Raw genomic sequence first — 288,358 nt, 5'->3', positions numbered from 1 at the left:
AAAAAATGTGACAAAATCTATAAAAATTATATAAAAAATATATATACCAATGCTAATACAACTTGCATCAAAAAATGATAGTGAACAAAATATATAAATAGATAGTACCTATATATAAGGTGCTATGTGCAAAAACATATAAGCAGCTACCCAAAGTACCCACAGGTGCTTATTAGTGCAACTGTTGCTGAAAAAATGCTGAGTGCTAAACAATAGCACAATCAATCCTACGCAAATAAGAGTGCTAAGTGCAACAAATACTTAGGGGAATACTAGTATGTGCCAACACATGAATCCAGGAACAAAGTAAGTAAGTGCTAAGTGCTCAATACTGCACTGGCGTATTGAGCACTTAGCACTTACTTACTTTGTTCCTGGATTCATGTGTTGGCACATACTAGTAACAACAGTTGCACTAATAAGCACCTGTGGGTACATTGGGTAGCTGCTTATATGTTTTTGCACATAGCACCTTATATATAGGTACTATCTATTTATATATTTTGTTCACTATCATTTTTTGATGCAAGTTGTATTAGCATTGGTATATATATTTTTTATATAATTTTTATAGATTTTGTCACATTTTTTTAAGGGGATTATGAAGTATAGATTTTTCTATGTATTTATTTTCGTGGGGACCTTGTGAAATTATATTGGGTATGCTATTATTTTAACATTCTTATATTGCCCTGTGGTATGGACTAAATAGTGTTTTCTGTGTTTTTATGAAATATTGATTGTTAATTTTAAATTGTGTAATAAAGGTAGATATAATTGCAATATAACTCCTTGTGTGGTGTCGGTCTCTGGTGAGTCTGTAATCTAGGTGTTTGGGATTGTTCATTCCACGTGGTGATGGTAATCACAAAACTGCACAGAATACCTGGGACTGGTATATAAGCTGTATGGGATAAAATTATATATATATAATATATATACAGTCACCATTTGGCATTTCTGTGTATTAATTCTATACAATTTACTGTGTTTTGCACAGGCCTTTTTTCTCCTTCATTGCGATTATGGACTTTAAAACCAGGGAGGCATCATGGCAGGGCCAGATTAATGAGGTTTTTTCAAATAATGACATGACAACTACACTAACTGGTGGTGTACAGTTTGAGGAGATGTTCAAAGTAATAAAAAACCTAGCATATAAGAGAACCCGTTCCTGGTGGAACAGAGCCTTTTTAGAGAATTACATTCAGCACCACCTGATCCCGAGAGGATTACATATCCATGTCACTCTAGCATTTCCAGTAAATGATGACGAATTCATTAAAAACTGGGAGGAGGTATGCAATATTGCATCAAAGCAACTTATGGAACTCCTGGTTAAGCATCATTCCAAGAACTTATTAGAAGTGGATAAATTGCTGGATGAGATGTTTATCAAAGCTAAGGCCTGTTTACCCAATGACCAATTTGCCTCTATGGATGGTCAGCTTGAAAAATTGATGGACCAATGGATTAAAGAGATCCGAATGAACCAAACGAATAAATTAACACGCGATCAGAGAGACTTCTCAAGTGGGAAAATTTATAGATGGCGAAAAGATAACCCGAATGTGGAAATCAGAAGTCGGAATGTCTCTGTATCATCCAGTATTGCTGTCACGGATATGTCTGGTGCCTCCTCTTCCGCCTCTGGGTTTACAACTACAGTCTCAACACCAAAAAGGAAACGGGAGCCACGTTATATACCAACTAAACGAAACTTTGGACAATCTCCCGAGAGATTTGGAAACTCATTAAAGGTGATTAATTTGAGTTCTCATGTGTTGATCAAATTGATGAAATTGATGTCCTTCAGAGAGGTCTGATGTTCTGTCCTACGGCTAATTTTAATAAGTTTGAAGCTGTTAAGGACTTGCATTTATTTGCAAGGAAACTGTTGTTCAAGAGACATTTTCATAATGAGGACACATTACGATTATTCCCTACAGAGGCGGAACAGGAGGCACTAGCTACCCTGGAGGAGTTGGCTCATGAACACAATGAACCAATAGGAGGTAAGATTCCATTGTCCATTCGCCCTAAATCAAACAAGTTCCCACCTTTGTCAGCCTGCTCTACAATTGATGTTTTCGTGAAGACTGTAAGTAAAGCCTTTGATAAAATTCCTAAATTTCCTCAGATTGAGAATTTGAGTATGGGTGAGAAAGTCACCCTAAAGAATTTACAAAATTTGAGAGATGTAGTGATAAAGCCGGCTGACAAGGGTGGGAATGTGGTAATATGGCCCAAATGCCTCTATGAGAAGGAGGCCCTCCGCCAACTAAGAGATGAAATATGCTATAAAAAAATGACATTCAATCCGTTGATGAAATTTCAGGGTGAACTTTTGTGTATACTCCGCGAGGCCTATGAGGGAAAGGTGATCTCTAAGGATCTATTTTTGGCTCTTCAAGTGATTGAACCTACTATACCAACGATGTATTTGCTGCCCAAAGTCCACAAAGATCAAAATAACCCACCTGGAAGACCGATAATATCAGGGTGTGGGAACTACATAGAAAAAAAAAATAAATTTGTGGATGATAAATTAAAACCATTAGTTGAAGAGCTACCATCGTTTATTAAGGATACCAATGAGTTTTTAAAAAAAGTAGATGGTTTATATGTTGGTGCAGATTCTCTCTTGGTATCATGTGACGTGGAGAGCTTATATACAAATATCCGACACAGTGACGGGGTTCAGTCTGCTAGGTATTTTTTGGAGTCGTCTTTTTTGCCCATACCCATTCAACTGTTGGAATTCGCACTGACCAAAAATTTTTTTCTGTTCAAGGGGTCCCTCTACCTGCAGCTCCAGGGCACTGCAATGGGCGCGGCTTTCGCGCCCAGTTATGCAAATTTGTTCCTGGGGCTGTGGGAGAGGGACCTGTTAATGTTAGGGCCTGAGTCATCAATGGATCGCATCCCATTATGGGTGCGATTCATTGATGACATATTTTTTATTTGGCAGGGCTCAGCAGAATCTTTGGATAGTTTTATGTCAGCATTGAATCAAAATTCTCGCAACTTAAGGCTGACATATAAATATGATATGAAGATGATGGAGTTTTTAGATGTGAGTATACACAGGGATGGTGAAAATTGTTTACAAACGAGGATGTTTCGAAAGGGGACGGCTGTGAATTCCCTGTTACATGCGACATCCGCACATCCCCCCACAATGATTAACTCCATCCCCATTGGCCAATTTTTACGGTTGAGAAGAATTTTCTCTGAGGATGGAGAGTTTGAAAGGCAGGCTTCTGAACTAAGAGATAGGTTCCTTGAGCGGGGCTACAGCCGACGTTCAGTGAAAAAGGGTTATAACCGGGCAAAGAATATTTCAAGGCACCAAGCACTTTATGGAACGAAACCAGTCAAAACTAACCAAATGGTAAGATATATTACACAATATCATGGGCAAAGTGAAATGGTAAGGTCCCAATTAAGCAAATCATGGGGAATTTTAAAGGCTGACCCTATTTTATCTCAATACATTGGGGAGAAACCAATGATTACGTATAGGAGAGCTAGGAATTTGAAAGATTGTCTAGTGAAAAGTCATTATCCGCACAATCCAACTCTTCCATCATTTCTGGATAACTCTAAACTGACACTAGAATGTAGGCCATGCGGGAAATGTGTGGCGTGCCCAAATATAGCGAGGGAGCAGACATTCTGTGATTCAGATGGTAAAAATGTTTTTCAGATTAGACATAGTATAACATGCACGTCTAAGGCAGTTATTTACTACGCTACATGGCCTTGCTCCCTGATTTATGTGGGTATGACTACGAGGCAGCTTAAAACACGGGTCCGTGAACATGTTTTGGGGATTGCTGCTGCAAAAAAAGTAGAAGATGTCTCGCTCTTGAAAACTATCCCAAAACATTTTAGAACGTATCACAACTGTGACCCCTCTTTGTTCAAGGTGATTGGCATTGATACCATAGTAAATGGGGAACGGGGTGGACCAATGACTACACCATTGTCCAAAAAAGAAGCAAGATGGATTTGGGTTTTAAATACTGTGTCACCAATGGGTCTTAATGAGAATTTAAGCTTTGCCCCCTTTTTATGATATAGGATTTTAAACCAACCAGTTTTTGTTGTTGTTTTTCTTTATTACATATGAAATGTTATTTCTGTATTTTATGGTCCGGATTTTATTACTATTAAATCTTATACTTTAATAATTTTATATTTTTTAATTTTTTAACAATTTTAGATTGCTACTTACCTAGGATCTGTGAATCGTGATGGGTTTCTGTGGCTCTTGATGATGGCGTGCTGTACTGTGTGGACCCTGATGGAAAGTCCTCTGCCCGTGTGGGTGAAGATTGAGACATAGTCTTGATTGATTATTAATCTATTTAAGTTGAGATAAAAGAGGATATGTTTATTTGTGATATATAGTGTCTAGTATGCACTGTTACTTTATGTGTGAGTGTATATCTATACAAGTATATATATATATATATATATATATATATATATATATATATATATATATATATATATATTCAAAATACATGTATGTAACTTTAATATGTATAATTCTTGATGGGGATCAGTACGGTACTACATAGTAACATAGTAACATAGTTAGTAAGGCCGAAAAAAGACATTTGTCCATCCAGTTCAGCCTATATTCCATCATAATAAATACCCAGATCTACGTCCTTCTACAGAACCTAATAATTGTATGATACAATATTGTTCTGCTCCAGGAAGACATCCAGGCCTCTCTTGAACCCCTCGACTGAGTTCGCCATCACCACCTCCTCAGGCAAGCAATTCCAGATTCTCACTGCCCTAACAGTAAAGAATCCTCTTCTATGTTGGTGGAAAAACCTTCTCTCCTCCAGACGCAAAGAATGCCCCCTTGTGCCCGTCACCTTCCTTGGTATAAACAGATCCTCAGCGAGATATTTGTATTGTCCCCTTATATACTTATACATGGTTATTAGATCGCCCCTCAGTCGTCTTTTTTCTAGACTAAATAATCCTAATTTCGCTAATCTATCTGGGTATTGTAGTTCTCCCATCCCCTTTATTAATTTTGTTGCCCTCCTTTGTACTCTCTCTAGTTCCATTATATCCTTCCTGAGCACCGGTGCCCAAAACTGGACACAGTACTCCATGTGCGGTCTAACTAGGGATTTGTACAGAGGCAGTATAATGCTCTCATCATGTGTATCCAGACCTCTTTTAATGCACCCCATGATCCTGTTTGCCTTGGCAGCTGCTGCCTGGCACTGGCTGCTCCAGGTAAGTTTATCATTAACTAGGATCCCCAAGTCCTTCTCCCTGTCAGATTTACCCAGTGGTTTCCCGTTCAGTGTGTAATGGTGATATTGATTCCCTCTTCCCATGTGTATAACCTTACATTTATCATTGTTAAACCTCATCTGCCACCTTTCAGCCCAAGTTTCCAACTTATCCAGATCCATCTGTAGCAGAATACTATCTTCTCTTGTATTAACTGCTTTACATAGTTTTGTATCATCTGCAAATATCGATATTTTACTGTGTAAACCTTCTACCAGATCATTAATGAATATGTTGAAGAGAACAGGTCCCAATACTGACCCCTGCGGTACCCCACTGGTCACAGCGACCCAGTTAGAGACTATACCATTTATAACCACCCTCTGCTTTCTATCACTAAGCCAGTTACTAACCCATTTACACACATTTTCCCCCAGACCAAGCATTCTCATTTTGTGTACCAACCTCTTGTGCGGCACGGTATCAAACGCTTTGGAAAAATCGAGATATACCACGTCCAATGACTCACCGTGGTCCAGTCTATAGCTTACCTCTTCATAAAAACTGATTAGATTGGTTTGACAGGAGCGATTTCTCATAAACCCATGCTGATATGGAGTTAAACAGTTATTCTCATTGAGATAATCCAGAATAACATCCCTCAGAAACCCTTCAAATATTTTACCAACAATAGAGGTTAGACTTACTGGCCTATAATTTCCAGGTTCACTTTTAGAGCCCTTTTTGAATATTGGCACCACATTTGCTATGCGCCAGTCCTGCGGAACAGACCCTGTCGCTATAGAGTCACTAAAAATAAGAAATAATGGTTTATCTATTACATTACTTAGTTCTCTTAGTACTCGTGGGTGTATGCCATCCGGACCCGGAGATTTATCTATTTTAATCTTATTTAGCCGGTTTCGCACCTCTTCTTGGGTTAGATTGGTGACCCTTAATATAGGGTTTTCATTGTTTCTTGGGATTTCACCTAGCATTTCATTTTCCACCGTGAATACCGTGGAGAAGAAGGTGTTTAATATGTTAGCTTTTTCCTCGTCATCTACAACCATTCTTTCCTCACTATTTTTTAAGGGGCCTACATTTTCAGTTTTTATTCTTTTACTATTGATATAGTTGAAGAACAGTTTGGGATTAGTTTTACTCTCCTTAGCAATGTGCTTCTCTGTTTCCTTTTTGGCAGCTTTAATTAGTTTTTTAGATAAAGTATTTTTCTCCCTATAGTTTTTTAGAGCTTCAATGGTGCCATCCTGCTTTAGTAGTGCAAATGCTTTCTTTTTACTGTTAATTGCCTGTCTTACTTCTTTGTTTAGCCACATTGGGTTTTTCCTATTTCTAGTCCTTTTATTCCCACAAGGTATAAACCGCTTACACTGCCTATTTAGGATGTTCTTAAACATTTCCCATTTATTATCTGTATTCTCATTTCTGAGGATATTGTCCCAGTCTACCAGATTAAGGGCATCTCTAAGCTGTTCAAACTTTGCCTTCCTAAAGTTCAATGTTTTTGTGACTCCCTGACAAGTCCCCCTAGTGAAAGACAGGTGAAACTGCACAATATTGTGGTCGCTATTTCCTAAATGCCCAACCACCTGCAGATTTGTTATTCTGTCAGGTCTATTAGATAGTATTAGGTCTAAAAGTGCTGCTCCTCTGGTTGGATTCTGCACCAATTGTGAAAGATAATTTTTCTTGGTTATTAGCAGAAACCTGTTGCCTTTATGGGTTTCACAGGTTTCTGTTTCCCAGTTAATATCCGGGTAGTTAAAGTCCCCCATAACCAGGACCTCATTATGGGTTGCAGCTTCATCTATCTGCTTTAGAAGTAGACTTTCCATGCTTTCTGTTATATTTGGGGGTTTGTAACAGACCCCAATGAGAATTTTGTTACCATTTTTCCCTCCATGAATTTCAACCCATATGGACTCGACATCCTCATTCCCTTCGCTAATATCCTCCCTTAAAGTGGACTTTAGACAAGACTTTACATAGAGACAAACCCCTCCTCCTCTCCGATTTTTACGATCCTTTCTAAACAGACTGTAACCCTGTAAGTTAACTGCCCAGTCATAGCTTTCATCTAACCATGTCTCGGTTATTCCCACTATGTCAAAGTTACCTGTAGATATTTCTGCTTCTAGTTCTTCCATCTTGTTTGTCAGGCTTCTGGCGTTTGCGAGCATGCAGTTTAGAGGATTTTGTTTTGTTCCAATCTCCTCACTGTGGATTGTTTTAGAAATGTTCTTACCTCCCTTCTGAGTATGTTTTCCTGGGTCGTCTTTGTTCGAGTCTAATGTTTTTCTTCCCGTCCCCTATAATATAATACTACACATTATATGGAATTTTTTATATAGAAATCTATTAGATATGTAGAACTACGTATGGAGTATTAGGTTACCTGGGTCACAATAGGTAAATTGTAATTGCAACATATATATCTGATATTGAATACACATATCGTTTTATTCATGTTGTAGTTGGTAGGGTCTACATTAGATATGGTACATTGGTTGGCGGTCTGTGCATTTGTAATGTGTCGACAGCACAGATATCAACATGGTGTCATTGTGGCTATATTGTAGATGTGAGACACACTAGTATTTAGCGAGGATATGTGCCTATACTCACCTATACTATCGTTTTATCCATGTTGTAGTTGGTGTGTCTGCCCCACATTAGATATGGTACATTGGTTGGCGGTATGCGCACTGGTAATATGTCAACAGCACAGATATCAACATGGTGTCACTGTGGCTACATTGTAGATTTGAGATACACTAATATTCAGCATGGATATGTGCCTATATATATATTTTTTTATGAATGTAGATACTATTGGTGTGAAGTATGGTATACATCCTCCTTTACAGACCTTTGGCTTCTTTATAAGTACCCATTTAATTCAACCATTGAAGATCAAGTAGCAGCTACGTTACCCAGTGTTTTCTCCTATACTGCGCTCCAGGTGGAGCGCATGCGCGGTCTGTGATCCTGGGATTGTGGTTGTCGCGTCCCCGTGCCCTTGGTAACGTCGGGTACTCGGCCCCGTACGTTCCGGTCACGTGGGGCGTGACCTCACTCCGTTGGATCCTCCTGACTGCGCATGCGCCGCACTCACAGGGGGCGCGAGGGATAGGAGATTACCGCTATTTAAACCTCTTTCGGACTCATAATCTACACCCCCTGACGAAGGAAGTGTCCGAAACGCACGTCGGGGTGTGTTACCACAGGGCACAAGCGACCCAAGGTATTTACCGCTAATAAGGCTATGATTCAGGTCCCCTTAGAGCACTCCATGCACACTTGGTATCTTGGTGCATATCGGCAATCGTAGGTACACTTGTGCCTCCTTATATTTGATACTGCACTGGCGTATTGAGCACTTAGCACTTACTTACTTTGTTCCTGGATTCATGTGTTGGCACATACTAGTATTTCCCTAAGTATTTGTTGCACTTAGCACTCTTATTTGCGTAGGATTGATTGTCCTATTGTTTAGCACTCAGCATTTTTTCAGCAACAGTTGCACTAATAAGCACCTGTGGGTACATTGGGTAGCTGCTTATATGTTTTTGCACATAGCACCTTATATATAGGTACTATCTATTTATATATTTTGTTCACTATCATTTTTTGATGCAAGTTGTATTAGCATTGGTATATATATTTTTTATATAATTTTTATAGATTTTGTCACATTTTTTTAAGGGGATTATGAAGTATAGATTTTTCTATGTATTTATTTTAGTGGGGACCTTGTAACATAGTAACATAGTAACATAGTTAGTAAGGCTGAAAAAAGACATTTGTCCATCCAGTTCAGCCTATATTCCATCATAATAAATCCCCAGATCTACGTCCTTCTACAGAACCTAATTGTATGATACAATATTGTTCTGCTCCAGGAAGACATCCAGGCCTCTCTTGAACCCCTCGACTGAGTTCGCCATCACCACCTCCTCAGGCAAGCAATTCCAGATTCTCACTGCCCTAACAGTAAAGAATCCTCTTCTATGTTGGTGGAAAAACCTTCTCTCCTCCAGACGCAAAGAATGCCCCCTTGTGCCCGTCACCTTCTTTGGTATAAACAGATCCTCAGCGAGATATTTGTATTGTCCCCTTATATACTTATAAATGGTTATTAGATCGCCCCTCAGTCGTCTTTTTTCTAGACTAAATAATCCTAATTTCGCTAATCTATCTGGGTATTGTAGTTCTCCCATCCCCTTTATTAATTTTGTTGCCCTCCTTTGTACTCTCTCTAGTTCCATTATATCCTTCCTGAGCACCGGTGCCCAAAACTGGACACAGTACTCCATGTGCGGTCTAACTAGGGATTTGTACAGAGGCAGTATAATGCTCTCATCATGTGTATCCAGACCTCTTTTAATGCACCCCATGATCCTGTTTGCCTTGGCAGCTGCTGCCTGGCACTGGCTGCTCCAGGTAAGTTTATCATTAACTAGGATCCCCAAGTCCTTCTCCCTGTCAGATTTACCCAGTGGTTTCCCATTCAGTGTGTAATGGTGATATTGATTCCTTCTTCCCATGTGTATAACCTTACATTTATCATTGTTAAACCTCATCTGCCACCTTTCAGCCCAAGTTTCCAACTTATCCAGATCCATCTGTAGCAGAATACGATCTTCTCTTGTATTAACTGCTTTACATAGTTTTGTATCATCTGCAAATATCGATATTTTACTGTGTAAACCTTCTACCAGATCATTAATGAATATGTTGAAGAGAACAGGTCCCAATACTGACCCCTGCGGTACCCCACTGGTCACAGCGACCCAGTTAGAGACTATACCATTTATAACCACCCTCTGCTTTCTATCACTAAGCCAGTTACTAACCCATTTACACACATTTTCCCCCAGACCAAGCATTCTCATTTTGTGTACCAACCTCTTGTGCGGCACGGTATCAAACGCTTTGGAAAAATCGAGATATACCACGTCCAATGACTCACCGTAGTCCAGCCTATAGCTTACCTCTTCATAAAAACTGATTAGATTGGTTTGACAGGAGCGATTTCTCATAAACCCATGCTGATATGGAGTTAAACAGTTATTCTCATTGAGATAATCCAGAATAACATCCTTCAGAAACCCTTCAAATATTTTACCAACAATAGAGGTTAGACTTACTGGCCTATAATTTCCAGGTTCACTTTTAGAGCCCTTTTTGAATATTGGCACCACATTTGCTATGCGCCAATCCTGCGGAACAGACCCTGTCGCTATAGAGTCCCTAAAAATAAGAAATAATGGTTTATCTATTACATTACTTAGTTCTCTTAGTACTCGTGGGTGTATGCCATCCGGACCCGGAGATTTATCTATTTTAATCTTATTTAGCCGGTTTCGCACCTCTTCTTGGGTTAGATTGGTGACCCTTATTATAGGGTTTTCATTGTTTCTTGGGATTTCACCTAGCATTTCATTTTCCACCGTGAATACCGTGGAGAAGAAGGTGTTTAATATGTTAGCTTTTTCCTCGTCATCTACAACCATTCTTTCCTCACTATTTTTTAAGGGGCCTACATTTTCAGTTTTTATTCTTTTACTATTGATATAGTTGAAGAACAGTTTGGGATTAGTTTTACTCTCCTTAGCAATGTGCTTCTCTGTTTTCTTTTTGGCAGCTTTAATTAGTTTTTTAGATAAAGTATTTTTCTCCCTATAGTTTTTTAGAGCTTCAATGGTGCCATCCTGCTTTAGTAGTGCAAATGCTTTCTTTTTACTGTTAATTGCCTGTCTTACTTCTTTGTTTAGCCACATTGGGTTTTCCTATTTCTAGTCCTTTTATTCCCACAAGGTATAAACCGCTTACACTGCCTATTTAGGATGTTCTTAAACATTTCCCATTTATTATCTGTATTCTTATTTCTGAGGATATTGTCCCAGTCTACCAGATTAGGGGCATCTCTAAGCTGGTCAAACTTTGCCTTCCTAAAGTTCAGTGTTTTTGTGACTCCCTGACAAGTCCCCCTAGTGAAAGACAGGTGAAACTGTACAATATTGTGGTCACTATTTCCTAGATGCCCGACCACCTGCAGATTTGTTATTCTGTCAGGTCTATTAGATAGTATTAGGTCTAAAAGTGCTGCTCCTCTGGTTGGATTCTGCACCAATTGTGAAAGATAATTTTTCTTGGTTATTAGCAGAAACCTGTTGCCTTTATAGGTTTCACAGGTTTCTGTTTTTGTGAAATTATATTGGGTATGCTATTATTTTAACATTCTTATATTGCCCTGTGGTATGGACTAAATAGTGTTTTCTGTGTTTTTATGAAATATTGATTGTTAATTTTAAATTGTGTAATAAAGGTAGATATAATTGCAATATAACTCCTTGTGTGGTGTCGGTCTCTGGTGAGTCTGTAATCTAGGTGTTTGGGATTGTTCATACTTCTGGCAGGGGTACCTCAGGGGCATCATGCAATTCTACCAATGGATCAGGGTCCCTTGAGCTGGTGGGCGGCGAACTTTCCACTTCAGGGGGTGAGATTAGTGGCTTTTCCTTCTCATAAACGAGAACTGTAGGAGCGGGTGTCTCAGGAACACGTGTTACCTTCTCCCCTCTGTCAGGAGCTTCTGGTGGGCAAGGTAGTGTTTTACTCCGGTCGACCACTCGGGCAGATGTCCCTTTTTCTCCTTTGGGTCGAATCTCACAGACGGGACCTTCAGATCGAGGTTGGAGTTCCACCAGACTTGCCTCCACGCGCCTGGACAGCGCAGACATCTCACCATGGACAGTCGACACCTTCTCCATCTCTTCTCGGCATCCATGGTTATGGCTCTGTCTGGATCTAGGTGCGGTTCCTCTCCTCTTGCCATACCATTTCTCCCAGGGGCGTCGTTCTCTCCAATTATCAGTACTGTTGAAGGGGTAAGCAGTTCTCTGCCGTTGTCAGCCTCAGGAAGGGCAATTTCTGGACAGATGTCCCACTCTTCCACATGTCCAGCACTCACTTCTGCCCCTGTCTGGTGGGCACTTCCTTCTGGATCATCGGACTCTGCAGGAAGCATATCCCATCTGCGAACGCTCTTCACTCCATGACCTGGAAGCAAATTTCGGGGTGACTGCTAGGGTACTTCTGAAGCTCCTCCCCTCTAACTCCTTCTATTCTTCGCCGTGAATAATAATAATTTTATTTATATAGCGCCAACATATTCCGCAGCGCTTTGCAAATTATAGAGGGGATTTGTTCAGACAATAGACATTACAGCATAACAAAAATAACAGTTCAAAACAGATACCAAGAGGAGTGAGGGCCCTGCTCGGAAGCTTATAAACTATGAGGAAAAAGGGGAGACACGAGAGGTGGATGGTAACAATTGCTTTCGTTGTTCGGACCAGCCATAGCGTAAGGATCGAGTGTTCATGTAAAACTGCATGAACCAGTTAAACAGCCTAAGTATGTAGCAGTACAGACACAGAGGGCTATTAACTGCATAAATTGATGCGAGGAACCTGATTTTGTATAACTTTTATGAATAGGCCACACAGGGATAATTAGGTTAATGCGTTGAGGCGGTAGGCCAGTCTGAACAAATGCATTTTTAGGGCATGCTTAACCGCTTTACCCCCAAGGGTGGTTTGCACGTTAATGACCGGGCCAATTTTTACAATTCTGACCACTGTCCTTTTATGAGGTTATAACTCTGGAACGCTTTAACGGATCCCGGTGATTCTGACGCTGTTTTCTCGTGACATTTTGTACTTCATGATAGTGGTAAAATTTATTTGATATTACCTGCGTTTATTTGTGAAAAAAATGGAAATTTGGTGAAAATTTTGAAAATTTCGCAATTTTCCAACTTTGAATTTTTATGCAATTAAATTACAGAGATATGTCACACAAAATACTTAATAAGTAACATTTCCACATGTCTACTTTACATCAGCACAATTTTGGAACCACATTTTTTTTGTTAGGGAGTTATAAGGGTTAAAAGTTGACCAGCAATTTCTCATTTTTACAACACCATTTTTTTTAGAGACCACATCTCATTTGAAGTCATTTTTAGGGGTCTATATGATAGAAAATAACTAAGTGTGACACCATTCTAAAAACTGCACCCCTCAAGGTGCTCAAAACCACATTCAAGAAGTTTATTATCCCTTCAGGTGTTTTACAGGTATTTTTGGAATGTTTAAATGGGTATCGTTTCTACTTATGGAGAGTGACATACCATCTCTGGCTTGTCAAGGTAAGGAGGCTTATTCGCCGTGCAATGATCCTCTGGGAAATATAATATGCAAATTGCCTCTTCTGAGAAAAAGAGGACTTAAACTCTATAGCGCCACCTGTTGGAAGTAGCGATCCTACAAGTCACAATCAACCCTTTAAACGAGTCGTGCAATATTGCTTAGGATAAAAGCCAAATCATTATCTCCATTCACAGACACGGTGTTTCGGGCTGTTGGCCCTCATCAGTGCGAAGCATGAGAACTAATTTGGCTAGGTGAGAGGCTCTGGACTGGGGTCTAAGGGGTATCGTTTCTCCTTATGGAGGGTGACATACCATCTCTGGCTTGTCAAGGTAAGGAGGCTTATTCGCCGTGCAATGCTCCTCTGGGAAATATAATATGCAAATTGCCTCTTCTGAGAAAAAGAGGACTTAAACTCTATAGCGCCACCTGTTGGAAGTAGCGATCCTACAAGTAACAATCTACCCTTTAAAATTCCAACAGGTGGCGCTATAGAGTTTAAGTCCTCTTTTTCGCAGAAGAGGCAATTTGCATATAAATAAAAATGAACATTTAACTTTTTTTCACAAAAAATTTACTTCAGCTCCAATTTGTTTTATTTTACCAAGGGTAACAGAAGAAAATGGACCTCAGAAGATGTTGTACAATTTGTCCTGAGTACGCTGATACCCCATATGTGGGGGTAAACCACTGTTTGGGTGCAAGGGAGAGCTCGGAAGGGAAGGAGCACCGTTTGACTTTTCAATGCAAAATTGACAGGAATTGAGATGGGATGCCATGTTGCGTTTGGAGAGCCACTGATGTGCCTAAACATTGAAACCCCCCACAAGTGACACCATTTTGGAAAGTAGACCCCCTAAGGAACTTATCTAGATGTGTGGTGAGCACTTTGACCCACCAGGTGCTTCACAGAAGTTTATAATGCAGAGCCGTAAAAATAAAAAATCATATTTTTTCACAAATATGATCTTTTCGCCCCAAATTTTTTATTTTCCCAAGGGTAAGAGAAGAAATTGGACCTCAAAAGTTGTTGTACAATTTGACCTGAGTACGTTGATACCCGATATGTGGGGGTAAACCACTGTTTGGGCGCATGGCAGAGCTCAGAAGGGAAGGAGCACCATTTGACTTTTCAATGCAAAATTGACTGGAATTGAGATGGGACGCCATGTTGCATTTGGAGAGCCACTGATGTGCCTAATCAATTGAAACCCCCGACAAGTGACACCATTTTGGAAAGTAGACCCCCAAAGGAACTCATCTAGATGTGTTGTGAGAGCTTTGAACCCCCAAGTGTTTCACTACAGTTTATAACGCAGAGCCATCAAAATAAAAATAAAAAATTTTCCCACAAAAATTATTTTTTAGCCCCCAGTTTTGTATTTTCCCAACGGTAACAGGAGAAATTGGACCCCAAAAGTTGTTGGGAATGTATGGGAAGGAGCGCCATTTGGAATGCAGACTTAGATGGATTGGTCTGCAGACTTCAGGTTGCATTTGCAGAGCCCCTCATGTAACTAAACAGTAGAAACCCCCACAAGTGACCCCATATTGGAAACTAGACTCCCCAAGGAACTTATCTAGATGTGTTGTGAGAACTTTGAACCCCCAAGTGTTTCACTACAGTTTATAACGCAGAGCCGTGAAAATAAATAATCCTTTTATTTCCATAAAAATTATTTTTTAGCCCCCAGTTTTGTATTTTTCCAAGGGTAACAGTTGAAATTGAACCACAAAAGTTGTTGTCCAATTTGTCCTGAGTACGCTGATACCCCATATGTTGGGGTAAACCCCTGTTTGGGCGCACGGGAGAGCTCGGAGGGGAAGGAGCACCATTTGGAATGCAGACTTAGATGGAATGGTCTGCAGGCCCCCACAAGTGACCCCATATTGGAAACTAGACCCCACAAGGAACTTATCTAGATGTGTTGTGAGAACTTTGAACCCCCAAGTGTTTCACTACAGTTTATAACGCAGAGCCGTGAAAATAAAAAATCTTTTTTTCCACAAAAACTATATTTAGCCCCCAGTTTTGTATTTTCCCAAGGGTAAGAGAAGAAATTGGACCCCTAAAGTTGTTGTCCAATGTGTCCTGAGTACGCTGATACCCAATATGTGGGGGGGGAACCACCGTTCGGGCGCATGGCAGAGCTCGGAAGGGAAGGAGCGCCATTTGGAATGCAGACTTAGATGGATTGGTCTGCAGGCGTCACGTTGCATTTGCAGAGCCCCTCATGTAACTAAACAGTAGAAACCCCCCACAAGCGACCCCATATTGGAAACTAGGCCCCCCCAAGGAACTTATCTAGATGTGTTGTGAGAACTTTGAACCCCCAAGTGTTTCACTACAGCTTATAACGCAGAGCCGTGAAAATAAAAAAAAAAATTTTTCCACAAAAATTATTTTTAGCCCCCAGTTTTGTATTTTCCCAAGGGTAAGAGAATAAATTGGACCCCAAAAATTGTTGTCCAATGTGTCCTGAGTACGCTGATACCCAATATGTTGGGGTAAACCCCTGTTTGGGCAGACGGGAGAGCTCGGAAGGGAAGGAGCACTGTTTTACTTTTTCAACGCAGAATTCGCTGAAATTGAGATCGGACGCCATGTCGCGTTTGGAGAGCCCCTGATGTGCCTAAACAGTGGAAACCCCCCAATTATAACTGAAACCCTAATCCAAACACACCCCTAACTCTAATCTCAACGTTGACCCTAACCCTAATCCCAACCGTAAATGTAATCCAAACCCTTACCCTAACTTTAGCCCCAACCCTAACCCTAACTTTAGCCCCAACCCTAACTGTAGCCCTAACACTAACCCTAGCCCTAATGGGAAAATGGAAATAATTTACATTTTTTTAAATTTTTTAATTTTTCCCTAACTAAGGGGGTGATGAAGGGGGGTTTGATTTACTATTTATATTGGGTTTTTTATCGGATTTTTATGACTGGCAGACACTAAAAGACGCTTTTTATTGCAAAAAATATTTTTTCTTTACGACATTTTGAGAGCTATAATTTTTCCATATTTTGGTCCACAGAGTCATGTGAGGTCTTGTTTATTGCGGTACGAGTTGACGTTTTTATTGGTAACATTTTCGGGCACGTGGCATTTTTTGATCGCTTTTATTCCGATTTTTGTGAGGCAGAATAACCAAAAACGAGCTAGAAAAATATTTAGAATTGAGAGTCTTCAGTGGTTGATACCTTTTAATGGCTAACTGAAAAGATGGTAACAAATTGCAAGCTTTCGAGACTACACAGGTCTCTTCATCATTTGTTACCATCTTTTCAGTTAGCCATTAAAAGGTATCAAAAACCAGCTATTCATGAATTTCTTTTGGGGGGGCGTTTATACCGTTCCACGTTTGGTAAAATGGATAAAGCAGTTTTATTCTTCGGGTCAGTACGATTACAGCGATACCTCATTTATATTTTTTATGTTTTGGCGCTTTTATATGATAAAAACTATTTTAAAGAAAAAAGAATTATTTTTGCATCGCTTTATTCTGAGGACTATAACTTTTTTATTTTTTCGCTGATGATGCTGTGTAGCGGCTTTTTTTGCGGGACAAGATGACGTTTTCAGCGGTTCCAAGGTTATTTATATCCGTCTTTTTGATTGCGTGTTATTCCACTTTTTGTTCGGCGGTATGATAAAAAAGCGTTGTTTTTTGCCTTGTTTTTTTTTTTACGGTGTTCACTGAAGGGGTTAACCAGTAGGACAGTTTTATAAGACGGGTCGTTACGGACGCAGCAAAACTAAAAATATGTACTTTTATTGCTTTTTTTTATTTAGATAAAGGAATGTATTTATTGAAACAATATTTTTTATTATTATTATTATTTATTTAGGATTTTTATTTTTTCACACATGTAAAAAAAATTTTTTTTACTTTTTTACTTTGCCCCAGGGGGGACATCACAGTAAAGCGACAGATCGCTGATCTGACACTTTGCTGTGCACTATGTCAGATCAGCAATCTGCTCCGAGCAGGCGATGGTAAGCCACCTCCCTGCAGGACCCGGATGCAGCCCCACGGCCATTTTGGATCCGGGCCTACAGGGAGGAGGAGGTAAGAGACCCTCGCAGCAACGCGATCACAACGTGTTGCTCCGAGGGTCTCAGGGAAGCAAGCAGGGAGCCCCCTCCCTGCGCGATGCTTCCCTATACCGCCGGAACACTGCGATCATGTTTGATCACAGTGTGCCGGGGGTTAATGTGTCGGGGGCGGTCCGTGACTGCTCCTGGCACATAGTGCCGGATGTCAGCTGCGATAGTCAGCTGACACCTGGCCACGATCGGCCGGGCCAATCGCATATGACGTACTATCCCGTCGGTGGGCATACGGGCCCACCCAACCTCGACGGGATAGTAGGTCATATGTCAGAAAGGGGTTAAACCTGTGGGGATTGGGGATTAATCATATTAATTATTATTAGTGCATTCCAAAGAATTAGCGAAGCACGTGAAAAGTCTTGGAGACGGGAGTGGGAGGTTCTGATTGAGGATGCTAACCTCAGGTCATAAGCAGAACTGAGAACACGGATAGGGTGGTAGGCTGAGACCAGGGAGGAGGTGTAGGGTGGTGCTAAGCCATGGAGCACTTTGTGAATGAGGGTAATAGTTTTGTACTGGATTCTGGAGCAGATGGGTAGCCAGTGTAATGACTGGCACATGGTAGAGGCATCGGTGTAACGGTTGGTGAGGAATATGATCCTGGCTGCAGCATTCAGAACAGATTGGAGAGGGGAGAGTTTGGTAAGAGGGAGGCCATTTAAGAGACAGTTACAATAGTCCACATGAGAATGAATGAGTGAAACAGAAGGAGTTTTTGCAGAATCAAAAGTAAGAAAAGGGCGAATTCTAGAAATGTTTTTGAGATGCAGGTAAGAAGAGCGAGCCAATGATCGGATGTGTGGGGTGAAGGAAAGCTCGGAATCAAGTATGACCCCAAGGCAGCGGGCATGTTGCTTAGGAGTAATGGTGGAACCACACACGGAGATGGCAATGTCAGGCAAAGATAGGTTAGTAGAGGGAGAGAACACGAGGAGTTCAGTTTTTGGCAGGTTCAGTTTCAGATAGAGAGAGGACATGATGTTAGTGACAGCGGTAAGACAATCACTAGTGTTTTCTAAAAAGGCAGGAGTGAGATCAGGAGAAGAAGTGTATAATTGGGTGTCATCAGCATAGAGATGGTACTGGAACCCAAATCTACTGATTGTTTGTCTAATAGGGGCAGTATACAAAGAGAAGAGGAGGGGGACTAGGACTCATCCTTGAGGAACCCCAACAGTAAGGGGAAGGTGAGAGGAGGAGGAACCAGCAAAAGATACAGAGAAGGAGCGATCAGAGAGATAGGAGGAGAACCAGGAGAGAATGGTGTCCTTGAGGCCGATGGAGCAAAGCATAGTGAGGAGGAGCTGATGATCCACAGTATCGAATGCTGCGGAGAGATCCAAGAGAATTAGCATGGAGTAGTGACCAATAGATTTAGCTGTTAGTAGATCATTAGAGACTTTAGTGAGGGCAGTTTCAGTAACATAGTAACATAGTTAGTAAGGCCGAAAAAAGACATTTGTCCATCCAGTTCAGCCTATATTCCATCACAATAAATACCCAGATCTACGTCCTTCTACAGAACCTAATAATTGTATGATACAATATTGTTCTGCTCCAGGAAGACATCCAGGCCTCTCTTGAACCCCTCGACTGAGTTCGCCATCACCACCTCCTCAGGCAAGCAATTCCAGATTCTCACTGCCCTAACAGTAAAGAATCCTCTTCTATGTTGGTGGAAAAACCTTCTCTCCTCCAGACGTTGTTAAACCTCATCTGCCACCTTTCAGCCCAAGTTTCCAACTTATCCAGATCCATCTGTAGCAGAATACGATCTTCTCTTGTATTAACTGCTTTACATAGTTTTGTATCATCTGCAAATATCGATATTTTACTGTGTAAACCTTCTACCAGATCATTAATGAATATGTTGAAGAGAACAGGTCCCAATACTGACCCCTGCGGTACCCCACTGGTCACAGCGACCCAGTTAGAGACTATACCATTTATAACCACCCTCTGCTTTCTATCACTAAGCCAGTTACTAACCCATTTACACACATTTTCCCCCAGACCAAGCATTCTCATTTTGTGTACCAACCTCTTGTGCGGCACGGTATCAAACGCTTTGGAAAAATCGAGATATACCACGTCCAATGACTCACCGTGGTCCAGTCTATAGCTTACCTCTTCATAAAAACTGATTAGATTGGTTTGACAGGAGCGATTTCTCATAAACCCATGCTGATATGGAGTTAAACAGTTATTCTCATTGAGATAATCCAGAATAACATCCCTCAGAAACCCTTCAAATATTTTACCAACAATAGAGGTTAGACTTACTGGCCTATAATTTCCAGGTTCACTTTTAGAGCCCTTTTTGAATATTGGCACCACATTTGCTATGCGCCAGTCCTGCGGAACAGACCCTGTCGCTATAGAGTCACTAAAAATAAGAAATAATGGTTTATCTATTACATTACTTAGTTCTCTTAGTACTCGTGGGTGTATGCCATCCGGACCCGGAGATTTATCGATTTTAATCTTATTTAGCCGGTTTCGCACCTCTTCTTGGGTTAGATTGGTGACCCTTAATATAGGGTTTTCATGGTTTCTTGGGATTTCACCTAGCATTTCATTTTCCACCGTGAATACCGTGGAGAAGAAGGTGTTTACTATGTTAGCTTTTTCCTCGTCATCTACAACCATTCTTTCCTCACTATTTTTTAAGGGGCCTACATTTTCAGTTTTTATTCTTTTACTATTGATATAGTTGAAGAACAGTTTGGGATTAGTTTTACTCTCCTTAGCAATGTGCTTCTCTGTTTCCTTTTTGGCAGCTTTAATTAGTTTTTTAGATAAAGTATTTTTCTCCCTATAGTTTTTTAGAGCTTCAATGGTGCCATCCTGCTTTAGTAGTGCAAATGCTTTCTTTTTACTGTTAATTGCCTGTCTTACTTCTTTGTTTAGCCACATTGGGTTTTTCCTATTTCTAGTCCTTTTATTCCCACAAGGTATAAACCGCTTACACTGCCTATTTAGGATGTTCTTAAACATTTCCCATTTATTATCTGTATTCTCATTTCTGAGGATATTGTCCCAGTCTACCAGATTAAGGGCATCTCTAAGCTGTTCAAACTTTGCCTTCCTAAAGTTCAATGTTTTTGTGACTCCCTGACAAGTCCCCCTAGTGAAAGACAGGTGAAACTGCACAATATTGTGGTCGCTATTTCCTAAATGCCCAACCACCTGCAGATTTGTTATTCTGTCAGGTCTATTAGATAGTATTAGGTCTAAAAGTGCTGCTCCTCTGGTTGGATTCTGCACCAATTGTGAAAGATAATTTTTCTTGGTTATTAGCAGAAACCTGTTGCCTTTATGGGTTTCACAGGTTTCTGTTTCCCAGTTAATATCCGGGTAGTTAAAGTCCCCCATAACCAGGACCTCATTATGGGTTGCAGCTTCATCTATCTGCTTTAGAAGTAGACTTTCCATGCTTTCTGTTATATTTGGGGGTTTGTAACAGACCCCAATGAGAATTTTGTTACCATTTTTCCCTCCATGAATTTCAACCCATATGGACTCGACATCCTCATTCCCTTCGCTAATATCCTCCCTTAAAGTGGACTTTAGACAAGACTTTACATAGAGACAAACCCCTCCTCCTCTCCGATTTTTACGATCCTTTCTAAACAGACTGTAACCCTGTAAGTTAACTGCCCAGTCATAGCTTTCATCTAACCATGTCTCGGTTATTCCCACTATGTCAAAGTTACCTGTAGATATTTCTGCTTCTAGTTCTTCCATCTTGTTTGTCAGGCTTCTGGCGTTTGCGAGCATGCAGTTTAGAGGATTTTGTTTTGTTCCAATCTCCTCACTGTGGATTGTTTTAGAAATGTTCTTACCTCCCTTCTGAGTATGTTTTCCTGGGTCGTCTTTGTTCGAGTCTAATGTTTTTCTTCCCGTCCCCTCTTCTTCTAGTTTAACGCCCTCCTGATGAGTGTAGCGAGTCTTCTGGCGAATGTGTGTTTCCCAGGTTTGTTGAGGTGTAGTCCGTCTCTGGCGAGGAGTCCATCGTACCAGTAATTCACACCGTGGTCCAGGAATCCAAATCCTTGTTGTCTGCACCATCGTCTTAGCCAGTTGTTTGCATCAAGGATCCTGTTCCATCTCCTGGTGCCATGCCCGTCTACTGGAAGGATAGAAGAAAAAACTACCTGTGCATCCAGTTCCTTTACTTTCTTCCCCAACTCTTCAAAGTCCTTGCAGATTGTCGGTAGGTCCTTCCTTGCCATGTCATTGGTGCCAACATGTATCAGAAGAAATGGGTGGACGTCCTTGGAGCTGAAGAGCTTTGGTATCCTATCGGTCACATCCTTGATCATCGCACCTGGAAGGCAGCATACTTCTCTTGCAGTTATGTCCGGTCTGCAGATGGCTGCTTCGGTGCCTCTCAGTAGTGAGTCTCCCACCACCACCACTCTTCGTTGCTTCTTGGCTGTACTTTTTGCTGTCACTTGTTGCTGTGTGCCCTTTTCTTTTTTGCTTGCTGGTATTGCTTCATTCTTAGGTGTGCCATCTTCATCCTCTACAAAGATTTGATATCGGTTCTTCAGTTGTGTGGTTGGTGATTTCTCCATGGTCTTCTTGCTTCTTTTGGTCACATGCTTCCACTCATCTGCTTTTGGAGGTTCTCTGACACTTTTTGCACCTTCTGTGACCAGTAGAGATGCTTCTGTTCTGTCTAGAAAATCTTCATTCTCTTTGATGAGTTTCAAAGTTGCTATTGTTTCTTCCAGACCCCGCACCTTTTCTTCTAAAAGGGCCACTAGTCTACACTTCTGACAGGTGAAATTGGATTCTTCTTCTGGTCGATCTGTGAACATGTAGCACATGCTGCAGCTCACCATGTAGGTTGTCACATCTGCCATGTTGCTCCTAGATCCTGCTGACTTGCTGTGTGTTTTCCTTCTTGTGTAATCTACTCAGCCAAGCTTTCTTGCAATAATATCCTACAGGCAAAAATTCTCCCAGAAGGCACCTGGAATATGCAAATTAGCCTCCTGAAGCTTGAATCCCTGGTTTGGTGATGCTTTCGAAGCAGCTGGTCCCGGCTGTACCCAACGATCTTCTAGCTTAGGGAGACTTCGCTTCTCCCAGAAGGCACCTGGAATATGCAAATTAGCCTCCTGAAGCTTGAATCCCTGGTTTGGTGATGCTTTCGAAGCAGCTGGTCCCGGCTGTACCCAACGATCTTCTAGCTTAGGGAGACTTCGCTTCTCCCAGAAGGCACCTGGAATATGCAAATTAGCCTCCTGAAGCTTGAATCCCTGGTTTGGTGATGCTTTCGAAGCAGCTGGTCCCGGCTGTACCCAACGATCTTCTAGCTTAGGGAGACTTCGCTTCTCCCAGAAGGCACCTGGAATATGCAAATTAGCCTCCTGAAGCTTGAATCCCTGGTTTGGTGATGCTTTCGAAGCAGCTGGTCCCGGCTGTACCCAACGATCTTCTAGCTTAGGGAGACTTCGCTTCTCCCAGAAGGCACCTGGAATATGCAAATTAGCCTCCTGAAGCTTGAATCCCTGGTTTGGTGATGCTTTCGAAGCAGCTGGTCCCGGCTGTACCCAACGATCTTCTAGCTTAGGGAGACTTCGCTTCTCCCAGAAGGCACCTGGAATATGCAAATTAGCCTCCTGAAGCTTGAATCCCTGGTTTGGTGATGCTTTCGAAGCAGCTGGTCCCGGCTGTACCCAACGATCTTCTAGCTTAGGGAGACTTCGCTTCTCCCAGAAGGCACCTGGAATATGCAAATTAGCCTCCTGAAGCTTGAATCCCTGGTTTGGTGATGCTTTCGAAGCAGCTGGTCCCGGCTGTACCCAACGATCTTCTAGCTTAGGGAGACTTCGCTTCTCCCAGAAGGCACCTGGAATATGCAAATTATATAGACACCTGGGTGAATTACCTCGGGGTAAGATGCTGGGCTCCAAGACAGCAGCAAGGGCTTTATATAGAGTAGAGTGTAAAGAGCAGAAACCAGATTGAAGAGGGTCGAGAAGAGAGTTATCTGAGACATAGCGGGTAAGATGGGAGTGGACCAGGCGTTCGAGGAGTTTTGAGATGAAGTGAATATTAGAAACGGGTCTATAATTATCGGCACAGTTTTGATTGAGGGATGGTTTTTTAAGTAGTGGATGTATGATGGCATGCTTAAATGAGGAGGGAAAGATACCAGAAGAGAGAGAGAGGTTGAATATTTTTGTTAGTTGAGAGGTAACAGCCGGGGAAAGGAACTGGAGGAGATGTGACGGAATGGGGTCACTGGTACAAGTGGTTGGGCGAGAAGATGCAAGGAGCCTGATTACTTCTTCTTCTGTAACTGGTTCAAAGTCAGAGAGTGAGCTAGATGCTGTGGGAGAGGGAGGACATTGCATGGTCTGAGGCGATTGGGAGATAATTTCCTGTCAAATGTGGTAAATTTTTTCTTTGAAGTAATTGGCCAGATCATCAGCACGGAGATCCGTGGTTGGGGCCTGCACTCTTGGGTTGAGTAGGGACTGGAAAGTGTCAGAGACGTTTAGGGTTATTGGACAGGGAGGTGATGAGGGTGTTGAAATAGGTTTGCTTGGAGAGATGAAGGGCAGAGTTGTATGTTTTAAGCATGAACTTATAATGGATGAAATCTTCGGGTAGATTAGATTTTCTCCACAGACGTTCGGCGCACCTGGAGCACCGCTGCAGGAAACGTGTTTGCAGCATGTGCCACGGTTGTCGCCGTCTGTGCCGAATTGTTCTATATATAGGAGGTGCAGTTTCATCCAGGTCACTTTGCAGGGTTTCATTGTAATGCTTCAGTGCAGAATAAGGACATGAGATGGAGGAGATAAGAGCCAATGAGGACTGCAAGTTCTTCATAAGTTTCTGGGTTTTAATGGCCTGTATGTTTCTGTAAGTGTGGAAAGTGGGGGAGACCTGGGTGAATTACCTCGGGGTAAGATGCTGGGCTCCAAGACAGCAGCAAGGGCTTTCTTAAGGTCTTCGATTTCTTCTCACATTTTTTGCATGCCTTGCGATAATTCGTGGGACCACTTCGGCTCTTCCTCATTGGGGTGGTTACTCCGCAACACCGGACCATCCCTGCCAAGTGTAACGCTCGCACCGAGACTGGTTGGCGCGGGCGCCTGGGGGTGTGGCCCCACTGGACCGCAGACCGAACTTCCCTGGAAGGGGCGTAACTAAGTAGCTTCCTAGGTGTTCGGTGGAGCCTCTGATGGTGAGGTCAGACTTGTGCAATAGGAAGCTACCAGGTACCACTCCAGGGTGGAGTCGGACTGTGGATGCTGATCCCACCGGGGACAAGACACGGGCAGGCAGGCACGGCTGTGACACTGGCTGACAGACGGGTATGGCAGAGGCGCTGACGGGCGGATTGGCTTGACGGAGATACAGGCAGGCAGACGGGCGCGGCTGGCACTCAGGCAGACAGGCGGGCACGGCTGGCACTGGCAGACAGGACTGATACTCTGGTAGGAACTGGGATTCAGATGGATGTGTGGAAACAGGTAAGAACCTGTTCAGACTGGAGAATATAAAGCAACAGGTAGAGACCTGTATGGAAAGTTGCAGAATAAAGATAGAGCAAGAGTGAAAGCAAAGCTGAATCGCAGGAGGCTGAGTACGAGTAGAAGGCGGAGCTAAGAGAAGAGAAGGAGAAGGCAGAGCTATGAGCAGAGAAGGAGAAGGCAGAGTAGAGAAGGAGAAGGCAGAGCAGAGAGTAGAGAAGGAGAAGGCAGAGCCAAGGACGGAGCCGCAGGAGGCGGAGCCAAGAGCAGAGACGCTGGAGGCGGAGCCAAGAGCGGAGACGCTGGAGGCGGAGCCAAGAGCGGAGACGCTGGAGGCGGAGCCAAGAGCGGAGACGCTGGAGGCGGAGCCAAGAGCGGAGACGCTGGAGGCGGAGCCAAGAGCAGAGACGCTGGAGGCAGAGCCAAGAGCGGAGACGCTGGAGGCGGAGCCAAGAGCGGAGATGCTGGAGGCGGAGCCAAGAGCAGAGACGCTGGAGGCGGAGCCAAGAGCGGAGACGCTGGAGGCGGAGCCAAGAGCGGAGATGGAGCCAAGAGCGGAGATGCTGGAGGCGGAGCCAAGAGCGGAGATGCAGGAGGCGGAGCCAAGAGCGGAGACGCTGGAGGCAGAGCCAAGAGCGGAGATGCTGGAGGTAACGCCAAGAGCTAAAGACGTAGAACCGCAAGCAGCGGTGCCAGGTGGAACCGCAAGGAGCGGAGCCGCAGAGCAAAGCCACAGAGTGCAGAGCAAGGTCAGAGAGCAGAGCTGAGAGAAAAGCTGAGAGACACAGAACCACAGGTTGTGGTAGAACTGAGCAGAGAGAAGAAGAGCCGCAGACCGTGGCGAACAGAGCAGAAAGATAAGGTAGAGGTACACACAGCAGAGTGGGAAATGACTAATGACAAAGAAGGAGCAGGGACAGACATAGACCAGAGTACAGACAGGAACGGACACGGATACACAAACAGAACACAGATGAAGGCCTGCAATAGTGCAGCCCTCTGAGACAGGAAACACACGACCTGGCAGCTCAGTAGCAAATGCTAACTGAGGGGAATAGTTTGCTCAGGCATCCTTCAATGGGTGAGGATGCCTTAAGTATCAGAGGCCTCAAGGCTATTGGCCAGAAGCACCTTAGGGAGGTGCACACAGTCTCAATAAGAATCCGGAGTGGCTGGCGCCGCCCCCCTATGCACACAGCCAGGAAGTGTACACAGAGCAGGCCGCCATGAAGCACATGGCATGGAACCAGCAGCAGACAGATCTCACAGCATGGCACTGGGTGAGTGAGTAGATGTAACAGGCAGGTGGGGAATGGAAGGCCATGCAGTGATGCCGGCAGGGTTGTTACACCAAGGCTGCAAACTCAATAGTACCAGCAACGGTGGGTGCAGGGCCTTTTCCAGGATGGTACTGTAGTCGTTGATCCGCCTTCTGGTGGCAGTGGTTGGTCTCCGGTACCTTCCACTACCCCTTGTTCATATATAAAACATGTGCCACAGTCCTGAGTGAGCCCAACGTGGCTCCTTAAATATCTTAACTGGGGAAGTCAGGTAACAAGGGTCAGGACAACTATTTTCTGCCCACGTCAGGGCACAAGTGTCAGTCACGTGTGGGGGCTCTCTTGGGGCAGCACATGGTTCTCTCTGGCGGTTACTGGACACACACCACACGTCCCGCTCCCCCTGGTCCCCGCTGTTGGCTGCGGGCGAAGCTGATCTGCTTGCTCTCAGCTGGAGCATGACTCTCTGGGGCTGTTACAACACTTGGCTCGGCTCTGCTCTGTATATACGACTCTACCCTTTTCTGCTCTGCACAGCTCTGCTCTGCATGGCTCTGCTCTACACGGCTCTGCTCTGCACAGCTTTCTCTGCATGGCTTGGCCCTGCATGGCTCTTGCTCTCTAGGTTACTGCTGAGCACACTATTCCCCTCAATGCAGCAGTCCCCGTCCTTCAGGCCTGCTGCAGCACTCTCTGGAGAGGGAAGCAGAGCACACTCTGGCCTCATACTGCCTTGCTTCAAGCATTTTTTCCTTCTTTTTTTCCGCCCCCTCTGACAGCAGGAAGCCCCTCCTCTCTAGAGCTTCCCCCAGGCAACAGGGGGAGGTCCACCTCACTCCGGCTTCCCCCTGGGAACAGTGGATGCAGTCTCTCTAGTTCCGGACCCAGCAAGCAGGTACCCTCTGCCTGGTCGACCCCCCCACCAGATGTGAAAGATAATTGTCTTTTAGAAGTGTACAGTATGAGCACATGGCATCTTTAAGACACCAACTGACCTGCCAAGGGTTTACTAGGTGAAGTCGCTTTATAAGACAGATAGTGGTCTTTTTCCTGAAGTGACTTTCCTAGAGGTTTTGCAGTGGATTTTGCAGTGGCTCTACGCCGACTTCTGTCATTTAAACTATAAATAGAGAGTGGCTTTATAATACAAGCTGCCTGAAGAATAAGTATGTTAATGTTTTCAAATGCTTCATGGTTTCTGAACCTTGAGCAGTTAAAAGAAGTAGCAAAAGACTGAACATGTGCACAGAAATGTAGTTTTTACATAGCTGTGCATTTTGCTAATTTTTTTGCTGCAGAATTGCTTTGCCTTTTCAGGTTCATTCCAAGCAAGATCCACCTGAAAGAGTTGTGTGCACATGCCATTATTTTAAAAAAAAACTTTTTACTTTGCTGCAACTACAGGTTTCAGTTCCCAGATGTACAGTATATCAGGGTACTTACAGTTCCTCATAATAATTGCCTCTCCCTGATTTGCTGCTTCATCTATTTGCTTTATGAGGATATTTTCTGTTGCTTCCACTTTAACGCCTTTACTCCCCAAGGTCATTTGCATGTTAATGACCAGGTCAATTTTTACAATTCTGACCACTGTCAATTTATGAGGTAATAACTCTGGAATGCTTCAACATACCCCACTGATTTTGGGATTGTTTTTTTTTGTGACATATTGTACTTCATGACAGTGGTAAAATTTCTTCAGAATAATGTGCATGTATTTGTGAAAAAGACAGAAATTTGGCAAAAACTTGACAAAATTTGCTATTTTCAAACTTTGAATTCTTATGCCCTTAAAACAGAGATATGTCGCACAAAACAGTTCATAAATAACATTTTCCACATGTCTGCTTCACATCAGCACAATTTTTTAAACAATTTTTTTTTCTTAGTAAGTTATAAGGGTTAAACGTTGACCAGCAATTTCTGACTTTTACAACAAAATTTACAAAACCATTTTTTAGGGACCGCGCCACATTTGAAATGACTTTGAGGGGTTTATATGATAGAAACTACTCAAAAGTGACACCATTCTAAAAACTGCTACCCTCAAAGTGCTAAAAACCACATTCAAGAAGTTTGTTAACCCTTTAGGTGCTTCACAGGAATTTTTGGAATGTGGAAAAAAATGAACATTTAACTTTTTCAAAAATATTTTACTTTAGACCCATTTTTTTATTTTCATAAGGATAAAAGGAAAAATGGACCACAAAACTTGTTGTGCAATTTCTCCTGAGCATGCCGATACCCCATAAGTCGGGGAAAATCACTATATGGGCGCACAGCAGAGCTCGGAACAGAAGGAGCATCATTTGACTTTTTGAATTCAAAATTTGCTGGAATCATTAGTGGACATCATGTCTCGTTTGGAGAGCCCCTGATGTGCCTATACAATGGAACCCCAGCACAAGTGACCCCATTTTGGAAGCTAGACACCCATCAATCATTTAGATGTGTGGTTAGCACCGTGAAACCCCAGGTGCAAAGCTCAGAAGGAAAGAGGCACCATATTGCAGTTCAGATTATTCTGTAATGGTTTGAGGGTGCCATGTCACATTGGCAGAGCCCCTGAATTGCCAGAACAGCAGAAACCACCCATATGTGAACTCATTTTACAAACTACACTCCCCAATGAATTCATCTAGGGGTGCAGTGATCATATTGATACCACATGTGCCTCACAGAATTTTATACCATTGAGGAGTGAAGAAAGAATAAATTTCATTTTTACCACTAAAATGTTGTTTTAGCCCCAAGTTTTTAATTTTTCTAAGGGCTAATAGGAAATTTTTTTTACAACAAACTGAGTTCCATTTTTACTGAGTGCGCCAATACCCTACATGTAATCGGGAAATATTTTTTCAGGCACAGTGCAAAACTCAGAAGGAAAGGAGCGCCATACTATAGTACAGATTTTACAATTATGGTTTGCGGGTGCCATGACCCACTGGGAGAACCCTTGAGTTGCATAACAGCAGAACAACCCAGAATTGTCAGAACAACATAAGTGAGCCCGTTTTATAAACTACACCTCTCAACGAATTAATCTAGGGGTGCAGTGATCATATTAACACCACAGGTGTGTCAAAGTGAAGAAAAAATTATTACATTTTTACCATCAAAATTTTGTTTTAGATTTTAGCCCCAGATTTTACATTTTCACACAAGTAGGTAAAAATGGCACCATAATTTGTCCTACAATTTCTACTGAACGTGGCAATAGCCCATATGTGGCTCTACAGTACTGCAGTGCTTAGCCATACAGAAAGACTCGGGAAGATGAAGCGCTATTTGCCTCCGCGAACGTAGATTTTCCTGGATTAGTTTATGGACTCCATATACAGAGCCACTAATTGCTAGAAGAGCACGATTTCTCAAGTGAGGCAATTTTGGAAATTATACCATTTGTAGTGATGATTTTGACTCAATGGATGTTTTACAGAAACAAGCAGCAATAAATGTTTCCGAGTGAAAATTGCAAACTGCCATTGCAGTGACCAGTACGCTATAGTGACCAGTATGTTGTAGTGACCAGTACGTTATCCCTAGCTCATGCTTCTGGAGACATGCACCCCTAAGTTAGGCGGGCTCTGATCGCTTCAGAAATGCTAAACATGCACTATATGTGGTTTAGGTACACTGTGGGGCTCAGAAGAGAGGGGGATTTGGATTTGGGAGCGCAGAATTTTCCCAATTTCTTTTGAGGGGCGAGGAGTCATTTCGCTTTTCCAGAGCCTTTGTACCACCAGTAACATAGAAGCCCCCTATATTTCCATTAACAGATGTCAGATGTGAGTGGGGGCTTGCTTTTTTGTGGATTGAGTTGAAGCTGTTATTGGGAATATTATACATAATGTTTGGGATCACAGTTATTCGGTGCTCTACGCTGAGCATTTACATCGGGGTTCCATCTAAATCTTTGAGTGACTTTATTCAGATGAAACCCCAGAGGTATCCTTTCACTGTAATGAGGAAGCAGAGTTACTCTGGACTCCATCTGGCCTCTGTTCGGCATTGTCCTTCTTTTCAGATGTGCACGAAACTGTGTGGCCGACGGCGCTTTTATGCAGTCCTAAAAAGACGGACACCGCTGGTTCACAAGTCCTTTGGCGCCCACAGTGCCTCCATCTGCCTCATTATAGGGAATCGTCCACTGGGTGCTCCATCTGAATTACGTATTTCAGAGATTTACACAGAAACCCCCAGGTAAGCCCACAGTGCAGAGCGCACGATAAATGTGCACTGAGCCATACTATGATCATTGGGAGGCAGAATGAACAAAACAGCAGATGAAGAATTGGTTTTATTTATTTTCTACTCCGTTCCTCATGCGGTATAAGTGATTGGACGACATTATTCTTCGGGTCGGTGTGATTACATCGATACCACATTTATATCTGGTTCTTATGTTTGGCTGCTGTTACATACTAAAAGACGCTTTTTATTGCAAAAAAATAGTTTTTGCATCACCATCTTTTGAGAGCTATAATTTTTCCATATTATGGCTCACAGAGTCATGTGAGGGCTTGTTTTTTGTGGGACGAGTTGATGTTTTTATTGGTACCATGTTCAAACACATCACAATTTTTGATCGCTTTGGGGAGGCAGAATGAGCAAAAGCCAGCCATTCAGGAAGTTAGGGATTTTTTTTATGTTGTTCCGCGTGTGGTAAAATAGATAAGGCACTTTTATTCTTCAGGTCAGTATGATTCCAGTGATACCCCATTTGTATCTTTTTTATGCTTTGGCGCTTTTACACAATGAAAACTATTTTATAGAAAAAAATATTATTTTTGCATCACTATATTCTGAGAGCTTTAACTTTTTTGTTTTCCGCTGATGGAGCTGTTGGGGGCTTGACAAGATGATGTTTTTAGTGGTACCATGTTTATTTATACTTGGATTGTTATTCGCATTTTATTCCACTTTTTGTTCAACGGTATGAAGATAAAGTATTTGTTTTTTTGCCTTGTTTTTCACTTATTTTCTTTATGGTGTTTGTGAAGAAACCAGATTGTATCTTAATTACCCAGACAGCTACTTTTTTGCATAAACAAAAGAACTGTCTTTTTTTATCTGTATATTGGCTTGTGAATTTAAGTGTTTATGTCTGGTGGGTCAAAAAGACAGACTGCCCACTGATATACTATCTAACATACTGTGTAAGTCTGTAATAGTGACTGTACATTGAGTGGGTTAAGCTTTGTTTATTGATGTGTGCTTATATGCTAATAGTGCTACTTAATCCCATCACCATTGTTTGCCATATCTTGATGTTGGACTGAAAGACCCTGGGTAATTCTAAAAATAGCTTCCATGCCTCGGGTATAAATTGACTCAGAGATCACATCCTGGGAATCTGAAGTAATACAGAGCTACCAGCCGGACATTCTGCAAACCTCACTACAGACAGAAGAAAGGACTGCAGCCAATTCATCATGGCACCATCACGAGGGACACTGGTCTAGGATTCTACAGGATACAACCTAGGGGTTTTCGGCTCTGGTTGGAAGGACACAGATCTGATCCAGTGACCATCTCTGCACCATGGATATGTTTGGAGAAAGCCAGGGTTGGGACCCGCTGGTCGCCTGGTTCCATGGAGATGGTCCGATAAGACAGGTGGTAACTCTCATGTCAACTGGTTTTGGACCTTGTATAGACTCTATGGACAGTTCTTGGTCATCTCCCTATGCTTGTGATTACCCCTTCTCTGTGCGTTCATCCACAGATGGAGTAGCGACCCTGGGAGCTCTGACATCATGTCAACTGGCTTTGGACCTTGTATGGACTCTATGGACAGTTCTTGGTCATCTCCCTATGCTTGTCACAGCCCCTTCTCTGTGTGTTCATCCACAGATGGAGTAGCGACCCTGGGAGCTCTGACATCATGTCAACTGGCTTTGGACCTTGTATGGACTCTATGGACAGTTCTTGGTCATCTCCCTATGCTTTTCGCTGCCCCTTCTCTGTGCGTTCATCCACAGATGGAGTAGCGACCCTGGGAGCTCTGACATCATGTCATGCTGGAAACACGTGGAGACGCAGTGATATTTTATATGCGCCTATGTACCCATACAATTCCAGGCATGTTGGGAATGCTCTGTTTGCTATTGTGTGCTGTGGTTCAATACAGTATTGCCACACTGTTTTACCTTAACCCTGTGTTGTCTGTGTAGTGTATTGCCCACTGGGAGATAGAGCGGGCGCTCAGTGGTATGAGCCGTGGTCCATGCAGTCTTGCTAAAGACAGCCGGGCCAGCGGACAAGAGCACTCACTGACCCCGCTTCTCCGTATGTTGTGAATTCTGTGGTCAAGCTCCCTCCTGTGGTCGTGAGTGGTACTTCGACTGGTTCCGTCTATGAGCTTCCTCTGGTGGATGTGAGTGGGGCTGCGGCTTCTGAGTTTCCTTCCTCAGGTGACGAGGTTAAGTCGTTAGGTGCTGCTCTATTTAACTCCACCTAGTTCTTTGTTCCTGGCCTCCAGTCAATGTTCCAGTATTGGTCTTGCTCTCTCCTGGATCGTTCTTGTGGCCTGTCTGCCCTGCATAAGCTAAGTTTTGCTTGTGTTACTTTTGTTTGCTATATTTTCTGTCCAGCTTGCTATATTGGTTTTTCTTGCTTGCTGGAAGCTCTGAGACGCAGAGGGAGCACCTCCGTACCGTTAGTCGGTGTGGAGGGTCTTTTTGCCCCCTCTGCGTGGTTGTTTGTAGGTTTTTGTGCTGACCGCAAAGCTATCTTTCCTATCCTCGGTCTATTCAGTAAGTCGGGCCTCACTTTGCTAAAATCTATTTCATCTCTGTGTTTGTATTTTCATCTTAACTCACAGTCATTATATGTGGGGGGCTGCCTTTTCCATTGGGAAATTTCTCTGAGGCAAGGTAGGCTTATTTTTCTATCTTCAGGGCTAGTTAGTTTCTCAGGCTGTGCCGAGTTGCATAGGGAGCGTTAGGCGCAATCCACGGCTACCTCTAGTGTGGTATGATAGGATTAGGGATTGCGGTCAGCAGAGTTCCCACGTCTCAGAGCTCGTTCTATGTTAGTAACTATCAGGTCACTTTGTGTGCTCTTAACCACTAGGTCCATTGTGGTTCTGAATCACCTGTTCATAACACCGTAACAATGTTAACTAAAGTGGTTAACTAGTGGGACAGTTTCATAGGTCGGGTCGTTTTGGACGTATAGATATGTCTCGGGTGGGAAAGGAGTTAAGACTTATAACAAACTGTTATAAGTATTTTATTATTCTTTCTCCCTCGATTTATCTCCACCCTCAGGGACTTTACATATTAATTTGACTCACATATATTATCATGCAGGATAATTTTTTAGGAACAATTTTACATATAAGCAAAGCTTTCCCCCTTATCTGTACGGTCATTCCTGACCAGACTATAGCCCTGTAAATTAACAGCCCAGTTATAGCCATGTCAATGTTATCCCTACACTATCCGATTTTTTTTCCAACATTATCAATTCTAAATTATCCATCTTGTTTGTGAGCCTTCTGGCATTAGTACACACACTTTACCTATTTTGCTATGTCTCTATTACTCCTGTCTTTATTAACAGCTCTAAGTCCTCCCCCTATGCCACCCCCTCTTTCATTACTTGGGCCCAAATCACTATCTACACTAACTACCCCTCATGTACAGCAATTGTCCTCCTCCCAGTCCCTAGTTTAAAAACTCCTCCAACCTTCTGTCCGTTCTTTCTCCTATCATAGTTACACCCTACCCCTAGGTGCTGCCTATACCTAGCACAAAGCCAGTTACCAAAAGAGAAGTTTTCCCAGTTCTCCAAAGCACAAAGTCATTCTTTTCAGTACCGACCAAAAACAGAAGAAGGCCCCTGTACAAGAACAGTACGTAGTCCCTTTGTAGTCCAAAATGCACAATTCCACGTGCTTTGGCGATGGAAGTGGATGCCATTACCTACTGAGCCCCTGTCTGCCCCAAGTCCTTCCTACACCCATTCCTGAGCAACTTATTCACCTTCCTAATCTGCTGGCACTCTGGTGTGGCTAAAAGTATTTCATAGAATACTGCCTATGATATGAGTGCCTTGTCTTAACCTTACGGCCATTGAAATTACATTAAATAATTTTTTAAGGACCTTCCACCTGCTTCTAAATTTGTGGACCATGACTGCTGGGTCTTAATCAGGCCCTCTAAATAATCTATGAATCCAATCCACTATTTGTGGAACTCGAGCAGCAGGAAGGCAACAAACTGCGAAAATCGCAATCTTTGTGTCTTTCAGACACTCTCCTGGTATCTTGCTGCCGCATTGCTACCCCTGTACTGACACCCTTCTCATCTACCAACTAAGCAATCTTGTTGGGGTGTACAAGATGAGGACTATCCTTCCTGACATTCTTCCCCCTACCCCGCCTTCTGCCTCATTGTTCTAAACTTCCATGCTACCATCTTCCAATCATGAGCTCCTTTTTTATGTTCTACTAGAAGGTGGCCCGATTCTAATGCATCGGGTATTCTAGAATATGCATGTACACGTATATATATTTCACAGCCCACGTAGTACATTGCCCAGCCACATAGTATATTGCCCAGCCACGTAGTATATTGCCCAGTGACATAGTATATTGCCCAGGCACGTAGCATATTTCCCAGTTACGTAGTATATTGCCCAGTCACGTAGTATATTGCCCAGTCACATAGTATATTGCCCAGTCACGTAGTATATTGCCCAGTGACGTAGTATACAGCACAGAGCCATGTAGTATATTGCACAGCGACGTAGTATACAGCACAGAGCCACGTAGTATATTGCACAGTGACGTAGTATACAGCACAGAGCCATGTAGTATATTGCACAGTGACGTAGTATACAGCACAGAGCCACGTAGTATATTGCACAGCGACGTAGTATACAGCACAGAGCCATGTAGTATATTGCCCAGCCACATAGTATATTGGCCAGTCACGTAGTTTATTGCCCGGCTACGTAGTATATTGCCCAGCCACGTATTTTTAGGGACTCTATAGCCACGGGGTCTGTTCCGCAGGACTGGTGCATAGCAAATGTGGTGCCAATATTCAAAAAGGGCTCTAAAAGTGAACCTGGAAATTATAGGCCAGTAAGTCTAATCTCTATTGTTGGCAAAATATTTGAAGGGTTTCTGAGGGATGTTATTCTGGATTATCTCAATGAGAATAACTGTTTAACTCCATATCAGCATGGGTTTATGAGAAATCACTCCTGTCAAACCAATCTAATCAGTTTTTATGAAGAGGTAAGCTATAGGCTGGACCACGGTGAGTCATTGGACGTGGTATATCTCGATTTTTCCAAAGCGTTTGATACCGTGCCGCACAAGAGGTTGGTACACAAAATGAGAATGCTTGGTCTGGGGGAAAATGTGTGTAAATGGTTTAGTAACTGGCTTACTGATAGAAAGCAGAGGGTGGTTATAAATGGTATATTCTCTAACTGGGTCGCTGTGACCAGTGGGGTACCGCAGGGGTCGGTATTGGGACCTGTTCTCTTCAACATATTCATTAATGATCTGGTAGGTTTACACAGTAAAATATCGATATTTGCAGATGATACAAAACTATGTAAAGCAGTTAATACAAGAGAAGATAGTATTCTGCTACAGATGGATCTGGATAAGTTGGAAACTTGGGCTGAAAGGTGGCAGATGAGGTTTAACAATGATAAATGTAAGGTTATACACATGGGAAGAAGGAATCAATATCACCATTACACACTGAACGGGAAACCACTGGGTAAATCTGACAGGGAGAAGGACTTGGGGATCCTAATTAATGATAAACTTACCTGGAGCAGCCAGTGCCAGGCAGCAGCTGCCAAGGCAAACAGGATCATGGGATGCATTAAAAGAGGTCTGGATACACATGATGAGAGCATTATACTGCCTCTGTACAAATCCCTAGTTAGACCGCACATGGAGTACTGTGTCCAGTTTTGGGCACCGGTGCTCAGGAAGGATATAATGGAACTAGAGAGAGTACAAAGGAGGGCAACAAAATTAATAAAGGGGATGGGAGAACTACAATACCCAGATAGATTAGCAAAATTAGGATTATTTAGTCTAGAAAAAAGACGACCGAGGGGCGATCTAATAACCATGTATAAGTATATAAGGGGACAATACAAATATCTCGCTGAGGATCTGTTTATACCAAGGAAGGTGACGGGCACAAGGGGGCATTCTTTGCGTCTGGAGGAGAGAAGGTTTTTCCACCAACATAGAAGAGGATTCTTTACCGTTAGGGCAGTGAGAATCTGGAATTGCTTGCCTGAGGAGGTGGTGATGGCGAACTCAGTCGAGGGGTTCAAGAGAGGCCTGGATGTCTTCCTGGAGCAGAACAATATTGTATCATACAATTATTAGGTTCTGTAGAAGGACATAGATCTGGGGATTTATTATGATGGAATATAGGCTGAACTGGATGGACAAATGTCTTTTTTCTGCCTTACTAACTATGTTACTATGTTACTATGTATGTCACAGGTTAAAAAATAAAAAATAAACATATACTCACCTTCCGAGGGCCCCTTGTAGTTCGGTCACATGACCGTGACGTCATGGCGGGGCCTTCTCAGGCAGGCACGCAGGACCTGTGATGATGTCGCGGTCACATGACCGTGACATCATGGCAGGTCCTTCTCCCATACCATCCTTGGCACCGGAACCTGCCGCTTGCATGGAGCGGTCACTGGAGCGTCGCGAAAGGTGAATATACAGTGGGGCAAAAAAGTATTTAGTCAGTCAGCAATAGTGCAAGTTCCACCACTTAAAAAGATGAGAGGCGTCTGTAATTTATATCATAGGTAGACCTCAACAATGGGAGACAAACTGAGAAAAAAAATTCCAGAAAATCACATTGTCTGTTTTTTTATAATTTTTTTTGCATATTATGGTGGAAAATAAGTATTTGGTCAGAAACAAACAATCAAGATTTCTGGCTCTCACAGACCTGTAACTTCTTCAAGAGTCTCCTCTTTCCTCCACTCATTACCTGTAGTAATGGCACCTGTTTAAACTTGTTATCAGTATAAAAAGACACCTGTGCACACCCTCAAACAGTCTGACTCCAAACTCCACTATGGTGAAGACCAAAGAGCTGTCAAAGGACACCAGAAACAAAATTGTAGCCCTGCACCAGGCTGGGAAGACTGAATCTGCAATAGCCAACCAGCTTGGAGTGAAGAAATCAACAGTGGGAGCAACAATTAGAAAATGGAAGACATACAAGACCACGGATAATCTCCCTCGATCTGGGGCTCCACGCAAAATCCCACCCCGTGGGGTCAGAATGATCACAAGAACGGTGAGCAAAAATCCCAGAACCACGCGGGGGGACCTAGTGAATGAACTGCAGAGAGCTGGGACCAATGTAACAAGGCCTACCATAAGTAACACACTACGCCACCATGGACTCAGATCCTGCAGTGCCAGACGTGTCCCACTGCTTAAGCCAGTACATGTCCGGGCCCGTCTGAAGTTTGCTAGAGAGCATTTGGATGATCCAGAGGAGTTTTGGGAGAATGTCGTATGGTCTGATTAAACCAAACTGGAACTGTTTGGTAGAAACACAACTTGTCGTGTTTGGAGGAAAAAGAATACTGAGTTGCATCCATCAAACACCATACCTACTGTAAAGCATAGTGGTGGAAACATCATGCTTTGGGGCTGTTTCTCTGCAAAGGGGCCAGGACGACTGATCCAGGTACATGAAAGAATGAATGGGGCCATGTATCGTGAGATTTTGAGTGCAAACCTCCTTCCATCAGCAAGGGCATTGAAGATGAAACGTGGCTGGGTCTTTCAACATGACAATGATCCAAAGCACACCGTCAGGGCAACGAAGGAGTGGCTTCGTAAGAAGCATTTCAAGGTCCTGGAGTGGCCTAGCCAGTCTCCAGATCTCAACCCTATAGAAAACCTTTGGAGGGAGTTGAAAGTCCGTGTTGCCAAGCGAAAAGCCAAAAACATCACTGCTCTAGAGGAGATCTGCATGGAGGAATGGGCCAACATACCAACAACAGTGTGTGGCAACCTTGTCAAGACTTACAGAAAACGTTTGACCTCTGTCATTGCCAATAAAGGATATATTACAAAGTATTGAGATGAAATTTTGTTTCTGACCAAATACTTATTTTCCACCATAATATGCAAATAAAATGTTAAAAAAACAGACAATGTGATTTTCTGGATTTTTTTTTCTCAGTTTGTCTCCCATAGTTGAGGTCTACCTATGATGTAAATTACAGACGCCTCTCATCTTTTTAAGTGGTGGAACTTGCACTATTGCTGACTGACTAAATACTTTTTTGCCCCACTGTATAATGATTTTTTTTTTTTTTTAATTATTTTTAACATTAGATATTTTTACTATTGACGCTGCATAGGCAGCATCAATAGTAAAAACTTGGTCACACAGGGTTAAAAGCGGCGGTAACGGAGTGAGTTACCCGTGGCATAACGCGGTCCGTTACCGCTGGCATTAACCCTGTGTGAGTGGTGACTGCGGGGAGTATGGAGCGAGCGCCGGGCACTGGCTGCAGGGGAGGGACTAATCGGCCTGTGGCCGTCGCTGATTGGTCGCGGCAGCCATGACAGGCAGCTGGCGAGACCAATCAGCTACTTGGATTCCATGACAGACAGAGGCCGCGACCAATGAATATCTGTGACACACAGAAGGACAGAAAGACGGAAGTGACCCTTAGACAATTATATAGTAGATATGGCTATATTGTACAAAGAAGGAGAAAGCTGGAGCAACTAGGTAAAAAATATATACTTTATTAACAATAATCTCAAGTGAGTACAAAAGTCATAACACCACAATAGTAGAATGTATACAGAACCAGGATAGACACAGATATGCCCAGAAGAGTCCACCATTGCACATGCCCATATGAGTAGATATATAGATCCATTAAAGTGACAGTGCATATAGTTATATTGCTATGGTAAGATTGCCATCAGTAGTCATATAAAGATCAGTAAAACCGCTGGACAAAAGATCGCCAGGAGGGCAGAGCTTACCGGGGGCAGAGCTGGGGGACCCAGGGTATAGATGCAGGAGACCCTCGACGCGCGTTTCGCATGCAAAGGTAAGGTTTGCAGAGAGGAACAGGACCTTTTATGGCCATGTGACCGGACTTGTGATGTCCGGGTGGCCAATGAGAGTGGTTTTAGCAGCGCATGCGCCCCGCCCAGCTCAGGCCCCGTACTATGCACCAGAGCGTCACACATCCCTACGCAAGCAGGGGAGAAGAAATGTAACCCCATGTGTGCGAGGGAGGCACAAGACGCGCCGGTGCATATCGGCAGCACAGAGCGTCGGGATGCATGCGCACTCCCACCTGGGCACAGATAAAAGAAGATACATGCACATAATGAAAGGAGCTGCCAGAATGTACTCAGACGCTGGAGGAACATCTATCATTGGCTGTAAACCGCAGAGCCATCGCTCTCATGCACAGTGCACACAGATCATATATTAAATAAATCAATATAGTTTTTTAGGCATATCAGCACAATACAATTGTATCAATATTTCAGCAATCACATTGCACATCTGCGTATGCGTGGCAGAAGATCAGCGTTGATGCAAGGAGATGTCCATAATCAATTTCAGTGTTGCAGCCATCCATCATATTGCATGTATTAAGATATAAGAAAGGCCAAAGAGACCTGCTGAGAGACCAGTATATAGATGAAAACAATTAACAACGGTTCAGTCTCGCAAGACCGCAACGTCATCATCTCGCGAGACCGCAATGCACTCTTCAGACCGGAGCGCGCGAGGAGCGTCGGTAACTGCTTCGATCCAGGAGCCACCGGAGGGTGAGTATATAACTATTTTTTATTTTAATTATTTTTTTTTTAACAGGGATATGGTGCCCACATTGCTATATACTGCGTGGGCTGTGCAATATATTACGTGGGCTGTATTATATACTACTACGTGGCTGGGCAATATACTACGTGGCTGGGCAATATACTACGCGGCTGGGCAATATACTACGTGACTGAGCAATATACTACGTAGCTGGGCAATATAGTACGTGACTGGGCAATATAGTACGTGGCTGGGCAATATACTATGTGGCTTGGCAATATACTATGTGGCTGGGCAATATGCTACATTGCTGGGCAATATACTATGTGACTGGGCAATATACTACGTGGCTGGGCAATATACTATGTGGCTGGGCAATATGCTATGTTGCTGGGCAATATACTACGTGACTGGGCAATATACTACGTAGCTGGGCAATATACTACGTGACTGGGCTATATACTACGTGGCTGGGCAATATACTGCGCGGGCTGTGCAATGTAGTGCGCGGGCTGTGCAATATACTGCGTGGGCTGTGCTATACACTACATGGCCTGTGTAATATACTGCGTGCGTGGTACTGTGTGGGCTGTGCAATATACTATGTGGCTGGGCAGTATACTACGTGACTGGCCAATATACTACGTGACTGGACAGTATACTACGTGTCTGTGCTGTATACTACGTGGCTCTGTGCTGTATACTACGTGGCTGGGCAATATACTACGTGGCTCTGTGCTGTATACTACGTGACTGGGCAATATACTACGTGGCTGGGCAATAAACTACGTGACTGGCTAATATACTACGTGACTGGCTAATATACTACGTGACTGGGCAGTATACTACATGTCTGTGCTGTATACTACGTGGCTCTGTGCTGTATACTACGTGACTGGGCAATATGCTACGTGGTTGGGCAATATACTACATGGTTGGGCAATATACTACGTGGCTGGGCAATATACTACATGACTGGGCAATATGCTACGTGGTTGGGCAATATACTACGTGACTGGGCAATATACTACGTGACTGGGCAATATACTACGTGGTTGGGCAATATACTACGTGGGCTGTGCAATATACTACGTGGACATGCATATTCTAGAATACCCGATGCATTAGAATCGGGCCACCATCTAGTTCTAATATAAAAGCTGCATTCACTGTGAACTGTAAAATTATCATAATTACAGTCGTTATAATAATAATCTGGACTGGTTTCTCCAGCTTCATAAAAAAATCATGGAAACATCAACATTTTTTTACAGGGGGGGAAAAGTGCCTTATTTTTATGGATTGTCCAGTAATTTTTAGGGCTCTGTAGATGCTAAAATGCCCTCTTTTATTTAGTATATAGTTACATACAATTAATGTTCGGTCAGTTATTAAGCTATAATCTATTTTTCCAAATTTTTAGTAAGCTTCTACTTTAAGTGACTGATATATCCATATCTCTGAAAATGTAAATTTGTAAGACCTTTCTGTTCCTGAATAATCATTTGAAGTCAACATAGGCAAACAAAAATAGAATTCCTCTAAGTGCCTTCTAGGATACTTCCTGTAGGTGGAGCAGTCACATCTCTAATAACATGAATTATGTGGGTCTTAATAATAGAGTTCTACCTTACGAAACCAGTTAAAAAGTTTCTCAATATTCCAAAATCATGTATCTCCCACTGAAAAAAACGAAGACACAAATACTTTATAACCTATATGATCATTCACTGAGCTGCATCAATTATATTTATAAAAATAATGACAATCTAAGCATAATGGCCATGTGATATACCCTAGATCCTTGGCTTTTGCTTCTACAGCTCTTTAATAATCCTCATGACTTTTCCATTGCTTTGTTGTTTCTGCACCTATTTTCATCCCTCTCTCTCTTCCACGATCCATAGCTTTTGTCATTTTTCCACTGGCATAGCTGAATGAAAGCTTGATTTTGGGGGGCAAGCTGTAGGAGTTGTGGCTTTTAATGACACCATCCATGTTACCATATTATGTACTCAAAGGCAGCAAAAAAAATCTTAAAGGGGTAAATTAGTGAAATAAATGCAATTAAGCTATTGTTGTTCTTTTTATTTATTATTTTTGCAATATTTAATGTGTGGTACTAATAACTTACCAACATGAATCTCTAGGTCAGTATAATGAAGGAGATATCATGATGACTGGGGTGATTCTATTAGGCTTTTTTATACATCAGTGGTTAAAAATCTTCAAAGATTTATAAACAAAAAAATGTGGTTGGTTGTATCGCCATTTTCAGAATCTAGTAACTTTTTTTTTTATCTTTCTGTGACTACACCTGTGTTGGGCCTTGTTCTTAGCACATCAATCCGACATTTTTATTTTGGGCTACATGTTTGTTTTTTTATAGATTTTTTAGCATTTTTTTTGGGGGGGGGAATGCAATGACTAAAAAAACAACAGTTCTTATGTTTTCATTCGTCTTTTTCTTTTCAGCCTTTACTGTATGTTTTAAATCATTTTTATACATTGACTTTTGTGAACATGACCAAACCAAATATGTTTATTTTATATTTGAATTGGGAAAAGGGTGATGATTTAAAGTTTTTTAGTTGCTTTAGGGGATTTATACTTATGATCATTCAGACTGTTACACTATTTACGGCAATACTGCAATATCGCTGTGTATACTTAAAATTAAAATTTAAAAGCTCAGTCATATGTGTTGGAGGAGGATTAAGATGGCAGCTATGTTGGCCTAAAGCAGGCCCTTAGCTGCCATGGTAACCCATTGGCTCCCGGTTACAGCCAGATGTCTGCTGTGTAACACAGCTAGCATCCGCCTGGCATGAAGCAGGCTCAGCTCCTGAGCCCTCTCAATAAACACTCTGACTGTGAGTGACATACAGCTACATCATTGTGCACAAAGGGGATAATGACAATACCTGAGTCCTAATGACCAATCATTTAATTGTGTTCTTTCATCCCACAATTCAACAGACAAAACATTTTTTTTACTGGCATAGTTATATGAGAACATGGACATAATTTCACACAATCCGCAAAAATGGGCCAGACACAATTGTTGGCACCCTCAACTTAATATTTGGTTGCCCGCCCTTTGGAATAAATATGGCCGGGATCACACATGCGAGAAATATGTCTGAGTCTCGCATGGTAATACCCGGCACTGCCGCCGTCACTCAGGAGCGGAGCGCTCCGCTCCAGAGAGACGGTGGCAATGCCGAGTATTACCATGCGAGACTCGGACGTATTTATCGCAGGTGTGATCCCAGCCTAACTGCAATCAATCACTTCCTATAACCATAAATAAGCTTCTTCCACCTCTCAACTGCCCTGCTGGAAGACATATGACCTAGAACGCAAGCCCAGCTTTTTAATACTGGTCACTACATTGTTACCCAAAATCCTTTGGAAATCTTCACGTTTGATGATGCCTTTGGATGTGCCTCACATCCACAAAGCAGTATGTATGACACTTTGCTTAAAGGAAATCTGTCCGCTGATTTATGCTGCCCAAACCATGAATGACCACAGCCACGTAACCTTGTGTCAGGAGGAAGTGAGAGCTTTGGCTAGCCGTTCACTACTTCTTGGTTATTTGGAGGAGGGGACAGTGACAGCCATGCTAATTGGGCGCAGGGCTGTTGTGACATAACAACAGCCCCATGAAGGTGAGTGCCGACACCGATGGAATTTCGCCAGCACGAGAGGTGACTAAAGATCTTTTCATTTTATCTGGGCCAAACGTTTAGATCAAGAAGCGGTTCTCCTAGTACTGGACGACCTCTTTATGGGCTGGATTTGATATACCTGTAGCAATGGGATTGGATTAAGTTAAAGCTTTCTGATCAGTTGAAGGGAATCTCTCATTTGTTATGTAATCTGAGAACAGCATGAGGTAGAGGTCGAGACACAAATTTCAGCTATCTAAATGAGGAACTTGGGGCTCAAAAGGTTGCTGTGAATGAAACAAGTTTTATTGGCAATCTTTATAGTTGTTAACCTTTCAGTCCTGAATATGGTGAATATGGATCTTTATCAGAACTGATTGCCTTATACTGTATGCTTATAGACCTCATTGTGCAGTGATATAGCGTTCCTATAGCTCTGCACAACACAGTCTATAAGCATACAGCATAAGGCAATCAGTTCTGATGAAGGTCCTTATTCAGAACCGAAACGTTAACAATAGTGATGAGCGAACATGCTTGCTCAGATAAGGCATTATCAAAGCATGATCATGTGCTAACCAAGTGTCTTCAGGGTGCTCAAAAAATATGTACAAGCGTCCGCGGCTGCATGTCTTGTGGCTCTTCAACACCCGCAACACATGCATGGATTGTATGTTTGTTAGGAAATCCCTGCGTGTCTTGCCGCTGTCGAATAGCCACAAGACATGCAGCTGCGGGAACTCGAGCATATTTTTCGAGCACTCCAAAGACACTCAGCATGCTCTGATAATGCCTCATCCTAACACATTCGCTCATCATTAGTTAACAACTATAAGGACTGCCAATAAAACTTGTTTCATTCACTGCAACCTTTTGAGTGCCAAGTTCCTCATTTACTTTAACTACGGGTTGGAACCCAACTTGGCCACCTCATCGCTCAACCAAGAGTGCCATATATCTCTCTAGTATATTGATTTCAGTGATGTGTCACTTTTTAGGCTATGTGCTGTTTAGGCTTCATTACAATGTTTTATCAGCAGTAGATTAACATGGCAGACTAGCTCCCTCGTGCTAAGTGGTCCAACCACGACCCCAGCACTGATTAGCAGCGCACTGTCAATATACAATGTACACAGAAAGCTGGTGTGGGCGATGTTAGCTTTCTGAGCTTTGCTTCATGCTACATCTAAAAACTCTGACTGCTGCAACCTGTAAACTAAGTGATACATAGCTGGAATCAGTTTCTTTTTCCGTACATTATGCTCGTATCAGATGAGGTAATAAAAGCCTTCTGGCAGATTTCCTTTAAAGCTTTCTGACCTCATTGTCGATTATCGTACCTAGTAAGGATCACAAGCCACACTCGCAGGACCCTCGGGGGAGGAGTGATACTGCTGTTTATCATCCTCCATATATATCCATGTCTTCTTTCAACCTTCATATTATTCCTTGGTGACTTTAGGTCCTTTCCCCTGATCTGCTGCTCCCCTCGAGTCCTGAGTGGTCAAAGAACTGATCTTGGTTTTAATCATGGCTCAAACACAAATTTAGTAAAATAGGCAGACCGTCCGCTGAGTTGCTTTCAAATAAGAAACCTTTCACATTACAAAACAAAAAAAGAACTGTATGCTTTACAAGGATCTCAGTGGAGGAAGGCTCAATGCAAACATTGAGTATCTGCATGCACCAGAATATAGGAGTAGGCTGACCTCTGACTTTTGCATTAAACCAAAACAGTCATTCCACCGTAGAAATTTCAAAATGGCTCAAAGAGAAGGGTACAAATGCCTAGCATGAAGGAAAAAGGGACCAAAATATAAAATAGGTGACGGCAAATCAGTCTGAAATAATATGAAAGGTTTACAGTTGTGCTCAAAAGTTTTCATACCCCGGCAGAATGTTTGCTTTCTTGGTCTTTTTTCCGAGAATATGAATGATAACACCAAAACATTTTCTCCATTCATGGCTAGTGGTTGGGTGAAGCCAGTTATTGTCAAACTACTGTATTTCTCTTTTTAAATCATGACAACCCAAAACATCCAAATGACCATGATCACATACCCTGTTGATTTTGGCCTGGTAACATGCACAGAAGTTGACACAAATGGGTTTGAATAATAAATAATAACCTCTATTTTTATATAGCGCTAACATATTCTGCAGGACTTTACAGTTTGCACACATTATCATCGCTGCCTCCGATGGGGCTCACAATCTAAATTCCCTATCTGTATGTCTTTGGAATGTGGGAGGAAACCGGAATACCCAGAGGAAACCCATGCAAACACGGGGAGAACATACAAACCCTTGCAGATGTTGTCCATGGTGGGATTTGAACCCAAGCAAGGCTGCAGTGCTATCAACTGAGCCACCGTGCTGCCCACAGTTTGAATGGCTACTAAAGGTAACATCCTCACCTGTGACCTGTTTGCTTGTAATCAGTGTGTGTGCATAAAAGTTGAGTGAGTTTCTGGGATACAGACAGACTCTTGCATCTTTCATCCAGCCACTGACATTTCTGGATTGTGAGTCATGGGGCAAGAAAAAGAATTGTCAACAGATCTATGGGAAAAGGTAGTTGAACTGTATAAAACAGGAAAGGGATACAAAAAGATATCCAAGGAATTGATAATGCTAGCCAGCAGCATTCAAACTGTGATTAACAAATGGAAAATCAGGGGCTCTCTAAAAAACAAAACCATGGTCAGGTAGACCAACAAAAATGTTGTCCACAACTGCCAGGAAAATTGTTCGGGATGCAAAGAAAAACCCACAAATAACATCAGCTGAAATACAGGGTCTCTGAAAACTAGCGGTGAGGCTGTTTCAAGATGCACTATAAGGAGGCACTGGAAGAAAAATGGGCTGCATGGTCGAGTCGCCAGAAGAAAGCCATTACTGTGCAAATGCCACAAAGTATTTAGCCTACTATACGCAAAACAGCATGGAGACAAGACTCAAAACTTCTGGAACAAGGTAATTTGGACTGATGAGACCAAAATTTAACTTTTTGGCCACAACCATAAACATTACATTTGGAGAGAGGTCAACAAGACCTATGATGAAAGGAACACCATTCCTACTGTAAAGTAGAGAGGTGGATCGCTGATGTTTTGGGGATATGTGAGCCACAAAGGCACTGGAAACTTGATCAAAGTTGAAGGAAAGATGAATGCAGCACATTCTCAGAAAATACTGGAGGAAAATTTGCACTTATCAGCCTGGAAGCTGCGCATGGGAAGTACTTGGACATTCTAAAATGACAATGATCCAAAATACAAGGCCAAGTCAACCTGTTATTGGCTACAGCAGAACAAAGTGAAGGTTCTGGAGTGCCCATCTCAGTCTCCTGACCTCAATTTCATTGAGCCACTCAGGAGATCTCAAGAGTGCAGTTTGTGCTAGATAGACCAAGAATTTACAGGAACTGGAGGCTTTTTGCCAAGAAGAGTGGGCAGCTTTACCATCTGAGAAAATAAAGAACCTAATCCACAACTGCCACAAAAGACTTCAAGCTGTCATTGATGTTAGAGGGGGCAATACACAGTATTAAGAAATGGGGTATGTGAACTTTTGATCAGGCTCATTTGGATGTCCTGGGTTGTTATTCTGATTTAAAAAGAAAAAGCACAGTAGTTTGACAATAAATGGCTTCTATTCTGTCCCCGGGGCCTGTGGCTGCAAATATGGCTCTGTGAGATGCTGGATCCCTTCACCTTACTTACAATTGGCGACGGTCGCAGATAGCTTAACTCAGCTGCAGGCACACATGTTATGAAGAATCCAGAAGAGACTTTGATTTCTTTAAGAATTCGTGTTGAATGCATACAAACAGCAGCAGGTAAAAAAGACTTTCTTCAGACAAGCTGGAGACTGAGACACAGGGAGAAGAAGAAAGAAGTGACGACACCCAGCAGAGGGAGACAGGGAGACAGAAGGGACAAACTTCATGGAAAGGGAGGATTTAAGCTATGCAAAACACAGGAACACATAGCAACAATAAATAATATGAGAGACAGTAATACAGTATGTAAAATGTACAGGGCAGTCTGTAAAATGTCTCATTCATGGGACATAACAGCTTTACCCAACCACTAACCATGAGTGGAAACAAGATTTTGGCATTATCATTCATATTCTCTGAAAAAAGTCCAAGAAAGCAAAAATGATGCCAGGGTGTGTAAACTTTTGAGCACAGCTGTATGCAAATTACAGTACATACTTATAAACCTTCTTGTGTCTACATATTCAGGAACAAGGTCAACTGTTGAACACTCTTTATTCTCAGTTGCCTTTCGTACAGGAACATTAGCCATCTCAGGAATGTCACTGGTCATTCTTATCTCACTATCTGTTATTCCTGTCCAGTTGTGGGTGTCTATCACTACATCATTAATCACCGAGTTAATAACAGTGCTTGATAACTATAAATGATACTCTTTGCTCCAACATCATTAAAATGTAACCAAACTATTCTAAGAATCTGTTTATCTTTCATTTTGTGCAGCATTAGCGCTCAAAGCTTTGTGCATTAACCCAATTCAGTTGTATATGAGCTGTGCAATCATGTTTCAGACCTATAAGCACCGTGCAACAAAGTATTGTGTCTCTATTCATTTCTGAAAGGAGTACTTCTACCTGGATAATTAGGCATTCAATAATGTCTTATTTTTTTCTTACATACTATGCACCAACATCTAAGTTTAACACGAACATGGCATTAAACATCTACAGGTGCTTCTTGCAAAATTAGAAAATCATCAATGTTCAATCAAGTTTAACGTATTTCAGTTCTTCAACACAAAAAGTGAAACTCATATATTATTTAGTCATTACAAACATAATAATCTATTTCAAGTGTTTATTGCTGTAAATGTTGATGATTATGGCTTACAGCCAATGAAAACCCAAAAGTCATTATCTCAGTAAATTAGAATAATTAATAAAAACACCTGCAAAGGCTTCCTAGGCGTTTAAAAAGGTCCACAATCATGGGGAAGACTGCTGACTTGACAGATGTTCAGAAGGCAGTCATTGACACACTCTACAAGGAGGGTAAGCCACAAATGGTCGTTGCTAAAGAAGCTGGTTGTTCAGAGTGCTGTATCCAAACAGTTGTTTTCCTCCACATATTGGGTATCTACGCACTCAGGAGAAATTGCACAACAAATTGTATGGAGCAATTTCACTTTACCCTTATGAAAATGCAAAATTTGAAGCTAAAAAAGATTAATCTGGGAATCATGTGATTTTTTTTATTTTCACGGCTTAATGTTATAAACTTCTGTGAGGCGCCTGGGGGTTCAAGGTGCTCCCTACACATCTAGATAAGTTCCCTAAGGGGTCTAGTTTCCAAAATGGTGTCACTTGTTGGGGTTTTCCACTGTTTAGGCACATCAGGGGCTCTCCAAACATGACATGATGTCCACTAATTATGCCAGCAAATATTACATTTAAAAAGTGAAATGGCGCTCCTTCCTTTCCGAGCCCTGCCGTGCCCAAACAGTAGATTTTCCCCTCATAAGGGGTATCGGCATGCTCAGGAGAAATTGCACCACAAAATGTATGGCCCATTTTCTCCTGTACTGTAAAAAAAATAGGTCTAAAGTAAAGTTTTGTGAAAGAAAAGTAAATGTTTATTTTTTTCTTCCACATTCCAAAAATTCCTGTGAAGCGCCTGAAGGGTTTATAAGCTTCTTGAATGTGGTTTTGAGTACCTTGAGGGGTGCACTTTTTAGAATGGTGTCATTTTGGAGTTTTTTCTGGCATATAGACCCCTCAAAGTCACTTCAAATGTGAGGTGGACCCAAAAAAATGGTTTTGCAAATTTTGTTGTCCTAAGTCATATTGCACGACTCGTTAACCCCTTCCCGACCCATGACGCCACGTAGGCGTCATGAAAGTCGGTGCCAATCCGACCCATGACGCCTATGTGGCGTCATGGAAAAATCGCGTCCCTGCAGATCGGGTGAAAGGGTTAACTCCCATTTCACCCGATCTGCAGGGACAGGGGGAGTGGTAGTTCAGCCCAGGGGGGGTGGCTTCACCCCCCCCGTGGCTACGATCGCTCTGATTGGCTGTTGAAAGTGAAACTGCCAATCAGAGCGATTTGTAATATTTCACCTATTATAACGGGTGAAATATTACAATCCAGCCATGGCCGATGCTGCAATATCATCGGCCATGGCTGGAAATACTAATGTGCCCCCACTAATGTGCTCCGCTCCCCCCGTGCTCTTGTCCGCTCACCCCCGTGCTCCAATCACCCCCCGTGCTCCAATCACCCCCCCTGCACTCCGATCCACCACCCCCGTGCTCCGTTCCACCCCCCCGTGCTCCGTTCCACCCCTCCCGCGTTCCGATCCACCCCCCCGTGCTCCGATCCCCCCGCGTGCTCCCCCCCACCCCATCATACTTACCGATCCTGCCGGGGTCCGTCCGTCTTCTCCCTGGGCGCCGCCATCTTCCAAAATGGCGGGCGCATGCGCAGTGCGCCCGCCGAATCTGCTGGCCGGCAGATTCGTTCAAAGTGCATTTTGATCACTGAGATATAATCTATCACAGTGATCATAATAAAAAAATAATAAATGACCCCCCCCCTTTGTCACCCCCATAGGTAGGGACAATAAAAAAATAAAGAATTTTTTTTTTCCACTAATGTTAGAATAGGGTTAGGGTTAGGGGTAGGGTTAGGGTTAGGGTTAGGGGTAGGGTTAGGGTTAGGGGTAGGGTTAGGGGTAGGGTTAGGGCTAGGGTTAGGGTTAGGGTTTCGGTATGTGCACACGTATTCTGGTCCTCTGCGGATTTTTCCGCTGCGGATTTGATAAATGCACAGTGCTAAACCGCTGCGGATTTATCGCGGATTTACCGCGTTTTTTCTGCGCCTTTCACTGCGGTTTTACAACTGCGATTTTCTATTGGAGCAGTTGTAAAACCGCTGCGGAATCCGCAGAAAGAAGCAACATGCTGCGGAATGTAAACCGCTGCGTTTCCGTGCAGTTTTTCCGCATGTGTACAGCGATTTTTGTTTCCCATAGGGACTGTAAACTCATGGGAAACTGCTGCGGATCCGCAGCATTTTCCGCAGCGCGTGCACATACCTTTAGAATTAGGCTATGTGCACACGGTGCGGATTGGCCGCTGCGGATTCGCAGCAGTGTTCCATTAGGTTTACAGTACCATGTAAACCTATGGAAAACCAAATCCGCTGTGCCCATGGTGCGGAAAATACCGCGCGGAAACGCTGCGTTGTATTTTCCGCAGCATGTCAATTCTTTGTGCGGATTCGGCAGCGTTTTACACCTGTTCCTCAATAGGGATCCGCAGGTGAAATCCGCACAAAAAACACTGGAAATCCGCGGAAAATCCGCAGGTAAAACGCAGTGCTTTTTACCCGCGGGTTTTTCAAAAATGATGCTGAAAAATCTCACACGAATTGGGCTCTTGTGACATAACAACAGCCCCATGAAGGTGAGTGCCGACACCGATGGAATTTCGCCGGCACGAGAGGTGACTAAAGATCTTTTCATTTTATCTGGGCCAAACGTTTAGATCAAGAAGCGTTTCTCCTAGTACTGGACGACCTCTTTATGGGCTGGATTTGATATACCTGTAGCAATGGGATTGAATTAAGTTAAAGCTTTCTGATCAGTAAAAAGGGAATCTCTCAGCAGATTTTTTTGTTATGTAATCTGAGAACAGCATGAGGTACAGGATTCCGCAGCGTTTTACACCTGTTCCTCAATAGGGATCCGCAGGTGAAATCCGCACAAAAAACACTGGAAATCCGCGGAAAATCCGCAGGTAAAACGCAGTGCCTTTTACCCGCGGGTTTTTCAAAAATGATGCTGAAAAATCTCACACAAATCCGCAACGTGGGCACATAGCCTTAGGGTTAGGGTTGGAATTAGGGTTGTGGTTAGGGTTGTGATTAGGGTTATGGCTACAGTTGGGATTAGGGTTAGGGGTGTGGGGGGGTTAGTGTTGGAGGTAGAATTGAGGGGTTTCCACTGTTTAGGCACATCAGGGGTCTCCAAACGCAACATGGCGCCACTATTGATTCCAGCCAATCTTGTATTCAAAAAGTCAAATGGTGCTCCCTCACTTCCGAGCTCTCCCGTGTGCCCAAACAGCGGTTTACCCCCACATATGGGGTACCAGCATACTCAGGATAAACTGCGCAACAATTACTGGGGTCCAATTTCTCCTGTTACCCTTGGGAAAATAAAAAAAATGCTTGCTAAAACATCATTTTTGAGGAAAGAAAAATGATTTTTTATTTTCACGGCTCTGCGTTGTAAACGTCTGTGAAGCACTTGGGGGTTCAAAGTGCTCACCACATATCTAGATAAGTTCCTTAGGGGGTCTAGTTTCTAAAATGGGGTCACTTGAGGGGGGTTTCTACTGTTTAGGCACACCAGGGGCTCTGCAAACGCAACGTGACGCCCGCAGACCATGCCATCAAAGTCTGCATTTCAAAAGTCACTACTTCACTTCTGAGCCCCAACGTGTGCCCAAACAGTGGTTTACCCCCACACATGGGGTATCAGCATACTCAGGAGAAACTGGACAATAACTTTTGGGGTCCAATTTCTCCTGTAACCCTTGGGAAAATAAAAAATTCTGGGCTAAATAATTATTTTTGAGGAAAGAAAACGTATTTATTATTTTCACGGCTCTGCATTATAAACTTCTGTGAAGCACTTGGGGGTTCAAAGTGCTCACCACACATCTAGATAAGTTCCTTTTGGGGTCTACTTTCCAAAATGGGGTCACTTGTGGGGGGTTTCTACTGTTTAGCCACATCAGGGGCTCTGCAAACGCAACATGACGCCCGCAGAGCATTCCATCAAAGTCTGCATTTCAAAACGTCACTACTTCACTTCCGAGCCCCGGCGTGTGCCCAAACAGTGGTTTACCCCCACATATGGGGTATCAGCATACTCAGGAGAAATTTCACCCCAAAAGTTGTTGTACAGTTTCTCCTGTTACCCTTGGGAAAATAAAAAATTGCAGGCTAAAAGATCATTTTTGAGAAAATAATTTTTATTTTTTATTTTCATGGCTCTGCGTTATAAACTTCTGTGAAGCACTTGGGGGTTCAAAGTCCTCACCACACATCTAGATTAGTTCCTTTCGGGGTCTTGTTTCCAAAATGGGGTCACTTGTGGGGGGTTTCTACTGTTTAGCCACATCAGGGGCTCTGCAAACGCAACATGACGCCCACAGAGCATTCCATCAAAGTCTGCATTTCAAAACATCACTACTTCACTTCCGAGCCCCGGCATGTGCCCAAACAGTGGTTTACCCCCACATATGGGGTATCAGCGTAGTCAGGAGAAACTGGACAACAACTTTTGGGGTGAAATTTCTCCTGTTACCCTTGGGAAAATAAAAAATTGCAGGCTAAAAGATCATTTTTGAGAAAATAATTTTTATTTTTTATTTTCATGGCTCTGCGTTATAAACTTCTGTGAAGCACTTGGGGGTTCAAAGTCCTCACCACACATCTAGATTAGTTCCTTTGGGGGTCTAGTTTCCAAAATGGGGTCATTTGTGGGGGATCTCCAATGTTTAGGCATACAGGGGCTCTCCAAACGTGACATGGTGTCCGCTAATGATTGGAGCTAATTTTCCATTTAAAAAGCCAAATGGCGTGCCTTCCCTTCCGAGCCCTGCCGTGCGCCCAAACAGTGGTTTACCCCCACATATGGGGTATGAGCGTACTCAGGACAAACTGGACAAGAACATTTGGGGTCCAATTTCTCCTATTACCCTTGGCAAAATAGGAAATTCCAGGCTAAAAAATCATTTTTGAGGAAAGAAAAAATATTTTTTATTTTCATGGCTCTGCGTTATAAACTTCTGTGAAGCACCTGGGGGTTTAAAGTGCTCAATATGCATCTAGATAAGTTCCTTGGGGGGTCTAGTTTCCAAAATGGGGTCACTTGTGGGGGAGCTCCAATGTTTAGGCACACAGGGGCTCTCCAAACGCGACATGGTGTCCGCTAACAATTGGAGCTAATTTTCCATTCAAAAAGTCAAATGGCGCGCCTTCCCTTCCGAGCCCTGCCTTGTGCCCAAACAGTGGTTTACCCCCACATATGAGGTATCGGCGTACTCGGGAGAAATTGCCCAATAAATTTTATGATCCATTTTTTCCTATTGCCCATGTGAAAATGAAAAAATTGAGGCGAAAAGAATTTTTTTGTGAAAAAAAAGTACTTTTTCATTTTTACAGATCAATTTGTGAAGCACCTGAGGGTTTAAAGTGCTCACTAGGCATCTAGATAAGTTCCTAGGGGGGTCTAGTTTCCAAAATGGGGTCACTTGTGGGGGAGCTCCAATTTTTAGGCACACGGGGGCTCTCCAAACGTGACATGGTGTCCGCTAAAGAGTGGAGCCAATTTTTCATTCAAAAAGTCAAATGGCGCTCCTTCCCTTCCAAGCCCTGCCGTGCACCCAAACAGTGGTTTACCCCAACATATGAGGTATCCGTGTACTCAGGACAAATTGGACAACAACTTTCGTGGTTCAGTTTCTCCTTTTACCATTGGGAAAATAAAAAAATTGTTGCTAAAAGATAATTTTTGTGACTAAAAAGTTAAATGTTCATTTTTTCCTTCCATGTTGCTTCTGCTGCTGTGAAGTACCTGAAGGGTTAATAAACTTCTTGAATGTGGTTTTGAGTACCTTGAGGGGTGCAATTTTTAGAATGGTGTCACTGTTGGGTATTTTCAGCCATATAGACCCCTCAAACTGACTTCAAATGTGAGGTGGTCCCTAAAAAAAATGGTTTTGTAAATTTCGTTGTAAAAATGAGACATCGCTGGTCAAATTTTAACCCTTATAACTTCCTAGCAAAAAAAAATTTTGTTTCCAAAATTGTGCTGATGTAAAATATACATGTGGGAAATGTTATTTATTAACTATTTTGTGTCACATAACTTTCTGGTTTAACAGAATAAAAATTCAAAATGTGAAAATTGCGAAATTTTCAAAATTTTCGCCAAATTTCCATTTTTATCACAAATAAACGCAGAATTTATTGACCTAAATTTACCACTAACATGAAGCCCAATATGTCTCGAAAAAACAATCTCAGAACCGCTAGGATCCATTGAAGCGTTCCTGAGTTATTACCTCATAAAGGGACACTGGTCAGAATTGCAAAAAACGGCAAGGTCTTTAAGGTCAAAATAGGCTGGGTCATGAAGGGGTTAAAGGGTTGATTGTGACTTGTAGTATCGCTACTTCCAACAGGTGGCGCTATAGAGTTTAAGTCCTCTTTTTCTCAGAAGAGGCAATTTGCATATTGTAAAAATGAGAAATCGCTTGTCAACTTTTAACCCTTATAACTTCCTTTTCCAATGTTTTTATTTTCATTTTAGCAACATAACAAGATTCAAGTTTGAAGGCATTGTTTGTCATTAGGTAACATACAACATATAATATTCCATATTATAATAGACATTTGACATATAATGGGTGTTTATAAGACTTTGTATTGTTTCATTAACAATTTTAAGTGTATCAAACGCTTCAGATCGTTTTACAGATATAGAAAAAGTACAGAAAAAGTACATTCCAATATTTTCGTTTTTGTAACAAAACATGACTCATTTTTATAGGCATTTTTGCCGATATGTAACATAACATACCATATAATATTTTTATATTTAATCATTCTCTATAAAGCTTTATTTTGCTTCAATATCAATTTTGGATATTATAAACGCTTTATATATATATATATATATATATATATATATATATATATATATATATATATATATATACAGTAAAAATAAACTGAAATGTACAAAAATAAAGTAAACTTTATACAACAATTTTTAAGGTACGTATATTAGATATATATCTATGAGATGTTATGGATATATATTGTCCCAGTGAGACCACTTATTTGTATATTTCACCAGTTGGTTATTCGCTAGGGCGAAGGATAATTCATATGTCCTATGGAGAGATAGTTGTTCTATTATGTCTGAAAATGAAGGAGGGAGATGATGTTTCCAGTTAAAAGCTATGCTGTTTTTTACTACCAGTAGTATTTGTATAATCTTATTCCTTTTATCTAGACTAAGGTCCTCGAGGCCCAGGGAAAGCAAAGCTATATGGGGAGTTAAATTTAGTGGTTTGCCATAAATTTTGTCAATAAGGGTAGATATTTGTGTCCAGAGAGGTTTTAGTTTTGGGCAATGCCAAAACATGTGAAGGAGGTCCCCTTTAATGCCACATTTTCTCCAACAGGAGGCAGATCCATCTTGGTTAATATGAGCTAATCTTGCTGGAGTATAGTACCAGCGGGTATTTACTTTGAAATGACATTCTTGAAGAGACATAGATAACGTGGAATCATATGTGGAAGACAGAGCGTCCTCCCAATCTTCCCTGGTAAAGGTAGACTGCAGTTCCACCCTTATAACTTCCTAACAAAAAATAATGTTTCCAAAATTGTGCTGATATAAAGTAAATGTAAAGTAAAAGTAGTGTAAATAAAATGTTATTTATTAACTATTTTGTGCAATATGACTCTCTGATTTAAGGGCATAAAAATTAAAAGTTTGAAAGTTGCAAAATTTTAGCCAAATTTCCGTTTCTTTCACAAATAAACGTAAGTCATATCAAAGAAATTTTACCACTATCATAAAGTACAATATGTCAGGAGAAAACAGTCTCAGAATCACTGTGGTCTGTTGAAGCATTCCAGAGTTATGACCTCATAAAGTGACAGTGGTCAGAATTGTAAAAATTGGCCTGGTCAGGAAGGTCAAAACAGGCTTCGGGGTCAAGGGGTTAAAACATCCAAGAAATAACCTAAAAATAGCAACCTAGAGCCAGGAAAAAAAAGAGGTGGACATGAGGTTGTAAGTGGAAGAGGCAAGGGATGAGTAATCCAACACTGTTTGTAAATTGACTTAAAAAAACATAGAATGAACCCAAAATCAATTAACAAGCTACTAACTGGGAGGAATTCCAACTGGAGGAGGAATAGGAGGTGGAGGTGACGTGGTAGTGAAGGTGGAAGAGGCAGAGGAGGAGGGAGCCAACATAGTTTTTTGTTTTTTTTTATTTGGGGAGGAGGCACCCAAATGAAATGAATGGCAAATAGAGTTGAATACTGGCTGTGTGTGGCTGGTATAGTTGTCTAGTCATCCAAAGGTATGGACTGGGTTCCATGTCTGGTTCATTTTAAGGAATGTTAGTTTCCCCAAATTGGATGTGTACAGTTGCCTACGTTCTGACAGAACACTTTCTACAGGGCAGGCTAGCACCTCCAAGGCATACAGGGCAAGCTCAGGCCATGTGTCCAATTTGGAGACCCTTCAGTTAGTACACGGAAATTTGTGGACAGGTACTTTTCCACCATGTTGTTGTAACTCTGGCTCCTGCTAATACAGACCCTATTAAATGGTGGTGCTGTATGTTATGATATGCTCATAAAGTTTTGCCACATTCTGGCCATGTTAACCCTGCGTTCTGAAGTGCTGGCGATGCCCCAGTTGGGTTGCCGACTTCCTCTCTGCCTCTGCCTTGTTTTTCCACTGAGCCTCTGCTGTCTGGTGGGAAAGTCAACAGTAGTTTCTCTGTTCACACATTTTGCGCTCCCGCTCCAGTGATGGAAGAGATGATGATACATTGTCCTTTTAGTAAGGATCCAGCAGGAAAGCCACCCAGAAATCTGCACTGGTGACAATACGGCAAGTCGGTGGTCATTGCACAGGCACAGCAGCATGCATTAGCTCATGTGTGCCAGGCAGCCCAGGTACAATGACAAGTTGTCCTGGGTGGAAGGTGTATCATCTGGTTTCTCTGTATCTCCCGAACCACGATCAATTGATGTCCGTGAGTTGATCTGAGTACCACTGTAATGCAGGTGTCTGGATGCAAAGAACAGAGATCAGAGACGGAAACAGTCAGGGGTTGATATAATGCTATGTATATACAATAGTAACTTTAAACAAATGTGTTGGTAACTATGCAACTCAACAGTCGAATGAATAACAATGAGTTTATAATAACCAAGAAAGTCTTTCACTATTTAAGGTTAATATCCTCTTCCCAAAGGTGGTGCACCCAGTCATGGGAGTCACCATATAAGTTCTTTCCCAAAGCTCTGACCCTAGCTTGGGTTTCTTCCTGACATAGTCTATGAAAGCCCGTTGAGCCTCCCACGCACCAACCGCCCCCCTCCGAAAAGGTATTCCTAGTCCCAGCCGACCCCAGTACCGTAAGTAATAGCTGGAAGTGACGGCACTGCTCACTCACACAGTTCAGGTATATGCACACGTTGCAGATTTGCCTGTGGAATTTTCTGCACAGATTCTGCATGTCTTGGCAGAAAACGCAGGTAAAAATCCGCACGGATTTGATGCGGATTTTCATGCGCTTTTGTAAGCTAAATAAAGATCTATTATTTAACAAAAAAAATAATTGTGATGTCATTTCTTGTCCAACCTCTTCATTTACATACTCCATTGAAGAATAATCTTTACACACACAGGAAGATAGATAGATAGATAGATAGATAGATAGATAGATAGATAGATAGATAGATTGATACCGTATATACTCGAGTATAAGCCGAGATTTTCAGCCCAAATTGTTGGGCTGAAAGTGCCCCTCTGGGCTTATACTCAAGTCATGGTCGGCGGCAGGGTCGGCGGGTGAGGGGGAGAGAGGACTCTCGCATACTCACCTGCTCCTGGCGCTGTCCCTGCCTGTCCCATGGTCTTCAGATGCCACAGCTCTTCTTCTGTTCAGCGGTCACGTGGTACCGCTCATTAAAGTAATGAATATGGACTCCACTCCCATAGGGGTGGAGCCACATATTCATTCCTGTAATGAGCGGTACCAGTGACCGCTGACAGAGGAAGAAGCTGCAGTGCCCGGAGACCATCTGTCCAGGAGAAGCTGCCAGGGACCGCGCCGGAGCAGGTGAGTATTTCATATTTACCTATCCGCGTTCCACCCGCCGGGCGCCGCTCCATCTTCCCGTCCTCTTGCTGTGACTGTTCAGGTCAGAGGGCGCGATGACGTATTAGTGTGCACGCTGCCCTCTGTCTGAGCAGTTACTGCAGAGAGACGGGACGCTGAGAAGCAGCGGGCAGCGACGAAAGGTGAGTATGGCATTTTTTTTATTGCAGTAGCAGCAGCATTATATGTGGCACAGATTTATATGGAGCATCTATGGGGCAATAATGAACTGTATGGAGCATTATATGTGGCACATTGTTATATGGAGCATCTATGGGGGAATAATGAACGGTATGGAGCATTATATGTGGCACAGCTTTATATGGAGCATCTATGGGGCAATAATGAATGGTATGGAACATTATATGTGGCACAGTTTTATATGGAGCATCTATGGGGCAATAATGAACGGTATGGAGCATTATATGTGGCACATTGTTATATGGAGCATCTATGGGGCAATAATGAACTGTATGGAACATTATATGTGGCACACTTTTATATGGAGCATCTATGGGGCAATAATGAACTGTATGGAGCATTATATGGGGCATCGATGGGGCCATAAAGAACTGCATGGAGCATTATATGGGGCCATAAAGAACTGCATGGAGCATTATATGGGGCATCTATGGGGCCATAAAGAACTGCATGGAGCATTATATGGGGCATCTATGGGGCCATAATGAACTGCATGGAGCATTATATGGGGCCATAAAGAACTACATGGAACATTATATGGGGCATCTATGGGGCCATAATGAACTGCATGGAGCATTATATGGGGCATCTATGGGGCCATAAAGAACTGCATGGAGCATTATATGGGGCCATAAAGAACTGCATGGAGCATTATATGGGACATCTATGGGGCCATAATGAACTGCATGGAGCATTATATGGGGTATCTATGGGGCCATAAAGAACTGTATGGAACATTATATTGGGCATCTATGGGGTCATAAAGAACTGCATGGAGCATTATATGGGGCATCTATGGGGCCATAAAGAAATGTATGGAGCATTATATGGGGCATCTATGGGGCCATAATGAACTGCATGGAGCATTATATGGGGCATCTATGGGGCCATAATGAACTGCATGGAGCATTATATGGGGCATCTATGGGGCCATAATGAACTGCATGGAGCATTATATGGGGCATCTATGGGGCCATAAAGAACTGCATGGAGCATTATATGGGGCATCTATGGGGCCATAATGAACTGCATGGAGCATTATATGGGGCCATAAAGAACTACATGGAACATTATATGGGGCATCTATGGGGCCATAATGAACTGCATGGAGCATTATATGGGGCATCTATGGGGCCATAAAGAACTGCATGGAGCATTATATGGGGCCATAAAGAACTGCATGGAGCATTATATGGGACATCTATGGGGCCATAATGAACTGCATGGAGCATTATATGGGGTATCTATGGGGCCATAAAGAACTGTATGGAACATTATATTGGGCATCTATGGGGTCATAAAGAACTGCATGGAGCATTATATGGGGCATCTATGGGGCCATAAAGAAATGTATGGAGCATTATATGGGGCATCTATGGGGCCATAATGAACTGCATGGAGCATTATATGGGGCATCTATGGGGCCATAATGAACTGCATGGAGCATTATATGGGGCATCTATGGGGCCATAAAGAAATGCATGGAGCATTATATGGGGCATCTATGGGGGCCATAAAGAAATGTATGGAGCATTATATGGGGCATCTATGGGGCCATAATGAACTGCATCGAGCATTATATGGGGCATCTATGGGGCCATAAAGAACTGCATGGAGCATTATATGGGGCATCTATGGGGCCATAAAAAACTGTATGGAGCATTATATGGGGCATCTATGGGGCCATAAAGAACTGCACGGAACATTATATGGGGCATGTATGGGGCCATAAAGAACTGCATGGAGCATTATATGGGGCATATTTGTATATGGAGCATCTTATGGGGCCATAATGAACTGTATGGAAAATTATATGGGGCTCCTGAAGCAATATGGATATTCAAAAACACTTAACCTACTGATGTCTCAATTAATTTTACTCTTATTGGTATCTTTTTTTATTTTTGACATTTACCGGTAGCTGCTGCATTTTCCACCCTAAGCTTATACTCGAGTCAATAAGTTTTCCCAGTTTTTTGTTGCAAAATGAAGGGGGTCGGCTTATTCTCGAGTATATACGGTAGATAGATAGATACATAGCTATATCTATAGATATATCTATCTATAGATCTATCTATCTATAGATCTATGTATTATCTATCTATCTATAAATGTATCTATTATATTATTTATTATTATTATTATAGCGCCATTTATTCCATGGCGCTTTACATGTGTAGATATATCTATCTATAGATAGATATATGTATAGATAGATAATACCAAGCCCGATGTTTAGTAATAAACAATAAAATGGTACATAAAGAGTTAAATAAAGACACACACACAAAATCTGCGTTAGGCTGGGGTCACACTTGCGAGAAACTCGCACGAGTCTCGCACTTCAATACCCGCCACTGCCGCCGGCACTCGTTCATAGAAATACATGTAGCCACACACTCCGGTCCCAAGTGCTGGTGGCAGTGCTGGGTATTTAGGTGCGAGAGACTCGTGTGAGTTTCTCGCAAGTGTGACCCCGGCCTTAAACGCAATATCTGTTTAATTTGAAAAAAAATTGAAAAAAAAATGGCATGGGCTCCTGTGGGGTTCCCCTATAATTAATAGCCAGAAAAAGCTATGCAGACAGCTAGGGGCTGATATTCATAGCCTAGGAAGGGACCATGGATATTGCTCCTTCCCGGCTACAAACACAGGCTCACAGCCACTCCAGAAATGGCGCACCTGTAAGATGCACGAATTCCGGCACTTAGCCTCTCTCTTCCCACTGCCCTGTAGCAGTGGCATATGGAGTAATAGTTGGGGGTTGATGCCACCTTTGAATTGCAAGGTGACATCAAGCCGACTTAGAAATGGAGAGGCATCAATAAGATACCTATCCATTACTAATCCTATAGTTGTGAAAGAGTTAAATAAAGACACAGCCAGAAAAAAGTATTTTAATGAAATAAAACACTACACAGTTTTGCCATATTTATTGTTCTGCCAATCCATGCAACGCCCTCGATCTCCTGCAAAAAAAATAAAATAATAAACCAACACAAATATTCCCTGGTCTGATGTAGTCCATATAATAATGACTGTCCCACGACGATCTCCCATATAGAGCAGTCACATCAGGAGATGCGACCACTCTATAGGGACTCCAGTGACACACTGACAAGAGACAATGGCTCCTGCAGTGTTATCACTGAGGGTTCAAAGGGTTCAGGCTCTCACTTTACGGCACTGCTGCGTGAAAATTTTCCCATGCAGCGGTGCTGCAAGTGACAGTATGAACTCTACTGAACTCACAGTGGTGGAGGGACACAGTGCGGAGGATTACCTGCCGTCACTGTATCACCGCAGCCCCTGGAGAGCTGTCACATTTCTTGATGTGACAGCTCTCCACAGGAGATCATCATGGGACACTCATTAATTGGTTCATGGCGGACCAGGGAGTATACTATTGGTTTATTATTATTATTATTTTTTTTACAGGTGATCGGGGGCTTCAGGGACTAGGTGATTGGTGAGTATGTACTGTATGTTGTATTTAACATATGTACTGTATGTGTTTTTTTATTTTTACACTTGAACACAGTAGCCGGATGATGGGACTACTACTGTTTCATCATCTGGCTAGCTGTCACTGTAGTGGGCATAGCTGGATGGGACTAGTAGTCCCATCGGACGATGCCTGCCTACACACAGACCTACACACACACACAGCCCCGCACACACACAGCCCCTCAGACACCCGCAGACCCACTCACACACACAGACACACACAAACACCTGCACACAAACACGCACATCTTCTCCGCACACATACAGTCTCTACCCACACACAGTCTCTACCCACACTCTGCCCACACACTCTTCCTCCTCCCGATCTGCAGCGTTTCTCGCAGGCACATCCGCAGCAAATCCGCAGATCTGCTGCGCAGGCGTGTACTATGGAGGACAGAGAATGAACTTCAATCCAATATTGCGGCCAGCATGAAGCCAGTGGCTAAGGAAAGGGTGAATCAAACACCCGAAAACTCCACCCATATGACCGAAAACCGGTCCCGCCAAATTCAGGTGACAGGTTCCCTTTAAAGGAACAGTACTCCCACATGTGTGGTTGCACTGTACACACAGCGGCTTAAAGGCACAGTATTCCCACAGGCAGGATTGCAGAGTACACACAGCAGACTAAAGGAACAGTATTCCCACAGACGCAGTTACAGAGTACACACAGTGGATTAAAGGAACAGTACTCCTACACGTGTGGTTGCACAGTACCCACAGCAGCTTAAAGGCACAGTAATTCCACAGGTAGGGTTGCATAGTACACCCAGTGGCATAACGGAACAGTACTCTCACAGGCTGGGAAGTGCAGAATACACACAGCGGCTTAAAGGAACAGTACTCCCACAGGCAGGGGTGTTGTGAATTCTGTTGTCAAGCTCCCTCCTGTGGTCATGAATGGTACTTCGGCTGGTTCTGTCCATGGGCTTCCTCTGGTGGTTGTGAGTGGGGCTGTGGCTTCTGAGTTTCCTTCCACAGGTGATGAGGTTAATTCGTTAGCTGGCTGCTCTATTTAACTCCACTTAGATCATTGCTCCATGCCACCTGTCAATGTTCCAGTATTGGTCTAGTTCACTCCTGGATCGTTCTTGTGACCTGTCTTCCCAGCAGAAGCTAAGTTCCTGCTTGTTTTTCTTTGTTTGCTATTTTTCTGTCCAGCTTGCTATTTTGATTGTTGTCTTGCTTGCTGGAAGCTCTGGGACGCAGAGGGAGCGCCTCTGCACCGTGAGTCGGTGCAGAGGGTCTTTTGCGCCCTCTGCGTGGTCTTTTTGTAGTTTTTTGTGCTGACCGCAAAATTACCTTTCCTATCCTCAGTCTGTTCAGTAAGTCGGGCCTCTCTTTGCTATATCTATTTCATCTCTGTGTTTGTAATTTTCATCTTAACTCAAAGTCATTATATGTGGGGGGCTGCCTTTTCCTTTGGGGAATTTCTCTGAGGCAAGGTAGGCTTCATTTTTCTATCTTTAGGGCTAGCTAGTTCCTTAGGCTGTGTCGAGTTGCATAGGGAGCGTTAGGAGCAATCCACGGCTATTTCTAGTGTGTGTGATAGGATTAGGGATTGCGGTCAGCAGAGTTCCCACGTCTCAGAGCTCGTCCTGTATTATTAGTAACTATCAGGTCATTCCGTGTGCTCTTAACCACCAGGTCCATTATTGTCCTAACTACCAGGTCATAACACAGGGGGTGCAGAGTACACACAATAGCTTTTGGCATAGTACTCCCACAGGTGAGGTTGCAGAGTACTTACAGCATCTTTTGGCACAGAAGTCCCACAGATATGGGTTTCAGAGTACACATAGCGTCTTTTGGCACACTACTCCAACAGAGTACACACAGCATCTTTTTTGCAGCGTGTGCAGTCAGATTTTGTCCCTCACATCAGCTGTTTCCTGTCAATAAATATACAAGAGCAAAATGGAGGCAGTGGTGCACCGGCCAATCACAGCCATGCCGATATTTGGTATGGCTGTGATGGCTGCAGAAATGCCCACAGTGTTAAAGCTTGTTGATTAGCTATGTATGCTGCAGCCTTTCAACAAGCTTTATTAGTCTGCCCTACCCTAAGAGGAAATAAGAAGTATACATTAAAAAGTCCGTGTTTGGGGTTCAGTACCGGACACTAGGTGTCTGGTACGGACCCCGATCTTTACAGTTCGGGTTCGCTCATACCTACACGTGACTAAAACAATGCAAATCATATACAGTGCAATCTAGTCACATGCAGTGACTGCAGAAATGTACGTTGAGTCAATTAAACAAATCTAACATATAAATATAACACACGCACATTGCATACATTAAGTCTGTTTCATACTCTTTTGACTAGTGGTTGTAATTAAGAATTGTAAGCTTGGGAGGCACCAGAAAAAAGTCATCCCATCAGAAAGAAATAATGGCCATATAGAGTAGTATTTCTGCTGCACTAAGGTTTGGCACAGAAGAGGAATGTGCCAAGTTTCAGCCAATGCGTTTATTTCCCTTTACAGCTGTCATACATTACTTCTACGACACCTGCTATGGGAACGCTGCCATTGCCCACCTCGAATAGAACAGCATCGTATGACTCTGGACATTGGCAGAGCACCGTGCCATCATAAATTTAGGTTTGTTATTTTAAATAAGGTCACAGCAGGATAAGATGTCAAAACAGTGAAGGTTTGGTTGTTGGCAAAAATCTCAATTACGGTATGATCTTAACAAAAGGATCACAGGTCATATTACAGCTTTTTAAATCCTCTTTTTGCAAGGGCATTTGACATTTTTCAAAAGTGCATGTTGCTAATCCTATTATCAATGGGGGCATGTGTAATGTTTTATAAATGGTGTGAAATGAAATGAAGGCTGCAGTTACAAAGACAATTATGACAATATGATCCATATTTGCCTCATACAATATACATATATTTTAAAGGTCACTAAACTTAAAGTTCATTGTTAGAAAAACAGAGATTTTGAGAAAAGCTGTAGATGTCATGTACATATATTTACTGTCAAGTTTCTGGTAGTTCTTGGAGTAGTGATGGTGCAAGTTTCTGGATTTTCTTTCAATAAAACCTTTAAATTGGAAGTGTACTTTCAATAAACTATGCATAAGTCAATAGTACAGGCAATTATAAGAAACTTTGTAATGTATCTTATTAGAGAAATCCTCTTCCTTCCCCACTTGTCAGACACTTCTTTCCCTTCCCACCCACTAACCTTGCCATCCACTGTGAAAGACCAGCTGAAGTTTATCTTGCTCAGCGGAGATGGACTGCCTGTGTCACAGCTCATTATCCTCTATGGAGAGGGGAAAAGGAGTGAGGAGCAGGGAAAGTAACAGACAAAGGCAGATGGAAAACATTGTGCAGAGCTCTATAACAAGTGTTTTACCGCACATCAGAGGTTGATTCACATGAAGACGGCTGAGCTCTGCTGTATAATGTCCTCAATGTTGCTTCATCTTGTGACTGTGAACTAAAAAGTATATGATGATCATGCATTCCCCTCTCTGTGCTGTGTGTGGTTTATAGGAGAAATCACTGCGGCTCATCTGCTCCCCCAGCAAACAGTGGATTGTAAGTTACAGATAGAGGGCAAAACTGGTGAGAAAGCAGACTATAGGGGTTCATACTCACTTGCGAGAAACTCGGGTGAGTCTCGCATGTTAATACCCGGCACTCAGATTGGAGTGTGCGGCCGCACAGCAATACATGCAGCCGCACGCTCCGCTCCTGAGTGCCGGGTATTGCCGTGCGAGACTCATCCTAGTTTCTCGCAAGTGAGTATGAGCCCTATGTCACATTATGGCCAGAAATGGTGTTATTCCTCATGTACTCACACTGGAAACCTTATTCTAAATAACTACTTGAAAGCAAAGTTCCCCTTTAATCTCTTAAAGACCAGATGTATTTTTGGTTTTGCATTTTCATTTTTTGCTCCCCTTCTTCCCAGAGCCATTACTTTTGTATTTTTCCATCAATATGGCCATGTGAGGGCTTTGTTTTTTGCAGGACGAGTTGTACTTTTGATTGGCATCATTGGTTTTAACATATTGTGTACTGGATAATGGGAAAAGAAATCAAAGTGCAGTGAAATTGCAAAAAAAGTGTAATCCCGCAGTTGACTTTTGTCTTGCTTTTTTACTGGGCTCACTAAATGCTAAAACTGACCTGCCATTATAATTCTCCAGGTCATTACAAGTTTATAGACACCAAACATGTCTAGGTTTTTTTTTATCTAAGTGGTGAAAAAAAATTCAAACTTTGTTAAAAAAAACCATTGCGCCATTTTCCGATACCCGTAGCCAGGGCCGCCATCAGGGCATTACTGCCCTGGCTGGCATATAGGTCCCGGTGGCAGAAGGGGCCCGCATTGGGCCCGGTCTCTTCTGCTCATCGGGCCCAGGCCCCAGCGGCAGGCTTCTATCGGTAATTGAACCTGCGTCTGAGACGCAGGTTCAGTTACTCTATTGCAGCCAATCGGAGACTGGTAGCTGACGTCAGCGAGCATCGCCGGCATATGACGTCATTGTCATTCGCCGGCAAGTGCGCGCTGAAACGCCGAGAGGGATCTTCGCTTCACCAGAGGAGCGCGGCCAGGTAAGAAGAAAGGTTTTTTATTTTTTTAACTGAAAGCGGCAAGCCGCAATGTGTACCATGTGTCTCCATCCAGCCCGGCACAGAAGGGAGACAGAGAGCAGAATGGAGACAAGGGAGCAGAATGAGACAAGGGGGCAGAATGGAGGCAAGGGGGCAGAATGGAGACAAGGGGGCAGAATGAGACAAGGGGCAGAATGGAGACAAGGGGGGCAGAATGGAGACAAGGGGGCAGAATGGGACAAGGGGGCAGAATGGAGACACTGGGGCAGAACGGAGACACTGGGGCAGAATGCAGACACTGGGGAAGAGTGCAGACACTGGGACAGAATGGAGACAGATCGGGCAGGAATATGGGGCAGGATGGAGGCAGATGGGGTAGGATCATGGCACAGATGGGGCAGGATGGAGACAGATGGTGTAGGATCATGGGACAGATGGGGAGATCATATGGGGTAGGATGGGACATCACATGGGGGCAGGATAGGAGAACATATGGCTGGAGCCAGGAATGAGACACACAGGGCCAGGATGGGGAATATTGTTACCACAGGGGCTAATTAAGGGATATTATTACTGCAGTAATGTATTTATTTTATTTTTTTGAGGACACTCTTTTAAATGGGGGTGGGGCGGTCCTGTTACTGTGCAGACCAACATTGTCGCTTTTTTTCTTCACCTGTTGTACTGTAGTTTAGAATTTTGGAAAAAAATAAAGTAATGTGTTCTGCAAGCGGTGCTCTAGATAACTGTTATTTCATGCAGAGACGAGCCCTAGCTGGATGAAGTGACAGCAGTCTGTGCTGGATGAAGATTAAAAGCAAAGATGAAGGACTTCACCTAGAGATGTCACTGGTGAGTCAGTGTGTTACACTGATGCTATACACTGTATACTATATACAGTGGTCCTGTGTACAATGTCACCAGTGATCACTGAATTACCTTTACATTATACACTATATACAGAGCACCAGTGCATAATGTCACCGGTGATCACTGTATTACCTGTACACAGACACTGCATACTAAGTACAGATCTCCTGTGAATACTGGCACTTATGGTGATATTAGTATTGTGGGTTTTTGTTTTATTACTGATCAGTATTGTAGTATTCAGTCACTATGTGGTGGTAATATGTTGTCCGGCCATGGTGTGGTGGTATTTGTTCCTTATATGTGCTATTATTTGGTCACTATGTGGTGGTAATATGTGGTCTGGTCATGGTGCGGTGGTATTTGTCCCCTGTATGTGGTATTATTGGTGATCATATGGTAGTAATATGTGATCTGGTCATGGTGCAGTGGTATTTGTCCCCTGTATGTGGTATTGGTCATTTTAAAAATTGAAGAATAAATAAAAATATACCTAAATTGTATTGGATACTTTAACAAATATTTAATGGGTTATAGTAGGGTAGGGCCCGACCTTGTCGTGGTGGCGGCTTTAAAAATATTTTGACTGTGGACAGTTCAAGGGGTGGAGCCGGGGCGGAATCTCAAGGGGGCCCTGAAAATTTTGCCAGTATGGGGCCCCGAAATTCCTAGTGGCAGGTCTGCCCGTAGCGTCTCCATTTTTCTTGATCTTGGGTTGGTTGGGAGCTTATCTTTTGTACACCCAGCTGATGTTTTTACTGATACCATTTGGGAGCAGATGCGATCTTTTGATCGCCAGTTATTGCATTTTAATGCAATGTCATGTTGACCAAAAAATGTAATTCTGGCGTTTTTACTTTTTTTCTCGCTATGCCGTTTAGTGATCAGGTTAATCCTGCAATACCAAATATGTGTAGGTTTGATTTTTTTTTTAATTGTTTTATTTTGTATGGGGTGAAAGGGGGGTGATTTGAACTTTTATATTTTTTTTATATTTTTAAAAACATTCTTTTTACTTTATGCATGCTTCAATAGTCTTCATGGGAGACTGGAAGCTGCCACAACACGATTGCCTCTGCTACAGACAGGCGATGATTATTTCGCCTATATGTAGCAGAATTACTCACTTGCTATGAGCGCCGACCACTAAGCCGCGCTCACAAGAAGCCAGCTGTGACAATCATAGAGGTCTCCAGGAGACCTCTGGTTGTCATGCTAACCCATCGGTGGCCCACGACCATGTGATGGGGATCACCGATGGGTGGATTTCCGGCGCAATTGCCGGAAGAGCATGTTAAATGCCGCTGTCAGAGTTTGACAGTGGCATTTATCAAGTTAATAGCAGCGGGTGGATCGCTAATCCACCCGCGGCTGTTAGGGGCACATGTCAGGTATTCAAAACAGCTGACATGTGCTGGGAAAGATCTTGACTCACCACGGGAGGGTATCCGAGTAAAACGGATGAGTGCAATCCGATAAAAAATCAGATTGCACTCTGACCAATGTTAGTCAATGAGTTACATCTCATCTCCGATTTTTTTTTCTCAGCTGAAATCGAACTGAGAAAAAATCGCAGCATGCTGCAATTTGCTGTGTATCTCGGATGAGACTCACCAATGCAAGTCAATGGATGCGAGAAAAAAAATTGCACAGTGCTCGGACCATGTGAGTGCTGTCTGATTTTTAAGCACCGGTGTCCTTTGAAAAGAAGGCAATTAATGTGTTGCAGATGGTAAAATCACACTGACAGGTTAGAAAAGAATAGATAGAATAGAAATATACACATAGAAGGGTCGGACTGGCCAGGATTCTCCGTTGGGTCCAGGCACTGACACTTGCTGGCATACAGGCCAGCAACTGCCTAGGGCCCCCACTGCTCCAGGGGTCCCCAGCCAGTGGTGAGTCACTAATAGTGGCACACTCAGCAGCTATGGGTACCCTATGTCAAGGGGGCCTGTGTTATGATTAGGCAACTCAGTACCACAGTGAACATAGAGGTCAGAGCACATACAGTGATCTGACAATAATCCAAAAACATAGAACGAGCTCTGAGACGTGGGAACTCTGTTGACCGCAATCCCTAATCCTATCCAACAACACTAGAGGCAGCCGTGGATTGCGCCTAACGCTACCTATGCAACTCGGCACAGCCTGAGAAACTAGCTAGCCTGAAGATAGAAAATAAGCCTACCTTGCCTCAGAGAAATACCCCAAAGGAAAAGGCAGCCCCCCACATATAATGACTGTGAGTAAGATGAAAAGACAAACGTAGAGATGAAATAGACTTAGCAAAGTAAGGCCCGACTTTCTGAACAGAGCGATGATAGGAAAGGTAACTTTGCGGTCAACACAAAACCCTAAAAACCACGCAAAGGGGGCAAAAAGACCCTCCGTACCGAACTAACGGTACACCCTCTGCGTCCCAGAGCTTCCAGCAAACAAATAGATAAGCTGGACAGAAGAAAAGCAAACAAAATAGCAAAGGAAAACTTAGCTATGCAGAGCAGCAGGCCACAGGAACGATCCAGGAGGAAAACAAGTCCAATACTGGAACATTGACAGGAAGCCAGGATCAAAGCACTAGGTGGAGTTAAGTAGAGCAGCACCTAACGACCTCACCACATCACCACATCACCTGAGGGAGGAAACTCAGAAGCCGCAGTACCACTTCCCTCCACCAACGGAAGCTTACAGAGAGAATCAGCCGAAGTACCACTTGTGACCACAGGAGGGAGCTCTGCCACAGAATTCACAACAGGCCTGCCTGATGCCAGCAGAGCAGCAGCTGAAGACAGAAGCCCATCCCCGCTGCTAAAGAGAAATGAATATTCACACTTTCCAATGCCCCTATGAGCATGGAGAGGAGTGAACTTTAATAGCGGGCAGTGTTAGCTGCAGGCTGAGGTTAAGACTGCGCTCATGTAAAGCCGATGTGGCTGCATTGCGCCCCTGCAGGGCGGCAAACCCTGAGGGGAATCGGTGGGCAATGGAGCAGAGCTGCAGGGATCCGAAGGCATCCTGCTTCCTGCCCTGTGCTTCCTGTCTGACACAGTGTGGCTGGATGACGCCATCATTCAGCACGCGGCTGTTTCAGACAGAAAGCTGCCGGCAAGGAAGATGCTTCTGGGATGTGCTGCGGCTGCGGGAAACGGGCAGAGAGGTGAGTGGTGCTGTGTGTCTGTCTGCATGCGTGTGTGTATGCGGTGCAATGCGGTGCTTTGTGTGTATGTGTGTGTGTGACAGAGTGGTGCAGTGCTATGTGTGCGGTGCTGTGTTTGTGTATTGGAGATGTGTGTATTGGAGATTGGCACTGATGTCGGTGATGGAGAGAGTAGTGATGGGGGTGGTGGGGGAGAAGGCAATGTTGGTGGTGGTGGAAAGGACGATGGGGTGGTGGGGGAGGCAATGATGGAAATGTTGAAATGGGCATTGCTGGAGGTGGTGAAATGGGTAATGATGGGATGGTGGAGGAGAAAGCAATGATGGTTGTGGTGGAAAGGACAATGATGGTAGTGGTGAAAAGGACAATGGTGGTGGTGGAGGAGGAGGCAATGATTGAGGTGGTGGAATGGGCAATGATGAGGGTTGTGGGGAAAAAGCAATGATGGAGGTGGTGGAAAGGGCAATGATAGTGGTGGTGGGTAAGAAGGCAATGATGGAGGTGGTGATGAGGACAATGATGGGGGTGGAGAGGGGGGAATAATGATGGAGGTGGAGGGGGGCTGCATTATACCCTAGGAGGGGGGTTGCATTATACTTTATGTACTGGTTGGGCCACCCATTCCATCTGATCATATGGAGATAGAGCTCTGTCTTCACCCTTAACCCCTTTACCCCCAAGGGTGGTTTGCACGTTAATGACCGGGCCAATTTTTACAATTCTGACCACTGTCCCTTTATGAGGTTATAACTCTGGAACGCTTCAATGGATCCTGGTGATTCTGACATTGTTTTCTCGTGACATATTGTACTTCATGACAATGGTAAAAATTATTTGATAGTACCTGCGTTTATTTGTGAAAAAAACGGAAATTTGGCGAAAATTATGAAAATTTCGCAATTTTCCAACTTTGAATTTTTATGCAATTAAATCACAGAGATATGTCACACAAAATACTTAATAAGTAACATTTTCCACATGTCTACTTTACATCAGCACAATTTTGGAACCAAAATTTTTTTTTGTTAGGGATTTATAAGGGTTAAAAGTTGACCAGCAATTTCTCATTTCTACAACACCATTTTATTTTAGGGACCACATCTCATTTGAAGTCATTTTGAGGGGTCTATATGATAGAAAATACCCAAGTGTGACACCATTCTAAAAACTACACCCCTCAAGGTGCTCAAAACCATATTCAAGAAGTTTATTAACCCTTCTGGTGCTTCACAGGAATTTTTTGAATGTTTAAATAAAAATGAACATTTAACTTTTTTTCACAAAAAATTTAATTCAGCTCCAATTTGTTTTATTTTACCAAGGGTAACAGGAGAAAATGGACCCCAAACATTGTTGTACAATTTGTCCTGAGTATGCCAATACCCCACATGTGGGGGTAAACCACTGTTTGGGCGCATGGCAGAGCTCGGAAGCGAAGGAGTGCCATTTGACTTTTCAATGCAAAATTGACTGGAATTGAGATGGGACGCCATGTTTCGTTTGGAGAGCCCCTGATGTGCCTAAACATTGAAACCCCCCACAAGTGACACCATTTTGGAAAGTAGACCCCCTAAGGAACTTATCTAGAGGTGTGGTGAGCACTTTGACCCAACAAGTGCTTCACAGAAGTTTATAATGTAGAACCGTAAAAATAAAAAATCATATTTTTTCACAAAAATTATCTTTTCGCCCCCAATTTTTTATTTTCCCAAGGGTAAGAGAAGAAATTGGACCCCAAAAGTTGTTGTACAATTTGTCCTGAGTACGCTGATAGCCCATATGTGGGGGTAAACCACTGTTTGGGCGGATGGGAGAGCTCGGAAGGGAAGGAGCGCCGTTTGACTTTTCAATGCAAAATTGACAGGAATTGAGATGGGACGCCATGTTGCGTTTGGAGAGCCACTGATGTGCCTAAACATTGAAACCCCCCACAAGTGACACCATTTTGGAAAGTAGACCCCCTAAGGAACTTATCTAGAGGTGTGGTGAGCACTTTGACCCAACAAGTGCTTCACAGAAGTTTATAATGTAGAACCGTAAAAATAAAAAATCATATTTTTTCACAAAAATTATCTTTTCGCCCCCAATTTTTTATTTTCCCAAGGGTAAGAGAAGAAATTGGACCCCAAAAGTTGTTGTACAATTTGTCCTGAGTACGCTGATACCCCATATGTGGGGGTAAACCACTGTTTGGGTGGATGGGAGAGCTCGGAAGGGAAGGAGCGCCGTTTGACTTTTCAAAGCAAAATTGACAGGAATTGAGATGGGACGCCATGTTGCGTTTGAAGAGCCACTGATGTGCCTAAACATTGAAACCCCCCACAAATGACACCATTTTGGAAAGTAGACCCCCTAAGGAACTTATCTAGAGGTGTGGTGAGCACTTTGACCCACCAAGTGCTTCACAGAAGTTTATAATGCAGAGCCGTAAAAATAAAACAAAATATTTTTCCCACAAAAATTATTTTTTTAGCCCCCAGTTTTGTATTTTCCTGAGGGTAACAGGAGAAATTGGACCCCAAAATTTGTTGCCCAATTTGTCCTGAGTGCGATGATACACCATATGTGGGGGGAACCACTGTTTGGGCACATGGGAGGGCTCAGAAGGGAAGGAGTGCCATTTGAATGCAGACTTAGATGGAATGGTCTGCAGGTGTCACATTGCGTTTGCAGAGCCCCTAATGTACCTAAACAGTAGAAACCCCCCACAAGTGACACCATTTTGGAAAGTAGACCCCCTTAGGAACTTATCTAGATGTGTGCTGAGCGCTTTGACCCACCAAGGGCTTCACAGAAGTTTATAATGGAGAGCCGTAAAAATAAAACAAAAATTTTTTCCCACAAAAATTATTTTTTAGCCTCCAGTTTTGTATTTTCCCGAGGGTAACAGGAGAAATTCGACCCCACAATTTGTTGTCCAATTTGTCCTGAGTGCGCTGATACCCCATATGTGGGGGGGAACCACTGTTTGGGCGCATGGGAGGGCTCGGAAGGGAAGGAGCTCCATTTGGAATGAGGACTTAGATGGAATGGTCTGCAGGTGTCACATTGCATTTGCAGAGCCCCTAATGTACCTAAACAGTAGAAACCTCCCACAAGTGACACCATTTTGAAAACTAGACCACCTAAGGAACTCATCTAGATGTGTTGTGATAGCTTTGAACCCCCAAGTGTTTCACTACAGTTTGTAACGCAGAGCCGTGAAAATTAAAAAAAAAAATCTTTCCCCCCAAAATTATTTTTTAGCCCCCAGTTTTGTATTTTCCCGAGGGTAAGAGGAGAAATTCGACCCCAAAAGTTGTTGTCCAATTTGTCCTGAGTACGCTGATACCCCGTATGTTGGGGGAAACCAACGTTTGAGCGCATGGCAGAGCTCGGAAGGGAAGGAGCGCCATTTGGAATGCAGACTTAGATGGAATGGTCTGCAGACGTCACATTGCGTTTGCAGAACCCCTAATGTACCTAAACAGTAGAAACCCCCCACAAGTGACCCCATATTGGAAACTAGACCCCCCAGGGAACTAATCTAGATGTGTTGTGAGAACTTTGAACCCCCAAGTGTTTCACTACAGTTTATAACGCAGAGCCGTGAAAATAAAAAATCTTTTTTTTTCCCACAAAAAATGTTTTAGCCCCGAGTTTTGTATTTTCCCAAGGGTAGCAGGAGAAATTGGACCCCAAAAGTTGTTGTCCTATTTGTCCTGAGTACGCTGATACCCCATATGTTGGGGTAAACCCCTGTTTGGGCACACGGGAGAGCTCGGAAGGGAAGAAGCACTGTTTTACTTTTTCAACGCAGAATTGGCTGGAATTGAGATCGGACGCCATGTCGCGTTTGGAGAGCCCCTGATGTGCCTAAACAGTGGAAACCCCCCAATTATAACTGAAACCCTAATCCAAACACATCCCTAACCCTAATCCTAACAGTAACCCTAACCACACCTCTAACCCTGACACACCCCTAACCCTAATCCCAACCCTATTCCCAACCGTAAATGTAATCTAAACCCTAACTGTAACTTTAGCCCCAACCCAAACTGTAGCCCTAGCCCTAACCCTAGCCCTAACCCTAATCCTAACCCTAGCCCTAACCCTAGCCCTAACCCTAACCCTAGCCCTAGCCCTAACCCTAGCCCTAACCCTAGCCCTAACCCTAACCCTAGCCCTAACCCTAGCCCTAACCCTAGCCCTAACCCTAGCCCTAACCCTAACCCTAGCCCTAACCCTAGCCCTAACCCTAGCCCTAACCCTAACCCTAGCCCTAACCCTAGCCCTAGCCCTAACCCTAGCCCTAACCCTAGCCCTAACCCTAACTCTAACCCTAGCCCTAATGGGAAAATGGAAATAAATACATTTTTTAAATTTTTCCCTAACTAAGGGGGTGATGAAGGGGGGTTTGATTTACTTTTATAGCGGGTTTTTTAGCGGATTTTTATGATTGGCAGCCGTCACACACTGAAAGACGCTTTTTATTGCAAAAAATATTTTTTGCGTTACCACATTTTGAGAGCTATAATTTTTCTATATTTTGGTCCACAGAGTCATGTGAGGTCTTGTTTTTTGCGGGACGAGTTGATGTTTTTATTGGTAACATTTTCGGGCACGTGACATTTTTTGATCGCTTTTTAGTCCGATTTTTGTGAGGCAGAATGACCAAAAACCAGCTATTCATGAATTTCTTTTGGGGGAGGCGTTTATACCGTTCCGCGTTTGGTAAAATTGATGAAGCAGTTTTATTCTTCGGGTCAGTACGATTACAGCGACACCTCATTTATATCATTTTTTTATGTTTTGGCGCTTTTATACGATAAAAACTATTTTATAGAAAAAATAATTATTTTTGCATCGCTTTATTCTCAGGACTATAACTTTTTTAATTTTTTGCTGATGATGCTGTATGGCAGCTCGTTTTTTGCGGGACAAGATGACGTTTTCAGCGGTACCATGGTTATTTATATCTGTCTTTTTGATCGCGTGTTATTCCACTTTTTGTTCGGCGGTATGATAATAAAGCGTTGTTTTTTGCCTCGTTTTTTTTTTTTTTTTTTTCTTACGGTGTTTACTGAAGGGGTTAACTAGTGGGCCAGTTTTATAGGTCGGGCCGTTACGGACGCGGCGATACTAAATATGTGTACTTTTATTGTTTTTTTTTATTTATTTAGATAAAGAAATGTATTTATGGGAATAATATTTTTTTTTTCATTATTTTGGAATATTTTTTTTTATTTTTTTTTACACATTTGAAATTTTTTTTTTTTACTTTTTTACTTTGTCCCAGGGGGGGACATCACAGATCAGTGATCTGACAGTTTGCACAGCACTCTGTCAGATCACTGATCTGATAGGAGTGCAGGCTGCTTCACAGTGCCTGCTCTGAGCAGGCTCTGTGAAGCCACCTCCCTCCCTGCAGGACCCGGATCCGCGGCCATCTTGGATCCGGGGCTGGAGGGTGCAGGGAGGGAGGTGAGACCCTCGCAGCAACGCGATCACATCGCGTTGCTGCGGGGGGCTCAGGGAAGCCCGCAGGGAGCCCCCTCCCTGCGCGGTGCTTCCCTGCACCGCCGGCACATCGCGATCATCTTTGATCGCGGTGTGCCGTGGGTTAATGTGCCGGGGGCGGTCCGTGACCGCTCCTGGCACATAGTGCCGGATGTCAGCTGCGATAAACAGCTGACACCCGGCCGCGATCGGCGGCGCTCCCCCCGTGAGCGCTGCCGATCGCATATGACGTACTATTGCGTCCTTGGGAAGTAAAGCCCACCCCACATGGACGCAATAGTACGTCTAATGGCAGAAAGGGGTTAAACACCTGGATGAGCTCAAAGATTTGTTCAAATTTTTGGACATATTACCATTCCCTGTACCAAACTGGCTACAACTTGAGCGCCCTCAGCCGCTACCTCAGAGAGAGAAGAAGAATAGGGGCAGACGTCCCTCCAATGTGCAGGTAAAGGAGAAGGCTGATTTCACGACGAGCTCCACTCCCTCCGAATCTCCCACTTTGTGACAAAGGTTGTATGGTTATTATGGGTTTTCCTCCCTCTTGTCTGGTGAGGTTGACTAGAAGGGTTCTACGGGGATCATGTCCTATGGGGCTGTGGCTTATAGCTTATATGCTTCTGTTATATCGATGTGCAAGTTTATCTTGGTCCCCCTCCCTCCTGTTCAGTCCGATAGAAATGAATACTCTGTAATCTGGAGGAAACCTGAGGTTATATCACCCGAGTTAAGATTGGGTTGGGTTCTTGTGGGTGAATTGTGTCATTTCATTTTGCTCAGTTAATGTATGTTCCTATGTCCTTTGTCCGCCGGGGCACTGCCTCACGGTTTTCTGTGTTCCCCAGAGTGCTTGTGCAGCGCCCCAGGGTCCTGGTCGTTGCAGTAATAACATTCTCCTCTAGGGGGGAGTGGTGTTACGTTTGGAGGCAATGAAGGAGAACTCTTTATCAGGTAACACAATGCATGCAACATGTTCACACTCCAGACCAGAAGGGGTAGCTCTAAGCCTGTTTTAAGTGAACTCCCCTGTAAGAACATCCTGATCTGGAGGGAAAGGGTTCAGTTCCTGTCAGGAGGCAGAGGAGCTCTGTGGCTGCAGCTCCTGGGAAGAGACATAAAAAGCAGAACATATTGCAGCAAGCGTGAAGGAAAGCAGGAGATCAGAGGGAGATCAGCCAGAAGCAGGCTGCTTCCTTCTGAGGCGCAGAAATCCGGTAGCCAGAATACCGAGGAAGTAAGGATCTCTACGCTTTACTTCAGAGACTGACAGGACAGCTAATTGCAAGTTACCTGTCCGCACCTACACCCAGGAGGCACGGTGGCACCTCTCAGAGGCCGGGGCATGCTAGAGTCCCTACAAACCGCCTCAAGCCACCAGTCATACGGGTTTGTCCTATCCTATCTGGGGGACAGAGAGAGAGACATAACATCTACAACAGTTGTGAGGACCTTATGAGAGGCTCAGCAGTAAGGGACTACAACACTGCAGCGCAGAGGAAGGCTACTGATTTCCACCTGGATAAGGGGACTCTGGATTTGCCTCCAAACTGGCCTGCCCTGTAATCTGGTGCTCTGGACTGTGGACGCTGAAGCCTTCAGTAAAAAGGTAAAGAGACTGCAACCTTGTGTCCTCGTTCTTCATTGCGCCTCTCACCATCCACCATCTACACAACCCTGGGGACATACTTCACCTGTGGGAAGGTATACCATCTAGCTGCCATAACATCACCCAGCGGACCCCTAAGCAGCGTCAGTCACCCTGACCGAATACCACAGGTGGCGTCACGAACATATCCCTTTAAAGACCTTTCCCTTTTCACAACGGACCACTCGAGGGCCACGGACCAGTTCAGCCACCGTGACATCCCCCTTGAGAACTGAAGGACCCGGTACCGAGTTCCCCTAGCCCTTAGAGGCGATCCATCTTGGGGTCACAAACAGGATCTACTTAAGCCTGAAAATCAGGTCATGTGCACCTAAGAACTGTGCCAGAATTGTGCTTGAACTGTGATTTATTGAAAAGACTGTGTATTGCAAAAGACCGCCAAAATTGCCACCAAAACTGCCGCCATTACCGCACCATGAGGAGCGCAGGAGAAGAAGGGCATGTCGTCGATCCACTTGCAAGTCCAGTTTGGATTTGCTAGGTGGCTCTTTGACCTCGACTTGTTCGTGGTGCGGAGCTCACCAGTACTACTGGTGGAGGAACTCTCCTCCTCCATTCTTCTTACTAGCGTCTTGCAATAACGACTTTCTACTTTTTTTTTCCCCCTTCTTACCTCCACCCCTCCTCCCACATGCCCATTCTCCGTCTACACACACGGGGATCCACAGCCTGCTCTCACTATGCCTCATGCCATCCCGATGAAGGTAAAGTGTGGCTCACTTAATGTAAAGGGATTGCATAGTTTAGGCAAAAGACACATTCTGATGAATTTTTTGAAAAAATCCCATATCCAAATTGCATTCTTGCTAGAAACACATGCCAGCCTAGCCAAGCCAGTCAAACTATCTTCTCATTGGTTCCCAGAGGAGTATCAGAGCTGTTCTCCTGACTCAAAATCTAGAGAGATGGGTATCTTGATTTCCCGGGCTCTCCCATGGGAGTTTATGGATTCTCGTACAGATAATATGGGCAGAATGACGTTGATAAAGGGGAAAATTGCTTCCCACATCTTTACTCTTGCCTCTGTGTACCTACCTAATGTCGGACAGCTTTCTGCACTGGCAGGTCTCCTGGATTCTATCGCTGAGTTCTCGGAGGGTACTCTGGTCCTGGGGGGCGACCTCAATATCGCACTTGACCCATCTATAGACACATCTTCTGGAGCTTCATCTCATTCCCTAGCAGCACTACGTTGCCTGAAAAGAATCTTACATGACCACCAACTTATCGACACTTGGAGACTACTACACCCCTCGGACAGGGACTTCTCTTTTTATTCACCAGTCCATGACTCTTACTCTAGATTAGACTATTTCTTTGTACACCACAAAGATATCTCTAAGATACAGGAGACTGACATAGACTCCATTACCTTCTCGGACCATGCGCTCTGCTCTATCGTGCTTACCCTGCCCTCTTCGGCCTCTCGTCAATGGCAGTGGAGACTAAACTCCTCTCTCCTGGACGATCCTTTGGTTGCTCAGGAGATTTCCCAGACCTTGAGACAATTTTTTGAATTAAACAAATCTGCTGATACTTCTCCAAACACTCATAAAGGCTCATAAATGCATGATCAGAGGAGTTTTGATAAAACATGGGGCGAGGCGGAAGAGGGAGAGGGAGGACGATCTTGATGCCCTTCTGACCCAACTAAAAACACTGGAGACAAGCCATGAATCTTCCCCTACAGAAACAGTAAAAATTTCACTCATTAAGGTATGAGATCATTTGTGTAACCTTCTTAATAAAAAGGCCAAGAGGATTTTAGCCCGCTGTAGGCGACACTACTACGAACATGGGAACAAATGTAGCAAATCCCTTTCAAAAGCATTAAGACAGCAAAGAGCTAGAAATTACATTCAAGAAATATTCTCCACCGCTCATGCTAAACGTGTCCAATCCTCCCATGACATTGCAAAAGCCTTTCAGACATTTTATGCATCCCTTTACAGCACAGATAAAAATAACCCAGCCACTGCCTCGCTCTGTTTTCGAACCCATGTAAAGGAATATATCACGAATGTAGGTTTACCAAAGCTGACCCCCAGTGATATCTTGATGATGGAGGAACCCTTAACAGAACAGGAAGTGTGCTCGTCTATTTCTGCCGCTAAAACGGGTAGGGCGCCAGGCCCCGACGGCTTCCCGACTTTTTACTACAAAAAATTCAGAGATTTACTAACCCCGGGGATGTGAGCCTCCTTTAATTCAATGTCTAATAATAACCCCCCACATTCAGATTCTCTGAGAGCCCATATTGCGGTGATACATAAAGAAGGGAAAGACCTGAACCAATGTGCCAGCTTCTGTCCCATTTCCCTGTTAAATGTTGATGTAAAACTCTTTGCCAAGATCCTTGCATCTAGACTTGCTCCCCTTCTCTCTGGAGTCGTTCACCTGGACCAAGCTGGATTTATGCCAGGCAGACATGAAATTCTTTATATCGATGGAACTTCCCTGGCCTTTTAACATCCATTCAAGCAGACTGTGATAGGTTGTCCAAAATATCCTTCACCTGGTTTGGCAGATGCCAAATTTTTAAGATGAACAAATTACCAAGGGTCCTGTATATTCTACAGACTCTCCCCATCAATATCCCTGCTAACTTTTTTAGAAAATTAGGGTCTATTCAGGTCTCGTTTATATGGGGAAGAAAGCCTGCTAGACTAATGAGGGAGGTTCTCTGCAGACCCAAGAGGTTGGGGGGAGTGGGGCTTCCAGACCTAAAAATGTATCATTTGGCAGGCCTAGCTAGAATGATAGACTGGTGCAAAAATGGATACAATAAGGCCTGGCTTCAAATAGAACAAAGTTTTTGCCCAACCCCATTGAAGACCCTTCCATGGGTTTTACTTTCGGCCCCAGAGCAAATCAAATCCCGTCCGACTATTGGACCCACATTAAAATACTGCAATACAGCACTGGTCCATTTACACTTACTCCCAGAGGCTTCTCCTCTTACTCCGGTGTTGAGTCATCCTAAATTTGTCCCTAGCCTCTTGGACCCCATTTTTCATCTGTGGATGGACTCGGGGATGGATAGAGTAGAAAACTGGGATGAGGGAGCCCCTTGGCCTTCTCTGAGTGACCTTACCTCTAAAAAAGATCCAATACCCCTAGGCAGTTGGAGGTGTTTGCAACTCTCCCATTTTTTCAACAGCCTTCCTCCTAAATGTTCATTTAGACGTCCCAAAACCCAATTTGAGCTTTTACGTAATAGCCCGGGCCCAATCAGACACACCTTAGCTAAAACCTACTGTAACGCTCGCACCGAGACTGGTTGGCGCGGGCGCCTGGGGGTGTGGCCCCACTGGACCACAGACCGAACTTCCCTGGAAGGGGCGTAACTAAGTAGCTTCCTAGGTGTTCGCTGGAGCCTCTGATGGTGAGGCCAGACTTGTGCAATAGGAAGCTACCAGGTACCACTCCAGGGTGGAGTCGGACTGTGGATGCTGATCCCACCGGGGACCAGACACGGGCAGGCAGGCACGGCTGTGACACTGGCTGACAGACGGGTATGGCAGAAGCCCTGACGGGCGGACTGGTTTGACGGAGATACAGGCAGGCCGACGGGCGCGGCTGGCACTCAGGCAGACAGGCGGGCACGGCTGGCACTGGCAGACAGGACTGATACTCTGGTAGGAACTGGGATTTAGATGGATGTGTGGAATCAGGTAAGAACCTGTTCAGACTGGAAAATATAAAGGAACAGGTAGAGACCTGTATGGAAAGTTGCAGAATAAAGATAGAGCAAGAGTGGAAGCAAAGCTGAATCGCAGGAGGCTGAGTACGAGTAGAAGGCGGAGCTAAGAGAAGAGAAGGAGAAGGCAGAGCTATGAGCAGAGAAGGAGAAGGCAGAGTAGAGAAGGAGAAGGCAGAGCAGAGAGTAGAGAAGGAGAAGGCAGAGCCAAGGACGGAGCCGCAGGAGGCGGAGCCAAGAGCAGAGACGCTGGAGGCAGAGCCAAGAGCGGAGACGCTGGAGGCAGAGCCAAGAGCGGAGATGCTGGAGGCGGAGCCAAGAGCGGAGACGCTGGAGGCGGAGCCAAGAGCGGAGATGCTGGAGGCGGAGCCAAGAGCGGAACCACAGGAGGTAACGTGTTGTGAATTCTGTTGTCGGGCTCCCTCCTGTTGTCATGAATGGTACTTCGGCTGGTTCTGTCCATGGACTTCCTCTGGTGGGTGTTTCTGAGTTTCCTTCCTCAGGTGACGAGGTTAATTCGTTAGCTGGCTGCTCTATTTAACTCCACTTAGATCTTTGCTCCATGCCACCTGTCAATGTTCCAGTATTGGTCTAGTTCACTCATGGATCGTTCTCGTGACCTGTCTTCCCAGCAGAAGCTAAGTGACTGCTTGTTTTTCTCTGGTTTGCTATTTTTCTGTCCAGCTTGCTATTTTTATTGTTGTCTTGCTTGCTGGAAGCTCTGGGACGCAGAGGGAGCGCCTCCGCACCGTGAGTCGGTGCGGAGGGTCTTTTTGCGCCCTCTGCGTGGTCTTTTTGTAGGTTTTTGTGCTGACCGCAAAGTAACCTTTCCTATCCTCGGTCTGTTCAGTAAGTCGGGCCTCACTTTGCTAAATCTATTTCATCTCTGTGTTTGTATTTTCATCTTTACTCACAGTCATTATATGTGGGGGGCTGCCTTTTCCTTTGGGGAATTTCTCTGAGGCAAGGTAGGCTTTATTTTTCTATCTTCAGGGCTAGCTAGTTTCTTAGGCTGTGCCGAGTTGCATAGGGAGCGTTAGGCGCAATCCACGGCTATTTCTAGTGTGTTTTATAGGATTAGGGATTGCGGTCAGCAGAGTTCCCACGTCCCAGAACTCGTCATTTATTATCAGTAACTATCAGGTCATTCCGTGTGCTCTTAACCACCAGGTCCATTATTGTCCTGACCACCAGGTCATAACAGTAACGCCAAGAGCTAAAGACGTAAAACCGCAAGCAGCGGTGCCAGGTGGAACCGCAAGGAGCGGAGCTGCAGAGCAAAGCCACAGAGTGCGGAGCAAGGTCAGAGAGCAGAGCTGAGAGAAAAGCTGAGAGACACAGAACCACAGGTTGTGGTAGAACTGAGCAGAGAGAAGAAGAGCCACAGACAGTGGCGAACAGAGCAGAAAGATAAGGCAGAGGTACACACAGCAGAGTGGGAAATGACTAATGACAAAGAAGGAGCAGGGACGGACATAGACCAGAGTACAGACAGGAACGGACACGGATACACAAACAGAACACAGATGAAGGCCTGCAATAGTGCAGCCCTCTGAGACAGGAAACACACGACCTGGCAGCTCAGTAGCAAATGCTAACTGAGGAGAATAGTTTGCTCAGGCATCCTCCAATGGGTGAGGATGCCTTAAGTATCAGAGGCCTCAAGGCTATTGGCCAGAAGCACCTTAGGGAGGTGCACACAGTCTCAATAAGAATCCGGAGTGGCTGGCGCCGCCCCCCTATGCACATAGCCAGGAAGTGTACACAGAGCAGGCCGCCATGAAGCACATGGCATGGAACCAGCAGCAGACAGATCTCACAGCATGGCACTGGGTGAGTGAGTAGATGTAACAGGCAGGTGGGGAATGGAAGGCCATGCAGTGATGCCGGCAGGGTTGTTACAGTACCCCCTCTTTTACGCCTCCTCTTCTTCAAACCCGCTAAAATGATCCATAGAAGAAGAAAGAAACCACTCACAGTCCAAGTCATAACATCTTCAAAGTAGGATAAGGCAAATGGGTCACCAGGAATCTCAGAAGACAAAGTTTCTTTGTGCCCAACAGGGTTAGCTTCATCAGAAATCTCAGATAGCAAAGTCTCTTTGTACCCAATAGGGTTAGCCTCCTCAATGGACTGGACCATTTCCTCTGGGTAGACAAGAAGCAGGGACTTGGATGCTACTGGTTTGATATCTTCACCAGCCGGCCACTTAGAAGCCGAAGGAACACTCACAGGATACATCTTCTGCCCGATATCCAGAGATGAACTTTCAGGTAGCAGAGATGTCTTGAAATCTTCACCAGCCGGCCACATTGAAGCCGAAGGAACACTCACAGGATACACCTTCTGCCCGATATCCAGAGACAAAGTTTCAGGTAGCTGAAATGTTACAGAGTACTGAACGCAGGAAAAATCACTGGAGCAGAGGGTGGAGAATAATAACTCCACCGGATCAGGAAAAAACTGAGAGGAGAAAACTTCTGTTTTGGAATCTTCACCAACCGGCCATATGGACAATGAATGCACCCACATAGGAACCATTTTCTGCCGATTATCCAGAAAAAAACGTCCAAGAGGCGGAGGTATTTCCACGAACAGGTTACAGGTATAGTCATTAGAGTAGTGAGGAGAGATTGTCACCGCTTTCCCATCTTTGGTAACATAAGCACTCCTTGACTCGATGACTAACGGGTTCCTGGTATAGTCACTGGAGACGTGTGGAGAGATAATCACCGCTTCCCCATCTTGGGTGACATCAACACACCTTGACTCGACGACTAACAGGTTACTGGTATAGTCACAAGAGACGTGTGGAGAAATATTCACCGCTTCCTCATCTTGGGTGACATCAACACACCTTGACTCGACGACTAGCAGACCAGCTGAAGAAGAAGACAACACAGTTGACTGTCCTTGATGCATGGGAACCAGACACCTCTCATGACTGGGTAAATTCAAACAAAGTATTTTGCAGGAACTCTTGACCAGAGCGGGTGGTAGAGTCCCAGGCTCAGAATGACCCATGGGCATAACAGACAGCATACAGTAGATAAACTTCTTTGTGTATAAGGCTCCAACTTGGAGCTGTAGTTGTCCTTGCAGGACTAGACTGCTCTTGAGTAGGGCTTGACCAACTTCAGACAACGCCCTTACCGGGCTCTGGAGCTGTATGACAGAGACCACATACCGACTCCGAATGGTTGGCGACTTTAACACACCAAAGCTCCCGGAAAACAGAGACACCATCTTTGATTTTAATGGAGAGGAGGTACTCTCACCTAAGGCAGCCTCTCCTGCTGGCCCTGGGTTTTGGAGTTTTAGATCTACAGGGCAGAGACCGTCTGGATGTTCATTGCAACCACAGCAATACCGCGTTCCCTTCTTGCGGCTGGATTTGGGCTGCTGCTTTGCCAGCCCACTTTTATCAGCCTTCTGGGGTTTTGCTTGGGTAGCTGCTGGGACAGGTAGAGGAACAGGTGGGTCTTGGACGGACTTTGACTGACGTGACGATTTCTTTGGGGGATTCGCTCGTCTAGACCGCCTCTGGGATCTGGTGAGGGAAGACTTTGCAGGAGGAGCAGGTTTAGGCGCTTTGAAGGCTTTAACAAAGGCTTCCAGGAAAGCCCCAAGGTCTGAGAGGATTGGATCCCTTGCTTCCCAGAGAGGGTTCATCCAATTCAATGCATCTCCTGCTAGGTAGGACAAGATAAATCTTACCTTGAACTCATCAGAAGAAAATTCGGAAGGATTAGCTTCGATATACATCAGACTACGCTCCAGGAACTCCATGCACTCCTCTGGATCCCCATAGTATCTAGGCGGAAGGAGTTTTTCTCTACTGGCAATGTAATCATACAACTCTCTAGAGATTATGAGGGGACCACCAGGAGTAGGTGTAGGCAGATCTTTCAACTGAGTAAAAAACCTTCCGGGGGCCAATACTGGCTAGAAGAGAGTTCATTTTGCTCCGAGAGCAACGGCTCATGGGACTCAGCGGGGACCATGGCCTGAGCAATCTGTAACGCTCGCACCGAGACTGGTTGGCGCGGGCGCCTGGGGGTGTGGCCCCACTGGACCACAGACCGAACTTCCCTGGAAGGGGCGTAACTAAGTAGCTTCCTAGGTGTTCGCTGGAGCCTCTGATGGTGAGGTCAGACTTGTGCAATAGGAAGCTACCAGGTACAACTCCAGGGTGGAGTCGGACTGTGGATGCTGATCCCACCGGGGACAAGACACGGGCAGGCACGGCTGTGACACTGGCTGACAGACGGGTATGGCAGAGGCCCTGATGGGCGGACTGGCTTGACGGAGATACAGGCAGGCCGACGGGCGCGGCTGGCACTCAGGCAGACAGGCGGGCACGGCTGGCACTGGCAGACAGGACTGATACTCTGGTAGGAACTGGGATTCAGATGGATGTGTGGAAACAGGTAAGAACCTGTTCAGACTGGAGAATATAAAGTAACAGGTAGAGACCTGTATGGAAAGTTGCAAAATAAAGATAGATCAAGAGTGGAAGCAAAGCTGAATCGCAGGAGGCTGAGTACGAGTAGAAGGCGGAGCTAAGAGAAGAGAAGGAGAAGGCAGAGCTATGAGCAGAAAAGGAGAAGGCAGAGTAGAGAAGGAGAAGGCAGAGCAGAGAGTAGAGAAGAAGGCAGAGCCAAGGACGGAGCCGCAGCAGGTGGAGCCAAGAGCAGAGACGCTGGAGGCAGAGCCAAGAGCGGAGACGCTGGAGGCGGAGCCAAGAGCAGAGACGCTGGAGGCGGAGCCAAGAGCGGAGACGCTGGAGGCGGAGCCAAGAGCGTCTCGCTGGAGGCGGAGCCAAGAGCGGAGACGCGGAGGCGGAGCCAAGAGCAGAGACGCTGGAGGCGGAGCCAAGAGCGGAGACGCTGGAGGCGGAGCCAAGAGCGGAACCGCAGGAGGTAACGCCAAGAGCTAAAGACGTAGAACCGCAAGCAGCGGTGCCAGGTGGAACCGCAAGGAGCGGAGCCGCAGAGCAAAGCCACAGAGTGCGGAGCAAGGTCAGAGAGCAGAGCTGAGAGAAAAGCTGAGAGACACAGAACCACAGGTTGTGGTAGAACTGAGCAGAGAGAAGAAGAGCCACAGACAGTGGCGAACAGAGCAGAAAGATAAGGCAGAGGTACACACAGCAGAGTGGGAAATGACTAATGACAAAGAAGGAGCAGGGACGGACATAGACCAGAGTACAGACAGGAACGGACACGGATACACAAACAGAACACAGATGAAGGCCTGCAATAGTGCAGCACTCTGAGACAGGAAACACACGACCTGGCAGCTCAGTAGCAAATGCTAACTGAGGGGAATAGTTTGCTCAGGCATCCTCCAATGGGTGAGGATGCCTTAAGTATCAGAGGCCTCAAGGCTATTGGCCAGAAGCACCTTAGGGAGGTGCACACAGTCTCAATAAGAATCCGGAGTGGCCGTCGCCGCCCCCCTATGCACACAGCCAGGAAGTGTACACAGAGCAGGCCACCATGAAGCACATGGCATGGAACCAGCAGCAGACAGATCTCACAGCATGGCACTGGGTGAGTGAGTAGATGTAACAGGCAGGTGGGGAATGGAAGGCCATGCAGTGATGCCGGCAGGGTTGTTACGCCTACTCTATGTTGATGGACAACTGAAGCTGGTTGCCCCCTTCTTTCCTTGCACAGTGGGAGAGAGATTTAAATATTTCTTTTAGAGAAGATCAGAGAACTCAAATTTAGCTCTAGGTTCCAGGAGGCTGGCTATAAGATTCTGTCCAGGTGGTACAGAGTGCCCTCGAGACTGCACACCATATTTCCGGATACTAACCCCAGCTGCTGGAGGTGTGGAAGAGCAGATGGCACAATTTTTCATATTTTCTGGCAGTATGATGTATTGCAACCTTTTTGGACAAGGGTGTGGGAAATTATTTGTCGGGTTACGAGCTGTTCCGAAAAGTTGACTCAGGCACTAATACTACTCCAGCATAATGAAATCCCCCTCCGGATCTATAAATCTTCTTTGTTGAAATTTTTGATCATTGTAGCGAAGGCTTGCATCCCGGAGAGATGGAAGAGTCCCGCTCCTCCCTCCATATCTCAGTGGATTGCAAAAGTCAATTAAATTATGTGTATGGAGGACCTCACCTCATCCATATATGACTCATATCCAAAGTTTTGGGCTACTTGGCTTGGATGGATGGATTTTCGAAGTTCTAGTGAGTATTGTGATCTATTGCTGGAGGCAAATCCCCCTCTTTAGTTAACTGAAAACTACAGGCAGACTCGTGGGTTTGGCTGGTTGGGCGCTCCTTCCCCTTACCCCCTCGTTTTTTCCCTCCCTTTCTTTCATTTTCCCACTTTTTTTCCTCTTCTTTCTCTCTTTTCTTTGTTTTACTGTATGTTAAAAGTTAAAAAATGGAAGACCCTTCGGGTCGGGTAACTGACCTTTACTTCTGGGTCCCCGGTTGTTAAGAACTCGTGGACAAACTGAACATTTTGCAGTGGACTCCTAATTTTTACCAGAGCTCTATGTGTGTGTGTGTGTTTTGATGAATATTTCCTTTGAAAAGTATGTTTAAATGACATAGAGAATTGCTGTATGTAAAAGCTCATGTTAAAATCGCATTACAATCGGATAGCAATTGCAATGCACTCGGATGTACAGTTATATGAAAAAGTTTGGGCACCCCTATTAATCTTAAGCTTAATGTTTTATAAAAATTATTTTTTTTGCAACAGCTATTTCAGTTTCATATATCTAATACCTCTTGGGCACAGTAATGTTTCTGCCTTGAAATTAGGTTTATTGTACTAACAGAAAATGTGCAATCTACATTCAAACAAAATTTGACAGGTGCATAAGTATGGGCACCCTTATCATTTTCTTGTTTTAAATACTCCTACCTACTTTTTACTGACTTACTAAAGCACTTTTTTTGTTTTCTAACCTCATTGAGCTTTGAACTTCATAGCCAGGTGTATGCAATCATGAGAAAAGCTACTTAAAGTGGCCACTTGCAAGTTGTTCTCCTGTTTGAATCTCCTCTGAAGAGTGGCATCATGGGCTCCTCAAAACAACTGTCTAATGATCTGAAAACAAAGATTATTCAACATAGTTGTTCAGGGGAAGGATACAAAAAGCTGTCTCAGAGATTTAACCTGTCAATTTCCACTGTGAGGAACATAGTAAGGAAATGGAAGAACACATGTACAGTTCTTGTTAAGGCCAGAAGTGGCAGGCCAAGAAAAACATCAGAAAGGCAGAGAAGAAGAATGGTGAGATCAGTCAAGGACAATCCTCAGACCACCTCCAGAGAGCTGCAGCATCAACTTGCTGCAGATGGTGTCACTGTGCATCGGTCAACTATACAACGCACTTTGCACAAGGAGAAGCTGTATGGGAGAGTGATGCGAAAGAAGCCGTTTCTGCAAGCAAACCACAAACAGAGGCAGCTGAGGTATGCAAAAGCACATTTGGAGAAGCCAATTTCTCTTTGGAAGAAGGTCCTGTGGACTGATGAAACCAAGATTGAGTTGTTTGGTCACACAAAAAGGCGTTATGCATGGCGGCCAAAAAACACAGCATTCCAAGAAAAACACTTGCTACCCACAGTAAAATTTGGTGGAGGTTCCATCATGCTTTGGGGCTGTGTGGCCAATGCCTGCACCGGGAATCTTGTTAAGGTTGAGGGACGCATGGATTCCTCTCAGTATCAGCAGATTCTTGACAATAATGTTCGTGAATCAGTGACAAAGTTGAAGTTACGCAGCGGATGGATCTTTCAAGACAATGATCCAAAAGACCGCTCCAAATCTACTCAGGCATTCATGCAGAGTAACAATTACACTGTTCTGGAATGGCCATCCCAGTCCCCAGACCTGAATATCATTGAACATCTGTGGGATCATTTGAAGAGGGCTGTCCATGCTCGGTGACCATCAAACTTAACTGAACTGGAATTGTTTTGTAAAGAGGAATGGTCAAAAATACCTTCATCCAGGATCCAGGAACTCATTAAAAACTACAGGAAGCGACTAGAGGCTGTTATTTTTGCAAAAGGAGGATCTACTAAATATTAATGTCACTTTTCTGGTGGGGTGCCCATACTTATGCACCTGTCAAATTTTGTTTGAATGCAGATTGCACATTTTCTGTTAGTACAATAAACCTCATTTCAAGTCGGAAACATTACTGTGTCCAACAGTTATTAGATATATGAAACTGAAATAGCTGTTGCAAAAAAAAAATTTTTTTGTAAAACATTAAGCTTAAGATTAATAGGCGTGCCCAAACTTTTTCATATAACTAAATCGGATGCTAGGTGTGAAAATCGCATTGTACTCGCATGACACTCGTCCATTTTTTCGGTCCAGATATCGGACCTTTTTTGGTCTCGCAATCCCCCCCATGTATGCTCTGTCACTAAACCTCAGTTGTTTCTGAGCTAATGCATGCATTAGTGTTCTAGCTCTCTTCCTCTCTGAAGAGACAATTTGCATAATTAGCATATTACCCAGAGGAGCATGACATTGGTATTGGTCGATAGCTCGGTAGGACTCCCCCACCTTTAACATAACAGTAAAGTAACATGGGGAGGGTCCTTGAAGCTCCAAACTGGTGGTAAACCATAATAGAAAGTGGACAGAAAGCAGACCATAATTTACTCCCAGCCATTACCACACTGGCTCGGGAGCACCAAACTTCCCTGAAGGGTTACCATTGTCCACTTAAAACTTGGGAATCCAGCCCACCGTTGCCAAGATCCCCCAAACACCAGACTCGAAACCAAACTTTACACCAACTGAAGAATCCGTATCCCGACAGATCCCCCAGGCCAATTTAGCACCAACTCCAACGACCCCTCCCACTGCCTTATGCCACTATGACCCAAAGCAACTTTCCCAGAAAAACCCTCCAAACGAGAAAAACAAAAGCAGGTTGGGAGGGAGGGATCTCCTGATTGCCTCCAGAGCGGGAACTGGCCAAACCCCACCCCCTCATTGCCCTATAAACCCCTCTAATACATATTATTCTCTCCCCTTAAACATAACCCCACCCTCTACCCTTCTGCTCCTAACCCCTGTCATGTCAGCCTGCACGTACGCCACCTGGGGGAGGGAACGGCTCGCTCCGGCCTGCTCTTGACATTGGTATTGGTCGATAGCTCGGTAGGACTCTCCCACCTTTAAGCCCCAACCCTGATTTCCCACCAGATAAACCCCATCCCAAATAACGACAGGATTCTAAACTTGGATAATAATTGGCCACAGCGGCCTTTATTATAAACATACAAACATAACAGTAAAGTAACGTGGGCAGGGTCCTTGAAGCTCCTAACTGGTGGTAAACCATAATAGAAAGTGGACAGAAAACAGACCATAATTTACTCCCAGCCGTTACCACACTGGCTCGGGAGCACCAAAGTACCCCGAAGCGTTACCATTGTCCACTTAAAACTTGGGAATCCAGCCCACCGTTGCCAAGATCCCCCCAAACAACCAGACCCAAAACCAAACTTTACACCAACTGAAGAATCCGTATCCTGACGGATCCCCCAGGTCAATTTAGCACCAACTCCAAGGACCCCTCCCACCGCCACAATGAGGGTAATTGAACACCTCAAATACCCGAGATCCCCCCACACTTGACCACTTTGGCCCTTTCAATACCGTTCTGCAATCCGAGGGCCCACAAATCAATGCCCACCGCATTCAAATGAACACCATCTCGCAGGAGAAATTCTCCCCCCCTTCTCCAATTCAAAATGACGGATGAACAAGCCTCCGTTCCTGACAACAAAACTAGATACTGCCCGATTTACCTTAATTCTAGCTTTATTAATCTTCTCCACGGATCTGGCATGTCGCCAGCATCCCATCGGGACGATATCAGACCACACCACAAGCAAATCTCGAAAAGACACCCATAACCTTAATCGTGTTTAATATCCCGTATTAACTCACAAAATGGGCGAACCCCCAAATCATTTCCCCCGACATGCAAAACCAAGATGTCAGGAGGTCTATCTAACCGAGTACCATTATGTACCTCCTGCATAATCCTGTTCCAACCCAAACTCCGAAAACCCAACCACCTGACCACAGCAACGTCTTTGGAAAAACCGAGTTGACATCCTTCACGCCAAACATCCGCACGCCTCGCGCCCCAATAAATATAGGAGTGGCCGATGATCCAAACCAACAGAGGATTTTGATCTAGAAAATACAAACAACTTAGAGTCCACACCAATGAAATAGAAAATACAGACCTACATGAAAAAACCCAAACCTTCAAGGTCTAACATAGCTCTTGTAATGCTCAGACTCCCATCTCCCTATCTTCTGAACCACTTCAGGGGCCAAACCTCCCAAAGCCGCCTCGGTGGCGGCCCCAATACGAAACGAGTGAGGCGTAAAACGAGAAGTCCCAACAATGCTCGCCTAAAAATCGCAACAAACTGGAATCTGGATAGGAAAGATCCATCCTCTTGTGACACAACAAAAGTCCATCCTTGGACGGCTGAAAACTATTAAAAACCTGCCAACAACGAATGGGACACATAAGCGAGCCAAGAACAGCACCCAAAACAACCCATTTACCTATTCCCTCCTGGTCCGTCTTTGACCGCCGTATCCAGAAATGTAAACGACCCTCAATAAGCACTATGTCCCAGGCCCAAAGCCCCCCTTGTCTGTACGTAGTGGGAGACACAATCTCCCCAACCCTCAAAGCTCCAAAAAATACAAGGGAAAAGGCTAAACGAAAAAGAGCCACCTCAAAATGGATATTCAAATCTCACCCAAACACGAGCCCACCAGTTCCAACATGCCAAAAGAGACTGGGTGCCTGCGATCCCATTGCCCCACCTTTCTCCTAAACCCTCTTACTGCCTGCCTTACCAGAAACAATTTTGTCAAATCCTGCATTCCTCGAAGCCGAAAACCAAAGGCCAAAGCCGCCCTAACTCTATCCACTTTCGTTGCCGACCACCTCTCATCAGCACCACGTCTCAACCACAACAACAAGACACCCACTTGATCTGCACCCGCGTTAGTAGCCCCGCATGACACCAACCAGGACTCCCAATCACACCATACCGACCGATACGCCAACTATGTGCTGGGTGCCAAAGACGCATGAATCAAAGGTCCTGCAGCCCGTATACCATGCTCCAAAGCTCCGGCGGGCAGTGCAGACCCGCTTCCTCCGCATTCGGGGCCAAAAACCGAAAACGCTCCCACTGAAATCGAGACAAAGAGTCAGCAATAGAATTCTCAACTCCAGGCACATGAGACGCTGTAATATGCGCATTGATAGACAGGCAAAACAACACCAACTGACGAAGAACCCTCATAACTGGGGGAGAAGGTGCCGTCAAACTGTTGATGACACACACAACTGCCATATTATCACAATTAAAGCGAACCCTTCTATTGCGCAAATCCTCCTTCCACAGATAAATGGCAACCAGAATAGGAAAGATTTCCAACAAAGTGACGTTCTTCACTAATCCAGAAGCGAACCAGTAGTTGGGACACCTAGCGGCACACCACTGGCCACCAAAAAAGGTGCCAAAACCAACACCGCCCGAAGTGTCGGTGAACAAATCCAAATCAGCGTTGCCCACCACTTCCTCCATCAGCAACCAATGGCCATTGTACCGTGCCAAAAAACTGTCCCACACCTCCAAATCAGCCTTGTGTTTGCTAGACAAGCGAACAAAATGAATCGGGGCCTTAACCCCTGCCGTGGCGCCAGCCAACCTACGTGAAAACACCCTCCCCATCAGGATGATCCTTGTTATGATGCGGTGGTTTAGGAGCAACATGGAACGAGCTCTGAAGGAAGTGGTATCTGTACTGACCGCAGTCCCTAAGCTCAACACAACACTAGAAGTAGCCGTGGGATGCTCCTAACTCTCCCTAGGCACCTCGTCACAGCCTAAGAGCTAACTACCCCTAAAGATAGAAGCAGGAAAACTATCTTGCCTCAGAGAAAATCCCCAAAGGATAGATTAGCCCCCCACAAATAATGACTGTGAGTGGAGAGGGAAAAGACATACACAGAATGAAACCAGAATGAGCACAGGAGGCCAGTCTAGCCAGATAGAAAGGACAGGATGGAATACTGTGCGGTCAGTATAAAACACTACAAAAATCCACGCAGAGTTTACTAAAAACTGCACACCTGACTAAAGGTGTGGAGGTTAAATCTGCTTCCCAGAGCTTCCAGCAAGACAGAATTAATTCATACTGATAAGCTGGACAAACATAGAAAACACAAAACGATTAAGTCCACAATCTGTGGACAGAAAAGAGCAAGCAAGAACTTAGCTTTGCTGAACTGGTCAGGATAACAGGGAAATCCAAAGAGATGTGAATCCAACCAGAAACATTTACAAGTGGCACTGGCTGAAGGAAAAGCCAGGCATAAATAGCCGAGCAGAAAAGACGATCAGTAGAAGCAGCTGATGACAGCTAAATCCAAGGAGCAGCCATACCACTTGAAACCACCAGAGGGAGCCCAAGAGCAGAACTCACAAAAGTGCCACTTACAACCACCGGAGGGAGCCCAAGAGCGGAATTCACAACAGTACCCCCCCTTGAGGAGGGGTCACCGAACCCTCACCGAGGCCCCCAGGCCGATCAGGACGAGCCAAGTGAAAAGCACAAACCAAATCGGTGGCATGGACATCGGAGGCAACAACCCAAGAATTATCCTCTTGGCCATAACCCTTCCACTTGACAAGATACTGAAGCCTCCGCCTCGAAAAACGAGAATCCAAAATCTTCTCAACCTCATATTCCAACTCTCCCTCAACCAACACCGGGGCAGGAGGGTCAACCGAGGGAACAACGGGCACCACATATCTCCGCAGCAAAGATCTATGGAAAACATTATGAATGGCAAAAGAGGCTGGAAGAGCCAAACGAAAAGACACCGGATTAATAATTTCAGAAATTTTATAAGGACCAATAAACCGAGGCTTAAACTTAGGGGAAGAAACCTTCATAGGAACATGACGAGAAGACAACCAAACCAAATCCCCCACACGAAGCCGGGGACCAACACACCGACGACGGTTAGCAAAACGTTGAGCCCTTTCCTGAGACAACGTCAAATTGTCCACCACATGATTCCAAATCTGCTGCAGCCTGTCCACCACAGAATCAACACCAGGACAATCAGAAGGCTCAACCTGCCCAGAAGAAAAACGAGGATGAAAACCAAAATTACAAAAGAAAGGTGAAACCAAAGTAGCTGAACTAGCCCGATTATTAAGGGCAAACTCGGCCAACGGCAAGAAAGACACCCAATCATCCTGATCAGCAGACACAAAGCATCTCAAATAGGTCTCCAAGGTCTGATTAGTTCGCTCAGTTTGGCCATTAGTCTGAGGATGAAACGCAGAAGAAAAAGACAAATCAATGCCCATCCTAGCACAAAAGGCCTGCCAAAACCTAGAGACAAACTGAGAACCTCTGTCAGACACAATATTCTCCGGAATGCCATGCAAACGAACCACATGCTGAAAAAACAATGGAACCAGATCTGAGGAGGAAGGCAACTTAGGCAAAGGTACCAGATGGACCATTTTAGAGAACCGGTCACAAACAACCCAGATAACAGACATCTTCTGGGAAACAGGAAGATCCGAAATAAAATCCATGGAAATATGCATCCAGGGCCTCTCAGGGACCGGCAAAGGCAAAAGCAACCCACTAGCGCGGGAACAGCAAGGCTTGGCTCAGGCGCAAGTCCCACAGGACTGCACAAAAGCACGCACATCCCGCGACAAGGAAGGCCACCAAAAGGACCTAGCAACCAAATCTCTGGTACCAAAAATCCCAGGATGACCAGCCAACACTGAACAATGAACCTCAGAAATCACCTTACTTGTCCATCCATCAGGAACAAACAGCTTCCCCACAGGACAGCGGTCAGGCCTATCAGCCTGAAATTCCTGAAGCACCCGCCGCAAATCAGGGGAGATGGCAGAAAGAATCACCCCTTCCTTAAGAATGCCAACCGGCTCAAGGACTCCAGGAGAATCAGGCGAAAAACTCCTAGAGAGGGCATGAGCCTTAACATTCTTAGATCCCGGAAGATACGAGACCACAAAATCAAAACGGGAGAAAAACAGGGATCATCGAGCCTGTCTAGGATTCAACCGCTTAGCCGACTCGAGGTAAATCAGATTCTTATGATCTGTCAGGACCACAATGCGGTGCTTAGCTCCCTCAAGCCAATGTCGCCACTCCTCGAACGCCCACTTCATAGCCAACAACTCCCGATTGCCGATATCATAATTGCGTTCCGCAGGCGAAAACTTTCTGGGAAAAAAAGCACACGGTTTCATCAAAGAACCATCAGACTCCCTCTGAGACAAAACGGCCCCTGCCCCAATCTCAGAAGCGTCGACCTCAACCTGAAAAGGAAGAGAAACATCCGGCTGACGCAACACAGGGGCAGAAGTAAATCGGCGTTTAAGCTCCTGAAAGGCCTCAACAGCCGCAGAGGACCAATTCGTTACATCAGCGCCTTTCTTCGACAAATCAGTAAGGGGCTTAACCACACTGGAAAAGTTGGCAATGAAACGGCGATAGAAATTAGCAAAGCCCAAAAATTTTTGAAGGCCCTTCACAGATGTGGGTTGAATCCAGTCATGAATAGCTTGGACCTTAACAGGATCCATTTCTATAGACGAGGGAGAAAAAATAAAACCCAAAAAAGAGACCTTCTGAACTCCGAATAGGCACTTAGACCCCTTCACAAACAAAGCATTATCACGAAGGATCTGGAACACCATCCTGACCTGCTTCACATGAGACTCCCAATCATCGGAAAAAATCAAAATATCATCCAAATATACGACCATGAATTTATCAAGATAATTGCGGAAAATATCATGCATGAAGGACTGGAACACAGATGGAGCATTAGAGAGCCCAAATGGCATCACAAGGTATTCAAAATGGCCTTCGGGCGTATTGAATGCAGTTTTCCATTCGTCACCCTGTTTAATACGAACAAGATTATATGCCCCTCGGAGGTCAATCTTAGTAAACCAACTAGCCCCCTTAATCTGAGCAAACAAATCAGTAAGCAAAGGCAAGGGGTATTGGAATTTGACCGTGATCTTATTAAGAAGACGATAATCAATACAGGGTCTCAAGGAGCCATCCTTCTTAGCAACAAAAAAGAAACCCGCTCCCAATGGTGACGAAGAGGGCCGAATATGCCCCTTCTCCAAAGATTCCTTAACATAACTCCGCATGGCGGCATGCTCTGGCACAGACAGATTGAAAAGTCGGCCCTTAGGGAACTTGCAACCAGGAATCAAGTTAATAGCACAATCACAGTCCCTGTGTGGTGGAAGGGAACTGGACTTGGGCTCATCAAATACATCCTGGAAATCTGACAAAAACTCAGGGACCTCAGAAGAGGGGGAAGAGGAAATTGACATCAGAGGAACGTCACTATGTACCCCTTGACAACCTCAACTAGTCACAGACATAGTTTTCCAATCAGCACCGGATTATGTTCCTGTAACCATGGAAAACCCAGTACAACATCATGCAGATTATGCAACACCAGAAAACGGCAATCTTCCTGATGTGCTGGAGCCATGTACATAGTCATCTGCATCCAGTACTGGGGTTTATCCTTGGCCAAGGGCGTAGCATCAATACCCCTCAAAGGAATAGGGCTCTGCAAAGGCTGCAAGGAAAAACCACAGCGCCTGGCGAATTCTAAGTCCATTAAGTTCAGGGCAGCACCTGAATCCACAAATGCCATGACAGAATAGGACGACAATGAGCAAATCAGGGTCACAGATAAGAGAAATTTAGGCTGTATAGGACTAATGGTAACAGACCTAGCGACTCTCTTAGTACGCTTAGGGCAATCAGAGATAACATGAGCAGAATCACCACAGTAAAAACACAGCCTATTCTGACGTCTGAATTCCTGCCATTCTGTTCTAGTCAAAATCCTATCACATTGCATAGGTTCAAGACTCTGCTCAGAGGACACTGCCATATGGTGCACAGCTTTGCGCTCGCGCAGACGCCGATCAATCTGAATGGCTAGAGACATAGATTCGCTCAAACCAGTAGGTGTAGGGAAGCCCACCATTACATCTTTAAGGGCTTCAGAAAGACTCTTTCTGAAAATAGCAGCCAGAGCATCCTCATTCCATTTAGTAAGCACAGACCATTTCCTAAATTTCTGGCAGTATAATTCTGCCGCTTCCTGACCTTGACACAAGGCCAACAGGGTTTTTTCTGCATGATCCACAGAATTAGGTTCGTCATACAATAATCTGAGCGCTTGAAAAAATGCGTCTACATTCAATAATGCCGGATCCCCTGCTTCAAGAGAAAAATCCCAGTCTTGAGGGTCACCACGCAGCAAGGATATGATGATTTTTACTTGCTGAATGGGATCACCAAAAGAACGGGGTTTCAAAGCAAAAAAACAATTTGCAGCTATTTTTAAAGTTCAAAAACTTGGATCTGTCCCCAAAAAACAAGTCAGGAGTAGGAATTCTAGGCTCTAAAGCCGGAGTCTGGACAACATAATCTTGGATACTCTGTACTCTTGCAGCAAGTTAATCCACACGAGAAAACAAACCCTGAACATCCATGCCAGAGCATATATCCTGCAACACCCAGATATCAAGAGGAAAAAAGAGGCAAACCAGAGCACAGAAAAAAAAAATGGTTCAGAACTTTCTTTTCCTTCTTTTGAGATGCGTTTAATTCATTTTTGGCCACTTGTACTGTTATGATGCGGTGGTTTAGGAGCAACATGGAACGAGCTCTAAAGGAAGTGGTATCTGTACTGACCGCAGTCCCTAAGCTCAACACAACACTAGAAGTAGCCGTGGGATGCTCCTAACTCTCCCTAGGCACCTCGTCACAGACTAAGAGCTAACTACCCCTAAAGATAGAAGCAGGAAAACTATCTTGCCTCAGAGAAAATCCCCAAAGGATAGATTAGCCCCCTACAAATAATGACTGTGAGTGGAGAGGGAAAAGACATACACAGAATGAAACCAGAATGAGCACAGGAGGCCAGTCTAGCCAGATAGAAAGGACAGGATGGAATACTGTGCGGTAAGTATAAAACACTACAAAACTCCAAGCAGAGTTTACTAAAAACTGCACACCTGACTAAAGGTGTGGAGGGTAAATCTGCTTCCCAGAGCTTCCAGCAAGACAGAATTAATTCATACTGATAAGCTGGACAAACATAGAAAACACAAAACGATTAAGTCCACAATCTGTGGACAGAAAAGAGCAAGCAAGAACTTAGCTTTGCTGAACTGGTCAGGATAACAGGGAAATCCAAAGAGATGTGAATCCAACCAGAAACATTTACAAGTGCCACTGGCTGAAGGAAAAGCCAGGCATAAATAGTTGAGCAGAAAAGACGATCAGTAGAAGCAGCTGATGACAGCTAAATCCAAGGAGCAGCCATACCACTTGAAACCACCAGAGGGAGCTCAAGAGCAGAACTCACAAAAGTGCCACTTACAACCACCGGAGGGAGCCCAAGAGCGGAATTCACAACAGATCCTGCAAGCAAAATTCAATTTACCGAGAAGGGACTGAACCTCACGCAATGGCAGCTTTTTTAAGCGACACGCTCGAGCCACGTCGCTTCTCAATCCGACCACTTTCTCTTCAAATAACCTAAACTCCCAATTAACTGAATCGATAACAATGCCAAGGAACGAAAGACTCGTGCTAGGCCCTTTGGTTTTTCCTGGCGCCAACGGGACACCGAAATGTTCCGCTAACCACATCACTGTCCTCAAGGCCATGTCACAACATCCGGACTGACCAGGCCCGATGCACAAAAAGTCGTCCAAATAATGTATCACTGAATCCAAACCCTTGCAAAACAATGGGGAGAATATACACCAAATTTGCTCACCTGGTTAGGATGAGATTAGAGCATATAGATTGCAGATCCACAGGTCTTCACCGACCGGAAAATAATGTCTTCAAAGGGAGATTTGTAGTTAAAGTTCTGCGCTGCCGCTAAGATGAATTTCAGGAGAGTATAGTTGATTCACAGTGGTTTTATTAAACGCATTTCAAGGGTCTCATGCCCCCTTCATCAGGAAATACCACCTGTAAGGGGTATTTCCTGATGAAGGGGGCATGAGACCCCTGAAACGCGTTGAATAAAACCACTGTGAATCAACTATACTCTCCTGAAATTCATCTTAGCGGCAGCGCAGAACTTTAACTACAAATCTCCCTTTGAATCCAAACCCGACACATCCTGAATGACCCATTCAAGAAGAGAACTAAAAGCCTCAAAACGAGACAAAACAAGAGAATGAGCAACCCATCGGCAAACATCTATCAACGTAAAAAACCCCGTTCCAATAACAACCCAACAGCCTCACGCTATCAGGATGAACAGGTAGTAAACAAAAAAGGCAAAAAGCCGACTCAATATCGGTCTTGGCCAACAGCGCACCCCTACCGCAACTACGCACCCAGCGTGCCGTCTTGTCAGAAAACGTACAAAACAGAGCTCCGGGTCTATCCCGTCATTCATGGACCTCCCCCAAGGGTAGGACAAATGCTGAATCAGCTTAAACTTGTTCGGTTCCTTCTTCGGAACCACACCCAACGGCGAAACTACCAAATCCTCTAGCTGCGGAACAGGGAAAGGTCCGGACATCCTCCCTAAAGAAACCTCCTTATTCAACTTTTCCGAAACCACAGCAGCGTGACACTCAGCTGATCTTAAATTCTTCAAAACTTGAGGGATACCAAAAGGAGAAGAGGGTATACGAAAACCATCGCGGAAACCCAATAACAACAACTCCGCTTTTTCCCTATCCGGGAACCTATTTAGATAGGGGACCATCGCGTCCAGCCTCACTGAATTGCCCTCTGACTTCCCTTTTTTCTTAAAGCACTTGGCAGCACCATGGGAAGACCCATTGCAGTGCGAGCACGTGTGCTTGAACTTACAAGTAGCTCCGAACTTGCACTGGCTGTCATTAAACTGCCAGCACAAACCGTGTTTTTGACCTCCCGATTGTCCGGACTGACCCCCTGATCCCAAAGAACTTCCTTGCGAGGCAGCTTGGCCGGCAGTTCCGGCCCCACCTTGAAAGGAATGGCCAAATTTCATCGGTGCCTTAACCCGCAACCACAAACCACATGTCCTTCTGATCCCATCTAATCGCCGGACAAACCGCCTTTCGCTGCCTAAACTGTTCGTTGTACCGGAGCCAGGCCTGACCCCCATATGCCCTATGTGCCTCACCTATTGAATCCATATAGCAAAATAAGGCAGAACAATGTTCAGGAGCCTTTTCGCCAACTACACTCGCCAAAATCGCGAACGCTTGTAGCCAGTTCACGAAAGTCTGAGGAATAAGACGCCATCTCCGTTTTTCCTCATCCTTCTCCTTACTGTCCTCCTTCTTGCTCATATCTAAATTAAATTTCTCCAAAGGAATGAGCGAAAAGATCTCCACGTACTCATCTTTCCAAATCTTCTCCCTCACTTCCTTTTTTTCAAATGAGCCCCCAACGGCCCCTCAAAACATAAACCTCACCCCGCGCTTTATCGTCCAAACGAATCCTGCCTTCCTTCTCTTTTTCAGTCTGCACGGACACTGACACGGGCTCCGACGACCTGCTCGGCGCCAAAGAACCCCCGCCCGACACACCAAGACCTAAGTCCGTAGGACCCTCCCACGCCGCCAAAGGTGATGGCACCGACCTAATACCTCCCAACCGTGTTAGCAACTCATGAACGCTAGATAATAGCTCGCCTACCCCCTCATTCCCCGAATCAGACCGAACCCTCGCATGCTCACCCGCAACCACAGCCCCACCCGCCTGACCCACCCCAACTAACGAGGAAAACGATAGCATCGGTAACAAAACATAGAGTCATGCTCACAAGGCTGCAGGGAAGCTGGGGTCCCCCCAGCCGCAGACATCCTGCTCATCCAGCCGTCACCTGCTCCCGATCCGCTCCGTGGACCTACCTGGTGCTGAGGCTCGCCGTGTGATGAGGACCGTGACGTTTCGGCCCCATCCAGGCCCACTGCCGTCGATCCGGATGTGGCCTGCGATGAAGGCACCCCGGGCACAGGTACCCTGCCAGAGATGATCCCATCAGACCCTCGGACACGGCTCCCTCCAGATCTGACTGATGATGCAGGTGAGGATCCGGGGTCACTAGTCAGGCATGGCAGCCCCGCAAGTCCAGAGACGACCAACGATCCGGCGCATGAAGGCCCCCGGGAGCGAGTGAGGATATGGCCTATCATCCGCCGCAGGCCCCAGCACGGCGGGCAGATTCCTCTCGGACCGGGCCCTGCTTGGATGCTTGCGGGCGGGCACTCGGTCCAGAGGGTCCCTGGAGGGACTCCTGCGCCTGCGCTGAGGCACATCCGGGGATAAGCGCTCTGGAGGCCGGACCCGCGGGGAGCACCGCTCGCCTCCAACCACCGACGGAACATCCCCGCTGCCTCCGCACAGGATTCCGGCCACCTGGGACTCCAGCCAGTCGGGAGGCTGATTTGCGGCAGCCACCTGCAGCCTTTGCAGCTCCTGCTCAACTGATGCCATCTGGTATGTCTCTCCTGATTGCCTCCAGAGCGAGAACTGACCAAACCCCACCCCTCATTGCGCTATAAACCCCTCTAATACAGATTACCCCCCTCCCCTTAAACATAACCCCACCCTCTGCCCTTCTGCTCCAAACCCCTGTCATGTCGGCCTGCACGTATGCCGCCTGGGGGGAAGGGACGGTTCACTCCGGCCTGCTCTTTGCGGCTTTAAGTCTCCTCATCTCGGCATACTTAGCATCTCGATCTCCTCCAGGAGAAACGATACTTCTTGGATAATGAGCTAATGCATGTAACACATGTAGCTCCTATATAGCACATGTTTAAAAACAGCAGCATGGAGGACATTATATAGGAGTACTAAGCAGTGTAGCTGGCAATCCAGCACTAAGGTGAGAAGACTGCTTGCTAGAAGACAGCTGCTTAGGTCTGTGAGTGCCTTTGCTTCTCTCTCTTTAAGGCTGGGGTCACACTTGACATATGAAAAATCGGGCATAGTTTCCCTGCCAAGAGTTGCACAAGTGTTCTCCGTATGGTCATCCGTGTGAAATGCTTTTGCAATGCGATTATCTCACACCTATGCATCCGTGTAATATCCGTATGACATCCGTACGACATGCGTATGGATTTACATTTCTCACTGCTTTTCCCCATTGAATTTAATGGCTCAATGGGCTAAAATGAGGAAAATGTGTGCGTATTTCTCGCAAGTCACACTGATGGTCCATGTGGTGTCCGAGTTTTTCTCGCACCCATAGGCTTGCATTGGCGAGTCTCGGATGACATACGTGTGCAATTACAGCATGCTGAGATTTTACACGCTCGGCGAATATGCCTGAGAAAAAATACGGTGATGAGAGCTGCCGCATAGATTAACACTGGACCGAGTGCTATGTGATGTTTTCTCGCATATCACTCGAGCATATTCTAAGCTTGTGTGACCCTGGCAAAATAATCTTTATCCCTTCTATTGCTCTCTTCCCCCTCCTTAATCCCTTCAACCCCAGATAATTTTCTGTTTTATCATTTACGGTTTTTCCTCCCTTATTCCAATAGTCATAACTTTTTTTATTTATCTGTCCATGTAGCCATAGGAGGGCTTCTTTTTTTGCGGGTCAACTTTTACTTTTCAATTACATCATTCATTTTATCATATGATGCACTGAATAGCGGTAAAAAAAATTCCAAGTGTGTTGAAATTGCAAAAAAAGTGCAATTTCACTTTTTTTTCAAATTGCAATATTTTTACTGAAATTTTTCAATTTTGTGGTGGGGTTATTTACCATATCCACTGAAAGGTATAACCGACCTGGCAATATGATTTTTTTATTTAGCGGGTGAGCAAGAATTTTGAAAAAAAAAACAACTTTGCTTGTTCCCTTCTGATTTTGTGCGGATTTCGCCTGCGTTTTTACACCTGCGGATTCCTATTATGGAATAGATGTAAAACACTGCGGAACCGCACAAAGAATTGACATGCAGCATAAAATAAACCGCAGCGTTTCCGCGCAGAATTTTTCGCAGCATGTGCAATGCGGATTTGGTTTTCCATAGGTTTACATGGTACTGTACAACGCATGGAAAACTGCTGCGGATCCGCAGCCAAATCCGCAACGTGTGCACATACCCTAATACTTTAAATTTTCAGGATATAGTGATGCGTGATGGCTTATTTTTAGTGCCCTGATCTAATGTTTTTACTGACACCATTTTTAGGTATATAGAATGTTTTGATCGCCTTTTATTGCACTTCTTTTGCAATGTTTCAGTGACCAAAACATGTAATTGTGGAGTTTAAATTTTTTCTCATTACAGCATTTATTGATCATATTATTTTACCTTATGCAGTATTTAGATAGATTGGACTTTTACAAATGCAGCAATACTAAATATGTGTATTTTAAAAAATATATATTTTTAATGGGGCAAACAGGGGGTGATTTGAATTTGTGCATTTTTTTAAAGTTTTATTTATAATATTTTTAAAAATCTTAAAAGACGTGAAGCTGTGATCATAAGATCGCTAGTGATATTCATAGTGCATCAGCTCTGCTATGTATAGCTGAAATCACTAACTTCTATGAACAGGCTGGCCTTCACAGGAGAATTATCATGACAAGCACGGAGGCCTTCAGCAGACCCCTGGCAATCACGTCTTGGCAACACCAATGGTCCTGTGGAATGATGTGTCCCCCTGCTGCGAGTGTTAAATGATATTGACAGTGGCATTTAATAGGATAACAGCCGCAGGTGGTGCTCTGCTCCACCTGCAGCCATTCAAGGCACATGTTGGCTGATTAAACTCGCCATCATTTTCCTGGGAAGATACAGCCTCGGCATGCGGGCCCGCATCAAAGTCAGGGACACGACATATAACATAAATGTATGTCACACAGTTGAAACTAGAAGTTTCCATACACTATATAAAAAGACACATATGCATGTTTTTCTCAATATCTGACATGAAATCAGAATAAACCTTTCCCATTTTAGGTCAATTAGGATTACCATAATTATTAATATTTGCCAAATTTGCCTGCCAGAATAATGAGAGAAAGTTTTAAGGCATTTTTATTATTTACTACAAAGTCAAACGTTCACATACATTTCATTAGTATTTGGTACCATTGCCCTTAAACTGAATGACTTGGGTGAAATGTTTGTGATATCCTTCCACAAGCTTCTCACAATAGTTGGTTGGAGTTTTGGCCCATTCCTCCTGACAAAACTGGTGTAACTGATCCAGGTTTGTAGGTCGCCATGATGGCATCTGCCATTTCAGCTTTGCCCATAAATTTTCAATACCATTGAGATCAGGGTTTTGTGATGCCCACTACAAAATAATTAATTTGTTATCTTTAAGCCACTTTGTTACCATTTTGGCAGTATGCTTCGGGTTATTGTCCATTTGGAAGACCCAAAGCTTTAACTTCCTGGCTCATGTCTTGAGATTTCAGTATTGCCACATAATCTTCTTTTCTCCTGATGCCATCTAGTGCACCAGTCCGTCATGCAACAAAACAACCCCACAACATGATGGTGTCACCCCCATGTTTCACAGTTGGGATGGTGTTTTTAGGCTTCTAAGCTTCTCCCTTTTTCCTCCAAACAAAACAGTGGTCATTATGCCCAATATTCAATTTTAGTTTCAATTTTAGTTTCATCAGACCACAGGACATGTCTCTAAAAATTAAGGTCTGTGTTTCTGTGTGCATTTGCAAACATTATTCTGGCTTTTTATGTTTCTTTTGGAATAATGGCTTTTTCCTGGCAGAGTGGCCTTTCAGCCCATGTTAACCCTGCTGTTCTGTTCGGTCTGGGGAGACCTATTTTGAACTTTGGTATTTTTTGGGGTGTTCAAGATGCGGTTCTGAAACTTGTGGTTGATTGACTTAAATGAGGATGGGTCGGTCGGCCACGGGTTTCAGAGCCGCATCTTGAATATTTTAAAGAATATTGAAGTTCAAAGTCGGTCATTTTTGACCAACAGAACAGCAGGGTTAATACAGCATTCACTTCACTGTGGATATTGACACAGTCTTAATAGGTTCCACCATCATCTTTGCAAGGACTTTTGCTTTTGTCCTTAGGTTGATATGCACATGTCGGACCAAAGCATGTTCATCTCTTGGACACAGAATTCATCTCCTTCCTGAGCAGTATGACGGCTGGACATTCCCATCTTGTTTGTACTTGTGTATAATTGTTTGTACAGAAGAACGAGGCACCTTCAGGTATCTTGAAATTGTAAGGATGAGCCAGACTTGATGAAGTCTACATTTCTCTTCCTGATATCTTTGCTGATTTTTTTCGACTTTCCCATGGTGCTACACAAAGAAGCAGTGTGTTTCAGGTGTGCATTAAAATAAATCCATAGGTGTGTCTATAATTAATTGAGATATTGCCAAAAAAACTAACATAAGCTTCCAAACACATGACATCATCATATGGGCAGTCCAGAATTGTTTAAAGGCATATTAATCTTACTGTATGTAGACTTTTGACTTTGCAGTAAGTAGTAAAAATACATTCTCTCGCTCATTATTCTGGCATTTGACAAATATTAATAATTATGGTAATCCTAAATTACCTAAAACGTGAAAAGTTTATTCTGATTTCATGTCAGATATTGAGAAAAACATTCCTGTGTCTTTTTATATAGTGTATATATAATGTGTGATTCCAGGCCAGAAGGGGGAGCTCTGAACCCGGTTTCAGGGGAGCTTCCCAAGAGATATGTTCTGGCTTGGAGGAGGAGTTAGAGAGTTAGTCAGTTTGTTGGAGAAGAGAGGAGAGGAAGCAGGAAAGCTGGGGCTGTGCAGACAGGGGATTCTGCAGTTCCAGGCCAGAGTGGAGAAGTCAGACAGCGTGGTGCCTGTAGCATGTGCGAGAGGAAGAGAAGCACAGGAGAAGTGAGGAGCTGGAGGGGAGCTGCGACTGGGCTCTCTCCACGCTGAAGCGCAGGAACCGGACACCGGGAGTCCAAGGCTATGTGGGACTGTATGCCCCACAGCAGAAACCGGAGGGCAGAAGACTTCAAGTCGTCTGTCCACACCTCCACCCGAAGGCATAGCCGCATCCAGAGCCCGAAGTCACAGTAAATACAGACACCTGTAAAAAGGATCACGTTGCCTACCATGTGGGTGCTGTCTTAGGACATAGAGAGAGAGGACCTTGTGAGGAGCCATAGGCAGCAAGGGACTCGCCTTACAGTGCAGGAAGGAAGGCTTCCAACCTCACCTGAAAGGGGGATCCATAAATACTTCCAGGCCGACCAGACCTCACCAACATCTGTTACTGGTACCCTGGACTGTGCCCGTAAACCACCAGTTAACAGGTAAAGAGACTGCAACCTTGTGTCCTCTGATTCTTTCTGGCACCACACCATCTTTGCCTATTACAACGGGAGCCTTGGGGACCCAGCTTCACCTGTGGGAAGCCATACTATCCTTGCTGCAGTGCCATCACCCCCAGAGGATGCCTTTAAGCAGCGTCGGTTTTCCCTGATCGAATACCACAGGTGGCGTCACAAACACTCTTTATTCAAATGACCCCTTTAAAGACTTTCCCTTTTACTTGGACGCCCAGGGCCACAGACCGGGTCACTGCCACCGTGACTACCCCTTTAACGACCACTGGACACAGCCTGAGTACCCCAGGGCCCTAGTGGGGTTCTCCATATGTAAACTTCTAGTTTCAAATGTATGTCGTGAATGGGGTGAAACTTCAATAGGCAGCTTTAATCTGGGAGCTGGCAGTTCACCTTATTTTGACCAGGATGGATTTTAGCTGTTTTTCAGAGTGAATGATGAATTCTGGAGATAGGGAAGATATGGCTCATAAGTTGAGAAAAAAAGCATATTTCTCTGAAAATATATATTAAAGTTTGTTATATTTGTTATATATTTGTTCTGTTGATTTATGCAATTTATGTAAAAAAAACAGCAGTATGTATTTAAGTTATTATTATTATTATTATTATTTATTGTTATAGCGCCATTTATTCCATGGCGCTTTACATGTGAGGAGGGGTATGCATTATAAAAACAAGTACAATAATCTTAAACAATGCAAGTCATAACTGGTACAGGAGGAATGAGGACCCTGCCCGCGAAGGCTCACAATCTACAAGGGATGGGTGAGGATACAGTAGGCGAGGATAGAGCTGGTCATGCAGCGGTTTGGTCGATCGGTGGTTACTGCCCGTTGTAGGCTTGTCGGAAGAGGTGGGTCTTCAGGTTCTTTTTGAAGGTTTCGATGGTAGGCGAGAGTCTGATGTGTTGTGGTAGAGGGTTCCAGAGTAGGGGTGATACGCGAGAGAAATCTTGTATACGATTGTGGGAAGAGGAGATAAGAGGGGAGTAGAGTAGGAGATCTTGTGAGGATCGGAGGTTGCGTGTAGGTAAGTACCGGGAGACGAGGTCACAGATGTATGGAGGAGACAGGTTGTGGATGGCTTTGTACGTCATGGTTAGGGTTTTGTAGTGGAGTCTCTGGGCAATGGGGAGCCAGTGAAGGGATTGACAGAGGGGAGAGGCCGGGGAATAGCGGGGGGACAGGTGGATTAGTCGGGCAGCAGCGTTTAGAATAGATTGGAGGGGTGCGAGAGTGTTAGAGGGGAGGCCACAGAGCAGGAGGTTGCAGTAGTCAAGGCGAGAGAAGATGAGGGCATGGACTAGGGTTTTGCAGATTCATGGTTGAGGAATGAACGGATTTGTGAAATATTTTTGAGTTGAAGTCGGCAGGAAGTGGAAAGGGCTTGGATACGTGGTTTGAAGGAGAGATCAGCGTCAAGAATTACCCCGAGGCAGCGAGCTTGTGGGACTGGGGAGAGTGGGCAGCCATTTACTGTAATGGATAGGTTCGTTGGGGGGGTCGCGTGAGATGGGGGAAAGATGTCCATATTAAGTTTCAGAAATCTAGCGGAGAAGAAGGATGAAATAGTGGACAGACATTGAGGGATTCTGGTTAGAAGGGAGGTGATATCTGGTCCAGAGATGTAGATCTGTGTGTCGTCAGCATAGAGGTGATACTGAAAGCCATGAGATTCTATGAGCTGTCCCAGGCCAAAGGTGTAAATGGAGAAGAGCAGGGGCCCGAGGACTGAACCTTGTGGGACTCCGACAGATAGGGGGCGAGGTGAGGAGGTGGTGTGTGAGTGGGAGACGCTGAATGTCCGGTCTGTTAGGTATGATGAGATCCAGGATAGGGCCAAGTCTGCGATGCCAAGGGATGAGAGGGTCTGTAATAATAGGGAATGGTCCACTGTGTCAAAGGCAGCCGACAGGTCGAGGAGGAGGAGGACAGAGTAGTGTCGCTTGCTCTTGGCAGTTAAGAGGTCATTGGTGACTTTAGTTAGGGCAGTTTCAGTGGAATGGTGTGACCGGAAGCCAGATTGTAGGCGGTCAAAGAGGGAGCAAGAAGAGAGATGGGAGGACAGTTCAAGGTAAACGTGTTGTTCCAGTAGTTTGGAGGCATAGGGGAGAAGTGATATAGGGCGATAGCTAGATACAGAGGATGGGTCAAGAGAAGGCTTTTTGAAGATAGGTGTGATGGAGGCATGTTTAAAGCTTGAGGGGAAAACACCAGTTGTTAGTGATAGGTTGAAGAGATGGGTTAGGGTTGGGATGAAGACTGTGGTGAGGTTTGGGATGAGGTGGGATGGGAGCGGGTCAAGTGCACAGGTGGTGAGATGCGATCTTGAGAGTAGAGTGGAGAGTTGATCTTCTGTAATGGTGGAGAAGTTGGTTTTGGAGGTGGAGGGCTGGGAAGTCGGGAGGAAGGGCTCTGGGGGTTGTTGACCAAAACTGTCTCTAATGATATCAATCTTCTGCTTGAAAAATGAGGCAAAGTCTTCAGCGGAGATAAGTGGGGAGAGAGGAGGTGCTGGGGGACGGAGGAGAGAATTGAAGGTGTTGAATAACTGTTTAGGGTTGTGAGACAGAGAGGATATGAGAGATGAGAAGTAGGTTTGTTTAGCTGTGGCGAGTGTGGTCTTGAAAGTAGTGAGGGACTGTTTGAATGCGATGAAGTGCTCGTTAGAGTGGGATCTTTTCCAACTGCGCTCAGCAGCCCTGGAAGCTCACCTCAGTTCTTTGGTCAGGCTGGTGTGCCAGGGCTGTCTGTTGATTTTGCAAGCTTTGGTATGTGAAAGTGGGGCAGCAGATTCCAAAGCTACAGCTATTGTGGTGTTATATAGAGCGGCAGCGTCATCCGCATTGTGTATGGAACTTATGTCTGTGAGAGGGAGGAGGGATTCAGAGAGTGAATGTAGGTCAAGATGTTTAAGATTTCTGCGAGGGTGTGAAAGTTTGTGGGGTGGGGATTGTAGACATGGAGTGGAGAGAGATGAGAATGTGAGAAGGTTGTGGTCAGAGAGTGGAAGAGGTGAGTTAGAGAGGTTAGATAGAGAGCAGAGGCGGGTGAAGATGAGGTCCAGTGTGTGACCGTCTTTGTGAGTGGCAGCAGAAGACCATTGAGTTAGGCCGAAGGAGGAAGTGAGAGTTAGAAGTTTAGTGGCAGCTGAGAGGGAAGTGTCAATGGGTATGTTGAAGTCGCCCATGATGATAGTGGGGATGTCCGCAGAAAGGAAATGAAGTAGCCAGGTGGTGAAGTGGTCAAAGAAGGTGGTGGCTGGCCCTGGGGGGCAGTAGATGACAGCCAGTTGGAGGGGGAGTAGATGCGCACAGAGTGCACCTCAAAGGAAGGGAGGGTAACAGAGGGTGGCAGTGGGATTGGGGTGAAGGAGCAGTTATCTGACAGGAGAAAACCAACTCCTCCGCCATGTTTGCTGCTGAGGCGGGGTGTGTGGGAAAGGTGGAAGCCACCGTAAGAGAGTGCAGCAGGGGAGACTGTGTCAGAAGGGGTGAGCCAGGTTTCGGTGATGGCGAGGAAGGAAAGTTTGGTAGTAACAAAAAGATCATGGATGTAGGAAAGCTTGTTGCAGACAGAGCGAGCGTTCCACAGAGCTCCTGTTAGTGGGACTGGGGAGGCGGGGGCTGGGCGAATGGGTATAAGGTTAGAGAGGTTACGGAAGTTCCTTACTTGGTGTGGGGATTGGGGGAGGTAGCAGAAAATGAAGGATTATAGGGGTGAAAGTGAAAACAAACAGAAACATTGTTTACAGTGACTGTATCCAGTTATCTTCAGTTACCTTCTGGTTCAATTCAGGTTTTAATTCTACTGTAATCCACACTTTTAAGGACACACTTCTAAGGGATCACACAGCAGACTAAAGTCATTGCAGACTTTTGCTATGCAATATATGGAAAACTAAGTGCGTTCAGGTGTGAAGCAGGGAGGAGTGGTCTCTGCTCATCTTGGTCAGAGAATTAAAGGTACCATCACACTAGACGATATCGCTAGCGATCCGTGACGTTGCAGCGTCCTCGCTAGCGATATCGTCCAGTGTGACAGGCAGCAGCGATCAGGCCCCTGCTGTGCTGTCGCTGGTCGGGGAAGAAAGTCCAGAACTTTATTTCGTCGCTGGACTCCCCGTAGACATCGCTGAATACTTACCTACCGCTGTCTGTCCTCGGCGCTCTGCTTCTCTGGTCTGGCTGTGAGCACAGCGGCCGTGCGGGACTGCGCCTGCCGATGATTGTTCACAGCAGGCCACGTAGTATATAGCACAGCCACGTAGTACATAGCACAGCTACGTAGTATATTCGCAGCCACGTAGTATATAGCACAGCCACGTAGTATATAGCACAGCCCACAGAGTATATAGCACAGCCATGTAATATATAACACAGCCCACGGAGTGCATAACAGCCCCCATAGCATATAACACAGCTCACATAGTATATAACAGCCCACGCAAGCAGTATATAACACAGCCCACGTAGTGTATAACACAGCCCACGTAGTGTATAACACAGCCCACGTAGTATATAACAGCCCACATAGTGTATAACACAGCCCACGTAGTATATAGCACAGGCACGTAGTATATTGCACAGCCACGTAGTACAGTTATATGAAAAAGTTTGGGCACCCCTATTAATCTTAAGCTTAATGTTTTATAAAAATTTGGTTTTCTAACCTCATTGAGCTTTGAACTTCATAGCTAGGTGTATGCAATCATGAGAAAAGCTACTTAAAGTGGCCACTTGCAAGTTGTTCTCCTGTTTGAATCTCATCTGAAGAGTGGCATCATGGGCTCCTCAAAACAACTGTCTAATGATCTGAAAACAAAGATTATTCAACATAGTTGTTCAGGGGAAGGATACAAAAAGCTGTCTCAGAGATTTAACCTGTCAGTTTCCACTGTGAGGAACATAGTAAGGAAATGGAAGAACACAGGTACAGTTCTTGTTAAGGCCAGAAATGGCAGGCCAAGAAAAACATCAGAAAGGCAGAGAAGAAGAATGGTGAGATCAGTCAAGGACAATCTTCAGACCACCTCCAGAGAACTGCAGCATCAACTTGCTGTAGATGGTGTCACTGTGCATCGGTCAACTATACAACGCACTTTGCACAAGGAGAAGCTGTATGGGAGAGTGATGCGAAAGAAGCCGTTTCTGCAAGCACGCCACAAACAGAGTCGGCTGAGGTATGCAAAAGCACATTTGGAGAAGGAAATTTCTTTTTGGAAGAAGGTCCTGTGGACTGATGAAACCAAGATTGAGTTGTTTGGTCATACAAAAAGGCGTTATGCATGGCGGCCAAAAAACACAGCATTCCAAGAAAAACACTTGTTACCCACAGTAAAATTTGGTGGAGGTTCCATCATGCTTTGGAGCTGTGTGGCCAATGCCAGCACCGGGAATCTTGTTAAAGTTGAGGTACGCATGGATTCCTCTCAGTATCAGCAGATTCTTGACAATAATGTTCATGAATCAGTGACAAAGTTGAAGTTACGCAGGGGATGGATCTTTCAGCAAGATAATGATCCAAAACACCGCTCCAAATCTACTCAGGCATTCATGCAGAGGAACAATTACACCGTTCTGGAATGGCCATCCCAGTCCCAAGACCTGAATATCATTGAACATCTATGGGATCATTTGAAGAGGGCTGTCCATGCTCGGCGACCATCAAACTTAACTGAACTGGAATTGTTTTGTAAAGAGGAATGGTCAAAAATACCTTGATCCAGGATCCAGGAACTCATTAAAAGCTACAGGAAGCAACTAGAGGCTGTTATTCTTGCAAAAGGAGGATCTACTAAATATTAATGTCACTTTTCTGGTAGGGTACCCATACTTATGCACCTGTCAAATTTTGTTTGAATGCAGATTGCACACTTTCTGTTAGTACAATAAACCTCATTTCAAGGCAGAGACATTACTGTGTCTAACAGTTATTAGATATATGAAACTGAAATAGATGTTGCAAAAAAAACCAATTTTTATAAAACATTAAGCTTAAGATTAATAGGGGTGCCCAAACTTTTTCATATAACTGTATATTGCACAGCCACGCAGTATATTGCACAGCCCACATAGTATATTGCACAGCCCACGTAGTATATTGCACAGCCCACGTAGTATATTGCACAGCCCACGTAATATATAGCACAGCCCACGTAGTATATAACAGCCCATGTAGTGTATAACACAGCCACACAGTATATTGCACAGCCACGTAGTATATAGCACAGCCATGTAGTATATTGCACAGCCCACATAGTATATTGCACAGCCCACGTAGTATATTGCACAGCCCACGTAGTATATAGCACAGCCCACGTAGTATATAGCACAGCCCATGTAGTGTATAACACAGCCACGTAGTACATTGCACAGCCCCATAGTATATAGCACAGCCACGTAGTATATTGCACAGCCCACATAGTATATTGCACAGCCCACATAGTATATTGCACAACCCACATAGTATATTGCACAGCCCACATAGTATATTGCACAGTCCACATAGTATATTGCACAGCCCACGTAGCATATAGCAATGTGGGCATCATCTCCCTGGGCATTGGCCCCCAGATCCAGGTGAAGCGTTTACCGATACTCCTCGCGTGCTCCGGTCCCAAGAGTGCATTGCGGTCTTGCGAGATGATGACGTAGTGGTCTCGCGAGACCGCTACATCATCTCGCGAGACCGCAATGCATGGAGCGGTCACCGGGGCGTCGCGAGGAGCGGGAAAGGCCTGTGCTGGGTCCGAGGGGCCGACGGGAGAGTATATAACTATTTTTTATTTTTTTAACATTAGATCTTTTTACTATTGATGCTGCATAGGCAGCATCAGTAGTAAAAAGTTGGTCCACAGGGTTAATAGCAGCGTTAACAGAGTGCGTTACATTGCGGCATCACGCAGTCCGTTAACGCTGCCATTAACCCTGTGTGAGCGCTGACTGGAGGGGGTTATGGAGCGGGCACTGACTGCGGGGAGGAAGGAGCGGCCATTTTGCCGCCGGACTGTGCCCGTCGTTGATTGGTTGTGGCAGTTTTGCCGCGACCGATCAGCGACTTGGGATTTCCGTGACAGACAAACAGAAAGACAGACATACAGACAGAAAGACAGAAGTGACCCTTAGACAATTATATAGTAGACTAGATGGTGGCCCGATTCGAACGCATTGGGTATTCTAGAATATGCATTTCCACGTAGTATATTGCACAGCCCACGTAGTATATTGCCCAGTCACGTAGTATATTGCTCAGTCACGTAGTATATTGCCCAGCCACGTAGTATATTGCCCAGCCACGTAGTATATTGCCCAGCGACGTAGTATATTGCCCAGCCATGTAGTATATTGCCCAGCCACGTAGTATATTGCCCAGTCACGTAGTATATTGCCCAGCTATGTAGTATATTGCCCAGTCACGTAGTATATTGCCCAGTCACGTAGTATATTGCCCAGCTACGTAGTATATTGCCCAGCCACGTAGTATATTGCCCAGCCACGTAGTATATTGCCCAGCCACGGAGTATATTGCCCAGTCACGTAGTATATTGCCCAGCCACGTAGTATATTGCCCAGCCACGTAGTATATTGCCCAGTCACGTAGTATATTGCCCAGTCACGTAGTATATTGCCCAGCTACGTAGTATATTGCCCAGCCACGTAGTATATTGCCCAGCCACGGAGTATATTGCCCAGTCACGTAGTATATTGCCCAGCCACGTAGTATATTGCCCAGCGACGTAGTATACAGCACAAACACGTAGTATATTGCCCAGTCACGTAGTAGATTGGCCAGCGACGTATATTGCACAGCGACGTAGTATACAGCACAGATCCACGTAGTATACAGCACAGACATGTAGTATATTGCCCAGCCACGTAGTATATAACACTGCTCATGCAGTATATAACAGTGGCCACGTAATATATAGCACAGGCCACGCAGTAGATCACACAGCCCACTGCCTATGTAGTATACAGCACAGAGCCACGTGGTATCTAACACAGCCCACATAGTATACAGCAGTGTGGGCACCATATCTCTGTTAAAAAAACTAATTAAAATAAAAAATAGTTATATACTCACCCTTCGGCGGGATCCACCGAAGCTCCGGCGATACGCGCACGGCTGCCGCCATCTTCCGTTCCCAGGATGCATTGTGAAATTATCCAGATGACTTAGCGGTCTCGCGAGACCAATGAATATCCGTGACAGACAGAAGGACAGAAAAACAGACAGAAAGACGGAAGTGACCCTTAGACAATTAGATAGTAGATATATATATATATATATATATATATATATATATATATATATATATATATATATATATATATATATATATATATATATATATATATATATATATATATATATATATATATATATATATATACTAGATTGTGGCCTGATTCTAACGCATCGGGTATTCTAGAATATGCATGTCCCCGTAGTATATGGACAATGATGATTCCAGAATTCGCGGCAAACTGTGCCCGTCGCTGATTGGTCGAGGCGACCTTTATGACATCATCGTTGCCATGGCAACCATTATGACATCTACGTCGATACTGTGCCCAGTGCTGATCAGAGACGCGGGTTTTCCAGGACAGACAGAAAGACAGACAGACGGAAAAACCCTTAGGCAATTATATATATAGATATATAACACTATATATATATATATATATATATATATATATATATATGTATATATATATATACATATATATATATATATATATATATATATATACATATATATATATATATATATATATATATATATACACAGGTCCTTCTCAAAAAATTAGCATATAGTGTTAAATTTCATTATTTACCATAATGTAATGATTACAATTAAACTTTCATATATTATAGATTCATTATCCACCAACTGAAATTTGTCAGGTCTTTTATTGTTTTAATACTGATGATTTTGGCATACAACTCCTGATAACCCAAAAAACCTGTCTCAATAAATTAGCATATCAAGAAAAGGTTCTCTAAACGACCTATTACCCTAATCTTCTGAATCAACTAATTAACTCTAAACACATGCAAAAGATACCTGAGGCTTTTATAAACTCCCTGCCTGGTTCATTACTCAAAACCCCCATCATGGGTAAGACTAGCGACCTGACAGATGTCAAGAAGGCCATCATTGACACCCTCAAGCAAGAGGGTAAGACCCAGAAAGAAATTTCTCAACAAATAGGCTGTTCCCAGAGTGCTGTATCAAGGCACCTCAATGGTAAGTCTGTTGGAAGGAAACAATGTGGCAGAAAACGCTGTACAACGAGAAGAGGAGACCGGACCCTGAGGAAGATTGTGGAGAAGGACCGATTCCAGACCTTGGGGAACCTGAGGAAGCAGTGGACTGAGTCTGGTGTGGAAACATCCAGAGCCACCGTGCACAGGCGTGTGCAGGAAATGGGCTACAGGTGCCGCATTCCCCAGGTAAAGCCACTTTTGAACCATAAACAGCGGCAGAGGCGCCTGACCTGGGCTACAGAGAAGCAGCACTGGACTGTTGCTAAGTGGTCCCAAGTACTTTTTTCTGATGAAAGCAAATTTTGCATGTCATTCGGAAATCAAGGTGCCAGAGTCTGGAGGAAGACTGGGGAGAAGGAAATGCCAAAATGCCTGAAGTCCAGTGTCAAGTACCCACAGTCAGTGATGGTGTGGGGTGCCATGTCAGCTGCTGGTGTTGGTCCACTGTGTTTCATCAAGGGCAAGGTCAATGCAGCTAGCTATCAGGAGATTTTGGAGCACTTCATGCTTCCATCGGCTGAAATGCTTTATGGAGATGAAGATTTCATTTTTCAGCACGACCTGGCACCTGCTCACAGTGCCAAAACCACTGGTAAATGGTTTACTGACCATGGTATTACTGTGCTCAATTGGCCTGCCAACTCTCCTGACCTGAACCCCATAGAGAATCTGTGGGATATTGTGAAGAGAAAGTTGAGAGACGCAAGACCCAACACTCTGGATGAGCTTAAGGCCGCTATTGAAGCATCCTGGGCCTCCATAACATCTCAGCAGTGTCACAGGCTGATTGCCTCCATGCCACGCCGCATTGAAGCAGTCATTTCTGCCAAAGGATTCCCGACCAAGTATTGAGTGCATAACTGAACATTATTATTTGTTGGTTTTTTTGTTTGTTATTAAAAAACACTTTTATTTGATTGGATGGGTGAAATATGCTAATTTATTGAGACAGGTTTTTTGGGTTATCAGGAGTTGTATGCCAAAATCATCAGTATTGAAACAATAAAAGACCTGACAAATTTCAGTTGGTGGATAATGAATCTATAATATATGAAAGTTTAATTGTAATCATTACATTATGGTAAATAATGAAATTTAACACTATATGCTAATTTTTTGAGAAGGACCTGTACACACACCATGATAGCCCCAGATATCCCCATATATATAGTAAAATGGCCTCAGTTCCCCCATATATAGTATGATGGCCCCAGTTCTCCCCATATATAGTATGATGGCCCCAGTTCCCCCCATATATACAGTATATAATGCCTGAGTAGATTTGGAGCGGTGTTTTGGATCACTGTCTTGCTGAAAGATCCATCCCCTGCGTAATTTCAACTTTGTCACTGATTCATGAACATTATTGTCAAGAATCTGCTGATACTGAGAGGAATCCATGCGTTCCTCAAATTTAACAAGATTTCCGGTGCCGGCATTAGCCACACAGCCCCAAAGCATGATGGAACCTCCACCAAATTTTACTGTGGGTAGCAAGTGTTTTTCTTGGAATGCTGTGTTTTTTGGCCGCCATGCATAACGCCTTTTTGTATGACCAAACAACTCAATCTTGGTTTCATCAGTCCACAGGACCTTTTTTCAAAAAAGAAATTGGCTTCTCCAAATGTGCTTTTGCATACCTCAGCCGACTCTGTTTGTGGCCTGCTTGCAGAAACGGCTTCTTTCGCATCACTCTCCCATACAGCTTCTCCTTGTGCAAAGTGCGTTGTATAGGTGACCAATGCACAGTGACACCATCTGCAGCAAGTTGATGCTGCAGCTCTCTGGAGGTGGTCTGAGGATTGTCCTTGACTGATCTCACCATTTTTCTTCTCTGCCTTTCTGATGTTTTTCTTGGCCTGCCATTTCTGGCCTTAACAAGAACTGTACCTGTGTTCTTCCATTTCCTTACTATGTTCCTCACAGTGGAAATTGACAGGTTAAATCTCTGAGACAGCTTTTTGTATCCTTCTCCTGAATAACTATGTTCAATAATCTTTGTTTTCAGATCATTAGACAGTTGTTTTGAGGAGCCCATGATTCCACTCTTTAGAGGAGATTCAAACAGGAGAACAACTTGCAAGTGGCCACTTTAAGTAGCTTTTCTCATGATTGCATACACCTGGCTATGAAGTTCAAAGCTCAATGAGGTTAGAAAACCAAAACAGTGCTTTAGTAAGTCAGTAAAAAGTAGGTAGGAGTATTTAAAACAAGAAAATAATAAGGGTGCCCATACTTATGCAGCAGTCAAATTTTGTTTGAATGCAGATTGCACATTTTCTGTTAGTACAATAAACCTCATTTCAAGGCAGAAACATTACTGTGTCCAACAGTTATTAGGTATATGAAACGGAAATAGCTGTTGCAAAAAAAAACAATTTTTATAAAACATTAAGCTTAAGATTAATAGGGGTGCCCACACTTTTTCATATAACTGTATATTATAATGGCCCCAATTCCTCCATATACTGTATATAATAATAAATAATAATAATAATAATAGTTAGCAATAAAGAACATGTGGGAGCTTAAATCCCTAGCTAGTCAAACATACGTGTGCATGCTGAATAACAAAAAAATTCAACCCTGTTTGTACAAAAGTGCAAAAAGAACTTTATTAAATACAATAAATCAGGGCAAAGAAATTATTATAATTAAACAAACAGGTTACACCACACATATAGTGAAAAAAACACTATTTAAAACCAAAGGATAATAATGCAACCAAAGTGCGATCAAACAGGCATAAGATAGTTAAATCTGGGAACAATCTAGTCTAGTAACATGACAAGCGTGTATAGTGCCCTGATCTTAGACACATTGAAAGGAGGAAAAGCCCCACAGGATATATTTGGAAACGTGTGCTGGGGTCTATATAGGGTTATATATGAACCACATAGACTATCCAAAGTTACGCATCACACCAAAAAGACCCACAGAAATGTATTTCCAGATAAGGCTATGTGTATAAAAGCCAGTCAGTGCTGACATAAGGCCAAATCAAATCCTCTTACCCATGTTTAGATGCCTGTGCGTCGCGCCGAGGCCCTGATACACGTTTCGCTATCTGTTGTGAATTCTGTGGTCACAAGTGGTATTGCAGTCTCTGGGCGTCCTCCCTCAGGTGTTTTGGTGAGCTCGTTGGCTGCCTTGCTATTTAGCTCCACCTGAGTCTGTCTTCCTTGCTCCTTGTCAATGTTCCAGTGTTGGATCTGAGCTACTGCATCTTTCCTTGGGCCTGCTGCTCTGCTAGATAAGTGCTTCTAGTTTGTTTTCTGTTTTTTCTGTCCAGCTTGTTATTATCTTTTGCTGGAAGCTCTGAGAAGCAAAGGGGTGCACCGCCGTGCTGTTAGTTCGGCACGGTGGGTCTTTTTGCCCCTTTGCGTGGTTTTCGTTTTAGGGTTTTTTGTAGACTGCATAGTTCTCTTTGCTATCCTCGCTCTGTCTAGAATATCGGGCCTCACTTTGCTGAATCTATTTCATTCCTACGTTTGTCTTTTCATCTTGCTAACAGTCATTATATGTGGGGGCTGCCTATTCCTTTGGGGTATTTCTCTGAGGTAAGTCAGGCTTGTATTTCTATCTTCAGGCTAGTCAGCTCCTCAGGCAGTGCCGAGTTGCATAGGTAGTGATAGGCGCAATCCACTGCTGCTTCCAGTTGTGTGAGGACAGTTCAGGTACTGCAGTCTACAGAGATTCCACGTCTCAGAGCTCGTCCTATTGTTTTGGGTTTTTGCCAGATCTCTGTATGTGCGCTGATTACTGCACGCTGTGTTGCCTGATTGCCAGCCATAACAGTACAAGGAGCCTATTCAATGATTTCCAATAGAGGGAAAAAAGAAATCCTGACATCATTTTTTTTTCTTGGCTCTGTCTTCAGTCTTTTTTTTCCCCTAGACATTAGAGTGCTTCAGGACACAGCTGTGGACATGGATATTCAGGCTCTGTGCTCCTCAATGGATAATCTCGTTGTAAATGTACAAAAGATTCAAGATACTATTGATCAGAAATCGATGCTAGAACCAAGAATTCCGATTCCTGATTTGTTTTTTGGTGACAGAACTAAGTTCCTGAGCTTCAGAAATAATTGTAAGCTATTTTTGGCCTTGAAACCTCATTCTTCTGGTAATCCTATTCAACAGGTTTTGATTATTATTTCTTTTTTGCGCGGCGACCCACAGGACTGGGCGTTTTCTCTTGCACCAGGAGATTCTGCATTGAGTAATATTGATGCATTTTTCCAGGCGCTGGGATTGCTTTACGATGAGCCTAATTCAGTGGATCAAGCTGAGAAAAATCTGCTGGCTTTATGCCAGGGTCAGGATGATGTAGAACTATATTGTCAGAAATTTAGAAAATGGTCAGTACTCACTCTGTGGAATGAATCTGCACTAGCGGCTTTGTTCAGAAAGGGTCTCTCTGAAGCTCTTAAGGATGTAATGGTGGGATTTCCTATGCCTGCTGGTTTGAATGAGTCTATGTCCTTGGCCATTCAGATCGGTCGTCGCTTGCGCGAGCGTAAATCTGTGCACCATCTGGCGGTATTGTCTGAGAGTAAGCCTGAGCCTATGCAGTGCAACAGGACTATGACTAAAGTAGAACGGCACGAACACAGACGTCTGAACAGACTGTGTTTCTATTGTGGTGATTCTACTCATGCTATTTCTAATTGTCCTAAACGCACTAGGCGGTTCGATAGCTCTGCCGTTATTGGTACTGTACAGTCCAAATTCCTTTTGTCCATTACCTTAATGTGCTCTTTGTCATCATATTCTGTCATGGCGTTTGTGGATTCAGGCGCTGCCCTGAATCTGATGGATTTGGATTATGCTAAACGTTGTGGATTTTTCTTGGAGCCTTTGCGGTGTCCTATTCCGTTGAGAGGAATTGATGCTACACCTCTGGCCAAGAATAAGCCTCAGTACTGGGCCCAGCTGACCATGTGCATGGCTCCTGCACATCAGGAAGTTATTCGCTTTTTGGTACTGCATAATTTGCATGATGTGGTCGTGTTGGGGTTGCCATGGCTACAAACCCATAATCCAGTATTGGATTGGAACTCTATGTCGGTAACCAGCTGGGGTTGTCAGGGAGTACATGGTGATGTTCCATTTTTGTCTATTTCGTCATCCATTCCTTCTGACATCCCAGAGTTCTTGTCGGACTTTCAGGATGTATTTGAAGAGTCCAAGTCTGATGCCCTTCCTCCGCATAGGAATTGTGATTGTGCTATCGATTTGATTCCTGGTAGTAAATTCCCTAAGGGTCGTTTATTTAATTTGTCCGTACCTGAACACACCGCTATGCGCAGTTATGTGAAGGAGTCCCTGGAGAAGGGACATATTCGCCCATCGTCGTCACCATTGGGAGCAGGGTTCTTTTTTGTAGCCAAGAAGGATGGTTCGCTAAGACCGTGTATTGATTACCGCCTTCTTAATAAGATCACTGTTAAGTTTCAGTATCCCTTGCCATTGATTTCTGACTTGTTTGCTCGGATTAAGGGGGCTAGTTGGTTTACTAAGATTGATCTTCGTGGTGCGTATAATCTGGTGAGAATCAGGCAGGGAGATGAATGGAAAACGGCATTTAATACGCCCGAGGGTCATTTTGAGTATCTGGTGATGCCGTTCGGACTTGCCAATGCTCCATCTGTTTTTCAGTCTTTTATGCATGACATTTTTCGTGAGTATCTGGATAAATTCTTGATTGTTTACTTGGATGACATTTTGATCTTCTCAGATGATTGGGAGTCTCATGTAAAGCAAGTCAGAATGGTTTTCCAGGTACTGCGTGCTAATTCCTTGTTTGTGAAGGGATCAAAGTGTCTCTTCGGTGTGCAGAAAGTTTCATTTTTGGGGTTCATCTTTTCCCCTTCTACTATCGAGATGGATCCGGTTAAGGTTCAGGCCATCCAGGATTGGACTCAGCCGACATCTCTAAAAAGTTTGCAGAAATTCCTGGGCTTTGCTAATTTTTATCGTCGCTTCATCTGTAATTTTTCTAGCATTGCCAGACCATTGACCGATTTGACCAAGAAGGGTGCTGATTTGGTTAATTGGTCTTCTGCTGCCGTGGAAGCTTTTCAGGAGTTGAAGCGTCGTTTTTGCTGTGCCCCTGTGTTGTGTCAACCTGATGTTTCTCTTCCGTTCCAGGTCGAGGTTGATGCTTCTGAGATTGGTGCAGGGGCGGTTTTGTCACAGAGAGGTTCTGGTTGCTCAGTGTTCAAACCATGTGCTTTCTTTTCCAGGAAATTTTCTGCTGCTGAGCGTAATTATGATGTGGGCAACCGAGAGTTGCTGGCCATGAAGTGGGCATTCGAGGAGTGGCGTCATTGGCTTGAGGGTGCTAAGCATCGCGTGGTGGTTTTGACTGATCATAAGAACCTTACTTATCTTGAGTCTGCCAAGCGCTTGAATCCTAGACAGGCCCGTTGGTCGTTATTTTTTGCTCGTTTTGATTTTGTGATTTCATACCTTCCGGGCTCTAAAAATGTGAAGGCAGATGCTCTGTCTAGGAGTTTTGTGCCCGACTCTCCGGGGTTATCTGAGCCGGCGAGTATCCTCAAGGAAGGAGTCATTGTGTCTGCCATCTCCCCTGATTTGCGGAGAGTGTTGCAGAAATTTCAGGCTAATAAACCTGATCGTTGTCCGGCCGAGAAACTGTTCGTCCCTGATAGGTGGACTAGTAAAGTTATCTCTGAACTTCATTGTTCGGTGCTGGCCGGTCATCCAGGAATCTTTGGTACCAGGGAGTTGGTTGCTAGATCCTTTTGGTGGCCGTCTCTGTCGCGGGATGTGCGTGCTTTTGTGCAGTCCTGTGGAATTTGTGCTAGGGCTAAGCCCTGCTGTTCACGTGCCAGTGGGTTGCTTTTGCCCTTGCCGGTCCCGAAGAGGCCTTGGACACATATTTCGATGGATTTCATTTCTGACCTTCCCGTTTCTCAAAAGATGTCTGTCATTTGGGTGGTCTGTGATCGCTTTTCTAAAATGGTCCATCTGGTGCCCTTGGTTAAATTGCCTTCCTCCTCTGATTTGGTGCCTTTGTTCTTCCAGCATGTGGTTCGTTTACATGGCATTCCTGAGAATATTGTTTCTGACAGAGGTTCCCAGTTTGTCTCAAGGTTCTGGCGAGCCTTTTGTGGTAGGATGGGCATTGACCTATCTTTTTCCTCGGCCTTCCATCCTCAGACTAATGGCCAGACCGAACGAACCAATCAGACCTTGGAAACATATCTGAGATGTTTTGTTTCCGCTGACCAGGATGATTGGGTGTCATTTTTGCCGTTGGCTGAGTTCGCCCTTAATAATCGGGCCAGCTCGGCTACCTTGGTCTCTCCATTTTTCTGCAATTCTGGGTTCCATCCTCGTTTCTCTTCAGGACAGGTTGAGTCTTCGGACTGTCCTGGTGTGGATTATGTGGTGGACAGGTTGCAGCAGATCTGGACTCAGGTAGTGGACAATTTGACCTTGTCCCAGGAGAAGGCTCAGCTTTTCGCTAATCGCAGACGCCGTGTGGGACCCCGACTTCGTGTTGGGGATCTGGTTTGGTTATCTTCTCGTCATATACCTATGAAGGTTTCCTCTCCTAAATTTAAACCTCGTTTTATTGGTCCGTATAGGATTTCTGAGATTCTCAATCCGGTGTCTTTTCGTCTGACCCTCCCAGACTCCTTTTCCATACATAATGTATTCCATAGGTCGTTGTTGAGGAGATACGTGGCACCTATGGTTCCATCTGTGGAGCCTCCTGCCCCTGTTTTGGTGGAGGGGGAATTGGAGTATATTGTGGAGAAGATTTTGGATTCTCGTGTCTCTAGACGGAAACTCCAGTATCTGGTCAAATGGAAGGGTTATGCTCAGGAAGATAATTCCTGGGTTTTTGCCTCTGATGTCCATGCCCCAGATCTTGTTCGTGCCTTTCATGTGGCTCATCCTGGTCGGCCTGGGGATTCTGGTGAGGGTTCGGTGACCCCTCCTCAAGGGGGGGGTACTGTTGTGAATTCTGTGGTCACAAGTGGTATTGCAGTCTCTGGGCGTCCTCCCTCAGGTGTTTTGGTGAGCTCGTTGGCTGCCTTGCTATTTAGCTCCACCTGAGTCTGTCTTCCTTGCTCCTTGTCAATGTTCCAGTGTTGGATCTGAGCTACTGCATCTTTCCTTGGGCCTGCTGCTCTGCTAGATAAGTGCTTCTAGTTTGTTTTCTGTTTTTTCTGTCCAGCTTGTTATTATCTTTTGCTGGAAGCTCTGAGAAGCAAAGGGGTGCACCGCCGTGCTGTTAGTTCGGCACGGTGGGTCTTTTTGCCCCTTTGCGTGGTTTTCGTTTTAGGGTTTTTTGTAGACTGCATAGTTCTCTTTGCTATCCTCGCTCTGTCTAGAATATCGGGCCTCACTTTGCTGAATCTATTTCATTCCTACGTTTGTCTTTTCATCTTGCTAACAGTCATTATATGTGGGGGCTGCCTATTCCTTTGGGGTATTTCTCTGAGGTAAGTCAGGCTTGTATTTCTATCTTCAGGCTAGTCAGCTCCTCAGGCAGTGCCGAGTTGCATAGGTAGTGATAGGCGCAATCCACTGCTGCTTCCAGTTGTGTGAGGACAGTTCAGGTACTGCAGTCTACAGAGATTCCACGTCTCAGAGCTCGTCCTATTGTTTTGGGTTTTTGCCAGATCTCTGTATGTGCGCTGATTACTGCACGCTGTGTTGCCTGATTGCCAGCCATAACAGCTATCGCTTCCTTGGTGGCTCTCCCCCATATATATAGTATGATGGCCCCAGTTCCCCCATATATAGTATGATGGCTCCAGTTCTCCCCATATATATAGTATAATGGCCCCAGTTCCCCCATATATAGTATGATGGCTCCAGTTCTCCCCCATATATATAGTATGATGGCCCCAGTTCCCCCATATATAGTATGATGGCTCCAGTTCTCCCCATATATATAGTATAATGGCCCCAGTTCCCCCATATATAGTATGATGGCTCCAGTTCTCCCCATATATATAGTATAATGGCCCCAGTTCCTCCATGTATGCAGTATGATGGCCCCAGCTCCATATATTCAGTATGGTAGCCCCAGCCCCCATATATACAGTATTACAGTGTAATGGCCCCAGCTCCCATATATACAGTATGGTGGCCCCGGCCCCCATATATACAGTACATGTATGCAGTATGATGGCCCCAGCTCCATATATTCAGTATGGTAGCCCCAGCCCCCATATATACAGTATTACAATATAATGGCCCCAGCTCACATATATACAGTATGGTGGCCCCAGCCCCCATATATACAGTATGATGGCCCCAGTTCCCCACATATATACAGTATGATGGCCCCAGTTCCCCCCATGTATACAGTATGATGGCCCCAGTTCCCCCATATATACAGTATGATGGCCCCAGTTCCCCCATATATACAGTATGATTGCCCCAGTTCCCCCATATATACAGTATGATGGCCCCAGTTCCCCCATACATACAGTATGATGGCCCCAGTTCCCCCATACATACAGTATGATGGCCCCAGTTCCCCCATATATACAGTATGATGGCCCCAGTTCCCCTATATATACAGTATGATGGCCCCAGTTCCCCTATATATACAGTATGATGGCCCCAGTTCCCCCCATATATACAGTATGATGGCCCCAGTTCCCCCATATATACAGTATGATGGCCCCAGTTCCCCCATATATACAGTATGATGGCCCCAGTTCCCCCTATATATACAGTATGATGGTTCAGTTCCCCCCATGTATACAGTATGATGGCCCCAGCCCCCATATATACAGTATGATGGCCCCACAGCCTGCTTATACTCCATCTTCTCTTCAGGCCTGTAGAGCAGTGCGAGACAATGACGTCATTGCGCTCCCTGCAGGAGCACGCTGATGTCTCACAAGCTGCGGTCTGCAGCTTATGAGACGGACTGATGTGCGTGGCCGTGTCTGCACAGCTGCTGGGGTAGCGGCCCCGGGGGCATTTGCCTCCCGGCCACGCGGTCCAGCCCGAGTCAGCGACAACGACTACGGAAACAGCAGCAACCTCAGCCTATTCAGTGATGTATATATGCCCCCATGTCTCCAGTGATGTATATTTGCTCCTATGTCTCCAGTGATGTATATGTACCCCCATGTCTCCAGTGATGTATACGGTATATAATCCCATGTCTCCAGTGATCTATTTATGCCCACAGCCTTCCTAGTAATGTATAAATGACTCAGCATCTCCTATGTGATGTAGAAATGCCCCAGGGTCTCCTGTGATGCATAGATGCCCCAAAATGTCCTGTGACATATAAATTCCCTAGTGTATCCTGTGATGTATAGATGCCCCAGCGTCTCCTATGTGATGTATACATGAGCTGGCATCTCGTGCGATGTATAAATGCTGCAGTGTCTCCTATATGATATGCCAATGTAAATCTGGAAAACCGGTTGTGAGTAGTATCATTAACCCCTTAACTTTTTTTGTTTTTGTTTTTCGCTCCCTTTCTTTCCAGAGTAATAACTTTTTTATTTTTCCATCAATATGGCCATGTGAGGGCTTATTTTTTGCAGGATGAGTTGTACTTCTGAATGACACCATTCATTTTACCATGTCATGTAATAGAAAACGGGAAAAAAATTTCAAGGGCAATGAAATTCGCATCTCGGCTTCAGAAAAATGGCCGCCGCGATCTCCATCTGCGCACGCGTGTTATAGCAGGATCGATTTTATACTGCTTGCCTCCATTTTGTGTAAGTGTTATTATAGGTCAGATAAACACGTTGTTATTCACTATTCTTCATTTTAGCTGTTATTGCAGATTGTAGCAGGGAATGTCCTTGGTAAAGTAACGAATAATGTACTGTGTAAAAATATGTTTGCGAAACCATAGGGAGGCAAGGGAGTAATACACTCCAACGCTTAGCCCATAATATGGAGAATCCGCCTCCAACACAAGAATGCATAAAAAGTGTGTGTAAGCTTATTAAAACTAGAGATATTTCAGATACAGCCCTGGTGCGTTGTGTCTTATCTCTCCGGTGCCGTGACGTCATCTCTTCGGTGGACTCATCAGAGAGTAGGTCGAGACCTGCGACAACAATTCTGGTGCCCGAACAGGGACCTGAGTGCTTCATCTGAGACCCGGCCGACTCCAGTAATGGACCAGGGGACTTCCCGGGACTAGTGGCATCACACAGCGCTGGGGTGAGAATACTGATTATATTCTGCCTACGTCATTCCACTTGTGGACGGGTTCTCCCCTTCTTCTAGTCGACCAGGATCAGGTAAAATCACGGGCTTGCCCGGCTCAGGTACCTTTGAACCCAGATATTGACCCTCATTGTGTGGTTACTGATGACTCCACTGTTAGACTAAAATGATTGACCCCATGATCTTTGTGTGGTGTGCTTGTGGAGTGTTTGTTGTTTGTCTGTTCATATACCTGTGTTATCAATCTTGGAAGCAAGCTAATACAGTAACCTGTGAGCACAGTAAACCTATAGTTTAGGACTAAGGCAGGAGGACATAGCCTACTCTAGGTGAGGAGGAAAGGTCCGTCTGATAGTTTTCAGCCTGCACGGATAGGACTAACGCAGGATGACATAGCCTACTCTAGGTGAGGAGGAAAGGTCTGTCTGATAGTTTTCAGCCTGCACGTATCGTAGGAGGACATAGCCTACTCTAGGTGAGAAGGAAAGGTCCGTCTGATAAGTTTTCAGCCTGCACGTATACTAGCAATAGAATTGGGAACCAAGTACAGGGTTCCATAGTGCTAGAGAATTAGTCCAGGGAAAGTAATTCCAGAGAATTAGTCCAGGGAAAGTAATCCCAGAAGCAGGTTAGTGTGCTCTTGAAGGCAGGAGGCTTCCACCCCTCAGGGGAATTAGATTCAGGTAAATGACATGACTTCATGAAAACCAGTCTCAAGTGGTACACGATCCAAAGTAGAGGACGGTGCAGCTGACAGTGGACCTCCGACTTACCATGTTGCTAGTAGGTATCAGCCATGGTCTCCCACAGAACAGATGTCTTTGCACAGCTGCCAGACATTAACCAACGACCTATGACTTTTGCCAGACAGTGTGGGGTGATACAGCACACTTACCAGGCAACCAGACAGGATATGCAACAGTTAGTGCGTTCAGCCCTGGGGGAAGCACCTCTACTTAACTGACAGCTGAGACATTTAAAATGTACCCAGGGGGAAATGGTCCCCAGGGCGGAGAACCTAACAATGCCAGGTCAGGGTCTGACTTTGTTGAGGCACTAGAAAAAGCCTGTAAGATTAGACAGGAGGAAGTATCGGTGCATTTGGAAGACTGTGTACAGGACCCAAAGGAGCTCCCCATTGATTATTTTTACAGGTTGCAACAACGATGGTCTGATATGGGTTATGGTGAAGATGATAGAACTGCGACACGTTTGTTAAGTCATGCATATATGCAAGGGATTGATAAGTATGTGAGAGAGAAGGTGATGGCAAGTAGACCAGATTGGAGATCCTGCCCCCCAGGCGATCTTGCTAAGATTGCACATGGAGTCAGTTTGGACTCGCAGAAGCAAAAGACTAAGGTTCACTTTCAGAGGAGTGGACCCTCACAGAGAAGTGGAGGACGTGGAGGACCCACTACGGGTCCTAGATTGTGTTATGGATGTAAGAAACCAGGACATTTTAGGAAAGATTGTCGCACAAACCCATACCCAGATAAGGTTCCCACCCCTGCTACCCCCCAGACCGACGAATAGGTAATTGGCAGCCTGCAATTGTGTCCTCTAGTCACTCTACCTCCCACCCCCGACTGTACAGTACAGGTGAGCCTGCCAGGAGGAACTACAGCTGACTTTCAGGTTGACACGGGAGCTGACAACTCAGTTATCACGCTTTCAGACTGTCCATTACCCTTCCGTGACACCACCGATTTTGTCATGGCCACACCTTTCAATGCGCTGACCCAGACCTTGGGACTGACAGAACCCATTCCCCTCTCCATTTGTGAGAAGACCATTCTGACTCAGTTAATGGTAGCCCCCAGGGGACAATGTAATTTGCTAGGTGCTGACGTTTTACGGAAACTACAGGCGGTTATTATTTACCATGATGACGGAACAGTGACTATGACCCCTCAACTTAAACCCAGTACCCTCTGCAAGATCATGGCCCTGGATGCAGCTGCAAGTACTGCAGAAAGTGATCCGCCCACTGCACCTGCCCTGGATCAACTCCCCACTGATCTGTGGGCAAAAGACAAAACTGATGTGGGAAAACTCAAAGTTCCTCCCATAATAGTCAAATTGAAACCAGGGGCAGCACTGCCCCTATTGCGTCAGTACCCTCTGAGTGCTGCTCAGGAGGCTGCAATAGACGCACAGTTACAAAAATTGCTGGAATCAGGGGCTGTTGTGCCTACACAGTTCGTTTGCAACACTCCCCTGTATCCAGTAAAGAAGAAGGTTAGGCCTGGGGAGCCGGTGAATTATAGAATGGTCCATGACCTCAGAGCAGTCAATGCCGCAACAGAACTGCTTGCTCCCTTGGTTCCTAACCCACACACCTTGTTGGCACACATACCTGTTAATAGTATTTGTTTTTCAGTGATTGACTTGGCAAATGCCTTTCTCAGTGTTCTATTGCACCCAGATTGTCAGTATCTTTTTGCTTTTACCTTCTGCAATAAGCAGTATACTTGGACTGTCCTACCACAAGGAGCCTAGAATTCTCCTACTATCTTCTCACAGTTCATGGCACAAGTCCTACAAGGCTGGCATGTTAAAGGAGTAGTTCTCATTCAGTATGTTGATGACCTATTGCTGTGTGCTCCTTCTCGTTCTCTTTGTAAGATGGCCACGATCTCTTTACTGTTTTTTCTTTATGAATAGGGGTGCAAAGTATCCAAACAAAAATTACAGTTTTGCTTAAGTACTGTTGTGTTTTTAGGACATTGTCTCTCTCCAGGGAAAAAGCACCTCACCCCTGAGCGAAAACAGGCTATCATGGACATGCAGCCCCCACGGAATGTGCAGGGCCTCTGTGTGTTTCTAGGACTAACTTCCTACTGTCGTCCATGGATTCGTTCTGCCTCCATCTTAATGCAACCTCTATATGACTGTATGCAACCTGTCCCCTTCTGCCTTACACCAGAGGCACTTGACTGTTTTTACTCTCTGAAATTATGCATTGTTTCCTCTCCAGCTTTGGGCATCCCCAATTATGCCCTTCCCTTTAACCTCTTTCTTCATGAAAATGCAGGACATGCTACGGGTGTGCTGACTCAGCTTCATGGAGACAAACAGAGACCTGTTGCTTATTACAGCGGCCGCTTGGATACAGTGGCAAGAGGAAGTCCCTCCTGTGTTTGGGCTGTGATGTCTGTCCAGCTGTTGCTACACAAGTCTTCAGAGATTGTTTTGGATTACCCACTGATGGTCCATACCCCACATGATGTACATAGTACCCTTAACCAAGTACAACCTAGCCACCTGTCCATGGCCAGACAGCTGCGACTTCAGTGTGCTATTCTCATGCCTACTAATGTGACTTTGAAAAGGTGCACTGTCCTAAACCCCGCTACTCTTCTCCCAGTTCCTATGGATCCAAATGGGGGAGGGGGAGGTGACATGGAAAAGGGCACTCTTTTTCTTTCTAGAATGGATCCAGAGGAACAAGATCAGGTTTCCAAACCACATGATTGTCTAGAACTGATGTCTCAGGAAACAGCTGGTCTCCCTATTGTCTCTTGTGTGCCCATTCCTAATGCTGATTTTGAGCTTTTTGTAGATGGATCCCGTCACCAAGATGACCAAGGACGCTTCTGTACCGGATATGCTGTGGTCTCAGAACATGAGGTAATCAAGGCAGAGTCAATGCCAGCTCATATGTCTGCACAAGAAGCAGAGCTCAAGGCGCTTACAGAAGCGTGCAAACTAGCAGAAGGTAAGACTGTAAATATCTACACTGATTCCAGGTATGCCTTTGGCATTGCACACGACTATGGGCCTATCTGGAGAGCCAGAGCTTTCCTGACAGCAAATGGCCACCCCATTAAACATGCTGAGGCAGTCCAGCAACTTATGAATGCACTACAGCTTCCCACCCAAGCAGGCATCATAAAGGTAAGGGCACATACCAAAGGCACTGATGGACAGACGAAGGGTAATGCACTGGCAGACCAGGCTGCTAAGAAAGCAGCAAGCAGTCCTGTAGCCTCTAAAGTACGTCACCTGGACACCCCACCATCTCCACTTGTGTCAAAAGACATCTTAGCCCGGTTACAAGAACAGGCAAGTAAGGAGGAGAAAGATAGGTGGCAAAAGATAGGAGCCTGCTCTGATACAGTCACTGGACTATGGGGGAGGGGTGAAAAGGTCTGCCTACCACAGGCACTGTACCCAATGATGGCACAGGTTCTGCACGGGAATGTGCACCACTCGAAGACGGCCATGTGTGACACCCTACAGAAACAATGGATTGCCCCCGGGTTTTCCACCTGCGCAGAAAGGCAGGTACAGAGCTGCATGATATGTGCCACACATAACCAGGGTAGGACAGTGAAAACTCCATCCAAACACACTCCCCGGCCCCTTTACCCATTCCAGAGACTGCAGATTGATTATATTCAGTTGCCTAGGGTAGGGACGTATGAGTATGTGTTGGTCTGCATTGATTTATTTTCAGGTTGGCCAGAAGCCTACCCAGTTGCCAAAGCTACGGCTAAGACAACGGCGAAGAAACTGATGGCTGAGATCATATGCAGGTATGGAGTTCCTGAAGTCATTGAAAGCGATCGGGGTTCCCATTTTACTGGAGAGATCTTGTCAGAGGTAATGGCAGCACTGGGGGTAAGTCAAGCATTGCATACTCCATACCATCCACAGAGCAGTGGAAAAGTGGAGAGACTAAATGGAACTCTTAAGCTTAAAATCCAGAAGGCAATGGCAGAGACTGGTAAACCATGGACAGAATGCCTTCCACTGGCTTTGTTTTCAGTAAGATATGCCCCAAACAGGAAGATAGGACTGTCACCGTATGAGATTCTGTTTGGCAGGGGCCCCAATCTTGGATGTTTCTTTCCACAACAGTTGCAGCTCAAGTACCAGGACTTGACTAGCTATGTGCAGGCCTTACATGGACACCTTGCTAAAGTGCATTTAACTGTCTTCAGTTCTCTTCCAGACCCAGACAAGGTTCCTGGATACCATCCCTTGGAGCCAGGAGACTGGGTAGTGATAAAGCGGCACGTCCGGAAGAGCCTGGAACCAAGATTTGACGGACCATACCAAGTGCTCCTGACCACAGCCACAGCTGTCAAGCTCGAAGGAAAACCTAGTTGGATCCACACATCACACTGCAAGCGAGTTAAAGAACCCGATAGCCGATAAAAGAGACAATGTTTTGGCTGGTTTCGATTTCCATGATATTATGCGTAATCGCATGGGACAGTCTGAATTCTCCAACATCCTTGAACAATAAGTTTGTGCAACATCACAGAAAACTGATAGAGGACTTGTTGAGAAATTCCCAGCCCTTATCAGACTGTTGGATCTGTACGCATTCACCGACATCAGCCACAAGTATTCCCTTCCTAGCCATCCCTGTGTCACCTGAGGAACTGTTTGCCTGGACTGTTTGTTCTGACACACTTGCCAACAACGCCACGAACAATGTTAAGTTATGGAACACTACCGTCGGTATACCGATTGTAGGATGGGTGGGATACCCTTGGTGGCAAGGTAATCTCTCAGGAAGTAGTACACATCTACAATATTTGGCCTATAAGGGTGGGGCCTGGGTACCTAGGAATAAGACTGGACTAACTGATTTAGGGCAAGTTCCAACATATGGTTTGCAAATTAGTTTTGCTGTGACTTCATACTCTACTGATGCTTTCAAACCAATACTGTTAGAAAGAATGATACATAATACGTCAGGGAAATTTTCTAGTCTCCACCTTGGTGCATGTTTCAGAATATGTCTGCATTTATAGACTTGGTTCATAAATTGGAGATACGCAGGCAATACCTAAACATACGTTATATAAAAGAGCTGCAGATAACTCACCCCGCCCTTCAGGGAGACCACACATAGTGCAAATGGGTATAGCCAATAAAATTGTCAGTTCTATTTTTATTTACCCTATGATTACACAAATGTGGGATAAATTGGTTAGGGCCACAGACTATCTAGATGACCAAATTTGGGATATATTGGATATACTAAATACCACCATTGCTGTCCAAAATCAACTCAATATAGTAACCAACCAGAATACTATAGTATTAGACTATCTAACAGCAGCACAAGGTGGTATGTGTCAGGTTATTGGACCCACTTGCTGTCATTATATAGATCCAAATAGTACTATAAAGATGAAGCTAAAGTTAGAAGATGTTCAAAGACTCAGAGACCAATATGACAAAGATAATGATCGCACTAAGGACAGCTGGTGGTCTGATACTTTCTCTTTCCCAAACCCAGCCAATTGGTTTAAGGGGATCAGGGGCTAAGTAGTTGGGATTTTACAAAGCTTATTGCATATTGCTGCGATTGTCCTTATTGCATATATAGTGTTCAAAATAGTTTTTAAGTGTATCTCTGTATGTACTGGGAAATTCTGCACTCACACAGCTGATGATGATACATACTAACAAATCCTACCGCCAGTACAGTTTATTAAGAATAGTGAATAAAATGGGGGAATTTGTTATAGCAGGATCGATTTTATACTGCTTGCCTCCATTTTGTGTAAGTGTTATTATAGGTCAGATAAACACGTTGTTATTCACTATTCTTCATTTTAGCTGTTATTGCAGATTGTAGCAGGGAATGTCCTTGGTAAAGTAACGAATAATGTACTGTGTAAAAATATGTTTGCGAAACCATAGGGAGGCAAGGGAGTAATACACTCCAACGCTTAGCCCATAATATGGAGAATCCGCCTCCAACACAAGAATGCATAAAAAGTGTGTGTAAGCTTATTAAAACTAGAGATATTTCAGATACAGCCCTGGTGCGTTGTGTCTTATCTCTCCGGTGCCGTGACGTCATCTCTACGGTGGACTCATCAGAGAGTAGGTCGAGACCTGCGACAACACGCGCGTCATCCCGCGGCCATTTTCCTGAAGCCCCGGGCAGCAGAGCACCTATCTGCGCACACGCGGCCTCAGGAAGATGGCCGCCCCCACCGATAACCAGGGGAATAGCGCCGATCGCGCTCTTTTTCTTCACCTGCGCAGTGGATTCAGCAGTTGGGCATGCGCAAACCACTACGCCACCAACGGAAAGATAAGCAAGATCTGGGGGAAGAAACAGCGATGTCACCACGCCCATTTGACCAGACCAGCCTGATTGACAGGCAAAGATGGCGACTTTGGTAAGGTATTTCGGCAGCATAGGTGGGGAAACAGGGTATACAAAATACACTATTGTAACGCACAGCTCAGGCCCTATTTAACGGTATTTTTATCTCATACTGCAAAAACGGGGTGACAGGTTCCCTTTAAAGGGACACTGTCACCTGAATTTGGAGGGAACAATCTTCAGCCATGGAGGCGGAGTTTTGGGGTTTTTGATTCACCCTTTCCTTACCTGCTGGCTGCATGCTGGCTGCAATATTGGATTGAAGTTCATTCTCTGTCCTTCATAGTACACGCCTGCGCGAGGCAAGATTGCCATGTGCAGGCATGTACTACGGAGGACAGAGAATGAACTTCAATCCAATATTGCAGCCAGCATGCAGCCAGCAGGTAAGGAAAGGGTGAATCAAAAACCCCAAAACTCCGCCTCCATGGCTGAAGATTGTTCCCTCCAAATTCAGGTGACAGTGTCCCTTTAACAATCCCTAGTTCACATAGAGAGAGCCTTGTCATAGTGGTATTGTTAGAATCAAGAGGGCAAGTGGATGACAGGTGCCCAGTTAGCCTGAGAAATACAAGACAGGCAGAAAGATCGGTAACACTAAAGAGACTAAAGAGCCAAATATAATTATGCATAGCTGTGGATCAGAACACACATCTGGATAGAGGAAATCTGTGGGGGCCCGCCAACACCAGGGCAAAAATTAAATTGGTTATGCATCTTAGGATGCACATTCAGCTGAAGTACTGTATATTGCAGGGCAGAGAACCGTTGGGTCCGTACGCGGCAATACAAGCTGTCGGCCAATCAGAGGCCAGCAGCTGACTTCAGTGCGCATGTGACTAGAGGTGCATGTCAGTGACGTCATGAGCTCCCGTCGCTTGCACTCTGCAGTCAGCTACTGGCTTCAGAAGGGGACGCCGTGTGGCAGGGCAGTGGAGGGAAGGTCAGTATAACAGTTTATTTTTTTCTATGCATTAAAGAACAGCGGCAGAATGGGGGACATATACAAGTATGGGGAACATACATACCAGAATGGAGCCCAGGATAACGGACACATACCAGGATGGGTGATATATACCAGGATGGGGAATATACATACCAGCATGGGGGTTATATATAACAGGACGGAGGACATATATATACCAGGATGAGGGGCATATACACTATTTACCAGGATGGAGAACATATATTATGTATATACATGTATATTTAGAACATATATATACACCAGGATGTAGCGGGGCCTATCGGACTCTAGTTACACCACTGATGCCACCTAACATCACACGTTGCAGCAAGGAGAAGCAGCACCAATCATCTCAATAGCTGTGAGTTAGTTAATTTTTTAATAAATATAGCAGTGTTCATATTTTGACCCTAGCAGAAAAAAAGGTTCCCCACTCCGGTCTTAAAGAAATAAGTGTATATACAATTTTATACAATAATATAACTATAAAAGTACAGAATGAATTACAGTAAGTATTATACATAGTGGATGCTTTCCTGAAACGGAAAGTACTTGCAAGCAGCATAATACAAAGAATAGCAGGTTTACCCAGAATCCTTTGCAGTAGGCGGAGCTATGCAAATCATCTCTTTCCACCCCTGTCTAATCCACAGCGCTTGGAACCGCCAAGCGTGCAATGCTGCGGATTAGTTTCTAAATTTACACAGCCAACCAATTCCTACCTGTGGACACGTGTTTCGGGCTTTAGGCCCTCATCAGCACAGGGCTGGAATTGGTTGGCTGTATGGAGTGGGGCTCAGCCCTGTACTGATGAGGGCCTAAAGCCCGAAACACGTAAACCTGCTATTCTTTGTATTATGCTGCTTGCAAGTACTTTCCGTTTCAGGAAAGCATCCACTATGTATTTCCTTTAAGTAGAGGGCTTTTCGGTCTCTTTCGTCCCGCTACATTTAGCCCAACTTGGGTCTCTCCCTAAGGTGGCTAGCATATATGTATAGTAAGTATTATAGCCATTTTATGGACCACTCTTTAAAAGTCAAAGGGCTATTTATCATTTGTATCCTGCTTTTTATGTCTGTGTTCTGGATATTGTTTCTAGTGTAGGATAAAACTTCCTGAATGCACCATAGGTTACCAATGAATTGTACAACCAAAATAACTTAAAAGCTGAAACAATAGATCTGACATAAACACAATAGCAAACTAAAAAAAGTAATGTCAGATCACTGGTTGGAGCAGGATGTATCCACGTGTATATAAAGTAGAAATAATAATGTCTAGATTTCTGACAATAATACGTGAAGGACTCTAAGGCTGGAGTCACACTAGCGAGTTTTACGGATGTAAGAGCGCAGAAAACACGCCTAACAAACGTCCCAATTATTCTCTATGCCCCTGCTCCTATCTGCCGTATTTTACTGATCAGTATTATACGGCTTTCTACGGCCGTAGAAAATCGCAGCATGCTGCGTTTGTCACCGTATTGCGCAAAAAAAACGCCAATGAAAGTCTATGGAAGCCAGAAAAATACGGATTACACACGGACCAGCAGTGTGACTTGCGAGAAATGCGCAGCGGTGTTAGCGAGAAAAGCAGGTAATTCATTGCGGTGTACAGTAAAATCACACTGACAGCTTACAATAGAATAGGTAGAGTAAATGTGTACACATAGAATAGGTATATATATATATATATATATATATATATATATATATATATATATGTCAGTGAGACACATATATGTATATATATTATTACTTCATACAGAGCTAGATAGCTTTAAAGCCGGTAATTCAATTACCGGCTTTTGCTATCGCCTTCCTAAACCCGACATGATATGTGACATGGTTTACATACAGTAAACCATCTCATATCCCCATTTTTTTTGCATATTCCACACTACTAATGTTAGTAGTGTGTATATGCAAAATTTGGCAGTTCTAGCTATTAAATTAAAGGGTTAAATGGCGGAAAAATTGGCGTGGGCTCCCGCGCAATTTTCTCCGCCAGAGTAGTAAAGCCAGTGACTGAGGGCAGATATTAATAGCCTGGAGAGGGTCCATGGTTATTGCCCCCCCCCCCCCCCCGGCTAAAAACATCTGCCCCCAGCCACCCCAGAGAAGGCACATCTGGAAGATGCGCCTATTCTGGCTGGCACTTGGCCACTCTCTTCCCATTCCCGTGTAGCGGTGGGATATGGGGTAATGAAGGGTTAATGTCACCTTGCTATTGTAAGGTGACATTAAGCCAGGTTAATAATGGAGAGGCGTCAATTATGACACCTATCCATTATTAATCCAATAGTAGTAAAGGGTTAAAAAAGCACAAACACATTATTAAAAATTATTTTAATGAAAAAATCACAAAGGTTGTTGTAATATTTTATTCTACGCTCAATCCACTCACTGAAGACCCTCGATCTGTAACAAAAAAAAATAAATAAACCAACAATATCCATACCTTCCGAAGATCTGTAACGTCCAACGATGTAAATCCATCTGAAGGGGTTAAAATATTTTGCAGCCACTAGCTCTGCTAATGCAGCGTTCGTGGCTGCAAAACCCCGGGGAATGAAGGTAAAGTAGGTCAATGACCTATATTTACCTTCATTTGCGGTGAGGCGCCCTCTGCTGGTTGTCCCTAGATCGTGGGAACTTTCCTAGAAAGCTCCCAGGCTCGAGTTCATATGAGGACAACCAGCAGAGGGCGCCTCACTGCAAATGAAGGTAAATGTAGGTAATTGACTTACTTTACCTTCATTCCCCGGGGTTTTGCAGCAAGGAGCAGCGCTGCATTAGCAGAGCTCCTGGCTGCAAAATATTTTAACCCCTTCAGATGGATTTACATCATGGGATGTTACAGATCTTCGGAAGGTATGTATATTGTTGGTTTAATATTTTTACTTTGTTACAGAGCGAGGGTGTTCAGAAGGATTGAGCGAAGAATAAATTATTAAAACATTGGTTTTTATTTCATTAAAATAATTTTTAATAATGTGTGTGTGTTTTTTTTTAACCCTTTACTAGTATTGGATTAATAATGGATAGGTGTCATAAGTGATGCCTCTCCATTATTAACCTGGCTTAATGTCACCTTACAATAGCAAGGTGGCATTAACTCTTCATTACCCCATATCCCACCGCTACACGGGAATGGGAAGAGAGTGGCCAAGTGCCAGAATAGGCGCATCTTCCAGATGTGCCTTTTCTGGGATGGCTGGGGGCAGATGTTTTTAGCCAGGGGGGGGGGGGGGGGCAATAACCATGGACCCTTTCCAGGCTATTAATATCTGCCCCCAGTCACTGGCTTTACTACTCTGGCGGAGAAAATTGCGCGGGAGCCCACGCCAATTTTTTCCGCCATTTAACCCTTTATTTTAATACCTACAGAGCCCAAATTTTGCATATACACACTACTAACATTAGTAGTGTGGAATAGGCAAAAAAAAAGGGGATATGAGATGGTTTACTGTATGTAAACCATGTCTCATATCATGTCGGGTTTAGGAAGGAGATAGCAAAAGCCGGCAATTGAATTACCGGCTTTAAAGCTATCTAGCGCTGTATGAAGTAATAATATATATACATATATGTGTCTACTGACACAGTATATATGTTTTTTTTTTGTTTTTTTACACATGGATCCCTTGTATAGCCGTATGTCGGTTTTGCAAGCCTGCGAGAAAAACACGCAGTACGGATGCCATACGGATTACATACGGAGGATGCCATGCGCAAGAAACGCTGACACCCTGCCTAAGGAGGAGCTACGGACCACTATTTTGGGGACTTTTCAGCGTATTACGGCTGTAATATACGGACCGTATTGTCTTACGCTGAGTGTGACTCCAGCCTTAGACTCAATGAGGCTATGCCTATAACACACGGTTGCGGAATCTTTTTTTCTGCCAAGGGCCATTTGGAAATTTCTGCCATCATTCGGGGGAATCACAGAATTATCAGCTTGAAAACTACCCTACTATATGTGGTCAAACAATTCATTAGCTCTCCCCTAATGTGGTGGCTGCTTATCTTTGGTGCGGTTTTGATATTAGGTGATATTGAGCATGTTGTTTCTCATAACTGCTTTTCCAGGTTTGCGTCGGTATCAAGCACAGTCAACTGTTTGTGATAATAAATGTTGTAAAGTATATACATTGCATAGGAGACGCAGGAACTGATATATACAGTCATGGCCAAAAGTATTGACACCCCTGCAATTCTGTCAGATAATACTCAGTTTCTTCCTGAAAATGATTGCAAACACAAATTCTTTGGTATTATTATCTTCATTTAATTTGTTTGAAAAAACACAAAAGAAAATGAAGCAAAAAGCAAAACATTGATCATTTCACACAAAACTCCAAAAATGGGCCAGACAAAAGTATTGGCACCCTCAGACTAATACTTGGTTGCACGACCTTTAGCCAAAATAACTGCGACCAACCGCTTCCGGTAGCCATCAATGAGATGCTTACAATGCTCTGCTGGAATTTTAGACCATTCTTCTTTGGCAAACTGCTCTCCAGGTCCCTGATATTTGAAGGGTGCCTTCTCCAAACTGCTATTTTTAGATCTCTCCACAGGTGTTCTATGGGATTCAGGTCTGGACTCATTGCTGGTCACCTTAGAAGTTTCCAGTGCTTTCTCTCAAACCATTTTCTAGTGTTTTTTGATGTGTGTTTTGGGTCATTGTCCTGCTGGAAGACCCATGACCTCTGAGGGAGAAACAACTTTCTCACACTGGGCCCTACATTATGTAGCAAAATTTGTTGGTAGTCTTCAGACTTCATAATGCCATGCACACGGTCAAGCAGTCCAGTGCCAGAGGCAGCAAAGCAACCCCAAAACATCAGGGAACCTTCGCCATGTTTGACTGTAGGGACCGTGTTCTTTTCTTTGAATGCCTCTTTTTTCTTTCCTGTAAACTCAATCTTACCCCGAGACATAAAAAAGCCAGGCTGGAGTTTGCCAAAACTTACCTGAAAAAGCCGAAAACGTTTTGGAAGAATGTTCTCTGGTCAGATGAGAAAAAAGTAGAGCTTTTTGGACAAAGGCATCAACATTGAGTTTGCAGGAGAAAAAAAGAGGCATTCAAAGAAAAGAACACGGTCTCTACAGTCAAACATGGCAGAGGTTCCCTGATGTTTTGGGGTTGCTTTGCTGCCTCTGGCACTGGACTGCTTGACCGTGTGCATGGCATTATGAAGTCTGAAGACTACCAACAAATTTTGCTGCACAATGTAGGGCCCAGTGTGAGAAATTTGTTTCTCCCTCAGAGGTCATGGGTCTTCCAGCAGGACAATGACCCAAAACACACTTCAAAAAACACTAGAAAATGGTTTGAGAGAAAGCACTGGAGACTTCTAAGGTGGCCAGCAATTAGTCCAGACCTGAATCCCATAGAACACCTGTGGAGAGATCTAAAAATGGCAGTTTGGAGAAGGCACCCTTCAAATATCAGGGGACCTGGAGCAGTTTGCCAAAGAAGAATGGTCTAAAATTCCAGCAGAGCATTGTAAGAAACTCATTGATGGTTACCAGAAGCGGTTGGTCGCAGTTATTTTGGCTAAAGGTTGTGCAACCAAGTATTAGGCTGAGGGTGCCAATACTTTTGTCTGGCCCATTTTGGAGTTTTGTGTGAAATGATCAATGTTTTGCTTTTTGCTTCATTTTCTTTTGTGTTTTTTCATTTAAGACAAATTAAATGAAGATAATAATACCAAAGAATTTGTGTTTGCAATCATTTTCAGGAAGAAACTGAGTATAATCTGACAGAATTGCAGGGGTGTGAATACTTTTGGCCATGACTGTATACATCACATAGGTGATGCTGGGACTGCTGTATATACATCACAGGAGACACTGGTGGCATAAACATCACAGGAGAAACTAGGACTGCAGTATATCACAGGAGATGCTGGGACTGCTGTATACTGTGTTCCAAATTATTATGCAAATTGGATTTAAGTGTCATAAAGATTTGTTTTGTTTTTCAAATAAACTTGTGGATGGTATTGTGTCTCAGGGCTCAATGGATCACTGAAATCAATCTTAAACACATGTGATAATTAGTTTTCCAGGTAATTCTAATGAAAGGAAAACTACTTAAAAATGATGTTCCACAATATTAAGCAGGCCACAGGTTTCACGCAATATGGGAAATAAAAATGATCTCTCTGCTGCTGAAAAGCGTTAAATAGTGCAATGCCTTGGACAAGGTATGAAAACTTTAGATATTTCACGAAAACTTAAGAGTGATTATTATTCTGTGAAGAGATGACTGAAACAGAGCACAGACAGAGTTCATGCAGATAAAGGCATAATGAGGAAGGTTTCTGCTAGACAAATTCATTGGATTAAGAGAGCAGCTGCCAAACTACCATTACAAAGAAGCAAACAGTTATTTGAAGCTGCTGGTGCCTCGAACCTCAAGGTGTAGGATCCTTCAAAGCCTTACTGTGGTGCATAAACCTACTATTCGCCCACCCCTAAACAGTGTTCACAAGCAGAAACGGTTACAGTGGGCCCAGACATACATGAAGATTAATTTTCAAACAGTCTTGTTTACTGATGAGTGTTGAGCAACTCTGGATGGAGTATTGGATGGTCGGGGATGGCCACCATGTCCCAACAAGGCTGCAACGTCAGAATGGAGGTGGAGGAGTCATGTTTTGGGTCGGAATCATGGGTAAACAGCTGGTAGGGCCCTTTAAGGTTCCTGAAGGTGTGAAAATGACATCTGCAAAGTATATAGAGTTTCTGACTGACAACTTTCTTCCATGGTATAAAAAGCAGAATCGTGCTTTCAGGAGCAAAATCATCTTCATACATGACAATGCACCATCTTATGCTGCAAAGAACACCTCTGAGTCATTGGCTGATATGGGCATGAAAGGAGATTAACTCATGGTGTGGCCACCATCTTCCCCTGACCTGAACCCTATAGAGAACCTTTGGAGTATCATCAAGAAAAAAGATCTATGAGGGTGGGAGGCAGTTCACATCAAAACAGCAGCTCTGTGAGGCTATTCTGACTTCATGCAAAGAAATACAAGCAGAAACTCTCCAAAAACTCACAAGTTCAATGGATGCAAGAATTGTGACGGTGATATCAAAGAAGGGTTCCTATGTTAACATGTAACTTGGCCTGGTAGGATGTTTTGGAGTTAAATAGCATTTTTGTGCAGTGAATGTGACCTCCTAATGCTGCAAATTCCACAAATGAGCATTTTCAGTTCTTTAAAACATATCAAATGTTTAGAAATTCTACTGTGCCTAATAATTTGGAACAGTGCATTTTGAGTTTTTATTCATTTTGGAGATTATACTGTTATCATTGGGTATTAAAACAATAAAAGACCTGACAAATTTCAGTTGGTGGATAATGAATCTATAAAATATGAAAGTTTAATTGTAATCATTACATTATGGTAAATAATGAAATTTAACACTATATGCTAATTTTTTGAGAAGGACCTGTATATACATGACAGGAGAACGTGGGGGCATATACATTATCATTATTATTTATTGTTATAGTGCCATTTATTCCATGACGCTTTACATGTAAGGAGGGGTTATACATAATAAAAATAAGTACAATAATCTTAAACAATACAAGTCACAACTGGTACAGGAGGAGAGAGGACCCTGCCCGCGAAACCTCACAATCTACAAGGGATGGGTGAGAATACAGGAAACACAGGACTGCAGTATATAAAACACAGGAGATGCTGGGGGCATATAAATCACTGAGGAGGGCTAGGGCATAGACATCACTGGGGAGGGATGGGGGCATATACATCACTAGGGTGGGCTGGTGGCCTAGAGATCACTGGGGAGGGCTGGAAGGCAAATACACAGACATCACTGGGGGGCTGGGAAGTATACACATCACTGGTGAGACTGTAAGCATATATATATCACTGGTAGCATAAACATCATTGGGGAGGGCTGGGGGCATCTACATCACGGGGGGTCATATACATCACTGGGAGGGCTGAGGGTCATACACATCACTAGGGAGGCAAGTACTTCACTGGGTAGAGCTTGGGGTCATATACATCACTGGAGAGTACTCCGGCATATACATCACTGAGGTCTGGGAATATATACATCACTGGTTAGGCTGGGTGGGCATATATACAGTACAGACCAAAAGTTTGGACACACCTAATTTAAAGATTTTTCTGTATTTTCATGACTATGAAAATTGTACATTCACACTGAAGGCATCAAAACTATGAATTAACACATGTGGAATTATATACGTATATACTCGAGTATAAGCCGACCCGAGTATAAGCCGACCCCCCTAATTTTGCCACAAAAAACTGGGAAAACTTATTGACTCGAGTATAAGCCTAGGGTAGGAAATGCAGCAGCTACCGGTGAATTTCAAAAATAAAAAGATGCTCCATACCGTTCATTATTGCCCCATAAGATGCTCCATATAAAGCTGTGCCACATATAATGCTGCATACTATTCATTATTGCCCCATAAGATGCTCCATATAAAGCTGTGCCACATATAATGCTGCATACTATTCATTATTGCCCCATAGATGCTCCATATAAAGCTGTGCCATATAGAATGCTCTGCACCGTTCATTATTGCCCCATAGATGCTCCATATAAAGCTGTGCCATATAGAATGCTCTGTACCATTCATTATTGCCCCATAGATGCTCCATATAAAGCTGTGCCATATAGAATGCTCTGCACCGTTCATTATTGCCCCATAGATGCTCCATATAAAGCTGTGCCATATAGAATGCTCTGCACCATTCATTATTGCCCCATAGATGCTCCATATAAAGCTGTGCCATATAGAATGCTCTGCACCGTTCATTATAGCCCCATGGATGCTCCATATAAAGCTGTGCCACATATAGTGCTCTGCACCGTTCATTATGGCCCCATATATGCTCCATATAAAGCTGTGCCACATATAATGCTCTGCACCGTTCATTATGGCCCTATAGATGCTCCATATAAAGCTGTGCCATATAGAATGCTCTGCACCGTTCATTATGGTCCCATAGATGCTCCATATAAAGCTGTGCCATATAGAATGCTCTGCACCGTTCATTATGGTCCCATAGATGCTCCATATAAAGCTGTGCCATATAGAATGCTCTGCACCGTTCATTATGGTCTCATAGATGCTCCATACAAAGCTGTGCCATATAGAATGCTCTTCACCATTCATTATGGCCAATAGATGCTCCATAGAAATCTGTGCCATATAGAATGCTCTGCACCGTTCTTTATGGCCCCATAGATGCTCCATAGAAATCTGTGCCATATGGAATGCTCTGCACCATTCATTATGGCCCCATAGATGCTCCATAGAAAGCTGTGCCATATAGAATGCTCTGCACCGTTCATTATGGCCGATAGATGCTCCATAGAAATCTGTGCCATATAGAATGCTCTGCACCGTTCTTTATGGCCCCATAGATGCTCCATAGAAAGCTGTGCCCCATATAGAATGCTCTGCACCGTTCATTATGGCTCCATAGATGCTCCTTATAAAGCTGTTCCATATAGAATGCTCTGCACCATTCATTATGGCCCCATAGATGCTCCATAGAAAGCTGTGCCATATAGAATGCTCTGCACCGTTCATTATGGCCTCATAGATGCTCCATATAAAGCTGTGCCATATAGAATGCTGCTGCTGCTATAAAAAAAAAATACTCACCTCTCTTCGCTCAGGACGCCGGCGCTTTCAATATTTACCTGCTCCTCGTGCGGCTCCGTCTCCAGCACCGACGCTCAGCAGAGGGCGCGCAATGACTACGTCACCACGCCCTCTGACCTGAGCGTCACTGCCAGAGGACGCTGGAGACGGAGCCGCACCGGAACGAGGAGCGTTAAATATCACGCAGCGCTCCCCTCCCCGTATACTTACCTGCTCCCGGCGCGGTCCCTGGACGTCCCTGCTTCTTCCACCGCTGCATCTTCTTCCTGTATTGAGTGGTCACAGTTACCGATCATTAGTCATGAATATGCGGCTCCACAGAAAAAATGGGCTGAAAATCTCAGCTTATACTCGAGTATATATGGTACTTAACAAAAAAGTGTGAAACAACTAAAAATATGTCTTATATTCTAGGTTCTTCAAAGTAGCCACCTTTTGCTTTGATGACTGCTTTGCACACTCTTGGCATTCTCTTGATGAGCTTCAAGAGGTAGTCAACGGGAATGGTCTTCCAACAATCTTGAAGGAGTTCCCAGAGATGCTTAGCACTTTCTGGCCCTTTTGCCTTCACTCTGCAGTCCAGCTCACCCCAAACCATCTCGATTAGGTTCAGGTCTGGTGACTGTGGAGGCCAGGTCATCTGGTGTAGCACCCCATCACTCTCCTTCTTGGTCAAATAGCCCATACACAGCCTGGAGGTGTATTTGGAGTCATTGTCCTGTTGAAAAATAAATGATGTACAAAAAAAAGGTTGCACTCTATCGTGCCAAAACATGTAAAATATGAAATACATGAAATATGAATAGCAAAATTGCTTTTTGAACATTAGGAAAAAATGTTTTGAGACGCTTAGCACAGAATTTGGCCAAATAGTGTGAGCCCATCAACCATCGTCAAGGTGGTCTCATTAAAAAACTGATGGGTACCTGACCTCCCTGTCCAAATGTGAACACTTACCAAAGGCTACTGTCTGCATGCTTGAGTGAATATGGACACCTCTCTCAGCAAAGCCTACATATGGGTTGGCCGGAACCAAGTGTGAATAGATGTAATTAAAAACCAGATGGTGAAGGGAGGAGTGCTCAGTCAATAAGCTAACATAGAACTGACAGAAAAAAGACTGGCACATCCAAACTAGTGTGAATAGGTGCATACCAGGAGCAGCTACCTCCATACATAATATACAAAAAACGGTTGCACTCTATCGTGCCAAAACACGTCAAATATGAAATACATGAAATATGAATAGCAAAATTGCTTTTTGAACATTAGGAAAAAAAATTTTGAGACGCTTAGCACAGAAATTGGCCAAATAGTGTGAACCCATCAACCATCGTCAAGGTGGTCTCATTAAAAAACTGATGGGTACCTGACATCCCTGTCCAAATGTGAACACTTACTGAAGGCTAATGTCTGCATGCTTGAGTGAATATGGACACCTCTCTCAGCAAAGCCTACATATGGGTTGGCCAGAACCAAGTGTGAATAGATGTAATTAAAAACCAGATGGTGAAGGGAGGAGTGCTCATTCAATAAGCTAACATAGAACTGACAGAAAAAAAGACTGGCACATCCAAACTAGTGTGAATAGGTGCATACCTGGAGCAGCTACCTCCATATATAATATACAATTTTGCTATTCATATTTCATGTATTTCATATTTGACGTGTTTTGGCACAATAGAGTGCAACCTGTTTTTGTATATTATATATGGAGGTAGCTGCTCCTGGTATGCACCTATTCACACTAGTTTGGATGTGCCAGTCTTTTTTCTGTCAGAAAAATAAATGATGGTCCAACTAAAGCAAACCGGATGGAATAGCATGCCGCTGCAAGATGCTGTGGTAGCCATGCTGGTTCAGTATGCCTATTTTGAATAAATCCCAAACAGTGTCACCAGTAAAGCACCCCCACACCTCCTCCTCCATGCTTCACGGTGGGAACCAGGCATGTAGAGTCCCATCTGCTCACCTTTTCAGCTTCGCACAAAGACATGGTGGTTACAACCAAAGATCTAAAATTTGCACTGATCAGACCAAAGCACAGATTTCCACTGGTCTAATGTCTATTCCTTGTGTTCTTTAGCCCAAACATGTCTCTTATGCTTGTTGCCTGTCCTTAGCAGTGGTTTCCTAGCAGCTATTTTACCATGAAGGCCTGCTGCACAAAGTCTCCTCTTAACAGTTGTTGCAGAGATGTGTCTGCTGCTAGAACTCTGTGTGGCATTGACCTGGTCTCTAATCTGAGCTGCTGTTAACCTGCGATTTCTGAGGCTGGTAACTCGGATAAACTTATCCTCAGAAGCAGAGGTGACTCTTGGTCTTCCTTTCCTGGGGCGGTCCTCATGTGAGCCAGTTTCTTTGTAGCGCTTGATGGTTTTTGCCACTGCACTTGGGGACACTTTCAAAGATTTCCCAATTTTTCGGACTGACTGACCTTCATTTCTTAAAGTAATGATGGCCACTCATTTTTCTGTACTTAGCCGCTTTTTTTCTTGCCATAATACAAATGTCTATAAAGTAGGACTATCAGCTGTGTATCCACCAGACGTCTGCACAACACAACTGATGGTCCCAACCCCATTTATAAGGCAAGAAATCCCACTTATTAAACCTGACAGGGCACACCTGTGAATAGAAAACCATTCCCGGTGACAACCACTTGAAGCTCATCAAGAGAATGCCAAGAGTGTGCAAAGCAGTCATCAAAGTAAAAGGTAGCTACTTTAAAGAACCTAGAATATAAGACATAATTTCAGTTGTTTCACACTTTTTTGTTAAGTATATAATTCTACATGTGTTAATTCATAGTTTTGATGCCTTCAGTGTGAATGTACAATTTTCATAGTCATGAAAATACAGAAAGATCTTTAAATGAGAAGGTGTGTTCAAACGTTTGGTATATACTATATATTACTGGTGGCATAGACATCACTGGGGAGGGCTAGGGATCATATACATTACTGGGGAGGGCTGGGGGTCATATACCTAATGTTTTATGCATTAAAATGCTAAAAAAAAAAGCAAGCGATAACTGTTAAACTACTACAACTAAAATTCATAAAAAGTTGAGATGCTGTGTAAAACGTAAATAAAACAAGAATGCAATGATTTTGAAATCTCTTATAGCCATATTTTATTCACAGTGGAAGATTGAACATAAAAAAAGTTAAAAGCTAGAAATTGAAGGCAGCAACACATCTCAAAGTTGGGACAGAATTACCAGTAGGCTAGAAAATTAATTGGTACTAATGAAAACTGCTGAAGGGTCAATTTTCAAGTGTCATTATTGTGCATAAAAAGAGAGTTAGAGCTCGGTTTAGGGATTTGATCTGGTGGTGACTAGTGTTGAGCATTCCGATACCGCAAGTATCGGGTATCGGCCGATACTTGCGGTATCGGAATTCCGATACCGAGATCCGATACTTTTGTGGTATCAGGTATCGGTATTGGATACATAGAGATGTGTAAAATAAAGAATTAAAATAAAAAATATTGATATATTTACCTCTCCGGCGGCCCCTGGACTCAGCGCGGGTAACCGGCAGGCTTCGTTGTTCAAAATCAGCGCTTTTAGGACCTGAGAATCACGTCCCGGCTTCTGATTGGTCGCGGGCCGCCCATGTGACCGCCACGCGACCAATCACAAGCCGCTACGTCTTTGAAAGTCATTAACGCGCTCATTTTTAAAAATGAGCGCGTTAATAGCTTGCGGTGACGTCGCGGCTTGTGATTGGTCGCGTGGCGGTCACATGGGCGGCCCGCGACCAATCAGAAGCCGGGACGTGATTCTCAGGTCCTAAAAGCGCTGATTTTGAACAAAGAAGCCTGCCGGTTACCCGCGCTGAGTTCAGGGGCCGCCGGAGAGGTAAATATATCAATATTTTTTATTTTAATTCTTTATTTTACACATCCCTATGGATCCCAGGGCCTGAAGGAGAGTTTCCTCTCCTTCAGACCCTGGGAACCATGAGAATACCTTCCGATACTTGATGTCCCATTGACTTGTATTGGTATCGGATATCGGTATCGGCGATATCCGATATTTTTCGGGTATCGGCCGATACTATCCGATACCGATACTTTCAAGTATCGGACGGTATCGCTCAACACTAGTGGTGACCTATTGCTGCATGGTCGGTTCATCTGCCCTTTCTTCCCTGTCCAAATGCTGATGGGTTCTATTTGTTTTCTTTTCTTGGTTTGCTCCTGTCCAGAAGTTTCTCATTTTTTGGTTTGCCCCATCACATTCTGGGTGGGATTTTTATATGTCATATGTATATGCACTTCCTTGCTAGCTATACTACTTGGTGTTGTCCAGAAAGATGAAGGCAGCACTCCAGTAGAAAAAATAAGAGTATTTTATTGGCCCATTTGTGACGTTTCAGTCCAAAGTGTGGACCTTTCTCAAGAGTAACAGGAAAAAGTGGACCACAAAAGTTGTTGTGCAATTTGTCCAGAGTAGGATAATACCCCATATGTGGGGGTAAACCACTGTTTGGGCGCATGGCAGAGCTCGGAAGAGGAGCGCAGTTTAACTTTTCAATGCAAAATTGTCTGGAATTGAGAAAGGTCCACACTTTGGACTGAAACGTCGCACATGGGCCAATAAAATACTCTTATTTTTTTCTACTGGAGTGCTGCCTTCATCTTTCTGGACAATAGAATGAGGTTTGGTATATACCTGGAAGGATTTTTTGCACCCTCTGTCTTCTTTTGGTGCTGCTTTTTGTTTTCTTTTTCTATATACTACTTGGTGTATATATGTTCAGGAATTCCAGCCCTTCAGCTAAGGGGTTTACATTGCTTGATAAACTCCAGTTGTATTCTTGCAGTGAGGCTGTTTGGTTTTCTTCCCTTACCTTTTCTTCTCACCACTGTTAGTTTTCTGGGAGGTTATACTTATTTCTTTTATTTTTTCTTCTGCTCAGCTTTCCCTCTTTACCCTATATGAATATATTTTAGTTTCTCCCCCTGGGCTTTTCCTTCTTACTTCACACTTTCCTTTTCCCTTGTTGGTAGTGTGTTGTGACCTCCCCTCTAGTTCCTCAGAAGGTCCGAAAAACCCCTCGACGGCCTTTTAGGGAGTTATGTCCTAGGTAGTGTTTTTAGTTGTGCAGCTATGACCTTTCTAGTTTGTACAGTGACCAGTTGGGTGTAGGCACGTTTTCTGTGTGTGAGTGTGTACATGTTCATAACAAAGAGCATGTGAGAGAGGCAGAGTCTCTCGGAAGCAAAGATGGTTAGAGGCTCACCAATCTGTGAGCAACTACGTCTATAAATTGTGGAATGTTTTTTGAAAAATGCTATTCAACATAAAATTGCAAATACTTTGTATATCCCACCATCCATAGTATCATCAAAACATTGAGATATTCTGCAGAAATCTGTGTGCAAAAGGGACATGGCCATCAGCCAATATTATAGGCCTGTGATCTTCAGGCTCTCAGTTGACTGTTACGATTCCACTGCTCACATTGTCCTAATGAAGCTGTGAGCGACCGCTCAGCCATCCTTTAGGATAAGGGGAGTGCTGATCAAACAGGATTGTGAGTGACAGCTCTGCCGCCCAATCTGAGGCAGGGGTGTGCTGAGCTGTCAGCATTGTGAATGACAGCTCTGCTGTCCAATCTGGCTGGGCCTGTGGAGTTTCCTCTAGGTGTCACCTGTTCTGGGTGATTACCTGGTGATATAGCTAGCTGCCAATGATTAGAATATTGTATAGTAAAGTTGTAGCTTAGCTCAAGTATTGTGTGTTTGCTCTGCACCGTTAGTTCTTACATTCTGATTTTTTGCCAACCTTGGATTTGCCTCTAACCATACATCTGCGTAGCCTCCTTGTCTTGATCTGCTACCTCCTTGGAATTCTGACTCTGGACTGTGACTGTGACCTGACAACGAATTGTATCTCCCCTCTGTTTATGATGTACCCTCGTAGCTTTTGACCTCGAACTCTTTGACTTGTCCAACTTATGGCTTGTCTGTGAAACGTGACTCAGCATCACACTGGAACTGAAAGAAAAACATGATTTGGTCATGAAAATTGCTGCATGGACTCATGAATACTTCCAGAAATTATTGCCTTGAACACAGTTTGCCGTGCAATCCACAAATGCAAATTAAAGCTCTAGTATGCAAAGTAGTGCAGTATATCAACACAATACAAAAACATTGCCGTCTTCTCTGGGCAATGGACTGTGGCAAAATGGAAAACTGTTCAGCGGTCAGATGATTCAAAATGTAAAATTCTTTATGGAAACATGTGGAGTCAAGAGGAGAGGGACCATCCAACTTGTTATCAGTACACAGTTCATGGTATGTGGTTGCATAAATGCTTATGACGTGTAGCTTACACATCTTGAAAGACAATTAATATGGAGTATTAGACGCTTTAGAACATATGCTACCATTCAGACAAGGTTTATTTTAGAGAAAGCCATGCATATTTCAGCAAGACAATGCTAAACCATATACTGCTTTCATCACAACAGAATGGCTTCGCAGAAGAAAAGTTTGAGTGGTGAACGTGGCACCTGAAGTCCATACCTTTTACCAATAAAAAAAACATTTGGTGAATTATAAAATTAAAAAATGATCAAAGAATACCCAGGATTGTAGAGAAGCCAGGAATCCTACAACAGACAAGAATGGGACAAGATTCATCTGCCTCACTTTTCAGACTTTAACAGATTGTTGTAAAACGAAGATGAGATGCCACACAATGGTAGACATGGCCCCTTCCCAAAATTATTTTAGATGTATCGCTGCCTTTAATTTTGAAACGGAAAGAAAAATGTCTAATTTTTGATCTGTGTTTTATGTTCTGGTGTATATAAAATGTGGAAATAAGAGATTTCCAAATCATTGTATTCTTGTTTTATTTACATTTTATGCGGCATCTCTACGTTTTTGGAGTTAAGGTTGTATGTGCATGTGTATGATGTGCAGCATTTCCTTAAAAGTATTGTTCAGGACTAAGATATTGATGACCTATCTTTAAAATAGTTCATAATCAATTACAGACCACTGAAGATCTGACACCTGGTATCCAACCATTGGGATATTGATGACCTGGATAATTCCTTTAAATGTATCCATTAAAAAAGCTTCACCAAAAGCAAAATTATATTTCTAACATGAAGCGCTTTTATTTTACACACCAGTTCGCATACATCGATTAACCATAGCACTACCCACACGGATGGGTAAGAGAATAACATTATATTATTACAAAAGCAGCTGATAAGGGAATGGCTATAATAGACCAGCTCTGGCTTGTCAAGGTAAGGAGGCTTATTCGCCGTGCAACGCTCCTCTGGGAAATTTAATATGCAAATTGCCTCTTCAGAGAAAAAGAGCTGGTGTGTCACTCTCCACAAGGAGAAACCTTACCCCTTAGACCTCTGTCCAGAGCCTGAGGTCTCAAGCTTCGCACTGACGAAGGCCAACAGCCCAAAACACCGTGTCTGCAAATTGAGATACTGATTTGGCTTTTATCCTAAGTCATATTGCACGACCCGCTAAAGGGTAGTGACTTGTAGGATTGCTACTTCCAATAGGTGGCGCTATAGAGTTCAAGTCCTCTTTTTCTCTGAAGAGGCAATTTGCATATTAAATTTCCCTGAGGAGCATCGCACAGTAAATAAGCCTCCTTACCTTGACAAGCCAGAGCTGGTATGTCACTCTCCATAAGGAGAAACCTTATCCCTTATACCTTACCAAAGACAGTCACAGTGTGACAACTGGTTTATCAATATGATCAGCATAGATAACACAAAAGTTTGTTACAAAAAAGTTACATAAAAGAATCAGTCAGGCTATGTGCACACGATTAGAAAATAGCAGTGTTTTGGAAGCAGTGTATTTCCGCTGTGTCTAAAACGCTGTGCTCTAATCATGCATTTAAATCCGCATGTGTTCAGTGAACCATGCAGGTTTACCGCATCTAATAACTGTCTATGGTTGAAACTACGCAACGTTTCTGCTGCAGATAACTGACATGCTGCGGCTCGTAAAACCGCATCGCGGGTGAGTTTACGCAGTATTAAATAGAAGCACAGTGGACATGGGATTTCTATAAATCTCATCCATAGTGCTTCTAATGTAGAACGTAGCATTTCGGAAGCAGCGCAAGTGAGCTGTGTCCAAAACGCTGCCCTTCCCGATCGTATGCTCGTACTTTCAATGATCTGTTTTACTTCTTAGCAGCCAAGACATGAGAAAAGCAAACAAAGATCTTTTGCAAATAAGAGACTTTTGTTCATTTTTTTATTGTAATTGAAAAGTCTCTTCAAATTCGAATGAGTGACATGTATCCATTTCATCAAAGACCCTCCAAACTGTCCTCAGTAATTTCAAAATCCAAATCCAATGAAATTACTTGCAAACATCCATGTACGGAAATCAGTCTCTGCTGAAGGAATAATAATAAAATATTATGTGCAAGCGATCACAATAGTCAAAGATTTCATTTACAAGAATAATGAATAAAGAGCTTATCTTAATGAAATGTAGATGCACACAGTGCGTGCACTGGGGGGACTGATAAGCCTGCAGTGACATACAGTCACTGCAGGCTTATTGATTTGGACTGGACACTTTAACCCCTTCACGACATGCGCCGTACTAGTACGGCGCATGTCGAGTCTCCCCCTCTGATGTGGGCTCCGAAGCGGAGCCTACATCTTTCCTGGCACATGTCAGCTCTTTTGGGTATTCCAAATGGACAATGACCTGAAGCATACTGCCAAAATGGTAACAAAGTGGCGTAAGGAACACAAAGTCAATGTTTTGGAGTGACCATATGGGCAAAGCTGAAAAGGCAGGTGGGAGCAAACCTGGATCAATTACCAAATTAAAGGAAGGGGAAGGAGGATAGTTGCTCACCAGAATATGCTAGAGACCGTCCGTGCCTGGAATTCAGTGGCTGACTACCACGTATAAGCACATGTAGAAACAAAGGATTTTTTCCAGCACAGGAGTCCTTTTCTTAAAAAAATAAATTTTCTTTAATCAGACATCTTCATCAGTAAAAACAGTACATACGGAGGGACCCACAACGCCTGACGCGATTCAGACCCGTTAAAAACGGTCCTTTCTCAAAGGCATAGAAACCCAAAACGAGCAATTCCTTTTGTGTTGTTATCCACAGCTACAACACATGTGATTATTTAGAAAGACTGCCACCTATTAACTATTTATCAACCATTACATTGTTCGTGGAATGCAGTCCTATAAAAAAAAAGAAAAAGAAAAAAAAAGCATGATGATATCCTAATACCACATAAAATGTCTGTATGCGTTCCAATCTCATGTGCATGTTATAAATTCATCAATATGAACTGGCAAAGCTGAAATTATATTCAATGAAAAAACCAACCCCACCACAGCAATGAGTTATACAAAAAAATTTACAACATAATTCAAGAGACATAAAAAAAAACAACAATGATTTTTATCATAACATTCTCAAAAAAAGAAGCAATCTAATAAAAATACAAAAGGTCATTCTTATAATTAAGACCTTCTGGGAAGCGTGCATTCATGGCCAATATCCAAAAGGCTTCCCGGCAAGGTAGCACACGTTCCCAATCACCTCCCCTGGTTGGTCTGTTTACCCTTTCAATTCCTTTGACCTTTAAACTACGTAAATTTCCACCATGTATGTCCAAAAAATGTTTGGATAATCCTGATACAGGAAAGATATATATCTTGGTACAGTGTTAGCCAGTAGATAGAAAAATATTTAGAATTGAGAGTCTCAATGGCTTCAGTTAGCCATTAAAAAGTATCAACCACTGAGGACTCAATTCTAAATATTTTTGGATAACCCCAAGACATTCTTGCGGCAGACCCTGGATTTGCGGCGGTAATGTGTTCACTTAACCTTTTCTTTCAGACTTCTAGTAGTGCAACCTATTTAATATTTATCACATTCCACACAGGTCGCCATATAGACAACGTGTGTTGTATTGCAATTAACATAAGTTTTTATCCTGTATGCCTTGTAAGTGATATTATTAACATTTATCTACGCTATCTATGTACTGACACAATCCACAGGTTCTCTATTTTTTTAGGACTGCATGCCACGAACAATGTAATGGTTGATAAATAGTTAGTAGGTGGCAGTCTTTCTAATTAATCACGTGTTGTAGCAGTGGATAAAGAACACAAAAGGACTTGCTCATTTTAGGTTTGTATGCCTTTGAGAAAGGACCGTTTTTAATGGGTCTGAAACCCCTCAGGCATTGGGGGTCCCCCCGTATGTACTGTTTTTACTGATGAAGATGTCTGAATAAAGAAAATTATTTTTTAAGAAAAGGACTCCTGTGCCGGAAAAATTCCGACCAACTATTGTGAGATGCTTGTGGAAGGATATCCCAAATGTTTGACCCAAGTCATTCAGTTTAAGGTCAATAGCACCAAATACTAATGAAATGTATGTAAACTTTTGACTTTGCAGTAAATAAAAATGCCTTAAAACATTCTCGCTCATTATTCTGGCATTTGGAACTATTAATTATGGTAATCCTAATTAACGTAAAACGGGAAAGGTTTATTCTGATTTCGTGTCAGATATTGAGAAAAACGTGCATATGCACTATATAGTGTATGTAAACTTCTGGTTTCAACACTACATCTTACAGTAAGAGGGTCTTTTCAAAGCTTTTTCACATTTTATACAAAAGAACATGTATGTTTTTATCTCTACTTCATCTATAAAAGCATTGTGGATAAGTAAATCACCACCAATGATGTGGGTGCAACTGAATTCTTTATTCAAGATGAAAAAATACAAAGGATATTTTTCAGTTACTTAAACAAAGACACTGACAAAACAAAGCACTAAACATATAGAACAGATGCGACTTTGCATGGAGAGACTGACGGAAGCCATCAGTCGAAGTTATTTCACCTTGGTGAAGTCTTCGCTGCTAACCATGCATATCTACAAACGGGCAAGGATGACAATCGAATACTCATTAAAAAGACATTTGACTTCCTATATATACAAAAATATCATCTAAACAAAATGAGTCTAACATGCGAAAGCCTTTTAAAATTACCTCTTCTAGGCAATTACCGATAAAACCCCATTTTTTTGGTCTACAGCAGAGGTAGAAAGCCTGCGACTCTACAGCGGCTGTAGATCCCCAATATGATCTGTCAATCTCAAGGTTCGTTCACAGTTATATTTTTAAGCTCCAGCAGATCCCAGCAGAGAAAAGAAAGAAAAATATCTTACCTCTGTACGGAACTTAAAAATGCTAAAGTTAATGATCCCCAACACATTTCATTAAATAGCCGAGCATGCTGGCTCCAGTAGTTTCACAATGGTATAAAGCACAGATTAAAGGGGCAGCGTTACATAGATAATATACAACCAGAAATAATCTACTGGTCATATACAAAGTAAAGTACGTTGTGTACTCTACTAGGTGGAAAAAAAAAAATCTGCTCTACTAAAATGCTATGAAAAACATTTTTTTTCTATAATTCTTTTCTAAAACTAAAAATGCCAAAAAGAAAAAAAAAATACATTTTTCTGTCAAAAGAAACAATAATGTAAATTAATTTATCAATAAATTAAGCTGTGCATCTGAAATACATTATCAAGGTGAAATACAGGCACTTGACAGTATAATGTGCAAGGCAGATACCCTGTACTGCTATCAGTAGAAGGCAATCTTAAGTTACAACCAGTGTATACATTCTCTACGGAATTACTGTTTTTGGTAACACCAACTTTCATTTCAGTTATCCAAGTATTATGTAGGCACAATCAAGGCCACCCTAACATTTTCACAGGTGGGTTTTTTTTCTTTCGAAAGAAAAGTGAGCCATTTTAGACTACTAAGTTCTAATATAAAAAAAAACAGGTTACGAGTGCAAATTTATTCTCAAAGGACTCATTTAAATATAAAAGTACATAGTTATAACAATACTTCGGATATTTTGGTATAAAATGACATGATATCCGTGAAACCTGTTGAAAGATATTGCATATTACGAGATTTCTAGCTATGTCATTCTAATTCTTCCCAATTGTCGGTGAGGTTGCCTTTGCTTCGCCGTCTAATACTAACGAGTTTGCCCGCTGACTTAATACTCCACCTAGAACTGTTTCCAGAACTTGCCAAATTTGTATACTTCGAGGATCCTTTGCTTTCTTCTTCCCAGCCTTGCCAAGAATGGTTGTCATCCAAAGGGTCCTCTGGAAAGGAATGGGGGTCTTCGACCATAATTTGAGGGGGCTCCCAACCTTCAATCTCATCAGCTTTTTTTGGCTGAATATTTTGCTTAATTGCCAAACTGTCCCAAAAGCCAGATTTCTTCTCGGGTTTTACTTCATCTTTTGTCTTCACAGAAGCTCTACATATGATGAGAACAGACACGATGGTTAGAAAGGTAAAGTTGTGAAAACGAAGGGTAAACTCATTTGTGCCAAGGCAATAGCATTTAGCGGTCTCACATGTCGACAAGCTTATTAGTATGGTGATGAAACAGAATAAGTATGTTGGTTCATACCAGCTAAAACGCCAGGTCGTTATTCTGCTCTTTGGTATAATATCATCTAAAAGCATGATACTAATATCAGTGATAAAAACGAGGTATAGAAATGCACATTGACCACACACAACCATCATTTTGTAAGGCTTGATTCACACATCTATTTATTATGCTTACTTTTAGAGCACCAACTTATTCCACATTTACAGATATCGTCTTTGTAGTCCCCATTGGGGCTCACAATTCTCTAACAGTGTGTCTTTGGAGTGTTAGAGGAAACCAGAGTCCTGCAGGAAACCAACGGAAACAGCACTGTGGCTCAGTGGTTAGCACTGTTGATTTGCAGACCTGGGGTCCTGGGTTCAATCCCACCAAAAACAGTTTCTGTAAGGAGTTTGTATGTTTTCCCTGTGTTTGTGCGAGTTTCCTTCAGGTTCTCTGGTTTCCTCCCACACTTCAAAGGCATACCGATAGGAAATTTAGACAGTGAGCCCCAATGGGGACAGTGATTATGAAATCTGTAAAGCGCTGTTGTGTTAATGGTGCTATATAAATGAGTAAAATAAATAATCTCCAAGCAGATGTTGTCCTTGTCGTGGGATTTGAACCTAGGACCCCAGCGCTACAAAGCAACATTCCTTACCACTGAGTCATGATGCTGTGTGAGGGTTACCATCCAAGATACAGACTGATTATTTTCTCAGGCATCAATTTTTTTCCCCCCATTGAAGTGGGTAGATTTCTGAACTTTATTCATTGGCTCTTACCAATGTATTAGTTAAAAATGGATGAAACTTGGGTGGAAGTCTGAAGTACAAAGTCTTTCTTCCTTGTGTCACCTGTTTTTTATACAGATCCCCATAGACTTTAATGGCAGAGTCTGTGTCCCTCAAAAATGGTTGAGACTAGGACCAGCACGGAGTCTCACAGATCAGACACATGGATCTATTTTTAAAACTGATGTGTGTATGGATCAATTAAACTTTATAGGTCACTGCACTGTCCGAGAAAAAAAAAACGGACAGCACCACGACGAGTCAGACGGATTTGTGAATGTAGCTTAAAGGAAACATCGGATCACCACGTTGTGCTAACAGATCACCAAGAAGATTAAAAGAGAGAACAAAAAGCAGCTCCTCATTGTGACTGATATGTCATGTTGGTTGCAGCGATATGCTTTTACACTTATTTTTTGTTACATGATAGATAGACAATATCTAAAGTGGTGATTCCAAAGCATATTTGCAGCATACCTTATAAACACGAAACAGGCACAACATTAGGCAATATATGTGAGAGAAACAAGGTGGTGTTCACGTGATACATTTCACACTGCACCTATTAAGACCACATTCACATGTTCAGTATTTGGTCAGTATTTTACATCAGTATCTGGAAGCCAAAACCAGGAGTGATAAATACAGAACTTTTGTTCTGATTGTTCTGATGGCTCCTGATTTTGGCTTATAAATACTGAGGTAAAGAACTGACCAAATACTCAATGTGCGCAAGTTGTGATATCTGTTATGGACCTGGTGGTTAGGAGCACCCGGAACGACCTGATGGTTAAACTCACACAGGACAAGCTCTGGGAAGTGGGAGCTCTGCTGACCGCAACCCCTAATCCTATCACACAACTAGAAATAGCCGTGGAGCGTACCTAACACGACCTAGACGCCTCTTCACAGCCTAAGAGCTAACTAGCCCTAAAGATAGAAAATAAAGCCTACCTTGCCTCAGAGAAATTCCCCAAAGGAAAAGGCAGCCCCCCACATATATTGACTGAGTTAAGATGAAAGTCACAAACACAGAAATGAAACAGGTTTTAGCAAAGGGAGGCCAGACTTACTAAACAGACTGAGGATAGGAAAGGTATCTTTGCGGTCAGCACAAAACCCTACAAAAAGACCACGCAGAGTGTGCAAAAAGACCTCCGCACCGACTCACGGTGCGGAGGTGCCACTCTGCATCCCAGAGCTTCCAGCTAGCAGGGCAAGATCATGATAGCCAGCTGGACAAGGAAACAATGAACAAATAAATAACTAGCAGGGACTTAGCTTCTGCTGGAGTAGACAGGTCACCAGAAAGATCCAAGAGCGAACTGAACCAGTACAAGAACATTGACAGCTGGCATGGAGTAACGATCTGAGTGGAGTTAAATAGAACAGCCAGCCAAAGAATAAACTACGTCACCTGTGGAAGGAACCTCAGAAGCAGCAGCTCCACTCACAGCCACCAGAGGGAGTCCATGGACAGAACTCGCCGAAGTACCATTCATGACCACAGGAGGGAGTTCGATAACAGAATTCACAACAGATACCCCTCACTTCGCCCCAATAAAATAAAAAAAGATTATATTCACTACCTGTGCTGGCACTTGCACTCCCCGGGGCTCCCCTGCAGTTTTTGTAACACATGACCCCGGGGCCCAATCAGCGCTGGCGTCACTGTCTCCAGCTTCTGTCAAATTGAACATAAGGAGGAAGTCTGACATCAGCTGCAGCCCGGACTTCCTCTGTGTTCAATTCGCACAAAGACGCCAGCGCTGAGTTGGTGCCTGGGTCATGTGTCAAAACAGCAGCACGGGAGCCCTTGGGTAAGCAAGTACCGACACCGTGGGATCTGTGCTGGCACGGGAGGTGAACATAAGCTTTATTGTTTGTCGGGGTCAAGCGTGAGGAATGAGAAGGTGTTGTCCAAGTAGTATACAACCCCTTTAAGGTATGGGCACAAGACAGCTTTATAGGCTACTTTCACACTAGCGTCGTTTTCAATACGTCGCAATGCGTCGTTTAGGGGAAAAAACGCATCCTGCAAAGTTGTCTGCAGGATGTGTTTTTTCCCCATAGACTAACATTAGCGACACATTGCCACACGTCGCAACCGTCGTGCGACGGTTGCGCCGTGTTGTGGCGGACCGCCGGCAGCAAAAAAGTTACATGTAACGTTTTTTGCTGCCGACGGTCCGCCATTTCCGACCGCGCACACGCGGCCGGAACTCCGCCCCCACCTCCCCGCACCCCACAATGGGGCAGCGGATGCGCTGGAAAAATGCATCCGCTGCCCCGTTGTGCGGTGCATTTACTGCTAGCGTCGGTACGTCGGCCTGACGCACTGTGACGGGCCGAGTACGACGCCAGTGTGAAAGTAGCCTTAGACAGGTGAACCCACCCAGTTTTTCAAGAGGAAAAGACTTCATGAAACGTTAGAGGTTGCTTTTTTTTCCCAAAACATGGCTTTTTAAGCAGTTTTTGTTGTTTCCTCAGCGCTTTTCCAATGTTTTTTGGCAGCAGGTGTATTTATATCAGCGTTTTTCCAGCATTTTGGGAGTTGGCTTTTTTACTTAAATTCTCTAGACTCTACATTCCCCCCCTTCTCCACCTCCCCCTTCCCCCGACTCCATTTAACAATAAAGAAATGGCTAGTGGGTTTTTTAAGCAAAAACGTGGACAAAACACTAGAATAGACACCCTGGTGTTTTCTCATTATCTTATTATATTATTTTTGTATTATATTTTTAGAGTTCAATAAGTGCTTTTGTAGTTGGGTTTTAAAGAGGACCTGCTGGAATAAAACATTGTGTACACATACTCTTGTGTTATGTGCACATAGAACGTTTTTTTCAGTTGGTCAAAAAGAGCAAGAGTGCAAACTGCTTTAGGAAATGCTCCTTTTTTTGTAGAAGTCTCATTTCCTGAAACACTTGTGAAGGGTTTTTCAAGTATTTTGAAATATTAACAGTAACAGGTACAGTGCCGGTATGATTGTTAAAGGGCCAAGCCCCCTACACTGCATAGCCCATTTAAATTGCATTTTGGGGTGATGGACTCCCTTTTAAGATGTGTTATCTTGGGTCCTGAGTATGGCAATTTTTTTTTATTTTCATTACGGTGTTCCAATAGCCATATTGGTTTAATTTTTCAGTTGATATATGAGCCCTTGTTTGTATTTTTTGAATGGTATTATTTTGATGTAAATCGAATGTGTTGAAAAACTTTTTATATCTTTGCTTTGGCAAAGGTGTTGGAAAGAAAAAAATAATATAGCAAAAAAATTTTTTATTACCCACTATGTGGGATAAGTGAAAGGTTAACTTTATTCTAGGGGAAGTACCATTATGGTGATACCAAAGTTATATTCACTGCTCAAAAAAATAAGTCAATCGCACTTCTGTGAAATCTACTTGTTCAGATATGAAGCAACATTGTGAATCAACTTCTGCTGTTGTGAAAATGGAACAAACAGGGAGAAATTATAGGCAACTGGCAAGACAACTCTTATAAAGGAGTGGTTCTGCAGGGGTTGACCACAGACCATTTCTCTGTTCTCATCTTTTTTGGCTGTTTTGGTCACTTTTGCATTTTATCATTGCTCTCACCCCTAGAGGTACTGTACAGTAACAAGAGGCGGTGTTTACAACCCACGGAAGTTGCTCAGGTAGTGCAGCTCATCCAGGATGGCACATCAATGCGAGCTGTGGCAAGAAGGGTAGCGATGTCTGTCAGCAGTGTCCAGAGCATGGAGCAGGTACCAGGAGACAGGCCAATACACCAGTAGACATGGAGGAGAACATAGGAGGGCAACAACCCAGCAGCAGGACCGCTACCTCCTCCTTTATGAAAGGAGGAACAGAAGGAGCAATGCCAGAACCCTGCAAAATGACCTCCAGCAGGCCATTAACATCCATGTGCCTGCTCAAACTGTCAGAAACAGACTCCAGGGGGGTGGTATGGGGGCGTGACATCCACAAGTGTGTGTTGGCTTTACAGCCCAACATTGTGCAGGGCAATTGGCATTTGCCAGAGAACATCTAGATTGGCAGACTCGACATTAGCACCCAGTGCTATTCATGGATGAGAGCAGGTTCTCACTGAGCATGTGACAGACGTGACAGAGTCTGGAGACGCCGTGGAGAGCGATCTGCTGCCTCCAACCTCCTCCAGCATGACTGGTTTAGCAGTGGGTCGGTATTGGTGTGGGGAGGCATTTCTTTGGAGTTCCACACAGCCGTTTATGTGCTAGCCACAGGTATCCTGATTGCCATTAGGTACCGGGATGAGATCCTCAGACACATTGTGAGGCCATATGCAGGTGCAGTGGGCCCTGGGCTCCTTCTGACGCATGACAATGCTAAGTCTCATGTTGCTGAAGTGTGTCAGCAGTTCCTGCATGATGAAGTTATTGATGCTATGGACTGGCCCACCTGTTCCCCAGACCTGAATCCAATTGAGCACATCTGTGACATCATGTCTCATTAAATTCACCAATGCCATGTTGCACCACAGACTTTCCAGGAATTGACTGATTATTTAATCCCGGTCTAGAAGGAGATAGCTCCGAAGAACATGTGCTGCCCAGGTGTTGTAGGGTGGTCACACAGGCATGTAGAGGCCACACACTACTGAGCATCATTTCCTTGTCTTGATGCATTTCCACTGAAGTTGAATCAGCCTGTGATTTGATTTTCCACTGATTTTGAGTATCATTCAAAATCCAGACCTCCGTGGGATATTAATTTTGATCTACATTGATCATTTTTATGTTTTATTGTTCTCAACACATTACACTATGCAATGAATAAAGATTTGCAACTGAAATATTTCATGCGGTGACATCTAGGATGTGGTATTTTAGTGTTCCCCTTATTTTTTTGAGCTGGGTACTTGTTCAGTAAAGTCAATTTAAAAACAAAAAAACATTATTTGCTTTTGTGTAATCACATTCTTTGAGCCATATCATTTTTTTTTTATCAACATAGCTGAAGAAGGGATTGCTCTTTGTGAGATGAGTTGATATGTTTGATATGTTCTTTGGTACCATTTTGAGGTGTGTGCCATGTGATTTTTGAAACTGCAACCTATTTCTATTCATTTGTGTCATGTGAATTCCTTACCAGCAGAGCAGCACACCTTCACTTCTCCCTTTGGTATAACGTCATTCTAGGGGTAGTATGTATATATACATAAAAATAATATTTGTACACGTGCATATACTGTACACACATTTTTTGTACTTTCCTGCTTGTCTAAAAAAAACATAATTTGCTATAGTGTCATCATATTCTGAGAGTCATCATTTAAATTATTTCTAATCTTGCGAGTATAGCGGCAGTAGTTGCCTGTTCAGCATGATGGATATATTCTATCATTAAGAATTTATACTGATGGTGGCTATATAAATGTTATGTATTATTACGGATTAACATAACATTGAAAAATGTGGATTACAGACTAGTATAACTTTTATCTCTTTGATTCTTACACTTTTGACTTTGGAGACTTTGATCCTTTTAGTAGTTGTTGTTCATCGTCTTTGTTAAATATGGACGTCACATCCTTCCAGCCACGAAAGCCAGCACCCTGGACCTGGAAATGAATGACAAAAAGCTTATTCATGTGATCTGGACAGTGAAATAAAGATATGCGCAGCAGATGGTTCACGGTCTCTCTTTAATTTACATGTCGAATATGAATTGTGCATAGAACTCATTCCCAGAATCAACATGCAGTCAAACACTGAGTGTTTTATTCCAGTGCTTGGAACATGAAGTTTTATCACCTTCTGGAGAAAGAGTTTTCACATAACAATAACAGCCTTGAAGAATTTTAAATGTTTGTCCCAGTTATCTGAACAATACAGAATAAGTAGTCTAAAAGCGAACCTCTACTTATGTAGTCAGCAGCAAATAAAGGTTCCTTTGTTCAGTTCTCCTACTGAATGTACTTTAAATGACTTGGCAGACAATCTGGTGAGAGCAGGTAAGTGTGTCTGCTCAAGGGTGAGCAGATGAATACAAAGTGTATATTTGGATGTTTTTTTGTATCTTCCGCAACATCTATCAAGCAGAAACGGGCAGTAAATGTGATAAATGTCACTTGTTCTTGCTGATCACCACAGTATTATATTAAAGGGAATCTGTCATGTCCCCAAACACTATTAACCTGCAAATTTAGGGTCTTATCTACAGGTTAATAGCGTTACAATGTTGTCCTGCTGCCTTACGGAAAATGAGGCAGCCAGACGGAAAACTAATTTTATTCCTCAAGGAAGTCAGCGGCTTTCAGTCATAGAGGCGTGCTCAAGAGCGGCTACAGTCACCGCTGAGTGCACAGTGATCGGTGGCTGAAAGCACAGCCTGGGCACTTTGATTGACAGCTCGCTCTGCAGCAAATCTGTGCAGAATGAGGTGTCCATTAAAGTGCTCACAAATGCTCTGAGCGATGACTGTACCTACTCCGTGCACGATTATGACTGAAAGCTGGTGGGTCCCGAGCGGAAATAAGTTAATGTTCTCCCAGCAGCCGAGCTTTCAGTAAGGCAGCCAGACAGCCTTTATAACATTTTTTACATTTTTCTCCATCAATGCACTTTTAGTTTGTTAAGTTGGGGCAAAGTATCTAAATACAAACCGAGAATGTAGGACTTACTCGGTCACTATATCAGAACCGATCAGTGACAGATGAAAAGGTTACATGCATATATTTGCTCTTCTTATAAATAAACTTTAAATGAGAAGACTGCTACAACCAGATACATATTCCAAAAGCATATCGTTAAGGATCATAAAAGATTAAATGTTTTTTGGTCAGTTAAGGCCTGGCTGTCTTAAGTGTGCTTCCCTCTTTGTTATATTGAGCTCAGGATACTTCCTTCCTTTACGTCCTGAAAGCAGCGGAAAACTGACAATACTTGAACTCTACGGTGTAAACCTATCCTGTGCTCACTCATACTGAGAAAATACATGCCCCTACATCTCTTGCCAAGTGTCTGACTATACCATGCCGTGAAAAACAACACCTACAATAGGCAGGAAAAAGGAAAAGGACAAGGAGGGATGAAAAGGACCGGACTTCTTTCCAGGAATTCATCCAGCATTACTTAAACAATTAAGAACAACCTTTTGTTGTATACTACAGACCAGCGACATACTGAGATGACACGTAAAGGAGTTTTAGGCTTTCCAACACAGCTTACTAGATGTTATGAAGCATTACAAAACACAATTTACAACAGTATTAGGTTAAAATATTCCCCTTACAAATGGGTGGTCATTACTCAAAATATCACCCATCTTACCTTAGGAAGCATGTGGCTATGTGGAAGATGAAGCCTAACAATGTGCTAGTGCAGCCTTAAAAGGACCTGGTCAGTAGGTCAAAACTAACCATATTTTGATCTCATTTTATTCACACTGCTTCTCTGCAGGACTGTAGAGTCGGTAAGCCAAACCTCAGACTCCTCAATTTCCCTGACTCCCAACTATAACTCCACAGCACTGCCTCACTACTGAGCATGTACAGAAAGTGCAGCACAGATTCATCTCAACTACAACTCCACAGCACTACCTCACTACTGAGCATGTACATAAAGTACAGCACAGATTCATCTCAACTACAACTCCCCAGCACTGCCGCACTACTGAGTATGTACATAAAGTGCAGCACAGATTCATCACAACTACAACTCCCCAGCACTGCCTCACTACTGAGCATGTACAGAAAGTGCAGCACAGATTCATCTCAACTACAACTCCACAGCACTGCCTCACTACTGAGCATGTACAGAAAGTGCAGCACAGATTCATCTCAACTACAACTCCCCAGCACTGCCTCACTACTGAACATGTACATAAAGTACAGCACAGATTCATCTCAACTACAACTCCACAGCACTGCCTCACTACTGAGCATGTACATAAAGTACAGCACAGATTCATCTCAACTACAACTCCACAGCACTGCCTCACTACTGAGAATGTATATAAAGTGCAGCACAGATTCATCTCAACTATGACTCGACAGCACTGCCTCACTACTGAGCATGTACATAAAGTACAGCAAAGATTCATCTCAACTACAACTTCACCGCACTGCCTCACTACTGAGCATGTACAGAAAGTACAGCACAGATTCATCTCAACTACAACTCCACAGCACTGCCTCACTACTGAGCATGTACAGAAAGTACAGCACAGATTCATCTCAACTACAACTCCACAGCACTGCCTCACTACTGAGCATGTACAGAAAGTGCAGCACAGATTCATCTCAACTACAACTCCCCAGCACTGCCTCATTACTGAGCATGTACACAAAGTACAGCACAGATTCATCTCAACTACAACTCCCCAGCACTGCCTCACTAATGAGCATGTACACAAAGTGCAGCACAGATTCATCACAACTACAACTCCACAGCACTGCCTCACTACTGAGCATGTACATAAAGTGCAGCACAGATTCATGTCAACTACAACTCCACAGCACTGCCTCACTACTGAGCATGTATATAAAGTGCAGCACAGATTCATCTCAACTACAACTCCACAGCACTGCCTCACTACTGAGAATGTACATAAAGTGCAGCACAGATTCATCTCAACTACAACTCCACAGCACTGCCTCACTATTGAGCATGTACATAAAGTGCAGCACAGATTCATCTCAACTACAACGCCACAGCACTGCCTCACTACTGAGCATGTACAGAAAGTGCAGCACAGACTCATCTCAACTACAACTCCCCAGCACTGCCTCACTACTGAGCATGTACAGAAAGTGCAGCACAGATTCATCTCAACTACAACTCCCCAGCACTGCCTCACTACTGAGCATGTACATAAAGTGCAGCACAGATTCATCACAACTACAACTCCACAGCACTGCCGCACTACTGAGCATGTACATAAAGTGCAGCACAGATTCATCTCAACTACAACTCCCCAGCACTGCCTCACTACTGATTATGTACATAAAGTGCAGCACAGATTCATCACAACTACAACTCCACAGCACTGCCTCACTACTGAGCATGTACATAAAGTGCAGCACAGATTCATGTCAACTACAACTCCACAGCACTGCCTCACTACTGAGCATGTATATAAAGTGCAGCACAGATTCATCTCAACTACAACTCCACAGCACTGCCTCACTATTGAGCATGTACATAAAGTGCAGCACAGATTCATCTCAACTACAACTCCACAGCACTGCCTCACTACTGAGCATGTACAGAAAGTGCAGCACAGACTCATCTCAACTACAACTCCCCAGCACTGCCTCACTACTGAGCTTGTACAGAAAGTGCAGCACAGATTCATCTCAACTACAACTCCCCAGCACTGCCTCATTACTGAGCATGTACACAAAGTACAGCACAGATTCATCTCAACTACAACTCCCCAGCACTGCCTCACTACTGAGTATGTACACAAAGTGCAGCACAGATTCATCTCAACTACAACTCCCCAGCACTGCCTCACTACTGAGTATGTACATAAAGTGCAGCACAGACTCATCTCAACTACAACTCCACAGCACTGCCTCACTACTGAGCATGTACATAAAGTACAGCACAGATTCATCTCAACTACAACTCCCCAGCACTGCCTCACTACTGAGTATGTACATAAAATGCAGCACAGATTCATCACAACTACAACTCCCCAGCACTGCCTCACTACTGAGCATGTACAGAAAGTGCAGCACAGATTCATCTCAACTACAACTCCACAGCACTGCCTCACTACTGAGTATGTACACAAAGTGCAGCACAGATTCATCTCAACTACAACTCCCCAGCACTGCCTCACTACTGAGTATGTACATAAAGTGCAGCACAGACTCATCTCAACTACAACTCCACAGCACTGCCTCACTACTGAGCATGTATATAAAGTGCAGCACAGATTCATCTCAACTACAACTCCACAGCACTGCCTCACTATTGAGCATGTACATAAAGTGCAGCACAGATTCATCTCAACTACAACTCCACAGCACTGCCTCACTACTGAGCATGTACAGAAAGTGCAGCACAGACTCATCTCAACTACAACTCCCCAGCACTGCCTCACTACTGAGCTTGTACAGAAAGTGCAGCACAGATTCATCTCAACTACAACTCCCCAGCACTGCCTCATTACTGAGCATGTACACAAAGTACAGCACAGATTCATCTCAACTACAACTCCCCAGCACTGCCTCACTACTGAGTATGTACACAAAGTGCAGCACAGATTCATCTCAACTACAACTCCCCAGCACTGCCTCACTACTGAGTATGTACATAAAGTGCAGCACAGACTCATCTCAACTACAACTCCACAGCACTGCCTCACTACTGAGCATGTACATAAAGTACAGCACAGATTCATCTCAACTACAACTCCCCAGCACTGCCTCACTACTGAGTATGTACATAAAATGCAGCACAGATTCATCACAACTACAACTCCCCAGCACTGCCTCACTACTGAGCATGTACAGAAAGTGCAGCACAGATTCATCTCAACTACAACTCCACAGCACTGCCTCACTACTGAGTATGTACACAAAGTGCAGCACAGATTCATCTCAACTACAACTCCCCAGCACTGCCTCACTACTGAGTATGTACATAAAGTGCAGCACAGACTCATCTCAACTACAACTCCACAGCACTGCCTCACTACTGAGCATGTACATAAAGTACAGCACAGATTCATCTCAACTACAACTCCCCAGCACTGCCTCACTACTGAGCATGTATATAACGTACAGCACAGATTCATCTCAACTACAACTCCCTAGCACTGCCTCACTACTGAGCATGTACAGAAAGTGCAGCACAGATTCATCTCAACTACAACTCCACAGCCCTGGTCACTACTGAGCATGTACATAAAGTGCAGAACAGATTAATCTCAACTAAAAGCATAGATCCTTAGATCAGAAACATAAGCATTTATAGGACATTTCATTACTTTCCCAAATTTTTAAGAAAAAAGAAACGTACAGCACATCCTGCATTGTACTACTGTATCCAATTTAATATATATTTTGGGAGTTTGAGTCGGTCCATTTTATATTGACTCCGACTCCACAGCCCTGGACACCGACTCCACAGCCCAGCTTCTCTGAGTGTTTTGTTTTTTAATTCGCAATATGTTTCTAGAGATATGTGCTTTTTTATTTAGTGGTAATTTTTATGATGTTTACAAGAGGGTGTGGATAACAATGTAATAATGCTAAGCAGCCTAAAGACCAAACCCCAGACCATCTATACCTGCCCGACTCTCTACTTGTGTCATGTGCTTTTAATATCAGAAAAGAGGTGGTTCCATTTTTTTTTTTATGAAGTGTGTGCATGTTGAAGATAACAATTGCTTTTCTTAGATTCATGTAGTAGAATTTGATATACAAATTCCACATTTATAGCTGATTTACTTTGACCTTTACATGCATTGGATTTTTAGGTTGACATTTTGGGAATGCTTCATAACTGCTACTAGTTTTACACAAGTCTTATGGACTCTCAATGTGCATTTGTACCATTTCCTATGATGGTATTGGAACAAAGCGTTTTGTAGTCTAAAACCGGAGTCACACTAGCGAGCAATACGGATGAGTGCTATGCGATAAAACATTGCATAGCACTCGGACTGCTGTTAATCCATGGGACAGCTCCCATCACAGTTTTTTTTTCTCGGCGCACTCGCACCCATATAAATCTATGGGTGTGAGTGACACAGCGCACATCACTCGGATATCATCTGAGTGCTGTGCAATATATGTCGACGCCGACAAGGAAGGAGATAGAGAAATTAGTTTCTTTGCCTTCTCTGTAGCTGTGCTCCAATTCTCTCTTTGCGAGAGGCTCGGAGCACGGTAGCGTGACACTTGGCTCCCACTCACAGCAGGAGCCGAAGGTCATTAGCATATTGCATCGGATGCTCTCGTATCGGATGCCATACGCTAGTGTCACCCTGGCCTAATAGAAAAATGTGACCCCCTACCAAAGACCTATGAGCATGGACAATCTGACAGCAAATGTTGCATTAAGCTACATTTCAAAATTATTATTATTATTATAGCGCCATTTATTCCATGGCGCTTTACATGTGAGGAGGGGTGTACATAATAAAAACAGGTACAATAATCTTTAACAATACAAGTCACAACTGGTACAGGAGGAGAGAGGATGGCATTCTTTGGCGTCTAAGGTTCTGTTCACATCAGAACAACAAAAATATTGACAGTGAGCCATTTCTGGGGCGGCTGAGAGCTGATGTTTTTAGCCTAGGGGGGTGCCAATATACACGGCCCCTTCCCAGGCTAATAATATCAGCCCGCAGCTGTCTGCCTAGCCATTGCTGGTTCAATTTTTTAGGGTGACCCCATGTCAATTTTTTTCTGGGGTTCCCCTGTAAACTTGCCAGTAAAGGCTAAGCAACAGCTGTGAGCTGATATTAGTAGCCTGGGAACCTTTGGCTATTGGCTCCTTCCCAGATTATTAACATCAGCCCCCAGCCATCAGCTTTCCCTCTGCTGGTTCTGAAAATTATACGGGAGTTGAAAAATATAGATATAGATATTGCGTTTCACGCAGATTTCTGACAGTTGCTGTTTTGTTACAGCATATGTAGGTTAATTATGTTAATGCTCCTACAAAGGCTGGTGACTGTGTGTATGTCTTTATTTAATAATAATGAGGGTATCTGGCTGAAGAGGTTGAACAAGGAAATGACATCACTTTTTAAAAAAAAATAATATACCTTTATTTAGCTTACAAAACCGTATGAAAAACCGCAACAAAAACACATAAAAACGTGCGGATTTTCCATTGCGTTCTTCTGCCAAGAGATGCAGAAACCTTGCAGAAATTTCTGCAAGCAAATCCGCAACGTGCGCACATAGCCTAAAGTCTGCTTCTGGTACCTCTTCTGTCTCCTTCTCTCATCGCTAAGTATAATTGTTCAAATGTAGAGAAGAAATCAATACACAGTGTCAATAAGCTTTAATTCAATGTTGCACAGTTCATGCCTTTTTATGTTACAATATAGAATTACTGTGATCATTTATTACTGTTTTTTTAAGTCCTAAAAAAAACCATGGCAAGTGAAAAGAATAGTATAAAACAAGTTACGGTAATACGGTATATGAAAATTTCTTCACGGCATCAGAACACATTTAAATCATGACGGAAGTAGCAAGAACTTTTACAAGTCTGAAATGGATACAATCCTTTATAAGTTTGGAGAAACTAAACATAACAATGATGGTTGCCTGGATGCTTTACTAATCAATCATTTATGGAACAGTAAAGGTACCTTCACACATAACGATATTGTTAACGATATCGTTGCTTTTTGTGACGTAGCAACGATATCGTTAATGAAATCGTTATGTGTGACAGCGACCAACGATCAGGCCCCTGCTGGGAGATCGTTGGTCGCTGAATAAAGTCCAGAACTTTATTTCGTCGCTGGACTCCCTGGAGACATCGCTGGATCGGCGTGTGTGACACCGATCCAGCGATGTCTTCACTGGTAACCAGGGTAAACATCGGGTAACTAAGCGCAGGGCCGCGCTTAGTAACCCGATGTTTACCCTGGTTACCATGCTAAAAGTAAAAAAAAACAAACACTAGATACTTACCTACAGCCGTCTGTCCTCCAGCGCTGTGCTCTGCACTCCTCCTGTACTGGCTGTGAGCCGGAAAGCAGAGCGGTGACGTCACCGCTCTGCTTTCCGGCTCACAGCCAGTACAGGAGGAGAGCAGAGAAGCAGAGCGCAGCGCTGGAGGACAGACAGCGGTAGGTAAGTATCTAGTGTTTGTTTTTTTTTACTTTTAGCATGGTAACCAGGGTAAACATCGGGTTACTAAGCGCGGCCCTGCGCTTAGTTACTCGATGTTTACCCTGGTTACCGGCATCGTTGGTCGCTGGAGAGCGGTTTGTGTGACAGCTCTCCAGCGACCAAACAGCGACGCTGCAGCGATCCGGATCGTTGTCGGTATCGCTGCAGCGTCGCTTAGTGTGAAGGGGCCTTAAGAGAATCCAGCAATAAACCAAGCACTGTAACAGGTGGAGTAGCAGATCATTGACGGAAATGGTCACTGAAGGTAAAGACTAAAATGAATGTTTTGTTAAACTGTTGTTTAAGTTTAATGTAAATAGGAAACAATGTAATGTACAGTACAGACCAAAAGTTTGGACACACCTTCTCATTTAAAGATTTTTCTGTATTTCCATGACTATAAAAATTGTACATTCACACAAAAGGCATCAAAACTATGAATTAACACATGTGGAATTATATACTTAACAAAAAAATGTGAAACAACTGAAAATATGTCTTATATGCTAAGCTCTGTAGCCACCTTTTGCTTTGATGACTGCTTTGCACACTCTTGGCATTCTCTTGATGAGCTTCAAGAGGTAGTCACCAGGAATGGTTTTCACTTCACAGGTGTGCCCTGTCAGGTTTAATAAGTGGGATTTCTTGCCTTATAAATGGGGTTCGGACCATCAGTTGTGATGTGTAGAAGTCTGGTGGATACACAGCTGATAGTCCTACTGAATAGACTGTTAGAATTTGTATTATGGCAAGAAAAAAGCAGCTAAGTAAAGAAAAACGAGTGGCCATCATTAATTTAAGAAATGAAGGTCAGTCAATCTGAAAAATTGGGAAAACTTTGAAAGTGTCCCCAAGTGCAGTGGCAAAAACCATCAAACTCTACAAAGAATCTGGCTCATATGAGGACCGCTCCAGGAAAGGAAGACCAAGAGTCACCTCTGCTTCTGAGGATAAGTTTATCAGAGTCACCAGCCTCAGAAATCGCAGGTTAACAGCAGCTCACATTAGAGACCAGGTCAATGCCACACAGAGTGCTAGCAGCAGACACATCTCTTCAACAACTGTTAAGAGGAGACTTTGTGCAGCAGGCCTTCATGGTAAAATAGCTCCTAGGAAACCACTGCTAAGGACAGGCAACAAGCAGAAGAGACTTGTTTGGGCTAAAGAACACAAGGAATGGACATTAGACCAGTGGAAATCTGTGCTTTGGTCTGATGAGTCAAAATTTGAGATCTTTGGTTCCAACCACCGTGTCTTTGTGCAACGCAGAAAAGGTGAATGGATGGACTCTACATGCCTGGTTTCCACAGTAAAGCATGGAGGAGGAGGTGTGATGGTGTGGGGGTGCTTTGCTGGTGACACTGTTGGGGATTTATTCAAAATTGAAGGCATACTGAACCAGCATGGCTACCACAGCATCTTGCAGCGGCTTGCTATTCCATCCGGTTTGCGTTTAGTTGGACCATCATTTATTTTTCAACAGGACAATTACCCCAAACACACCCACAGGCAGTGTAAGGGCTATTTGACCAAGAAGGAGAGTGATGGGGTGCTATGCCAGATGACCTGGCCTCCACAGTCACCAGACCTGAACCCAATCGAGAGGGTTTGGGTTGAGCTTGACCGCATAGTGAAGGCAAAATGCCAACAAGTGCTAAGCATCTCTGGGAACTCCTTCAAGATGGTTGGAAGACCATTCCTGGTGACTACCTCCTGAAGCTCATCAAGAGAATACCAAGAGTATGCAAAGCAAAAGGTGGCTACTTTGAAGAACCTAGAATATAAGACATAATTTCAGTTGTTTCACACTTTTTTGTTAAGTATATAATTCCACATTTGTTAATTCATAGTTTTGATGCCTTCAGTGTGAATGTACAATTTTCATAGTCATGAAAATACAGAAAAATCTTTAAATGAGAAGGTGTGTCCAAACTTTTGGTCTGTACTGTATGTTATTACAGATTAATCTCCACTTAACCCCCCAACCTCATGCACTGATCATTCACTTTCAATTCATTGGTAAATCCATCTGCATTGATGACACTAAGACACTGTTGCTTCAAGTATGCTCCTGCTGCTTCACCCCAGTGCAGGATTTACAGCAACACTGCTCATTACTGCTGTGTAATATTCTCCAGAATGCTGCTTTGTATATGAGAGATAAAGATAGTGGAGCAGAATTTCCTGTGCTCATTATTCCCATATAGATCATAGATTGTGTCTGCCCGTCCTTGAGAAGAGTTCATGAAAAACTAACCAGGTCTTGAGTCTACAGAAGGAAAAACTGGTGAAAATGTCATATTCAAGTCATATACTGGGCACATATTTTGTTTTCTCATGTACAGACAGTGGCAGATTATGAAAAACCTGATTATGTATTATCCAGTAACGAAATAACCATGAACAAAGGGCACGGGAACGGCTTAAAACAGTGACAATGTTCTAAAGGGGCGAAGACATAGTTTTGACCTCAAATTAAGTGCGGCAGGATCTTAAAACAACAGTTCAATCAGGGTTCTACAGAGCGTGAATAATTTTGAAGGTGTTACAACATGAAAGTCTGTAGAAGTCTTTTATTTTTATTTTAATTACACTTTTTTCAGCGTGTTCAGTAGTTCTATTCCTTATGGACTGCATGAATCTTATAATCCTGGCTTTGCAAATTTTTGCTTGGCTCTTATGTTTTTCCCTGATCGGTCAGCACAATGGATGTATTCATATATCGATTAAAATCAGGAGTGAGATCCGTGAGATGCAGAGCGTGTCCTATTCTGATCCGATCTGCAGATCGGACTTGGCTATTTAAGTCTATGGGGATCTGTGAGACACTGATGCAAACTGGAATACTTCAGCATTACTTCCGTTTTGCATCTGTGTCTTACAGATCTGTTGCTTAACGATAACCTTGAATAAAAGCATATGACCTTCCAAGGGATTTATTTTTCTGGGATGGCAACAGTCACCCGGATGTGCGAATCTAGCCTAATGCAGCACTCGTACACATCTTTGCAGCTACTCTGACTCCACAAAGGCATGTTAACTAGTGATGAGCGAATATACTCGTTACTCGAGATTTCTCAAGCACGCTCGGGTGTCCTCCGAGTATTTTTTAGTGCTCGGAGATTTAGTTTTCATCGCCGCAGCTGAATGATTTACATCTATTAGCCAGCATAAGTACATGTGGGGGTTGCCTGGTTGCTAGGGAATCCCCACATGTACTTATGCTGGCTAAGAGATGTAAATCATCCAGCTGAGGTGATGAAACCTAAATCTCTGAGCACTAAAAAATACTCAGAGGTCACCTGATCATGCTGGGAAATCTCGCTCATCACTAATGTTAACAAAAACTCTGCAAAAAATGCTGTGTGCACACGCCCCAAGTCTCTAAATACTCATGGCAGCACACAATTTTTTTCCTGCATATTAAGGCTCATGCACACATCAGTTTTTCCGTAAAGGAGTACTATCCGTGATTTTCATGGATGGCAATCATATCTATTATAGTCTATGGGCCTGTTCACATGTCCGAGAATTTTAGCGGACTGAGTGGTCTATGCAAAATGGTGGAGTTATGTCTGATATTGATCTGAGTGTCAGATCAAACTCGATAAAAGTCTATAGGACGCCATGCGAGTGCTGTCGGTTTTTTGTGGATTGATACATAGGAGAAGGTGAATAAACTTTTTTTTTTCTTCAACAGAGAAAAACCTGACAAAACGGTGACCAAATTTTGATGTCAATGATGAAAATCTGATCAAAAACCCTGATGAAACTCGAAACAATTTTCTGGTATGAGAAAACCACTGAAATGTGCATGAGCCCTTCCTGTACGAATGACAGAGAAAAACAGATTGCGGCATATTCTGTCAGATAACAGTTTATGGAGCAATTGCTTTTAGAGCATAAGGTCTGTTAAATACTGCACAAAAGCACCATAAAGTAGTAAATGGATGACTTGGCTCAAACGCAGTATTTAAGGGTGTCAGTCAGCACCAGTATATTGCCCCAGTGTCACGGGGCTACCGCGACAGAGAGGTTTCAGAGAACCGCAGCGCTCTGGGCCTCGTTCACACACGATGAACAGAAGCTCTTCTGCTGAATTCTGACCTGTCTTGTGCCAGCAGGGCAGGAGTTACCTTGTTACTGAAGTTGCTGAGAGCTATGTGTCTCAGCTGATTTGGTTTTGGTAATCTCCGCTCCTATGTAGACTCAGCTTTGACTACAACTGTTGTCAGTGATCTGTTCTGCTGCCTGGCTTGGAGTGAGAAGGAGCGTGGTATTAGGAGCTTGGAGGTTTATTTACAGAGATTGGTGTCTGCTGTTTTGGTTGCATGTTATACCTGTTTTCCTTCCTAGTTTTTTCCTTCTCTTCCTTTCTCTGTGGTTCCTCTGTGGTTGTGTGAGCATTTGGTGAGTTTGAGACTTTTAGTTACCTTGTCTGTATACCCTGTTTTATTGCCGTATTTATACACTGGGGCAGTCCACCTCCCTTGGGGGGAGAGGGGGCCACTGATAGGGCCTGCACAGGAGACAGGGATACGCTGGCGGCTCAGGCCTCTTAACCATTATAGGTACCCCTGAGAAAAGGGAAAGCCAGGGCCCCATTATAGTGGCAGGGACAGTGGCGGGTCCCAGTACGCCGTCCTGCCCCTTTATCGCCGTTAACGGCATGACACCCAGTTTTCCTACTTGTTGCTCTTTTTTTTAATGTTTGGACGTGTTTCAATTGTAACAACCATTTTCGCAAAAATATGATCCTAACCCCACGGCACACTACCAGGGTCCACGGGCGTGTGAGAATACGCCATAAAACAGTTATGTCACCTAAAAGGCTGCGACCATGAAAAGAACAAACTATGTTTCACCTTCTGCATAACCACGTGCATGAATTATGGAGTATTCGCTCTACCTAGCTGGACCTCAAGACCTGGCAGCTAGCAGATTTTTTTTTCTTGTTAATCTTTTGTCCAAATACAAGTTGTCCTGATAGTCATTCTCCTGCCAGTAGTGTTCTCATGTATTACAAATGTGTAGCGACAAGACAGTTTTTATCTCTGCCGCTTTGTAAATAAACAGCATAAAAATAGTCGGGAGAATTGGGCATCTTGACAAAAAATTAAAAAAAAATGCACTAAGCCCTTAATATAGAGACTAACACCCTAAGTGTTTACATTGGCATTGTCATTAATGGCCACTTAAAAGTTGGAACTGCTGCAAAAAGCAAAAACAATATACACAGCTTCATCCACACAGAGAGGGGAGCTACGGATGCAGATGTGAATATGTTGATTGGTCTCCTTTAAAGTTGCTGGACTTCTAAATTCCATAGATAAGTTACTTCCAGAAGCTTGTAAAAATAAATCCCAATTTATCTAAATATTATTATTAAGCTGCTCTAAAGGGAAAAAGAAAAAAAAACCAAACACAGTTCAAACTAAAAAACACAAAGTAAAAGAAAAAAAAAAAGAAGAAAAACACGAGGGATCATTTACATACTGTACCACTGCCATTGTTTCCATTATTACCACAGCTAAAGGGTTATATTTTTATGATGCCCTCAGGTTATAAAAATAATGATATTCTAACCTACTGATTTCCCACCACTCCTCAGTACCACGGTCTCTGAAACATCTCGCTGCTGTAGCCACTAATTGGGCATCAGTCCCATGCCGATCCCGCCAGAAAAAGGGGGGAGATGAGCAGCGGACCCAGGAAGCAGTATGGAGAAGCGGTGGGGCAGAACTTTTCACCAATAATGTTAGAATTACAGATGAGTGCTCCACCGGCCGGGGCAGCATTCCGTGGCTGCTGGACAAGAACTGTGCCAACTAACTCCTATCTGATTGCATCCATGGCTCCTCTTGTCTTGCTGGCCGGGGGCGACATTGTATGAGTGTGGGTCAAGCTCCAAAAAGAGAAGCCATAGGTGCTGTGAGGTACAGTAGGAGGTGGTGGGCAGGGCTCCCAGCGGCCATGGAACGGTGATAAGGCCATCGGACCAGGGTACTGGATATTTATTTTATTATCTCCAATTAGAATGGGTGAAGTCTGTCATGCCATACAATTATTGTGTCTGGAAAATTCCTATTCACTTGCATTTGTTTTACTTTTTTGCATTTTTGGTCTTAAATCCTCTCTGAGTATGAGTATGAAATCCACAGGACTATGCAATAAAATATATTATCGATCCAGTCACATTTACCGATATACATAAAGATATGCTGCCACTGCGAGCACCATGTTATCTGATGAGAAGGCACTGAACGGTGAGAGTGTATCCGTCAGCCATCCTGCCGACAGTCTCAGTGATCTGTGACCTGGGGCGGTGCGAGCCGGAGACATCTGAGGCCTAACGAGGAGATGTAACCAAAGATTGGGACAGCATGTGAAGCAGTAATGGAAGACACTGGACTTGTGAAACAAAATGTGAACAGTCTCAGCAAATAGATAGTCTTTGACCATACAAAACATACATACCGTACTTATGGGAAGGGTTTAACGGTCCTAGAATATCATCTTAATTAACGTAATTATGAATAGCAGACGCCCGTCAAGGTGCCGGGCAGAGGCAGATAGGACTTGTTATTACTGGTCTGGTTACGCAGGAGCCATAATGCAGTTAGATTGATATTTTACAGGACAAAATTAGAGTAAGCGTGGACTGACGCAGAAATGGCAGTAGGATCTGTTAAGGCAAACTAGCATTAGTCTGCTATTAATTAGACACGTGTCTATTCCCTCCCCAATCACACAGATGCAGAAGTGATGTCTTAGAATAGCCAGATCTCTGCATTTACCATACTGTTTCTAACAGACGGATAGAGCCATGATGTTCGTGATGTCTCTTTTTTGCAATTATCTTCATTACAGAACTAATCTACTGTATAAAGCTGAATGTGTGTGTGTGTGTGTGTGTATGTATGTCCGGGATTGGCATCTGCACCGTCGCAGCTACAGCCACAAAATTTTGCACAGTCACACGTCTGGACCCCGAGAGCATCATAGGCTATATTGTGAGGCGAAATTTTAACCCCGCGCGTTCCAATTCACCAAACAATTTTGCCCCTATCTACATAATGGGGAAAAAGGTGAAAGGAAAAGTATGGGAGGCGTCGCAGCTACAGCCACAAAATTTTGCACAGTCACATGTCTGGACCCCGAGAGCGTCATAGGCTATATTGTGAGGCAAAATTTTAACCCCGCGCGTTCCAATTCACCAAACAATTTTGCCCCTATCTACATAATGGGGAAAAAAGTGAAAGGAAAAGTGTTGGAAGCGTCGCAGCTACAGCAACAAAATTTTGCACAGTCACACGTCTGGACCCTGAGAGAGTCATAGGCTATGTTGTGAGGTGAAATATTAACCCCGCGCTTTCCAATTCACCAAACAATTTTGCCCCTATCTACATAATGGGGAAAAAAGTGAAAGGAAAAGTGTTGGAGGCGTCGCAGCTACAGAAACAAAATTTTGCACAGTCACACGTCTGGACCCTGAGAGCATAGGCTTCGTTGTGAGGTGAAATTTTAACCCCGCGCGTTCCAATTCACCAAACAATTTTGCCCCTATCTACATAATGGGGAAAAAGTGAAAGGAAAAGTGTTGGAAGCGTCGCAGCTACAGCAACAAAATTTTGCACAGTCACACGTCTGGACCCCGAGAGCGTCATAGGCTATGTTGTGAGGTGAAATTTTAACCCCGCGCTTTCCAAATCACCAATTTTGCCCCTATCTACATAATGGGAAAAAATGAAAGGAAAAGTGTATGAGGCAAATTGACAGCTGCCAGATGTGAACAAGGGGGACTTAAAGAATGAGAGCGATGGCGCCAAAGAGTATATACCATACAGTTGCTAAGGTGGGGCCTCGACATGGGATACTCACCACACACGGGGATATGAACACACACAAAATGCGCCACACACTACCACGTGCTTGAACACATATTACCCTCAGCACACATTTCACCACAAATACACCAACCTCGCCACATAAAAGTCAAAACACAAAAGTCGCCACTCAAAACTCGCCACGCGCAGAACTCGCCACATGCAAAAACTAGGCTCTTGCAAAACTCGCCACAAGTGCAAAATTCTCCTCATGAAAAACTCGCCACACGCAAAACTTGCACACGCGGAAAAATTGCCACATGCACAAAAGTTGCAACACATGCAAAAGTTGCCTCACACAAAACTTGCACATACTCAAAAGGCACCACACATAATACTCGCAACGCGCAAAACTCGCCATGCGCAAAACTTGCTGCACACAACTTGCTACACTAACCTGTCACATGCAACTCGACACACAAAAAGTTGCTACACGCATGTTGCTACACAAAACTCATCTCACAAAAGTCGCTATATGCATGTCGCCACACGCAACTCAACACACACAAGTTGACAAACGAAACTCGCGCTAAAACACACACAAGTCTGGTATTATGCTTCAAAAATAAAAATCTGATTAATAAGCAAACTACAACAATTGCACCATATAGGAAATACGGCAGCTGTCAGTCACATGACCTGTCTATTATGTGTATGTGTGAGCTAATATATACTGCCAGGGGGAGGGCTTCCTGTTGGCTGGGGATTTATCAGGCTGCCAATTTAGCTTACAAATACTGAGGTAAAAATACTGAGCAAATAACGTGTGAATGAGGTCTAATACAGGAGGAGATGACACACAGGTACATACTATATACAGGGGAGATGACACACAGATATATACTATATACAGGAGAGATGACACACAGGTATATACTATATAGAGGAGGAGATGACATACAGGTATATACTATATACAGGAGGAGATGACACAGGTATATACTATACACAGGAGGAGATGACATACAGGTATATGCTATATATAGAAGATGACATGCAGGTATATACTATATGCAGGAGGAGATGACACTCAGATATATACTATATACAGGGGAGATGACACACAGGTATATACTATATACAGGAGGAGATGACATACAGGTATATGCTATATATAGAAGATGACATGCAGGTATATACTATATGCAGGAGGAGATGACACTCAGATATATGCTATATACAGGGGAGATGACACACAGGTATATACTATATACAGGAGGAGATGACATACAGGTATATACTATATATAGGAGGAGATGACATACAGGTGTATACTATATATAAGGGAGATGACAAACATGTATATACTGAGGTGAAAATGAAAAGGTGTGAGTGCAAAATGAGAGGAGTGAGGGAAAATAGTGGAGTGATCGGAAAATGACAGATGTGGGGTCGAAAGAGGAGTGAGGGAAAATAGTGGAGTGATCGGAAAATGACAGATGTGAGGTCGAAATGACAAGTGTTAGGGGGGAATGAGAGGAGTGAGGGAGAAAATGAGAGGTGTAAGGGAGAAAATGAGAGATGTGAGGGGGAAAATGAGAGGCGTGATGGGAAAATAAGAGAAGTGAGGTGCTATAACTAACCACAGATATTTACTATGCCCAGGCAACGCCGGGCTCTTCAGCTAGTATATATATATATATACCTATTCTATGTGTACACATTTATTCTACCTATTCTTCTGTAAGCTGTCAGTGTGATTTTACTGTACACCGCAATGAATTACCGACTTTTCTCTCTAACACCGCTGCGTATTTCTCGCAAGTCACACTGCTGGTCCGTGTGTGATCAGTATTTTTCAGGCTTCCATAGACTTTCATTGGTGTATTTCTTGCGCAGTACGGTGACAAACGCAGCATGCTGCGATTTTCTACGGCCGTAGAAAGCCGTATAATACGGATCAGTAAAATACGGCAGATAGGAGCAGGGGCATAGAGAATAATTGTGCCGTTTGTTTTGCGAGTTTTACGGACGTATTTTCTGCGCTCATACGTCCGTAAAACTCGCAAGTGTGACGGCAGCCTGACACAATATTCTCCGGAATGCCATGCAAACGAACCACATGCTGAAAAAACAACGGAACCAAATCAGAAGAGGAAGGCAATTTAGGCAAAGGTACCAAATGAACCATCTTAGAAAACCGGTCACAAATCACCCAGATAACCGACATCCTCTGGGAAACCGGAAGATCTGAAATAAAATCCATAGAAATATGCGTCCAAGGTCTCTCAGGGAGTGGCAAAGGCAGAAGCAACCAACTAGCGCGGGAACAGCAAGGCTTAGCCCGCGCACAAATCTCACAGGACTGCACAAAAGAACGCACATCCCGCGACAAAGAAGGCCACCAAAATGACCTACCAACCAAATCTCTGGTACCAAAAATCCCAGGATGGCCAGCCAACACAGAACAATGAACCTCAGAAATCACTTTACTAGTCCATCTATCAGGAACAAACAGTTTCCCCACTGGACAGCGGTCAGGTTTATTAGCCTGAAATTCCTGAAGAACCCGTCGTAAATCAGGGGAGATGGCAGAAAGAATCTCCCCTTCCTTCAGAATGCTGACCGGCTCAAGAACCCCAGGGGAATCAGGAAAAAAAACTCCTAGAGAGGGCATCCGCCTTAACATTCTTAGTACCAGGAAGGTACGAGACCACAAAATCAAAATGGGAGAAAAACAGGGACCATCGAGCCTGTCTAGGATTCAGTCGTTTGGCAGACTCGAGGTAAATCAGATTCTTATGATCGGTCAGGACCACAATACGGTGCTTGGCCCCCTCAAGCCAATGTCGCCACTCCTCAAATGCCCACTTCATAGCCAACAACTCCCGATTGCCGACATCATAATTGCGTTCCGCAGGCGAAAACTTCCGAGAAAAGAAGGCACACGGTTTCATCAAGGAACCATCAGAATTCCTCTGAGACAAAACGGCCCCTGCCCCAATCTCAGACGCGTCAACCTCAACCGGAAATGGAAGAGAAACATCCGGCTGACGCAACACAGGGGCAGAAGTAAAACAGCGTTTAAGCTCCTGAAAGGCGGAAACAGCCGCAGAGGACCAATTCGTCACATCAGCGCCTCTCTTCGTCAAATCGGTCAGAGGTTTAACCACACTGGAGAAGTTGGCAATGAAACGACGATAAAAATAGCAAAGCCCAAGAATTTCTGAAGGCTCTTCACAGATGTGGGCTGAATCCAATCATGAATGGCCTGAACCTTAACCAGATCCATTTCTATAGATGAGGGAGAAAAAATGAAGCCCCAAAAAGAAACCTTCTGCACTCCAAAGAGGCACTTTGACCCCTTCACAAATAAAGCATTATTACGGAGGATCTGAAATACCATCCTGACCTGTTTCACATGAGACTCCCAATCATCGGAAAAAAATCAAAATATCATCCAAATATACAACCATGAATTTATCAAGATAACTCCGAAAGATATCATGCATGAAGGATTGGAACACAGATGGGGCATTAGAGAGTCCGAATGGCATCACAAGGTATTCAAAATGGTCTTCGGGCGTATTATGCAGTTTTCCATTCGTCACCCTGCTTAATACGAATAAGATTATATGCCCCTCGAAGGTCAATCTTAGTAAACCAGCTAACCCCCTTAATCCTAGCAAAAAAATCAGTAAGCAAAGGCAAAGGGTATTGAAATTTGACCGTGATCTTATTCAAGAGGCGATAATCAATACAGGGTCTCAAGGAGCCATCCTTCTTGGCAACAAAAAAAAAAACCTGATCCCAATGGTGAAGAAGATGGCCGAATATGCCCCTTCTCTAAAGACTCCTTAATATAGCTCCGCATGGCGGCAAGTTCTGGCACAGACAGGTTGAAAAGTCGGCCCTTAGGGAACTTACAACCTGGAATCAAGTCAATAGCACAATCACAGTCCCTATGTGGTGGAAGGGAACTGGATTTGGGCTCATCGAATACATCCTGGAAATCTGACAAAAACTCAGGAATTTCAGAAGAGGGGGAAGAGAAAATTGACATCAAAGGAACGTGACCATGTACCCCCTCACAACCCCAACTAGTCACAGACATAGATTTCCAATCTAACACCGGATTATGTAGCTGTAACCATGGAAAACCCAGCACAATATCATCATGCAAAGTATGCAACACCAGAAAACGACAATCTTCCTGATGGGCTGGCGCCATGCGCATGGTCAGCTGTGTCCAAAACTGAGGTTTATTTTTAGCCAACGGTGTAGCATCAATCCCCCTTAAAGGAATAGGGTTCTGCAAAGGCTGCAAGGGGAAACCACAACGTCTGGCAAATTCTAAGTCCATTAAGCTCAGAGCGGCGCCTGAATCCACAAATGCCATGACAGAAAATGACGATAATGAGCAGATCAAGGTCACAGATAACAGAAATTTAGGTTGTACAGTACTGATGGCAACAGAACTAGCGATTCTCTTTGTACGCTTAGGGCAATCAGAAATAACATGAGCAGAATCGCCGCAGTAAAAACGCAACCTATTCTGACGCCTGAATCTTTGTCGTTCAGCTCTAGACAAAATCCTATCACACTGCATAGGCTCAGGGCTCCGCTCGGAGGACAATGCCACAGTGTGCACAACTCTGTGCTCGCGCAAGCGCCGATCAATCTGAATGGCCAGAGACATAGAATCACTCAGACCAGCAGGCGTGGGGAACCCCACCATAACATCTTTAACGGATTCAGAAAGACCCTTTCTGAAAATTGCCACCAAGGCATCCTCATTCCATTTAGTCAGTACAGACCATTTTCTAAATTTCTGGCAATACGATTCTGCCGCTTCTTGACCCTGACACAGGGCCAACAAGATCTTCTCAGCTTGATCCACAGAATTAGGCTCATCATACAGTAACCCCAATGCTTGAAAGAAAGAATCAACATTAAGCAAAGCAGGATTGCCAGATTCCAGGGAAAATGCCCAATCCTGTGGGTCACCACGCAGCAGGGATATGATGATTTTAACCTGCTGAATGGGATCACCAGAGGACCGGGGTCTCAATGCAAAAAACAGTTTACAGTTATTTTTGAAACTCAAAAATTTGGATCTGTCACCAAAAAATAAATTAGGAGTGGGAATCTTAGGTTCTAAGGCAGGAGTCTGAATAATATAATCTGAAATACCCTGTACCCTAGCAGCAAGCTAATCCACCTGAGAAACTAACTCCTGAACATTCATGTTATTACTAGGTTCCGTAGCCACCCAGAGATTAAGAGGGAGGAAAAGACAAAACAGGCTAAGGAAAAAAAATGGCTCAAAACCTTTCCTCCCTTCTTCTGAGATGCAATTAACTCATTGTTGGCCAGTTGTACTGTTATGATCTGGTGGCCTAGGAGCAGCATGAGACGTACTCTGGAGAAGGTGGTACCTGTACTGACCGCAAACCCTGAACTTAGCAGCGCAACTAGAAGTAGCCGTGGGGGGTACCTAACACTCCCTAGACCCCTCGACACAGCCTAAGAACTAACTTCCCCTAAAGACAGAAACGGGAAAACTATCTTGCCTCAGAGAAAATCCCCAAAGGATAGACAGCCCCCCACAAATATTGACTGTGAGAGGAGAGGGAAATAACATACGCAGACATGAAATCAGGATTTAGCATAGGAGGCCATTCTAGCTAAAAAGAAAGAATAGGACAGAGTACTATGCGGTCAGTATTAAAACACTAGAAAATATCCACCACAGAAAATACAAATCACCACATCTGACTAAAGACATGGAGGGTATATCTGCATCTCCAGAGACACAGCTTGGCTGCAAAAAATCCTTCACAGACAAAGCTGGACAAGACAAAACATGAAAATGCACAGAACTATAAGGTCCACAGCAGGTGGACAGCAAAAACAAAGCCAGAACTTATCTTTTTTGAAATGAACAGCAAAACAGGAGAGACCAGGAATGGATGTGAATCCTCCAAAAACAATGGACAACTGGCACTGACTAAAGGATAAAGCAGGACTAAATAGCCCAGCCCAAATTGCAAAAAATGGATACACCTGATAAATGCTGCGATCCAAAGACAGCAGCACTACCACTCATAACCACCGGAGGGAGCCCAAGAGCAGAATTCACAACAGCCCACCATGCGGAGAAGTAAGCGGATCATGTGCGATTGGTACCTGGGGTGGAGGAGAGGAGACTCTCCTCTAGGCCCTGGGAACCATATACTTGTATAAAAAAAAAAAATTGTGATATTCTCACCTTCCAGCGGCCCCCGCAGCCTTCCCGCTCCTCATGATACTCCCGTTCCCAGTAATTCGGTCTCACGTGATGGTACGTCATCTGGGGTCATTACCGAGATGCATTACTGGGAACGGGAGCTGCCGGCAGCATCGTGAGGAGCGGGAAGGCTGCAGGGGACGCTGGAAGGTGAGAATATCACGATTTTTTATTATTATTATTATTATTATTATTTTTAACATTACAGGTAGTCCTCGACTTACGACGTTGATCCGTTCTTACGCGGCGTTGTAAACCGAATTTCGGCGTAAGTCGGACCATACGTTCATACAGTACTGTACCATAATAACAGTACAGTGCAAACACTTAGCCTATCCAAACACCTATCCTAACGCAGTACCCTACAAAATTAGGGTGTTATGGCGTGCAGGAGACTCATTTTCCTCGTGTAACTGGGTACAGTGTACAGTACTGGACTCTATTGTTCCGCATAGGCAGTATCAATAGTAAAAAGTTGGTCACACTTGTCAAATACTATGTTTGACAAGTGTGACCAACCTGTCAATCCATTTTCCAAGCGATGCTACAGATTGCTTGGAAAACGCCAGCATTCTGCAAGCTAATTACACTTGCAAAACGCTAGTGTTTAGCGGGAATATGCATGCAGGGAGTTGCAGACTTGCCACGGAAATTTCAATAGTCATCATAGCATAGCCCCATGCGAGAAGTAAGCGGATCAATGCATTCCTATGTGTGAGGAATCACCACGATTCCGCCTAAAGAATGAACATGCTGCGTTTTTTTCCGGAATGCGATTCCACAGAGAAAAAAAACGCATGTGCACAAAAAATGCAGAATGCATTAAAAATGATGGGATGCTTATGTAAGCGTTTTTTTGGCGGAAAACGCCCGAAGAAAATGCTAAAAATCTTGAACGTGTGTACATAACCTTATAGTTCTCAGCAGTGTAAAGCCTGTTTACACAGGACAATGTAATGCCGAGAACGATGATCTTTTGTGCAGCACAAAAGATATTTCAGCTGAACAACAAGTATTTTGCTTGTCATCGGCAGCCTGTTTATATTGCAGGACTAATGTGAAGCGAGCAATCCTAGGAGTGCTCATTAACAATAATCATGTAGTGTAAATGCATCTGTAGGTGTCAGAGTAGCAACCACAGCAATTAGGTGTCTCTAGACAATGGGAGGGACATATGTCACCCTAGGCTTTCAATGGATACCTGCCTAATAGACTGGCAGTCAGTTTATTATGCCAAAATGAACAAATCCGATAAACGTTAATGAAAAAAAATGTTTATAGTTTCATTTGAGGCATAGGCACAATGAGAGGTAAATTATAAACTGAAGAGGTAAGTACATGGCCGTTAAGGTCTGAGATGACAAACGTTGTCCGCCCTTCTTGATTTGTGACTATTCTATATGCTGACCTATAAATAACTTTTGTGGAATGTGAAAAAGGAAAAAAATGGCACTCACCATCCCTTAAAATCTTCCTTTATTAATGAAGTTTAAAACATGGCAGCAGATTGAGCATGCATCTCAGGAAGGATGATGGCCTCTTTGCGCTCCTCTGAGCTTCAACGGGTCCTGAATGGCAATCTTTTAAACTTCATGAACAAAGGAAGATTTTAAGGGATGGTGAGTGCCAGTTTTTTCATTTCACAATATTTGTTTTTCCTGGCACCCGAGATCCCTGTTGCTTGGAAGACAGTGATAAGGCGAGAGTAGGTGCCAGTCTTTCCCATTACAGAATGACCTATCAATTACTTCACTTCATAAAATTCCTGGAGTGTCATTTTATCTGTAAAATACTTACAGGCAATCTGTCGGCAGACTATTGCTGTTTAATCTGAGCGCAGCATAATATAGAGAAAGAGACTGATTCCAAGGATGAGTCAAATATAAGGCCGGCGTCACACTTGCGAGTTCTACGGACGTAAGAGCGCAGAAACTACGTCCGTAAAACTCGCAAAAAATACGGCACAATTATTCTCTATGCCCCTGCTCCTATCTGCCGTATTAAACTGATCAGTATTATACGGCTTTCTACGGCCGTAGAAAATCGCAGCATGCTGCGTTTGTCACCGTATTGCGCAAATAAAACGTCAATGAAAGTCTATGGAAGCCCCAAAAATACGGATTACACACAGACCAGCAGTGTGACTTGCGAGGAATACGCAGTGCTGTTAGAGAGAAAAGCCGGTAATTCAATTACCGGCTTTTGCCTTCTCCTTCCTAAACCCGACATGATATGAGACCTGGTTTACATACAGTAAACCATCTCATATCACCATTTTTTTTGCATATTCCACACTACTGTTAGTAGTGTAATATGAAAACAAAAACTGACACAGCGGACGTAACCAAAAATGAAACAATCCCTTCTATATGGCATGCCCATCGCATACCACCGGGGACAAATCGGAGCAAAGAACTCCCCAATACTATAAGTCTACAAAAAGAGCAAAATGCCCCATAGATAAATATAACACAACAAGTAACCAGAAAAATATACAAATTTTATTAATAAACAATGTAAAACATACATATACACAGAACGAGAATACAGTGAATGATAAACAAACAGGACACTCGCATTGGAGTGTATACCGATACATAGACTCGAAAACAGAGTACCACGAGTCATAACATGTGCATAGTGCACCGGGTAATTAGTCTGCATTTGTGTGCATACACTGAAAGATATGTAGAACTCACAGTAGAAAAATACCAACTCAACCCCATGTATAAATAAAGGCACTGCCTGTAATCAGTAAAATAGAGGGAGTTATATAGTAATAGGCTAACTGCAAGTACCAAACATCAGAATATACATAACCTAAGTGTCCACCATCATACTGATGCCTATACTTATATAGTGTCCTACCGCACCCATATGTCTAACAATAGCTGGCGACACACCTAAAATGCCTAAAGAAAGCAAGTGACATCCAGTGCTTACCCATGTCGTATCACTACCAAATGTAGAATGTCCTGTTGGAAGCCCCGACGCGCGTTTCGCGTATTCAATGCTTCCTCGGGGGGCTGTGTGGTCTCTCTAAAGTCCCTCGTTCTTATATTGTGTGTGCACCTGGAGGTCAGCAATCACAGCGATATTCGGCGCATGCGGGCAGAGAAGGCAGAGAGTGCCGCGTCATTTCCGGCATCCCAACGACGCCGAGCATAGAGGGAAATCCCTCATGTCGTCAGTACCGCTCGGCGCCGCTGTACGGAGGCCTTAATGGGCGCGGCTTCATCGCCTCTCCAGCACGCATGCGCACCACTGCGGGAGCCATAACAAGAAAGGGCAAATGTACTGGAAAAAGACACGGCACCTAATACATCCAACTTACAGAAACAAATAGCAAATATCAACAGATAGTACATCGCACTAAGAACATGGGCGCGATCCGCATCCCTTCTTCTGGATCATTACAGAAAATCCAATTTTTCGTCCACATCCCATCATGTCCGAAAGTAATAGTAAGTTGCAGCATAGTACTCCGGTAACATGTTGAATCGCCATATCCACACCGTGCCATATTAGAGAATGTAAATTAGATAAATCCAGTTCATCCAAGTATGCCGGCCAGTATAATAGTTCAGACCGCAGACTTGTCTCAGGCTGTCATGTTGGGAAATTTAGTAAATTGCAGCATGTTAGTCCAATAGAGTATTGTATTAACCCCGTCCACATCATGCCATATAAAACTTGTCAGTTAGATGTAGATTTCTCCAATGCTCCCAAACATACCAGCCGATGAAATAGCTCAGACAGCAATCACTTGCTCCAGGTTCATTGAGTGTGACAAATATGAAAAAAGCAGAAATAAAAAATACTGCAAAAGACACAAAACAAAAACAGTTAAAACCAATAAAATAACAGTAAGCTAAAAACAAAGAGAACAGAGTGGAACCCCATAAAGCCTACAGGAAAGGAACAAATGAAAGCTGCTCATTAAGGCCATTAGGGGCCATAGTGCCCAGTGCGACTATCCAACGGCACTCCATTTGTGCTAGGATGCGCTTAAGGTCCCCTCCTCTGTTACCCGCCTGTACCTTGTCAATCCCTCGTACCTTAAATGATGACGGATTACATGCATGATGAGACCTAAAATGTCTCGGGATGGTATGCAGTTCCGCCAAATCAAGCACATCTTTAGCCGCTATAATCCCCCTGACATGTTCCCGGACCCTGACACGGAGTTCCCGGGATGTTAAGCCTATATAAATTAAATTACATGCACATGTAGCGTAATATACTACATGGGTAGTACTACAGGAAATATAACTCATAATACGAAACTCCCTACCTCCCCCCGCTGCCGAAAAGTTAGTAGCTCTGATGACATTCTGACACGCCTTACAGGATCCGCACGGATAACACACCCATCTTTGAGGTCCCGATCCGAAGATACCAGTTGTGGCAGGGACATAGTGACTCCTCACCAACTGGTCCTTTAAACTCTTCCCCCTTCTAGCAGTAAGAAGCGGACGATCAGGCAGGATTTTATTAAGAATTGCTTCCGTTCTCAGTACCGACCAGTGTCTCCGCAGAATCTCTCTCATCTCCTCCCACCTATTATTATAGGTGGAGATAAAACGCAACGGCTGCACTTTTTTAGATTGGGTAGGCCGGGGAGGTCTCCGAAGCAACTGATTCCTGGACGATGCTCTGGCCCTAAAGTACCCCTTTTTGATAACACGGTTACTATAGCCCCGATCCTGGAACCTCTCAGTAAGGTCCCAAGCCTGCCTCTCGAAGATCTCATCACCAGAGCAAATTCTCTTCATTCTAAGAAACTGACCCACAGGTATAGCACGAATCGTGGACCCCGTGTGTGCTGAAGTCGAATGTAGGAGAGCATTGACCGATGTCTCCTTGCGGAAAACATCGGTCTGTATCTCCCCATCTTTACTTCTCATGATTTTAATATCCAGGAAGTCAATCTCATTCTCTGCTATCCTGTGGGTCAGTCTGATATTCCGATTGTTCTGATTTAAAGCCTGGATGAAATCCACGAGTGCCGCATCGGGACCCCGCCAAATCATCAACACGTCGTCGATGTAACGATACCAGCACTGCACATGGGTCGCGGCGTCCGCGCCCCCGCCGAAAACCTCCCTCTCCCAAAGACCGAGAAAGAGGTTAGCGTACGAGGGCGCACACGCCGCGCCCATGGCAGTGCCACGTTGCTGTAAAAAAACATGTCAGGGGGATTATAGCGGCTAAAGATGTGCTTGATTTGGCGGAACTGCATACCATCCCGAGACATTTTAGGTCTCATCATGCATGTAATCCGTCATCATTTAAGGTACGAGGGATTGACAAGGTACAGGCGGGTAACAGAGGAGGGGACCTTAAGCGCATCCTAGCACAAATGGAGTGCCGTTGGATAGTCGCACTGGGCACTATGGCCCCTAATGGCCTTAATGAGCAGCTTTCATTTGTTCCTTTCCTGTAGGCTTTATGGGGTTCCACTCTGTTCTCTTTGTTTTTAGCTTACTGTTATTTTATTGGTTTTTAACTGTTTTTGTTTTGTGTCTTTTGCAGTAATTTTTATTTCTGCTTTTTTCATATTTGTCACACTCAATGAACCTGGAGCAAGTGATTGCTGTCTGAGCTATTTCATCGGCTGGTATGTTTGGGAGCATTGGAGAAATCTACATCTAACTGACAAGTTTTATATGGCATGATGTGGACGGGGTTAATACAATACTCTATTGGACTAACATGCTGCAATTTACTAAATTTCCCGACATGACAGCCTGAGACAAGTCTGCGGTCTGAACTATTATACTGGCCGGCATACTTGGATGAACTGGATTTATCTAATTTACATTCTCTAATATGGCACGGTGTGGATATGTCGATTCAACATGTTACCGGAGTACTATGCTGCAACTTACTATTACTTTCGGACATGATGGGATGTGGACGAAAAATTGGATTTTCTGTAATGATCCAGAAGAAGGGATGCGGATCGCGCCCATGTTCTTAGTGCGATGTACTATCTGTTGATATTTGCTATTTGTTTCTGTAAGTTGGATGTATTAGGTGCCGTGTCTTTTTCCAGTACATTTGCCCTTTCTTGTTATGGCTCCCGCAGTGGTGCGCATGCGTGCTGGAGAGGCGATGAAGCCGCGCCCATTAAGGCCTCCGTACAGCGGCGCCGAGCGGTACTGACGACATGAGGGATTTCCCTCTATGCTCGGCGTCGTTGGGATGCCGGAAATGACGCGGCACTCTCTGCCCGCATGCGCCGAATATCGCTGTGATTGCTGACCTCCAGGTGCACACACAATATAAGAACGAGGGACTTTAGAGAGACCACACAGCCCCCCGAGGAAGCATTGAATACGCGAAACGCGCGTCGGGGCTTCCAACAGGACATTCTACATTTGGTAGTGATACGACATGGGTAAGCACTGGATGTCACTTGCTTTCTTTAGGCATTTTAGGTGTGTCGCCAGCTATTGTTAGACATATGGGTGCGGTAGGACACTATATAAGTATAGGCATCAGTATGATGGTGGACACTTAGGTTATGTATATTCTGATGTTTGGTACTTGCAGTTAGCCTATTACTATATAACTCCCTCTATTTTACTGATTACAGGCAGTGCCTTTATTTATACATGGGGTTGAGTTGGTATTTTTCTACTGTGAGTTCTACATATCTTTCAGTGTATGCACACAAATGCAGACTAATTACCCGGTGCACTATGCACATGTTATGACTCGTGGTACTCTGTTTTCGAGTCTATGTATCGGTATACACTCCAATGCGAGTGTCCTGTTTGTTTATCATTCACTGTATTCTCATTCTGTGTATATGTATGTTTTACATTGTTTATTAATAAAATTTGTATATTTTTCTGGTTACTTGTTGTGTTATATTTATCTATGGGGCATTTTGCTCTTTTTGTAGACTTATAATGTTAGTAGTGTGTATATGCAAAATTTGGCCGTTCTAGATAGTAAAATAAGGGGTTAAATGGCGGAAAAAATTGGCGTGGGCTCCCGCACAATTTTGTCCGCCAGAGTAGTAAAGCCAGTGACTGAGGGCAGATATTAATAGCCTGGAGAGGGTCCATGGTTATTGCCCCCCCCCCCCCCGGCTAAAAACACCTGCCCCCAGCCACCCCAGAAAAGGTACATCTGGAAGATGCGCCTATTCTGGCACTTGGCCACTCTCTTCCCATTCCCGTGTAGCGGTGGGATATGGGATAATAAAGGGTTAATGTCACCTTGCTATTGTAAGGTGACATTAATCCTAATTAATAATGAAGAGGCGTCAATTATGACACCTATCCATTATTAATCCAATACTAGTAAAGGGTTAAAAAAAAACCACACACACACATTATTAAAAATTAATTTATTGAAAAAAATCACAAAGGCTGTTGTATTAATTTATTCTACTCTCAATCCACTCACTGAAGACCCTCGATCTGTAAATTAAAAAAATAAATAAATAAACCAACAATATACATACCTTCCGAGGATCTGTAAGGTCCAACGATGTAGATCCATCTGAAGGGGTTAAAATATTTTGCAGACACGAGCTCCGCTAATGCAGCTGCTCATTTCTGCAAAACCCCGGCGAATGAAGCTAAATATCTCTATATATAATTGTCTAAGGGTTTTTCCGTCTGTCTGTCTGTCTGTCTGTCTGTCCTGGAAATCCCGCGTCTCTGATTGGTCGAGGCCGCCAGGCCTCGACCAATCAGAGACCGGCACAGCGACGATGATGTCATAAAGGACGTAGACATCCCGCGTCTGATTGGTCGAGGCCGCCGGGCACAGCGACGATGATGTCATAATGGTTGCCATGGCGACGATTATGTCATAAAGGTTGCCTCGACCAATCAGCGACGGGCACAGTCTGCCGCGAATTCTGGAATCATCATTGTCCATATACTACGGGGACATGCATATTCTAGAATACCCGATGCGTTAGAATCGGGCCACAATCTAGTAGGCTATATTTAGCTTCATTTGCGGTGAGGCGCCCTCTGCTGGCTGCTCCTAGATCGTGGGAACTTTCCTAGAAAGCTCCCTTGCTTGAGTTCATATGAGGACAACCAGCAGAGGGCGCCTCTTATGAACTCGAGCCTGGGAGCTTTCTAAGAAAGTTCCCACGATCTAGGAACAACCAGCAGAGGGCGCCTCACCGCAAATGAAGGTAAATATAGGTCATTGACCTACTTTACCTACATTCTCCGGGGTTTTGCAGAAATGAGCAGCCTGCATTAGCAAAGCTCGTGTCTGCAAAATATTTTAACCCCTTCAGATGGATCTACATCGTTGGACCTTACAGATCCTCGGAAGGTATGTATATTGTTGGTTTATTTTTTTTTTTTAATTTACAGATCGAGGGTCTTCAGTGAGTGGATTGAGAGTAGAATAAATTAATACAACAGCCTTTGTGATTTTTTCAATAAATTAATTTTTAATAATGTGTGTGTTTTTTTTTTTAACCCTTTACTACTATTGGATTAATAATGTATAGGTGTCATAATTGTCGCCTCTCCATTATTAATTTAGCTCAATGTCACCTTACAATAGCAAGGTGGCATTAACCCTTCATTACCCCATATCCCACCGCTACACGGGAATGGGAAGAGAGTGGCCAAGTGCCAGAATAGGCGCATCTTCCAGATGTGCCTTTTCTGGGGTGGCTGGTGGAAGGTGTTTTTAGCCAGGGGGGGGGGCAATAACCATGGACCCTCTCCAGGCTATTAATATCTGCCCTCAGTCACTGGCTTTACTACTCTGGTGGAGAAAATTGTGCGGGAGCCCACGCCAATTTTTTCCGCCATTTAACCCTTTAATTTAATAGCTAGAACGGCCAAATTTTGCACATACACACTACTAACATTAGTAGTGTGGAATATGCAAAAAAAATGGTGATATGAGATGGTTTACTGTATGTAATCATGTCTCATATCATGTCGGGTTTAGGAAGAAGATGGCAAAAGCCGGCAATTGAATTACCGGCTTTCTGCTATCTAGCGCTGTATGAAGTAATAATATATATACATATATGTGTCTCCCTGACATATACATTCTATATATATATATATATATAGAGAGAGAGAGAGAGAGAGTATATATGTTTTTTTTTTTTTACACATGGATCCCTTGTATAGCCGTATGTCGGTTTTGCAAGCCTGCGATAAAAACACGCATTACGGCTGCCATACGGATTACATACGGAGGATGCCATGCGCAAAAAACGGTGACACACCCTGCCTACGGAGGAGCTACGGACCACTATTTTTGGAACTTTTCGGCGTATTACGGCCGTAAAATACGGACCGTATTTTCATACGCTGTGTGTGACGCCGGCCTTAAGATGTATGCTGTAGCTCAATACTATCAGTGTTTTATCAGTAGATTATCACTGCGGGACTAGGTCTCACGAGCTGGCCCGTCATGCTAATCTGTGTAACCCCACAGTTGATTGGCAGCTTTTACTGACAATGCACAATGTATGCAAGAAATTCCCAATCAGTAGTGTGGTCACGATTATACAAAGCTCAGCATTCTGACCACAGCTAGATCTACAGCAGGGAAGACAGGAATTCTACAAAAACTGCACTGAGCAGTCCAGTAAGTGGTATCTCTCTGAAATAAGGCTCTCTGCCCCTAAAATCATTCTGCTCTCGGATTACATAATACAAACCTGCTGACAGATTCCCTTGAATGTCGGAATAGGCTTGGTCCTTAAGCGCCACCCTTACCCCCAATACCCAAAGAATTGTTCGATCAATAGTTATTGCTCCTCGTTTCCAATGAACAGGAGTGCTTGCTCAGCCGAGAACTCAGAGCTGAATGTCCTTATTGTGAGAGCCACTGACAGACTCCTCTTTATCTCCCGGATAACAAAAGGATCATTTATCCAAAATGGGACCTACTCTCACCCGACATCTTTCATTGGCAAGTTGAGAGACCCCGATACACATAAACCTGTCAGGGGATCATATTGGCGGGTTAAACCTATTTTAGTAGAATGGATGTTGGGACCTTTTCATTTCTACTTTACATTAAGGCTAAGTGCACACGTTCAGGATTTTTAGCTTTTTTTTCCGGCCATTTTCTGCCGAAAAAATGCTTACATAAACACCCCATAATTTTTAATGCATTCCGCATTTTTTGTGCACATGCTGCCTTTTTTCCCGCGGCGGAATCGCATTCCGGAAAAAAACGCAGTATGTTCATTCTTTTGTGCGGAATCGCGTGGATTCCGCACACATAGGAATGCATTGATCTGCTTACTTTCTGCATGGGGCTATGCCCACCATGCGGGAAGTAAGCGGATCATGTGCGATTGGCACTAAGGGTGGAGGAGAGGAGACTCTCCTCCACGGACTGGGAACCATGTACCTGTTAAAAAAAAATAATTAAAATAAAAAATCGTGATATTCTAACTTTCCGGTGGCCCCCGCAGCCTTCCCGCTCCCAGTAATTCCTCACGGCAATTACCTGTGATGACGTAGCGGTCTCGCGTGACCGATACATCATCTGGGGTCATTGCCGTGAGGCAGTACTGGTAATGGAAGCTGCTGGGAGCATCACGAGGAGCGGGAAGGATGCGGAAGATGCCGGAAGGTGAGAATATCACTATTTTTTAAAATTATTTTTAACATTCTATTTTTTTACTATTGATGCTACATAGGCACCATCAATAGTAAAAAGTTGGTCACACTTGTCAAACACTATGTTTGACAAATGTGACCAACCTGTCAATCAGTTTTCCAAGCGATGCTACAGATCGCTTGCAAAACGCTAGTGTTTAGCGGGAATATGCATGCCAATTCCGCATGCAATATACCCGTGGCAGGGAGTTGCAGAATTGCCGTGGAAATTTCCGCTGCAATTCTGCAAAGTGTGCACATAGCCTTATAGTGAAACTGACGAGTATATAGAATTATTGACACAAGTTATTAGATGTTTGTTCCCAATCCCATGTTTATAGCACACAGGGTTAAGATCAGCTAGTCATTTACATTTAATCTAAAAAAAAAATGAAATCCAGATTTAATCTGGGAGGAGGAACTGAATGTCTTTACACATTTTTATAGGTAATGAGAAAATAATTGTAAAACAATTGTGGTGTTCATAGAATGAGTTTTGACCACCGATATGTGTATGGGGGCCTTTAGCTATATATCTAGTTTGGAGATATGTCAATTTGGTAAGAATGGTCAGCAATTGAGAAATTAGAGGATGTAAATGATTAATTCTTAAATATTAAAATCATATTATATATGACTGTCTGCTATCAAGAAAAAAATCTTTACGAGAAGCGGGAAGAAAAGGCTATCAAACATCAAAATATCGCAATACATGTATGAAATTGCATCCAAAAACCATGGACATCCAACCGTCGCCAATAACCATCTCATTTCCACCTACTGATGAAGCCTGTACACAGAAACTATTTCATAACCAACTTAAGCAAGACATTGGCTTTCACTCCACCAGGGAAATCCTGTTAAATATTCATAGTATTACAGATTGTTCAGTGCACCTCTGCAGTGGTGGGGTTGTCCTCGGTAAACAGGCTGTTAGACGACTATCTACTGGAATTTTGGCGGTTGGCGATGGTTTAATGCTACACATCGAGCAGAGTAAACACATCTTCAGCTACACAATGGGGTCATGTAATGGTAAATCAATTGATCTCCTGGTGTATTTGTTTTGCAGTGTTAAAGGAAACCGATATTCCCAGAAGAAACCCACACATACACAGAGAAACCACACAATCCGTGCAGATCTCCCACTAGGTTGGATTGAAAGGACTCTAGTGTGGCAAGGAAACAATGCTACCCACTGAGCCACTCTCTGTAAACTCCTCGCATACTGCAATGTCGTATGTGTCCCGCTGTGGCGGCATGATTGCATGGTGTAACATATATCGTATACGATGTGCGCATAGTAACCAACGGCTTCTACATCGCACATACGTCATGAAATTATCGCTCCAGCGTCGTAGATTGCAAAGTGTGACAGCAGTCTACGACGCTGGAGCGATATTGTTACGACGCTGAAGCGTCACGGATCGTACCGTCGTAGCGATGAAAATTGCACTGTGTGACGGTACCCTAAGGCCAGATGGTGAATAAAATAGATTTCCCTAATCCACAAGTTTATAACAAGTAAAACATCATAACTGCTTTATATTATAGTATGTGCAAAGATTACTGCAAGGTAAATACAGAAATGGAAAGATTAGAGAGTGGGGTATTCCAGGAAGCATTTGGAAACTGGATGAAATCTCAAGCGCTTGAACTGTTTATAAAGTAGATGTTAATGGCGTGAATCACCGGAGAACCGCTCCCCTGTACAATTACACAGAACTCTGGGATTCTACCTTCTCTCCTATATCAAGCAACAGAATATCACACAGTATGAGATGTTAAAGGGGGTCTCCACGTTCACAAAATTGGTCCCCAAACACTTTTACACATGTAAAATAGACACATAATACTCACCCGGCTCCAGTACAGTCAGCTCTCTGATTCTCCTCCAATCTCTGTTTTGGCTGCAGCGAAGATAACATGACTACTGAGCACATCACCGCTGCAGCTAATCAATAAGTGCAGGATGTAGACGGGTTCTGTGTCGCAGAGATGAACGTGCTTTGGTCTGACATGTGCATATTAACCAAAGGACAAATGCAAAAGACCTTGTGAATATCATGGCGGAAGCTGGTAAGATTGTGTCAATATCCACAGTGAAACGAGAACTGTATTAACATGGGCTGAAAGGCCACTCTACCAGGAAAAAGCCATTACTCCAAAAGAAACAAAAAAGCCAGATTAACGTTTGCAAATGCAAAGATATGTCCTGTGGTCTGATGAAACTAAATTTGAACATTTAGGACATAATGACCATCGTTACATTTGGAGGAAAAAGGGAGAAGCTTGGAAGCCCAAGAACACCATCCCATCTGTGAAACATGGGGGTGGCAGCATCATATTGTGAGGTTGTTTTGCTGCAGGAGGGACTGGTCCACTTCACAAAATAGACGGCATTGTGAGAAAAGAAGATTATGTGGCATATGATGTGACATCAGCCTGGAAGTTAAAGTTTGGGTGTAAATGGATCTTCCAAATGGACAATGACCTGAAGCATACTTTAAAAATGTGTTAACAAAGTGGTTAAGGATAACAAAGTCAATGTTTTGGAGCGCCCATCACAAAGCCCTGATCTCAATCCTATTGAAAATTTTTGAGCAAAGCTGAAAAGGGAGGTGCGAACAAGGCGACCTACAAACCTGGATCAGTTACACCAGTTTTATCAGGAGGAATGGGCCCAAATTTCGACAAACTATTATGAGAAGCTTGTGGAAGGATATCTCAAAGGTTTGACCCAAGTTTAGTTTAGTTTAGGCAATACTAATGAAATGTATGTAAAACTTTTGACTTTGTAGCAAGTAGTACAAATTAAAAATGCCTTAAAACATTCTCTCTCATTCTGGCATTTGTCAAATATTAATAATTATGGTAATCCTAATTGACCTAAAACGGGAAAGGTTTATTCTTTTTTCATGTCAGATATTAAGAAAAACATGCATAAGTGTATTTTTATATAGTGTATGGAAACTTCTGGTTTCAACTGTATGAGGCTATAAGTTAGGGTCGGGAGACATTGCAGTGTAATCCATACACAGGCCATGGAATAGGGCTGTGTGAATCCACCCTTAGTCCTCAATCAGATGTCTGTTTTTCATGTATGTGTTCTAATTGTGTTTTTCATGGACAGAACATGTAACCATTAAAGTATATGGTACTATTCATGTCTGGTTTTGCAGACTGTGTCTCTGCACAAACAAAAAAAAAATCAAGGACACAGAGTTTTTGACCAGAGTCAGGTATTAAAATTGTCCCTACAAGTTTAGAGGTCCATGAAGATCACGGACAGCACAGGGATTGCAGTGTGTAATCCATGTATGGTCCATGATTAACATTTCAATGAATAGGAGAAGCTTTGTAATATATTTTTTCATACATGAAAATCATTGACCCAACACTGATGGTAAAACGGACACTGAATAAACACTAATGAAAATCAGTTTCTTTAAATACATGAAAAATAACAGACGCTGGAATGAGGCCATACATAAGTAAAATGGTTGACATGCAGGTGAACTTGTGTAACTGGCCAGCCCCTCTGTTTGGTGAGTATTTTGAGCTTTGTCTGGAACAGGTAGAGATGTAATTGGAATATTCACTTGCAGAAAGCAATGCACTCACTTGTAATGTAAGATAGACCATAAAACACAATGGATTACATCCTTTACTTGCCAAAACCTCATGCTGTAGACACCAAGCATTCTCAAAACCATATGTAAAACTGTTGTGAATTCTGTTATCGAACTCCCTCCTGTGGTCATGAATGGTACTTCGGCGAGTTCTGTCCATGGACTCCCTCTGGTGGCTGTGAGTGGAGCTGCTGCTTCTGAGGTTCCTTCCACAGGTGACGTAGGTTATTCTTTGGCTGGCTGCTCTATTTAACTCCACTCAGATCATTACTCCATGCCAGCTGTCAATGTTCTTGTACTGGTTCAGTTCGCTCTTGGATCTTTCTGGTGACCTGTCTACTCCAGCAGAAGCTAAGTCCCTGCTAGTTAATTATTTGTTCATTGTTTCCTTGTCCAGCTGGCTATCATGATTTTTCCTTGCTAGCTGGAAGCTCTGGGATGCAGAGTGGCACCTCCGCACCGTGAGTCGGTGCGGAGGTCTTTTTGCACACTCTGCGTGGTCTTTTTGTAGTTTTTTGTGCTGACCGCAAATATACCTTTCCTATCCTCAGTCTGTTTAGTAAGTCTGGCCTCCCTTTGCTGAAACCTGTTTCATTTCTGTGTTTGTGACTTTCATCTTAACTCACAGTCAATATATGTGGGGGGCTGCCTTTTCCTTTGGGGATTTTCTCTGAGGCAAGGTAGGCTTTATTTTCTATCTTTAGGGCTAGTTAGCTCTTAGGCTGTGAAGAGGCGTCTAGGTCGTGTTAGGTACGCTCCACGGCTATTTCTAGTTGTGTGATAGGATTAGGGGTTGCGGTCAGCAGAGCTCCCACTTCACAGAGCTTGTCCTGTGTGAGTTTAACCATCAGGTCGTTCCGGGTGCTCCTAACCACCAGGTCCATAACATAAAACCTGTCCATTTATAATTACCACGGACAAGATAAAGATCCCCAATTCACATCAGGACTACAAGATACCAGGTACTGTCAGCTGCGTCACTTCTAATGTGATGTACCTAACTATTTGTACTAAATGTCCTACTGGGGGTCTGTATGTGGGGGAGACAGGGCAAAAGCTTAGAACAAGAATGAATTCTCACCGCCACACAATAAGAGAAAAAAAGAATGGATCTACCTGTGGCAATACATTTATGTCTCCCAAATCATAACATTATGGACATGAAATTACTTGTGTTAAAAGGTAGCTTCAAAGCTAAGAGAGACATTATAGTCTGGGAATATAAATGAGGACGACCTTTGTCAGTCTCACTGCAGGAATGAATGTGTCGCATGGATTTATGTCTTTTTACATCAACTAAGGAACTTGCCCCTCAGACTATGAGGGGTCATCACAACAGAACCAGACCCCAATCAGAGGACAATAAACACTCCATATCTAAGAACTGGTCCAATATTTATGGACATAACTGTTTATCACTCATGGCAATTCTGCTTCATGTCACCTGTCTTATCCATGATTTTTCCTTTTTTTTTTTTCTGTGCTATGTTGTGCATAAATATGTGATTCTTCAGAATTTCTTTTAGTCTTTTGCCTGATGAAGAGACCTGAGTAGTCTCGAAAGCTTGCAATTTGTTACCATCTTTTCAGTTAGCCATTAAAAGGTATCAACCACTGAGGACTCTCAATTCTAAATATTTTTCTATCTACTGGCTAACACGGTACCAAGAAATATTTCTTTTCTGTATCAAGCATTCTCAGGCATTCATAAATGATATACATAACGCATGAAGGGATGAACGAATAAGACCTTAATGCTGCATGATACTGAGAAACAGACTATTCCTTTTTCCATTTTTACAGAATGTTTTTAAAGTGAGAAAGTTATCCAGACGCCGGGCTCCATGGTTTTACCCAAAGGATTTCATGCGGAGATAGCAAACTAAAGTCGTCAGAGCAGCAGAAATAGTTTCCTTGTCTGCACTGCATCAATGTTGGAATGTTTTTAGATACATTTCTTAAAATATATGTATTTATTAGGCCAAAGAATAAAAACAGAATTCCACAATTACTTAGTACATTTTACAATTTGGAATAACAGGGGAACCACACAAATAAGCTTAAAGGGAACCTGTCACCTGAATTTGGGGGGACCGGTTTTCGGTCATATGGGCGGAGTTTTCGGGTGTTTGATTCACCCTTTCCTTACCCGCTGGCTGCATGCTGGCCGCAATATTGGATTGAAGTTCATTCTCTGTCCTCAGTAGTACACGCCTGCACAAGGCAATCTAGTCCCCATGAGCCTTTTCAAACCACATTTTCTCTGAACTGCAGGAGCATTTCAGAGTAAAACATGCCTACAGTCACACAGCCAGGTTCCGATTCATGCTGTTGGGCAGCATGAATCTCATGAAGAGTTCCCATTAAGAAAGCCATATTCTTGAAGACCATTGCCTTGTACTATTTCTTACAATAGGTTTTGTTAATGCTATCGTAATAATACATTTCCAGCAGCCATACGTTGCTACAGGACCCATCAGATGTTCGCCAAGCATGCTAGCATCATTTATTTATTATGCTTTGGTTATATAGCACCATCATATTCCGCAGTGCTTTACATACATTATCATCGTTGCCGATGGGGCTCACAATCTTAATTCCCTCTCAGTATGTTTTTGGAATGTGGGAGGAAACCCACATACAAACTCTTTGCAGATGTTGTCCTCCTGGGATTCGAACTCAGGACCCCTGCGCTTCAAGGCTGCCTTGCTAACCACTGAGCCACCGTGCTGCCAACATCATCATTAAGTCCAGTGATTGGCTGCAGCGGTCATTTGCACCAACAGCATCTCATCGATGCAATCAAGTAAACAAAGGCAGAGAAAGACTGTCATCTTTGGAAAAGTGGGGGATTAAAGGGAAACGTTTCTTTTTAATTTTTTTATTTTTTAACAGTTACTGAAGTCATCTTCATTTTGCAGCCTCTTAAACCCCTTTAAAATTCAGTCCTCAATTTTTTGCACTGCTTATCACAGCTAAAGACCAATAGTTTGGGAAACAAATTAAAACATACATTTTTCTGGATTTACTGTTAACATTTCTGTTTATTGGCCCATTAAGAAAAGCACTTGCATGCACATGTACTTAAAAGAATGCCTCCGAGCAATTATGGGGTCATTCTGCTATTACATTGTACTAGTTACCCGACCACCAAATATGAATTTGCACCACATGCCCAATGTAAGGTGTAAGATTTTAATAGAAATATCCCAAATTAGATTTCTTTGTCTACCGTCATTATGTAACAACTAGATGGTGGCCCAATTCTAACGCATCGGGTATTCTAGAATATGCATGTCCACGTAGTATATTGCCCAGCCACGTAGTATATTGGCCAGCCACGTAGTATATCGCCCAGTCACGTAGTATACAGTCACGGCAGGTCCTTGTCGCACACCAGCCCTGGGACCGGAAGCTGCGGCTTGCAATGGAGCGGTCGCGAGGAGCAGGAAAGGCGGCGGAGGGTGAGTATAGCAGGTTTTTTGTTTGTTTTTTTTATTATTTTTAACATGACATTTTTACTATTGATGCTGCATAGGCAGCATCAATAGTAAATAGTTGGGGACACACAGGGTTAATAGCAGCGGTAACGGACTGCGTTACACCGCGGGCCTTTACCGCTGCCATTAACCCTGTGAGCGGTGAGTGGAGGGGATTATGGAGCGGGCGCCAGGCAGTGAGTGCAGGGGAGTAGGGGAGGGACTAATCGGACTGTGGCTGTCGCTGATTGGTCGCGGCAGCCATGACAGGCAGCTGCCGAGACCAATCAGCGAATGAATAACCGTGACAGAAGGACAGACAGACTGAAGTGACCCTTAGACAATTATATAGTAGATACAACACCTCCTATAAAGAGATCTGCTACTGACCAACAAAATCCTGTGAGAATTAAGTAAAAAAAAAAACAACAACAACAGTGAAAAGACTAAAATATTTCTCCAAATAGCAAAGTTAGTTTTACTTTTTGTGTAACAGATGAAAGATGCTTTGTACATGTAGGTAAGAGCTGTTGATTCCGAGGTATTTGCAGTCAGGTAAGGTTAATCATCTGATCATATAATCTGATCTCCTCAAGCAAATTGATCTGACTAGATCACTTGTGCAGCTTCAGATCTCTGACACAAAACCTGAAGTCTGATATGGGATAAACCTATCCATTAAGACACTCTACATAATAATCCAATTTTGACGGATGACCAAGTACTTCTCACTAAAGAGAAAGGAGGTTGCTGCTGTTACATTAATGAAAATTAGCCACCTTGTTAGCAAAGGCAAAATCTAAAATCTGTATACCGTTATTCATTTTCAGACCTATGTTTCATTCCACTTATCTTTCAGTTTTGAAATAATCAATGATCTTAGTAATTCTCATTAAACTTCTGTTGCTATGTTGTGTCTACTTTAGTAAATGTACAGAACCATTTTTTTTTAGGGACCACCTCACATGAAGTCACTTTGAGGGGTCTATATGACAGAAAATACCCAAAAGTGACACCGTTCTAAAATCTGCACCCCTTAAGGTGTTCAAAACAACTTTCAAGGAGTTTATTAACCCTTTAGTTGCTTCACGAGAACTGAAGCAATGTGGAAGGAAAAAAATTACTTTTTTCACAAAAATTTTACTTTAGACCCAAACTTTTTTATTATCACAAGGGTAACAGGAGAAAATGGACTGCAAAATTTGTTGTGCAATTTCTCCTGAGTACGCCAATACCCCATATGTGGGGGAAAGCCACTGTTTGGGTGCACGGCAGAGCTTGGAAGGGAAGGAGCACCGTTTGACTTTTTGAAAGCAAAACTGTCTGGAATCAAGAGCAGTTTGGAGAGACCCTGATGTGCCTACACAGTGGAAACCCCCCAGAAATGACCCCATTTTGGAAACCACACCCCTCAATGATTTTATCCAGGGGTATAGTGAGCAGTTAGGACAAATAATTTGACAACATTAGGTCATCATATTGAATATGTCGTCATTAGTGTTGAATGCAAGTGCTCTCTACTCCAGTTTGCATCGGGAGCTTGGATATGCACCAAATATTGTGGGTGCTCGAGTGACATGCTAGAGTCACCAGCCAGCATGTTTTGTGGCAATTAAACACCCCAAAAAAGCATTCGGGGATCCGCGTTACTCCGTGCCTACCAGAGCACCTGATGCAAACTCAAATAGCGATCACTTGCGCTCAACACTAGCTATCATATTTTTTTTTTTTTTACTTTAGAATAAAAGCAATTCTAACTCCAACCCCAACAGCAAAGAATGGAAAAAATTACAATTGTTTTATTATATAATTTTTATCTAACTAAGGGAGTGACAAAGGGGAATTTGTTTTACTATTTTTTTATTTTGATCCCTGTGATAGGGTCTATCACAGTGATCAACAGGAACCAATAGGAAAAATTCCCTAGTGAAGCTGGGTACCGGCCAGCAGATATCGGCGGGCGCACTACACATGCGCCCACCATTTTTTTCCCAGGAAGATAACGCGGAGAGCTGGGGGACAGAGTAGGAGAGCCCAGGGATTGCTGAGGTATCGGGGAGGTTTGGAGGACCCCATTACTCTTGATATTTTTTCCTGAACTTTTTTTTTTGCAATAGCTATTATTCGGTGAACACGTGATAGCGGACCATAAAAACCAGCCCTGATGATGTTCTCCAAGGTCTACATAGACACACACAGTGAGTGGACAGTTTGTTAATCATTTAATCTATAGTCCCAGTTAGCAGAAATGTAATACAATTTACTCACCACAGAATAATGATTAAAAGAGGAGAAATCTTAAGCTAATGTTCCAGTTATGAAATACTGAATCAACTGAACTGCTCCTAACTGGCCCAGGCAGTAAGATGAGACATGAGATTAATAACAAAACAACCATGGTAACCATTTATTATACTTTATCAGTGTGGGAAATAATTCAACTAATGGCACAGAATTTGGATGAATTAGTCATGACTAATAATTTCCTAATTTACAATGTTATATAGACTAAACATAGTATTAAAAGGACTAATTATACAAGCAGGGACTAAAGCAATAGTTAAAGAAGCACTACCATCAAAGTTTTATCGTATTTATAGAATACGATGACTACAAGATATTGACTGTGTAAGTACTATTGCTCATTTTGTCCGTCTACCCTGGCAGGGGGAGGAGAGGGAGCAGAGGGAATGATAAATCCAAGGACAAGAGACTTCCTGTTTCTACACAAAGCAAAGAGAATAACTATCTCGATAGAGGGGCAAAATGAGCAATTGTAAGTACACAGTGCTGTATAATATGATGACTGCAATAAAGTAATGGAATGAGTGCTTCTTTAAAGGGAATATGTAAGCAGATTTTTGCAATGTAATCTGAAGACAGCATGAAATAGGGGTTAAAACACAGATTGCTGCGATGCCTCTTATCAAGCTCCAGTGTTGTTTGCTTTCAATGATTGTTTTAGCAATAGTAGCTTATCTTCGCTGTAACTAACTGGAGTGAGCCCTGGTTTGACACACCCCCCTCCTCTGATAGGCAGCTCACTGTCAGGACGGGGCTAGCTGTGGTGTGGGCGGGATTTACTTTCTTAGCTCTGCTGTATTGGTAAATCTAAAAAGTCTGATTGTGTCATAACAGCTGCACCCAGTAATCTAAGTGATACACATGGGCAGCACGGTAGCGCAGTGGTTAGCACAGCAGCCTTGCAGCTCTGGAGTCCTGGGTTCAAACCCCACCAAGGACAACATCTGCAAGGAGTTTGTATGTTCTCTCCATGTTCGCATGGGTTTCCGCCGGGTTCTCTGGTTTCCTCCAACATTCCAAAGACATACTGATAGGGAATTTAGATTGTGATGATAATGTGTGCAACCTGTAAAGCGCTGCGGAATATGTTAGAGATATATAAAAATAAAGATTATTATTATTATTACATCATTGGATTCAGCTTCACTTTGATAACAGCAGGCTGCTATTAGATGAGGTATCAAAAACCTGCTGACAGATTCCCTCCCTTTAAGGCACGATACCTGGGAAAGTGGAAATATTGGTGAAACACCTTTCCAGAATAGAAAATCTATGAGCCCTATACCTGACTACACTTTTGGTCAGACATATATATATGCACCAGAAAACAATGGTTTTATGAATACAAAATGGTTAACCAGATGTAACAGAGTTGTACTAATGCAAGTGAACATAATCCTGACAGTAGTTGTTCACTCAGAGATCAGTGTAGCTGCATGGCATGTAACCACACAGCAAGCTCAAATCTTCAGTTCTGGCACTAAACAATCAGCTTCAAATGGAAAAAAAAAACGAATTATTCATTGAAAAAGAAAACAAAATGTCTATATCCACACATATACAGTATATACATATATTGTAGTGCAGCGGGGTTGGTGTAGTGCGACAGATAGGCAGGGGCAGGGATCACAGAAAGTTCAACATAAAAGGTATCTTTATTCTCAGACTCACATAACAGTTCGGATTGCAGCTGGGTCTCCACAAATACAGTTGATGTTCAAAACCCATTGCTGTGGACATAGGCACCGCTGTGTCTCTTGGATGCGTCAGCCGTCTTGAATCCCTGGCTATGTGTTAGCTCCACACAGACCTGGGTTGCACAGAGCCTCCTGCTCTGCGGCTTGCAAACTCCAAAATTGACACACCCAAGACCAAACTGAGAGACTGGAATAGTGGCCATAGTACCACTTCCAAAACCCGGAGTAGAGCGTAGGAATCGCCCCACTACCAAACCTGCAAATCCCTCTAAAAATGAAAACCCTTGATCAGTTTTCCTAAAATTCTGACTGGGTCAACTACTTGGACCTAATCCACATTTGTTTTATTTTGCCTTGTGATTCACAGGCGTTTGCCTGTAAACACAAGACTCTCCAGCAGGTTTAATAGGACTCTGTCCGCATCCTGCGGGACACATATCGACCCTCGCATATGATCCCCCTCACAATATACAGTGGGGCAAAAAAGTATTTAGTCAGTCAGCAATAGTGCAAGTTCCACCACTTAAAAAGATGAGAGGCGTCTGTAATTTACATCATAGGTAGACCTCAACTATGGGAGACAAACTGAGAAAAAAAAATCCAGAAAATCACATTGTCTGTTTTGTTATCATTTTATTTGCATATTATGGTGGAAAATAAGTATTTGGTCAGAAACAAAATTTCATCTCAATACTTTGTAATATATCCTTTGTTGGCAATGACAGAGGTCAAACGTTTTCTGTAAGTCTTCACAAGGTTGCCACACACTGTTGTTGGTATGTTGGCCCATTCCTCCATGCAGATCTCCTCTAGAGCAGTGATGTTTTTGGCTTTTCGCTTGTCAACACGGACTTTCAACTCCCTCCAAAGGTTTTCTATAGGGTTGAAATCTGGAGACTGGCTAGGCCACTCCAGGCTCTTACGAAGCCACTCCTTCGTTGCCCTGGCGGTGTGCTTTGGATCATTGTCATGTTGAAAGACCCAGCCACGTTTCATCTTCAATGCCCTTGCTGATGGAAGGAGGTTTGCACTCAAAATCTCACGATACATGGCCCCATTCATTCTTTCATGTACCCGGATCAGTCGTCCTGGCCCCTTTGCAGAGAAACAGCCCCAAAGCATGATGTTTCCACCACCATGCTTTACAGTAGGTATGGTGTTTGATGGATGCAACTCAGTATTCTTTTTCCTCCAAACACGACAAGTTGTGTTTCTACCAAACAGTTCCAGTTTGGTTTCATCAGACCATAGGACATTCTCCCAAAACTCCTCTGGATCATCCAAATGCTCTCTAGCAAACTTCAGATGGGCCCGGACATGTACTGGCTTAAGCAGTGGGACACGTCTGGCACTGCAGGATCTGAGTCCATGGTGGCGTAGTGTGTTACTTATGGTAGGCCTTGTTACATTGGTCCCAGCTCTCTGCAGTTCATTCACTAGGTCCCCCCGCGTGGTTCTGGAATTTTTGCTCACCGTTCTTGTGATCATTCTGACCCCACGGGGTGGGATTTTGCGTGGAGCCCCAGATCGAGGGAGATTATCAGTGGTCTTGTATGTCTTCCATTTTCTAATTATTGCTCCCACTGTTGATTTCTTCACTCCAAGCTGGTTGGCTATTGCAGATTCAGTCTTCCCAGCCTGGTGCAGGGCTACAATTTTGTTTCTGGTGTCCTTTGACAGCTCTTTGGTCTTCACCATAGTGGAGTTTGGAGTCAGACTGTTTGAGGGTGTGCACAGGTGTCTTTTTTATACTGATAACAAGTTTAAACAGGTGCCATTACTACAGGTAATGAGTGGAGGAGAGAGGAGACTCTTAAAGAAGAAGTTACAGGTCTGTGAGAGCCAGAAATCTTGATTGTTTGTTTCTGACCAAATACTTATTTTCCACCATAATATGCAAATAAAATGTTAAAAAAAACAGACAATGTGATTTTCTGGATTTTTTTTTCTCAGTTTGTCTCCCATAGTTGAGGTCTACCTATGATGTAAATTACAGATGCCTCTCATCTTTTTAAGTGGTGGAACTTGCACTATTGCTGACTGACTAAATACTTTTTTGCCCCACTGTATATATTTATAGTGTGTGTGTGTGTGTGTGTGTATACATACATACACTATAAATTTATTTAGGAGCAGGATGAGGAGTATAGCCGTCAATCTCTTTTTATACCAATTAAAGCCTCATTCAGACGACCATATGTCCAACAAATATTGCACTTCTTGTCCATACACACAAAATGTATTTTAATGTCAGTATTGGTTCAGTAGTTACACCCAGATTCATCAAAACTAGCATTTCTTCATGCTATTTTTGAAGAGGGAGCAGGGGGGTGAGATGTGCGCCTGTTTTATTAAGACACACACACCTCTAAATGAATCAGGCGAGGTGTGAAATAGTGTGTGCCTCCGTGTGCAACTGCCACAAATCTGACCCCAGACAAGGTCTAGAGCAAGGCTTGTTGCTTAAGATATGCCACCACTTGTTATGAATTGACAAGTGAGGGGTCACCTCACAGTTACAAGTCAGTTCTGCCCACTTTATCAAAGCCGGACGGAAATGGTGTAAAAACCGCTAAAAGTCACAAAATGTCTCTGCACTCTTCCCCATTGGTAGAGGTACTCGACAAGGGTGTCCCCTATCACCCTTACTATTCTTTCTGGCATTCGAACCATTAGCTATTAACCTCCGACTTAATGCTAACATACAGAGTGTAGAAATAGAGTCAAGGCCCCGTCACACATAGCGAGATCGCTAGCGAGATCGCTGCTGAGTCACAAGTTTTGTGACGCAACAGCGATCTCAGTAGCGATCTCGCTATGTGTGACACGTACCAGCGATCAGGCCCCTGCTGTGAGATCGCTGGTCGTGTCGGAATGGCCTGGGCCATTTTTTGATCGTTGAGGTCCCGCTGACATCGCTGAATCGGCATGTGTGACGCCGATTCAGCGATGTCTTCGCTGGTAACCAGGGTAAACATCGGGTAACTAAGCGCAGGGCCGCGCTTAGTAACCCGATGTTTACCCTGGTTACCATCGTTAAAGTAAAAAAAAAAAAAAACGCTACATACTTACCTACCGCTGTCTGTCCCCGGCGCTCTGCTTCTCTGGTCTGGCTGTGAGCGCCGGGCAGCCGGAAAGCAGAGCGGTGACGTCACCGCTCTGCTTTCCGGCCGCTGTGCTCACAGCCAGACCAGAGAAGCAGAGCGCCGGGGACAGACAGCGGTAGGTAAGTATGTAGCGTTTGTTTTTTTTTACTTTAACGATGGTAACCAGGGTAAACATCGGGTTACTAAGCGCGGCCCTGCGCTTAGTTACCCGATGTTTACCCTGGTTACCGGGGACCTCGGGATCGTTGGTCGCTGGAGAGCTGTCTGTGTGACAGCTCTCCAGCGACCAAACAGCGACGCTGCAGCGATCCGGATCGTTGTCGGTATCGCTGCAGCGTCGCTATGTGTGACGGGGCCTTCAGTTTCCCACAAACTCTTTATGTTTGCAGATGACATGCTACTTCTCTTATCAATACCACAGACATCCTTGCCAGCCCTACTTCAAGCCCTTAGTAATGTTTAACATATCTCTGGTTTACAGGTTAATCATTCAAAATCATATGCCATGAATATATCCCTTCCTTCAACTATTGTTTCACAACTCCCACATGACTTTCCATTTCAATGGGCTACTAACCACCTGGATTACCTAGGAGTGAAATTGACAGCCAACTTAGACTCCATTTTTGCAGCCAATTATCCCCAAATGCTCTGCAAACTTTGTTTGCTACTCCAGTCATGGGAGAAGCTACATCTCTCCTGGCTCGGCCGTGTGCGTGCACTGAAGAGGACTATTCTCCCCAAATTACTTTATTTTGAGTACCCTCTATCGTCATCATTTAAAGGAAGGTTTGGGGGTTCCCAACCTTTTTAAATATTACCAAGCAGCCCAATTAGGTCTATTGACTCTATATCATGCCTATTCTGAACTTCCCCTGTGACTTTCTCTAGAGGCCCCTGAATGTCACCCGGGTACCCTTGATGCATTATTATGGATCCTCCCAGCTCAGCGTAGGCAAATCTTGAATCCTATTATAATGCACTCACTTATGATTTGGGACTCGTTGAAATATTCCTTGGAGCTAATCTCGCCTTTCTTGCCCCTCGCCCCCCTTTGGGGCAATCTCCTGTTCCCTCCAGGTATGGAGTCCCTTAGGAACTTCCATTTATGGGTTGCTGCAGGGATAAAAAGAGTCCACCATCTCTTCAACATTGATGGATTATTCCATTCTCGTCCTGAGAGAAAAATATAATCTCCCCCCCCCCCCAGAGGTGTTTTGTTATTTGCAACCCAAAAACTTTGCCACTTCATTACTAAAAACTTCTACCCCCTCCATACCTTTACTCCCTTTGAATAAAGATGCCTTAAAAATCCACACGCACCAGACATTATATCACTTTACTCATATATCAACTCCCTCTCACACAGGCACTGTTTAAACTACACTTCTCGCTGGGACTTGAAAACACAAAAAAGCACAGTAAAACCAAAAACACTCTGTTGCAAACAAATCACAGTGGACAGCAAGTGCTAGTAAAAAGATGGAAAAAACAGGGCATTTGGTTGATACGTTTTTTGCAAAAAAGGTATATTAAGCCGCTCTACCAAACGTCAAGGTATACCCATATCAGAGCAGTCCTAATGTACGTAATCCCTATCTGATGTATTTAAAACCTGATCATATGAACAATACCTGTATGAGCAGGATTCAGAAAAGGAATTCTGAATCCTGCTCATACAGGTATTGTACATATGACCAGGTTTTAAATACATCAGATAGGGATTACGTACATTAGTTAGGACTGCTCTGATATGGGTACACCTTGACGTTTGGTAGAGCGGCTTAATATACATTTTTTGCAAAAAAACGTATCAACCAAATACCCTGTTTTTTCCATCTTTTTACTAGCACTTAATGTCCACTGTGATTTTTTTGCAACAGAGTGTTTTTGGTTTTACTGTGCTTTTTTGTGTTTTCAAGTCTCTTGGTGGTATGAACATGTCTCTACGGGCTTGTTCACTGTGCGCGCAGCTCATGTGTTCTGGTTTCACTTCTCGCTGGGTGTCTGATATTGGTTTCACAATCACCGATTCAGAATGGTCCCAAATTTGGTCCTCCTCTACTGGAGGAATATTAAATACCTTTATGCTGGAAACTAATTATAAGGTGTTGACCAGGTGGTACCTGACCCCAGCCAGAGTGGCTAAGGCAGTCGCTAACTATTCTCCAAATTGCTTTAGATGGTGTAATTACATAGGAGATATGTTCTATATATGGTGGCTATGCCCGATTGTACGTAGATTTTGGATTAGAATATATCACCTGATCTCCTCAATAACAAACATAAACCTAATAAAAAACCCTTGGGAGGCTTTACTCAACAAGCGTATCCCCAACGTCCCGAAACACACTCAAGCCCTCATCACATTTATATTCCTGGCAGCTAAACAAACCATAGCATTAGCTTGGAAAAAAACAAAGTCTAGATTTATCTGAGGTTAAAAACCGCCTTTCTTGGTATATGTTCAATGAAAAAATTATCTGCCATACTTACAGACAGAGTTAGTAAATTTGAAAAAATATGGCTTCCCTGGGCGGAGTATGCCAACCACTCCCCCTTTGCCACACCTGTATTTTGTCTAACCAATCCAGCTCCTCCTGATTCTGGTCGAATCACTTAATGGGAATTGGACACAATATACCCCCCTCCTCGGGCTTCCTTCCCCCTCCCTTGCCTCCTACCATTTGTTTGTTAAATGTTTATATGCACTCTTAGGGTATGTGCACACGTTCAGGTTTTTTTGCGTTTTCTTCACGTTTTTTCACGATAAAACCGCATTAGAAACTGCAGACATATGCATCCTATCATTTAGAATGCATTCTGCAATTTTTGTGCACATGATGCGTTTTTTTCCGTAAAACAAACGCATCGTGGTAAAAAAAGCAGCATGTTCATTAATTTTGCAAGGTTTTTTTTCGCGTTTTTCCTGCTATTCTATGCATTTTGAAAAAAACGCAAGAAAGAACGCATCAAAACGGGCAAAAAACGCATAAAAAATGCGAAAAAAACGCATGCGGATTTCTGGCAGAAATGTCAGGTTTTTGTCAGGAAAATTTCTGCCTGAAATCCTGACGTGTGCACATAGCCTTATACGTATGCTGTGAACATACTGTATGTCTGTATTGAGGTTTTCTTCACCCTATTTGTAAAATTCAATACAAATTTATTGTTTAAAAAAAAAGTCACAAAATGTTTGTACAGCCTCGCATTATGTAAAAAAATCTGAAACTTTTTAAATGTTTTTACACCAGTTTAATGGGCTGTGGCCTCCTTTACAATGTTAACAACAATTTAGATGTCTGTAAAGACGCCATGACTTTCAAGAGTAATTATCGTTCGAATTTATTTTTTCGTCTATAAATCAATAGTACAAGTGAAGATAAGAAACTTTGCTTAATTCTCCACCTGGACTAATCGCTCAATCTCAATTCCACAGGTACAGGTAAAATCAACCAGTCTTCAGTAAAGTCAGATTTTCAGCTCACCGAGGGATAAGAGGTGAGTTGTGGTTTATAAAAGTTTATGGAAAAGGGAGTGAGCAGGAGAAGGGAGGTGCTAGAGAGACAGGGGAAGAGACAGAGGAAGGGACAAAGGAAGGGACAGAGGAAGGGACAGAGGAAGGGACAGAGGAAGGGACAGAGGAAGGGACAGAGGAAGGGACAGAGGAAGGGACAGAATTAAAATGAAATGATGTGCATTTGTTGCATTTAAGCAACATCTGGCCAAAGAAAAAAAAGCAAAAAGTGCTGTTAAAACCCTACTGAAAATTCTGTAAACAATGCTGTAAAATGATATGTGAGAATTAAAGGGCTTGTCCCCTTTGACAAAAAAAAATTCTTGATATGTAAAGCTTGCTGAAGATAAACTGTGCTTTACATAGTCTCCCAGGGTCCAGCGCTGTGTTTTTGCCTCTGCCATGTACTCTGTTTCTTGGCTGCAGTGGTTACATTGACACAGCCACAGCTGACTGGGCTCAGCGATTAGGTACAGAAATGTCAACATGACGTTACAGGGCAGCTGAATAACAGAGACTGGGTCAGAGGCAGAGACACGGTGCTGATCACCGAGAGGTTATCTAAACCACAGAACTGTGCCAATGAGGAAAGGTTTTCTCAAACATGACTACTCCTTTAAGTCTGAAGAGAGCATAGAAGAGGCTATTCACCAGCTTAGTGCAAGAAACACAGACAAATGTACTCTTGGGCTGAGAAACAGAGAGATACAAAACCCTTCTGAATGATTTCTTCCAAAAGGATAAATTAGTAAATTATAGGGGCCCGATCAGCTTTAATATCAAATATTTATAGTCTACTTGATTTGTACAGCAAAGCTCAAATGGAAAAAACCTGTCCGTTAAATGTGTTTGCTCTGTCAATAGTCTATTTTAAGGTGGGATTTGTCACATGTAATTACCTGACCATACACCAAATTGCAGTATAAGATTATAGCCCATGCAAACAGAAATTGAGAAATGCCATCACATTAAGATCTGGTCATTGTGTGAACAGTGACAAGTACATTTTAACTGGCTGTCTGGACAAAAGGACAAACAAATGTAATATTTACAGGACAGACAGTGATGTGCAGAGGCGGGATGATAAACTCACAATCTGCCGGCATTCATCACTTAGAAATGAAAATTTAGTTTATTTGGAAGAAAACGAAGGCGAATGTCCACCATACATTATGAATGCGTTGATTGATTTGATGAAAAAAAGTTCATGGCAGCTGGGTGACTTCAGTCCCATGGCAGTTGGCCAGTCTCTGTGGTAGGTCCCCTACTCAATATCCATATTTTACCTAATATTTTTAAGGAGTTCCCAGTGGTTTTCTTTTTTTTCACATATTGCATAACTAATGATAAAAGGGTCACTACTGCTACATGATTACCTAATCTGACCATTCCTTTGACCTATAAATGCGGTTAACCACTTCAAGTAAGGTGGAAATTCTCCAAAGCAGCTCATCTTATACTAAGAAAATTATTCAATTAAGGACAATCCAGTGTCTTCCTATGAGGATTAGCGACAACTATGCAAGGAGCAAAAACACAGTGGCGAGGGCATAAAAAAAAATTATAATTTCTAATCCCAAGTTTTTTGTTGGATTTTTTGAGGCTGATTTTTGAGCCTAGTAGCATTTTCTTCCATATTACAGCAGGTGTTACCTTTTAGTAACTAACGTGCTCAATTTATCAATAGCAACCTTAAAGCGAAATGATCACCATGAAAATGCCATCCAATCTGCAGGCACCATGTTGTAGAGAAGCGGAGTGGACTGAGATATAGATTTGTGAGAAAAGATTCAGTAATAACCTGTATTTTAATCATTTAATCCTCTGCTTTTTCTGGGATTTTGGGTCCAGTGGGCGGTCCTAACAGTGACTGACAGCTGTCTTTGTATAAGAATGCACACAGGGATGGCTGTCAGTCACTGATAGTTCCACCCACTGGAATCTTTGTATAAGAATGCACACAGGGATGGCTATCAGTCACTGATCGTTCCACCCACTGGACCCAAAAGCCCAGGAAGAGCAGAAGATTAAAGGAATAAAACAGATTATTACTGAATCTTTTCTCACAAATCTATATAGCAATCTGCTCCACTTCCCTGAACTATAACATGGATTGGACGGCATCAGGAAAAGTATTGTGATTTTTCTGTCTTATGAAGTGGGCCTCAAGTCAGTTGGTAGTCTCTAGAACTGTGGAATTGCTCACAAAATGTATTTCTGAGCATTTATTTAATAAAACACAAAGGCTAATATTAGATTATTGTTAGCTAGAGATGACAAGGTCCCCATACAAACCTACTGAATTCAGGAAGGCTGGTGCTAATGTAGGTTTTGTCTGACATCTAAGGTTTATGGCCACCTTACAAGAGCTTGTACCAAGTAGAGAATAACCCAAGATAGAGGATACCTTTTTAATCGTTGGGGGGGGGGGGGGTCAGTCTGCTGGGGCTCCCAGCTATCTACAGATTGGGGGGTCCACAAAGCCCTATCTGAATAGAGCGCAGGTGAAGCATATGCACCTCTCTGCTCCATTCATTCTCTACGGGGCTGCTGAGCAGGACTCGGATATCTCCAGTATTCCCACCGAGAATGAGAGAAGTGTAAGTGCGCATGCTCGGCCTCTACTCCATTCATATTGGGCTCTGCGGAGTCTCCATTTCAGGATCAGCACCCACCGGTCAGACCCCCATCAATAAAATATCTCCTATCCTATCTACTTGGTGCAGCCCCTTTAACAGCTGAACGTGGAAAAACATGACTTACAGTCCCAACAAAGTCCATGTTTCTGAAATGTGATAGGTGCAGAAAAGCGTGGCCAGCTTTCCATTCAGCCTGTGCTTCATTGTTTTATAGGACTCGCATGTCTTACCAAGATCATTCATAAGAACAATTTCCATCAAAAATTGCATAGAATCTTGAACGAACAAGCAATGGCAAAAACAATCTAAGTGATGAGAGAAAAGGGCAATGCTATTATGATGATTTATAAATAAAAGCAGCATAGCCAGAACAAACACCATGAGGAATAATAAAAGGTAATAGATGCACAATTATTACACAGGAATCAATACTCGGAGGAAGCAATGCTTCCTTCTGCTGGAGAGGTTATGGTAACCTCACAGCACCTTGTAAATGTCAAGTTTTAGCAAATATAATTAGAGATAAGTCCTCCATGACGGAGATCTCCGGGATGGAGCATTTTTACACTGCGCAATCATCTTTTTACGAGAAGTTTCTAGTATGGAAATGACTGTGTAGCATTATAGATTATGTAATCTACATTAGATTACCTTCTTAATTCAGCAGCAGAATTATATAAGGCTTAGAATCCACAAAAAACACAGAACACGTACATTTCCACAGGTAGGTGCAGATGTTTGTACATAATACACTTGCTGGATGCCTATGGTTTACTCTACTGTCATAGCGCTGTTTTTGTTTATGGCATGCTGCCTAGGTTACCAGACTCTGCTGCAGTCTAGAAGTGGTGGCCGACCATACACAGCGCTTACAAGCACATTACAGCTTGGAAGAGCTGCTCTGATGATGGTTGTCACTGGAGCACACCGTTAGCTCATGATCCTTGTCAGTTTTTAGTAACCCCAATGGTGTATTGGCTTCATCTAGCAACATCAGGGGCACACAGTACAGACCAGCAGCGCAACACTGCCACTGGTCCAAACTGGCAAACAAGCAAGATGGCACTGTCCACCAAGAAGGAAGAAGTGTGGAGGCTGAGGAGCAGGGCGCAAAACCTTCAGGCTATGTAGCAATAAGTGTTTGAAGTTGCAGATTTTCTGCATCTATTAAAATTAGGCTACTTGCATTTTACATTGTGTTTTTTTCACGTTTTCGACGCTACGTTTTTGTCTCTTGTTGGTATGTCATGTTTTAAATAAAACTGCTTTGTTTTGATACTTCCTGGTATCAAAGTCAGTTTATGCTGAGTAAGAAAGAAGCATAGAGGATCCAGATTTATAGAAATCTCAACCACTTTGCTGTAGTTTCTGATGCAGCAAAAATATGCAGTCAAAAACTCACTAAAAACTCATTGTGGGCACACAGTCTTAATATCACTTGAAGAGCTCGTGCAGACGGTCGTAATAATCGAATGAGACTACCATTTTGATGACTAGCACTCATGCCCATGTTTTATGGGGCCCTGCACATGTTTGATTTTTTTTCCCTCAAACACTGTCTGTCTGAGTAAAACAAATTTCAACATGAGTGCATGGAAAACATCGGATTGCACTCAGATGATATCCGGCTGCAGTCCGATTTACGCGGCCTGACAGAATGGCGACTTTTTCCTCCTCGTCTCCTCATGAGAGAGAATCCGAGCACACTGTGATCACACTTTGATAAAACTCTCACAAATTTCTAAGGTTAACTGTTAGTTTGTTGCAAAACTTTCTTGCAATATTAAAGGGGTTTTCCAGCACAACCCCTTCTTAAACTAAATGTTCGGCCCTGATAAAATAATAAAGCCTATATCCACCTCCTGTGCCGGCTCCATTCCTGCTCTCCCGGGGCTGTGACGCGGTGGAATGACACGTGGTGCCCGACGTCCAATCAGCGCTGGCGTCACTGTCTCCACCTTCAGACAAACTGAACATGAAGAGGCAGTCTGGGCTGCAGCTGATCCCTGGGCTTCCCCTTCATGTTCAGTTTGTATGATGGCGAAGACAGTGATGCCAATGCAGATTGCGCAATGGCATCAAGTGTCACAACACCGTATCACAGCCCGGGGGAGAGTGTGTGCCGACACAACGGGAATGGAGCCGGCACGGGAGGGGAGTACAGGCTTTATTATATTATCAGGGCCGAACATTTAGTTTAATAATGGGTTAAATGACAGAATGGACATGTCCATATTCCTGTGAAACAACTAGGTAAGATTGGTCTTGAAGGGTATATAGATCCGCTTCTGAAACGGAAAGTACTTGCAAGCAGCATAATACAAAGAATAGCAGGTTTACCCAGAATCCTTTGCAGTAGGCGGAGCTATGCAAGCATCCACTATGTATTTCCTTTAAGTAGAGGGCTTTTCGGTCTCTTTCGTCCCGCTACATTTAGCCCAACTTGGGTCTCTCCCTAAGGTGGCTAGCATGTATGTATCGCTTGCTCACCGAGCCCCACTCCATACAGCCAACCAATTCCAGCCCTGTGCTGATGAGGGCCTAAAGCCCGAAACACGTGTCCACAGGTAGGAATTGGTTGGCTGTGTAAATTTAGAAACTAATCCGCAGCATTGCACGCTTGGCGGTTCCAAGCGCTGTGGATTAGACAGGGGTGGAAAGAGATGATTTGCATAGCTCCGCCTACTGCAAAGGATTCTGGGTAAACCTGCTATTCTTTGTATTATGCTGCTTGCAAGTACTTTCCGTTTCAGGAAAGCATCCACTATGTATTTCCTTTAAGTAGAGGGCTTTTCGGTCTCTTTCGTCCCGCTACATTTAGCCCAACTTGGGTCTCTCCCTAAGGTGGCTAGCATGTATGTATCGCTTGCTCACCGAGCCCCACTCCATACAGCCAACCAATTCCAGCCCTGTGCTGATGAGGGCCTAAAGCCCGAAACACGTGTCCACAGGTAGGAATTGGTTGGCTGTGTAAATTTAGAAACTAATCCGCAGCATTGCACGCTTGGCGGTTCCAAGCGCTGTGGATTAGACAGGGGTGGAAAGAGATGATTTGCATAGCTCCGCCTACTGCAAAGGATTCTGGGTAAACCTGCTATTCTTTGTATTATGCTGCTTGCAAGTACTTTCCGTTTCAGGAAAGCATCCACTATGTATTTCCTTTAAGTAGAGGGCTTTTCGGTCTCTTTCGTCCCGCTACATTTAGCCCAACTTGGGTCTCTCCCTAAGGTGGCTAGCATGTATGTATCGCTTGCTCACCGAGCCCCACTCCATACAGCCAACCAATTCCAGCCCTGTGCTGATGAGGGCCTAAAGCCCGAAACACGTGTCCACAGGTAGGAATTGGTTGGCTGTGTAAATTTAGAAACTAATCCGCAGCATTGCACGCTTGGCGGTTCCAAGCGCTGTGGATTAGACAGGGGTGGAAAGAGATGATTTGCATAGCTCCGCCTACTGCAAAGGATTCTGGGTAAACCTGCTATTCTTTGTATTATGCTGCTTGCAAGTACTTTCCGTTTCAGGAAAGCATCCACTATGTATTTCCTTTAAGTAGAGGGCTTTTCGGTCTCTTTCGTCCCGCTACATTTAGCCCAACTTGGGTCTCTCCCTAAGGTGGCTAGCATGTATGTATCGCTTGCTCACCGAGCCCCACTCCATACAGCCAACCAATTCCAGCCCTGTGCTGATGAGGGCCTAAAGCCCGAAACACGTGTCCACAGGTAGGAATTGGTTGGCTGTGTAAATTTAGAAACTAATCCGCAGCATTGCACGCTTGGCGGTTCCAAGCGCTGTGGATTAGACAGGGGTGGAAAGAGATGATTTGCATAGCTCCGCCTACTGCAAAGGATTCTGGGTAAACCTGCTATTCTTTGTATTATGCTGCTTGCAAGTACTTTCCGTTTCAGGAAAGCATCCACTATGTATTTCCTTTAAGTAGAGGGCTTTTCGGTCTCTTTCGTCCCGCTACATTTAGCCCAACTTGGGTCTCTCCCTAAGGTGGCTAGCATGTATGTATCGCTTGCTCACCGAGCCCCACTCCATACAGCCAACCAATTCCAGCCCTGTGCTGATGAGGGCCTAAAGCCCGAAACACGTGTCCACAGGTAGGAATTGGTTGGCTGTGTAAATTTAGAAACTAATCCGCAGCATTGCACGCTTGGCGGTTCCAAGCGCTGTGGATTAGACAGGGGTGGAAAGAGATGATTTGCATAGCTCCGCCTACTGCAAAGGATTCTGGGTAAACCTGCTATTCTTTGTATTATGCTGCTTGCAAGTACTTTCCGTTTCAGGAAAGCATCCACTATGTATTTCCTTTAAGTAGAGGGCTTTTCGGTCTCTTTCGTCCCGCTACATTTAGCCCAACTTGGGTCTCTCCCTAAGGTGGCTAGCATGTATGTATCGCTTGCTCACCGAGCCCCACTCCATACAGCCAACCAATTCCAGCCCTGTGCTGATGAGGGCCTAAAGCCCGAAACACGTGTCCACAGGTAGGAATTGGTTGGCTGTGTAAATTTAGAAACTAATCCGCAGCATTGCACGCTTGGCGGTTCCAAGCGCTGTGGATTAGACAGGGGTGGAAAGAGATGATTTGCATAGCTCCGCCTACTGCAAAGGATTCTGGGTAAACCTGCTATTCTTTGTATTATGCTGCTTGCAAGTACTTTCCGTTTCAGGAAAGCATCCACTATGTATTTCCTTTAAGTAGAGGGCTTTTCGGTCTCTTTCGTCCCGCTACATTTAGCCCAACTTGGGTCTCTCCCTAAGGTGGCTAGCATGTATGTATCGCTTGCTCACCGAGCCCCACTCCATACAGCCAACCAATTCCAGCCCTGTGCTGATGAGGGCCTAAAGCCCGAAACACGTGTCCACAGGTAGGAATTGGTTGGCTGTGTAAATTTAGAAACTAATCCGCAGCATTGCACGCTTGGCGGTTCCAAGCGCTGTGGATTAGACAGGGGTGGAAAGAGATGATTTGCATAGCTCCGCCTACTGCAAAGGATTCTGGGTAAACCTGCTATTCTTTGTATTATGCTGCTTGCAAGTACTTTCCGTTTCAGGAAAGCATCCACTATAGAAAAGAAGTGCTGCATGTGGTAATGTGTGGGGACGGAGTCTCGTGAGGTAATTTGTGGGGATGGAGCCTCGTGTGGTAATGTGTGGGGACGGAGCATCGTGTGGTAATGTGTGGGGACGGAGCCTCGTGTGGTAATGTGTGGGGACGGAGCTTCGTGTGGTAATGTGTGGGGACGGAGTCTCGTGAGGTAATTTGTGGGGACAGGGCCTCGTTTGGTAATGTGTGGGGACGGAGCATCGTGTGGTAATGTGTGAGGACGGAGCATCGTGTGGTAATGTGTAAGGACGGAGCATCGTGTGGTAATGTGTGGGGACGGAGCCTCGTGTGGTAATGTGTGGGGACGGAGCATCGTGTGGTAATGTGTGGGGACGGAGCCTCGTGTGGTAATGTGTGGGGACGGAGCCTCGTGTGGTAATGTGTGGGGACGGAGCTTCGTGTGGTAATGTGTGGGGACGGAGTCTCGTGAGGTAATTTGTGGGGACAGGGCCTCGTTTGGTAATGTGTGGGGACGGAGCATCGTGTGGTAATGTGTGAGGACGGAGCATCGTGTGGTAATGTGTAAGGACGGAGCATCGTGTGGTAATGTGTGGGGACGGAGCCTCATGTGGTAATGTGTGGGGACGGAGCCTAGTGTGGTAATGGGGTGGGGGGCGGGATTATGTGTGGTGATGTGGTGGGGGCAGAGCTACTTTGCAGGGGGCGGGATTAGCGAGTAATCACGATGCCTCATATATATATATATATAGATATTGTTTCTCCAGTAATGTGATATATGTATTGTCTCTCTTTTCTCTTTGCTATACAGAGATTTTGATACAAGTAATGTGGTAATGTTTTTAACAGTTGTATGTTTTTTGCACTTTGTCATTTGGTTGATATGATGGGAGGAACATGTCCTGGACTCAGGTATATCACTCACCGTCATATCCTCTGACGTATAGACCCGTTGAAGCGCTGAGTGGCGCGAAACGGCCATCGTCTTTCACCAGCTCGCACATCCCAGCAACCTGTTCCTCTGGCCATGACATTTTAAAGTTTGAATAAAGGATGAAGTTTTAAGGACCAGTGAGTGCTATCTGCATTTTTCTTTTTTGCTGCATATCACCTATATAAGAGTCTATCAGTCACTAACCAGCCTGCTCCACAGGCAAACATACAATGGTGCCCGAATATGACCGTTGTGATCCATAAAGTGTAATATTATTGGCAGCACATTCCCTCTCTACATTGGGCGACGCGCTGCTGTTGATGACTTTTCTTGGCCAGCATAACCTAGCTAATTACAAGAAGAACGAGTGTTATGCTCGTTGTTAGTTGATTTCTGACATGTTTACACTGGCAGGTAATAATCAGGAACAAGCTTTCCCTTTACATTTATTTATTTTATCCTTAGGGCTTGTTTCCATTTGCGAGGAACACGTCCGTGTCTCGCATGTGAAAACCAAGCTGTGGCGCCGGCACTCCAGAGCGGAGCGTGCGGCCGCACAGCAACACATGGAGCCGCACGCTCCGCTCCCAAGTGCCAGCGCCATAGCTTGGTTTTCACATGCGAGACACGGACGTGTTTCTCGCAAATGGAAACGAGCCCTTAAAGGGAAGTTCACACTGGGTAGATTTGCTGCCCACATTCTCGCGGTTTTAGAAACTGATGTGAAATCATAAACTGTAACCTGTTATTGCTGTGTATTCACAGAGATAGTTCTGAAATAAGTGTCCCGACACATATTACCTTGTGATTTGGTTAGTATGCTAATAAGGGATATCTAGGGCTTGTCCTGTGCCGATTTTCATAGATTTACCTCATAAATAATCACCCATTAACACACTTTCATAAGTGTCCCTAGATTGTCATTTTTTTTTTTTTGTTTTTAATAAAATGGAAATTTGTGTTCAGCAAAGAAAATAGATAATGATGGTACAAGCTGCAATGGGCTGATGGAAAAGATAGGCCGCTGATGATGGTGATGGAATGCAAAGCATATCATGGAAAGAATGCAACTCCGGCAGCCATGGCACAGGAATACTCACCCAAACATGTATGTGCTCATTTCATTCTCCCATTGCTTTAATGAATGGGGCTTAAATGGCAAAATAATTAACACTGCACAACCGGTTAATTTTCCATTTTTTACCTCTCTTCCTCTATAACTGGATTTTTCAGTCTCCATAGCTGTATGTGGGCTTGTTTTTTTCAAAACACTATTTGGACATACAATCTACTGGAAGATGGGGAAAAATTGAAGTGTCGTGGAATGGGGGGAAAAAATGCAGCTCCAAAATTTAAAGTTTTGTTTTTTTGCGGTGTTCAATGTCCGGTAAAAACAATAAAAAAATAAATAAAATAATTGATCTATGTCTCCATTTTCTGAGACCCGTAATTGTTTCATTTTTCCATCGATGGAGCTCTGTGAGGACTTGATTTTTGTGCGCTGAATTTTTTATTGGCTCCATTTTGGGCACAGACGATGTCTTGATCACTTATTTCAACAACAGAAAAAAAAACCACACAATTCAACTTTTTTGTCTTTGTTTGCCATATGGGTTAATTCATTTTATATTTTGATAGTTAACACTTTTACACATGCAGCCATACAAACAAGTTTCATTTGTTTTTTTTTTTATCTCTTTCTTCAGGTCTTATGGAGCCTAATTAATCATAACGGAGTAGATTTAGTACCATGAGTACATCAAGTCTCAAATTGTCATATGCAACTTTAGACCCGTTTATTATGTGTTATTCAAAAAATGGGTATGGCTTTAAGAAGCTTAATAGGGTTTGCTGCTTTATCTTTTTTTATTTTTAACAAATGTATTGGGACAAGATTTTGCGACACTTTCTAATGTCTAAGGCTACATTCACACTTGCATACCGGGGCTTTGCAGACGGCTGCGTACTTCCTCCTTGAAGCGCCGGCCACTTCAGTTTAGGTCCACCTACTATGCATTAAATAATAACGGCAGAAAGGAGGACATACCAAGATGGGGGATATATACTGTATATACCAGGATGGGGCCAAGAATGAGGGACACATATGCCATGATGGGGCCCAGAATAAGGGACAACCAGGATGGGGGATATATACTAGGATGGGGCCCAGGTTAAAAGGACATCTATACCAGGATGTGCCCAGGATGGGGGAGATATACACCAGGATAGGGAACATAAATTACAGGATAGAGGTCATGTATACCACGATGCGGAACATATAAACCAGGATGGGCCAGGATGAGGGACGTACGGTATATACAGTACACAAATATGGAACACAAGATGGGGGACATTACTACATAATGGCAGAGAGAGGGCAACTCGTATGTCCTTATAGGATTTAGAATGCTACAGGGGCTCATACATCTGACCAACGTGCTGGGACGAGGGGTTCCCAGGTCCAAAATTTTGCACTGAGGCCCATCGGACTCTAGTGACGCCCCTGTGAACTAACAAATGTCAGAGCTAAGACTATAATTGTTACATGTTAAGAACCACAAAATAATTTCCCCAACACATTTGTTAAAATAAAGAAAAAATGTTGCCAAGCTATCTTTTTTTGTCCTTCTGTAGACAGGGCACAAGAAGGGAGGCTCCTGCTTCACAAGAGGAGGATGTGGGACATGGGTGACCTCAAAGAAAAAAGGGAGATGAAAAGAGTAAGAGCAGGGCTCTAATTTATTATTCTTAACAGATATCTATTAGGTTAGCGGCACGTGACTGTACATAAAATCGTCAGTTTCATCGAGCAAACTTGGACATTTTTCTCACTTGTCATCCGAATACAATCCGTTTTCTTTTAAAGCAGCAGCTATTAATCATTCACAAAATAGTTTACAGTTTCCTATGCTACAGAATTGTTATATAGCCGTAAAAATCAGATGCCATATGATTTTTTTGTGTACCCATAGACGATCAAATTTACGGAAGAAACTAGTAAAAGGCTGCAATTTTTTCACAAACAGATTCGGTCTATGAAAAGAAAAAAAAAGAAAATCAGCCGTCCAAACTGCCCCACACACTGTTTTTTTCATAGACAGCACTTCGACTAAAAATACTGCAGTATGAACAAGCCCTTAAAGACGAGCAGATTGGACAAAATTTGGATCAGCCAAACTGCTTGCATTTTCCTAGTAAATTTTATTTGCAGCAAAGTTATTGTCCGAGAATTGATGGTTCTCCATCACGATGTGCAGTATCTCTAGACCCCAGAGCATAAAAAATATAATGCAAAAAAAAAAAAAGCATACTTGCCTCTCTGCCATTCCCCGCTACTGCCGGCCTGCTGTCTGGTTATAAGCACCATGACCTCTCAGGGCCTTGCCCACCGCCAGACGTCCAAGCCTGGAGTGTACTCCAAGCTGAGACTTCCAGCTACAGGCCCCGGAGGTCACTGCATGTGCACATTGTCCTCCCATGACCAGAAATCCAGGCCCAAAGGAGACAGGAGAAGTGGGACGACAAAGGCAAGTAGAACAGGACAGCGAGGGCGTGAAGGACAGTTAGAAACGTGACTGGTTAGACAAGTATGTACATACTTTTTTTAAATTCTAAAAAACCTCATACCCACCTCACCGGACAGACCCACCATCGAGGGGGCTTGAGAGGTCACCGGTGAGGGAAGTATGAGGTTTTTTTTTCTGATTAATGTTTTATCGGCCCTTTACTGTTCAGTAAGATGATGTTCACACAGGAGATAAGTCACTGCCTATAGAGACTGGTGGCAGCTCACTGCCCTCTACCCACTGAGGTCACATGCAGAATTAGCCACCTGCTAACTAAGGCCCCCCTTAACACGTCCATATAAAACCGGTACCTGAAAAAAAATAGTACCGGTGTCAGTGTTTTGGATCAGTGTGCCATCAGTGTTATTTCGGTATTGCAAAAAAAAAAATAATAATAAATTTATCAAACTTATATACTTTGCAATGTTAACCCTTTCACCACTTTAGGATTTTCCATTTTTTGGCGTTTTTGTTTTCTGCTCCCTTTCTTCCGAAAGCCCTAACTTATTTATTTTTCCGTCAATATGGCAATGTGTCCCGTTTTTTGTTGGATGACTTGTAGCTTTGAACCACACCATTGGTTTTACCATATAGTGTACTGGAAAATGGGGGGAAAAAATCCAAGTGTGATGTAATTGCAAAAAAGCAAAATTCCACAATTGTCTTTTGGAGTTTTTTTTTTACCAAGTTCACTAAAAGCTACAACTGACTTGTCATTATGATTCTCCAGGTCATTCCGAGTTTGCAGATACCAAACATGTCGAGATACTTTTTTTTTTTTATTTAAAAAGGCGTCATTTTCCGAGATCTGTAGTGTCTCCATTTTTCGGGTTCTGGGTGAGGGCTTACTTTTTATGCGCCGAGCTGGCTTTTTAGTGATACCATTTTGTGGTATATACAATCCTGTTATTGCATTTTATCGCAATATTGTGTCGAATAAAAAAAAAAAAAATGTAATCCTGGTGGCTTGATTTTTTTTTTCTATTAATTCTTTCTATATTTTGATAGCTCAGTTGTTTCTGAATGCAGCAATATTAATTATGTGTATTCTTTAATTCTTTTATTTTGAATGGGGCAAAAGAGGGTGGTTTGAACTTTTATATTTTTTTAATAACATTTTTTTTGCACAGCAGCATAGTTTACAATGGAAACATGTGGCATCCGTCAGAAAAAAAAAAAAAAAAGAGGCCACACGTTCTGGAAACACGGACATGTTAAGGGGGCCTAAGATCTTAAGCCACTTTTATTCCACTGACGGTATGGATTAAGTAGTTTAAACCACACCGGTAAAAAAGTTACCGTATATACTCGAGTATAAGCTGAGATTTTCAGCACATTTTTTTAGGCTGAAAGTGCCCCTCTCGGCTTATACTCGAGTTATTGTCCCAGGGGTCAGAGAGGGAGCAGCAGGACTGGCGGCTGTCACATCATACTCACCCTCCCGGCACGGTCTCTGCACTTACCTGCTTCTCAGATGGTCACTGGTGCCTGCAGTTTTTCCTATGTTCAGCGGTCACGTGGTACCGCTCATTAAAGTAATGACTATGGACACGACTCCACTCCCATAGGCGTGGAGTGCATATTCATTACTTTAATGAGCGATACCATGTGACCGCTGAACACCGGAACAAGCTGCTGGCGCGCGCCGAAGACCATCAGAGAAGCAGGGACTTGCAGAGAGACCGCGCCAGGAGGGGGTGAGTAGGACGGGGGAGGGTGAACCCTGCTATATTCACCTGTCCCCGTTCCACCGCCGCGCTGTGTCTTCCACGTCCTCTGGCTGAACATTCAGGTCAGAGGGCGCGATGACGTGGTTAGTGTGCCCCCTCTGCCTGAACAGTCACTGCAGAGACTCGAACAACACAACAGAGCGTGGAGGTGGGACGGGGACAGGTGAATATCACAAGTGCCGGGGGCCTGAGCCAGCGGCGACACCGGCACCTGACCCCCATAGCGCGCCGGTATCCCCGCTTGCTCAGGACCCTGGCACTCGGCACCCAGCGATGAGAGGTATGTCATTTTTTGTTTTAAATCGCAGCAGCATATGGGCATATTATGCTATGGAGCATCTTATGGGGCCATCAACCTTTATGGAGCAGCATATGGGGCATATTATTCTATGGAGTTTCTTATGGGGCCATCAACCTTTATGGAGCAGCATATGGGGCATGTTATTCTATCGAGCATCTTATGGGGTCATCAACCTTTATGGAGCATTATAAAGGGCATATTATTCTATGGAGCATCTTATGGGGCCATCCTTAACCTTTGTGCAGAATTTTATGGGGCATATTTTAATATGGAACATCTTATGGGCCCATCATGAACTTTATGGAGCATTATATGTGGCATATTTTTGTATGGAGCATCTAAATGGGGCTCCTGATTCAATATGGATATTCAAAAACATTTAACCTACTGATGTCTCAATCAATTTTACTTGTATTGGTATATATTTTTATTTTTTAAATTTACCAGTAGCTGCTGCTGCTGCATTTTCCACCCTAGGCTTATACTCGAGTCAAAACGTTTTTACAGTTTTTTGTGGCAAAATTAGACGTCTCGGCTTATACTCGGGTCAGCTTATACACGAGTATATATGGTATGTCATCAGGAAAATTCTACATAATTAATTGAATTTATTGCAAATCTAGTAACATACCTTTGTAGCAAGCTGTGACACTGGAGACTGCAGGTCGGCTTGGAGCAACTGGTCTTTACTCTACAAAGAGATTTAACAGTTACCAATTAGTAGAGTATTTTCAAATATTCCACTTCCGATCATGCTGGCAAATCTCCAGCATTATAATTATTAGTTCTAGGCGTCGTCAGAGTATGCATTACAGGTTTTTTTTTGTTTGTTTGTTTTTTCAAAAAAGAACCCCAGTGGACTGCACTATACTTTTTTATAAAAATGAAGTATTATTTTTATATTCAATTGGATTAGTTGGGTGTTGCTTGTGTCTGATATATTATAGATTGGTCACCTGTAGGATGGGAGGAAAAAAATTGAATATTTAACACACATGTGAACATAGCCTTACAGGCCTGAAAAAAGGCCCACAATGAATAGCACTGATGGGTTGTTTAAAAACATGGGTCTGTCTCTTTTCCCTTGGGCCATGTTCAGCATTTGGTCAGTATTTTACATCAGTATTTGTAAGACAAAATCAGGAGTTATGAAAGTGTGAACGTGGCCTTACTTTGAAAGAGACGTGCGGTAACTATTTTTTTTACATTTCTATTGGTACAGGCATAAGTAGTTTTGAATTTTGACAGACAAGATTTACAGTACTTTAGAATGACACCAGTTTATAACAGGTAAACTGGAATTGCAAAAAACAGAAAAATAAATTAGATATATACCGTATATACTCGTATTAGCCAAAAATTTCAGCACATTTTTTTAGGCTGAAATTGCCCCTCTCGGCTTATACTCGAGTCATTCCCAGGGGTCAGCAGGGAAGGGGGAGCGGCAGCTGTCTAATAATACCTGCTCCCAGCGCGGTCCTGCACGTCTCTGGTTCTCCGGGTGCTGATAGCTTCTTCCTGTAGTGAGCAGTCACATGGTACCCCTCATTACAGTAATGAATATGGACCCGACTCCACTCCCACAGGTGTGGAGCTACATATTCATCACTGTAATGAGCTGTACCATGTGACCGCTCAACACAGGAAGAAGCTGTCAGCGTCCGGAGAACCAGGGACGGCGCCGGGAGCAGGTTAGTATGATGGGGCAGTGCTCTATATTCACCTGTCACCCGTTCCACCGTCGGCGCCGCTGTGTCTTCTGCGTCCTCTGAAGTGATGCTCAGGTTAGAAGGCCCGATGACGCGATTAGTGTGCGCGCCACCCTCTGCCTGAATAGTCAGTGCAGAGGACGCGGCAGACACAGCGGTGCTCGGCGGTGGAACGCGGGACAGGTGAATGTAGCAAGTGCTGGGGGCCTGAGCGACAACAGGTGAGTATGTGATTTTTTTTATCGCAGCAACAGCAAATGGGGCAAATATTTTTATGGAGCATCTTATGGGGCAATGTGCAGGATTATATGGGGGCAAATATCTCTATGGAGCATCTTATGGGGCCATGTGTAGAGTTATATGGGGCAAATATTTCTATGGAGCATCTTATCGGGCCATAATCAGCATATGTCCAGCATTATATGGGGCAAATGTGTTTATGGAGCATATTATGGGGCCATAATCAGCGTTCGTGCAGCATTATATGGGGCAAATGTCTGTATGGAGCATCTTATGGGGCCACAATCAGCATTTGTGCAGCATTATATGGGGCATATTTTAATATGGAGCATCTTATGGGGCCCATCATAAACTCTATGGAGCATTATATGGGGCATTATATGGGGCCCATCATGAACTGCATGGAGCATTATATGGGGCTCCTGATTCAATATGGATATTCAAAAACACAACCTACTGATGTCTCAATTAATTTTACTTTTATTGGTACCTATTTTTATTTTTGACATTTACCGGTAGCTGCTGCATTTCCCTAGTCTTATACTCGAGTCATTAAGTTTTCCCAGTTTTTTGTGGCAAAATTAGGGGTCTCGGCTTATACTCGGGTCGGCTTATACTCCAGTATATACAGTAATAAATACTGCTGTTTTGTTTAGGTTTGCTTTTACGATGTTCAATAAAAAATGAACTGGTAACTTTATTCTATAGGACAGTACGGATCGGGCGATAGCAAATTCATAGGTATTTTATTAATACTTAAATTCATCTTAAATTGCTTGCATTAAAAAAAATGTGCTTTCGGTCACCATATTATGAAAGATCTAACTTTTTTTTTTTTTTTTTTTAAAGTAGGGTCGGCTGTAGTTTTATTTGTATGACTCCTGTTTTATTTAATCTCATGTTTTTGCATAGGGTGGTAACCCTAAAAAAAAAAACAGATGTCATTAGTTTTTTTTTGTTTTTGCGTTTACAATAAGGGAAAATATTTTTACATTTTATTTTGCCAAGTAACTTGGCCCAGGATGATACAAAATCTGTCCCATTATTTTCTTCTTACATCAGGCAGCCCCTCTCTCCCACCCACTTCTCAGCCGTTTTGCGCTCCAACATGACCGGATGTGCATATTGCAGAGAGGCCGATCAGCGCAGCGTTGAACACTGTAGTGCAGTCTTCAAGTGCCACAGCTCAGCTCCGATATAATAGGAGTACACACAAAATGCTATAGTAGCCAATAACATGGGGCCCTTTTTTAATGAACATAGGGTCTCAAGTACAAAACATGTACTTTATTTTGGAAACATAACTCCATACGAACATACTGTTTAGGTCTGCACATCTACCAGAAAACTCTGGTTTAAATAGGTTGTCCACTACTTTTACATCAATGGCATATCGTTAGGCCAGGGTTTGATACCCGCATCCTAGCCAATCAGCTGATACCGGTGGAGGCGGTGGCCACCGGATTGGGGTACTCTCGTGCCGAGCTGCTGCGCCTACTTGTAGTGGCAGCCACAGGATACAGCACACATACCTCCTGGATGGAGCAGCACCACAAGTAAGTACGTGCGGCAGCTGGCGCAGACACCGATAACAGCTGATTGGCGGGGGTGCCTTATCCCCGTATGATCATACATTGATGACCTATACTAAGGATAGGCCATCAATGTGAAAGTAGTGGACAACCTCTTTAATGGCTAACATGGCAGTGCAGAGTCTCAAGCTTTAAGGGTATGCGCCCACGGTCAGGAATTGGCAGCACTTTGGACGCAGCACATGTCCACTCCGTCCGAAGCGCTGCTGGTTTTTAAAAACAGGCGATTCTGCATGTGATCACTGATCCGTGCGGATTCACCGTGTCCAATGCATTGTACGGGTGGCATTTATCTTGTGGAGACTCACGCATGTCGGTCTCCGCGGGTTATCTGCAGGCATCTCAGCACACATAGTGGGCATGGGATTTCTTGGACGTTGTAACATCTGGACGCTGCGGGTTGGACTTACCGTGGGAACGTAGCCTAAAAATGTAAGACCAAAGGCCTATGTGTTTTTTTTACAGAGGTAAATTTGTACCTTTACAAATGTATTGCAATACATAAGGAAGGTTGACAAATGTCTGAATCCGGATATTTTCTAAGAACCAAGTATAAATTAGCCTAACTTCTGTACATGAGTCTAAACATGTTATAGCCAAAGGCAGTGAAACTACAATTGCGGGCTATTAGACAGGAATTCTTATTACCGCTTTATTTTAAACAAAACTACACAAGTAAAATATACAATGAAGGGACTAATGGGTTAAACATTAGCTGCATCTGGCCCTGTTCTTTGTAATTAAATAAATACTGTATTTTCTGGCGTATAAGACTACTTTTTAACCCTTGAAAATCTTCTCAAAAGTCAGGTATCGTCTTATACGCCAGGTATCGTCTTATAGGGCAGGTGCGGAGTAATCTGCGGTCGCCGCATATTGTGGGGGGAATGACCCCAATGACGAGGTGAGGTGGGCCTCACCGGGAAGGTGTAAGTGAAGCAGAGGCAGAGAAGGAGATAATAGGATACAAGGGTGAGCCAGATTAGTGAAAGAGGAGTGTTTTTCTAGGCACAGCATCACTCTCTCTCTCTTATTTGCATAACCCTGGCATCCCAGACGCTGACAGTTTGCTTCACTTACACCTTCCTGGTGAGGCGCTCCCTCACCTTCTCATCGGGACCACTCCCCCCCACTATATACTTCGACCACAGATTGCTCCGCACCCACCCTATAAGACGACACCTGGCATATAAGACAACCCCCCGACTTTTGAGAAGATTTTATATTTTAACTGGAAAAGTTGGGGGTCGTCTTATACGCCCAGTCGTCTTATACGCCGGAAAATACGGTATGTAATATTCATTTCTGTAGCATTTGACGCACTGGGTTCAATTTTTTTTGTCATCAGTGTTTGGTCAGTATTTCAGTTTTTATCATTATCATCAGCATTTGATCATCTAGTAAGCAAAAAAAAAGAAGAAAAATGTATAATTATGCAACAACATAATTGAATCTAGACTCCGCATCAAATCTACACCTCTATAATAATCCATAGCTTTTTGAACTGCATACATGTGAGAAAATATCATACTTACTGGCTTCCCCAAAATCCTTGCAAAACTCAGGTTTACATTTTAAGGCTGCCGTCACACTAGCAGTATTTGGTCAGTATTTTACATCAGTATTTGTAAGCCAAAACCATGAGTGGAACAAATAGAGGAAAAGTATAATAGAAACATATGCACCACTTCTGTATTTATCACCCACTCCTGGTTTTGGCTTACACATACTGATGGAAAATACTGACCAAATACTGCTAGTGTGATGGCAGCATAAAGGGGTAGCCCACCTTTAGGGACCTTTTTCTTTCCTTAAATGCATGCCTTTGTGCAAAAAATCATTTTTACAATTGGGTTTCATTACAAATTTTGCTCCGTTTCCTGCACATTCAACTTTAATGTAGTATGTGGCCATAAATCAGCGACAAAAAGACATAAAATATGAAGTACAAACTGTCCTGTTAGACCAGGAGTGGGGAACCTCAGGCCCCAGGGCCATTTACGGCTCTCGATGACCGTTTATCAGGCCCCCAAGCAGATTCTCAGGGACCGCATTCTTGGGCAGGGTGTTGTATTTTGATTACAACCAGCTCATTAATTTCTTCTTGCTCTGTTAGCACACACATGCAGTGATCACTACTGAACACTGAAGGGCATGCAATCAAAGATTACGTCCTGACACCAGTGCCAGAGTCAGGATGCACCTTGTGAGTGGAGCTTGTATGGCTCCGAAGGATGGTATAAATATCCAAATGGCCCTTCACAGAAAAAAAGATTCCCCACCCCTGTGTTACACAGTCAAAACGAGCTCACTAACATTCTCAGTTAGAGGTCGGCCACTTTCTCGTTAGTGAGGTTTTTGTACAAACTGACCAGCACTTCTGTCCATACAATGGCTGCTGGTAGAGGGTCAGTGACCAGATATACTTGCTGTCACATGACCACCCGTAAATCCTTACAGCGCACACTATGTGCAATGTGACGGTTCACAAGTCTGTCTTTTGTAATATATCTGGAAACCCCTTTAACACATTGTATACAAGCTTGTTGCCTTGGTGACCGACCACCACTAACGTCTAGCACCTGCAGAGGCTGAACACGCACAATATTTACAAGCCCTGTTATTTATTGAGTTTGTAAGAAATTGCTGTTCTCCTAATTCAGGCCAGTGTCAGTGTTAAGTATACAAGCTATACAGTAGTATGAAACAAGGGAACAGAGTTGGTCCCGTTGTGTGATCAGCATATAGTATCAATAACATTAAAACCTTCACGCGGCAGCTATTTTTCGGTTTTGCGTTTCTGTTTTTCGCTCTCCTGCTTCCCAGGGCCATAACCTTTTTATTTTTCAGTCAATATGGCCACCAGACTTCTGCCCAACACAACTGATGGTCCCAAACCCATTTATAAGGCTGGTTTCACACTTGCGTTTCAAAATGCATGCGTTTTTAAAAAAAACGCATGGTGAAAAAACGCATGTAACCGCGTGCAAACACTGCGTTTTTTTGACGCATGCGTTTTTGCATGTGGTGAAAAAAACGCAGCGTTTTGACGCGTTTACATGCGTTTTTTCATGTGTTTGCGTTTTTTAAACGCATGCTGAGAAATGTGTGACAGCTGCCAATCATCAAAATAAAGTAAAAAACCCACTATAAAACAGAAATAGTTAGGGTTAGGGGTAGGGTTAGGGATAGGGATCATAACCCTAACCCTAACGGGATCCTAACCCTAACCCTACCCCTAAAGGGATCCTAACCCTAACCCTAAAGGGATTAGGGTTAGGGTTAGGATCCCTTTAGGGTTAGGATCCCTTTAGGGTTAGGGGTAGGGTTAGGATCCCTTTAGGGTTAGGGTTAGGATCCCTTTAGGGTTAGGGTTAGGATCCCTTTAGGGTTAGGATCCCTTTATCACCTTTATGGTGGGGGGTGGCATATCAGTGTGTTTTCTGTTCTTTTTTAATAAAAATGCATGCGTTTTTAAAGCAAACAAACGCATGTGCTTAAAAACGCATGCGTTTCCATTGACTCCAATGCGTTTTTATGTGTCAAAAAAACGCCTCTCAAAAATACTACAAGTTGCATTTCTGAAAAAGAACGCATGCAGGAAAAAAACGCATGCGTTTCAAAACGCGACCAAACGCGTACAACAAAAAACGCATGCGTTTTCAATGTTAAATATATGAAAAAAAAAACGCATGCTTTTTTAGTGCAAAAAACGCTGCAGACAAAAACGCAAGTGTGAAACCACCCTAAGGCAAGAAGTGCTACTTATTAAACCTGACCGGGCACACCTGTGAAGTGAAAACCATTCCCGGTGACTACCTCTTGAAGCTCATCAAGAGAATGCCAAGAGTGTGCAAAGCAGTCATCAAAGCAAAAGGTGGCTACTTTGAAGAACCTAGAATATAAGACAGATTTTCAGTTGCTTCACACTTTTTTGTTAAGTACGGTACATACCTGTATATACTCGAGTATAAGCCGACCCAAGTATAAGCCGACCCCCCTTATTTTGCCACAAAAAACTGGGAAAACTTATTGACTCGAGTATAAGCCAAGGGTAGGAAATGCAGCAGCTACCGGTGAATTTCAAAAATAAAAATAGATGCTCCATACCGTTCATTATGGCCCCATAGATGCTCCATAGAAAGCTGTGCCATATATAATGCTCTGCAACGTTCATTATGGCCCCATAGATGCTCCATAGAAAGCTGTGCCATAAATAATGCTCTGCACCGTTCATTATGGCCCCATAGATGCTCCATAGAAAGCTGTGCCACATATAATGCTCTGCACCGTTCATTATGGCCCCATAGATGCTCCATAGAAATCTGTGCCATATAGAATGCTCTTTACCGTTCATTATTGCCCCATAGATGCTCCATATATATTGCTCTGCACCGTTGATTATGGCCCCATAGATGCTCCATATATAATGCTGCTGCTGCAATAAAAAAAAAAATCACATACTCACCTCTCTTGCTCAGGACACCGGCGCTTTCAATATTTACCTGATCCTCGTGCGGCTCAGTCTCCAGCACTGACGCTCAGCAGAGGGCGCGCACTGACTACGTCACAGCGCCCTCTAACCTGAGCGTCACTGCTAGAGGACGCTGAGGGGGACTTTCAGCCCAAAAAAATGGGCTGAAAATCTCGGCTTATACTCGAGTATATACGGTAATTCCACATGTGTTAATTCATAGTTTTGATGCCTTCAGTGTGAATGTACAATTTTCATAGTCATGAAAATACAGAAAAATCTTTAAATGAAAAGGTGTGTCCAAACTTTTAGTCTGTTCTGTATGTCAAACAGGAGAGTCAGTAAATAACCATGAGGAAAAAAAAAGAACAAATCAGACCATAAAGAGTCCCATTACATCAGAAAAATCTGACCATAAGGAGTCCCAATAAATCAGAAATAGTGAACCAAAAATATACTTTATTTACTGTAGATCAGAGGATAAACAATAGGATAACAAAACAAAGTCTATAAATATATTTTAAAAAATTGTAAAAACAAGGGGCACAACTATTGAGCTAAGAGGAAGAATTAAAGGGCAAAATTCAAGACAGAACTATAAAGTATGAAGTCCATAAGGATTGGCTCATTAAGATAGCATCTTTATCTATATATTGCTCATATCAAATATCTACCAACAGAATACGTGACAAAATTAATAGGCAAAGTGCTAGTGCAGAAAAAATTATATCTTACACTGTATGTGCTGATACATGGTTACCTAGTATAAAATCCACATACATGTAAAGTGCCAATGCAGAAAGACAGAGCTGTAATCCTAAGCATACAGAATAAGAAAAATCTTCATGCAGCATATTGTTCTCATATGAATCAGTATCTATCACCTATGGTGTATGCCATACAGGAATCTAGATGCTTAGAGAAACATGGTCAAGGGACTTACAGTATCAGTCTCCCTCTTCCGAGTGGCGTCCACCCCGACGCACGTTTCGGCTACCGCCTTCGTCGGGGAGAAATATGCCGTAGGAAGATCGATTTTCCTTATACTACTGTGTATGCTTAGGCTTACAACCCTGTCTTTCTACATTGGAACTTTACAAGTATTTGGATTCTATACTAGCTAACCGTGTATCACCATCTGCTATATACCATACATAGTCAACACTTTTCTGGGTGAGCGTCCCTTGTGTTAACTATATATTTTTTTAACATATATTTAGATATTGTTTTGTTATCCTATTGATTACCACCTGATCTAAATAATGCAAAATTTTAGTTGACCATTTCGGATGTATTGGGACTCTTTATGGTCGGATTTGTTTTCTTCTTTTTTTTACCTCAAGGCTAGGATAGTAGCTGTGGTCGGTTACCTAGGCAGTGCAAAAGAGGTTTTTTTTAAAGCACTAACCAACAACACTCATCTACGAGGATGGGATTAATCCTTTCAATAAGTTGGACAGCACACATCTACTACGCATATGAAGCCAACATCTAAAAAATTTATATAAGGGTCGCCCAGTGTTTTCATCCACATTTGTTGGTCCCCTCGGGGCTTGTGTCCAAATCCCCTGAAAAATGGGATTCAAACATAAGCATCAATGGGGCCATAGACTATAATAGTGATGACAAAGTGAACGTGCGCTGTTCCATGCATAATTTTCGGACGTATAAACCTACTGGAGGAAAACACTCAGACGTAGTACACTGTATCTGTCTATCCGCCTCCGATAGGCATACACGCCCCAAAATGATGCATGGCAGAGCGCACGTTCACTCTGTTGGCAAAAACGCTATGTGAAAGGAGCTTAAGGCTCATAGTATATATATTGTACAAAGTGTATATGGACACATTACCAATTTAGTAAAACACATGGATGTCTAATACAAGCCATAAAACAAGCTTGCTCTACAACTTTACTGATGTATTTTATGGTTTTCTGTTGCTCAATGAAAAAGAAAAGCCAAACCTGTTTATTAACAGGAATGCGGACTATTCAAGGAATGCTGCAAGCTAAACTGGCAATAAGACAGATTATTAAACCTCTCTAAGACAGACATTGGGGAAAATTATTTAAAATTACATGGATTCCTTAAATAAACTTTAACCTGCTTATATATATATTTTTTTTTTTAACTGGTACTTGTGGTAAAAATGTATCTGGCGTGTATGTACAGACAACGAGACAAGGTGAATAGCAATCTAATATATAATTGCCTAGAATACTACTTCCTGCAATTTGTGCCAACTTCCGTGGCTTTGTCCGGAGCTAACGTCCGGAGTTAATGTCCGGAGCTAATGTCCGGAGCTAATGTCCGGAGCTAATGTCCGGAGCTAATGTCCGGAGATTAATTGCCTAGAATACTACTTCCTGCAATTTGTGCCAACTTCCGTGGCTTTGTCCGGAGCTAATGTCCGGAGCTAATGTCCGGAGCTAATGTGCGGAGCTAATGTCCGGAGCTAATGTCCGGAGATAAGTGACGTCAACAGTGTCCAGTGTCTGATTGGTCGCTCGCAGCAGGCAGCAACCAATCAGAAACGTGCCGTACTGTGACACACTCCGCCCGCCATTTTGGTGTGATTTTTGAATTTTTACCTCACAGCAAGTTTCTACTGCGTGGAGGCGGGCCCAGTGACGTTGCTCTTCAAGCTCCTGCCGAATTTCGTCAAAAAAATGATAATACCATTTACCAAAACTATATATATTTAGTTGTGAAGTGGTTCAGTGACATTTTCACACCAATTTTGAACTTTTGTTTGGTGTTTTCTCCATATACTGCCTATTATTCACTGACTGTTATACTGAGAGACTGCCGTTTATTAACCTCTTCTTTGCCACATTGGGTATATTGCTCTATTATTTGCCACATAAGGACATTGTCCATTATTGCCCAGCAATTTCTCTGCAATATAAACTGCCTATTTATTAATATCTGCATTCCTGCAAAGAACTATTGCCTATTATTAACTGGCTATTTTCCTACTACCTGACACTGCCTCTTATTAACCTGTTGTTTGCCACCACCACGCTTAAAGCTGTTTAGCTTAGCCAACATGAGCTCTAATAGTAAGGATACTAATGACACAGAGCCCAAAGCTGCTGATGGCGCACGTAAGATTAGGTCTGATAGAAAGTATACTAATAATGCAGAGCAAAAAGACGCCGATGCCGCACGTAAGCGCAAACAGCGTGCTAACAAGAGTACAGAGGATAGATGCAAGCGCGGCATTTGCTACAACACGCAAAGTTGTCGTCTGATGTCTTTCATCCCTCCCCTCATAAGCATGTTCATGGATCCTGTGTAACTGTACCTTAAATAACAAGAATTGTCAAGAGCTGGTGAGTGCAGCCATTTTTTGTTCTTTCTTACTATTATTTATTAATTGTATTATTCTTACATTTGAATAAATAAAGTATATATGGATTCTAGACTCCCGATTCTTTAGAATCGGGCTGCCATCTAGTGTGTTATATTCATTATTAATGTACACCAAGCCTACCACCAGCCGTACAGTTCATGACTCAGTCCCTGCCCTTCCCTCCCGTTTCCTATTTTCCGGTGACACAATGGCCCATTCCATGTCGCTGCTAAGCCGGTAGTTCACAAAGCGTCTTGTAATGAAGGGAGTGGGCAATGCTTGTCTATCGGCTCAGATCCCAATCATTTCTGTAATTCGGGACCAACGTCAATGCATTATCCATCGGTCTTCGTTTGATGCCACAGTGTAATGGTTATACTAAAGCCTTACTGGCAATCATTACACTTGCAGAATTAACTTCAAAATCATTTTGCTTGGTTCTTACTTGCTCTTAACTCAGCCAGAGGTCTACAGCACTCTTATTCTTTGCTACACTCGTTTGGGCTTTGTTCACATTGTCTGTTTAAGATGTGTACTTTTGCCTCAAAATCTAAGGCCACTTTAGGGGTTATCTCACAGAATTCCCACCTGACTGACATATATAGCATGCCACATGCTACCGTTGGTTCCTCTGCACTGCGGGAAATTCACCATGACTGTGTGCCACAGATCACTGAGAACGAACGTTACAGTGATTCTCTGGTGGTTGCGCACATCGAAATTGAAAACAGTGCACTGAGAAGTGCAGAATAGAACAGATGACAGACGGCAGGCAGAATGCGAAGAAGCGGGAATTCCACGGCACACATGATGTCAAAGGACCATCTGAAGAGGAGGGGAGGAGAAATCTTGTATAATGAAGACGGGAGTAAGGCCGGCGTGTCACTTAGCGTAGGGAAATACGGTCTGTTTTTTACAGGCGTAATACGCAGAAAAGTTCCTTAACAGTGATCCATATTCAACACGAGGATGCGATTTTTTCTCAAAAAATTATCCGTGTTTCATCCATATGGCATCCGTACGGCGAGATTTTCTCGGCGGCTTGCAAAATGGACATAGAATGGATCCATGGCCTCAACTATTCGTAAAAACATATATACAGTCTATGTATATATGAACTCGAGCATGGGAAAATATTCTCAAAAATTCCCACGCTCGAGTTCATATGAGGTTATGCCAGCAGGGGGCGCAGCACCATTAATTCCCCAGTTTTTACAGCCAGGGGCAACAGCTGCATTAGCAGGCTCCTGGTTGTAAAATTATTTAACCCTTTCTGATGGATTTACATTGTGGGACATGACTGTACGTCGGACTGGTATGGGATATTGTTGTTTGTTTCTTTACCTTTTTTTTTTTTTTTTTCTTTACAGAAGACAAGGGTCGTCATTTGGATTTAGCGTATAATAAAGCTATTTTAACACCATGTGTATTTATTTCATTAAAATACTATTTTCATAATGTGAGTTTTTTTAACCCTGTATTAATATTGGATTAATAATGAATAGGTGTCCTTTTGACACCTCTCCATTATTAACCTGGCTTAATGTCACCTTACATTAGCAAGGCGACATTAATCCTTGATTACCCCATATCCCACAGCAACAGGGGAGTGGGAAGAGAGTGGCTAAGTGCCAGAATAGGCGCATCTTACAGATGTGCCTTTTCTGGGGTGGCGGGGGGCAGATGTTTTTAGCCGGGGGGGCCAATATCCATGGTCCCTCTCCAGGCTATTAATATCTGCCCTCAGTCACTAGCTTTCCCGCTCTGGCAGAGAAAATTGCGCGGGAGCCCACACCAGTTTTTTCGGTGATTTAACCCTTTATTTTAACATCTAGAGCTCCCTAATTTTGAACACATACACTTGTAAAATTATTAGTGAAGAATATGTAAAAAAATAAGGGATATGAAATGGTTTACTGTATGTAAACCATGTCTCATATCCTGTTGGGTTTGATAAGGAAATAGCAAAAGCTGGAAATTGAATTACCGGCTTTTATACTATCTAGCTCTGTATAAAATAAAAATATATGGTCCGGGTGTAATCGGTATTTTTCTCGCCCCAATAGACTTTCATTGATGGATATTTTGCGCAATATGCTGACAAACGCAGCATGCTGCGATTTTCTCAGCCCATAAAAAACGGCTGCGAAATATACGGCAGATAGGAGCTGCCCCATAGAGAAACATTGGTCCATGCGCAATGCGTAGTTTTTGCGCCTCTCATACGTCCGTAAAACTCTCTAGTGTAACGCCGGCCTTAGTCTTGGCCTGGAAGAGCGAAGCTCTAAAAGAATATTTTTTACTGGGAAAAACATCATTCAGGAAGTATACAAGTAAAACTAATTTCAGATGTATACAACCTGTATGCCCATAATATTAACTCACAGCTTAAAAGGGTGACATATTCCATTTAAGTTTTGTCTTAAGCAGGTGAAATGCTGCTCGATGGGGTTGAGCTTTGGTGATTGACTCGGCCATTGCAGACTATTCCACTTCTTTGCCTTAAAAAACTCCTTGGTTGCTTTTGCAATATGATTTGGGTAATTTCCATCTGTACGGTGAAGCGCCATCCAATCAACCTTGCTGCAATTTTGTTGAACCTGAGCAGAAAGTATCGCCCTGAACACTACAGAATTCATTCAGCTACTTCTGTCTTTAGTCACATCAATCAACACTAGTGACCCAGGTGCCACTGGAAGCCATGCCTGTCCAAGCTATCACACTGTCTTCACCATATTTTACAGAGGATGTGGTGTGCTTTGGATCATGAGCAATTCCAAGCATTCGCCATTCTTTTTTCTTCCCATCATTCTGGAGCAGGTTGATCTTAGTTACATATGTCCAAAAAATGCTTTTCAAGAAATGGGATGGATTCTTTAAATGTTAGTTTTTTTTTGGCAAAGTCTAGTCTAGCTTATTTTTAAAGCTGGAGTCACACTAGTATGTTATATGGACGAGTGCTATGCGATAAAAAAATCTCACAGCACTCAGACCAGTATTTCTCTATGGGGCAGCTCACATCTTCCGTTTTTTCTAGTCTGTATTACACTTGCGAGTGAAATCGCAGCATGCTGCTATTGTCCACATATCTCAGCTGAGAAACGCCAATGCAAGTCTATGGGGGCGAGAAAAAATTGCACAGCACACGGACCATCAGTGTGACTTGCGAGAAATTCTCAGGCATTGGGCAGGTGACAGGAAAGGCTCAGACATTATTTGCTCATTTTGCAATGCAAGTGTGTGAGAAAATCTCACCATACGGATGACATACGGATACTTTTTTGAGAAAAAAACGCATCCTGGCATTGCACACGGATGAGATACGGATCACCATACGGAGAACATTTGTGCGATTCTAAACAGACAAAATCGGACAGATTTTTTATACATTGTGTGTAACTCTAGTCTAAGGCTGATTATTGCTTCGCACTTTGTGGCAAACCCTCTGTATTTGCCCTCATGGAGACCTCTCTTTATAGTAGACTTAGTTACTGAAACACCTACTTCCTGGAGAGTGCTTCTCACTTGGGGGGATGTTGTGAAACGTTTTTTCTTTACCATGGAAAGGACTCTGCGATCATCCACTACTGTTTCCATGGACATACAGGCTTTTTTGAGTTTTCAAGTTCATCAGTGCGCTTTATTGCAGAATGTTCCAAACTGTTGATTTGGACACTCCTACCATATCTGCTATTTCTTTGACAGATTTATTCTTTATTTCAGTCTAAAGATGGTCTGCTTCTTTTTCTATTGAGAGCTCCTTTGACCGCATGTTGTGGGTTCACAAAACGGCTACCAAATGCAAATGCCACACCTGGAATCATCTCCAGACCTTTTATCAGCTTAAAGGTACCGTCACACTAGACGATATCGCTAGCGATCCGTGACGTTGCAGCGTCCTGGCTAGCAATATCGTCCAGTGTGACAGGCAGCAGCGATCAGGCCCCTGCTGTGCTGTCACTGGTCGGGGAAGAAAGTCCAGAACTTTATTTGGTCGCTGGACTCCCCGCAGACATCGCTGAATCGGCGTGTGTGACACCGATTCAGCGATGTCTTCACTGGTAACCAGGGTAAACATCGGGTAACTAAGCGCAGGGCCGCGCTTAGTAACCTGATGTTTACCCTGGTTACCATCCTAAAAGTAAAAAAAAACAAACACTACATACTTACCTACAGCCGTCTGTCCTCCAGCGCTGTGCTCTGCACTCCTCCTGCTCTGGCTGTGAGCGTCGGTCAGCCGGAAAGCAGAGCGGTGACGTCACCGCTCTGCTTTCCGGCCGCTGTGCTCACAGCCAGTACAGGAGGAGTGCAGAGCACAGCGCTGGAGGACAGACGGCTGTAGGTAAGTATGTAGTGTTTGTTTTTTTTTACTTTTAGGATGGTAACCAGGGTAAACATCGGGTTACTAAGCGCGGCCCTGCGCTTAGTTACCCGATGTTTACCCTGGTTACCAGCATCGTTGGTCGCTGGAGAGCTGTCTGTGTGACAGCTCTCCAGCGACCAAACAGCGACTCTGCAGCGATCCGGATCGTTGTCGGTATCGCTGCAGCGTCGCTAAGTGTGACGGTACCTTAACCCCTTACCGGCATCGGACATACTATACCGTCCGATGCCGGCTCCCCTGCTTTGATGCAGGGCTCCGCGGTGAGCCCGCACCAAAGCCGGGACATGTCAGCTGTTTTGAACAGCTGACATGTGCCCGTAATAGGCACGGGCAGAATCGCGATCTGCCCGCACCTATTAACTAGTTAAATGCCGCTGTCAAACGCAGACAGCGGCATTTAACTACCGCTTCCGGCCGGGCGGCCGGAAATGACGTCATCGCCGACCCCCGTCACATGATCGGGGGTCGGCGATGCTTGTGAATGGTAACCATAGAGGTCCTTGAGACCTCTATGGTTACTGATTGCCCGTCGCTGTGAGCGCCACCCTGTGGTCGGCGCTCACAGCACACGTGCAATTCTGCTACATAGCAGCGATCAGCAGATCGCTGCTATGTAGCAGAGCCGATCGTGCTATGCCTGCTTCTAGCCTCTCATGGAGGCTATTGAAGCATGGCAAAAGTAAAAAAAAAAAAGTTTAAAAAAATGTGAAAAAAATAAAAAAAACATAAAAGTTTAAATCACCCCCCTTTCGCTCCAATCAAAATAAAATCAATAAAAAAAATATCAAATCTACGCATATTTGGTATCGCCGCGCTCAGAATCGCCCGATCTATCAATTAAAAAAAAGTATTAACCTGATCGCTAAACAGCGTAGCGGGAAAAAAATTCGAAACGCCAGAATTACGTTTTTTTGGTCGCCGCGACATTGCATTAAAATGCAATAACGGGCGATCAAAAGAACGTATCTGCACCGAAATGCTATCATTAAAAACGTCATCTCGGCACACAAAAAATAAGCCCTCAACCGACCCCAGATGATGAAAAATGGAGACGCTACGAGTATCGGAAAATGGCGCAATATTTTTTTTATTTTTTTTTTTAGCAAAGTTTGGAATTTTTTTTCACCACTTGGATAAAAAATAACCTAGTCATGTTTGGTGTCTATGAACTCGTAATGACCTGGAGAATCATAATGGCAGGTCAGTTTTAGCATTTAGTGAACCTAGCAAAAAAGCCAAACAAAAAACCAATGTGGGATTGCACTTTTTTTGCAATTTCACCGCACTTGGAATTTTTTTCCCGTTTTCTAGTACACGACATGCTAAAACCAATGATGTCGTTCAAAAGTACAACTCGTCCCACAAAAAATAAGCCCTCACATGGCCAAATTGACAGAAAAATAAAAAAGTTATGGCTCTGGGAAGGAGGGGAGCGAAAAACGAACACGGAAAAACGAAAAATCCCCCGGTCATGAAGGGGTTAATTGATGGTGGATTAACAAGGGAAAAGTCCATGCAGCCCATTAAAGAGCTTTTGAGAGGATTGTCCTGTTACCTTGGGCCCTTTAAAAAAAAGGCAGCTGCATATTAAAGAGCTGAAATTCATAAATCCTTACTCCAGTTAGGATGTGAGTACCCTCAAAATAAAGCTGAGAGTCTGCACTTTAAGTCCATATTGATTATATAACTGTATCTTGAATATGTTTTGGCAATCAGCTAAAATGCCAAAACTTGTGTCACTGTCCAAATATTTCTTGACCTAACTGTATATAATTACACACACTCCTAAACATTGTAATTGCAGCAGTATGAAAATCACAATTAACTTTTTTCCACAAACTCCACAACACCAGACTGCATGTTGCTCAGGCTACTGTGAGTAGCCTTAATGGCTGAAACCTGATACCATGGTCTGCAGATTCACCAGGCTTGACACCAATAGAGCAAATTTGGAATATAATTGGCTGGCAATTGCAAAGGGAGCTGCCAGTAGCAGATTTTGATGATTTGTTATTAAAGTACACTCAAGCATGGCAGAACACTCATCAGACAACCATTAATAACTTTATTGATAGCATGCCAAGTCGTATTTGTGCATGTATTTCTGCATGTGGCGCTTATACTTGATACCAAAGAAATCAAAAAGTTTAGAAAAAAAAAAATCATTATCATAGACATGACCATATATACAGTGAATTATGTACATATATCCTTTTGATTTTCACAAATTCACTACTTTTCCATCTTGGTGTTGCAATTTCAAAATTAAAGGTATATAAATAATAAGCACTTTAAGTACTGTGCAAAAGATTAACGCAGGTGTGGAAAAATGCTGCATAGTAAGAATGTTTTTAAAATAAAAGTGTTGGTTAATTTTCATCAATGTTTTGAGGTACCACAAATGTCTCACCTCTCTACGTACAAACTTATCCATCCACCTTCACAAACAAGGTTTTAGCAGCTTCCCAACATATGACATACAGTTACGTCATATGTCAGGCCCCTGACTTTGATGCGTCTTGCACGTCGAACGGTCAACTTTCTCAGGAGATAATGGCTTATTTATTCAGCCATCATCTGCCTCTAAAAGCTGCATGTGGAGTAGAGTGAAGCACACAGCTGTTAACATGTTAAATGCCTTGGTCAATCTCGGACAGCGGCATTTAACACACGCGAGTAGGGGGCGCGTCATTCCGCAAGCCCCTGGCGTGAGTGTGGGGTGCTGATGGGTTGTAATTACAGCCGAGGGTCTAATGAAAACCCCCTGCTTTTCATGACGATTTTCCTGTGAAAGCGAGCTTTTAGCTGGTGTTCATAGGAGACCACGATTTTCTTAAGCTTTAGTCACACTAAACGACTTACCAACCATCACGACCAGCGATACGACCTGGCCGTGATCGTTGGTAAGTTGTTGTGTGGTCGCTGGGGAGCTGTCACACAGACAGCTCTCTCCAGCGACCAACGATCAGGGGAACGACTTCGGCATCGTTGACACTGTCTTCAACGATGCCGAAGTCCCCCTGCAGCACCCGGGTAACCATCGGGTTACTAAGTGCAGGGCCGCGCTTAGTAACCCGATATTTACCCTGGTTACCAGTGAACACATCGCTGGATCGGCATCACACACGCCGATCCAGCGATGACAGCGGGTGTAATATACTGTATATCCTTCTGTTGCACTGATGTTAATTGGATAATCTCTGTACTGCAGAATATCTTGTCACTACATAAATGGTAAAAATCATAATTAGATAAAATTACAGCTGTATACAATAATCACATTCCACCTAACTAGGTCACATCTTATCTTAAATCAGCTGTACTTAAAAGGATCCTCCAGGAACAGAAAATAAAAAAAACTAAAGAATGTCATTAAAAATTCATAAATCCGAAAATTAGCAAATCAGACTTGCATTTTCTAGGGAGGTGATCACTATAGAATTAACATGTCCATAAATAACTCCAAATGCCACTCTCGAAGTTCTGATGCTCGTGTCAAGAGATGTCATCCCACTGATGAACAATGATAGATAGACCAGCAATCAATGTATTGAAGTCGCTTTTACTTCCATACGCGTGAATGTCGGTCTTAAGTAATATGATCGCAACCTTGTTATACTACCAGGAACCGGTTCTATAATTTTAGGAGACATGGCTGTGAGCATGTGCACCAAGAAGATGCTCTGTGCCACCAGTAGAGATTTGGAGATTCTGATGGGAAACTGGAGATAATAGAGGTGCTAAGGCTAAAATCTAGAATCACACGGACTGATTATCATGAATGAGCGTTTCAAGGGATGCCTATTTTTCGATCATCAGAGAGTGTAAACAGGCTGCAAATCACCCACTGAACAAGTAAAATACAGGCTGAATAATCATCATTGCCAAGAGCACATCATCCTGTGTAAACAGTACATGTGCTTTAGAGAACAATGGCATTCTATGTGTACAGAACAATCTATTACCAATGCACATAGTGATCTAACTGGCCCAAAGTATAGAACACACACACTGCTGACCATTCTACCTATCTGATTGGAACCGGGTCTCTGGCCTTCTCAACCTTTATTCACATGTACTTAACTTGACAAATGGCAAGAGGTTAGGACCGTCTCAAATAAAGTCACCTTGACGTGGTGAGATGGCTTTAACATTTTTTTTTTATTATTATTTTGTTAACTAAGCACCCTAAATTACTTTCATGATAACTACAGTATGTGGTTTGGTTTACAAAACATTGACATTTTTGGTTCATGGCCAAGAATTTTCTCAGATCTCATTATTATTATTTTGTTATTTATTTTACTGACTTATATAGTGCCATTAATTCCACAGCGCTTTGCAGACATCACCACCATTGGGGCTCACAATCTAAATTTTGCCTTAAGTGTATATCTTTGCTCAATCCTAGGAAAGCGGATGGCCAAAAAAAACCTCACAAATTATGATAAATTCCAAACACTAATTAGACAAGAATGATATCTGGTATGCCAGGGCGAAGGACAGACATCTTGAAAAATAATGGTCAACACTGTAAATATTGAGACTTTACATAAACTTGATGTATTTGTCAATAAAACTATAAAAACTTATGAAATGCTGATAATTGACCTTTAGTAACCATAGAAACGTGACTAAAAGACCTTGCCATGCTCCTATGGGAGCTTAAAAGTTTCCTCACATTGGCATGTCAGGCTTTACATGTCACTCTTCGTCCCTTGGAACATGGTCAGATGCCTCTCACCCAGCCAAACCAGATCTCACACTTTGCACTGACAAGTAGCAGTACCCCGAAACAGTGTCAGCAAACTGTGAGTCTGGTTTTGGCTTTTATTTTAAGTCATATGGAAAGGCTTGTTAGAAGGTCGATATTGACTTTTAGGATTGCTACTTCCAACAGGTGGGCGCTAGAGTTCTAGTTCTCTTCCTCTCTGAAGAACCAGTTTGTAAAAGATCTAAAAACTCTAAAGCAGGAAAATGTTGTTAACCCCTTTCTGCCATTAGACGTACTATTCCATCCATGTGGGGTGGGCTTTACTTCCCACGGACGGAATAGTACGTCATAGGCGATCGGCCGCTCTCACGGGGGGAGCGCGGCCGATCGCGGCCGGGTGTCAGCTGCTTATCGCAGCTGACATCCGGTACTATGTGCCAGGAGCGGTCACGGACCGCCCCCGGCACATTAACCCCCGGCACACCGCGATCAAACATGATCGCGATGTGCCGGCGGTGCAGGGAAGCATCGCGCAGGGAGGGGGCTCCCTGCGGGCTTCCCTGAGACCCCCGCAGCAACGCGATGTAATCGCGTTGCTCCAGGGGTCTCCTACCTCCCTCCCTGCAGAAAGTCCCGGATCCAAGATGGCCGCGGATCCGGGTCCTGCAGGGAGGGAGGTGGCTTACCAAGTGCCTGCTCAGAGCAGGCACTTGGTAACGCTGCACTGCTCTCAGACAGATCGGTGATCTGTCAGAGTGCTGTGCAAACTGGCAGGTCACCGATCTGTATTGTCCCCCCTGGGACAAAGTAAAAAAGTTAAAAAAATTTTTTACAAGTGTGTAAAAAAAAAAAAAAATCCTAAATGATGGAAAAAAAAAATATATATACATATATATATATTATTCCCATAAATACATTTCTTTATCTAAATAAAAAAACAAACAATAAAAGTACACATATTTAGTATCGCCGCGTCCGTAACGACCCGACCTATAAAACTGTCCCACTAGTTAACCCCTTCAGTAAAGTCCGAAAAAAAAAAAAAAAAAACGAGACAAAAAACAATGCTTTATTATCATACCGCCGAACAAAAAGTGGAATAACACGCGATCAAAAAGACAGATATAAATAACCATGGTACCGCTGAAAGCGTCATCTTGTCCCGCAAAAAACGAGCTGTCATACAGCAACATCAGCAAAAAAATAAAAAAGTTATAGTCCTCAGAATAAAGCGATGCAAAAATAATTATTTTTTCTATAAAATAGTTTTTATCGTATAAAAGCGCCAAAACATTAAAAAAATGATATAAATGAGGTGTCGCTGTAATCGTACTGACCCGAAGAATAAAACTGCTTTATCAATTTTACCAAATGCGGAACGGTATAAACGCCTCCCCCAAAAGAAATTCATGAATAGCTGGTTTTTGGTCATTCTGCTTCACAAAAATCGGAATAAAAAGCGATCAAAAAATGTCACGTGCCCGAAAATGTTACCAATAAAAACGTCAACTCGTCCCGCAAAAAACAAGACCTCACATGATTCTGTGGACCAAAATATGGAAAAATTATAGCTCTCAAAATGTGGTAACGCAAAAAATATTTTTTGCAATAAAAAGCGTCTTTCAGTGTGTGACGGCTGCCAATCATAAAAATCCGCTAAAAAACCCGCTATAAAAGTAAATCAAACCCCCCTTCATCACCCCCTTAGTTAGGGAAAAATAAAAAAAAATTAAAAAAATGTTTTTATTTCCATTTTCCCATTAGGGTTAGGGCTAGGGTTGGGGCTAGGGTTAGGGCTAGGGTTAATGCTACAGTTAGGGTTAAGGCTACAGTTAGGGCTGGGGCTAAAGTTAGGGTTAGGGTTTGGATTACATTTGCGGTTGGGAATAGGGTTGGGATTAGGGTTAGGGGTGTGTCTGGGTTAGAGGTGTGGTTAGGGTTACCGTTGGAATTAGGGTTAGGGGTGTGTTTGGATTAGGGTTTCAGTTATAATTTGGGGGTTTCCACTGTTTAGGCACATCAGGGGCTCTCCAAACGCGACATGGCGTCCGATCTCAATTCCAGCCAATTCTGCGTTGAAAACGTAAAACAGTGCTCCTTCCCTTCCGAGCTCTCCCGTGTGTCCAAACAGGAGTTTACCCCAACATATGGGGTATCAGCGTACTCAGGACAAATTGGACAACAACTTTTGGGGTCCAATTTCTCCTGTTGCCCTTGGGAAAATACAAAACTGGGGGCTAAAAAATAATTTTTGTGGGAAAAAAAAGATTTTTTATTTTCACGGCTCGGCGTTATAAACTGTAGTGAAACACTTGGGGGCTCAAAGTTCTCACAACACATCTAGATAAGTTCGTGGGGGGTCTAGTTTCCAATATGGGGTCACTTGTGGGGGGTTTCTACTGTTTAGGTACATTAGGGGCTCTGCAAACGCAATGTGACGCCTGCAGACCATTCCATCTAAGTCTGCATTCCAAATGGCGCTCCTTCCCTTCCGAGCCCTCCCATGCGCCCAAACGGTGGATCCCCCCCACATATGGGGCATCAGCGCACTCAGGACAAATTGGACAACAACTTTTGGGGTCCAATTTCTCCTGTTGCCTTTGGGAAAATACAAAACTGGGGACTAAAAAATAATTTTTGTGGGAAAAAATTTTTGTTTTATTTTTACGGCTCTGCATTATAAACTTCTGTGAAGCTCTTGGTGGGTCAAAGTGCTCACCACACATCTAGATAAGTTCCTTAGGGGGTCTACTTTCCAAAATGGTGTCACTTGTGGGGGGTTTCAATGTTTAGGCACATCAGTGGCTCTTCAAACGCAACATGGCGTCCCATCTCAATTCCTGTCAATTTTGCATTGAAAGGTCAAACGGCGCTCCTTCCCTTCCGAGCTCTCCCATGCGCCCAAACAGTGGTTTACACCCACATATGGGGTATCAGCGTACTCAGGACAAATTGTACAACAAGGTTTGGGGTCCATTTTCTCCTATAACCCTTGGTAAAATAAAACAAATTGGAGCTGAAGCAATTTTTTGTGAAAAAAAGTTAAATGTTCATTTTTATTTAAACATTCCAAAAATTCCTGTGAAACACCTGAAGGGTTAATAAACTTCCTGAATGTGGTTTTGAGAACCTTGAGGGGTGCAGTTTTAAGAATGGTGTCACACTTGGGTATTTTCTATCATATAGACCCCTCAAAATGACTTCAAATGAGATGTGGTCCCTAAAATAAAATGGTGTTGTAAAAATGAGAAATTGCTGGTCAACTTTTAACCCTTATAACTCCCTAACAAAAAAAAATTTTGGTTCCAAAATTGTGCTGATGTAAAGTAGACATGTGGGAAATGTTACTTATTAAGTATTTTGTGTGACATATCTCTGATTTAATTGCATAAAAATTCAAAGTTGGAAAATTGCAAAATTTTCAAAATTTTCGCCATATTTCCGTTTTTTTCACAAATAAACGCAGGTAATATCAAAGAAATTTTACCACTATCATGAAGTACAATATGTCACGAGAAAACAATGTCAGAATCACCGGGATCCGTTGAAGCGTTCCAGAGTTATAACCTCATAAAGGGACAGTGGTCAGAATTGTAAAAATTGGCCCGGTCAATAACATGCAAACCACCCTTGGGGGTAAAGGGGTTAAAACCAAATTTTGTGTCAGTCTCAAAAAGTTTGGCCGCGACTGTAGGATATCTGTCATCATCTCAAGACACAAAGTATTTATTTTAACAGCATGTCTTCATATATCTTACATTTCAGTTCAAAGACCAGTCTGCTTCCATGCCTTAAGGTTACTTTTTTTTTTTTTTTTTTTTACATCTACTACAAAAGAAATGCCAGATTGGCTTTCCCATAAATAAAAAAAACACAAACAATATTAAAAAGGCATAATGAGGAAAACTAGTGTTTGTTATAATTCCTCTAAGATATAGACAAAACAGAGACTGTATAAATCTAAGCATATACATTTAAAGGGAACCTGTCACCCCGTTTTTTGAGATTGAGCTATAAATACTGTTAAATAGGGCCTGCGCTGTGTGTTCCTATAGTGTATGTAGTGTACCCCGATTCCCCATGTATGCTGAGAAATAACTTACCAAAGTCGCCGTTTTCGCCTGTCAATCAGGCTGGTCAGGTCGGGAGGGCGTGGTGACATCGCTGGTTCTTCCTCAGCTTTACGTTGGTGGCGTAGTGGCGTAGTGGTGAAGACACAGCGCGCGATCTGCGCTGTCATCCCTTTCGTCGGTGGGGGCGGCCATCTTCCTGGGGCCGCGCGTGCGCAGATCGAGTGCTCTGCTGCACGGGGCTTCAGGAAAATGGCCGCGGGATGCCGCGCGTGCGCATTAGAGATCGCGGCGGCCATTTTCCCAAAGCCGAGTTTGCATCTCGGCTTTGGGAAAATGGCCGCCGCGATCTCTAATGCGCACGCGCGGCATCCCGCGGCCATTTTCCTGAAGCCCCGTGCAGCAGAGCACTCGATCTGCGCACGCGCGGCCCCAGGAAGATGGCCGCCCCCACCGACGAAAGGGATGACAGCGCAGATCGCGCGCTGTGTCTTCACCACTACGCCACTACGCCACCAACGTAAAGCTGAGGAAGAACCAGCGATGTCACCACGCCCTCCCGACCTGACCAGCCTGATTGACAGGCGAAAACGGCGACTTTGGTAAGTTATTTCTCAGCATACATGGGAAATCGGGGTACACTACATACACTATAGGAACACACAGCGCAGGCCCTATTTAACAGTATTTATAGCTCAATCTCAAAAAACGGGGTGACAGGTTCCCTTTAAAAGAACACTTCAATATACGAAGTCTTCCTTTGATGAAAAGGGTAACATGTCAGCGCATCTCTCATCTCTGCATGTCTCAACACTTCCTTTATAACCAAATACAACATTGGCTAGATCAAAGAAGATCTTCTAACATGTTGAACTAGCAAGAAGCAAACTCCTGCTCAGAATTAACAAGAAGTAACCCGTTTTTGCATCTATTTTGCAATTTAATTAACTCACAGTATTTTTTTTTTTTTTTACTTCATTCATGTTTTTCCCCAAATTTTTATGATTGAACATATTCATTTTTAGAAGAAGCTAAAAGTATGATAAAAACGTGGTGATAAGAATAGTATCAGAACCTTATGTTTAGAGTGTGAATTCCCATTGATATGACCATGTTTTTGCCGTAATCTACAATCTGTATTATAGCTGCAATTCCTGCAATGGCCACGGATTTCTGACCAAAACCAATAACATTAGATACACTGCCTTGAAAAAGTATTCATACCCCTATAAACTCTTTCATATATTTTTTTTCACATTACAATCACAAACAAATGCATTTTATTGGGATTTTCTGTGATGTACAAACAGCAAGTATTTGTGACGTGAAATGATTCATGGTTATCCAATTATTCTACAAACATAAATCTGAAAATTGTGCTGTGCATTTGTATTCAGCCCCCTGTAGTCAGATACCCCGCCCCCCCAAAAAAAAAAAAAAAAAAATCCAAACCAACTGCCCCCAGAAGTCACATAATTCATAAATTGTATCCATCTGTGTGTAATTTATTCCCAGTATAACTACAGCTGTTCTGTGAACACCTCAGAGGTTTGATTGAAAACAATAAGGATCAAACAGCATCATGAAAACCAAGGAACTCACCAGACAGGCCAGGGGGGAAAGTTGGGGAGAAAAGTAAAACAGGGTTAAGTAAAAAAAAAAAAAAAAAAGAAATATAGGCCAAGCTCTGAATATCTGAAGGTGCACTATTCAATCTATCATCCAAAATTGGAAGCAGTATGGCAACACTACTAAGACATGGCTGTCCACCTAAACTGAAATCCCTATCAAGGAGCGCAAAAATTAGCCAAGAGGGCCATGGTCACTCTGTAGGAGCTGCAGAGATACACAGGCGGGAGAATTTGTCTACAGTACAACTATTAGTAAAATACTCTACAAATCTGAGCTCCGTGGAACAGTGGCAAAAAGATAGCCATTTTTGAAAGCAAGCTATAAGAAGTCCCATTCACAGTTTGCAAAAAAAAGCCATGTAGAGGACACAGCTGGCATGTGGAAGAAGATATCCTGGTTATATAAGACCAAAGTAGAATATATTGGGCTACATGCAAAACACTATATGTGGCGGAAAACTAGCACTGCACATCAAAATAAATTCACCATCCCCACTGTCAAACATTATGATGGCAGTATCATGCTGGGGGGGATAATTTTCTTTAGCAGGGACAAGAAGACGTTGATGGAAATATGGATGGAGCAAAATACAGAACAATTCTGGAAAAAAATCTGTTAGAGTACACGCCCATGATCAGGAAATAGCAGCGCCTTGAGTTTTCACTGCGTTCAAAATGCTGCATTCTAAGGTAGGTAAATTCACGTGTGTTCACTGAAAAAGGGTGGACTTACCGCATCCAATACATTCTATTGTGGATAGACATGGCATTGTCCTTAGGCTGCGTGTCCACGTTCAGGATGGCCGGCGGTATTGCCGGAGCAGCTTAGCCGCTCTGCGGTAAGCCCCGCCCCCTTTCTGGGACGCAATGATGCCGGATGTGTTCACAGCACACATCCGGCATCATCGCTCCCCACCATAGGGCCCTGTGCTATATCTTGCGGCGACGCAGCGTCGCTGCAAGATATACGGACATGCTGCGATCTGAAAAGACGTGCAGCATGTCCGGAGTCGCAGGGCCGCCGCGTGCGTGTTACCACGCATAGTGGAGACGGGATTTCATTAAATCCCCTCCACTATGCTGTAACATCTGGACGCTGCGTATCTGACGCTGCGTCTCTATGCAGCGTCAAACACGCAGCGTTTACTGCACGTGGAAACATACCCTTAGGGCATCGACATGGAAGCAGAAATCTTGCAGGGCCAGAACCCAGCAGTAATGTAACGGGGTTACCATGATAGAGTGAGGCCAGAAGACCGCAGCGTCTGATTGCTCCTACTCCAGCGCTGAGAAGAAGCACTTATCTGTCATATTAAATGAGTGTATTTCTTCTGGCAGAGCAGGGGTTAATCAGCCATGTTGAGAATCGCTGTGCTCGGTTAGCCACTCCTTTCCCCTTTATAAATCTGGGCTCTATTAATGCTTGTCAGAGCTAGCTTTTGCTGCATGGCATGCTGCAACGGAGGGAAAGAAGTTGGTATGAGAAGGAGAGCTGGAAGAGTTATTAGTGACTGCTGCTTGGTTTATTCGCGTGGTAATTCCTTATCCTTCTCTATTTTGGTTTTTGGTGTACTACGGTGCACTGTAGCACGCCCTCTTCCCTGGGCGGGGGAAGGGAACAGACGGAGAGCTAACTTAGGAGATATGGCAGGGGTGGAGGCCCCAACATCTTTGTCATATGTAGTATCCTGGGGAGCAGGGCAAGCTAGGGCGCCCCCTAGTGTTAGGGCCAGGAAAGGAGCCCCTGGTCCCGGGTCACCTGACAACTGTGTCGTGACAGGTAACAAGTATTTTCCCCCATTTTATTCCTGATCCACTTGACTGGGGCATGATCTGACACCAATTTAAATTTTCACACCAAGAGATAGTATTTCAATGTGACCGCCCACTTTATGGCCAAACATTCATTTCTAGCATGAAATAATTTCTCACATGCCAACAGTTTCCTACTCAAGCAGGGAACGGGGTGCTCCTCTTCATGTATCTCCTGAGAAAGGACAACTCCTAATCCGACTTCTTCTCAGGTGTTCGTTTGGAGTACAAATTCATTCTTAAAGTCGGGAGCAATCAGGACTAACTTCTTACACAGAATTACCTTCAATTCATGAAAGACCGTCTCTGCCTCTGACATCTATTTGGCCATGACTGAAATGTGTCCCCTTAAAGAGGTCGGTCACGGGTGCAGCCACCATGGCAAATTTTCGAATGAACCTCCTGTAGTACCCCACTATTCCCTGAAAGGCACTAACTTGCTTCTTTAAAAGTGGTTTCGGCCAATTCTGGATTGCTCCACTTAATTGATCTTGAGTTTGATTTCGCCTCTACCTACTACATACCCAAAGTATTTGGCATCCTCTTTCCCCATGGCACATTTTTGGGAATTTAAAAGAGAACCCCACCTTTCTGAGTGCATCAAACACTGCCTCGACCTTTCCCAGGTGACTTCTGCAATCCAGGCTGAAGATTACAATATCATCCATGTATGCTGCAGTGTAATTTATGTGGGGTGCGAGGATCCAGTCCACTGCCCTCTGGAAGATGGCCAGAGCTCCCAGCAGTCTGAGCGGCATCCAGACATATTGGAAGCACTTATCGGCCAAAGAGAAAGCTGTCTTCTCTTTGGCTTCTTATGAAATGGGGATTTACCAATATCCCTTTTGTCAGATCCAAGGTGGATATGTAACTTGCCGGCCCATATCTCTTGATCAGATCATCGACACGCGGCATCGTATATGGGCCAAACTTGGAGACTTCGTTCAGCTTCCAATAATCATTACCGAAACTCCATTCTCCATCGGGTTTTGGAACAAGGACAATTGTTTTAGAGCACCCGTTATTAAATTCCTCAATGACTTTGCGATTCAGCACACGCTCCACTTCCTTAGAGATCAGTTCTCGACGGGTCTCTGGAATTCAGTAGCGTTTCAAATTCACCAGCACATGTGGTTCCATCAGAACCTTGTGTTCTACGATATCTGTACACCCTGGCAAATCAGAGATTTTTCTAGAGTTAAGGATTGGTAAGGGATATCAGCCTGTCAGTGGCAAGTCGCTGGGTGAAGTTTATTTCTTCCCCAGTGACGGCTTTTGATAGGGCATACTGTTTGTAAATAGAAGAGAACTGGGAGATATAAGAAGGGGTAACTATGAGGAGGGTTTGTCATTCCTCATTGCTGCTAGAAGGAAGTACTGCCCAGCTGCTGTACCTGTCCGTTATGACACTAGGACTTCCGCCCACTGCCCTGGTGGGAGTTTCTCCCTATCGGCGACCATTTTTTTAAAAAACTGTTAAAAGACCTCAATATCATCACCAGGGATCATTTCCTGCAAGGCTCTCCTCACCGCTTTCTGGATAGAAGAATCATCATTTGGCCTTGGAGATAGAGTGGCCACCTTGCCACTAAACGCATCTGTTAGTAGATCAATCTGCTGCTGCTGTTGTCGGTGCTGCTGCTGGAGCTGTTGCATAAACAGCTTACTTGTCTCCTGGTGTGCCAACTGTTGCTGCTTTATCTGTTGCTGTTGCTGGTCTTGCACCAGGTGTTCAATCAGGGCCTCCATGCTGTTTGACTTATAGCTGCCTCGACTCTGCAAAAAATGTTACTGTTTCGCTCATTCATTCTCGTCTGGACTATTGTAACTCTCGCCTAAACGGCCTCCCTCTTACCAAACTCTCCACTCTTCAATCTGTCCTGAATGCTGCAGCCAGGATCATATTCCTCGCCAACCGTTACACCGATGCCTCTACCCTGTGCCAGTCATTACACTGGCTACACATCCGCTACAGAATCCAGTACAAAACTATTACCCTCATTCACACAGCGCTCCATGGCTCAGCAACACCCTACATCTCCTCCTTGGTCTCAGCCTACCACCCTACCCGTGTTCTCCGTTCTGCTAATGACCTGAGGTTAGCATGCTCCATAATCAAAACCTCCCACTCCCATCTCCAAGACTTTTCACGTGCTTCGCCAATTCTTTAGAATGCACTACCCAGGTTAATACAATTAATCCCCACAGTTTTAAGCATGCTCTAAAAATGCATTTGTTCAGACTGGCCAACCACCTCAATGCATTAACCTAATTATCCCTGTGTGACCCATTCATATAAGTTAAACCAAACTCAGGTTCCTCGCATCATGTTCTCATACAATTTATGCAGTTAATAGCCCTCTGTATCTGTACTGCTACATACTTAGGTTGTTAACTGGTTCATGCAGCTTTACATGAACACTTGATCCTTACACTATGGCTGGTCAGAACAACGAAAGCAATTGTTACCATCCACCTCTCGTGTCTCCCCTTTTTCCTCATAGTTTGTAAGCTTGCGAGCAGGGCCCTCACTCCTCTTGGTATCTGTTTTGAACTGTGATTTTTGTTATGCTGTCATGTCTATTGTCTGTAATCTAGTCAGTAATAATTACTTTTTTAACCAAGTATAGGAAAAAAATTACGGAATCACTCAATTTTGAGGAAAAAAATTATGGAATCACCCTGTAAATTTTCATACCCAAAACTAACACCTGCATCAAATTACCGTATATAATCGAGTATAAGCCGAGATTTTCAGCCCAAATTTTTGGGCTGAAAGTGCCCCACTCGGCTTATACTCGAGTCACGATCGGCAGCAGGGTTGGCGGGTGAGGAGGAGAGAGGTCTGTCGCATACTTACCTGCTTCCGGTGCTCCTGGCGCTGTCCCAAGGTCTTCGGGTGCCGCAGCTCTTCCCCTGTTCAGCGGTCACGTGGTACCGCTCATTAAAGTTATGAATATGGACTCCAATCCCATACGGGTGGAGCCGCATATTCATTCCTGTAATGAGCGGTAACGGTGACCGCTGACAGTGGAAGAGGCTGCAGTGCCCGGAGACCATCTGTCCGGGATAAGGAGCCAGGGACGCCGGGAGCAGGTAAGTATGTCACATTTACCTGTCCGCGTTCCACCCGCCGGGCGCCGCTCAGTCTGAACGGTGTGGAGCATTATATGTGGCACCGTTTTATATGGAGCATCTTATGGGGCCATAATGAACTGTATGGAGCTTTATATGTGGCACAGCTTTATGGAGCATTATATGTGGCACAACTGATGTCTCAATTACTTTTACTTTTATTGGTATCTATTTTTATTTTTGAAATTCACCGGTAGCTGCTGCATTTCCTACCTTAGGTTTATACTCGAGTCAATAAGTTTTCCCAGTTTTTTGTGGCAAAATTAGGGGGGGGTCGGCTTATACTCGAGTATATACGGTAGATCTGCTCGTTAGTCTGCATCTAAAAAGTAAAAAGTAACATCAGCAAACAAACAACAGCGCCCTAACCGAGCTTCAATATCAATAAACCATGACCGAAAGGGCTTCTTCCCTTGTGGGATTTGTAAGGGATGTCTAAACCTGATCAAATCTACAAATTTTTCCAACTTCGATGGATCTAAAACATACGAGATCAGGAAATATCTTAACTGTAGCTCCCGAGGGGTCATTTATCACGCTCAGTGCCCATATGGCAAAGTACCGTATATGTAGGATTGATGACGAGGGAGCTTAAAATCAGAACAAGGGAACAGAACACGTGAGATATAATTAAAGCTAGAACAGTAGAGAATGAAACCACATTAAATACATTACCTAGACATTTCAAGAAATTCCATGACAGCAATGCCAGAGGTCTGATAATTAAGGGGATTGATCAGGTGAACTTGGCCCATCGTGGCAGGGACCTAGGTAAGATTTTGGCCCAGGTGGAGAGTAGGCTGGGCACTATGTCCCCACAAGGACTTAATGAAAGTCTGGGATTTGCTTCATTTCTCTAATAGTATGTATTCGTCTAATTTTTATTAGTACTTTGGGACATTCTTTTAGGGGTTGGGTAGGGTATCTTCATGGTATATTTTTAACATTAAGGTTTTGTTTTTATTATAGGTATTAATTTTGTCTCTTTTTATTTGCTTTAGGGTTGTTTGTTATTCCTGTGGTTATTATTTCTGGTGTCTCTTGAGTTTGGTCGGAAGAGAGGAATTCTGTCGTTATATCAAGGGACTAATCGTCTGCTCCATGGGGACTTAGGATTCTGGCACTGTTCTATACCAGGGCATATACAAGAATACCCTGCTTATTCATCAATTGGACTTTGTATGAGGGTTTATCTATTGGTCCTTATAATGTGTAAGTAGGGTGGTTTAAACTGGGTATTAACAGTAGTTTCTCATGTATAACATTATATATTATATTTATAAGGGCCATCTCTGAGCTCTAGAAGTAGTAATAGGTTTTATTATGTATTATTCACAATTGAGCACTATATGTGTTTTTATTATTATTATTTGTATACTAATCACGATATCACGTGTAAAAAACATTTTTTACGGGTAAATAACTTATTTTGGTTACTTTTGGCGCCAAGTCATTTTAATAGCATATATATATATATATATATATATATATATATATATATATATATATATATATATATATATATATAATTCAATATATATATTTGGTCATATCCCGTTTTAGGGACGTTTTACTATATATATATATATATATATATATATATATATATATATATATATATATATATATATATATATATATATATATATATATATATATATATATATATATATATATATATATACATACTAGATTGTGGCCCGATTCTAACGCATCGGGTATTCTAGAATATGCATGTCCCCGTAGTAAATGGACAATGATGATTCCAGAATTCGCGGCAGACTGTGCCCGTCGCTGATTGGTCGAGGCAACCTTTATGACATCATCATCGCCATGGCAACCATTATGACATCATCGTCGCTGTGCCCGTCTCTGATTGGTCGAGGCCTAGCGGCCTCGACCAATCAGAGACGCGGGATGTCTACGTCCTTTATGACATCATCGTCGCTGTGCCCATCGCTGATTGGTCGAGGCCTAGCGGCCTCGACCAATCAGAGGCGCGGGATTTCTACGTCGATACTGTGCCCGTCGCTGATTGATTGGTCGAGGCCACCAGGCCTCGACCAGAGACGTGGGATTTCCAGGACAGACAGACGGAAAAAACCTTAGACAATTATATATATATATATATATATATATATATATATATATATACTAGATTGTGGCCCGATTCTAACGCATCGGGTATTCTAGAATATGCATTTCCCCGTAGCATATGGACAATGATGATTCCAGAATTCGCGGCAGACTGTGCCCGTCGCTGATTGGTCGGGGCAACCTTTATGACATCATCGTCGCCATGGCAACCATTATGACATCTACGTCGATACTGTGCCCGTCGCTGAATCAGAAACGTGAGATGTCTACGTCCTTTATGACATCATCGTCGCTGTGCCCGTTGCTGATTGGTCGAGGCCGCGGTCGAGGTCGAGGTCGCGGGATTTCTACGTCGATGCTGTGCCGGTCTGATTGGTCGAGGCCTGGCGGCCTCGACCAATCAGAGAGCCGGGATTTCCAGGACAGACAGACAGACAGACAGACAGACGGAAAAACCCTTAGACAATTATATATATCTAATATATATATATATATATATATATATATATATATATATATATATATATATATATATATATATATATCTAGTATATATACAATAATGTGCACTAGGTTTTATTCACATAATTATCTGATCATATAACATGTACGATATCACGTATCATCTTAGGGCAAAATTCTTGCCTTTTGGTCATATTAGGCACTAAGTCACTTTATTAGTCTGTTTTACATACAGTATAGATGTAGTATATGCATAGTATCTGGGCACGGCCACAGTCTTCAACATCTAGGATTTAGTTACATATAGCAATGAGATATCTACATGTGTTTACCCACGTTAGATTAATCCCCCCACCTGCTTAAAGTTACACATAACTTTTCCTCTCTCCGCTGATACACTGTTCCATTCAGGACTGCCCTAGGTCCGAGCGGTGCGCATGCGCCCTCCTCCTACCCCATACACTTCCGAATGCGCTCCTTTACTGGGCTTGCGTTCCAGCGGGTGAGCGCAGGTTCGGAAGTGACGATTACATCTGAGGAGTGGGAAGGAGCCCTCAAGCACGGCAAACGCCAAGTACTTACTCGGCAATCCTGACAGTCACGTGTTTTGTATTTACTTAATCATTGGTGCCAGATTACTATTAAAACCCTCACTTACCCGCCCCAGACACGCCCCCGGAAGAAGCTTATTGTGAAACGTGCGTTGGCGTGAGAAGGGACGCGGTGGTCGGCACAACGCTAGCAATTATCTCATCACCACCCCTGGTAAAGTGTTTGTCTACTTTATATGCATACTTTGGTAGCCTTTATTAGATTAGAATATAGACCTTTATGCACATTTTTATTAATAAAGCAACTGGCTTTTTGACTTTATTCTGGGTCTCTTTTGTTCGGCTATGTTATGCAAGACCGTATATGGTGATTAACTACTGTTTGAAGTGCCAGTCACTGATGACTTTTTTGGACATTTGTGAGTTTGTTCATCAGAGCAGCATGATGTAGGCAGAGACCCTGAATCCAGCGATGTATCACTTAGATTACTAGGTGCTGCAGGTGTGAGACAATCCTGGTTTTTAGAAGCAGTTAACCTCCTCTACACCACAGCTTTCTGTGCACATTGTCTAGTGATAGTGAGCTGCTTATCAGAGGAGGGGGCGTGGTCAGTCTAGCAGTTACATGAGCTGTAGTCCAGGCAGTGATAATCTCTTGACGATAAAACCTTCATTGTAAGTAAACAACAGCACACAGCCAAAAAAGTGACATAGCTGAATTCTCTGTTTCAGCCCCTATTGCCTGCTGTCTTCAGATTACATAGCAAAAACCACCTGCTGACAGATTCCTTTAAACAAACAACAAAGAATCCCATGATTGCAGAAGTGTCTAAACATGAATTGTTCTGTGACAATGGAAAAAAACTATTTTCATATATGGATACAATATATGGATTTTTTCCAATTTTCTTTATTACCGCTGGCCAAAATATACAGTATAAACAGTATTAAAAGTCAAATTCACCTGTCATAAGGAAGTGGCAAGCTCACAAGGTGTTTTCATATTTCACAACGATGAAAGGTACAGTACACATCACAAAAACACCTTGTCTTCTTATTTTAGTGTTCTTTCTATTGTGATGACTAAAGAATAGGAAATATACACAGTAGCAGTATTAGTTATATGGTAACTATACCGCAGGGTGTCACAGAAATGATGAAGAACGGTTCTTGTGTGCACCAATATTACCAGGGTGTACTCTTACAGTCTTGGTAGCCTTTATATTTAGGTTAGTGTAGATGAGCATGGCCGGGGTATATACGATATGTGAGAGGGGCCTTACCACCAGTCGGCTCTTCCTATTAGGAACAGATGTAGAAGCCTGCATAATAGAACATAGCGTGGGGGGCTGTATACAGGGCTGTAAGCCATGGCAGATCCCCATCTTTAGAGTGTTAAAGAAACACTCCCATTAAGTTCTTTATTCATTAAATGTGTATGTGCATGTAATGTAGTGTGAGTGTATTAATATACTCACCTACCCCTGCTCCCTCCGGTGTCCAGCGCCGGTCTTCTCTTCTTCTCAGTGACGTCACCGCTCTGCAGACTCTCCCGGTCAGTCTAAGTCTATGGGGCGTCAGAACGAAGCTAGATAGACTTGAATTGTAAAAGAGCTCTCCGATTCCCCCATAGAGCATAAAGGGAGCCGGCTGGTCACAACTGCAGTGACGTCACGGAGGAGTACAGCATTGAACCCCAGAGAGCGCAGCGGGAAGGAGCATATTAACACACTCGCCCTACATTATAGGTATGTAATAAAACTTAATAGGAGTGCTTCTTTTACTTGGTTGCAAGTTATCATCTATCCGTAGGATAGCAAATGACTTGCTGATCGCTGGGGGTGTTTATTGTGAGAAAAGGTCTAGAAGTCATGGAAAGAAAGGTCTGTCGTATAAGATTCCAACATGGCCAATCTTTATATTCTGAAAGGAAATAAACTGAAGCCTAAGGTGTCTTGCAGCTGTTTATTCCCTTCGATCTACTGAGAACATGTGCATGTTTGGCAGTCAGGTGTGCACAATAATAACAGTATTATACACATGTATAATGGCGGGAGGAGGGATAGCTTTTGGCTGACCCATGTAAGATGTAAGGCCAGCTTTGAGATGTAATCGGGTGAGTGGACAGTCAGGAAACCCCCAGAAGCCCATTCTCAATTAGCTGAACGTTTAGACATACCGCTGATGACCGGACGAGAGTAGAACACCTCATTCATTTCATTGGGTGATCGCATCATTTGTGTTCATCAGTAACACATCGCCCCGTGTATGAAGGTCATGTGCTGAGTGCTGCCAATAACATGATACTGCATGACAGAACGATGACATGAGCGATCGCTCTATCCCCATCTTTGTGAACAAGAGCCAAAAAAGTTGCTTATAGTTGATCAACACTTCATAATGGGGAGTTGACGGGCAAAATTCGTATTGTATGTAACTAGTGGTAAAATGCGACCACTCAACCCGGCATCCAGCACACATGGACATGCGTGTGAAGAACTCCGCCTCAATGCCAAGGGCTGACGTCAGTAAGATGGTTGGAGTTCATAGCCGTGGAACTCCCGTCTCCTCACTGACGTAACTGCTCGGTGCCTGAGAAATTTAGGTCCAAACGTAAAACGTACAAAACTCAATTATGTTTCCTCAGTTTGGGTTCTTTTCATCTGGCTTACGAATACTCATGTAAAATACTAACCAATATGCGGCTGTGGAAGTAAGGCTGTAAAACTTGTGGAATTTTTTTTGCCTAAATAGGTTCACAGTTAACAAAAAACTTATGCAATTCAGAAGAAAGCAAAATAACACAAAAAAACTGCATATGTACATACACTAGAATAGAGCTTAGAAAAAGATTTCCCCCGCCCTTCCTATTCTATGTGCTAGCCGAACCAGGATAGGCTTGATTACAGCGGCCATCATCCCTGTCCCGGCATCCTGGATGACTATTCTGTTTACTAGCCACCACAACGTCATGATGTCATGTAAGCTCTGGTTTCTAGGCCTCATGCAATGTCACGCCACAACTTGACAACACTGGGGGGCCTAGTCTGCCCTCGAAACACCCTGGGCGATGGACTGAGGAAGCCATGTGTAGAAGTGAAGACGTTGCACCAGGGCAGCACAAATCAAATCAGGAATTTCCAAATAAATTCCTTTAAGGGGAATTATTGGATACAATCCCTTATGGCTTCACTGTATGCAATTGGCCAGCTCTAGGAATTGTCTCCATAATGAATACTCAGGATATCGATCTGATTGTAGGTAAAATCTTTGTATTTAAAGGGAACCTGCCATGCTGTTATTCTCGGCAATTCGTGTGACATTGCTGTAAAATGTGACTGCTGCACCCAATCAGCAGCGACTGAGTGGCTGCAGCGTTCACGGGACACAACAACCTCATGTGACCCGCCTAGAATAGTAGCACCAACATCATAGGAACGCCTTGGCTGCATGATGTCATCATTATCACTTGTTTATATGTTATATTTGGCCTTGATGTGATTAAGCAGGGGCTGTCTACAAGTGGTCAACCCCTTTAAGTTAATAATACCCAGTCTGATCAGATGCAAGGAGTCCTATTAATTAATGCAAATACGCACGTTATCTTACTTAACTGCATTGAAAAATCTGGTTAGTCTGATGGGCACGTTTATCAAGTTATCCTTTCCTTTTCGGACACCCCTGCATATCTCCAGTATGGTTTCCTGTTGATTAATCTGGCAATATGTAAATAAAGGAAGATCTAAAAATCACATAATATTGATATACAAAATATAAAAAAAAAAAGTTTGGGTCCTTAATCTAGAAATCTGATATTCTAATTTAATCAAGTTTCCACCACATAGTAGCTCTGTGAGGTATACAACATAAATTATTAACCAAATGGTAAATAATTAATAGAAACATTAAGGGTGACGTTAAGTCAGAAGGGACCAGAAAGTATTTTTACTGTAAAAATGGATAATAATTCAGCTACAGGAAATCATTACAAACCCTTTCTGCCAATCATTTAGTAAAGTCTCTTCCATTGGGAACCACTGATGAAGGCACCGACGTGCAAAACACTTGGTTAGACATGCTTTTAATGACATGAAGGCCTTATGACAATTAAATAAAAAATAAATCATATCGTAAGCACTGCAACATAACATTAAGGTGAGTTCAGACATGGCAGAATCAATCTGCTGTGGATTTTCGGTTACGGTACATGCTGATCTGCTGTGAACTGGCCTAAATGTCATTTCATTGGAAAAGGTGAAATCTGGGATGAAACCCCATTGCAAACCTCTGATAAGGAGCAGGTTTAATTAAAGTGCAGCGAGGCCTCGTATCCGAGGGCGTTCTCTCTTGTATACTGTACAGTTATTTGATGGGGCTTTTCAGGGTGAAATCTAGTAGTACATACACTGATGAGCTCAGAAAACAAGACATTCCAAACAAAGCAAAACATCATAGAAAATATGGGATTCTTCTAGAATGTATTTATGAGACTTATTTAAGGGGTTGTCTCAGCATATCCTAATGATGACTCCCATTTGATATGCAAATGAGTGTGTAAATCTTAAGATCTTAAGCCTCTGTCACTCCAGCTCTATTTCTTGCCCAAAGTCTCCTCCTGCTTAACCGACAGCCTCGACGCTGTGTGACTTCGGGGAAAGAGGCCATCAGTCAAGCAGAAGGCAGCTGCACTGGGCGGGTAATAGAGCTGGAGTGACAATGGCTTCAGATTTGCAACTGGTTCTTCAGCTTCATTTGCATATCAATTCAAATGCTTATTTCTCATTAACGAAGGAATGGGGGATTGGCATTGTAAAGGCATTGCTGGACTTGTCTTTGTAAGAGCTACATGCACATATAAATAATTAGGGTTATGAAATCCTGCCTCCAGAGTTGTTCTAAAGTGTCATCTTTGGGGACACATGGCTCCCCTGCCTCCCGGCTTCCTGCATGGTTGCGCAGGTAGACTATACTGTGCACTCTCGGCAATGCAGCAGCATGGAAGGAGTGTAAAATAAGGGCATTAGCCTGCAGATAAGGGGTTAATCTGCAGGTTAATAGCGCTCTGACACCGTACGGTGCCGACACAGAGAACCTTGCTTCTGGGAGATTAACTTTATTCCCCTCGGCTGTATTTGGCTTCTAATCGTAGGGGTGATTACAGTCACCACTCAATGTATAAAGAGCAGCGGCAATGACTGACAGCAGGCTCAGCATTAGTGCCGGCTATCAGTCAGTGCTGGAGGTGCAGCTACAGCCACAGCTCTTTATACACTGGGTGGTAACTGAAACCATGCCAGCACCACACCTATGACTAGAAGCCGAGTGGTGTGGGGGAAAATAACGTTCATTTACTCCTGGCAGCGGGGCTCTCAGTGCCGTACGGTGTCAGAACGCTATTAACCTGAGGACTTACCCCATATCTACAGGTTAATACTGTTATTTTACATGACATGTTCCCTTTAAAGATGGCCGGATGGTGCGCTCCAGCGATCCGGCCAGCTTTCCTTCAAGCTCTTTTAAAAAGCACTTTGCATGTTCTCGAGAATGGAGAGGATTAAACTTGCAGAGTTGCTTGTTTTTACACACACTTTGCAATTTCAACCATTATTGATTTTTAGACAACCCCATTAAGCCTAGAAAATACCTGTGAAGTTATGTTCACACAATTTTTTTTGCATTTTTTTTCTGCAGCCAAAATGTTACAATAAAACGCAGGTGTTGCTGCTATTTTGGTGCAGATTACGTGTGATTTGCCTACAGAACAATAATAAAAAATAAAGCTAAAACGCTGCATGTGAACATCTTCTGGGGTGAATGAAATACAGTTATATGAAAAAGTTTGGGCACCCCTATTAATCTTAAGCTTAAAGGGAACCTGTCACCCCGAAAATCGCGGGGGAGGTAATCCCACCGGCATCAGGGGCTTATCTGCAGCATTCTGCAATGCTGTAGATAAGCCCCCGATGTTACCTGAAAAAGGAGAAAAAGACGTTAGATTATACTCACCCAGGGGCGGTCCCGCTGCTGGTCAGGTCGGATGGGCGTCTCTGGTCCGCTGCGGCGCCTCCTATCTTCTTTCCATGACGTCCTCTTCTGATCTTCAGCCACGGCTCCGGCGCAGGCGTACTTTGCTCTGCCCTCTTGAGGGCAGAGGATAGTACTGCAGTGCGCAGGCGCCGGAAAGGTCAGAGGCCCGGCGCCTGCGCACTGCAGTACTTTGTCTGCCCTCAACAAGGCAGAGCAAAGTACGCCTGCGCCGGAGCCGTGGCTGAAGATCAGAAGAGGACGTCATGGAAAGAAGATAGGAGGCGCCGCAGCGGACCGGAGACGCCCATCCGACCTGACCAGCAGCGGGACCGCCCCTGGGTGAGTATAATCTAACGTCTTTTTCTCCTTTTTCAGGTAACATCGGGGGCTTATCTACAGCATTACAGAATGCTGCAGATAAGCCCCTGATGCCGGTGGGATTACCTCACCCGCGATTTTCGGGGTGACAGGTTCCCTTTAATGTTTTAGAAAAATTGTTTTTTTGCAACAGCTATTTCAGTTTCATATATCTAATAACTTTTGGACACAGTAATGTTTCTGCCTTGAAGTGAAGTTTATTGTACTAACAGAAAATGTGCAATCTGCATTCAAACAAAATTTGACAGGTGCATAAGTATGGGCACCGAGTTTGCATCTCGGCTTTGGGAAAATGGCCGCCGCGATCTCTAATGCGCACGCGCGGCATCCCGCGGCCATTTTCCTGAAGCCCCGTGCAGCAGAGCACTCGATCTGCGCACGCGCGGCCCCAGGAAGATGGCCGCCCCCACTGATGCAAGGGATTACAGCGCAGATCGCGCGCTGCTTGTTCGCCACTACGCCACCAATGTAAAGCTGAGGAAGAACCAGCGATGTCACCACGCCCTCCCGACCTGACCAGCCTGATTGACAGGCGAAAACGGCGACTTTGGTAAGTTATATCTCAGCATAGGTGGGGAATCGGGGTACACTACATACACTATAGGAACACACAGCGCAGGCCCTATTTAACAGTATTTATAGCTCAATCTCAAAAAACGGGGTGACAGGTTCCCTTTAAAGTGGCCACTTGCAAGTTGTTCTCCTGTTTGAATCTCCTCTGAAGAGTGGCATCATGGGCTCCTCAAAACAACTGTCTAGTGATCGATCTGAAAACAAAGATTGTTCAACATAGTTGTTCAGGGGAAGGATACAAAAAGCTGTCTCAGAGATTTAACCTGTCAATTTCCACTGTGAGGAACATAGTAAGGAAATGGAAGAACACAGGTACAGTTCTTGTTAAGGCCAGAAGTGGCAGGCCAAGAAAAACATCAGAAAGGCAGAGAAGAAGAATGGAGAGATCAGTCAAGGACAATCCTCAGACCACCTCCAGAGAGCTGCAGCATCAACTTGCAGCAGATGGTGTCACTGTGCATCGGTCAACTATACAACGCACTTTGCACAAGGAGAAGCTGTATGGGAGAGTGATGCGAAAGAAGCCGTTTCTGCAAGCACGCCACAAACAGAATCGGCTGAGGTATGCAAAAGCACATTTGGAGAAGCCAATTTTTTTTTGGAAGAAGGTCCTGTGGACTGATGAAACCAAGATTGAGTTGTTTGGTCATACAAAAAGGCGTTATGCGTGGCATCCAAAAAACACAGCATTCCAAGAAAAAACACTTGCTACCCACAGTAAAATTTGGTGGAGGTTCCATCATTCTTTGGGGCTGTGTGGCCAATGCCTGCACTGGGAATCTTGTTGAAGTTGAGGGACACATGGATTCCTCTCAGTATCAGCAGATTCTTGACAATAATGTTCATGAATCAGTGACAAAGTTGAAGTTACGCAGGGGATGGATCTTTCAGCAAGACAATGATCCAAAACACCGCTCCAAATCTACTCAGGCATTCATGCAGAGGAACAATTACACTGTTCTGGAATGGCCATCCCAGTCCCCAGACCTGGATATCATTGAACATCTGTGGGATCATTTGAAGAGTGCTGTCCATGCTCGGCGACCAACTGAACTGGAATTGTTTGGTAAAGAGGAATGGTCAAAAATACCTCCATCCAGGATCCAGGAACTCATTAAAAGCTACAGGAAGCGACTAGAAGCTGTTATTTTTGCAAAAGGAGGATCTACTAAATATTAATGTCACTTTTCTGGTGGGGTGCCTATACTTATGCACCTGTCAAATTTTGTTTGGAGGCAGATTGCACATTTTCTGTTAGTACAATAAACCTCATTTCAAAGCAGAAACATTACTGTGTCCAACAGTTATTAGATATATGAAACTGAAATAGCTGTTGCAAAAAAAAAAAATTTTATAAAACATTAAGCTTAAGATTAATAGGGGTGCCCAAACTTTTTCATATAACTGTAAGTTCATCAACAAGTTCTATGTAACCCAAAATGATGACATTGAAAAATATATCTCATTCTGTAAAGAAAAGAAAAATTATCCTAAACTCGGATCATAGCGTCCGGTTTTCTCGGAAGAGGAGAAGATAGGGAAAAAAAAAATTCTCCATCTCCTCCATTCTTTCAGTCCATGAAAATAAGACCCTATTTGGAGCTTTCCAATTTTTCCCACGGACTCACTGACTTGAATAGCCGAGTGCGATTCGAATATCGGATGCAAATCAAGCATGATGCGATTTTATCCTTGGATGGACTCTATCCAAGGAATAAAAGTTGGGCATGTGCACAGCCCCATAAGAGAACATTGGTCCGAGTGCGATCCGATGTTTTGTCAGATCGCACTTGGACAGAAAATACAGTAATAGGAGCATGAGCAATTGTGATGGCAGATTCCCTTCAAATCCTAATGCACAAATCCACTAATGTGCATCCAAGGTGAACGACATAACAGAATGTCAGAACACTGAATATGGGGTTACAGTCAACATAATCCTTTTGTCAAACCTCAGGTGTTTCCCAGGCCATTAAAACCACTCTTCTCCTCGGTAGTCAGGGAAATTGGTATTCAGTTTCCTTATCAATGACTTATGTACTGGATATGTATAGCCCCAAAAAAAGATCTTACCAAATAAACCTGAGGATCAAATAACCAGGCAATATAAAGCAAACAGACAAATGGTGCATTACCCAAGACTGGTGTTTTTTACATGCACAACATAAGCTGATTTTCTGCACCTACTAAGTAAATTACCATATATACTCAAGTATAAGCCGACCCCCCTTAATTTTGCCACAAAAAACTGGGAAAACTTAATGACTCGAGTATAAGCCTAGGGTGGAAAATGCAGCAGCTACCGGTAAATGTCAAAAATAAAAAAAGATACCAATAAGAGTAAAATTAATTGAGACATCAGTAGGTTAAGTGTCTTTGAATATCCATATTGCATCAGGAGCCCCATATAATTTTCCATAAAGTTTATGATGGCCCCATAAGATGCTCCATATTAAAATTTGCCTCATATAATCCTGCATAAAGGTTAATAATGGCCCCATAAGATGCTCCATAAAGATATTTGCCCCATATAATGCTGCACAAACCTTGATTATGGCCCCATAAGATGCCCCATACAGACACTTGCCCCATAAGATGCTCCATACAGACACTTGCCCCATTTGCTGTTGCTGCGATTAAAAAAAAAAATAAAAAAAATCACATACCTCTTCGTCGTTCAGGCCCCTGGCACTTTCAATATTCACCTGACTTCGTTCCGGCGCCGCTCCCTCTTCAGCGTCTTCTGCACTGACGTTCAGGCAGAGGGCGCGCACTAACCACGTCACCGCGCCCTCTGACCTGAGCGCCACTGCAGAAGACGCTGAAGACGGAGCGGCGCCCGGAACGGGGAGCAGGTGAATATCGCGCAGCGCTCCCCCTCCCCATTATACTCATCTGCTCCTGGCGCGGTCCCTGCAGGTCCCTGGCTCCCCGGCGCCGCAGCTTCTTCCTGTATGTACTGAGCGGTCACCGTTACCGCTCATTACAGTAATGAATATGCGGCTCCACCCCTATGGGAGGTGGAGCCGCATATTCATTACTGTAATGTGCGGTACCATGTGACCGCTCACTACAGAAAGAAGCTGGGGCGCCGGGGAACCAGGGACCTGCAGGGACCGCGCCAGGAGCAGGTGAGTATAATTACACAGCCCCCGCTCCCCCTCCCCTGCCGACCCCTGGGTATGACTTGAGTATAAGCCGAGAGGGGGACTTTCAGCCCCCAAAAATGGGCTGAAAATCTCAGGCTTATACTCGAGTATATATGGTACATTATTTGCGAATTTTATACATTTTTTTTAATCAAGATTTTGAATCTGCCTTTTTGTCTCTTGTTGGTGTTTCATCTTTTATGCAAAGATACTTTTAGGCGTTTGGCTTTGATAAAACTTTATTGATACTCTCATATGCAGATTACATGATATTTTGATGCGCTTCTGCTGCTGAAACGCACTGCAAATCTCTGGTAAAAGTCTGCACATGAAACATAGCGTACCTGCAAGAGAAACTGACATGTTGTGGATTTGAAACCCGCACGGCAAGTCAGTTTATGCTGCGTAGAAAAAAAAAATGCTGCGTTGAAAAAAAAAAAAAATAGGACAGGATTCATGAGATTTCTATAAATCCCTTCCACTTTACTGGACGTGTAGGACATTGTGCTTTTGATGCAACGAAAGCACACAGCGTCAAAAATGCACTAAAAACTCATCATGGGCACAAAGCCTAAACTGTTGAAAGTTACACCAAAATGCGTATTCATGGCTCAGATGTGAGGTCATAAATATGTGAAAAAAATGCAGCAGTTTAAATAATGGAAAGTAGGAACACACTCCAGACTTTATTGCATTTATTGGATTAACTTTAACTCAGAGTTCAGATTAAAGAAGCACTCCTCCTCATCCCATCAGAGTTTATATCCTCTTAATACAATGCAGTCATCATATTATATTGCACTGTGTACTCACAATTTCTCATTTTGCCTTTCTTTCCAGGTAATTTTTCTCTTTTTCTACACAGAGCAGAGCACCAAAAAAAAAAAAAAAATGAAATGGAACCTGTCAGCAGGATTGTGCACAGTAACTTACAGACAGTGTCAGGTTGGCGCCGTTATACTGATGAAAATTATGCCTGGGTGATGAAATCCGTCTTGTGGTTGTTGTTTAGTCTTTATTTTCAGTTAATGATATGCCCGTGCTCGGGGCGGCCTGTGGGGGGGGTCTTCATGTGATGCTCTGATTACATGTTCATAATGCAGACTGCTGACAGGTCAGTGATCCCCTCAGTGAACTGCCCCCCTCAGTGAACTGCCCCCTAGTTTGCATAATGAATATCTGTATATACTTAAAAAAAATAAATAACCTTCTGCAGGCAGGTGCCAGCCGTGGCACCTGTTGTGAAGATTAATCGCATGTTTCATGTACCAAAAATACATTTTCTTCATGTTTTCAAGCAAGGAAAAAAAAAATCAGTTTGAAAATGGTGCCCGCCGCACCTGCGCAGTTGCTGCCATCGGTGTCTAGCTGTGATCAGATAGCTGCTACTGCGCATGCGCCGGCGGCGCCATCTTGCTGGAGAAAATATTCTGGGAAGTTCCCAGGCTCGAGTTCATATGAGGACATCCAGCAGAGGGCGCATCACCGCAACTCAAGGTAACTACAGGTCATTTCCCTGCATTCCATTCATTCGCTGGGTTTTTACAAGCAGGGGCGGTTGCATTAGCAGGCTTCTGCTTGTAAAATTAGTTAACCCTTTCAGATGGATTTACAGCGTGGGACTTGACTGATCGTCGGAAGGTATATAATATTGTTTGTTTTTTTAACATTTGTTCCAGGTGACAAGGGTGTTCAGGTGGATTACCAGTATAATAAAATATTACAACAACCTGTGTATTTATTTCATTAAAAGACTTTTTAATAATGTGTGTCTGTGTTTTTTAACCATTTCATACTATTGGATTAATAATGGATAGGTGTCATAATTGACGCCTCTCCATTATTAATCTGGCTTAATGTCACCTTACAATAGCAAGGTGACATTAACCCTTCATTACCCCATATCCCACCGCTATACAGGAATGGGAAGAGAGTGGCCAAGTGCCAGAATAGGCGCATCTTCCAGATGTGCCTTTTCTGGGGTGGCTGGGGGCAGATGTTTTTAGCCAGGGGAGGGGCCAATAACCATGGACCCTCTCCAGGCTATTAATATCTGCCCTCAGTCACTGGCTTTACCATTCTGGCGGAGAAAATTGCGCGGGAGCCCACGCCAATTTTTTCCGCGATTTAACCCTTTAATAGCTAGAGCGCCCAAATTTTGCACATACACACTACTAACATTAGTAGTGTGGAATATGCAAAAAAAAAGGGATATGAGATGGTTTACTGTATGTAAAGAATGTCTCATATCATGTCGGGTTTGTGAAGGAGATAGCAAAAGCCGGCAATTGAATTACCAGCTTTTCTCCTATCTAGCACTTTATGAAATATCAATATATATATACATATATGTGTCTCTCATTATATATATATATATATACACACACACACCCCTATACTATGTGTAGACATTTATCTTCGCTATTCTGTTCTAACCTGTCAGTGTGATTTTACTGTACACCACACTGAATTGCCAGCTTTTCTAGAGAACACCGCTGCGTATTTCTCGCAAGTCACACTGTTGGTCCGTGTGTAATCCGTATTTTTCTCACCCCCATAGACTTTCATTGGCGTATTTTTTGCGCAATACGGTGACAAACGCAGCATGCTGCGATTTTCTACGGCCGTAGAAGACCGTATAATACAGATCAGTAAAATACGGCAGATAGGAGCTGGGCCATAGAGAATCATTGTACCATATGCAATCCGTATTTTCTGCACCTCTCATACGTCCGTAAAACTCGCTAGTGTAAGGCCGGCTTAATACTTGGTTGCACAACCTTTAGCCAAAATAACTGCGACCAACCGTTTCCGGTAACCATCAAGGAGTTTCTTACAATGCTCTGCTGGAATTTTAGACCATTCTTCTTTGGCAAACTGCTCCAGGTCCCTGATATTTGAAGGGTGCCTTCTCCAAACTGCCATTTTTAGATCTCTCCACAGGTGTTCTATGGGATTCAGGTCTGGACTCATTGCTGGCCACCTTAGAAGACTCCAGTGCTTTCTCTCAAACCATTTTCTAGTGCTTTTTGAAGTGTGTTTTGGGTCATTGTCCTGCTGGAAGACCCATGACCTCTGAGGGAGACCCAGCTTTCTCACACTGGGCCCTACATTATGCTGCAAAATTTGTTGGTAGTCTTCAGACTTCATAATGCCATGCACACGGTCAAGCAGTCCAGTGCCAGAGGCAGCAAAGCAACCCCAAAACATCAGGGAACCTCCGCCATGTTTGACTGTAGGGACAGGGTTCTTTTCTTTGAATGCCTCTTTTTTTCTCCTGTAAACTCTATGTTGATACCTTTGCCCAAAAAGCTCTACTTTTGTCTCATCTGACTAGAGAACATTCTTCCAAAATGTTTTAGGCTTTTTCAGGTAAGTTTTGGCAAACTCCAGCCTGGCTTTTTTATGTCTCGGGGTAAGAAGTGGGGTCTTCCTGGGTCTCCTACCATACAGTCCCTTTTCATTCAGACGCCGACAGATAATACGGGTTGACACTGTTGTACCCTCGGACTGCAGGGCAGCTTGAACTTGTTTGGATGTTAGTCGTGGTTCTTTATCCAACATCCGCACAATCTTGCATTGAAATCTCTTGTCAATTTTTCTTTTCCGTCCACATCTAGGAAGGTTAGCCACAGTGCCATGGGCTTAAACTTCTCGATGACACTGCGCACGGTAGACACAGGAACATTCAGGTCTTTGGAGATGGACTTGTAGCCTTGAGATTGCTCAGGCTTCCTCACAATTTGGTTTCTCAAGTCCTCAGACAGTTCTTTGGTCTTCTTTCTTTTCTCCATGCTCAATGTGGTACACACAAGGACCCAGGACAGAGGTTGAGACAACTTTAATCCATGTCAACTCCCCATCGACTAGTCACAGCTCTCATTTACATATCGTAAACTGACTTTAGAAATGTTTTTTCTAAAGATCTTTTTATGTGTGTAATGTAATAAAGGGGCTGTAAGGCAGGGGTGTCAAACTGCATTCCTCGAGGGCCGCAAACCATGCGTGTTTTCAAGATTTCCTTAGCTTTGCACAAGGTGCTGTAATCATTATGTGTGCAGGTGATTAAATTATCACCTGTGCAGTACAAGGAAATCCTGAAAACATGACCTGTTTGCAGCCCTTGAGGAATGCAGTTTGACACCCCTGCTGTAAGGGGTATGTGCACACGATCCAGAAGTGGCAGTGCTTTGGATGCAGTGCATGTTCACTATTTCCAAAGCTCTGCAGTCTAGTGAATGCAAGTGAATCCGCATTTGATCACTGAACCGTGCGGATTCACCGCGTCCAATACATTCTTTTGATGTAATTTCTGCTGCAGAGACTAGCGTCTCCACAAGAGAAATTAACATGCTGCGGTCTGGAGAGACGCGCCGCATGTCAGTCTCCGCGGGTGAGCCGTGGACGTCTGTGTACGCATAGTAGACATGGGATTTCTTGAAATCTCCTCCACTATGCTGTAAAGGTACCGTCACACTAGACGATATCGCTAGCGATCCATGACGTTGCAGCGTCCTGGCTAGCGATATATTGTCTTGCTGGTGGACAACATGATTCTGGCCATGTGGCCGTCCTGTCGCTTTACCTTCCAGTAGTTCATTATAGTTATTTTCCCACTGTAACCATACACAGTAGATGTGTGTAAACTGTATGATCCTTCAGCCGATAGCTCTCCTGAATCCGCCATACACAAGAACGTGCACGACTGTGTGCTCTATAAAGCCGTGTTCACACGTTGAGTATCTGGTGAGTTTTTTACCTCAGTATTCGTAAACCAAAACTGGCTTTGGGATTCGGAACTCACGCCAAGCAAATGATGTCAGACAAGTGTTTAGTGATCGATACATGAAACATGGTGCACGGTGTTCACACAGAACGATGACTATATAGGACTTCAATTTCCAAAGGAAATGGTCCTGTGCATAATATATAGACGAAGAAATCTGCTTTGGATGGGGGGGGGGGGTCTTCTGAAGGACGTTGCTTAAGTCCCAAAGAAAACTCCCACATGGCCTGTTATCTAGCCTGCTGCAGATGCCCAAACAGTTGTTCCAGTCTTATCTCTTAACTTGCAATTTAGTGCAAGTAGAAACCATTCTGCATGAGTGTCAGATATATTACCAGCCTAGGACACAAAGGGGAAAACTCACAAAGTAGAGAATGAGAGCAGGCTTAAGCCAAGAACACACGTAGAGGAAATGCCACATTTTTCTGCACCAAAACACACAATAAAAATCTTTTGACTATTGTGTTTTTTGCGGCATTTTCTCCTTCATTTGATGCATTTTTGGTTTCAAGTTTTTTAATGTAGTTTTTTATACTACACCAAAAACGGGTTTTTTTAGAATTTTTTCAAGCTCTTCACATATAGAGAAAGCACGCAAGCACGCACAGTTCAACAGTGTCTTTTATTGCACAGTGGAGTTTTTCAAGAAGTCACATCTGCTTACACAGTGAAACGCAGAAGATTTTCTGCAACATTAACACAGAGGAAAAACATTCACACAAAGCTTTTTTTTTTGTTATTCTGCATGAAAACACAGGCTGTAGCCAGAAAGCAGTAGCATTTTTGCATGTATTTCTGAGGAGTTTTCTTTACACTTCTTTTGGTGCTAATGGAAGCGTTTTTAATGCATCGCCCCTGCCAGAGACGTCACTAGTCTCTGTACGCCGGGTATTCCGACACTGCTCTGTTGCCGATTCGTGACTGCTGATCTGAGCCGGCCACAGACAGCGCGCAGTCGCTGTACACGTTGCGCTAGGACTAGCCCAGTCATTGAAAAGAGCGTCACTGAGGACAGCAGCCTCTACCCCTTCATGATGCTTCCTTTGAGTATCCCATTCCCAGCATGCACCGGGATTCTCAAATAAGGCGTCACCAAAAGGGAAGTGGAAAAAAAAAATAGAAAAGCCTTTAGATGGTGAAGGGAGAAATGGATTTAGAATTTTTAATTCAAGTATATTAGAAAGTAATTTAGATTATTGCATTAAATAGATAGGGATTTAGGAGGAAAATTAATTTGGACTTCTGACCACCCCCTTAACGACATCAAGCGTAATAGTACGCCGATATCAGCGTCCCTCCCTTTGATGTCGGTTCCAGTGGTGAGCCCACATCTTTCCCGGGACTGTTTTGGACAGCTGACATGTGCTTGCAATAGCCGCAGGTGGAATCGCAATCCACAGCGTCTATTAACTAGTTAATTTCTGCTGTCAAACTCTGACAGCGGCAATTAAATGGCGCTTCCGGCAATCGCGCTGGAAATACGCACACCGGTGACCTGCATCACGTGATTACAGATCACCGATGTGTCGGCATGACAACCCAAGGTCTCTGGAGCAAGTCAGAATTTCTGCAAGATATAGGTGATCTGAACATCGCCTCTATGTAGCAGAGCTGATCGGGTTATGGCAGCTTCTGGTCTCCTATGGAGGCTATTGAAGCATGCCAAAAGTAAAAAAAAATGTTTTTAAAAATATTTTAAAAAATGAAAAAAAAAAATATATAAAAGTTCACATCTCCCCCCTTTTTCCCCATTCAAAATAAAACAAAAATAAAATCAAACATGCACATATTTGGTATCGCCGCATTCAGAACCACCAGATCTATAAAAAAAAAAAGGATTAACCCGATCGCTAAACGGCGTAGTGACAAAAAAGTTAAAACGCCAAAATTATATTTTTTTGGGTCGCCGAGACATTGCATTGAAATGCAATAACGAGCGATCAAAAGAACGTATCTGCACCAAAATGGCATCACTATAAACGTCAGCTTGGCACGCAAAAAATAAGCCCTCACCTGACCCCAGATCACGAAAAATGGAGACGCTAAGGGTATCGGGAAATGCTGCAATATTTTGTTGTCTTTTTTTTAACAAAGTCTGGAATTTTTTTTCACCACTTAAGGAATCTAGACATGTTTGGTGTCTATGAACTCGTTATGACCTGGAGAATCAAAATGGCAGGTCAGTTTTAGCATTTAGTGAACCTAGTAAAAAAGCCAAACAAAAAACAAGTGTGGGATTGCACTTTGTTTGCAATTTCACCGCACTTGGAATTTTTTTCACGTTTTCTAGTACAAGACATGGTAAAACCAATTGTGTCCTTCAAAAGTACAACTCGACGCGCAAAAAATAAGCCCTCACATGGCCATATTGACGGAAAAATAAAAAAGTTATGACTCTGGGAAGAAGGGGAGCAAAAAATGAAAATGCAAAACCAAAAAAAGCTCCGGGGGGTTAAGCCTCACACACAAGTAAATGATGGGTTCCACTGGTAAATTAGTGCAGTGCTGCTCCCATAGACTTCTACAGAGGCCTACTGTTTCCCCAATTTCATACAGAACCATATAGTGCTTTTTATGTTTCCAAAAGAATGCTATGCGGCAGGTCGGCATTATCGTGCGCGTATTATTTGGATTCTTCCTTTCACTGTACCAGCCACGCACAGTATGTCACTTGCAATGGTTTCTTACAGGAGGATGCTTTGGAACTTAACTTTAAAGGGAACCTGTCACCCCGAAAATCGCGGGTGAGGTAATCCCACCGGCATCAGGGGCTTATCTGCAGCATGCTGTAATGCTGTAGATAAGCCCCCGATGTTACATGAAAAAGGAGAAAAAGACGTTAGATTATACTCACCCAGGGGCGGTCCCGCTGCTGGTCAGGTCGGATGGGCGTCTCTGGTCCGCTGCGGCGCCTCCTATCTTCATTACAAGACGTCCTCTTCTGATCTTCAGCCACGGCTCCGGCGCAGGTGTACTTTGCTCTGCCCTCTTGAGGGCAGAGGATAGTACTGCAGTGCGCAGGCGCCGGAAAGGTCAGAGGCCTGGCGCCTGCGCACTGCAGTACTTTGTCTGCCCTCAACAGGGCAGAGCAAAGTACGCCTGTGCCGGAGCCGTGGCTGAAGATCAGAAGAGGACGTCATGGAAAGAAGATGGGAGGCGCCGCAGCGGACCGGAGACGCCCATCCGACCTGACCAGCAGCGGGACCGCCCCTGGGTGAGTATAATATAACGTCTTTTTCTCCTTTTTCAGGTAACATCAGGGGCTTATCTACAGCATTACAGAAAGCTGCAGATAAGCCCCTTTAAATTCTCTTTGTTCAACTGTAAGGCCAGTGTCACACTAGCGAGTTTTACGGACGTATGAGAGGCGCAGAAAATACGCATTGCACACGGCCCAATGATTCGCTATGGCCCAGCTCCTATCTGACGTATTTTATGGTGTACAGTAAAAATCACACTGACAGGTTAGAATAGAATAGCTAAAATAAATGTCTGCACATAGTATAGGGGTATATATAACGCATCAGGTATTCTAGAATATGTATGTATGTATATAGCAGTCACATAGTATATAGGACAGGCCACGTAATATATAGGAGCCATGTAGTATATAGCAGACAAATACTATGGCCTGTGCTATATACTATGTGGCTGCTATATACATACATATTGTAGAGTACCCGATGCGTTAATACAGGCCACGCAATATATAACAGTGGCCACACAGTATATAACACAGGCCACGCAGTATATAGCAGCCACGTAATATATAACACTGCCCACGAGTGTGTATATATATATATATATATATATATATATATATATATATATATATCTTTAAGGGGCATTAACATCCTGAACAGGTCACTCAACAGGATCCACAGTATGTCATGCTATGCCGGACATGTTACCGCTACTGCAACTCAGGAGGCGTGCGGCTTCATTCCCAGTAAATCCATACAGATATTTACCATTGCAGGTTTTGCTGCCACCTTCACATCAGCAAAAATGTCCCCAATCCACGTACACTAGGGGTCACAGACCACACCAGCTGCTTGTGCAAGGCCCACCCTACTAAAAGCTAGGAGGCATGGAAGAACCTTTTATCCAGAAATACTATTTGTACCAGCCCTAATGTAAATGAACTGCCCAAACCATCCAGAAACTGATCGGTACCACCCGGGACAAGAGACCCTACATGACCCGCTACAGAGAACTCTGCAGCTTCTCCCCATGTACTGAGGATGGCCCAAGCCGTGAGATTTCCCTGAATCGTCTCCTCCAACCACAAAGCCACTAACAGGATACATCAAAGTAACAAGTCACAAAGTGGAAACAACGAGCAAATGAGTCCTAGTCTAGAAAGTCAGAAGGGCAGGAGCTGGCGAGCCTTGTACTGTTATAGTAAGTACACCCCGTCCTGGCATCCATGTGCCACTGCTGTAACTGGCACAACACGGGAAGGCCCTGTGCCATTTTACTTGGGTCCGCTGCACCCTGGTATTGCAATTGTATTGAGGCCCATTTAGACAGGTAAGCATCTCTGTTTTTGGTTTATTTACAACCCCAGCCTGACAAGGGGAGCACAGCCATGTGGAGCGGGTCTCCTGGGCACTGCCAGGAGTAACACATGAGCTGCCAGCCAAAGTCATCATCTCCCTCTGTGCCCCAGGCAGGAAAGGGTGCTGCATGTTGTGCCTCTGCTGGCATTGCTTAGTGTAAACTGCACACCATTAGCTGGGAAAACACAGCTGACCCAGAAGGAGAGACTGCTAGAAATACATGACAAGCTCGCTGCACCAGTGACCCAGCAGCGCCGACTTGGGCTATGTGCACACGATGCAGATTTTGCTGCGGATCCGCAGCAGTTTCCCATGAGTTTGCAGTTCAATGTAAACCTATGGGAAACAAAAAACGCTGCGCATATGCTGCGGAAAAACTGCACGGAAACGCAGTGGTTTACATTCCACAGCATGTCACTTCTTTCTGCGGATTCCACAGCGGTTTTACAGTTGCTCCTATAGAAAACTGCAGTTGTAAAACCGCAGTGAAATGCGCAGAAAAACCGCGGTAAATCCGCAGTAAATCCGCAGCGGTTTTGCACTGCGGATTTATCAAATCTGCTGCAGAAAAATCCGCAGAGGACCAGAATACGTGTGCACATAGCTTAAGGCTACCTTCACACATCAATTTTTTGCCGTCAGGCACAATCGGGCAAATTTTGAAAAAAAAAAAAAAAAAACGGATCCGGCATCCATTTTTTTGCTCACACAGACTTGTATTAGCGACGGATTGCGACGGATGGCCTCACGTTTCATCTGTTGTTCGCCGGATCCGTCAAAAATTGCTTTTCCGGTGGCTGGAGACAACGTACATAGGAACGTTTTTTGTGTCCGTCGATTAAACGGACAGCCATCCGTCATTTGCTAGAATGGAAGCCTATGGTGCCGGATCCTACAAATGATGGAATCCGGCGACGGATTTCGGGTTTTTTTTTTTAACTGAGCATGCTCTGATTTTTTTAGGATCCAATTAGCGGGATCAGCTAGTCGGATCCATCAAAAAAAACATCAGTTTTTCACAATCTGCGACGGATCCATATTATTTTCAACATTCAACGGATTGTGACTGATGGCAAAAAACTGATGTGTGAAAGCAGCTTGGGCAACAGGCACGGCAGCGCCGACTAAGCAGCATGCACAGCAGCGCAGACTGGGCAACAGGCACAGCAGCGCCAACTAAGCAGCATGCACAGCAGCGCAGACTAAGCAGCATGCACAGCAGCGCAGACTGGGCAACAGGCACAGCAGCGCCAACTAAGCAGCATGCACAGCAGCGCAGACTAAGCAGCATGCACAGCAGCGCAGACTGGGCAACAGGCACAGCAGCGCCAACTAAGCAGCCTGCACAGCAGCGCAGACTGGGCAACAGGCACAGCAGCGCCAACTAAGCAGCATGCACAGCAGCGCAGACTGGGCAACAGGCACAGCAGCGCCAACTAAGCAGCATGCACAGCAGCGCAGACTAAGCAGCATGCACAGCAGCGCAGACTGGGCAACAGGCACAGCAGCGCCAACTAAGCAGCATGCACAGCAGCGCAGACTAAGCAGCATGCACAGCAGCGCAGACTGGGCAACAGGCACGGCAGCGCCGACTAAGCAGCATGCACAGCAGCGCAGACTGGGCAACAGGCACAGCAGCGCCAACTAAGCAGCATGCACAGCAGCGCAGACTAAGCAGCATGCACAGCAGCGCAGACTGGGCAACAGGCACAGCAGCGCCAACTAAGCAGCATGCACAGCAGCGCAGACTAAGCAGCATGCACAGCAGCGCAGACTGGGCAACAGGCACAGCAGCGCCAACTAAGCAGCCTGCACAGCAGCGCAGACTGGGCAACAGGCACAGCAGCGCCAACTAAGCAGCATGCACAGCAGCGCAGACTGGGCAACAGGCACAGCAGCGCCAACTAAGCAGCCTGCACAGCAGCGCAGACTGGGCAACAGGCACAGCAGCGCCAACTAAGCAGCATGCACAGCAGCGCAGACTAAGCAGCATGCACAGCAGCGCAGACTGGGCAACAGGCACAGCAGCGCCGACTAAGCAGCATGCACAGCAGCGCAGACTGGGCAACAGGCACAGCAGCGCCGACTAAGCAGCATGCACAGCAGCGCAGACTGGGCAACAGGCACAGCAGCGCCGACTAAGCAGCATGCAAAGCAGCGCAGACTGGGCAACAGGCACAGCAGCGCCAACTAAGTAGCATGCACAGCAGCTCAGACTGGGCAACAGGCACAGCAGCGCCAACTAAGCAGCATTCACAGCAGCGCAGACTGGGCAACAGGCACAGCAGCGAAGACTAAGCAGCATGCACAGCAGCGCAGACTCGGCAATAGGCACAGCAGCGCAGACTAAGCAGCATGCAAAGCAGCGCAGACTGGGCAACAGGCACAGCAGCGCCAACTAAGCAGCATGCACAGCAGCACAGACTGGGCAACAGGCACAGCAGCGCAGACTAAGCAGCATGCACAGCAGCACAGACTGGGCAACAGGCACAGTAGCGAAGACTAAGCAGCATGCACAGCAGCGCAGACTCGGCAACAGGCACAGCAGCGCCAACTAAGCAGCATGCACAGCAGCGCAGACTGGGCAACAGGCACAGCAGCGCAGACTAAGCAGCATGCAAAGCAGCGCAGACTGGGCAACAGGCACAGCAGCGCCAACTAAGCAGCATGCACAGCAGCACAGACTGGGCAACAGGCACAGCAGCGCAGACTAAGCAGCATGCACAGCAGTGCAGACTCGGCAACAGGCACAGCAGCGCCAACTAAGCAGCATGCACAGCAGCGCAGACTAAGCAGCATGCACAGCAGCGCAGACTGGGCAACAGGCACAGCAGCGCCAACTAAGCAGCATGCACAGCAGCACAGACTGGGCAACAGGCACAGCAGCGCAGACTAAGCAGCATGCAAAGCAGCGCAGACTGGGCAACAGGCACAGCAGCGCAGACTAAGCAGCATGCAAAGCAGCGCAGACTGGGCAACAGGCACAGCAGCGCCAACTAAGCAGCATGCAAAGCAGCACAGACTGGGCAACAGGCACAGCAGCGCAGACTAAGCAGCATGCACAGCAGCACAGACTGGGCAACAGGCACAGCAGCGCAGACTAAGCAGCATGCACAGCAGCGCAGACTGGGCAATGGGCGCAGCAGCGCGGACTGGGCAACGGGTGCAGCAGCGCAGACTAAGCAGCAGACACGGCAGCGCAGACTGGGCAACATGTATACATGGCAGAGGTGACTGTGTAACACACACAGTACAGCAGACTATGAAACACGCAGCAGAGCTAGATATGTAATATGTAGCAGAGATGGATACATAATCCGGAGCAAAGCTGGATATGTAGCACACAACAGAGCTATACATGTAGCAGAGCAGGATACATTATACGCAGCACAGCTGGATATATGTAATATGTAGCAGAGCTGGATACATAATATGTAGCAGAGCTGGGTATGTAGTAACACAGAATCACACATTTCCAAATGTACGGACATTTCTGTCACAAGCTGGACCTGGCTCACTGGCCATAGATAGAGGCTCAGTGGGTAGCTCTGCAGCGCTGGGGTCCTGAGTGTTCTCCCAGTATTGGGTGGGTTTCCGCCCACACTCCAGACACATACTGAGGGGAATGGAGAGTGTGAGCCCTATGGGGACAGCGCTGCGGAATCCGGTGGCGCTACATCAGTGAGCACAGTGCTCTCCCACTAGCGGAGCTCTGCACATCTGTGTGCCCTCCCGGTGCCCGGTTACCTGGGGGTCCGGCGGAGCCTGCCCTTCTTCATCAGGTGTCTCTTCTATGAGAACTTTGCTCTTGTTCAGCTTCCACATGTCGCCACTGCGGGTCCCGGGCCTGTGTGCGGAGAGGGGAGAGTCACAGCGGGCACAGAACACCGGAGCCGGGAAACTTCACACGGGGCACAGCGGTAACTCCATCCTAGAAACAAGAGCCCAGCAGCGGCTGGGGGAGGGGCGCGGGGGCGGGGTCACGGGGAGGCAGATAACACCGGCAGATACCATAACAATGAATGGGCTGGGGGGAGGCGTGACGTCACGGAGTCAGCCCCTCCATCAGCTGCTGTGTCACCTCTAGCTCACCAACATGGCGTCTGCGGAGGCCGGGGGGCGGGGAGCAGCGCCTGTCCTCACCCGATCCCCCCTATATATCGCTACCGATGCTGCCCGCCCCACAATGCCAGCAGCGCCCCCAGCCGGCAGAGTGAGTCTCGTGTCGCCATGGTTGCAGACTACAATCCCCGGGTAGTCGGGTCCTGCTGCCTCTCCATGTACCTGGTCACCTCGGTCACATACTCCTGGCTGCCGTCAGGACTCAGGGGCAGCTTCTCTACAAAAAGCACAAATCACAAGTACAGTCATGGCCGAAAGTGTTGGCACCCTTGAAATTATCCCAGAAATTTAAATATTTCTCCTAAAAAATTATTGCAATTACACGTTTATTTCCTTTGTCTGAAATGTAACAACACAAAAGAAACAGAAAGAAGGTAAACTGGATATAATTTAATTTAAAAAAAAAATGGTCCGGACAAAATTGTTGGCACCCTCAGCACTGGTGCTCAACGGGCTTTAGAGCCGGACTCATTGCCGGTCACTTCAGAACTCTCCAGCGCTTTGTTTCCATCCATTTCTGAGTGCTTCTTGAAGTATGTTTGGGGTCATTGTCCTGCTAGAAGATTTATGACCTATGAAACAAACCCAGCTTTCTCACACTGGACAAAATCCTTTGCTAAGCTTTAGACTTCGCGATGCCTTGCACACAGTCAGTACAGCCAGCTTGAGGCAGTAAAACAACCCAAAAACATTTGACCTTCCACCATATTTGACTGTAGGTACTGTGTTCTTTTCTTTGTAGGCCTCATTCTGTTTTTCAGTAAACAGTAGAATGATGTGCTTTACAAAAATGCTCTATCTT

General features: G+C 43.7%; 1 protein-coding gene across 2 annotated transcripts; it reads right to left on the bottom strand.

Annotated features, from left to right (window-relative positions):
- Positions 1-156,640: 156,640 nt before the first annotated feature.
- TDRP (testis development related protein) lies at positions 156,641-287,539 on the bottom strand. Of its 2 annotated transcripts, XM_069726923.1 has the most exons (4): positions 287,182-287,539; positions 230,362-230,421; positions 164,657-164,760; positions 156,641-158,257 (listed from the first exon to the last, which is right to left on the bottom strand). In XM_069726923.1, the coding sequence occupies exons 1-4, from the start codon at positions 287,257-287,259 to the stop codon at positions 157,912-157,914; spliced, it is 588 nt and encodes a 195-aa protein (XP_069583024.1). In that variant the 5' UTR covers positions 287,260-287,539; the 3' UTR covers positions 156,641-157,911. The 2 variants fall into 2 exon arrangements, with proteins under 2 accessions (XP_069583024.1, XP_069583025.1); XM_069726924.1 differs by lacking the exon at positions 230,362-230,421.
- Positions 287,540-288,358: the final 819 nt, after the last annotated feature.

Source organism: Ranitomeya imitator, chromosome 5 (genome assembly GCF_032444005.1).
Source record: "Ranitomeya imitator isolate aRanImi1 chromosome 5, aRanImi1.pri, whole genome shotgun sequence".
NCBI lineage: Eukaryota > Metazoa > Chordata > Amphibia > Anura > Dendrobatidae > Ranitomeya > Ranitomeya imitator.
Note: the sequence above shows the minus strand (reverse complement) of the source record. Positions and strands in the feature narration are given on the sequence as shown.

Bases quoted from the DNA above. Each gene is read 5' to 3' on its own strand.
- TDRP (XM_069726923.1), bottom strand. From the start codon at position 287,259: ATGTGGAAGCTGAACAAGAGCAAAGTTCTCATAGAAGAGACACCTGAT. The intron at 230,422-287,181 runs GTAACCGGGCAC...ATCTCTTTGTAG, and splicing joins AGGCTCCGCCGGACCCCCAG to AGTAAAGACCAGTTGCTCCA. The intron at 158,258-164,656 runs GTAAGAATCAAA...CATCATATGTAG, and splicing joins AAGTCTCCAAAGTCAAAAGT to AGCTTCTGTGAAGACAAAAG.